At 44.9% G+C, this 288,358-nt stretch overlaps 1 protein-coding gene, 1 long non-coding RNA gene and 3 pseudogenes across 2 annotated transcripts; 2 read left to right on the plus strand and 3 right to left on the minus strand.

The window, feature by feature from the left end:
* Window positions 1-32,912: 32,912 nt before the first annotated feature.
* CCBE1 (collagen and calcium binding EGF domains 1) lies at window positions 32,913-214,301 on the minus strand. The gene is made up of 11 exons (XM_016155718.2): window positions 213,422-214,301; window positions 212,861-212,941; window positions 59,893-59,945; window positions 55,678-55,812; window positions 53,259-53,411; window positions 45,158-45,261; window positions 41,984-42,104; window positions 39,286-39,425; window positions 39,150-39,185; window positions 38,433-38,468; window positions 32,913-36,994 (listed from the first exon to the last, which is right to left on the minus strand). The coding sequence occupies exons 1-11, from the start codon at window positions 213,550-213,552 to the stop codon at window positions 36,761-36,763; spliced, it is 1,224 nt and encodes a 407-aa protein (XP_016011204.2). The 5' UTR covers window positions 213,553-214,301; the 3' UTR covers window positions 32,913-36,760.
* Window positions 204,635-204,753, minus strand: LOC118610229 (annotated as a pseudogene).
* LOC118610430 lies at window positions 208,160-208,278 on the plus strand (annotated as a pseudogene).
* An 8,097-nt stretch (window positions 214,302-222,398) lies between the features above and the next one.
* Window positions 222,399-229,493, plus strand: LOC118610053. The gene is made up of 3 exons (XR_004953756.1): window positions 222,399-222,697; window positions 222,970-225,599; window positions 226,718-229,493. It is a non-coding gene; the product is annotated as an uncharacterized LOC118610053 (long non-coding RNA).
* A 56,707-nt stretch (window positions 229,494-286,200) lies between these two features.
* On the minus strand, window positions 286,201-286,316 carry LOC118610587 (annotated as a pseudogene).
* Between the last annotated feature and the right edge of the window lie 2,042 nt (window positions 286,317-288,358).

Consider the following 288,358-nt stretch of genomic DNA (forward strand, 5'->3'; position numbering starts at 1 on the left):
TGAAAAACAATGCTGCTTTAACCTTTCCACTAAATCAAAGTGCTTTTCGCCCAATTTGTTAAGCTCAGTGAAGTTTTATTATTCATTTTAAAGCATGACTATAAATCATTTATTAAATCATCTATATCATCCCAGAAATCAAGGATGCTTCAATATTAGGAAATTTATTAATGTAATATACCAAATTAAGCAATGATAATATCTCAGTAGATGCAGAAAAGAATTCCATAAAATAATCCTCATTAATGGTAAGAAGGTTTAGCAATTTAGGAATAAAAGAGAATTCCTTAACCTATGAAATGATCTATCAAAGACCTACAGCAAACACTATTCTTAATGGTAAAATTTTAGAAGCTATTTTTATGACAGAAGTAAGAAAAAGGTTCTTATTTTTACCTTTATTATTTAATATCATTCACTATGGTATTGGTGGTCTTAGCTAAGCAATAGCCCAAGAAAATGAAGGGGGGGAAAAAAATTGGAATGAAACAGACAAAAATGTCCTTACTTGTATACTATATTGTTATATTATTATCTTCACAGAAAATTCAAGAGAATTCAGAGACAAGCTATCAGAAGAAATATGAGTTGCCTTCCTTTAAATCCAGTAATGACAAATTAGAAAATATGAAAAAAATGCCATTTGTAATATCAAAAACTATAAGCTGCCAAATAATAAGTCTAACTTTAAAATGTACAAGCATTTAAAAAAACATTATTTAAAGATATAGTGAATTTTAATAGAAACGTATACTATGTTCATGTTAGAGAAGACTTAAATGGTATAAATCTTAATTATCTTTCCATTTAATTTATAAATTTAAAACAATTCTAATAAATGAGGAAAATGAAACTCGACTGGCTCATTTAGAGAGCAGCAGGCCAAAACCAGCCAAGAGTATTTTGAAAAATGAGACCAAGGAAGAAGGATTTTTTTCTGTTAAATTGTTCTATTGATTATACTATCTATTATAATTTTCACGATGAACACAGGATGGTATTGGCACAGGCTAAATAGTCCGATTGATCAGAATACAGCCCATAGACATACATGTACATGGGAGCATTGATATTTTATACTACAAAATATGAGAAATATGCTGGACTGTTCAATAAATGGTATTGAAAAAATTAGCAATTCATTTAAAATAACAAAATGGATCCTTACTTTCCATCTTACACAAAATTAAATTCCAGATGAATTAAAAGCTTATATGTGAAAAAGCAAAACTATAATCTTTTAGAGAAAAATGTAAGTGAATATATTTATGACTTCAGTGTAGGAAAATATTTCTTTCAAATGAACACAAAAAGCTCAACTCATAAGGAGGAAAGACTGATAAATTTACCTAGTGTAAATTCACAAAAAACTTCTATTTAACCAAAGACACACTAAACAAAGTAGAAGAAAACATTACATACAGGAAGAATATAATTTCGGTGCATAAATGTGTCAACAGATTAGTATCCAGAACACAAAAAGAACTTGAAATAATAAGAAAAATTATACAGCTCTATTTAAAAAAACAAAACAAATCAAGGGATTAGAACAGGCCATTTCCCCAAGAGGAAATTGGAATTGCCAAGAAATAAATGTTAAGATGTTTATCCCAAGTAACATGAATTAAATCTGAGAAATTGGAATTAAGACATTGACACACCATTTCCTAGTCATTAGTCTGGTAAAATTTTTTAAAATATCAAATATTGGCTAATTATGGAGAAATAGGAACTCTCTAACACTCCCCTCACCAATGACACACATTCTTGATGGCAAAAGTCAGGGGTAAAAATCTATGATCATGAGACACTTCAGTAGCTTTCTAATCGACCCTCATTTTTGCTTACATTAGCTAGAAAAGATTTCACTTAGTTGCAACAAAAATAGTGTTAAAACTAAGGTTTCATAATAATTTATTGTTTGCGTTGCTTGGATTAACTCTTTTTGGAATCTCATAATGACGGAATCAATTGTACTTGGTAAGAGTAATGAAAATGATATTGTCTGCTTGCTCCTTCGATATGTAGTCATTCATTCATGCATGCATGTGTTAATTCATATTCACTCATCAAACATAACGGAGCACTCCACAATACTAGAGGCAAGGCAGTAGGAATACAGCCTCCCTGGAGATTTCAGATCAAATTAATTAGAAAATTATTATACATACTTTAATAAATGGGATGCTTTCGGTTGTAAGAATAAAAATCTCAATTCAAAGAAGCTGAAATATCAAGGAAACCTGTTATTTCGAAGAACTGGAAGTTAGAGGTGGGACTGGGTACAGGGGAGCATAGCCAGGCTCTGCTCTGCATTTTTCAAATGTCCCTGGCTTGACCTTGCGTTGACTTTGTCCTCAGGCTTCTCTCTGAGTTCTAAAATGGCACTTCCTTCTTCATGTTTCATGAAAGAGAAAACTTTCTCTTCCTGGAATATGATTTCTGCCTTTCCTTCTGATTAGGCTAACTTAGGTTACGTGTCCATTTTTGGAACATTAGCAGTAGCCAGGCGAAGACCATGTGCTGAATTAATTACTGGTAAAGAGCATAGAATGACCAGGTTTGGTTAAGAACAGCGCTTCTCAAACTTAAGTGTGATTTAGAATCACCTGCGGAGCCCACCCTGAGCGTTTCTGGTTTAGTAGGTCCAGGATAGGGCCCAAGAATTTGCATGGCTAACAGTTCCAGGTGATGCTAATGCTGCTTGTCTGGGGTCTATACTTTTTTGAAAATCACTGGCTTAGGTAAAACATGACCTGTTCCAGGAGATGGGGATAGAGGCAGCTCCCCTGAGTCACATGGGCTATGGGGGTGAGAGGTCAGTATCTGACCAAAGCTGGGGCTCGGTTTCAGAAAGAAGATTGAAATGTAAGTTCAGAAGGCAACAAGTAGTGTCTCCTACACATGTTTAAGCAAGAACGTGGTCACATATAATAAATTTTATAGATTATTTATTAAGGGTGCAAAATACAAGAGTGATCTAGGTCAGAAGGACATGATAACACGATTATAAGTACAAAGAGATTTCAGTTCAAGATTACACCATAGTTTAAGCAATCAGCTTTCAATCAACAGCATTACAAGATTTAACTTTGGTAAGGAAGTTTAACATGGAGTTGCATCTAGTCTCTGTGTGGAACAGCCACTCCCCTCTCTGGATCACCTTTCCTGGAACATGGAGTCATTGTCTCTGCAAAGCTAATGTGTAACTGCCGTGGCAGGGCTACCAAGCAGTTGCTTAAATTCATCTCAGGGTGGATTTTAATGAGGCCACCTTTTTATGGTTGAAGATGTGATAATAGGATGTTTGATTTGTCAAGTTTTTAAAATCAGTTGTACCTGTACCTATTAGCCAAAGCGCAGTAAGAAAAATAAAAAAGGTGTTTCCTAAAGCTCCTTAAAACTCACTGGTTCCAAGAGACGCTGGAGATGCTGTGAGGTACTACGAGAATAAGGATTCTATAAGCAAATAAGTTCGAGACTTGCTTTTTCATATGCGCGTCACAGTATTAAAAGCTCATAGAAGTTCTCTAGTGGCGAAGCCCAATTAATTTTGTTTTCATACAACATTTCTTAAGGTTATTTGATCACAGAACCCTTTCTGCACAACACATATTAATACACTGAGGGCTTCTGTCTTGTGAAACACACCTCAGGAAAATGCTGAACAAGACTACTTTGAAACACTGTCAAAGAAAACACTGTCAGTTTCTGTTGGTAACCACTCCAAGGTTTACCAAACTTCTCTTTGAAAGCAGTTTGCTCTGATGGCTGATCTAACTACCACAGCCCAAGTTGATTTCCTGGTGTTCCACACATACCGTGACTAAGCTATGAGCAAATGGAATAAAATGATTTTCATATGGCTTTTCTGTTAGTTGCTACTCTGCTACAGTTGAACAAAATGAGGGCTGAGCAATGCCTTGTACACAATAGATACTTAAAGATTTTTAAAGGTGGTACACAGCTGAGGAGTATAATCATGAATACACAAAGCTTTAAATGTAATCACTCGAGCATTCTGATTGAATAGGATTTCAGCAACTTGCCAACGACTCCTTCCAAAATCTGAATGAATAATTTGAGGTGTGGAATCACCAGTGATGTTTATTTCAAACACATTCAATTCAGTTCAGTTTCCTAAATGCTTTTTTGGGTGGATGGCTGTGAGATTCCAAGCTCTGTAGTATTTGTTTGATACTGTGATGTTAAGAACTATTTATAACATTTAAAATTTAAGACAGGTTTTTTTTTTTCTTCTTAACTTCTAGGCTCAATAATTTCCTTATAGTCTAGATGAATAAAAACCTAATTATGCTAAATGGAAGCTCTCATGATAACTCTCGATTAATACCTGCGTTTACTTACATTTTACTTGCTAAAACCATTGGAAGAGGCTTCTCATTAGTTGCATTCTAAGAGTCCCTCCTTTCCACTGGTCTCCCTTTGAGGTCATGAAATGTTAGGGACGACACTCTAGTGCCCAAACTTTTCCCCTAGAGTTTTTAGTTTCTGGTTTTTAAAAATAGTTTCTTCAGTTTGCTTGCTTGTCTAAAATTGGTATAGGAAGCCTTATAATTCTGTAAATGCAAAGAGCAAAACCCTGCAATTATGATCAAAACATGTCCTTAAATTTAAGGCAGTTAGTTATCAAAGGCAAATAAATGGATGCAGGGTCCTGCACTAGAATGAATCTGCTCAATATTGACATAGTGAATTGTCCTGAGAAGATTAAACTCCGAAACTAGAAAAGCAGGCGGAGGAACAGTGAGTGACAGGGGCTTTGTGGGGGGGCAATGCCTCCTGGGGGAGAATTCATCTTCTTACTCAAAGAGACGCCTTCAGGGATCATGTAACTTGAATTCCCTGTGAATTCAGTGTCATCTCAGCTTGACCAGCTCTGGAAGAGCATATTAACCTCCGCTTGTGATTTTCAGAAAACCATTCTAATTTAGCAAGTAATTAAGGGTCACATGGAGGATAAAGAGCTAGATAATCTTGGATTACCCACAGGAAGCTTTGTCTCCAAGGCAACCCCCTGATGGAGGGGCTTTTAATGCTAAGGCCAGTGGGTTAATGAACTGGGAATGGTAACTGCCTCCCAGACTCGATCGAGCCAGAGAAATGAAAATAACAATTATACGGCTATTGAATGATTCAGTGATAGAAAATAAATGCCTCAAAAGTCAGCGGAGGCAAAACATTTAGAGAAAGGATATAATTGTCACTGTTCTGCTAGACCAAGCCTACGGATCTAAAATTAGCTTATCTTGATTTCAAGCTATGCCAATCTTTATTTATGAATTTTAGTCTAGTCTCCAGCTGAAGCCTCCGGTGGCAGTGCTTCCTATGACCTAATTACTCCACAGCCTTGTTTCTCCAGGGGGACAGCCTCAGTAACCACATCAGGCTGGGAGGTTGGCCCAAGGGACCTTTGGAAGAGGAGACAAAAGTGGCATTGTCCATCAGAGTCTTTGATTTCTCACACTGGGCTACAAAATAAGATAAGGTTGCACAGTAAGTACCAAAAGAGGATTTTAGACCAGGTTGGGAAAGGTGGAAGAGAAAAGTACAGAGGACCTACAGAGACAGTGCTGTGACCAGTGACAAGAAAACAAAGGCAGCCCCACACAGAATCCTAAGGGATCCCGGGGGGAAGCTCAGGCGCCTCCCCAGTTCTTTAATGCTTCTCCTTTTTTTTTTTTTTTTTTTTCCAGTGGCCACGTTTGGGTCTTACATTCTCCGTGAAGCTTTTCACAACTCCGTGAGCTTTCATTCTCTTCCCTCCTTTGAATGCTTACGGAAACCCACTCCATACTCAACTGCAGCTTCTCTTTCCGTGTTCGTTGGTAGCCTCTCCTGCCTTGGTTTTGTGTCTCTTGGCTTTAAGTCATGGTGTAGTTATTCGATGTTCTGTAAACCTTTACTGAGAATCAATTGGGAGGCGGGCATTGAGCTAGGGGCCGGAGACACAAAATGAATAAAATATGGTGTCTGACAGCAGGAGCTCACAGGCGGTGGTGTAGGCAGATGAGCAAACGGAAATGTGCCACGGACTCTGAGAGATGTAGACACAGCTGGACGCACATCTGGTGCTGCAGATTCTTGGATATTCGGTTATAATAAAGAGAGCTAGTAACACGAAAGATAGTTTATCGTCAAGGCCAGTGGCACAATTGACTAAAACACAATGCTAGAAGAAAGGTTTTTAGGAAATATTGGCAGTAAACAACTTTTTGCCTATAATTATCAAATCAAGAAACAGGTGAAAAGCAGAGGTTATTGAACTTCTGAGTTAAGGCAGGAAAGGGTGAAGAACAAGGAAGATATACTGGTGAAGATTTACTGTGACTTCCTCACCAGGAAAATAAGACAGTACAATGTGTTTTCAGCATCTGACGAGGTGCACACCCTTTTGAGCTAATTCTTCCATAAGGACTGATTTGAGTGCATACGAAAGGAAAGTGATCCAAAACTGATCAGATTGAGATGACAGGAAATGGAAAGAGACAACCCAGTTTAAACGTGACACTCAAGTAGAAAAGGACAGATTTCTCAGTCTGGTTAGGGAACTGACCTTGAGATTCCACAAAACCGAGACGCAAAAGCTGACGGGATTTATGAAGGTTGAAGGTTTTTTAGGAAACTGTTTTAAAACAGGAAACTGTTTTAAAGAGAAAGGAGCGAATGTCCAATATCGACAAAAAAAATAAATAAATAAATAAAGAGAGAGAGAGAAATGCTTTTGGGAATCGAGACTCAAATAAGATCACTGAGTGAGAAGCAGGGCCCTAAACAGGGTCCAAAGAAATTCAGTGTCTTCAGGCCCAAGGGCAAAAGAAGAAAATGAGATGCCAGCTCCACCGAGAGAAACCGAGAACACTTCCTTATGCCGTGGTGACACTAGCAACTCTTTAGCTGGCCCACGGAAAACCCCTGCTGGAGCTGGGTGGCCCTCAGCTGAGCTGACTGTGTGAGTTTACAAAGGGAAACAGAAGAGGCGGTGATAAGAGGCGTATTTTGTTTTTCTCTCTCTGAGTTTTTGTAAACAGACACGAAAGCACTGGGGTGGGAAGGGCAATGGACTTGAGGGCAGAAACGATGGGGAAGACACTCGGGAGACGGAGACAGACGCAGGTCACCTGTTTCAATGGTCCGGAAGTTTGCAGGAAGGTGCTGCATGCCTATAACTGTGATGATGATTTATAACCTTCTCTGGCTTAAGTTTCATAGGTGCTTGGCTATATCTGAACACTGCAAGAAGGTCCTAAAACTGTAATCAAATCATTAAGTCATTCAATAATTCTTTTATTCTGCACCATTGTGTGTTGAATGCTGCTCTAAGCATTAGGGATAGAAAAATGAACCATACAGAGGCCTTGGTCTCATAGTGTTTTACATGCTAGGGGGGGAGAGAGATATAAAACTAACACATTTTTTAAAGAGAAAAGGGGCTGAGTGTCCCAGGCAGAGGGGACAGGAAGTGCAAAGTCCCTAGAGCAGGAAAGTCGTGGCTTGTGCAAGTAGCAGAAGAGAAACCCAGAGTGGCTGGAGTGTGGTCAGAAGTCGGGGAACAGTAGGAGAGGGGCCCTCTGAATGTGAAGAAGAGTTGGAACTTTATTCTAATCACAGCTGGCAGCTACTGGAGCTCTTCCAGCAAGTGACAACTACAATCTTTCTCCGTGATCTCTGCCAATAAATCAATCTCAGGCACCAGCTGCAGCAGCGTCACCTGGAAGTTTGTTAGAAATGCGGATCTCAGCTCCCACCCCGGACCAACACAACCGGAACCTGTGTTTTAACAAGATCCCCAAGCGCTGCGTGTGTACGTGAACATTGAGAAGCGCCACTACGGTCATACCTGTGCTTTGAAAAGACTCTAAGCAATACCTACGGACGATGATTATAATTTGAGAGGAAAGTGAGTGTTCCCTCGGACACCGCTCGTGGGAACATCACACGGTGCAGTGACTGGGGAAGCCAAGCCGAGCCAGTTCGTCTACTCCTCGATGACTTAGACCAGAGTTATTGGCGGACCAGCAACTCCACTCCTAAGCGTAGACCCAAAAGCATTGAAAACAAGTGTTCAAAGAAAAGCCGGTACCCGAACGTTCATAGCAGCACTGTTCACAGTAGCCAAAAGATGAAAACGACTTGAATGTCCATTGACAGATGAAGGGGAAACAAAATGTGATATATCCATACGATGGGATATTATCCAGCTGTGATGATAGTAACGTGTGCAAGGCCTGGCTTCCATGAGGAGCTGTGGCTGCTTCGGCACAGCTGACCGAGTGTGTGAGGGAGGGTCCTCTGCAGGTGAGGGGCTTGCCGCAGGCTTCCGGTGGCTGCCTGTAATCCTTGTCATTTCTTGGGCTGTGGGAACATTGCTTCAATTTCTGTCTTTGTGTTTATGTCATCATCTTCCCTCTATGTTTCCAGCTCTAAATTTCTTTCTTCTTATACGGACACCGAGCGCTGATTAAGGTCTATTTAATCCAGGATGACCCCATTTTAACTTGATTATATCTGCGAAGACCCTCTCTCCAAATGAGGTCCCCTTCACCGGTACTGGGACTAGAACAAACCAGCCTTTGGAAGAGGAGGAGATACAGTTCAATCCACGACATGGACCGAGCAGTTAGAGCTAGGGAAAAATGCACATAACGCACATTTTACAGGGATCGCTCTGGAGGTTTGAAGTGAGGAGACTAGAGGACCATAAGAGGCTGGAGGATCAGCTAGGAGTTTATTGCAAACAGTAAGTGAGAACTGCTGAGACCTAGACAAAGGCCATGTCTGAAAACGCCGAGCCATCAGAAGTACTGGCCAACCCAGCTGGAACTTTGGGCAAGAATAGTTCATGGGTGGTGGGAAGTGTACGCTTCCATTAGCAGCTGCTGACAATTATTTCCTTGATCCATTATCTCATCGGGTTTGATAAGATGGTGATATTCTAACCCCATCATTTCTTCTTCATCCATTAGCTGGATGCTTCTATAAAAAGAAACTTCTTATCAACTGTTTACTTTGATCTAGTTTAGACAAGAGTAGGGAAAATGCATGATTCTTTCCTCGTATTTTTCTTTTGAACCAGTTCCAAGTTACCTATATGATTTTGTTGTTGGCTATCGTTTTTCTGTTTGTTGTTTGGCATCATTTTGAACTCATGGTTTTTAATATATTTGATGAGTTTCAATCTTTATCGATTATTATCCTTGATGCTCAAATTATTCCCGTGGAACCCTCTCGAGGCTGTCTCCTGAGTCCTGTTAATACAATCCCAGAAATCTTTGATAATTTTCTCGATTTCTGGTACAATTTTTTTTTAACTTTTCTAATCTGACAGTTGAGAAGTGGTTTACCATTTCCTTTATGGATTTTCATGTATTTAATTGGATGTATTTTAACTTTACAGCTGACCAGTACGTGGGACCAGGCAGGTGGTAGGGTGTACTCAATAGAGCGATGAATTGTAAACCAGGAGCCCTGTTCCTTAATCTTACCATTGACAGGATCTATAAGGTACCCACTTATTTTTTTCTGGCTCTTCATTTCTTCCTTATCAAATTGGGGGAGGGAGATATACCTCTATAATCTTCACATTTCTCTCCCACATTAAAATGCTGAAATCTTAATTCTTGGCTCTCATGTGTCTCAGACCTCATATAAAGGCATTTTTCCGATAAAGCCAACTGAATAATTATATAACAACGTTCATTTAAATTTTTTGTGCAAGTTAGTTTATCGAACCGATTCGTAAAACCAAAAAATTTGTTAGATTACGTGTTCCGTCTTTTTAATTATTATTTTAAAACATTGCCACTGAACTGATGGAGGCTACATCGATCGACCCTTCCTCTTGCTCTTTCAGAAGCTGCAGCCAACTGGCAAATAGCTTCCCCAGCCTCCTGCTGAAGCATCTGCCTGGCCTCCCTCCCCCAGGGCCCTCACCCTCCATCTTCGGGCTGCTCGTTAACTCCTCAGAAGCCGTTTTAATAGCAGCGGGGGCGCAGCGCCCTGCTGAATGTAGCTCAGGCTTTTTGAGGCACCTGCCTCAGTGTCACCTGGAGACCTTGGCAAATAACCGTCCTACAATGTCCACCTGCTCTGGCCTCACACACCACTTTCCCTCGACAGCACTTATCACAGCATCGGACTTCAGAGCATTCCTAAATCTTTAGGGAACGTCCGCCTTCTGTACTGGAGAAGCTCCACGGGGGCAGGCTGTGTCGGGCTGTGTTGGGTCTTTGCTCACCTTCGGATCCCCAGCATTCAGCTCAGGGCGTGGCACTTTGCAGGCATCCGAGTGTTTGCTGGATGCTGAATGCATGGGTCTGTGAGTGACCAAAGGGATCAGTTTGGTGGAGAGCCACCCAGACAACCCAGAGACTTTCTTCTTGATGTTCAAAAGCTCCATGTAAGATTAAAGAAGAATGTCCCCCCAAAGTGGGGCCTACGTGTAGGTCTAGGCGTCATTGGATGTGTGCAAATAAATGCACGTATGTGCGTGCAAAGGACAGCGGAGCCCCCCTGTTCTAATCTAATGCTCTCAGGAGCTTCAGAGGAGGAGGCTGGCCCGTTCCCGGCCCTGATGAGCTGCTGAATCGCTGAGCCGGGAGGCTGAAGATCTAGAGTCTGGGGCGCACACAGCCACTCTTGGTGACCTGTGTGACTGTGAGCACATCACTTCTTCATCTGCAGAACCTGTTGGGGGTCTTCCTAGTGCTGTCATCTTAAGATTCTCTGCGTAGGGAGTGTTGTCTCAGAGACCTAGAGCTAAGATACTGGCAGACTGCCTTCTCAACCTGTGATGACATAAGTGGTGTTCATTCCAAATATCCTCCCTCTGCCCGCAAACCAAACTCTTCCTTAGATTTATCACGTTCAAACCAATGCAGCATCTCTTTCCTGGTACGTCGTTTCTGCCTTTGAGGACTCTGTCTGCTTCCCAGCGCGGCCTCTCACTCAGTCTCCTTGTGTCGGCTCTGAATTACTGACCCCTAACTCTGCCTGCCAGGCACTGTTCCAAGCACTTGACATGTATCAACTCATTTCGCGAGGATGAAATGCAGTCCCAGTCGGTTTTGCACACATCACGTGCTCATATTTACAGCCCGACCTGTGGCATCTCAATTTCACATTTCTCTGACAGATGGGCTGTGGCAGGGCTGGAGTTTACATTAAGGCAGCGTGGAAAAGGTAACTTAAGCACTTGAGCACTTAAGTGGGAATGGAAGACAAACTGCAGGGTCACTGCCCTAACGTAAGTTATAATGTGTCAGGAAATTAACCTTTAATACGTGTTTGACAACACGAGATAATATAGAAAGTGCTAGATCCCTTGGCATACCGTATAAATCCTCCAAGAGGCTAGGGAAGGAAGTGCGGAACAGGAGCCTGTGTAACCCTCGTGTTTGATACTTATCTCTGAGTCTCTGCGATGTCCTTATCTTCCACGGGGTCCTGTTTCACAGCAGGGGGAGGCGAGCCAGGCACCCAGCCCTCCGGGAGCCCCCTCTACCACAGCTCACCTCCCCGGCCACGTCTTCCTTTCTGATGTCCTTGCTTCCTTGAGAATGTAAACAAGGTAACCGTTAATAGAGATAGATGTTAAAAGGTTATTTCGCTGATGGTCAAAGTTACACAGTCTCGTTCTAAAGATGTGGAAGGCACAGAAGAGTGTAGAGGAGAAACAAAACATTAGAACGCACTCAGCTCTTGGAGGCACCGTTGGCAAGTCGAGCCTGCCTCCTTTTCTCTAATTCGCCCTCCTTGAAGACGTGTTCATAAGCACGCTTTCACCCCATGCCTGTGAGGTAGGGTCAGGAGATGAGACGAGGGGTTCTCTCCACAGCCTTGGCCTGAGGAATTGGCCTGAGGAAATGGCAAATGCCGTCCAATGGGAAAAACATTTGCTCTGAGAGGAGGGACGAAGGTCAGTCAGCGCACGCATGCCTGTCTCCATACACTCTCTCCCCGCAATTTTGAAAAGGAGCCAGAGTTGAAACCTAAAGGTTTCAGCCTGAGTTCAGAGAATTCTGAGAATTAAATATGAGAATTAAAGGAAAAAAAAGAGCTGGACTCACCAGATTATTCCTATTCTAGCTAACCTGAGAAGACGCAGTGGAAAGATTTTTAAATAAAACATCTCGGCAGCTTGCTTTCCTCTTCCATCAAACCTTTCCGCTTCGCCCTTCCTAAGACGCACACAAACGGCAGCTTTATGTTTTTGCCAAGCTACACTTTATAAGTTTTCTTTCTTTCTTTCTCTCTCTCTTTTTTTTTTTTTTTTTTGGTCTCATTAACTCCACTCCCTCAGTCTCCCCAGATTTTCCAATGATTAAAGTAGTGGGCTTTTAAAAAAGGCCTCCAATTAGCACCTCATCAGCTCCAATTAGGGGGGACAAAAGCCTGTAAAGATAACTCAGTGAGAGAGGCCAGGCACAACCTCCAGTAATCACTTAAGACAAGCACAGAGCGTTCTCTCTAACCATGCTGGGCCCATTCACCTTCCTTTCTTCCTTTGGATGCATTTAAGACTGTTTTGCTGGGAAGATAGGCCTCCCAGGAATCTCATAATTCCTCATTCAGAGGCTACCTGTTTACAGCTCACAGAGCCCAAGGACCTAAACAATCCTACATTGTCTGCCCAGTGCTTCCTTAAACCTTCGCCTCCTAATGGCCAGTTCTCTGTGGCCAGCCGACTCCGTTAAAGACTGGCTTTATACTCGCAGAGCGTTCTTCTTATACTGTCTTCTAATTACACGGGACGGCCACAATGTATTTTTTTTTTTTCCCCAATGAGAGTTCTTTGGAGCAGTTAATTTGGTGCCTGTCCTAAATGCCCCCAAACATTAATTAGGGTGGAAGGAACCCTAATGTCCTCTGCAGCTTTCCCCTCCACTTCCCTCATTTTCACATAGGCCCGGATGGGTCTCTGTAATGAAATTACCTCATTAATGCCTTTATTCTTCACAGTAACTCATTCAAAGCCAACCATTTAGCTTTAATTTAATGCTGTCAAAAGGAAAAAGGTGCATTCATGGCTTTGATTAGCAAAAATTTTTCCCCCCCTGAGGGGCGGACAGATTTAAATTATGAAGATGGTAAGTAGTGAGTTATAATTGGGCACAAGCAGCACTTCAGGAAAGCTTAACTGCTTTCAAAGCCGGGCCTGGCCGGACTGCAAACTATTAACTGTGTCCAGTGCCTTGTTCTATTTGAATTGATGGCAACTTCACTATGAAAAAGAAAATGGGGTTTAATTTTTGTTTAATACACAGTGGGGGCGTATTTACCCACAGAGCAATAGCTTTTCGATGAGCTCAGTCTTTGTTTTCTTAATAATTTATCATCCGGGTTTTCCAACACGAGTTTTAAAGATCTCTGTTTTTAAGGGAAAATAAACCCTTAAGTGCACAGAGCAAGCAAGCAAGTAGTTGACCTGACGCCTCAGCTGGGGCCACAGCAGATATGTGGGCTTTAATAATAGGTTTTATAATGCTTTTAAAAGTTACAGCTCTTTGGGGATTCGATCTTTTTTTTTTTTTTTTTTTTTTGACATTTTCTGATTTGATGGAACAATCCTATAAAGTAAGACTTAGATATTAAGTGCCTGGTCAAAAAGCAGAGGTTCAGGGAGCCTGAGGGACTTCCTCAGAAGTCACGGTTAGCAGCAAATGCAGGACCAGAAGCCACTATGTTGTGGGCTTGGGGTAACACACAGTTCTTTAATTTTGAGGACAGAGATGCTTTTCTGTAAACCTCAGAGCATCAAGTGTGTTTGCACTGGCTCAATCTCAATTTGTATATAAAGAAGAGAAGAAGAATCTATATCACCAGGCAATACTATCCTAGCTGGAATATATATATATAATCGTATAACACGTGGTACATTACATGTCAGTGAATCATAGAGGGAGGGACTAGGTCTTTCTGGATGCAAAGCGGTGTTCAATCGTTAAGGGGAAGCAACTTGAGAAGGGGGGGTTGTGGAGAGAGAGTGACCTAAACGAGACCATGTAGTGTATTCTTTCAAAACCTGAAATGATGTGATGCAACCATCAAACAATATAGGGGCTCAGTGGAAAGAATATGGAATGTGGGGTCAGATAGATCTGCTTTAAAACGCCCCCTTGACCATAAACAGGTTAGTTCCATTTTCTCAGCCTGAGTTACCTCAATTGTTCGAGGGGGATGATAAAACCCATTTGTGATGATGAGATAACACACAAAGAAAGCAAACGTACAAACAGTGCCTTGCAAGTTTCAGAGGGTAAGTGGTGTGGGGGAGGGGAAAAATTTTCTCTACCCCCTTAGGCTCTGTGCCTGAGGCCTGCAGATAAAACTGACAAAAGATAGATTAGCAGAAAAGACTGATTTTTATTCACAGAAAAATGTGACTCAAAGAGAATTCTGCGGCTTATATATCATATAATAGGTAATGGCGGGTGCTTATGGGAGAATAAATAACTTCTTAGAAACAGGGTCAGGGGTGAAGGAGAAGAAACAGTTAGGAAAAACAAATGACTTTTCGGAGACTCTACACTTAGGCAGATAAGGGGTTTCGGAAACTTAAATACTTTCGACTCAAAATAATTTATGCTACAGTGGCTTATTCTGGACCCCTTCACAAAAAGAGGCATTTGTTGAACCAGACTAAGTGATTTCCATACCTTGGAAAAGAACCAAGGTACATCAAGTCATATATTTTTGCATTAACTCACATGTTTAATATTTCTGGTTTAAAGATATTTTAAGTGCTCACTATTTTAAAACCACCAGATATTAAGCATGGCATTGTAATGCTTTATATGTTTCTGAGAGCTTGAGACTATAAAATGTTTAAGCACCGTTGAAATGGCCACTGCGTGTTCTTGATCAGGACCCTCATGTCTTGACTTGAAAACATGAAACACACTCAGGTTGGGGAATAGTTGGGTAACACCGAATCTTCTACGTTAACTTCTTAGGGAAAGTTTCTTCCATGTCGGCTGCCGAACTCCTTCACTTAAATCAGGAGAGTGTCCTGCTCCTTCCTGATTTATGGTCATTTTGTGTGTGTACGCATGTGTGTGGCATGTGTGCGCGCGGATGTGTGGGTTTGTGTGTGTGTGTGTGTGTGTGTGTATGCGTGTGTGTGTGTAGTGGGAGAGAGATTGAAAAAGGTTAGAACCTCAACTGGCTTGGATCGTGAGCCTTCCTGTCTTTCCGATGCGTCCGTCACAGCGATGGGGACAATACCTCATTAAATGTAGCATTATGTGCAACGGGCACATCCAGAAACCCTGCTCCCTTTCCCTTACTCCAATAGCGCATTTTTCATACACGGCTTTGGGCTTCTGATACTGAAAGAGAAGGGTTTTTGAAGACTTTTCTTACGCACATCCTCTTAATTTAGAATCTTCTGTTGTCGCATCGCTAATGTCAATACATTATTACACAAATGTGGCTTACTTTTAGAATTAGAAACATATTATATTATATTTTATGTTATATTATATTATATTTATTATATTGTATTGTATTGTATTACATTACATTACATTACATTATATTATATCATATTATATCGTATTATATTATTTTATACTATATTATGTTATCGAAGTATTCCCCATAAAATTCTAATTGCTTGAAGGTAATCGGAGAACAGGTACTGAGTATGGGTTGACTGTGCGCCCCCGCCTCCCCCCACTCAAAAGATGTGTTGAAGTCCTAACCCCCAGTATCTGGGAATGTGATCTTATTGGGAAGTAGTGTCATTGCGGATGTGATTAGTTAAGATGAGGTCACACTGGAAGAGTGTGAACCTTAATCCCATGTGACTAGTGTCCTTATAAAAAGGGGAAATTCGGACACCGAGACAGACCCACAGGGAGGACGGACGATGGGGACACAGGGAGAATGCCACAGAAAAATGGGGGAGATGCATCTACGAGCGCCAGAGATCGCTGGCAAACGACCAGGATCTAGAAACGAGACCTGGAACCGAGTCTTCCCCAGAGCTTTCTGAGGGAGCCTTCTGCCAAAACCTTGATTTTGGATTCCCGGACTCCAGAATTGTGAGATAATAAGTTTCCCTTTTCTAAGCCAGCCCATTTGTGGCACATTGTTTGGGCAGTGCTAGGAAACCAAGTATGCTACAAATATTTTTAGAATTGACTCTCTAACCTTGTTATAAGCTATGGACCTGACTGTTATGGCATTGCGATTATGAGGAATACAGTGATTTATGATATGAATCATGTTAATATGCTCTTAGTAGAGCGATACTTATTTTTTGTTTGTATAATCCTCCCCTGCTCAATACCTTTAAGCAAGAACAGTCTGATCATTGCTAGATATTTATTAGAAAAAATATATTTCTGAGGCTCTCCTCTGACATTCTCCCCTTTCTTCCGCCCCCAAATCAAAACCGTATGTACAGGCTATTTCAATGTCTTGCCTTTACTGACCACAGAGAAACACCAGATGTCAAGGTGACCGTCTCACTAACGGGAAGCCATTTTTTTTTCTTTGTTGAAATGAAGATAACACATACGTTCCAAAAAAAAATTACAGGAGAAGTTATATATTTATAGCACTGACGGACGAAGAAGTGAAAATCTTCTCCATAAATAAATGGGAAACGAAGTTGAAAGCGTCTCGTTCAGCGGCTGGTTCATAGTAAGTGCTTAATAGATATCCCTTTTCCCCTTCCTCCTCCTGTTTTATGCATCCGGGCACAGCGATCAGTGTAATAGAAACAGAAGTCAGGCAGCAAATCCGCCTGCAATCAGAGAGCTATGCGGGAGACGCTTAAAGAATTTCGTAAACGCTATTTAAACAAAAACATAGGCTAGGCACACCCAGTGCACTTGGATGTGACCTTTCCAGTTCTGATTACCCATGTTGCCTTGTTGCTCCTTTCAGAGAAGCCTGCCTTGGATATTATTTATTTGTATACATGAATGAGCTCCTCTTACAGACTGTAAGCTCCCAGAGGGCAGGAGTCCTTTTACTCATTTTGTTCCGGTCCGTAATTACCAAATCACTTTGTATCTTCCCCTGAGTATTCTTAGTCCTACCTTTTCTGTACCATTTACAGATCTGTTTCCTCCAACAAGCTATGAACTCCTCCAGGCCAAGTGCAAACACACAGGTACATTCTTATTACTATTTCCTGCTCTGGGCCACTGGCCAAATTCATGTCCATTTCAAAACCACCCTGGTTTCTGGCAAAATCTTCCTGGATCTGTATTGCTTTCCTCCCTTGCGTCAGAGCCAAGAATTCTAAATCTTATTCCACATGAAGTGTTTCCACAACATAACTCAGTACTGGGCACCTTGTAGGCCAATGCAGAACTGTATGAATTATGGTTTGGCATATTATAGTTATAAATCATGCAGCCCTGTGACATTCGATGTTCATAAAAGGTCACCTTGTATACAGAGGAACATGCCATGATTATATGGCAGTGTAGAGAGTGATGTTACATTGAGGACAATTAATAAGTAAATAAGAATGCTAACTGTCACTTAAAAAATACCATTTTCATTTTACAAGGCATAATTTTCCTAAAGAGTAAATAAAACTGTGAGCCTTCGCGGCGACCATCTCCTTTAATTGCTGGCCCATTTGATTCATACCAGACTAAGGGTCTGTTTTGAAGAACGGGGAGACGGTTTATAATGATGCCTTGGAAAGGACGCAATTTCATTTCCTTCACCGTGGCTGCACTGGAAGGAAGGCTGAACACAAACCCCTTCTTCTCTTCCCTTCCTTGTTTCATCTGGTCAATTCTGACAAACACTCCTAATGACCAGGCTATATCGGCATTACCTAGTCAAGTAGCCCATTCAGTGTGCTCAAAAGGGCACAGACATAATCAAGCATTCGGCTGAATGCACGATTCACACTGAATAGGGCAAATATTTGGATTCAAGTATAGGTCAGCAGCAACCAATTGAAATATTGCTAAAAGAAGCCTGTGGGAACTAAATGTACATAAAAGGACAGAAGGAAAGAGAAAAGAGGAGGTTCTCAAGGGGTGAGCCAGGGCCACAAAGCCCGGAGGGGCGATTAGTCTCTTCCACACGAAGGTAGGTGGCTGAGCTCGGAAGGTGAGGAAAAGCAGCATGGAGGGCCTGTTATCCCAGCTTCAGAGGACGGGGTGTTAGAACTGCTTTGTTTGGCTCCAAAGTGGAATTCATAATTTATTACAAATGCACCATGAAACTTTCTGATAGGAACACCCCTGCCCTAGCCACTCAACTTCATTTAAAATGAGAATGCGCTGGAACCTCTCTCTGGTTTTGCAGATTGTTCTAGTCAGCCATCGGATTGCCCCTGGGTGGGTTTTATCGATTCGAAAACCCTCCAGGGCACTGAGGAGCCCCGTTAACCTCCTTGGCTCCAATTCCCATCATCCTCTCGCCCATGACGCCCAGCAAATCCAGACCTCTGCTGCCCCAAGGAAATACCTGCCACACTCACAGCCCGTTGATAATGCGCCGCTTTATGGATGGTTTAATTCTCAAACATCCACTCTGCATGTGGGCATTAATGTGCCCCAGCACTGCACTCAGCCACATCCTTTTCCTCCTAAAAGGGTCAGAAATGCCAATCCCTGGCTTCATAAGCAGTGTTTGGGAATGAGCCCTCGGTCCCAATCTTTGCCCGGTTTGCTCCCTGCCTTTGGAAGTCAGTGGCCAAAAATAAGACAGGGCAGCAACTTGTGCCTCCAGCACTCAGAGCTTGGCTGAACCCTTCTGTAGACAAGCTTTTAGCATCCAGGGCTTACTCCTTGGAAATGAAGATTCTGCCTCCAGCCTGCACCCCGGAAGATGGTAACATGCTTCAGACAAGAGGAGAATGTGGATGTTTGGACCTTGTCCAGCTCCACGGAGAATAGGTTAAGGGAAATGACCTCTGGCCTCATGTCATTTTCAGAACAGATAGAGCTTAAAACCAATGAAAGGCACACTGAATATACAATGAACCTCTCAGAAATTTCTTCCAAAACCCAGACACAAAATGTTGGTTATTTGGCATTCTATTAACCAGGGTTCTTGATTAAACCTGGGGTTTTGATGGCATATGGCAAAGTATTTGGAACAAAGAGTAGTAACATCCTGCAATGTTAAATTGTGCTCAGAATAAAGTGTTCTTTGTCATTCTTTGTATTTTTTCTTTATCTGTTTGTGGCATGTGTATTATTGATTGAATAATCAGAATATTTATCTAAGTAGACCACTTCGCAGTCAGTCACATCAGATAACTTATTGTCCTTGCCTTATATTAAAAGGTTATTTAAATGCTAAATGTAAGTATCTTACCCCAAACCACAAGCCAGTCAATGGAGAGGGTGCGGGTAGCTGCTGGAGTGTGCACGTGGATCCCTCACTCAGAAGATTCTCTGCGCCCTCCCGACCAGCGCAGGCAGATCTTGGGCTGTTCGAAGTCTGGACAAAAGGGTGTGGGTGAGTCAGTCAAGCTCATGATCACATCTTGGGAAAGAGGCTGACTCCGAATTGGAGAAGCAGACTAATGGCTGAGGATATGCACGCAGCAGTCATGCCTTAGCAAGACGGCATGTAGGAGGCAGAACCCAACCAACGAAGAAAGTAAAAAAAGGTAGGGACAAAAGGTGTCTCAGAGCAGGAAGAGTAGCTGGCCTTGCAAAGAAGAAAATTCATGCCAAGAGAAGCCATCGGGACGGAAGGCAGAGGGGCTTGTCTACCCCGCACGCCTTCTGGGACAGCGTGGTTTACAGCTCTGCCTCTCGCGTGATCTTTGGGTATTGGTGTGACTTCGGAACACTCACATCATGCTGATTGCATTTATTTTCTTTAAGATGTTTTAAGATTCTAAGATGCTTTAGATTGTAAGACCTGCCTTTAACTTGTTTCACTAAAAAAAGAAATACCGCCACCCATTAAACCCTGACACCATCTTAACAATAGTCCTTTGCAATGCACGAATTGATGTCACTGGCCTCTTATTGCTTTGACGTTTCTTTCATCCATTCTGAGGGATCTGGCCCTCTCTTCTGCCTTCTGCTGAATTTAGTGGACCTTGGTAAGCAATCTTTTTGCGTGTATCTCTGTAAAGAAAAGGTGACAGAACTTTACTTCTCTATGAGTATATCTAATTCTGAAACCTTTTAAAGCGATTTGCAAGAAAATATAGCATTATAATCATAGTACCATTGAGGAATATTTGCTTTATTAATAGCAAATTCATGTTCAGCTGTTCCAGTTCTGTGCTTTTTTGTGGATGCAATAATTTTTTGTTTCAGCGTCAAGTCAGAGTGAAATGTTTTTGAGGTCATCTTAAAGGGCCTGTGAGTACCGAGAATGCATGTGACTCGATGGGACAGCCGCAGGTAAGCTGGCAGCTGAAAAGGTGACGACAAACGCATGAAGACTGTCATCTGGATTCTTGCAATTATAAAGCACCTTTGATTTGTAAGACACACACGATTTTGTAGATATTAAAGTGAGAAATAACGTGCATGTCCTTGAAGGGTTGATCAAATGTGGTATTTGCATGACAGGTGTTGGGAACAGAGGTCTGTCTACAAAAGGGACAATGACCAAGGTTCCTTCAGAGCAGAACTTTGCAATGCAGGGAGGATGAAACTAGCTAGGAGGAGTGTCCACTCCTAGAGCCTGGTATAGCCCAGGAGCCTTAATGACTTGTCTTCTGTGAGCCTCATGACAAGACCTCACAGTAACCGGTACGACCTTTATTGGAGTAAGGGACCAAAGCCGCGGGGAGACAAAGGGCCTGCCCAATTCATACCGTCTGTCGGGGGTAGGGGGAGGGCAGGAAGAGGCTGTGGAGTTTAGATCGATGAAGCTTCCAGACCACACACTCTCCCCATACTATATGCGAAGAGGGTCAGGGAACAGTTAAGGGTTTACTGGCAGTTCTATGTGAATGAATTAATCAAACGAAATAGCTTAGGGTTGAAGGTAGGCCTTTGACGAGTTAAATTTTAAAACTGATACTTCCTTCGACAGAGAGTAATGTAAGTGATAGCTGAATATTCCCCAGTAGAAAAACCCTTAGGCTGATCTCTGTCCTTTGGGGGATCTAGAAATTCATGCCATATAATATACATAGCTTTGCAAAATATAGATGCGGAGTTGAAGGAGGCCAACTGTGGTTTTGGCAAGGTTTTAAAAGCATTCTTAATAACTATTTATGGATTAAAAGGACCTAACCGTGACCCTAAATTGACCTTCACATACTCTTTCCATCCCAGGAACACCTTGTTTTTTTTTTTTCGTTATTATCAAGCATGTAAAAATTAGTGGTAAATGCAGTTGTAATGTGTTTAATAAATGTAGAAATCTCCCACAGTCAGAAGTAGTTGCTTGGCTAATTGAAAAAGTCCATCAAATTACAGGCTTTAAAAAGAGTAAATAGTTTCATTGAGCTTAAGCATAGACATGTATACTCACACCAATCTTGTGACAGAAGCCTATCGTCTTTTCTTTCTGTAGGATCTATTGATTAGAGCCTTTATCATTCCTTTTGCACAGATCATGTCCTTAATACGTTGGTAAGGATTTCCAGTTCCGGTTTCTTTAAACTGCAGAGACACTGCAACACAATAAAAGTGTAGAATTCTACTAAATAGTAATACATTTCCCCTAAGCTTTTATAGTAATATTACCTATCTCTGATTTGATCAAAATATGTTTTAGCGACTACATATTCGTTTTTACCAAGTGTCTTCAAAGTGTTCAATTTTGTTTTCTTTTTTCACATACTCATGTGTTCATAGATACAGTCAATATTTAATTAGTTATAGAATTATGCCAACAAGTACTTGGGATGACGCTTGCCTTACGGCCTGACCGCGCTCAGCCAGTCCTGGCTCCTTGCCCATTTCTTCTCTCAGGCCTTTCCTCTAATAGACTACAATACATTGAAATCCACCTTTGTATCTACTTCTCAGAAGACCTCCAAATGACACAGCACACACTACATTTATTGCAAAAAAAAAAAATTATCTTAGTAAAAAAATTTATAATGACTAAAGCAGATACATCAGTCTTCCAGATTTCCTGAGATCAGAAACCACAGTGAACACAATCTTCGATGCCTCCATAGGCACCCCCCCGTGGTGAGACTTGCTCGGAAAGAGGGCTCCTAATTGCAGTATTCTTCCTTAAACAAAAGCTCCATGCTCTAGCATCTACTATTCATTAAGCCAGGAAACTGGACCTGTGTGTTTACCTGATACATCTCTACCAGCACAGAAATAACATAACCCCATTACGAGAAACTGGGACAGAGAGGAAATGAAAAGGAATTTTGACTACTAACTATAAACCATTGTTTTGGTGAAAAAGGTGAGTTCATGAATTTTTAAAACATTTTACAAAGATTGAAACAAACAGAATTGTGCATTAACTGTCAAGGAACCAGAACATTCAGTTAACTAGAGCTTAAAGCAGGAGTGTCTCGACACCCCAGACTGCCAGCCAATCACAGAGGCCCGTGCAGGGCTCTGCCGGCCTGTTCTGCAGGGCGCTGCTGTGGGCCTGGCTTCCAGGCCTTTCCTCCGTAGCCTGGCAAGGTGGAATGGGGCAGGAGGCAGCTCAGGAAATTAGCCCCCTTTACGCCTGCACTTCCCAGGCTGACTACGGTGGGCCGTGGTGGTGTTGCATCTGAGGTCTGAGATAATAGCTTCGTCATCATACAGAACCCAGCACGGGGCCACCTGGGATAGGTCTCCACTCTGCGTTGTAAGCAAGTCCGGCAACAGGTGTGCAAAAGTCTCGGCTTCTGCAATTGAGAGGTGTTAGGTAAAATTACCTGGAGAACCCGATGCTTCCTGAGAGTTCTGGAAGGCAGCTCAAGGCTCTCCCTGTGCTTTAGGGAACCCTCTGGCCTTCCACATGGGTGGCTCTCCACAGTGGAAATACTGCCTCCTAGGGGTTATTTTGGAAATTATGAATGATGCGTGCATGCGTGTGTGTGTGTAGGAGGTGAAGGAGGGAATGATGTCACAAGTAACGAAGAGCCTAGAGCCTAACTCTGTTTTCCATATAAACACAGTTTATCTTTTACGGCTTCAGTCTACAATAAGACTATATTTACGTTTGGTTGGAACTTTACTGAGCGTTATTCACCAGTGCCACGCAGCTTCATGGCAGGTGAGTCACCGGCACTCTGCGCTGGTGGCTGTCACATTTGCGTGAGGGTATGAGCGAGCGCGAGCATTGGGCTACTTCCTTCCGTCTTCCGCCTACGATTGTGTCTCGGCATTTACATATTGAAATACCTATAATTTATTATAATGACTTCACTTTTATTTCTTCTTTACGTTACTGTTGGGACATTAGAGTGATTAACGTATTGCCCGTGTAGATAAGATGTATCTGTGCATTTCATTTTAGGCTACTACAAGGGAGATTTGCACAATGTTGGCTATAAAAGGGGACATTGAGTCTGATAGGGTGGAAAAGTGCTGTTCCCATTGAACTCACAGCCCCCAGCAATTCTGCTGTGCTGGGATAATATGGAAATTGCGCTCTGAGACATTACTGCTAGGGGCTCTGCCCTGGATGCTGCTCTAACACAGGTGTCCCGAACTCGATCCCCTACTTCTTACGTAGGGCCAGTTCTTACCCAGCTTCTTGAAGCAGGGCAGACCAGGCGATGTTTGTTGGATCCTAGGAAGTTAGGTGCTGGATATTCGAGTACATAAACTTCTGAGGATAGGGGTAGGAAAGACGGCCCGGTATAAAAAGCTCCCCCTGAGTATCCTATGCTAGTTCGTATCCATCTTAGCACATCAACTTCCCTTCACCCAAGCAGACCAGAAAATGGGGAGCCAACATATTCTCCTTGGTTCCAAAAGCTAATCAAAATTACCAGGTAATTAACAGAGTTTTCCTTCCAGACAGAATGTTAATTGGTAAGAAGTTGGTCCCTAAAGAAGGGTGCCTGAAGCTCGCCTAAGAGCCTGCAGAAAAGCAATAGATGATTGGTTTTGACGGCCACAGGCATGGAAAACCGACTTTGCATCTGTGGGAGCCTCCGACTTTGCATCTGTGGGAGCCTCCGGGTGGCTCGGTGTCAGACTACACTGTGACACTGCCGATGTTGCCTCCTGCTGGGACTGTTGCCCTTGTCTGCCGAACATCCGAGGAGGAAGGTAGGTTTGTCCCCGGTGAAAAGCAGCACGGGGCGGCTGCTGCGTGGAGAAGGGACTCGGGCCGGCTGCGCTGAGGCTCACGGCGCAACTCAACTGCTCCATCTGCCGAGCCATCTAGGAAATGCAGAAACCGCTTGAGAAGGGAAGAGGGGGACAGGAAGGAAGGGAAACAGACTGATATGTTGGACTCCTCCGGTCCACATATTGAGTTCTTCGTGGCGTTTATGGTACAAGGAGACCCATATGAATAAAGAAAACATTGTTATACCCGTTTCGCAGATGGTGAAACTGAGACAAGTTGAATTCCTACGCCCAAGTTCACACGGTTAAGTGGCATGCTAATTTTCACTTGCAAAGAATTTATCTATTGAGGGTTTTACCAGATCACATTGTTTGATCCCCTATTACAGAAAACTAAAAGACATCAGTAATTTCAGTGGTCGAAAGAGATGGAAGTTCGTTTTTCCCTCTCAACAGGCAGTCAAGGCTCAGTGGAACAGCTGTCCGATCATACTGTGGCTCCGCCTTCTTTCTGCTTTACCCTCCTCATCATAGTATAAAATGGTCGCTTACGTTCTCAACATTACATCCGAATTCCAACCAGCAGAAAGGAGGAAAGGAGCACGTCCCCTGTGTTCAAGGACACGTTCCGGAAGTTAAACAGAAAGTTTTGCTTATCTTCATTGACTGGTACCCAGTCACATGGCATTTCTATTTGCAAGGGAGTCCAGGAAATGTAGTTTTTTTTTTTTTTTTTGGATGGCCGTGAGCCCAGCTAAAAACCAGTGTTATTACTAAGGGAGAAGGTTAAGGACAATTAGCAGTCTCTGCCTCAGAGGTCCAATTTTAAGGGTCGTCAGCCATACCTACATCATTTCTGGCTTCCCAGGTCTACCCGGAATCTCTGGCCTGAGGTTTTGGGCCAGTTCTGCTGATAGACTCACTTCTCTGTTTTCCTCACTTCTAGTTAGATTTACCAATTGCAAGAAGTCACATGGGTGTTTTGAGTAGTGAACAAGTTCAAAATTGTTTATATTAGTCCACGGCGCTCACTTTGGAGACTTCCGAGGCTTCATGAGTCATTCTGGGATTCTCGGGGAAGAGAGCGCATTGCTGTGGTTCTTTCTGTTGGAACATGAAAGCAAAGCTGTCTTTGCTGAGTCATGGACATAATTATGAATTTCAGATGGGTTCTGGCCACCATCGACTGCGTTCTAGCGGACCGAGGCAGTCCTGCTCCAAAGCCTCTATCCTCGTGCCTTATATCCCAAAACAACTCTTAATGCTCAGCCTTAAAAACTTCCTTTTTTTGTCTCTTTTTATTTTAGGGATTCTATATGAGTCTAGATTAAATTTACCAATTTAGTTGGTATGCTGCTTTTTCAAATCTTAAAAATGATCAATATAATTACTACAAAGTCTTTTGTGACATAGAACAATCTAAAAACCACAACTCAATTTTTACAGTTAAGAGTAAATCACGTGAGACCTTAGACCTTGTAAACTTTCACGTAGCTTAGTATCGCCGCTCTGCCCCTGAGCCTGTACATTCTTAAAATATCTCTGGGGGGTACAGTCTCACCACAACTCAAAGCTTTTTTTTTTTTCTGGACCATTATGTCTCACATATATGATGCCTCACAAATTTATCAAACTTCGGATGGCAGTTAACTCAGAAGTTCTAGAGGCTGCTTCACTCTACATTCCACAGCCACGCGGGCCCATCATTAATGGCCACTCGGACCTGTGAGGAATCATGACTATGCAGCCCATGCTATTCTGCAGAAACCACAATTCCAACAGAATCCAGCTTAAACTATTTTAGGCAACAAGGAAAATGAGTGACTCACATAACTGAAAAATTCTGGGGTAGATCTTGCTGCGGGCAGGTCCCAGATGTTTAGATCATGTCACTTTGGTTCTGTTTTTCTGTCTCTGGGCTCCGTGTTTCCTCATCTTGACTTCTTTCTCAGGTAGGCTTTCTCCGTGTAGCAGAAAAGATGACTTGCATCGGCAGCTCTTTGGGGTCCCCAACGGTGTTTAAAAGTATGAAAAGGTGCCACGATGAGAAAGTTTGAGAATTGCCAAGATGCACACTTACTAAGGGAGCAATCACCATAGCCAAGGTTTTTCTTCTCTAATAACTGAAAGTCTCATCTATCTATTCATTTACTACTCACCTACTGTGTTCTAGGTACAGCTTGGCATCAGAGATACCATGTAGACAGGCCTGGGTCACATACGTGTGTCCCTCTTTGTGGTGGAAGTGGGATCAGCCATACCCCAACTATTTCAAATGGGCTTGCCAAAGGAAAGCAGATTTTGTTACCAGAAAGAGGAAGAATTTCTGGGTAACTAACAACAGAGATAACATTTTACCACTGTAGATGTTTGTTTACAGAAAACTAAAGTTTCTTTTAGGATTAGAACTTACTGAGTTGACCGATGGAACAGAAAACAATGGAAAATCTGTGGAATTTTTTTCCTCATGAGGTCCAGAGTCTTACTCCATTCATGTCCCTTTTGTCCAGTGCCAAAGGGAGTGGAGAGAAGCTGGTACAAATCTATGGAGCTTGGTCGTGTGGAAAGAGGGCCAAAGCAAATTCTGCGTAAAGATTTTTAGCTTGTTGATGCTTGAAAATTTCTTTTCACGAGGGATGGAACCCGATCCTAGTGCTTTTGCCTGTGGCCATGGGGATGGTCAGGAAATGGCTGTGACAAATCCCAAATAGATTAGCCCACGGGGAATGTTCCGAGGAAAAACCCTGCTTGGTTATGGCAGTGAAGGGTGTACAACTCAGCTTCTTCCACAAATATCGGGCCTATTACGTAAGGAAGAAAAACAGAATGAAAAAACAGAGATGGGATTTCATCTCATCCAAAGTGTATGGCTTGGATTTCTCTGGGACAGAGCCAGTTCTGTCAAATGGGGACAGCTCTGGGAAGGAAGAGGGCTCAGAACTTCTCCGTAAAGGACAGAGAGCCCTGCAGCCCAGGCAGACACTGGCCTGTGGCCTCTACCCAAGGCTAGACAATGCTTTTGTCTATAACCAGCAAGTGTTTTTTTTTTTTTTTTTTGTTAGGCTAGACAACCCTTTCTTGACCTCACAGATTTCAAGGACCTTTTCAGCTTATAATCCTTTGTTTTTATTTTATTTTATTTTTATTTTTTATGCCTACACCACCTGGTCTTCCTAGGCGGTCTCCTGTCCAAGTGCTAACCAGGCCTGACCCTGCTTAGCTTCCGAGATCAAACTGGATTGGGCTTGTTTAGGGTGGCATGGCCGTAGACAAGTGATTTTTAAAAGCTATTAAATCTTCATGCAATTTTGAAAAGCCTTTTGTTACAGACATTTTCATTTCGAAACATACACAAAAGTAGGATTATAATATACTTACCATCCAGCTTTCACGATTATCAACATATGGACAATCTAGTTTTATCTATATCTCCACCCCTTCATGCACCATCCCCCAAAATGAGTCATCTCAATCAAGAATAATTATGGAACTATTTGGACATCCCTCATGCCAATAGCATCATCTCAATTACGGGCCTGAGGTCCAGGAATTGTGAATCTGTGCAGGCAAATCCACACGAGCATGCTTCTCTCCCTCCCAGTTTGAAACCGAATAACCTCATCTGGTTTGCCAGGCAGGTCTTTCATTTTTCACTGCCCCTGGCACTGGAAGAAAATCGTGGCCTACGTCTGGATTTCCTCACATGCAGCCCCAAGGCAACATCAGTTGTGAGACGCCGGCATGATTACAGCAGGGATGTCTTTCTTCGTCTGACAACAGAGCACAGGGCTCTGAGGGACGGTACTCACGGCCACAGGATGCTACACCTCGCAAAGATGAAGGAACGCGTCTCAATTTTCAGATCCACAGCTTTCTGGGCGCTGGTGCTAGTTTGCGACTGGACCCTTGCTGATTTCAAAGATAAAACAAGGTGATCTCTATGCAGAAATAAAAACAACCGGGCAGGCCTGGCAGCTTGCTCAAAGCACCTGTAGATACATACTTGGTACAGAAGAGGCAGTAGCAGCAGGGTAGAGGCCTTGTCTTACTGGCACAACGTGACCAGTGTGTGCAGTCGTAACCGGTGGTGTTATCCAGGATGAAGAATCCAGTTTTAAACTGTAAAATAAAGATCCTTGGGGGGGGGGGGGTGGGTGGGTGGGTGGAATTCTGTACAGAGGAAAACTTTAAAAGTGATGGGACTTCGGTATGTATCCACACAGGTCTATGACTTCATTCACTTGCCTGTAATCCATACACACAGGGCCCAGGGCTGGTCTTGATATCTGCTGTGTTTCCAGGGCTCACCACAGTGTGCGTCACATAGAGGTAGTCAACACATACTTGTTAAATAACTGAATGAAGTACTTGGAAGCCACTTGCGGCTGTATCCTCAGCAATCGGTGGCTTCCCGCGGAACTTTTCTGAATGCCTATTGTGCACCACGTATTATCCTAAGGCCCCCAGAAGTTAGGAAGATGATTGAGTTAAAATTCTCGTCTTCAAGAAGATTTGACTAAGGGCAGGAGAATGGTAAAACTACCTACCGACGAAGCCTCCAGATTCCGTTCGGGAGAAAAGAAGGACTTCATCTTTGAAGCCGGCACTCTTTCACATTCCGCTAGTATGGCATGAGGGTCACCCTACTAGGAATGGAAGTGACTCAGAAACTCCCAAATATAAAATGCTTAGCGGAGAGAATATTCATTGAACTGGAAGAAAAGGTGCATTTGAGACAACAAAGCTGTAAGTTGTCTTGGCATCTCTTATAACCTACCCTCCTTCCCTGGGAACTAGCCATGCTTGGGTGTAGCTCCGAGGTTAGCTGTTTATTCCTCCTCGCTATAGCTAATTTCTGCAAAATTGCTTTCTGTTTGGTCTTAAAGTCAGGTGACTAGCTTCTCCATGTGCCTGCTCGTTAATAAATAACCATTCGCATAACCAGGAGCTGTAGCCCAAGTGAATGGTCCCTAAGAAGGAAGGTTAGTGGTGAGAATTCCAGACTTGAGGCAGACTCAGTTGGTGGGGGGTGCTTGGTATGTTGGCTTGTCAGCTGCAGATTCCCCGTTCCCTCAGAAGGTGGCCCTTCCCGTCCCTGAGGCCCCTCTGTGTGGATGGGATTCCTCTCCCCACCCCTCACCCCTGAGTGATGGAGAGGAGGCAACTGTCCCCTGAGAACAATAACCAGATTCTTTGATTTCACTGGGGATGTTTGGAATCAAGAAAAAGGCAACAACAACAACAACAAAAATAAAAAACAACAGCAACAAAAAAACAAAAAACAAACAAAAAAATGGATTTGCCGGAGGAAGGGATGCCTATGAGCTGCTCATGTACTTCCCTGAGAACTGGACACCAGCCCTCCCTCCCGTCTGACCATGGACGGGCCACCGAGTGGAACTTCAAGTCCAGTAATCAGGGAACCGAGCAGAGAAAGACCCAGTGCGAAGAAGTGAGCGTTGACGACTCAGCAAAGACTAAGAAAAAGTGCCCCCTCTGTGACCCCAGATTTTAACCTTGGTAGAAAAGTGCCTATAGCTGGAAAGCCAACTTTTTTTTTTTTTTTTTTTGGAACACCTAAACCAAATCATATCTATCCAGAAGCTTCCATCCCACCTTATGTGAATATCTGCACATAGAGCGTGTGTCAATCTGGCGGGTGGCACTGGATCTCGGTTGCCAATGTCACCATAGAATAACCAAGAAAGAAAAACGGACTTGGCTGATGTCCCTGGAAGCCCGTTTTGAAGGGACCTCTTTTTGAAACGTTTTCCAGCTGTTATTTCCTTTCCGAATAATCTGAGCCTAATTCAATTTGTGTGGCACCTTTCTCTTTTCCGGAATTTTTTTTTTTTTTTTATCAGGAGGGAAATTACCGGCATATGGGTCTCCACAGGCATCTAAATGTTCCTCTGGTTTTGGCTGAGACTTTTGCTGAACTGTAAATCAATGACCCAGTCGGTACAGGGGAGAAGTATCCCACATCACGTGGTCTTTAAATCATAGGGAGCGATGGCGGTCTAGCGAGATGCCGTGTGTAATTTCCAGAATGCCGGGGGTAAAAAGGTTGACAGCTGTCCTCCAGCTGACTCAGGGCAGATCCAACACATTACTGTGTTTCTGTGAGGGAGGCAGGCAAGGCAGAGAGAGCCAAGAAATCCCATGGATGACAGCTGAAAACCCCGAAACTAACAGCACTTGACTTTGGAAACAGTTCCCTCCTCATATATCATAAAAACTATTTATAAAGCAAAACACTACTCCACAGATACGACTTCCCTTCTGGTTCCATCGTTTGCCCACGGCTTCCATTCCCCGCGTGGCTGGCAGTGACCTGAGAGACAGAAGAGGAGAAAACGTCGCAGGAAACAGACTGAGGGAGAAGCGAGGACTTAACACGTGAGTGGTCACTTGCCAGAAATGAATGAGAAGCGAGTCTCTGAATTGCCTGGGGACGCAGGTGAAGAGACCACACCACGCAGGACAGGAGGCGGACCGAGTTCAACCGAGTCGACGGGTCGCGTCGACTTCATTTCTGCCTTCCCATCTTTGGGAAGCAGCCTCGACAGTCCCGTGAGCTGATTCCTTAAAATACATGTCTCTCTCCCTGTAGACAGATACATACATACACATCTCTATCTACCTATCCACACATACACATCCTGTGCGTTCTGCTTCTCTGGAGAATGCTGACTCACACGTATAATCCACTTGTCTTTGTGGACGAGAAGGCATGCTTCCTGAGAACAGGAACTTTATACCCTCTCTACTCTATCCGTGGCCCTCCATACATTTTTACTGAATGAAGCGGGTGAGAATCTCAGACTGGGAAAATCCTGCTGAAGGAAATAAGCAGAGTGATAAGAGTTAATGGCCAGGCAGAAAATTTCCTTCTTATATGGGGTTGAAGAGTGTCCACCTCCTCGAAATTCATGGTCATTTGGCCCCTCAGGATGTGACTGTCTTTGGGAACAGGGTCTTTGCAGGTATAATTAAATTGAGGTCATACTGGATTAAGATGGGCTTTTATCCAATAATTTTATCCAAGAAGAGAAAACAGAGACCCAGCACCCACAGCACGAACAGCACGTGAAGACAGGGACATGAAGGTAGAATGACATGCGACGTCAGAGGCAAGTGACGCCAAGAGTGGCCGGCAATCACCAGAAACTGGAGCGAGGCATGGGGTGGTTTCTCCCTCAGGGCCTCCAGAAGGCGTGGACCCTGCCGACCCCGCTTGGATTTTCAGCTTCCAGAACTGTAAGAAAACATATTTCTGTTGTTGAAGCACCCCGGATGTGGCACTCTGCTATGGCAGCCGGAGGAAGTGGACACACTCCTCTTCCTCACATCTCTACCAGTCCCCTAGAAACTTGTAGCTCACCTACAGCTGCCCCCACATAACCCTCACTGGTTTCCCTGTGGCCCCCACAGAGGCTGAGTGCGGATTCCCACGTAGCCACCCGTAACCTTGTATGGACCTGAGCCTGGCACACGGAGCTGGGGGTGTTTCTAAAGCACGGCACGCTTTTTCAAAACTTTAGTGTCCTGGTTAGGGAGAAACCAGCCTCAGATTCTGCTGGGAATCCGGACCTGAGCGCATGAGGTGACCGACCAGTCGACCACACCAATGGGATGCGCGGAGGTGGTGAGAAGTGTTTACCCAGTTTTTGGTTCATCAAGCTCTTCTTTAAATGAAGAAGCCTGGAAAGATTGCATGTGGTCTCCCAGATCTCCGAGCGTCCAGGAAGCTCTTCTCCGGGAGGGCCGAGGTGTGGCTGCGGTGCGGTGCGGATGCCGTTGGGTGCTGCGTGTGTGCGCGGGGGAGGCACGCGCCAGGAGCCAAGGGCGGGCCCCGCTGGCTCCGGCTGCTCCTGGCTCTCGCCGCGCGTCTCCTTCGTAGCACTTATCGGCTTGTAATTGCATATTTATGTGATTCATTTATTTTGCCTGGAAGGATCCTTGTCTGCTTTGCCAGGAAGTCCCAGGAGGACGGAGATTATGACAGTTCTGCTCCCCATTGTGTCTGCACAGCTTTCAACAAGCGCTTGATAAATATTTGTTAAAGAAAGCGATGTATAAATGCAGGTGCCCCTCAGGATGCTAAAGGCACGCTGAAGGGTGCTTAAAAGCCCTGAGAAGTATCCTCCCTCATTATTGCATAACTGCCTCCTGTACGGACCCACTGATGAAAACACCCTTCTCATCTTCACACAAGGGACTTTAGCTACCAACTCAGGGGACTTCCTCTCCCAACTCTATATATTTTACCACCCGCCCCTGCCTTTGTATTTTTCAGCTGTCAACTTCTTTTCACCCTCCACAGGAAACATTACGTGGAATTCTAATCCAAAACCAATTGAAGATTGAGTTGCTCGGAGTGCTGTGGGAGGAAGAGGGTAGAGCCCTAACAGGCCTTCCAACTGTGAGCTCCTTAGAAACCCCAGAGAGTACCTGTTTTGAAAGTCCCAGCCGGGAGTCCCAGAGGATACTCTCAGCTGGGGGACGTGGGCCTTCGAGACTCAGAATTCAGAGGAACCCAGGTCTCCAGACCTTGACTCAGATCCAAATGTTGGGACCACACTCAGACCCCAGGAGGCAACCTACCCAGAATGCAGGCTCCGGCTCTCAAGAGAATTGTCCCTCCCCATCTCCTGGTCTTCATCTTGTAAAAAGACAACATGTTCCATAGGACCCGGTTCCAGGACAAAACACAGGACAATCGCATAAGAAAAATAACTTTGTTATTAAGCATAGACAATCTTATCAAAAGTACTTCATAGTATCACAGCCATCACTATTTGAACACTAGCTCAGCTGTTACATGGACCTGTTATAATGAACAACATGGCTACTGAAGATGATGACCAGTCACTGGAAAAGAAACACAGCACCACGACGCACACAGGAAACTCCCCAGAGCGCTTGGGGATGAGGTCTCTGGGGATACATACAGGAGTCTTTTTTACTATGATTTCCCTAAAGCAGTAATATTCGTTGAAGAAGCATGTGAAGCCCAAGGTTTTCTGCTTCAACAATTACAGTCATTTTTTCCCTCAAATGGAAAATTACTTTTTGATTTGTTGTGAAACATACATGCTGACTACGCCAGGAAAAAATTCATTTATTTCCCTGAATTCATTATTAATAACTTCAGATGGTTCTATTCTACTAGTTCTTTGGCCTGGATTCCTGCAAATGAATGTCCCTTTCAGGAAGGTTATCTGAAAGATGTCAAGTTTGCACAATGCGGCTGCTGCCTCTCTCTGTGACAGGCTGGAGGGGAGAGAGGGAGGGAGGGGGAGGGAAACCCAATGTATGGTGAGGGGTTTGCTGTCAACCCCAAGGAAATGTCTGGCACCTAGTCACAGAGAATATCATGCCCTGTGTGCCTGGAATCAGGGCTCCCATGGCCAAAGCCATGGAAAGGGAGCATGGCTAGAACACGGGCCCTTCGCCTAGTGTGTGCTGGAGTACTGCCCCTCCCCCCACACCAGAGCGCATTCATTATTCACCTGCTCAACTATGGACCTACCTGTCTGAGTATGTACAATAGAAAGGACCTCAGTGGATCAGTTCCTTCTGCAGCAGATGTTGAAGTTAACACAGAAGACAGCAATCCCTTTACACCCTCATGCCCTTTGGCACGGGAAGCGTGTAATTTCTTGGGAAAGGGGGGGGAGATATTCTTAAACTAAAGAGTATGCCCTCCTCGCACCGTTTCCCATACCAGATTTTCATTCCTGTTGCTTTCTCCAAACGGAAGCAATCGATTATTAAGTCCTATTCACAAGGCTAGTTACCAGGGCGCAAAAACCCAAGGTCCACGTTTCTGCTGGAAAGGTATGCGAAGACCATTTCCCCCTGAAACATGAAGTGGCTTAGCAAAACTAGCAAATTTTACTCCCCAAAAGGGTTTTCCATTCTGATTTGAGCAGAGGGCCTGTTTAGACAGTGAAGCAGTGGTTTTCTAGCCATAACTAAAAGATACATAGGAATTAACCGTGCATTTTTATGCCAAATATTTCTTTGGAAAATATAATTTGGGCATACAGAGTACACATTTAGTCCTATAGTCCTGGTCCATGTTTTGAAAATCAGAGGATGAATAATTATTTTATAAATGAACCTGATCCAGGAGATTGAGATGATAAAATACAGGTTATTGTGTTTTGCCAGAGAATATTATCTAGCATAGTCTCATAAATCTTCAATATTACAAGTTTCAATCATTCTTTTAATATATTTATCCTAGCTTTCTGCACGTCAAACGTGTAATTTGGTTGCACCTTATGAGCATTTAACGATAAAGGTTATATTTCTAAACACCATTAAGAAAAGGTAACAACATTTCTCATTTTTTTTTTTTACAAAAAAAAAATCAAAGCTGGATCTAATCATTTCTCATAGAGCAGTGCCTAGTTTTCTTCAGCGTTCATCCACCTACGCCCTTTAAAGACTGTGCTCCACAAGCAGCAAACATGAAACACATTCCAGATGGGAATCGCCAGCTGTGCATCTCTTCGTGAACCTGTGGTTGGCGAGGCCTTCTGCTGCGAAGACTGGATTCTGGAGAGTCTGAAGGGGGACAGGAAGAGGCTAGAAAAGGAGAATTGAGAATGTACTTGCTTCCGGCTGTAACGTTCTGGTGGACAGACACTGGAGATTTTACATGAGGACGATACAGTGGAGTAAAGTATCTGTGGAAAACAGCCGCGGGCTGACGGACAGGAGTCCTGCGTTTCTCGCGGAAACGAGGGGTGGAAGGCTGTGGTCGCTGGAGATTCACAGGCAGAAGCCCTTCCTATCCTTCTGGAGAAGCCTGAGGAGTGGCACGCAAACGAGCTTTCCAAAGAGGACAGTTAAATGATGGAAAAGGAAAACCGCCAACCTCCCCAAACGTAGGGGGAAATCACAGGTGGGAAATGGGAGCCCTCGCAGGAGCAAACCCGAGCTGCGGCAATGGTCGTTGGAGAGGCTCGGTATAAGGGTGAAGGTCTCCTGAGCAGGTGGATGAAAAGCCATTCCGTGTGACATGAGGACGTGGACGTGAAGAAACCTGTAAGCCGCCCATCAAAACCAAGAGGTCCCCCAACCGTCTTACAAAGGAGACGCTCCTGCTGGTCTCCTGGGCACCGACTCTTGCTGCTGTCTCTACGGATGCAGGGAAAGCCTCTTCTGGAACCTGCCTTTCTCTGGGATCCAGAGGTGTATGAGCAAACACGGACTGAAGTGGGGGTTTGGGGATGTACCCCTTTCCCGACTGTGTCCCGCATTTACCAGGGGAGGGAAGTCAAGGAGAAGGCCTGCAAGAACTGATCTTGGACTAACTTATGGAAAATCAAGGAAAAATGGGACTAGTGGCAAGAAAATTTCTACCGAACAAGGAGAACTATTGTTTTTCTCTCTCCACACCTGAGAACTTTCAATAATGTGTTATTCTCTAGGTTGGCAAGCTTGGCTGACCCTAGACGAGGAAAGCAAAATAACCTGTTTCTGCTGGTCAGCGGGGACCCTCAGGCCTGAGGTTCCCTTGTCCCCACACCAACAGCCCAAGCCGGCCACCTGCTCCCAGCCCCGAGCACCACTTTGTGCTGATTCGGCCTGGATCAAGGTCCAATGGCGCCTCTAGACAGCTGATCAGAGCCAGGGAGTTCTGAACCTCTCTATAAAGGCCAGCCACCCTTATTTAATAAGTAACCTGTAATTTACCAAGCAAGCTTTCTCATTTGATGTAACAGCTTTAAAATGCCTTGGCCAACTCGGGGCCACTGCTCTCATATGAATCAGGGAACTTCATTCACTTACTTTGTTTAGAATAGAGGATTTATTTCTACAGCTAGAGTGGCTTTCTTTCCTGAATAGGATAGTTATAGATAAACGTGGCACAAACTCCTAATAGTCATATTTGAAGTTGGAATGTGGCCACCTGTACGACAGCAAAACATATGACCGTTATTTCAATCTGTCTTTCCTAATCTCTGCTCCTTCTCAAGTCTCTCCTTTCTTTAACCAAAATCGGGAAACAAGGGTTGGACGAGAGGCTAGAATATTTAAAATCCGTTACAAGGACAAGGATAAAGAACTACGTAACTATGCATTCTTGTCTCGTCCACGTAACTGACGGGGCCTAGTTTTGATTCTGAGGAGTCACGGTCTCCTTGGGAGGCACACGCGCGTGTATGTTTCGTAAGTAACCCCACATTTCTTTGAGCTCACCTTGCCACGTCCCCCTTTTATTCTGTTACATTTAAGACACTGCGATAATACTTAACGCAGAAATCCAGAACACCTTGAAAAAAAAGTAGAAGAGAAGCTCCAAAGTAGATGCTCCAGCTGCTCTCAGAGAGAAGGGAGCACATTAACCATATAGTCCCTCATGCCCAGCAGGGGCCTCTGAAAATGGTATTTGGATGAAGACGAGTAGAACGCAAGCAGGAAAGAGTAAAGACAATAAAAACACATCTTTTCTAGGTCTCCAGTGGTGTTTGTGTGTGTGTGTGTTTTTGCCCCAATGATTTAACTTCAGGTGTGAAAACTCTTCTCTTCCTCTGGCACGAAGATTCCAGGATGCGCTAAGGATCGAAGTCTCTGGGGGCCCCCAAGTCTCTCATCTCCGTTCTTTTGGGGTAGTCGTCTCCAGAGCCGAAGTCCATGGTTTCTGGGTAGCTGGAAAATTCCTGAGGTAAAGGGAACTCCTCCGCTGAAGAGTGAGTCCGGTGCCCGAACACTTTTTCCTGCAGCTCCGCGATGTCGTTGCGGATGTCGGCCAGCATGAGCAGCAGGAAGTCGAAAGAGCCGGGGGGTCCCTGCGCACACGAGAGGGGAGTCAAAGCCAGACCAGCCCGGGTGCAGCCTTTCACAGAGCGACAGCTCTCGGGCGCTCCGCGGCTTGCTAGTCCCACTGTTTGCTGGCACCTGACTCTGTGCTCTAAATGGAGTCGGCGGCACCACTGCCATAGAGGGTGGGCTGGGGGTCCCTGAGGCTGCCTGCTCATTTCCTTCTCTCCCACAGGACCTATCCATCTCTCGTCCCTCCTGATTCTAGGCTATGTCACGTCTTATAGAAGGAAGGACCGTGAGCATAACCCTCCTAGGTGACCTTCCGAAGACACCTGGAAGGTCCATGAAGGTGTAGAGTAGTGGTTAAGAGGTTGGGGTTCCGCTGGGGTTCAATCTCTGCTCTGCGACATACTAGAGAGTTTCTTATGTTCTTTGGGTTTCCATAACATGGGGATAATGACAGTCTCAACTTCAGTGGGGTTTCCAGGGTTCCAAGTGAGTTAATGCATGTAAGGGCTGAAAGCATGATCAATGCTCAAAATCGTTGTCTTTTAAAACATGGAATTATAAAATACTTATGAGGATGCGCGTCTGTAACTCGACCTAAATGAAATTGAAAGAACCTCTGCACTGCCTTAGAAATGGTGGGAAACTGATAAAAAACAATATGGAATCTCAACTGCAGTGGGAGGAAGAACTCCAGCAGCTTACATCTGCACGTGGTTAGCGGTGGACGGTATTTTGACACCATTTAATGTGGAGGCGTGGCAGATCAGATACCACCTGGCATTGCACGGGGAAGGAAATGGACACCCAGGGGTGCTGAGTGACCTGGCCACCATCAGAGAGCTGAGACGGGAACCCAGACCTCCTGCCTTTAAGGCCAAGGCTCTTTGTCTTTAGAAATGACGTTGACCTTTTCAAAAGTGATGGAGTTGCTTGAATTTTCTGTGCTTTTGGATACCACTGATTTCCATTTTTAATCCCCCAGATACCACACATAGACCCGGCTAATTTCTTCTCAGTGGTCCCGAGCCACCCTGTGTGTCTCTGCATTTTCTGGAGGGGTCGGCCATCCGATCTGCTAGGGCCAGAGTGGTGGCTAAATTCTTAAATGTTCAGTTACAGCTTAGCCCCATAGAGTTCTCTTCTAGGTTCTTCAGATATCTTATGACATACCCGAAAACAGACTCATGGCATGCTGGGGTTCTGCATCTTAAGACATTCCGAATAAAGATCAGCCACGATAAAAGAAAAAGTGACAGAAAAATGAATTTTTCAAATAAATTCCAACCAACAGCGGAAGACCTCTGTGATTGTCCTCCTAACCTCCTTGACCTGTTCAGTGGGCCGAGTGACGGCTGCAAGGGGCTGGCTTTTGCTAATAAGGCCAACATGCAGGCTCATCAGAGCTGCGGCTAAGAATATTCCCACTGGAGACGCAAGACAGATGGATCTACTTACTGGAGACCCTCTGGGTCCAGGAGCCCCTCTCTCCCCCTGAAAGCAGAAAGGTCTGGGTTAGCTTTCTGGACCACGTGGATGCCGCCACCATGGGTCTCTTTTTAGATACCCACCATAGCTGTCTTCCCACACAGGACACAAATATTTTCTACCAGAAACAACATAAGTTTGAAACGGGACTCATGGGACCACTTACTTGAAGAGAACTACTTGGGTCAAGTGTCTCTCATTCCGATTTTTCCCAAGATCATATATTTTCAAACCAGATCTGACAAGAGGAATGCTTCTATTTCCAGGCAGCGTGGGGAATAATTTAGGAGCTTTCTAAAGTAACTCGCACGGGCTTTATGAGGCAAGCAGCGGGCAGCTCTCAAAGTAAAACCACCTGCTCGCACAGAATGAAACATCCCCTGTTCTTGACTTAAACGTAGCAGAGAAATGGGGACACACAGAATAGCCCTGCAAAAGGACACCGGCTCAAGAGAAAACCACGTGTGGCCATGACAACGCGGGGCCTCGTTTCAGGTTCACAGAGGTCACCTCTCTCAGGAGTGGTTTTGCTCGTTGCTTCTGTGACTATGGCTGTTCCACATTTTAAGGAAAGTGCTTTTTAGATTTTCTTCCCAGCTTTGGTGGGGAAATATATATCAAGAGAATGCTTGCGCTTTACTGAACTTGAGAAACTGTAGGCTTTTAAGGACCGCGCATAAGACTCACCTTAGAGCCATCTCTTCCTGGTGCACCTGGTGGACCCTACGAGACAAACAGGTCTGGTTTAACATAAGGAGAAAGCAAGGGACAAGGACACAATTTCCTCAACAACGGTTAGGGGATCGCTGATAAAATTACTGACCACAGGGCCCCTCCGGCCTTGCTTGATGTGGGACAGATCAGGAGATGGTCCCATGGGTCCCATGGAGCCTCGCGGGCCGGGCTGCCCAGGGGGCCCTGGCACTCCGGGGAAGCCGGGGCTGCCCTTCGGTCCTGGCGAGCCTGGAATCGAAGAACACCTCGTCAGCTCCACGCCCCGCCAGGACAAGGCTCCAGCCGACCGGAGTCCGCAAGCCCTTTTAGCGATTTCTTTGTACTCTGCCCTTTGGGCTTCCACTGACACTTCCACTGAGGTGTCCCCGAGGCAATTTAAACTTAACACGATCAAAACCGACTTCCCCATCTTCCCCTCTTTCGTGAACCACAAGTCACTCATCTGCTCAAGCCGGAAACTTGAAAAAATCTTCCTAGAGAGTTTTCTATCTCTACAATCTCCTTATCCAATGGGTGACCAGTTCTTGCTCATTTTACCTCATTTACATCTCTCTTTTATAACTGACCTGTTTCACACCTCTACTCTCAATGCTGTTTCTACGTACGGCCTGAAAGAACTTATCCGGGAAGGGGACCAGCTCTCCCCTATAACTGCTTTACCAGAGACAATATCTTACCTTCGCTTATACAATCAGTGAGCTTCAGAGATCACTATATGTCAAGCGCCTTTAAAATGTGGGGCTTTGATGTGCCCATGGCACCACATCATACTTAATAGTGGGGACCACAGGGCGGCCACGCCCTCACCATCGAAGCCATAGGATTCCAAGCCAGCGGAGCGTCCTTGTTCCAACCAATCATAGGCCTTGGGGCTGGACTTTTAGTTAAGGGTAAAATAAACCTCATTATTTCTCGAGCTGCCCTAACATAGCTCAGTGAAGGGCATCATAAACCAATGCGAGAAGTACAGAGTGAGAAAGAAACAGGATTGGAGGAGAAAGCAAGGGCGGACTCCACTGCCAAAGCCAGTCCCCAATCACCGTCTGCTCCATCAAGGACCCTGGACAGCTCAAAGCGTGTTAGAAACCAGATGGCAGAAATGGAAAGGAAAAGCCAGCAAGTCATTTATTAAAAGAAAGACAGCCAATGGCTCTCCCGTCCCTGGTTTGTCCTTGTGAGAGTGATATGTAGACTGGCCTGGAGATGAACTCCCTGCAGGGAAGCAGAGTGCGCGCATTCTCCTAGGGAGGGGCAGAGTCCACTTGCAAGGTGAGACCGCGTCCACTGAGAGCAGCGAGAAGCTGCCTCTGCGATGCATCTGCTGGAGAAAATTCCGCTCCGACCCAGAGTGTCTCCGGCCAAGGGAGTGAACAAGAGGCTAAACCAGAGTCCTGGACCAGTTCTTGCTCTCTGTGCGAACGGAAACCCGGGCCGCCGGTGTTTGATGGAAACCAGGAGATGAAGACGGAAGTGAAGAACAGAACACATGAACGGTGTGGGAAAAATTCTGAGCCTTTCTTCTCGCTGACCTTCGAACCTAAAATCCGCCCGTGTCCTTCCTGTTTGGACAGATCCTACCAGCTCGTCCAGCTCCCATCCCAAGTCCTCATCGCCGCAGGCTGCAGTGGTCTCTTTATTCTTTAAGCTCCCGCAGCAGGGAGCAGCACTGTGCACTCACTTAGGGACGTGCAGACAGTGTTAGAGCTTATTTGCTTTCACTCTGTGTGTCTTATCTTCTCGATCAGAATGTCAGGAGGTCACGCGCAACATCTAGCGCACTGCTAAGCAAAGGTAACGAGGAACGGGACAGCGCATGTTTTAGATTCGCTTGCTAACACTGATATCATTTCCTTTAATGGTGTGAAAAAAATCTATTGATCTATCTGTGGAGGGAATCACAATAAAATACAAAACATAACTAGTTTTTAAAGTTACTGCATATTTCCTGATGGAATGACAGGATATCTGGGATTTTTTAAAAACTAAGGGTGAATCTCCAAAACCAGTATGCTGGATGAGAGGAGCCAGGCAAAAAGAACACATGATATGAGATTCGTTCCTAGTAAGTTCTAGAAGAGACAAAACGATGGTGATAGAAAACAGGTCAGTGGCTGCCTAAAGTTGGGGATGTGGAGAGGATTGCAAATGGGCACAAGGGAACTTTTCGGGGTGATGGGAGCGTTCTTTATCTTGATGCAGATCTAGTGTGATGGCTTGATATAGGATGTATACGTGTGTCAAAACTTGTCGAACTGCAATTCGCATGGGCACATTTTATTGTATAGAATGGTAAGGCTGGCTTATAAAAATACATATAGATGACGCTTAAAATAAAATAGATGGATGTATGTTCACAAACGATAAGGGAAGAAGGGAACGGGACTGGGGGAGGGTGAAATGAGGCTGGCATCAGCCGCGAGAGCTGGGCGACGGGTCCACGAGTTCATCGCGCAATTCTATTTGTGTTCGTTAATGCTAAAAAATAGTTTCTTTCTGTTTCTCTGTCACTTAAAATGATCTCTAAGAATCTTATCCAAGTCTTATCCAGGAGGATGACCTTTTCCTCCCAAATTCCTGTTGGTTATGAGGGTTTCTCAGGCTTGGGGACCCAATTTCCCAAGCAAGGCCTCTCTCTGGTCGCACAAGTGGGGGCAGTTCCCTGGACTCCTGCTTCTGCTCTCATCCATGGAAGCTGGGGAACTCTGTCCAGTCCCCACTACACGTGAGCTCACGTCAGGCCCTGGCTGGTGACTTCGTCACCCTTTGACGCCCTTCTCTGCACTCACCGGGAGGGCCCTGGTCCCCAGGCAGGCCAGGAGGTCCTGGAAGGTACGCATTAGAGGCCAGCACTTTGTTGTCAGTGATGTACTTGCCCAGGTCAGCGGCACTGTTGGGCAGCAGGGCAATCTGCAGAGAGAAAAGGGACCTCGGTCAGGAGGCGACGGCCCCACTGCCAGGGAGGTTCCTCGCACTTGCTCTTCTTACATTGTTTGCAGAGGCTGCAAAGCCCTTTCGTGATCATTTTTCCCTTTATCTCAGCCAATTGGGACTCAAAGGGTCTGCAGAGATCCTCCCTCAAAACCCAGAGGCCTTCTAGTAAAAACAGCTTACCTGAGATCATGCAGATGGTGAGTGGACAAACCTGAGCAGGCTCCGGAGTGCTTACACATCACTGCTAGGCTCATTACTGCATAATCACTACAACCTACCTGTTTCGGACTTTCAATTTGTTAATTACCTTAGGTCTCAAACATTTATTGAGTACCTACTATGCGCCAGGCCCTGTGCTTCATTCTAAGGTGACACTAGTGACCAAGACATGATCTCCGCTGTTAAAGACCTCTCAGTCTAGGGAGCCAGGACCAAGAATGTGGCTTACAGTTCACCTGCACGCTCAAGTGTTTGAGAACTAGGGGGAAACAGTGACTGCGATGGTTTAAAATACGTCCACAAATTTTTGACACTCCTGCCTTCAAAAAATGGAGGCTAATTTCCCACCTTCAGCATGGGCTGGTCTTAGAGACTTGCTTCTAATGAGTAGAAAATGAGAGGAGTGCCAGAGGGTGACTCCTGAGACTAGGTCACAACAGGCACTGCGCCCTCCTCTTTGCTCTCTCTCTCTCGGATTTTAGGGGCTCATTCTAGGGGAAGCCAGAGAGGTCGCACAAATGAATGACCTTCACATTCCCAAGGGTAAGGACAGCCTCGTGTGTCCTATGAGATTGCTGGACACCCAGTGCTTTCCTCCATGCTTTGAGGAGACAGTGGTCCCCGAGGCTTTCAAGGAATGGCCCTCAGCTCCCCTGGGGACGCAGCAGGGGTGACCATCAGAATTAAAATCTGGTGCAACCCGAAAGTCAGGTTTGCACAATTTCAGGTCGGGGTTTGTGGTTCAAAGTCACCACCAGGACCCATCTGCATTCCCGGAGTTTATTTACAATGGTGCTGATGTCACTGTGTCACTGCAAGTGACCGCTCCAACCTGCAAATGCATGACTGTGGCCCTGGGGCAGAATGGGAGTGACCAGAGAAGGGAGGGAAGAAGTCTATGAGCTAATCTACTCTCACTAAGGGGCGGAGGGCCAACACCGGCAGCTGAAGGCTGGTCCAACTTTATCATCTGCTTCCAGCGGAAAAACTTTGGCGTTAGGTGACTTACAGTTAGGTCTCAGCCCGGCCACTTTCTACTTGTGAGATCTTGGGTAAGCTGCGTAACCTGGATTTCTTCACTTATAAAACAAGGATCTTAATATCCATCCATAAGGGCTGCCGAGAAGGTGAAAATGATGTCTCAATCGCGCCTGGCCCAGCGCCCAGCCTCGTAGCTGCCCGCACCAGGCAACCAGTGGATATGCTCTGCCTGTGAAAATCTCGGCTCTAAGCAGTTGTGTGACTTTGGGTGAGTCCCTTTCCAGGCTGTATGTCTACAAAATAGGAGGTTTGGATCAGATTCTTCTGTCTTTGGATTTAAAATTTTGCGAGCGAGCCTGGAGGATGAGATCTGCAAGCGAATGGCATTTAGCCATGCTCCCTCCTGCCCTCTCCGGCTCTCTTTGCCCCTCTGCAAAAGTCAATACTCTGGCTTCCTTCAGCCCTTCCCTGCGTTAGCAGGAGTGGACGGTAAAGGGCATTGGTGTTGGGGGCAGCTGGCCAGGATCCCTGGCTTGACTTGCTGCACAAACACAGCAGAAGATGGAATTGTGGGATGCAGGTGTTTGGGAAGAAGGTCACAGTAATGTAAGAAAAGTCCATAGTTCTCCTGGATTCCAATCAATGGAATTATTGTAATAAAGCATCTACTTCATGGTCCTGTTGGTATGAGTTAGTCAGATGCTGCCTGTAAAGCACTTTGCAAGGACATGTAATTAAGGTTATTTATTTGCTAAGATACAGATTTGTTTGGGAAGTACTGATATCTATGTGATAAACTAATAAGGTTTTCTGCCTCATGTCCCTATTGAACCATGAACTATTTAGGATCATGAGGACACATTAGACAGACAGACAAACAGACACACACACAATGGCTCTGTTAACGTTCACAGATCTTTGACAAAAGCCCATGAAAGGCCTGCAAAACCATTCCTCTTCTCAGCCTTTCGATCTGCTTGTTTCCCTGGTGGCTGTGGTTCTCATTAGGAGTTCCCTGCCTGTTTGTTGGCCACGGAAAAGCAATATCTCATGTTTACCCTTTTGCCCTTTAGAATGCTTGATGCTCTGATGTACTAAGAGCCTTGAGCGAAAGCAATTAAATAAACAAACCAGGACGTTTATGTTTTTCCAGAGTAAGTGCGATTTCCAAGTTGCCGACAAACTGGTGAACTGACAGCCGGTATAACAAATGCCATAGGTCTGGGGCAGGACAGCTGTTCAAGGAATCAGGTCACCAGGCCCATCACGGAGGCATCACTGACATCTGTCAGGCATTCGCGGGAGCCTTTTACAGTCAGTCCTCTCCCCCACGCACACGAGGCGCATGGAGCCCGGACAAAGCACGGGCTGTCATTCTTAAATGTGAAAAATGGAGCTGCTACAGAAATGTATTACCAGCTCATGGAAAGTCTGTGGAGAGGATGCTCTCTATTGATAAAATATAGACAAAATATTAGAAAACTAGAATTGCCTAAGTGTGTCCCAGGGTCCTGTGCCTGGACGTTCATTTTACAGAAAGTCACAACGGTCGTAGCTCATCCTCCACAGCTCCACGACGTGCCCCTCACCCAGTGGTTTATTTTAATAGTCACCCGATTCATCCCCTGCTTTTGCTGTTCTTCCGTACTTTAGAAGGTCATGTCTGGGGGGCGGGCAGAACATTCCTGTCTAAGCCTTGTTGAGCATTCACCAGCCGCAGTGAATGCTCAACAAGGTCCTGGATTTCTGTCTCTAAACACTCTTCTACCTTCTGTCCGCCAAGCCCTCCTTTTATTTTACGTGACCGTTTGAACGCACCGGGCACGTACCTTTTGCTTCAGCTGCAGCACCGTCTGCTTCATCTGGTGAAACTCCTTGCACGTGGCACAGCAGGTCCCGGCTTTCACCGTGCCCTCGGACTTCTCGTCGTGCCCTGGGAGAGGAGACAGGCCCCAGTCCATCTGGGAGGCCGGAGGATATCCAGCCCCAGAGACAGCATCGCAAAAGGCAGACCCGGGGCAGGCCGAGTGGCAGAGGAACGTGCGAGGGGCAGAGGCTGGCGATTTTCTGGTGTTCGGGTCACCGGCAGCACGTCCCGGGTCAGGGGAGAGACGGGGGGGGGGGGGGCCTGCTACACTTGGGGCTCGGCTGTTTCCATTTAGGCATCCCAGCCTCTTCCTCTTTCATGTGTGAAAATGTAAACCCTGGCCCTTTTATCAGTGCCTTTCCAGGATGCAGGCTGCATCGTTGGGACATGATTTACATTCCCCTCCAAGGGCCGATGTTCACACGCCATAAATTATCCCCAAGCTCAGGCACAGGGACTCAAGTGCAGGGCCCCCAAAGCTGATCCTTTTCACCTCTAATAATCCAGCTGTCCGAAGGGAACGCGGCCAGGCCAGGTGGGGTCACAGATCGGGCCCGGGCACTGACCTCGGAGATGTGAAGTAGGGATGGAAAACGTGCCGGGCACTCCAGACATGCCACCCTGGGGGCGAATGGGACAGGCCCTGGGAAGCCACTCCGCTGTCCCCCAAGGAGGGTTATCTGGTAGAGCACTGGGAGCTCCAAAGGTTTTTTTTTGTAAAGAAAGAATGGGTGCGTTAAATGGCGACGTGGCCAAGATGACAAACAGCTCTCATCCTACTGACACCGAAAAGGGCCGCGGACGCCCGTGTGCTGGTAGCCTGGACACGCGGGGTCATTTTGCTAGCCCAGAATCCTTGGATGACAGTATTAACACGAACAACAGAACGAGAGGAAACTGAGGTTTGGTGACTTCCCCAAAGTTACCGAGCAAATTAACAACCGATGTGGGTTTGCAGTGGAGGTTTCCTCAATCTGAGTCCAGTGCCTTTTCTACAAATCAGGCAATTTCCTCTGGGCTCTTTCTTCATGTTTAATGTATCAGTTTACAACCTTACTTGCCTCTGAAGCTTGAACTCATTTAAGAATTAGTCATTTAGATTGGTCTCCAACATAACAGATGACACGAGGGGATTTCCATGCAAAAACACACTTCGTGGTAAAGTCCTGAGGCCTTGACAAACTTTGGTTATGCTCACGGTACAGTAGGGTGAACTCGGGCGTAAACAGAGGACTCTGATGCCAGGATTATTAGGTTTGTTAATGCTTAAAGACAGCTGTTTTACACTAATATTTCCCAATCTAGCATTCATTCATTCCATCCCACTTACTGGTCGACTGATACCATCTCACCCCGTAACTCATCTATCTCATTCAGCCTATCATTCCACTCATTTCTCTCCTTCGTCCATTTGTCTGTCCATTCATTCATCCATTCGTCTATCCACCCCCCTCTCCCTCTCCCTCTCCCTCCTCTCTAGGGAGCATCTGCTACTTGCTGGGCCCTGTCTGTGTGAGGCATTAAGAATACAAAATAAATGAGGATACCTGTTTAACTATTCGGGATTAACTTTCCTTTAACATAACTAGTCCTGTTGGCAGAGCCAGGCCATCATGAACAAGAGTCAAAAGCCCAACTTTCCATTTCTACTTTCACATGCTCAGCTGAATTTTCCAAGTGTTTGGTATGAGTAAGACAATTTGATGTTTTCATGATAGGAATAAACCTCTTGACTAGGTTCTAGACTCTATTTTGTTTAGATCCTGTAGTCTCAGAAGTGATGTATCCTTTACAGATGAGGAAATTAAGATCCAGAGAAGGGAAGTAGCTGGCTTTAGGTCTCCCAGAGTGCTGTGTGCAGAGGCTGGGCACTCACAGACCCCGAATGAGGCTACTGGGAGTTCTATTCAGAACACCTGAGAGCTACCTGCCGGGCAGGCTCCAGATGGTGGTTCTCAGGCGTGATAGCCAGGCCAGCAGCGGTGCCCCACCGCCGCAGGGGACCTGTTCCCAGAAATCCGGAATTCTGGGAGCGGGACTGGTGCAGGGTTCTCCCGAAGCCCTCCCCGTGACTCTTAAGCATGTGCGCTGCTCCAGGGAAGCTGCTCTATTGGGTGGCCTGTCACCTGAAGATGCCTGGCCTGTTTTCTGTGCCTTTGTGAAATCGTCAGCACACAGAGATCAAGAGGAACTAACTCTGTCCCGACGACTTCTGAAGTTTCCACAGAGCGCAGGCTCTACAGGCGATCGGGACTGGAATCCTGATCCTGCCTTTTTAGGGTGCAAGTAACAACTTCCGTGAGCATCCGGATGTTCCTTGAATGATGAAAACAGCACGTACCACCTGGCGTAGCTGTGAGGTGTCAATAACACCTGTAAGTTCCCAGAAAGGTGCCTAGTGCATGGCGCGTGCTCCACAGATGTTATTAATGCTATTGCTGGCACCTTCGTTAAAATTAAGTTACCTACAAGATTGCAGATGTGGGGTAGGGCGGTTTACATCACCCTTTTCAAGGAGCTCTCAGAGGGTCTAAAGGTAAATAATTGTGTGGGTAGATGTGAAACATGCAATCCCTCCCAAATTGGATCTCGTCTATCCTGCAGATGTGGAGCTAAAACAATCCTGTTCATGCTACCTTAATAATTGACTTAGAAATCTGGGTAGACACCTCTGACTTTGCATGTTTTCAGTCCTCTCAGTTAATGGCGTAGTCACTGATGTCTCTGGCCTTGACCATGACGTTAAGTGAGGTATCACTTAACATTTTGCTCCGGCCTGTTCAGATTTTAAAGGTGCAATATTATTGATTAGCCACATGGGGGCAGATAGTTCTAATTTTCCTGATTTGAGCAGGCTCTACATACATACATCCTAAGCATTAAACTGGAATTCCTTATTAAATTAAAATTGAATACCGTATTAGTAATATTTAGTAAACTCAGAAAACTGGACTGTTCCCAACATATTTCATATGAGAGTGTCACAAACGAACAAAGCATGTTTGTTTTGAAAAGTTCATAGTGCATATGTGTGTACTATCGACTGGCAGAAATCCTCAGCTCTCGTGGCACATTGCAACTATTTGGGGGGCTTTTAAAAATCTCACCATGTTGGTGCACCCCATCCCTCAGAGAGTCTCAGCAAGGGAACAGTATCAGCATTTTTTTAAAGCTCTCCAGGTTGAGAACCTCTGATCTATGTATGGATGAGCGAAACTTGAAATTTATATGAAACACCTGGCTGTCCCTGACACTTTGAACTATAATAAGGGACAATGGGGTCATGGTCACTTTATCAGAAAGTAAACAAGTTGAAAAATAGAGACCAGTAAGCGAATCACTGTGGAGCCAACATGTCCTTAATTTGTCTCCCTCCCAGGGCTGCGCAGACTCCCTGGAGTGACTAACACTGGCTCCGGCTACGTCCTTTCAAAGACAGAACCAAAGGGACCGAGCGCGCCCTTCTCGCCTGTTGTTAGCCAGACGGCCCGCGTCTCCACGCCCGTGTGCTCACGGCGGCCTTGCGGTTGTCGAGACGGTTCTGAGGCTGGCCCCTTCTGCTCTCTGCCGGCTGTCTGAATAATGAGCTGAATAATGAGCTGAATAATGAGCTGGGGCTGTGTGCGACTTTAAATCTGAGCACAACGTTCAGACATTGGACAACGAAAAGTTAAAACGAAACAGGAGAGAAAGGAGGTCTTAGATCACATGTGTTTGTACTCAGTGATCGTTACTTCTTCATACAAAAATGACTGTGATGAAATATTTGGCTTATTAATTAGTCCGAAACAGATGAAACTGCTTAGCAGCTGCTGAGCTTCCAGATATAGGACCCGTCTAGCCCGTTTTTTGTTTTTTGTTTTTTTTTTTTTAATTCCTGAACGGACTATCTGGATATTAATTATTCCTTTTTTAGATACTGTAAGGAAAGCTCTCTGCGTCGGTGTTGGAGCTGGGTGTTGTCTCTGAGTCTTGGCGCTCATTCGGATGAATGACAAAGAAATGAGGACCTCACAGGGACTCACAGGGACTCACGGGGCTGGCATTGCTTTCTCTCATGCTGCATCACACCAAACTGCAAATAAGATTTGGGAGGGCAAAAGGGTCTTCAGAGCTCATCTAGGCCAACATTTCTGTCCACACAGGAGAAACCGAGGCCCGGAGACCTGCCCTACCCCATGACCCTCAGCTGGCTGACGAGATTACTGAAGCAGCTTTGGCTGCCGGCCCTCCTAACTTCCCAGCTAAGGGACTATCGCGGTCCAGGGCTCCCCTCCCCTCCACCTTCTCCATGGCCCGTTGCTTGAGTCGTGACTTTAACAATCAGGGCACGCAATGTGCCTGTCCTCTCTCGTAATTTTGGGAGTGACTCACTCCTCTCGGTCTCTAACTCCCCAATGTCCCTGGTTACAAGTGTCGGAATGTTTTTCTTAGTAAAATACTAAAACCGAATGCTAGTCCTCTGTGCACAGGTGGTGAATTCAACAGAGACCAGTTACCGAACATGAAAGCCTGAGTAATTCTTTCATAATGTTGCTGTCGGAGGCGGGGGAGATGACAGTGGTGTCATTTTGGCTTTTTAAAGATTTGAGGTTGTTCTATTCAGAGGGAGAGAGAGGGAATTCATAGCCAAGGCGGATCTGTGCCGTGAGTTTGTGTTACAATGAGGCTCTGGTTGAGCCGCCAGACAGTTCTTCCTGTTTAAACAGGAGGACATCTCCCATCGAAGTCCCTGTAAACAGGAACATCCTGTCCCTCAGAATGGCAGAATGGAGGACTGGCCTGGTCCGTTCTTCAGATGCTCTGCCGTCTCCAGCAAGTGCTTCCCCCCAGACTTCTCTGCTTCATCCGAAAACATCCTCGCCTGGAAGTCGACCAGATGACCTACCAACCTGGGCTCCAGAGCTCAGAGTTTTGATGCTAATAAGTCAGAATTCTCCAAACTGTATTTTTCAGGACACCATTATCTGGCAGATATTTATAGGTGTTTCTTTAAAAACTAACTTTGGGAAATTCAGGTTTCATCGAAATTAATATTTTTAAATGGTGATTTCTCTTAGAGCTTTAGATGCACTTGTATCACGAATCCTTAAGAAGTATGAGCAGTAACACATTCTCCCTCTGAACGCAGAAGCTTCTCCAGGAAGAAAGGCGTAGTTATACCCCGCAGGACCCCACAGTTCTGTAGCACACACTGTGGGGAAACGCTGTAATACACAGTTGGGATGAACTATTCCTTTGAATGAAAGTAATACTCGAGGAGGTGCAAAAGACAGTTGCGAATACACACCCCGTAGAGTTATGACTGCTCGGTTTTTTACTGAATTCTCAGCTGTAGAAGTCAAACCAGTCACAGCCTGAGTGAAATTCTCAATCGCTGTCTGGTACTACAACTTCGTGTTTGAGAAAATTTTTAAGGAATACAATTCACTTTTCAAGGAAGGAAGCAGAGGATATGGTCCAGGACTGGCTGAGCACCGCACACTGATAATTTCCGAGATGCGACGAGACCTTCCTGGGCCCCAGGCCAGGGTCCACTCTCTGAGACCACACTGCCAAAGCACTATGCAGGAGGCGAGTGCCACCAAGGCCACCTTGTCACTGCTCAGGGCCATCCCTAGGGAGCCGCACAGCAGGGTGACTGTTAAGGGGTTCACTGCTGCCATGGGGACTGAAGGGGGATGTGGCGGCAGAAATAAGAATTGCTGCAACTGGGGGGAGGCCGCCTGAGAGCGAAGAACCAGTAACTCCAGCACGCGAAACCTTACGGTGGTCTCCGCAAATTCCCTGCAGCTTCTCTGGCCTCTAATAATGAAGGCGGGTCTCTGTGTGGACCCCTCTGCCTCCCCTGGTGGGAGCTGCCTGTGGGCGGGGCCGGGTCCTATTATTTGGAGACCCCTGCAGCCTATTCCTAACCTGACACAGCAGTATGCATTTTTTTTTTTCTGTTTTTGATGGCTGTGCTTTAGATTGGGTTGCTCGACACTGCTCTTCGTGGCCCTGTAAATGGGATTTCACCTGAACAGAATCTGAGGCAGAGACAAGGGCGTGCCGGGCTGAGGAGCCCACAGCTCACCGGCTCCCTGGCCAAGCGCATAGCCGGAAATCCAATTCCCAAGTGAAAAACGAGAAAGCTGCTTTCTTATTGCTAATTCTCACGTCGGCCCACACATGGCGCTATATCTGTGGCTAAAAGGCTGCGCCTCATTTTTCAATGAGATTCTTCCTTTCAATCAAGGATATAATCTAAGAAGTAAGTTCTACGTCCTGCCCCTCCTCCACCTTCTTCACCATGAATCAAACATGAAGTGATTTTAATTTTGAATTTAAATAAAAGAAAGCCTCTGCACACATTTTTCCTCACTCAACCCTTACGCCAAAAAGGCTGTTTACACCTGCTTCCGGCACCGCCGGGCACGCAGGCCCCGCACGCTTCAGGCTTTCAGTAGTTGTCACCAGGCCCTCTGATTCATTCAAATGATCCCAAATTGCCCAATTCCGAGCTGACTTCAGGTATTTCGCATCTCCTTCTACTATGTGGTGGCTTCCTCATGACTCACCCGGCTGTTCCCCATAATTTCGCTTTGTAGTTTTTCCGTGTGAGGCAGCTGGTCCCCAGCTGTCTGCCGTCCTGAGCCGACGGCAACTGCCTTCCGCGCCTTTTGAATCTCGGGCTGCACCCAAACATGCAGCTCCTGCGTGCCCGGCAGCCCTGGCCTTGCGACCCCTGCAGCTCCAGGTGCCTGTGATTTGCCCCGTCCCCACCCAGAGGCGGCCCAGGCCCTGCTGGCCCCTCCCGCAGACTGCATTCCTGCCGCTTTCCCTGCCCAAGGGACAGAGAAAATAGCTGAGCCCTGAGCCCCAGAAGATGACAGCAGCTTCCGGCCTCATGAGCATCGGATGCAGGAGCAGACTGGCTCCCTTCCTTCTTCCTCCTGCACGAAACCTAACGAAGGTCGTAGCCCGACACGTGGGCTGGTCATATCCCTGAGAGATCAGACATCTTGGTTAAATCTGGTTGGTATAACACAAATCGGCTCCTCAAATGCTATGAGGAAAGGCCAGCTTAAAAAATTTTTCCACTTCATTGTGGACTGTATTTGCGAAATGCAATTAAAATAAATGACTGGAAAAATGAGACATAAAATACCAGCATAAATCTTTGGATTTAGACGCAATTTCGCTGTCAAATTGGAATAAAGTTTTCTAAACATTTCTCCACTTGTTTTTATCCAATCATGAACCAAATAACAAATAGCGTGCGGGCAGGCACCGGGCCACGGGCTACGCGCAGCGCCGATGGAGGCTGCTACCTTACATGGAAGCGTTTCATGTTCACGTTCAGCCCTTTTTCCTCTCTACTGATCCTAGTTTGGTCTGAGCATGTAACTAAGTTCTACTGATTTGCCCATGAGCACGACACCTCTGCTTGGTGGAGAGCTTCCTCAATCAGCTCATGACCCTTTCTGCTAACAGACATCGCTCTCACAGTTCTGTTCAGAAGAAGTCTGACGTGATGTGCTGCCCTTCTCTTACCCAGGCCCCACCAAACATTCGTATAAATGCCCCTTCCTGCACACTGCTCCCCAGGAAACCCTGTTGGGCTCCCAAGGGTATGCTCGCCTGCCCACCTCTCCATCCATCCATCCACCCACCCATCCATCCATCCATCTACCCATCCATCCATCCATCCACTCCCATCCATCCAACCATCCATCCATTCATCTATTCACTCATCCATCCATCCACTCATCCATCCATCCACCCATCCATCCATCCACCCATCCATCCATCCACCCATCCATCCATCTATCCACTCCCAACCAACCACCCATCCGTCCACATCTATCCATCCACCGCCATCCAACCATCCATCCATCCATCCAACCACCCACCCATCCCCATTCAACCACCCACCCATCCCCATCCAACCACCCAACCACCCATCCATCCATCATCCATCCATCCACATCCATCTATCCATCCACATCCATCTATCCATCCACATCCATCCACCCACCCACCCACCCAACAAAGGGGATAATTTTACCCGCCCTGCTCACCAGTGTCATTGGGGTATTTGTCTTCCTTGGTGCACGTCCTGCCGTCGTCCTCCTGGATGTAGCCCTCCCGGCATTCACAGCGGTAGCTGCCCAAGGTGTTGATACAGATGTGCGCACAAAGTGTCTCATTGCTGGTGGCACACTCATCGATATCTGAGTTTGAACCAAATGCAGACAATGCTCAGTTTCCAAGAATTCGCTTCCAACACAACAGGTGACATGAGGCATGGCCCTTCTGTTAACATCTGCAAAGCACACTCTGCTAGACTTTCATCACAGAAGCTTATGCCAAAGGAGGAAGCTAGGAACCCAAGGGACAGGAGCAGTGAAGTGTCAGGCAGTGTCAAACCATGGTGATGGGGTTCCTGGTTGTGGCTCTGCCACTACTCAGTCCTATGGTTGTGGCTCTGCCACTACTCAGTCCTGGTTGTGGCTCTGCCACTACTCAGTCCTATTGCCAGCCTTCAGGGTCCTCATCTATAAAACGTGATGACAGAGCCTGCCCTAAATACCGCACGGGGCTCCTTAGGAGAAAATGAGCTATCTGATGGCAACACACTTTGAAAAGCAAGCATCGTAGAAACGATTTTCTGTGAGGTCCCCTGTGTGCGGAGGGTGTTGCGTTCCCTTTTATGGCTATAGGTTCCAAACTCAAGATCACTGAGCAATGGCTCCTTCCCAGTTAAAAAACATGGTGGTACCTGGGAAAAGCCACTGATAAAAGAAAGTAGTCAAAATGGATCCAACAGAGTTTTCCCTCAGGAAATTTTGGGGAAATTTCTGGGCTTCTTCTATGACCCAAACTGACCCCCTCATGAGCTATGGGAGTGAGCCTCAGGAGCCAGGTGCATCACGGACTTGTCTCTCTCTAGATGGGGTGGAAACAAAGCTGCTTTCCACCATGGGAAGAGGAGGAGGCCCAACTCGGTCTCTGTTCATTGGCTGAGGACACTGGGGGTGAGGGGGGGGGCAGGGAGGCTACGACAGCCCCAGACAGAGCCTGGCCATCGCTTCAGGATTCTGACGACGTCCCAACTACACCCTAAACAAGCTGCCCAGGACCTGCCTCTGGCAGGCCCTGCACGTGCCAAGGGGAGGGTGGTCACGTGGAGGCTCCCCGGGCAGTGCATACTACGCACGCCATCTGTAGACTAAGATGTCACAGCTGGATCGTGCTCTGCGATTCCTCAGGCTGACCACCTTTCTCCACACGTCCCCGCCCTAAACCTGAGCAGAAAGCTGCCTCTACTGTCCCGAGGAGGGAGGCAGAATGAGGTTGAAAGGAGAGACAGAAATAGATGGAACTCTTCACAGAAAGCTGGTTTTGCTGATCCCCCCAATGAGAAGAACAGTACACCGTCCCACTAACTGAACAAAGAGCCTTTGCCTGGGACCTCCGGGGAACAGAAGGGCAGACCGTGCTCTCTGTAGGACAGGCCATGGGTCCCTTGCTAGTCTCAACCCTATTCTTGGTCAGAGTAGGGTGCCGTCCCAGGTGCCACTGAGGAGACCCATTATCTAGAACTTCTTTTGCACAGTGCTCCCTAGAGCCCTCCTCGGTGGGGGCTGGGAGGGGCGGCTCATCGCAGCTCCTGTATTTGCCACTTGGGTCCACCTGCCTCAGGTCACCCGTCCTCTAGCTGATTTGCAAACTTAACCGTGCATGTGAATCACTAGAGGCATTTGTGTAAATGCAGATTTCTGGGCCGACTCTCAGAGTCTGGGGGTGGGGGCGGAAATCTTTTTTTTTTCCTTTAAGCAAGAACTCCAGACGTTTCTCACAGGTTAGCCGCAGATCACTCTTTGAAACACACAGCTCCAGGGGACAATAAACCTGTCTCAGAAACTCAATGAGCGCAGGGCTGGGAAGCCCAGTCGGTGAGGGGGAGGGGGACAAGGCGGAGCTGATGGACGGTGCTGACTTCGCTCGGCTGCGGCCCAGGTGGCCGGCTTCGGCTCCCTCTGACTCACTTCTAACCAGTCTGCCGTGTGGACACTCCTCGTGCCCAGTCTCTTCCTAGTCCTGTTCCGAGACAACGCTTGCTCTTATTTCAGTCTTTCTGCGGTTTTACATTTCTGCCCACTTACATTGTTTTACATTATTCTAGTTTTCACTTGATAATGGTTTCCCTTTTCCTGCTCTTACATCTTGCCGCTCATCAGGCTCTAACTGGTACCAACTCCCTGAAGGATTCCTTGGCCATAGTTTGCTTCAAAAATCAAGGTAAAGGGCGCTGACCCCCTAGGATGAGACCAACACAATTCCATCTAACAAGTGTCAGGATGAAAAGGGAGGAACCAGGGATCAATGCAGCTCCCGTGAGCTGGGCCCGCTGATGAAGAAGGCCCACAAAGGACAGAATCATCCGAACCAGGCACCGTCTCAGGAGCTGGAAGATGACGTGCATTGCCAACGCACCTAGGCAGTAGGGCTTCTCGCGCTTCCGGTGTCTCTCCCGGTCATACCGGTATCCCGGATAACAAGTGCACAGCACGCGCCCGAAGTTATCTGTGCACTGCTGTTCGCAGGGGGCCTCGGCACACACGTCATAATCTGAAAAAGAAAAGCGTGAGCTCGCACCAACGCAGTCATTCCCTAGACAGAGGTGGGTCGCCCACCCAGACTTCCTGGGTGCACTCTGCTCCGGGGGAACTGCGCCGTGTGAGTGGCTATGTTTAGAGGGGCACCGGCTCTCCAGATCGTGGGGTGCCTTCTAATACCTCGTGGGAAACACAGTGCTCAGCTCTGCAGTGGTTAGAAGCAGACGTCACTTGTAATTCCCTCCCAAGTCACCTCCTCATCCTTTGGTCTTTGTCACTTATCCAGGAGCAAAGTTGCTCTAGATGGCCAGGCTCTGAAACATCACCTGGACCCGTTCCCACCCCGGCCCTCCCCCTGCCTCCCACCACCCCAACTGTAGAGACAGGGAATTCCTTCCAGCTGGACACTAAAGAACGGCCAGCCCTGGTGATGGGCGCTGGCGTTGGGTAAGGTCGAACAGCTACAGACCACGTTTTAGCCCTGTGTCTGTGCAAACTTGGGTGGATGGTCTGTTACTTATAAAGACTTAGAGCATCTCCTCCTCTCAGTCCTTATGAGCTGACATTCAACAAGCCTCTGAAGGGACTTTGGCTCTAAGTCAGGGGCTCAGGCTGAACGTTTACTTGCCGACTAGATCCAGCATCTCATTAATCATTGCGCTATCTTCCCCAGGTGCTGACAGACAAACTATCCTCGGACAAGACGTGGTCCTGGCTTTGCTCTGCTGCATATGAAGGTGGAGTGATGGGCTGTCAGCCTCTGATGTGGGCAGAGTGGGTGTGACAAAGCTTATGCCATTCTCATGAAAACCTGGAAAGCTGCCCTTGCTAAATCCTTCTGTGATTCCAGGCTTGCTTGGCCGGCGTGTGTCCCTGGTCAAATGTGTTCTCCTAAACTAAGCATCACCTCTAGGCATCAATGTCCTATGCTCTATACTTTTGCTGCTCATGGGCCCAGACCCAATTATTGAATGCCTACTCTGGGCCAGGCCCTATTCTTGGAGGATGTCACATTAAGGTGAAGAGTACAGGTTCTGGAGCCAACCCTCCCAGCTCTGCCACTATGTTTGTGATTGTGAGTTGAGTGTCATTTCCTTACCTGTAAAGTAGGGAAATAATAATATTTACTTCACGGTGTGCTTTTATGAAGATTACATTGGGCGATGCATTAAGCACAGTGGTCGACACACAGTAACAGCTTTACCTTTTCATCTGCTTCTTCTATTACTTACTCTAACGCTTGTCTGGGTATCTGACATGGACTGTGTCCCCTGGAGTAACCGACACCACTCTCTTCCTATAGTCCATGCTCAACTAGTAACTGTTGAACCAGAACAAATCAGATCACTCTGTCACTTGGCCAATCAAGATAACGTAGCAGGGGGTGGTAAAACATATCCGAAAGGTGGCTTTGCAGGCCTGTGTTGCAATTACTCAATTCTACTGTTGTAGGGCAAAAGCAGCCATAAACAACTCTTAAGGAAATGGGTATGGCTGGGTTTCAATAAAACTTTATTTACAAAACAGGCAGTGGGCCAACAGGCATAGGTTGCTGACTTTTGACTTAAAGCAACAAATATGAGGCCACAACGCTTTTTAAAATGTAGTGCCTACTCATTTAGTTAGCTTATATTTGTTTAGAAATTCCAGGAGTATCCTTTTCCTATCTGTGATGGATAATCTTACGTGTTCAGCTTGGCTAGGCCGCACTACCTCGCTATTTGGCCAAACATCATTCTAGATGTTTCTCCTACTTTTTAGATGAGAACCGCATTTAAATCCGTACAGTTTGAGTAAAGCAGATTACCCTCCATAAAGTTGGTGACCTCATCCAATCAGTTGAAGGCCTTTCTAGAAACAAGACGGACCTCCCCTGCTGAAGTGAGAATTCTGGTAGCAGATGGCTCTTGGACTCAAATTCTAACGCTGTCCTTGGACTCCCGTCTGCCAGCCTACTCTGCAGATTTTGGACTTGCCAGCCTCCATGCTCTTGTAAATCCATTCCTTAAAATAAATCTACGAATCCTAACGAATACGCCATCTTTTCTGAGATCCTACATTTATACTTTGCATTCTTGAGCAGCGAAAACCTTTATGACAGCTTTAGTAAAAGACAAACACTGACTTATCCTCACAGATTAAGATAAATGAACTTTTAAAAGTGTTCCAGGAGAAGCAGTAGAGCAGAGAGTTAGTTATTTACGGCAAAGCGGCTTTCAGCTCTTGAGACCACTTTGCTTGGAATACTCAGTTCTAGGTTCCATTAATCAAAGGTGCTGTAGTCCCACTTTAGGGTGAGGGAGGCTAGTTTTAGGTCTAGATGTTTGAAACCACAATATCCAACACTTAAAGGAACTCTAAATATGTGGTATCCATGTAATATATTTTTAATTAGTGTGGGCAAGGTCTTTAGCTGGGATCTAAAATTGATTGTCCTACATTAATTTTCTTTCAGTATCTACACCAAATTGAAATATAAAAGACACAGCTGGTGACTGAGAAAAGCTGGCTTATAAAAGAATGCAATTATTTTGACCTTTGTGGTTTTCTCCACAAACCTCTAACCAATGGAATTGGCCGGCAGTGACAAATTCAGCCTTGGAGAGAGACCCATGGCCCCATAAACCATCATGTGCGAAGTGATTTCCTACCCAATCTTCCTAAAGCAGCTTCCTCAGAGGTCACAGCTATTTAATGAACTCTGTCATCCTTCCACCGAAGACAGCAATCAACAGAGAGATCCATTTATTTCTAACTGATAAAGGCGCTGCTCACTGAGATGATGCCACACGGATTAGCTTGGCTGGGCTCGGATCCTTGGTAGAGACCTGGCTTCTTGGGTAATGGAGAAGAAAACTATTTTGCATTACCACCTACCTCTCTGCGCCTGGGCGCAAACTAACCTCATGCTCTACAAACACTTGGTGTTTCCTGTGTCAGGGCTGGCTCTCTCTGCCCCTTTCTTCCTGCCGCTCGTCTAAGTCCTGGGCAGCCTTCCTCGAGCCAGCTCGAGTCTCCTCTCCTTCCCGAGGCCACTCTGGCCATGTTGATCCTGCGTGCTGTGTGCTCGCTCTGCTTCCTTATTACACTGGAGGCTTCTACTGCACAAACTCCAGGCAATAACAGTAACCAATTGTCAAGCGCTTATTAACAGTCGGCCTCTGTTCTAAGCACTTGACATTGGTTAATATTCTTAAAACAACCATGTAACGACTAATACTTTCCTGAAAAAACTAAAAGGCATTAGCTAGTAGGACGTGTGTTATGGACTGAATGTTCGTGTCCTCCCGAGAGTCATATGCTGAGGTCCTAACCCCCAATGTGATAGTGTTAGAAGGCGGTACTTTGGGGGGTGATTTGGTCATGAGGGTGGAGCCCTCAGGAATGGTATGAGTCCTCTTATAACAGGGACCCCTGAGGGCGCCCTTGCATCACGTGAGGACATGGCAAGAGGATGGTTGCCTAGGAGCCAGGAAGCCCTCACCGGAGACTGAATCTTTCACACCTCGATCCTGAACTTCCCGGCCTTCACGGCTATGAGAAATAAATGTCTGTTGTTTCAGACACTCTGTCTATGGTATTTTTGTTACAGCCATCTGAATGAGCTAAGCCAACAGAGAACCGTGATTAAAATCCAGATCTCTCTGATTCTTCACTGTCCAGATCCTGTCTACCTCACTCAAGGGCGTGCACCTTGAGGGCTGGGTCCCTGTCTTACATCTCTCTGTCTCTCCACTGCTGGGCTGCACACGGTGTCTGCTGAGGGTCATGTAAAGGGGCTTCAAGTTCAACATATGCAAAGCTGGTGGAGAAGATGGGGAGGGTGGTCATGTTCTAACTGTGTATAAAAAGCTGGTTAGACACTCAATGTATGTAATGCACGTACACGAGTTGTGTAATGATTTAGATAGAGCGTGCAACACGTAACCAAACTGGCATTAGAAGAACTTACTGTCAAAAAGAAATATAGAAATTACGTACACACATATATTCACTGATAACACACATACATTCCATGTACATCTGAACTTTATAAACGTCTAATGATTAGTCATGAATAAAGTGGGAAGACATAATCTTTTATATTACATACCTTCTGGGATGCATTGTCCAAGAACGAATTTATACCCTTTGCAGCACTTTTTCCTAAGGGACAAAGAAAGAAAAACGCATTTTAAATGTGATATGTTAGATTAAAAAATATAATTCTTTTCAGTTATTGGCTTTGAATGAAGTGACTTGTGCTCAAGGAAAACTGAAGCATAAAGGAAAGTAAGGGTGCGATACATCTAAGGGAATCTAAGGTAAAAAAATATATAAATATTGTCAATACCACATGACCACATCTTTCAATGGCGGCCGTCCTCTCCACCACATGGCATCGGAAATCAATCCTTTGAATCCTAAGACGTGAATTAACTCAGATTTTAAGATACTCAGATAATTAGAGATCTATAAAAATCTAAGTATAAAAAGGACTTTTGAGGCTGACCTGACCCCTCATCCTGCAGACCGAAGATTCATATGACTTGCTACTTATAATAACAATTAGCTGAGTATAATAATTGGATAATATTAACATGATGATTGCTAATTATAAGACTCCCACACATTCTAACTCCCATTCTAGTACTTTTTTTATGCCTGTACCACATAAGACACTAAAAGGTACCTAAATTATCTAAGGTTAAAAAACAGCAAGCAGGCAATTACTAACATAAGTATGCAAGACTTAACATCTCTGCCCGAGGTAGAGAAATGGTGCCGCCTGCTCCAAATGTAAATCTTCACTGGAAAGAATACATCTCTGGAGCATGAGCTGCTAACAGGCTATTCCCTCCGCAAACACGAGGACACACTTCGGACAAAACAATCAAACAAGCAACTACCTGAAGGTTCTGGAGAGTATATCAAAGTGACGGAAAGTGAAATTCAAAGTGAAATTCTGAACAACGGGCCAACATGCCATTATTATTATTATTATTATTATTATTATTATTATTATAAATAATCAAGGGTGGGGGACTAAAGCAATTTCCTACCTTTGTCAAATGGTCGGAACCTTCAACCAGGTTAGACAAGGCCTTTTGTCTAAGAAGAATCTGATTCACTTGAATGTATTTTTCCTATCACATTCTAGTGAAAAATAATTTAACAGCATTATTTTCTACCTTTGCAAATTAGCATCATTTACCTACTTCGTGGGTCAAATCCATTTTTGTGGATCGATCTGCTAGGTGGATTACCACCTGCTGGGGGAAGGAGAAATGCCAGCGATCTCTCCCTGAAACTTATAAAATTTATAAAAATTTTATTAAATCCATCACTTATAAATTTTACATAAAATTGATTAAAAATGTACACAACTTGTAAACCTCACATCCTGTAGAAGATTCTGAGGCTCAGTCCAGTACAACAACAGTACTTCCTTCCTCCCTGCAGCACATCTCACGTAAGGTCCAGCTGTGGTAGATCATCTTGCTTCAAGAGCATGACAAGGGGACTTCCATTATAAAAAACAAGTGGCGTTTGGGATGCTCCTGAAGCAGACTTGAGGGAAACAGCTTAGGGTCCCCCTGCCCTGCTCTCAAAGGACACATTTGCCTACTGTACTTTTCCACTCGTTATAGACTATTTTGGATCTTTCTTCAGCATAGTTTATGTTAGAATGACGTGTGTGTGTATATATTTAAATGTGTATGCATATATATAAATAAAATGTACTGATATGAATGATGTGTGGCGATATCCCGAGTTCTCCCATTAGACGTAATTTTAACATCACCAATTGAATTATAATTTTACACGACAAAAGGAGCCCACGGGGCATAAATTTATGATAATTACTACTTCCAACAGAGGTCGAGGATCTAACTTTATATTCCATGACTTAAACTCTGCCCAGTTTTCCACGGCTTAAGAAAATTCCAGTTCCTAACAACCAAAAAGAAAACTGGCTTAATAGACTATTCATTACAATTTTATGGTTATTACTTACTGTACTACTTGAAGCTGTCCGACAGAAAACCGTAAGAGGTAAAGCAGTGCACTAGACAGTCTGAAACGCGAGTGATTCATGAGAAAGTTGGATGGAGGGGAAAAACATGTGTTTTTGATACATCTCAAGTATCACCGCATTGAAACATATGGATCTATTTGGCCGTTTTATTTAACGGCGCAGCTAAGGTAGAGCCTCTGAGATGTTTGATGGCGTTTTACAGTTCATGGAAATGGATACGAGTCTTACAACCTCTTTCTACATCCAAGACATTAAACTTGACCTTCGTGAGCATTTCAAGGGTTTGGGGTTGCCCATGCGGTGAAGCCAAAAGTAACCTGTCAATTTGCCTTTTTATGAAATTAAGTGATCATGCGGTGATTTTATGTGCTTTCAAAAGGCTACAGAGCTCTGTCAGAAGCGGATCTGAGCTTCGGGATGGGCACGCTTCATTTCAACACCAGCTCAGCTAAGAATTAGCTTGCCCTTGGCTGTTTTTCCTGAATGGCAGAAGTAAAGCCATGTCCCTGTTCAAGAGAAGGAGGTTTGAGATTTCACTGTGCTCTCCACTATTCCTGGGGATACAGCATTACTCTGCATGTTAAACATCCATCAATCATAAATCACCATTTAAAATAAACAGTGAAATATTCTGAAGAATAAGAAAGCAAACACTGGCCGCACATGTTCTACTGGTTCAACGATTACTTAAAACATAATTTATGTGCGATGAAGTTGAGACGGCCAAAGTGAAATCTCCTCCTCGTGATGCAGGCACTTGTTAGACGCAGCTACATACGCGGCTGTGTGGTTTTTATCTTTAAGAAAAACAAACTAAGATGGGGAAAGCTCTCGTGGGTTCTGGGGAGGCCAGCCTTCTTAATACGCCTCACGTGTCATAGCTTGGTTTTCCAAATGCAAATGCTTTTCTCATTTTTTTTTTGGCGAGGGGAAGTGGTGATTAGATTGTTGTTACACAGGAAGGGCGGCATCTGGTAATCAGGACAGTCTGTGGAGGTTTCCCCTGGGTGCCTCTGAGTCGTAAGAGACATAAAAAAATCATAAATTTTTTATTACAGCCCGAATCTGTCCAGCCCGAAATATATCCCACCGACCAATGTGTGTGAGAGCTTTTAGAAGGAAAAACTGAATCGAGAAATGAAGATAATAAAGAAGCCATCATTCGACTGTCTGCTGTTATCAGGGTCTAGAAAAGAATTTAAAAAAACAACTGCCAAAAGTATTAGAGAACCAGAAGGGACTCGAAAGGTCAAGTGAGTTAGTAGGCAAGAAATATTTCAACACTTGCTCCAACTGGACAGTAAATTTTCCTAAGATTTACTTGAAGTTTCCTTTGCATAAATGCCTAGACATGCACCAAATGTATCAGATTTTTTTTTTTTTAAATGAGAGAAAAAAACTACACCTTTTAGGGTTCTTGGTGCCAAGCTACATGCAGTGGATAGAGCAATGGCTGGGTGGTCAAGCAAATCCGGTTTACAATTCTGGCTCTGTCATTCGAAGAGCTCAGGGTGCAGCCTGGGCTGATTTCTTAAAACTGCTGAGCTTTAGACTCCTCGTGGATAAAACATGACACTTCTTTTATAGGATCATCGCTAGGATCACAGGTGACACAGGTGTCTCACGGGGCCTCGTTTAGGGTCAGAACCACATTTTAGCTGCTGCTTTCTGAACATGGCTAGGAAACAACAACTCTTCCCAGATGCATGAGACGTCGTAAGACTCATCTCTTTCTTCCACTTCTTACTGAATGGCAGAGGTCACCTCCGAAAACAAGAGAGATCGAGAGGGAAGGGAAAAAAACTTTTGATTTTCAAGAAGATGGAAAATATTTTTGTCCTCTTCTTCTTCCCCAAATTGATCCCAAATAATGAGAACATGAAATAAAAATGCAAACTCATATCCCTGGATTTAGGAGAACTCTCTGACTCTGGACATGGCCTGTGGATGGAAGGATGAGACGTGATCTTGTAGAGTGAAGTCACTTCGAACCTAAGTGTCTCCATAGCAGATCATCATGGAGCAGCGGACCAACCGACTTGGCAGAAGCTCAGCAAGGCTTAGATTCGAGACACCAAGTATTGAGGAGAGTGGAGGCCAAGAAGACAGCAGGATGATCTGAAAGTTGGGTGAGACGTTGGACTTCTAGTTCCCTCCCCAACCCTGATCCCTTAGCCAGGTACCCTTTGCCTACCACTGCGAGAGGCACAGGTATATTCTTTTGGAAAACTGTACCCGAGAAGCTGAAGGCTGGAACACTGAGCCAGAGAACCGAGTGGAACCTGCCCATGAGTAGATGACCCTGCCTGGGCTAAACAGAGTTCCAAACATTTTCAAAGAACTCCTTCGATGTAATATTTCATTCCAAAACAATCAAGCCCTGCTGGTGACGGCTTCTGAAGGCAAACTGACAACAGCTTCCTCACATTGTCAACTAGTCGGTCCCAAAGAAGGAGATGAGACTGGTGATCCGGAGAGTCTAATTTGCCTAATGTATTTTCACCATTTCAACCACACTGTGACGTGCCTGAGAAGGGAGTCCGTAAGAAACTTTTGCCAGGAAGAGTAGAGAAGAGGAATTCCTCAGGGCTATTATAGTAGGGGCCCAAGGATCTAAAAGTGGTCCTGACTTTCTCTGTAAAGCTCCTTAGAGTGAGGGCGACTTCCTCTCTCCCTTATGCCCTCTTCCTTGCCAGAACCTTATGGAGCTTTGCATGACTTCGTGTCAACTACTGGAATTCCTTCTGCACTAAATGCCTGAGAACAGAACCCAATAAAATGACTCATCTCCCATGCAGGGATGCTTGGTTCAGCCCTTTAACCACAATGTGCTCCCCTTAGGTAAATGGAATGATATGTTTACTACAGCAATCAGTAAACCAGAAACCAAAACAAAACCTGCCCATTTTTTCATCTACATTCAAGCTTGTTACTGCCAAATCAATGATGATATCAAGAGAATCGTAAGGAGCATATTAGTATGACTTGCTCTAATATGCACTATTACTGATGGTCAAGATCGAATGATGGGAACAGTACGGTGGTTCCTAAAAGAATTAAACGGAGTCAGCGCGGGATCCAGCAATTCCACTTCTAGGTATATATCTACAAGAACTGAAAGAAGACTGGAACAGATATTGGTTCATAGCAGTATCTCTCACAATAGTTAAAAGGTAGGGACAACCCAAATGCCCATCATCACATGACTGGAGAAACAAAACATGCTAGGTACATACCAGAGAATATTATTCAGCTTTAAACAAGAAGGAAATTCTGACAGAGGCTCCACTATGGATACACTGAAAACATCATACTAAATGAAATAACACGAAAGGACAAATATTGTGCCATTCCACTTATGCGAGGTACCCAGAGGGGTCGAATTCACAGAGACAGAAAGGAGCGTGGTGGTTGCCAGGGCCGGGTGCCAGCTGCCGTTGAATGGTGTAGACTTTCCGTCTGGGAAGATGAAAACGTTCCGGAGATGAATGGTGGTGATAGTTGCACAAAAATGTGCATGTACTTAACGCCACTAACTATGTATCTAGAAATGGTTAAAACGGTCGATTTCATGTTATGTGCATTTCGCCACAAAAACGCTAGAAGGTCAGAGGAGGAAAGTCACTGTCGAAGCCATTCTTCTAACCATTAACTCTCTGCTCATGGTGTCATCTGGGGTTTAGCTGTGCGAAGGACGGAAAAAGTAGTGTGTGGTTATTCTCAGACTGCGCTAAGGTCACGAGCAGAAGGTATTTATCCCTACAAGGCTGCATGTGGTAAATAACTTATTCAACAAACATTCATATTGTGTCTACCCAAAAGGCAGAAGGGCTGGGAGTTAAGGCCCTTGGCCTTGGGCATGGATCTCCTGGGATTGAATCCAGGCCTCTGCTGCCTTCCAGCTGTGGGACCACAGACAAGCCACTGAACTTCCTCAACCTTGATTTCTTCATCTGCAAAATGGGAGAGTAACAGCACCCTCCTCACTGTCGTGGAGCGAGGGTTCGCTGACTTCAGATGCGCAGAGCTTGGTACTATTATGCTGGCAAACATTAAGTCCAATGGAAAATGCAGACAGAAACGCGCTGTTTTTCCTGCGTGTCCCCCCCTCTGGCACCCACCCTCAGGGACCCTGCAGTGTTGCAGAGGAGAAAGCGTCAGGAAGTCCGCAGCTGGCCAGTCTGACTCCCCACCGTCTTGGCTGTGAGAAGCAGCCAGCGCTCACTGACAGCAATAGAAGGGTCGGTATCTGGGCCATATTTGTTTCCACGCTGACGCCTGCTCAGAGATGATTCTATCAACAGCAGGAAAAGCGAAACCCTGAAGCATTCCACCTCCCTCCCTCTGATCAACACGGTATCCGCTCTCTCCAAGATGAAATGCACATGACTGGATCTCTGTTTACTCAAAGCCGGCCCAGGAGCACTTGGGCGGAGCCGACCGCAGCCAGCTGGCTGCAGGCCAGAGACACACACAGTCACCTTTGCTCGGTGTTTCCGCCAGCGCCTCCCTAGCTCCCTGGCATGCGCTGCTCCTCAGACTCAGGCCGCGGAAGCCCGGCGGGTTCCAGGGACGAGGACCGGGCACAGATTAACTGCCTCTGCTCCAGCCCTCGCACGTTTCCCCTCCCGCCTCGCCTCCCAAATGAGTTTTCTACCTTGTCGACCCCCCGTTTTCTTGTTTGCTGGCTGCCTTTTCCCTGATTCAGATGAGACGTCGATCATTTCTGGGACATAAAAAAATAAGTCGTAATAAATTGAAAAAAGTAGTTTTGTGGTATCCTTGTAAAAAAAAAAGAACAAAATTGTACCTATGTATGTACTTATATATACATAGGTAGTGAGATATTTTTACATAAACAAATAAAGGTTAGGTCGGCTATTCCTGCTTCTCTTTGTGTGGGTGAGTGAAAGGCGATCCTTGTGCTTCGTTTGTTTCTTTGTTTTTTTGTTTTTGTTTTTTCCTGTAATGAGCAAGTACTGATTTTGTAGTAAGAGAAATCAAGGGAATGAAGGGATCTTTAGGGATTTTCCAGGTGTTCTGGTACATTTCTAGTGCCATCAGTTTCGGACACTCTGGCTTTGACAGTGGGTTAGGGAGCAAAGCTCGTAAACGCACTGACGCCAGCGCCCGACCTGAAACCGAGGCTTCGCCTTTCGGGCCGACTCGACCACCTGGGTCTCAACCAAACTGCTTTGGACCAGGCCACCTGGAACTGAAATGTGGTCTTTATTAAGAAATTGCTCTAGGGATTACGCGTATCATTTAACGGAATGTTTACTCTTACTTTCTTCACCTCAAATAATTAGTTCGAGGTTTGCCTTAGAGAGAATTTTAATGGGCCAATTATCCCCATTTGTGAGACACGTTTAAACCTATGAATCTCTACTCACATGTATTCTCGTGGCTGCTCATTTGCAGGAGCACCGACAGCTGTGAACTGTGCCTTACTCTGCGAGTCATCATCCAAGGACCGTGTGGAGATATCGTGGGACCCAAAGCCCTTGTGCTTTATTTTTAGTCTAACTTTAACTTTCTAAGCATCTAGGAACACCCGAGTGGTTATTAATACGATGCTGCAGTGGCATTCATCAATAAAATCATATCTTCCAGCATTTACTTATTCACCATAAATTGACTGGCGCGAGTCATCCGCGGTGCTCACCAAGCGTTCCTGAAAGTTTCCTGGCTTCTCTGCCTTCTCCCACCACCTAGAGCTTTCTCTGCAGCTCAGCCATCATCAGCTCACGACTCTCTTTTCTTCAAAGGGTGGATCCAGCAGCAGGATTTTAACTCTCCCCTCTCTGCTTAGGACCCCTGAACTGCAAAGTTAATTCCCTTCCTTTTGCTTGCCTGTATCTTCTAAGTTCTCTATAATTATCAAGTATGTTTGTAATGAGAACAGTTGTATTTTAAAATAAAAAATTGATTTCTCACTGCCAAGGTATTACAGGATAGCATCCTTGATGGAGCCAGAGCTTAGAGGCAAAAAATCCACAAACCTGTTTTTAAATATTGTATTCTATTTTTTTTTTTCCTGGTAGAAGCTCCACATTATCCACAATAGCCGTCTTCTAGAACTTTGCTGTGGCAAAGGTTGCTGTTTTCCTAACTCTCTTTTCTCTTTTTTTCTTGCAGTTACCAAAACACAAATTATATGAGTACATAAGCACCTGGAATAAAAGAAATGCTTCCCGGCCCCTTGTGCTACCAGGTATGGCCTTGTAAATAAACCCAGGCAATGGGATGTAAATGACCGTGACATGTGCAACTTTAGGGTGCCACCCCTAAGTGGAAGGGGCACATCCTCCCACTGTTCACCTTCCCGTGAGTGGGAGTGTGGACGAGGTGGTGGTGAGCCATCTGGGACAATGAGATCAGCATCTTAGCCATGGGTGGGTCAGCACACAAGGACCTGAGTCATGATGCTATCCAGTCACCACATGAGCTACAGACACCTGACAGTTTTGTGTAAGAGAAACAAACTCCGATCCCGTTTATTAGACAGGAGTCTAATAAATCCCCACAGCTAAAATAACGGAAGGAAATGAATTCACGGGAGGAGGGCTACTTAAATCCAAGGTTAGTAAGCCAAAAGGGGCCTGGAGAAGACGTGGCCTTTCATTTTGCTCCAGTAACAAGTGTGCATGGAGCCCTTGAGCCTTATAAAGTACTGACCCTTGAGGTGTGAATGTCTGCAGACTTCTCCGTGAATTACCCGAAGCTGAAGACCTCTGCGCTTTGACAGGGCTTTGGTCCTCCTCTCTGCACAGCGGGCAGACTTTCGTTAGCGTTCCGCCCCCTTTCCTTCACTTCACCATGGAAACGAGGCATTTCCAGAGGGATTCGGTGCAAGGACACAGAAATACAACTCACTGATTCGGATTTTTGTCCACAGGTCAGTCATTTGGCACCTAAATGAAGAAGTCTTAAAGCAGAGAGTTTTACTTGTAATGACAGAAGGGACCTGATCTGAGATTGTCTTTCTTAGGTTAATTAATCATGATGTGACATATCCCATTCCTCACATGCATAAAACTCTTATGGAAAACAAAATACGATTGACCTTAATTCAGGGCTAAGTCACTGGAGCGAGAAATTCATACAACACCGAAGTGGGATTTCTACCTCCAAATCATTTACAGATGAGAACAGAAATCTTGTATTTGTTTTAGATACCGAACTATATAAATAATAATTCTACATCAAGTAAAAAATTCAACTCAGATTAGTTAAGAACTGGAAGCATTAAGTTTGACTTAATCCAACCAGCACTTAATTGAAAGCTTGCTCTATGCTGAGCCAACCATTTTCCACGGATTGTTTAATTCTCATAACCACCCTTTTTTTTTTTTACATATGGGAAAACTGAAGCACAGAACAGTTAAGTAACTTGTTCAAATTAGTAGCTAAACTGGACAAATTAGTCCCAGGCTGCAGGACTCCAGAGGCTACCTCTTCCCTGAGCTGGGTGTTATAGAAAATATGGAAATGATTAAGATTTGAATTTGGTCACTGAAGACAATCAATATGAAAGAAATATACATACACAGCCATAAATGACATGAGACAGAGCATTAAAAGCATCCTAACACTGGTTATAATGTGTTCTTCCAATACAGAGGGAGAGTATTAACTTAATTTCAGGGGCTACAAAAATTGTGGCTCCTTGGAGTTGCTCCTGCCCCAGAAAACCTATCAGGCCCTATATAAAGCAGCCCTTACCTCCCTACCGACCAGTCTTGATACTCTAGCTTGGCTCCACATCTGGTTTCCATGTCTGGTAGTCTCAGCTTCCCTCTGGGGAAAAATTCCCCATTCGTAGTTCAGGGTATACTTAGACAACCTTTAGGATGTGTCTCTCAAGCCTGAATCTTATTTAATCTGTAGCTCAGAGAGCCACATATCAGCCCAGAGGGGAGGCTGGAAAGAAGACTATGGACAGAGTGGTTAAAATGGCTACTGAAATATTTCAGGCAAGAGATTAAGTGAGTCCAAAACAGGGTACTGAGAACTGAAAAATGAAGACAGATTTTAAAGACATTTTGGAGGCAGAATCTGTAGGATTTCTTCACACACTGGATGTAGAGAATAACAGAAAAATCCAAGACCAGAGATTTATTTTAGTGGACCTGCCTAGCGGATGAGGTCACCCTTAACTAATGCAGATGGAATTGGAAAAGAACTAAGCACAAAAGATTTTTATTGCACAAATTTTGGGATGAGTAGAAGGTATTGATATTTTTGGTTTAGATATATCGTTTGGGATGTTTGAGGCTTTAGACAGCTCAAGAGCGAGCCAAGGATGGAGGTATGCTAGAGACAGCCTTCAGAGGGACAGGCGAAGAGGAGCATTGGATAACAACACCCGGGAAGGGCAGTAGCCAAGGACATGACTTGGGGAGACATCCTCCCGGAAGGTGGGCCGAGTAAGGAGGGCTAGTCAGAGAAGTGATACCGAAAGGTCAACAAACTGGCTCTGTGAGCTTGAGCACGTCACTGTCCTGCTCGGGGTCTCTGTTTCCTGCACCAGAAAAACAAGAGCCTTGGACTAGGGTGATCGTCAAGGCCTCTCCCAACTCAAAGCCTCTCTGGTCCTGAAGTGATGAGAATGTTCTATATCTTCGCTGTGGTGGTAATTACATGGGTGTGTATGTACTCGGCCAAAATTCAAACTGTAGAGTGGAAACTGAGGCATTTTATCAGATGTAAATTCTATTTCATCGAAGCTGATTTTAAGAAATCCCTTGACTCCAAGTAATTATCCATTTCATGTAAAACTACTAATGATAGTATGAAATATCCACTTATGAGTACTTTTTTCATCAGAGGAAAAGAAATACAGGTCAAGAAAAGCACACCCTCAATCCCCAGGGGGTGGAGAAAAAAGCCAAGAATTAGAAGAAACTGTTTTAAGAAATTATTCCCTGATCATTCAGACATTGGTATGAGTTAGCAGATGTCCCCAGAATGTTTCACAAACACATGGAAACCTATTGAGAACCTGTGGAGAGCTCTCAGGTGTGGCATGTACACAAGGACAGCCCCAGAGCCACAGAGAAACGATGAACAGCCGTGGCTCTCCTGGGACCTTCGGCTCACAGCTGGTGATGACCTTAGACAAATCTGATCAAGTGGAGTTTATCACATGTCACTCACTACACAGCTGAACTCAACAACAATGTCTACGGCGCAGGAATGAATGCTCTTGGTGCGAGGTATACTCACTTCTAAAACAACATAAGCTCCTTGATATCTGAAGCATCATTTAATTGGATGGGAAAGGCTGCCCACGTCTCTACACTGAGCCTACTTATGGGATTTATGTCATTTATCATGATTCCCTCCCCCCCTTAAAGTAACATCTGGTCCCTGACAACAAGGTATAATTCGGGGCTCTATGATAACGGTAGCTCTGTAGAAAATCTTACGGGTCACAGGTCACACACATCTCCACCACTGTATATGCCATGATCTGTCTCTGCTAACTGACTGTGGACACCATAGGGCAGGAATCAGATCTTAGTTTTCCTGAGCACCCAGACCAGTGCCTGAAAGATCACAAATACTTCACACATTTTGGCTGACTTGAACTTGGCCAGAACTCTCCTTGGGAAGAACCTGTCCAAGACACCATTTACCAGTACAAAGGGTATAGCTTTACCTTCTCTCTGTCTCTTTTTTTCTTTTATCGTTTCTGACCTCTTGTGGGCTTGTCTTCCTTCCCTTCTCCTTTGCTGTATTACAAGGTGCAGAAGGAATCAGGGACCGGCAGGTGTAACGACCAGACAATAAGGGGTGTGTGTAACCTAGTAATGTTTCTTGCATGAAATAATGATAAGCTGATTGCTTTTACCATTTTCTGCCTCCAAGGGCCAAAAATATGCAACTTTGCCTGGAGTACATAATATGTGCTCTGCTATTTGCGAGAAAGAACCGGGAGACTCAGGCAGTCCAGGTGAGTCGTCTAAGACTGTTCAGTGGTGTAGCTGGACCCCAAATCCAGGGGTTGTTTGGCAACTTGGCCACAATTTCTGAGCTAAGAAGTTGCTCCAGGACATTAATTTTGGATCCTTGCTGAGTGGCATCATAGGGCTCTCTGTTTGGTGGCCTGAATGAATCAAAACTGTTAACAAGTACAAAAATGCGGACATGCTGTATGGTACGTGGGATGGACAACTATTTTGAAGTCAGGCAGACTTGAGTTTGAAACTGACTACCACTTACTCGTGAACTGATGTAACTTATATGACAACTAACATTTTAGTTTCTTCTTCTGAAAAGTGCAATATCAATATATATGCTTTGTTAGCGTGATTTTAAACATGAAATGAACTGGATAAAGCACTTGTATAGTGCCTGTAGTACAGCAGATGCCCAATAAAGAGACACTGATAATGATTACGACAGCAACAGTAACAGTAGTTGTTGTAATGCTCTTCTTTTGCCTTGCTCTAATGAAGGGGTTAAAGTGTGTGTGTGTGTGTGCGCGCGTGCGCACGCGTATATATACACACACCCACATTTTATATGTTACTCCAATACATTTATAATTATATAATTATATATAATTAAATGTATTGGGGTAACATTGGTTGATAACATTACATAAATTCCAGGTGTACGACTTTATAATACGACTTCTGTATACTCTATTGCGTGCTCACCATCAGAAGTGTAGTCTTCTGTCCTGTTATAGGTATGATGAAGCACTGTGAAATACTAGAATGCCTGAAGATCAAACGGTACATTGTCTTATACTGAAGCGACAAATAATTGAATGCTGAATCTGGGCAAGTGACTGATATACGCCTGAGGAAATACAAAGAATTGTAAGAAATTGATACACTCACTGAGGAGAGAGAACATAAGAAATATTCAACCACAACATGAAAATACTTGAGATATCAAAAGGCACTCGGTCTATCAAAAATTATCAAAGGATACACAGACCCAGCCCAGCCCGGTCTAGGAATTCTTTCTGGAGCGGGATTCGAGATTTTGGATTTGGCTGAGATTTTCTAGACACAGAAGAAGATGGAAGGTGTCTCAGGGCATCAAGAGCATGAAGAGGTGTTGGTTACCTTAGAGTTAGGGATATAGCACTGTTTGGTTGTCATTATACGATAATAGATATCAGTGCCTTATTAACTAGAACCTCTAATGCCCAGGCAACCCTTGAACCAGAGATGTCCTATGGAAAACCGCTCAGCCACAGTTCTGACTAGGTGGACTGGATGGTCCTACTTGGTACCATGAGTCCATGATCCTGTCCCTCTAGGCTGAGAAGGCTGGAAGGGCACCTGAAGCAAGGGTGGCCAATCCAGCCACCTGCTCCAGGACAAACACCTGAGCTGGACCAATCACACACTCTTGTCCAAGGCTCTGCACTGACCAACGCCCAGCGAGGAGGCGACTCGCCATGCCAGTGCTGCCGAGTCCCCGGCAGTTGAGAAGGGTCTGAAGACATGACAATGAGCTGAATGTCAAGTGCGGGCAGGAAGCAGCATTGGCCAGACCCTGAGAGAAGCAGAGACTTCACAAGGGAGACGAGGGAGGGGGCACCCCCAGGGTCACCCCGTTTCCCAGGAGCTCCTCCATTCTAACTCCAGGTGTCCCAGCCTCAATTCCCTTCATTCTCGAGATTCGAGTGGCATTTCTGTTGTTTGCAACCAAGATCGTGTTCTCTTCCAGTGATCTCGGTAACGTATAAAAGATACAAGTTTTAGAAATAAGAGTATGAAGGGCTTTTGATTTGGGGGTTAACCACAGATAAGGTTTCCACGGTTGCTGTGTTTTAGCAAAAGCACAGATTTCTGTTTCATATAGAGAAGTCGCTCGTGGACGGTTAAATATAAATGTTTTTATTAGCCTTAGACACAGTCCTTATCACGCTAAGAATTGGATTCTGTCGATTACAGTTGAATATCCAGGTGTTTGGGGCATCGGTGAAGTATTTACTGGTGACCTTTAGAAAGAGTTGTAGCTTGAGTTTAAACAAGAAACCAGCTGTACCAGGCAGAGAAAAGTAAGCTGAGTGATAAAATGTGTTTTTCTAGCTATAAGGGAGATGCAAATCAAAACCACAAGATATCACATTAGAATGGCTATTATCGACAAGAACTAACAAGCACTGGAGAGGTTACGGAGAAAAAGGAACATTTATACACTGCTGGTGGGACTGCAAATTGGCACAGCCACTATGAAAAACAGTATGGAGGCTCCTCAAAATATTAAGAATAGAATTACTGTATGACTCAGTAATCCCTCTGCTAGCACCTACTTAAAATTTGGAAAACATTTATCCATAAAGATATATGCACCCCGATGTTCACTGCAGCATTATTCACGGTGGCCAAGATGTGGAGAGAACCAACGTGCCTTCCGACAGGTGGTTGGGTACAGAAGCTGTGGTACGTATAAAAAATGGAATATTGCTCCGCCAAAAGAAGGGATGAAATACTGCCATTTGCGACGACACGGATGGATCTCGAGAGGATCACACTGAGAGAGAGAAGTCACACGGAAAAAGACGAGAACCATCTAACTTCGCTCGTATGTGGGACATAAAACAGAAAGCAACAAACAAACGAACAAACAAAACAAACTCATCGGAGGGTGGGGGGAGGATGAACAGGATACAAGGGGTCAAATACACGGCAATGGAAGGACGCTAATCCCTGGGTGGTGAGCTCGCGCCGCAACACACAGACGATGTGCTGTGGACTTGTACACTCAACGCTTACGGAATGCCATTCATTAACCGATGTCGTGCCAACGAATTTAATTTTTTAAAAAAAGAAACATGTTTTATAAACGCGAGGTTGCTTTAAATGACACGAAGTTCCAGTGTCTTTGGCAACGTGGGCACGTGACTCGCCGGCGGAGCCTCGCTGCTCTGTGTCCTGTTTGGCTTTCCCTGGGGGCCGGTGTCCCCCTCCCGGCCGGGAGGAGCCCTTCCACTGGCCCCATCGGAGAGAAGTGATGAGGCCGATGAATAACGCACTTGTTCCACGCAGTCGACCGCTTTTCGCTGGTTACTGACCACCCCCCTCCTCCAGATATTTGAAATGCTTTCTGGTCTGGTCTCTTGATGCAATCTAAGGCCAAGTGGCTCTCAGAAGTTGGAGAGAGCAGTTTTTCTTCCCTAGCCCAGGTATGGCTTTTAAGACAAAGAGCAAATGGTGTCACATGATTGTGACACGTTACCTTGAAAACGTGCCATAGTGGCTTCGGGGCCATTTCCTCGTACATCCCAAAACACTGCTAGGAAGTTGAGGGACAGAGGATTCCTTTCATTTAGTTCTAGGGGACAGTAAAACAAGAGTCCACCGGGAAAGCTGGGCCTCCTAAGAAGACAGCACTATTTTAGGGCATCCACCGTGAAAAGGACGACGTTTGACCTGGAGGAATAACGCTTTAATAGAACTTAAGGCTCTGTAATGCAGTGGAGAGTCCAGATTTTGTGGGAGTGTGGCTTTTGTGCGAGGGAGGGGTTGGGGGTTGCTTTCTGAAGTCTCATAAGGACACTAGGTGAGCAGCTGGCTCCTCGGGCAGAGCAGTGACCAGCTGGGCCTGAGGTACCGCTTCGGCACTGGGGAGACTGGGACCCCTCTGGGGACTGAAGCGGTGCCGAGAGGGCGATGGTGGTGGGCGGGCAGGTGTAGACGAGATGGGTCGTCCAAAGGAGCCACAGCCGCTCTAGGGACCTCCCTTCGGGGCCAGCGTTTTCCCAGGGCAGGCACGTGCTATGGAATTAGGGGCCACTTCTAGATGGCCCAGTCCTACGAGGCTGGACTTAGCTCTAGCAGGGGCTTCCCTGCGTTAAGAGATAACTCCCAGGAGAGAGGGGCGAGCCTGTCCTGAGGCCCACGCAGACCACCCTCAGGTCCAAGGACGCCCCGTCGGAGCCGGCCTGAGCACAGCCCTACTCCACAACTGTGTTGATGCGCTGGATACTGGCCGGCTGGACCCAAAGCACAGTGCTTTCCCAGACACCCCGAAGTGCCAGTGACCCACTCTGGGAGACAACTACAGCGACACCCTTCCCACCCTTTGTGTATTTCCACCGTCACAGAGAAGGCAGCTCTGGCCGCAGCAGGGACCTTCAGAAATCCCGGTGCAGTGGGGAGGAAACCCCTCCGGTCCTGACTTACTGAAGTGTAACTAGTCTTCCTGCCTGACCCCAAACACATCTAACTCTTCGAGGTTCAGCTCCACTGCTGCCTCTTCCAAGAAGACTTCCTGAATCCCTCCCCCCTAGGAAGCGGTTTCTACTTCCTCTGAACATCCACACTCTCACTGTCTGGGTCTATCTCAGGATATCTGGAAGAAAAACAAAACAAAACAAAACAAAACAACAGTGATTCTAAACTCTGGCTGCATGCTAGACTCTACTATGAAGTTGTTTAAAAAAAAAATTATTTATGTTCAGGCCCAAATTCTAAATAATTTAATCAGAATCTCTGGAGCTGGAACCAGAGATTTGCTATTTTAAAAAAATCAGCCAGGATTGAGAAGCAGGGCCTTGAAACTTGACTCTGTCTTCTTTTCCCATCTAGCTCAGTGCTCCTGAGGGCAAGGCCCCAGCCTTGGGCGGCGCTGCCCCGAGCATCAGGCCCAGGCCTTGCCCAGAGCCAGCACTCATCACACGTCTGCTGAGTCCTACATCCTCACCTGGAACTCTAAACAACACCCCCAAGGGATATGGGGTATGTTTTGCTTCTTTTTGGTAAGGTATGAGTTTGTATGTGTGTCATGCTCTGATTCGGGCAACCCGAGAACATGGATTCCAAAGAAAATAAATTTTCCCATGTTAACATCCCAAGGGAGGCACAGGCTGTGTTGTTGATTATCTCCTGCTTTCAATTAGGAGCCTTCAGCCAGATTCCTCTGCGCGCCCCTGAGATTGTAAATGGCACACTCTCAAATTATTTATCAAAACAAAGGTGAGCCAGAGGGCAGCACCAAACACTCGCCCGGTGAACTTGAGCCCAGCTCCGAGCCCTTGGAATTCTCCAGCTTACATGACTTGGCTTTGTGGATCAAATTTCCTGAAGAAAAAAAAAAAAAAGAAAAGAAAAACGGGACACTAGACACGAGGCCATAAATTCCATTTCAGAAATGGAAGGCGTGCCAGAAAGGAGCGGCAAGGAAGGCGTGCTTGGCTGGCGGCGACTGTTGCTAGGCTGCCTGACTCAAACATCACAACTAACTGGCTGAGCCCCATCCAGTTCTGTGCTCTCCCATCAAAGGACGCACAGCATCCTGTATCACACCAATGGATGACAAATCCCCTTCCAAAGGAGAGAGCCCAACCAACAGCGCTCTGCAAATGTGAGTGGAGGAAAGGCCGCCTCTCACCTGGGAAGACAGGCTCCCTGCTCGCTGTCAGCAAGACAGGTGTTGTGACCTGTGGTTCGTGGGCTGGGTTCGTGCCTCCTCCCTGCCCTCTGAGGACCAGCCTGTGATGCACGTATGACTCAGCCTGCTGTACAGCTGGCAGCCATGGAGTAAGCGATAAGAACTACACAAATGGAAATCAAGTGACCCCCCCTTCACCTGCCGTAAAGTGTCAGCTGCAAGGAAGGAGTGATTTGGGGACAATGACCCAGCTAGAAATCAGGACACTTGGCTGTGGGAGTGGCAGCAGGAGTAGTAACAGCAGTTACTGTTTAATAAGCGCATACGATGTGCCCAGCCATCCTTGAACACCCTGGACCACAGTACTAGGTAGAGGCATGATCCTTACTTTACAGATCAGGACACTGAGGTCTAGAGAGGTTAAGCAACTGGTCCAGGTCTCACGACCAGTAAGTGACAGGGCTGGAATCTGTGCCCAAACCTCTCGACTCCAAAGCCTGGCTTCCTAACCATGCTGCTATATGACCTCCCTAGTCCCAGGACAAACGCTCAAAAACGGCCCTGGAATCCACCTCCATTCAGACCTCAAAACCTCTCCCCGTACCATTTCCGTAGCCTCTTCCTGCTTCCAATCTTGCCCTCATCCCGTCACGTGCAAATATTTAAAAGGAAATCTATTCTGTTACCCTACGTAAGAGTGTCTCTTGGCTCCCACTGCTGACAAGTCCAGTCCTTGGCAAAGCACGAGTGGCCCCTCTCCACCTTCTCAGTCTTTCCTCTGTCATTCCCCACTGTCATCCAGTTACTTGGAAGGTCCAGCTCAGGAGACCCCTCCGGTGAGACATTCTGTTTCCTCCTTTGGCTCTCATCTGTTTCCATGTTTGTCTTTCCACCCAAACCCTGGGCTCCTGGGAGACAATAGGCTGGCCTTGTTCGTCTTTGCCACTGCCCCGGGGTCTGACGAAGGGTTAAGTGCTAATATAGGCCGCAGAGCTGGCTCTCTCACTGACCCAAGGAACAGAATCTCAGAGTTGGAAAAAATAATGAGCAAAGGTCACTGAATTTTTGACAACCGACTCTATATGCATAGCGGGTCTCGGCATAAGCAATCTTAATTCCCGTGCTATAGTTTTATAGATTTTATTTATTTCTGGAATAACCACAAGAAATTAAATTTCTTAAAAAGTTAAATTCCAGCTAAAACATGTGTCCTTGACCGTTTAGCCTAGATGTATTCCATTTGAAAGTATTTTCCTTAGTAAAGGCTAGAGTAGTGGCTGGTCCTAGAATGTATACTTTTTTCTTTCTTAGCGCAAGTGCAATTTTCTTGATGAATTGAGTCTGGTTGACCACGACTGTCCTCACTTGTTTAAATAAAGAGCCAGTGCCTGGATTAAGTTGAGCAGCATATTAAATTGGGTGTGCCTTAGACGTAGGTCTTATGCCTTGGGGCCAGGCAGACTCAGCGGCAAATACTGTCGAGTGGTAACCTATTGGGGTCTGCAATGACTTCACTGTTTTCTCCCAGGGTCTGGAACTCAGCAATGCCCTGGCCACGCTTCAGGGTTTACTTGATCATTAGTTCCTCTTTGACTCTGTCCCTGGCTCTCTGAGCAGAGCGGGAAGTGATTTCCTCTCTCCTGAACGTCCACAACACTCGCCCTCTGTGCCATGCAAACCCTGTCAAGGTCCCAAGGAGTACGTCACAGAGAAAAGGACCCTGTCATGAGAACATTGTCACTAAGGTCCTGGCTGCTGAATTCACCTTTCTGGACCTTTGTCTATTCATTGCAAAAGAGTCACGTTACATGGCCTTTAAGCTTCTTTCTGGCTTTAAAATTCTGTAAAAAATGCCAAATATCTTGATAGCATTTGAAAGCTCCCTGGTGGGGTGCAAGATGAAGTGTGAAAGTATAAGAACTCTGGGTCATGTTCAAAGTGTTGAGCTGAAAACAAGGACTTGGATATCATGTTCCTCTTCATTTTCCAAAGGACCATATGATGGCATTCTCAAACTAAATGTGCAACCTAGAAACGGCCTGGCAGGGTAAGAGTTACTGTCCCCAGGCCTGATGCCATTGGTTTGTGAACTATGCCATGAAATGCGCATCATGATAACGTTGGTTTGTCACAATCACACAGATGCAGAATTACACACAGAAGAAAAACGACTTAAACGTTCCTTTTGGTTATGATCGACCAAAGTGAATTCAAAACCTAACGTTTTAGATTAGCCAAATGTTATCCCACCAAAATGTGAACAATACATGCTGAGTATGACTCCTCTGAGGATGAGCTTTAAATTGTAAGCAATTTGGCAAGACGAAGGGAGACTTGGAGAACTAACATTTTTCTTACTAAATTACATAATTTTATATTTTTATAAATACTTTATAGACATGTTAAAATGAGAACAAAATAACAGATACTCAATGGAAAAGATAAATACAGCAGGAATTTAGGCTAAAGAGAGCTTCTACAGTTGAGCACTCCATTTAGGGCTAATTTTTCTGGCAGCCGATGCCAAAAAGGGAGCTGTGATGAGTTTGTTCCACGTTTGCACAGAGGTAAGAAATTTACCAAAGGGATGTTCATTATTCAGAGCCCCAACAGGAAACGGAAGACAGTAACATCCGGATAATCCGCAGACAGGTTGTTTATGAAGGGACTCTACTACAAATACGTAGGCAGGGCATAGGGTAATCGCGGGGCAGTGCGGGGACCCAGTGCGGCCCACACAGAGCTACTGCCTCCCAGTGTGCGTAGAATAACCACCTCCCCCGCCCCCGAATTCATGTCCACCCCCAGGAGTCTCAGAATGGGACTTTATTTGGAAATAGGGTCTTGCAGATGTAAATATGGTAAGGGTCAAGACGGGATTCTATTGGATTAGGATGGGTCCTCAATTCCAATGCCTGCGTCCTTGTAAGAAACACGAAGAGGGCAGCAATTGAAAGCTGGAGGCGGAGGCTGCAGTGACGTGTTTACGACCCAGGAACATCAAGGATTGCGGCAACTCCCAGAAGCTAAGAGGGAAGCGCCGGATAGTGAATTCCTCAGAACCTCTAGGAGGAACGGACCCTGACGGCGCCTTGATTTCAGATTTCTGACTTTCTAAAGTCAGAAAAGCCACCCGGTTTGTGGTAATTTGTTGCGGCAGCCCCAAAGGAAGTTAATACACCGCCCCATTTCTTAAAGGATTGATGGAGGGTGAGTAACTGAACCCAGCGGAGGAAATCATGTTGAGCAGACCACTTTAAGCAGAGCTGTGGCCTTCGGTCACAGTCTGAGGCAACCTTGCATGAAGGGAGCCAGAGGAATACAGGTCTGGACCACCTCCCCTCTCCAGTCTCCACCTGGGGCTCCCCACTGGCTATACCCAGCAGGAAGCCAGAGGATGTGAGAGTCTGACTATGTGGTCCAGCCCCACCCCCCACGGAGATGGAAGTCAGAGTGGAAAGTGTATCTGGAAGGACAAGGCAAACAAGAGCAACCAGCAGGAGATGAAACCTGAAACCTGGTAACGATCACTTCTCAAATGATGAAGCTGAAAAGCATCAACCTAAATCCTCCCGTAAAAGGACTATTTCCCCAGAAAGAAAAGATGTTAAAGACCTAGTAGGTCCCCCCACCCCACCCCCACCCCCCATCTCTCCTCCCTCTCTGCCCTTCTCCTCCAGGCATCTTTAGCTGAGCTTTCTCTAACTCGAGCTCTCCAGCCCCGTGCCCTTTCCTTGTTCCCACATCCAGCCTTCGCCGTGGCTTTTACTGTAACTGCTGATTCCCTCATCTGCTTGATCAGCTCAACCTCTCGCTCCAGCTTGCGCCCCAGTTTCTAATGACCCCGGAAATCCTCGCCGAGACATTTCATAAACTGTTCAAAGTCAAAACGCTGGAAAATCCACCAAATCGCCTTCCTTCTAAAACCAGCATCCCCTTTGAAATTCCTCGTCTCATTGCTTTAGCTAAAACCCCTGGGATTTAACCCTCCAATTCATTCCTTTTACCCAGACGTCAAGTCCTGTCAGTCTTAATAACGACGTCGTGCTTTCGCTCACTCTTTTCGCTCCATTTCTACAGCCGCCGCCACTGGCATCTCAGCCACGTCCACCTCCACTAAGATAATAGCGGCAAACGAGTTCTAAGCTGGTGTTCATGATCCGGGTCACCCAGTCTCCCAGGTGTGCCACGGCCAGGGCAACAGTGCCTCTGTCGCGGGGCGTTCTGATTCTTCACTGACCCCTTCCGCCTCACGTCCTCCACTGTCAGATCCACGATCCTCTCCCGGGCTTCTCGGGCTCCTCATATGCCAACTCCATTCTACTCGTACAGCCTCATTTCCTGGACGGCATCCGTCGAGAACCGTGCTGGGGCCCGGCCGCTTCTGTTGCTGTCCTCAGACTGTGCTTTGCTTGTCTCGTTAGCATCTGGACTTTGTGTACAGAGCGTGCCCTGAACCCAAGAGAACTGAGAGCTTTTGTCAAAAATCTTACCACATACGCAGTCGATATTTCCTCTGCAATTAGTATAGACCTGATCTTAACCCTTTACATCTTTTTCTATATCCTTATTTTCCAGATTAATCCACAAGCAATGTGTTATGGTAGTTCATGTTTCTCTGGGCTTAGGAAGATGTTACAGCACCGTGACTAAGAGCTCGGGCTTTGGGGTCAGACGGTCCTGAGTTAGTCCATCCACATACCCCCTGGGTGACCTTGGACAGGTTATTTACCTCCTCTCTGTGCCTCAGTTTTCTCATTTGTGAAATGGCAATTTGAAACTTGCCTCAAAGTGTTACTGTGAGGGTAAGAATTGATCATTTACACAAGACACTTAGCACAATACAATGCAGCAGAAAGTTAGGCTCTTAATATAAACGACAAACAGCAGAGTCACGTAACTTACATTCAAGGCCAATACGTGACTACAGTTTTTAACCTCATGAAGCCCAGATACAGACAGTTGGTTGCTGGTTACATCATTTGGTCTCCATTCCAAGCCCCTTTGTATTCTTGAAACCAATATCTTTGCTGTCATGGCATGGTTGAGAATAAACAAAAATTAGTTTATAGATCATGGTTATTCCAAACAACCAAACCTGGAATCGGTACTTCTGTGGATCCCAAACTGTACCATATCCTCAGTAAAGACTCTGAGACACTAGCCACAGTACAGTGGCTGTCATATTATTTCCATATTTATCAACACTGCTAGCCTCTTAGGAATTACTTAACAGTCAAAATCAAAAAGCTAATTGAAAGGTTACTTATGGAAAGATGCAAATGTGAATGAAAAATTATATGCATACACTGTAGTAGCTTCAATGGACAGTAATCTAGTTTGGTTAAGAGTTTTAAAGATATCATAAATTCCTATCATTTAATAAAGGAAAGTTCTGGAGATTCTATTTTTATTCTTACTGTTGTGTATTCATAGATGCACGATAAATACTGAGAAAATGGTAACATTTTTAAGTGAAATTAATACAAGGGGACAAAAAAAAAGAGCAAAGAATTTGGTTCTTAACCAGAACCCCTCAAGGGCACACACTGAAAGTATGAGATTTTGGACACATTTGGGATCTAGCAGATTTCTTAAGCTTCCAAGAGCATAGCAAAGGGGAACTGGCCAGTGGAAACAAGCCAGATTCATACCGGAGGGGATTAGGGTACAATAACTTTATGCGTGCTTTCTAATGGCCTTCCTGAAATCCAGATGTTTCCTTTGCTCTGAAAATATTTACAGATAGAACTGATTTATTGAATGTCATTATTAATGAGCTGGGTGAGAAAAGAAATAATTGTTTAAGTGACCCAACATATTTTCAAAGCGATGGAACGTCGAGTTTTTTGAGGGGAGGCCGGGCGACGGAGTGACCGTGCAGATTGCGTTTTAGAAGGATGCTGGGCTGCCAGAGGCAGGAAGCCAGCAGGAAAATCCATGAACTCGAACACCAGGCCACCGCGATGCTGGGAGTTCACGTTGTGAAATGTGATCTGCCATTACCATGGAGTCCAGAGGCTTCCGGCACTGGGAAGTCCAGCGTAGGAGACAGCCTCCTCCTGGGCCGCGAAAGACAGAGATACTTGGGTGTCAACGCCACCTGTCGAGAGTGACAACACTTATTTTCCTGCATGACCACCCGTTCTCACTGCTGGGTGCATGGCAGGGAATGCTGAGACCACTGGCCAGGTTTCGTTGTGTGTATTTTGAGGGAGAGCATACGGTGACATATTTATCAGGATTTAATTGTCTTCTCCCCAGCTCTGCTTCAACCTCTCTGTCCTTAGTCCTAAATCCTGTCGACCTCTGGTCTCTTTCCTTACTACCTGTATGACATTCTTTTCCTAGTAAATAGGATGATCTTTTAAAAATGTCAATTGCTCTGCTGCTCAAACTCCTCCGACAGCATGCTCCCTGCTATGACGTACAGAGTCCTGCGTGATCAAGGCCCTGGATCCTCTTCCGGATGAAAGTCGTCCATGGCTCCCTGAGCTGCAGCTATGTGAGCCCGTGTCTGTCCCCCAATTTGTCCCATAACCAGACACCATCCACTGCTGGAGTTATTTTCTTCTTAGACATAAATGGCTGAGATTTGGGCATTCCTACATACAGTGAATAGGATTCTTCGAGGACATGCTATATTTACAGACTGGTCACATGCAAGATATGTAAAGATCTGCTTGCTATGCAAACCCAGTCTCAAGACAAGTCCCCATCACTCCTCCCCCCAAAACAACTTCTTATGTTTGGAGTTCTGCAGACTCTACTGTTGACGACATTGCCATGTTTCACTGAATGTAAGACATTATCCATCGTGAGATGCATCATTATTTTATGTAACACATATAATTTTTTAAGTTGCCAATTAAACTCTGACACGATGCTTTATCACTGACATTCCTTTACACTTACTAAAATACTTCTTTTAATCCTAATTAGACACAGACGATCACATGTCACATGTGTGGATACACACAGAGAAAAACAACCGAGACTGGTTAAGATGGTCTTGAAATGTCTTCACATATAGAGTTTGACTCTGCGGAATCACCCTTCAATTCCTGTGCTTCACCACAAAACGCTGCCCTTTGTGCCATCAGGAGCAACCCATCAATGAATTTGAAGCCCGTAGCAGTGGTCTCTGAGCTGGCTCTGGGAACAGCTACAGGCTGCTTCTGACGCCTGTGCTAGGACTGCTGACAATGTCAGATTTGTCACCTCCCCACCACCTTTTGATCCTCAGGAGTTAAAAGTCAACTGTGTAAGTTGAATAACGCTTTACTGTGCCTCCAGGACTTTTCCCCAAGCAGCTAAAACCCTTGATGCGTGTCTCGATGCTGGCATGTTTGCCGTTTGTGCAGAGACATTGACAAAAACATCTCAGCTGCCACCTGGATACAGGGAATGAAAGATACATCCCACTTTCAGAGCTGTTAACATGAAGAAACAAACAAACAAACAAAAATCATACCTTAGAACTGATGACACTTGATCATCACCATAATAATGCAGTTCTGAGGAACCTGACCTCCTCCTAGCTCTGAAGGGGGTCCCCAGCGCCATCACAGTTCAGAGCCCCTCTCTCTCACCATCAGTGGACGCCAGCGTTGAAGGGGCCCACCCAGAAGCCGGGCCGAGCCAATCAAGCTTGCTCAGGAGTTCCAACTGGGAGACAAGAGATGGACGAAGGTGGAATAAAAGATACCCCTGCCTGAGCTGCGAGGTGACGAAGGCTGCATCCCCTTTGAGAGAGTAACGGGGAGAGGCCAGGCAACACGTAAGTGGCAGAGCTGGACCCCAAACTGAGCGATGAGCCCTGAATTAGAGATATGGAAACACGATCAGAGGCCCGTGTCCGACCGGCCTCAAGTTCCTGCTGCTCCTGTCGTCCGTGCTGCCCCCCAGGAAGCAAGGGGAGGGCAGGCCCCTTCCTGCTCTGCAGCCACCTGCACACCGTACGCAGCCCGCCTCCGTCGGGCAGCTGCGGCTTGGAGTCTGGGGACACCAGCGACCACCACGAGGACAGCAGTATGACCACCCCTCGGCATGGGGGGCATCGCTTTATCATCCTTTTCAAAGAACCTTCCCACACCATTCCACCTGTGTGTCTCAAATTTGTAAGATTAATGAACTCTTCAAGGGAGGGACCATTTCTGCATCCTTCGCTGCATCTAGCAGACTGCTGTCAGGCAGTACAGTACACAGTGGCACCTAATAAGTGCTGATTACCATGCCTGGGCTCTTGGGAGCTCCCCCTCACTTGGCTCCTCAATTGCCACGTGGCCCTCCCAGCGAGAGGACTTGAGAGCGCGGTCTCGCGCTTTGATCTGGCACTTTGTTTTTCCCAAACTCGGCCTTCGATGCAGCCAAGACCAACGACCTGACCGGCTCGTCCGACTTGGAAAGCCACGGGCGACATTTTCAGCTGGCTCAGAGCCCCGTGCGTGTAAGGGTAGCTTCTGGCCAGGGCTCTGTTTGCTATGGAATACAGACTTCCCTTGGGGAGAATTCAGGCATGTTTTCTTCTTTATTCCTTTGCTTAAAAAAAAATAAAAACAAAAAGCCTGCAACCCTAATCTAAGTGGCATCTGCTGACTTTAAAGAACACACACTTAGTCCTTACCCCAGAACACCCTTGACGCGACACAGAATGCCTTTTGGTTTTAATCATTAAAACATAAGGAAAAGTCATCAGTTTTAGTAGATACATCTGAAGTTATTTTGGCCAAAGTTCCCTAGCATTTTCTGTGGTCACTGATAAATCAATCTCTCTACTCTAACTCTAATTTCTGACCCCTCAACTATACTTGTGGACGATGCCTGAAATGACAATCGCCACGGGGCCGGGTTCAAATACGCGTGGTTTTACTTTTACATTTGCGAAGCTGAGAAGCAGGAAGTTCTGATATTGATTTTGCTTTTTAAATGCACGCACGTCACAGCTTTCTCCAAAGATGCTATAAGGCAGTGTAAAGTGATAATTGAAATACAAGAGGGCAAGAGTCAAAAAGCAGACGGGTAGGAAGAACCAGGATGAGGCCCTAAAGCAGAAAATGCACATTACGACCTGTCTACCACTGGCCACAATGAGCACACATTTGCTCCTAAACTTTACAAGCCGGCCTTATAGTTACGCAAATAACAGCTACGTTTCAAAGACCATTTGTTCAAGAATCACTGTATTAGATCCCGGTAACTAAAATGACTTATTAGGTGCCTACCATGTGCCAGAGATGGCGCTAAACGCTTTCTCTACACACATGAGGGTCTACTCCTTAGCAGGGCCCTGAGCTGCAACTTGCCCATAAATGGTCTCATCACAAAACTAGGCTGTGAAGATTCCGCCGCGACCTTTCAGGGCTTCTCAGAGCTACTGTGTTCCGAGGTTGGGACCAGCAACTCGTATTCCGTCGCTGTCTCGGAGCAGAAAGTAAGTAGTTCACTGGGATTGTCAACACGGACCCTCCCGAAAGCCCATCCTGGACACGATTTCAGGTTAGAAGGCCAAGGCAATCTTTTAGTTGGATGGAAATAAATTGAATAGTAAGAAAAACGATCCTTTGAGAAAACAAACATTACCTTCGAAATCGTGCTGGCTCTGGGCTGCTCTCCTGCAGGCCTTGTAAAATCATCTCGGAGGGAGGCAGGAGAAAAGAGAGGCTGAGGTATCGGGTTGACTGAAAACATCCTGCCTTTGCCACCAGCCTGCTGTGTCTGGGACAAGCTAATCTCCCGGCACCTGAGTCTTCTCACCTGTAGAGCATGGCACAACAGGATCTACTTGATAGGTTCGAGGGGAAGTGGAGGGAATAACGCAATGAATGCTTACGTGTGGTGCTTGCTGGGGAAACATGTGTGTTTTTTCTTCCAGCTTTGCAGAGCACAATTGCCCTTATTCATAGGAGCCGTGTTGCCAAGGAAAGGGAGCAAGGACAAAAATTTTCCTCTTCAGAAAGAGCTGTACTTTTTCTCTCTCTGGCTAGGAATGCAAATATCCACGACTCTTCATTAAGGCCGAGGGATAAGCGGGAGCCAGGGGCACTGAGAAGGGCCAGCAAAGCTGCCAAGTGGCTGAGAGCAGCTGCTGGTGTTTGCTGCTGTGGCCGTACCTTGTGGATGGGTGAGAGCTGTTCGCGTTGCACTGACGGGGCGTGGGAGCAGTGATCTGTGCTGCGAAGGCAGCGGAGGGGTCGCTGGGGTCCACCTGGGTTCACCTTCCTGTTATGACTCATCTTCAGGGCCTGTTTCTCTTCTTGCGAGATGATCTCGCTCTTGACCACAGACCTTCTGGCTTGCTAACCAAATTTTGATTGAATTGGTTTCTGTGCTGTGACCTCATTCCTGAGACTCCAGAGGCTTCGGACACCGGCACTCAGTCTTCCCGGGCGGGGCCATACCAACATATGGTCGGAGGATACGGTAACTCACAAGGTGGCTACCGGGATGTCACAGCAAACGCCGAGAACGTGCTGGTGGGTGTCCGCATGGAGACTTTGTCCAAACTCAACTTTTTCACTTGGTCTTCCTTAGAAAGCCATTTGTGGCTGTAGTTCCTATGTTAGAATCATCTTGAAATAAACCAGAGATTGACTAAGCTTCCTAGTGTGATCCCTTTGGTTGGGGGAGGAGGAGTCACTACCTGTTTTCATGTGTGTTCACAACAGTAGGCTACGGTGATGGCTATTTTGGTTCTACTTGAGGAAAAAAATAATTTATTCACATACAAGGCACTACACGTAACCTACGTACACCCGAAATCCAAGTGTGCCAATTTCTCCTACAATGCACACCATTGTCTTATTTTTGACCTATCAAATATCATTGGGCCCCAAAGCCCTCAGGTCATATGGAAGCCCCATTTTAAGATTAAATGTGAGTGCACTGATGAGGTGAAATAATTTGGTAAATTCCATTTCTTTTTTTTTCCTAGAGTCATTTATAACTTTCACTTAAAACCAGATGCTCCTAGCAGCAAGCATGCAAAGAAGGGGGGACTCAAAACCCTCGCTTTTTCTGCTGAGCCATTAGCAATTAGGCTGGCAGGGGGTCACAGCCACGGCCCCTGAGAGTCACACATTTTGAGCTGGGAAGCGAAAACAGACATTTCCTTTACCACACAGCACACATGGCCACGGGGGTGGGGAAGTTTCGAAAACAAAAAAAGAAAGACGTGTCACAGGATCCACATGTCCAGGACTGTGGGGTGGCAGGGGACGGGCGCCTCCCACACCCCTGTCCGTGGTTCTGAACCCGGCAGCGATGTCTCTGGGAGTCCGAGGTGGAGGGAAAGCTGTGCCCCTGTGGCAAGGCCTGTGGCCGGCACCACTGGACAGGAGGAAATGACGGTCTGTGGTCTGGGGCACAAACAGTGGGATCGAAAGAGCCCTGGGGCTCCCCGGGGGTTCCCAACACTTTTCTGAGGATACGCTCATGGTAGCTCTAAAAAAAACACCACTAAAAAAACGAAAGCATCGTCGACATAGCATTGTGTTCATTTCAGGCGTGTAACACAGCGATTCGACATCTACATACCCTGCAAAGTGGTCACCGTGACAAGCCTAGTAACCTTCCGTCACTGTGCAAAGGTATGATACTGACTACGTTCCCTACGGCACGCGTTACGTCCCTGTGATTTATTTTACGACGGGAAATCTGTGCCTCGAGGTCCCCTCCACACCCGAGCCCTCACCCTCCTCCCTCTGGCAGCCATCAGTGTGTTCTCTATGCCCGTGGGCCTCTCTGTTCGGTTCTGCTGGCTCGTTTGTTTTGTTCAGATTCCCCGTATAAGTGAAATCGTAGGGTAGTTGTCTTTCTCTGGCTTATTTCACTTAGCATGACAATACCTTCTAGGTCCATCCGTGCGTCACCGATGGCAAGATTTCACTTCCCTGTGGCCGAGTAATTCTCCACTGTGGACATGCCACGTCTTCTCTGGCCGTTCATCCATCGACGGGCACGCAGGTTGCTTCCTTATCTTGACTATTGTAAATAACGCTGCAGTGAACATACAGGTGCGTATATATTCTACGAATAAGTTTTTTTCGGTTTCTTTGGATAAATATCCAAAAGTGAAATTGCTGGATTATATGGTAATTCTATTTTTAGTGTCTCAGTGAACCTTCATACTGTTTTTCATAGTGGCTCTACCAATTTACAATTCCACCGACAGTACATGAGGGTTCCTTTTTCTCCACATCTTTGCCAACATTTAAAGAAAAACACTAATTTTTTATAAGAGCGTGCTAAGCTTCCAATTTAGGGGGGCTTCTCGGGAATTTGGATGGGAGTCAGTATGAAGTAATACAATAATAATAATATCAAACATTTAGTTCTTACTATGTTCTAATCACATAATTTATACTATACATGATACACACACTATACACACTATATGCACATGTACATACACGTATGCTAAATTTATATCCTCCCTTTCTCCCTTCCCATGCATATATGTGTGTATATATATGTATCATCCATATGAAGCGTTTCAATCCCTAACCCTTCCTTGACAAGAATAGTTATCTTCTTGGCAAACCAGATTTCAAAATGTCAGAGATACCTTTTAAAAGTTTCTCTCTTCAGAACCGTTACTACCTCTTCGGTGGGAAGTTCCTGAAGTTCCTTTCTTTGTATGGCTCACGTGTTTGAGTACATACGTTTGTATGTCACACAGGCCAAGAGGAAGAAACGAAATCCATGAATTATGAGCATACGTAAACCTTTCCGGGAGGACAGAGGGTCACTAAGCCAACCTTAGTGGCTACCGAGTGCAGTCCCCACAAATTCACAGACCAGGAAACCCAAGCTCCGCTTTGACGAGCTGCAGCCAGGCAGAGAGTCCAGGGAAGCTGACCCGCCCCCCAGCCGGGGGTCCCTCCACCTGCTCTGCGTTTTATCATCACTTCCATAGTCTCCACCCAGGAGCAGGCACAGCATCCGGTTAGCGCTCACTCCTACTTGGTTACAGGGTCAAGATTAAGAACACAAACCATTTATAACTACAAACAGAATTCTAAATCACTTGGTAGGCTAATGGGCCCTCAATACGTTTGGCCAGCAGATTCCCTTGTCTTGAGCTTATAATTCACATGGTTTAAGCCCCCTGTGTAAAACTTGCCCAGTCGAAGGGTAGACCCGGAGGAAGAGACGGTAACTCCCCCTCGAACAGCACAGAGAGTGTGATCGGGGGCACGTGGATGGTGTTACAGGGGGACACACTGAAGCGGATGCTCCTGGTGTCTGTATCACGCGGCTGGCGTCTGCGTCACTGTGCCTGAGTGCCTCCTCTGGCCAGCAGAGCCTGCACGCCTGCCGGCAGGGCCACCCAAGGGAGGAGGAGGCAGTGCTGGGAATTAACACCTCCCTGGGAGCAGCCCTCGGGGGTGATGCGCCGCTCTGCCGGGGGCCCAGCTCCATACTATTCTGAGCTCCCAGCAGGAGTCAGCTCCAGCACCAGCGCCCACAGTGGGGACTTGGCTGCAGCACCCCCTCTATTGGCCGCCTTCCTGACTCTGTCTCACGTCCTCGCCGGCGTCCCCTGGGGTCACCCCCCAGCTATGCTAATGCACACTTAAATCCCGTCTCGGGGTCCCTGCCGGGGAAACCCAAGCTGAATCCCACTGCTGAGTACACCTATGCTGTCGCCAAACATCTCTCAGAGCAGGCCAGTAGCAGACAAATAAACGCGGGTCAAGCAGGCTGCTTTCTGGGTCTCAGCCATGTCCAGCTGGTGAGCCCATCCACGAGTCTCACCTCAGATTGATCCCAGCTCTGAGGTCCTTGGACTTAGAAAGAAGCAGCACTAAGAGGAACGAAATGAAAGGAGGAGGAGAAAAAAAGCAGATGTACCATGAGGCTGCAGACTAACCTCATCCTAAACGTGAGGACGGCAGAGTTCTCTGGACGTATGACTGTCTATGGCGGCTGCTCTGACTGCGCCAAGAAAGACATAGGAAGTATCCTGCAACATCCATGTGGCTTCCCAGAGATTTTGTTTCAAATGAAAACTAATGTTCTAAAAAAGTACTCCTTCGTTAGTAGAGCTGCTGGAATGGTATGGAAGGGAGAGGCGACCAGAGACTCAGTCCTTCATAATTAGCTCTGGATTTAGTGCTCAGGAAAAGCCAAACTGTGATGACATTGACAGTCCATCAACACTTGGCAGCATGCAGGATTTGTGACCGAGATGGGATTACTTAGTGTTATGGATTTAAGACTGAAGTTTTTGGAGTCTGTCAACAACCTAACACAAAGTTTTAAGTCTCATTAACATACAAATTGAAAGTAACAGACAGATATATACACATAAGCACAGGTATATACATAGACACGGGCTACGTTTACCTGCTTTATAATGAATCGATGGCAGTTTTTAAGTAAGCACGTATCCAAACTTTCTCCAAGTAACTGTTTGCAAGGGTGACTTTTGAGATAAATGTTAAAATATGCAAACGAAAAGGGGCAACATGTTGCAATTTTACACACAAAGTAGCTCACAAAACCCAGAGAAAGAAATAAACAAGGCCGACTGTAAGATTTAGAATAATATTTAAAATCATGTTCTAGCATCCACCAGAACCACATGTATTCAATTTCCACAATGATTTTGAGTTGTGCTGAATTTGGCTGACTGCCCAAATGAGCATCATCCTTACCATCGTTTCCTGCTCTGAAAAATGTCCCTTCAAAGCCCTAAGATCCCGACATACTAAACACAAATATAAATTAATCCAATTTGGCACAATGCCTCTTAACTGTAGCCGTGAACATAGTTGGGTGTTTTGTTGAAACGGTGATTTTCAAAAGTTGTTTTCGTTGGTTTTCACCAGTCGCCATAGGACTATAAAGCTATTTTTCTGGAACCATCTTCTCTGAATGCTGAACTGGTCCCATTACTCAATCCGTCTGTCTTCATCCCTCAGCCAGAAGTGCAGATTTTACAGTCCAAAGTGGAATCTTCAACTGTCGCTGCCAACAACATCTAATCCCACGCGTTACACACACTTTCGGATATTGCTCCATAAGAGTCGAGATGACTATTTTAAGCACACGAGAATTTCGACTAAATTGCAAATTAAGAGCCAGATTCTAAAAAGCATTACACACACACCAAAAATCCCCCAGGTCTGACTTTGAAATGTATCAGAACTGTGATTTTGGATTTATTTCATGATTTCAACACAATTGTACTTTCAATACAGATTTCCCTGTTTCTCGGTTGTGGCGACGATGAAGAAATGTATTTATGAGTTATGTGGACCACAGGTGAGAGTGGGTAGAATGCGTCCCTCCACAGAGAAACAAGCCACCTTTTTTTTTTTTTTTTTTTTTTGAGATGGGGAGAGCATTTCCCAAAATATGGAACGGTCAACAGGGAAGTCCAAGAGGACTTTGGGAATGTCATATGCATCACCAGTGGGCCCAAGGGCTCTTTGGCAAAGTCGCCCCAGCTTCCCGGCCCCATCTCTGGGTTCTGCTGCCCGTCGAGGGCATCCTGCTGTGTTTCCCTCACTCTAAGTCAAGTGAAAAAAACGACTTAAAAAGGGAGCCAGTTCTCATCGCATATGGCCTTTCTCATAAGCCAAGCCGCCAGCCACTCAATCTGTTGTTTTTTTTTAATGTGGATAAAATGTTGCAGAAAATCTGTAGGCTTTGTAGAATAAACCATTTCTAAGAAGTTCTACTTTTAAAAGAGGATATTCGTTGGACTTAATTGACATTGGGAAAAAATTAAGTAATGCTTATTTTTTTTTCTGAACACTAAACTACGATATGGTGATTATATAAAGTTGGAGAATGAAAAGCATGAATGAGTGACGAATAGTCCATAACCCCACTTCTCATGTATAAGTGCTTGTTACGTTTTATGTACAAGCCACACACACATACTAAACAAAATCAGGACTGCACTATTGATACTAACTTATTTCTGCCTTTAATTTGAAAATCATACATTTTCTCTGTCATTAAACATTTTGTGAACACATGCCATTTATTGGCTACGTTGTGTTCTATCGGATGCATAAATCATGCTTTAACCTTTCTCTAGTTATTGTATATTTGTAGAACATGAGATTCTATGCTAAGCCATGTAATCCTCTAATAGACACTTTTTACATGAACCCTGGTTATTTCCTTATGACATACTCCTAAACAGGACTTAGAGGCTATGGATTGCCAAATGGCTCTCCAGAAAGTTCTATCAATGAACACTCCCATAAACATGACACATTGGGCACATAAAAGTGTCCAACCTCTTCATCAGCATTAAGGGTTTGAGGGATTATGACTCGTTGTCAGCTTAGAGACCCTGTGCTGGGGTGGGCAGGCTACTTCAGCAGAGAAGCAATTTGTGTATGGATAAAGAACACCGTTCTTGAAGTCAGATATTCTGGATTCAAGAGCTGGGTCTGGTACTCATGGGCTAGGTGGTCTTACACAAGTTACTTAACCTTTCTGTGTCTCAATTTCTTCATTTGTATAATGAGAATTGTAACAAAACCTATATCTCAAGGGCTGTGAAGTTTAAGTTTGATGATGCATATACGGTACTTTTACTGACAACTTACAAAGTGTCCCCAGACTTTCCCAACTATAAAGCCACAAGAAACCTGGATCCTGAGATGCCTTCCATTAAGGAAGTCATGCTACTGGCTGAGGAAAAAAGTCTGCTCTTTGGGTAAATGGTTGAGGGAGCACAAGACACAGAGCCCGAAGGCTGGAATCCCTGAATTCCAACTTGATCTGTAGCTTTTGTGTACCTATAGAGAGAGAGACAGAGACAGAAAGAGAGAGAGAGAGAGAGAGAGAGAGAGAGAGAGAGAGAGAGAGAGAGAGAGAATGTGTGTTGTGTGTGTGTGTGTGTGTGTGTGTGTGTGTGTGTGTGTGTGTACACCCTGCATCATGTCCTCTGTGGAGCCTCACCCTGTTTGCTCAAGTCTACTAAGTGGTCTCCTCAGGGCTGAAGCTCCCAGTGGGGACTGTCCTTATCTAGCTAAGCTGTTTAGGAAAAGGACGTCTGTTTGGGAGATGACTAGCTTTGGCATCTGCTTCATGAGTTAGGATAAGGGCGAGGAGAGGTCAACCAAATGGCTCTGGCCCCTGGAGAGAGACTCTGCCTTTCCAGTCTCCAACAGCGACGGGTCCTCAGCTTCAGCCTACATCTAGTCTCTTTTCTGAGTCAAGGAACCAAAAGTCAAGTTTTCTCCTTTGCATTTAGTTGGCTATGCACTAAGTTGGCTGGTGGGCTACTTAACCCTCCTTAAAAACGTCTGTACCATCAAAACAAAATAAACAAAAGAAAACCAAACCCCAAAAAGTCAGTGTAACCACATCCTGGTTAACCTAATTAACCAGACTTAATCAGTTCATGATTTGGTTTCAGGTGTCTTAGGTTCCTGATTTGTTTACAGCTACTAAGTCTGGGCTGAGTTTTGCAAGTCAGTGAAGGGCTCCTCTACCTTAACCTTCCAAAGAGGGAAAAACAAACGAGGCTTTGATAGCTTTATAGTGCAAAGTTCCAAGAACTATAGCCATCAAACTGGGACTCGTGGTCAGTCTAGCTTAGTACCAACAGATGGAGCTTTCCAGAAAGAGTCGAAAGCTTTGAAATAGGAATATTCATAGAGCAGCTCCATGATCACATACGTACATTGTCTCTTGTTTCCTGTACATCAGATCCAGTAAGTTGGGCTTAAGATCCCTCCCCACCACACCTCTCTCTGAAGGTCAAGAGGAGTCAGGGTAAGCCCAGGGCATAGTGCGGGGGGTAGGGTGGGGGGGGGGCGGTGGGAGATCTAGCTCGTAGGCCTGGGCCCTCAAATCAAATACAACACTCTAAAGGGAATTTCTCCTTTGACAATTAGATCCTCTCCTAAATTATTTGCACCCTGAAGGTTATATACAAGATAGTTTTATTAGCTTATAATTACTAGAAGTTAGGGTTAAATTCCATGTTTGAAATATACATGTATGAGAGGTTTTGAGTGATGTATTGTGAAAGGACTGATACAACGTTCGCGTATTTGCCACCTGGCTTGAGAAAGCTCAGCTACTCACTGTGAGATGCTGGAATTCAGTCGGCAGGTCAAAGGAAGAGGCCTGTGCCCATCTCTGCTGGGCGGGCTGACTCAGCAGCACACGCCCTGGTCCGTGCTGTTGCTGTGATCCCTGACGCGGGGACCGCCGCCTCTCCAGCCCAGTTCGGCTGACCCTGCCCTCCTCCGGGGTGACTATGTCTGCGTCCTTGATACCTTCGCCACGTCCCCTCCGGGGCATGGTGGTGGCGCCATCATCTCGGCCAGGGGCCTGTCCCTTACTCCCCACATCAAGCTAACACTGAAACACGCTTTGATTCATCTCTATCTGCTAAGTCTAGGTTCTCTCTCCAAGGGCTCACTGGTTAGAAAAAAAAAAAAAAAAAAAACGAAAAAACTCTGCTCTTTTTCTTTGCAACTGGAAAATTAGTCTTTGACCAACTGAAATAGGGATGGCTGGGACCTTTTTGGACCTTGGAGGAAATGCAGTCCCTCTCGTCTTCCTGTTCCCTTCCTCCTTCTTTTGTTTATGGACAAATAAAGGACACCAGATCCAGCGAGAGGACCTCATGGGGCAGGGAGCACGGAGCAGGTCACCTGGGCCTGCCTGTATCCTGGGCCTTCACTCAAGGGGGCTCAGACGGTTCTAAAATACGTGCACGAATTCAACACTCCTCTTTCCAAAAGGCAGAATCTAATTCCTCTCCTCGCGAGTGTGGGCTGAACACGATGACTTATTTCCAACAAACACAATCGGGTGGAAACACCCGACGGGGAGCAGGTCACGAGCAGCACTGTGATCAGAAGCTAAGGGACAAGTCAAGGCCCCGCATGTCACGGTGAAGAGCCCAGGCCTCATCTCGCAGGCTGTGGAGTTCTGGAAGGGCGACTCCGGCTGGAACGAAATGGTAGGATCCGATGGGACAAGGCAGGTGGGAGGGGAGGCTGTCGCAGAAGTCCGGGAGAAAGAAGACCAGGGCTAAACACATCGGGGGGCGGATTCAGGGGATGATAACTCAGAAATTTCAGTCGGCTGCATGCCGATGACGGGATGTGGGCGAAGAGGAGGACATCGAGGACGACTTCTCTGTTTCGACTGCAGGTGAGGGCGGGTCGTGGGGCTGGTGTCGGAAACAACAAAAAAAATGAGAAGCAAGGAGTTGGGGCAAAATACGGAATCTGAAGTTCTTAAATATCCAGTAGGTGAGTTCAGCCATCGGTGAGCCTGAAGTGCAGGGAAAACTCGGGAGTCATCAGCCATAGAGGAGAAATGAAGGTTGAAATCCCAGCAGCGCCCGCAAGGAGCAGAAGGAGAAGAGCAGAGAGTCGAGGGTCCCGCCCCGGGGAACACCAGGGAGGGCTCTGGAGAGAAACGGTCACCACGAGATGAGAACGAGAGAGAGCGCGTGTGGTCAAGATGGGACAGCGACGGCTTCAGGGAGGAACATGCCTCCGTGGGAGAACTGGAAAACGAGTACTGGATCCAGGAAGAGCACCGTTTCTTGGCCTCAAGAAGAATTTCAGAAGAGCAGTGAGGGCAAAAGTCTGATGACTGTGGCTACTGTGGGGGATTAGGCAAAAATGAAGCAATGGAGAGAGTTACACACAGATGATTCCTCCAAGAAATTGGGGTGCTAAGTGGGGAGGGAGGGACTGACAACAGCCAGCAGAATGTTGAAGTATTTTTTAGGTAAGAAGAGGCCAGAAAACAACTGAATAAAGTTGAGCAATAGAGTCAAGCTCTTTGAGGAAGGAGGAGGGAAAGGGGTCAAGTTCAGGGTTGGCCTCGATCGGAGGTTGGACATCCCATCCTCTGCTGCTCATTTTTAATTTCTCTCCTGTCTTTATTACGGGCCTACCATGAAAACGACATGGCTTCTGGCATTCTCTGGAAAATCTGGCTTCGGTTATGGTTTATGGCAGAAAACAGAGGAACAAAGAAAGAGAACAGAGTCACACACACACACACACACAGAGTCACACACACACACACACACACACGAACAATTCCCATAAAGCACCACTTTCTCATTGTTCTGAAATAGTTTTCTTCCCAAATGCCTTATTAATCAATAGTACTAGGTATTATTGTTGTTATTATAGATAAGGCTTTCCAAATTATTTTGACATTGTCTTATTCTAGTGCTGGATCTAATTATATCTTGAATTATCTGTAATATTTATTCTCTTAAACATGGTTTTAATGAGAAGCCTTATTACAATGAGCAAACTCTTCTATTCTGAGAATGTCAGATGTCTAAGTGATAGCCATGACTTGATGAGTTCAAAACTGTTCAAGTAAAATACCAAAAACCCAGTTGGAATATTCTCTAAATTGAGGGCTGTCTTTGTCAAATACACTCAAGAACTCAGTGTCCTTCCAACATAATAAGGGATCACAGGGTGAGCTGTATGATCGGCTATAACTCAAATCAACTCACTGGCCATGCAATTATTGAACAAAACAGAACTCCCAACATTACAAAAGAAATGACCCAGACCCTGGAAATACTGCCTCATCGCTTACCCTGCCAGAATGAAAGACTAGAAGGTACACTCAAGATTAAATAAAACCACTTTTACTTTCAACCACACGTAACCTTTTTTTCTTCTGTCCAAACTCTCATGGGCTATTAAATCAGCCTTATTAGAGGGAATAAAGGAATAAAGAATGAGAGAGAGAGAGAGGAGCAAAACAAATTTTTGTCCCCAGGAAACAAAAATTTTTTTGCATACCTACTATGTGTCTAAGGGACTATGTAGAAGAAGGTGATGCCTTCAGATGGACACTCATTCAGGGACCAAGACTTACAAGTCGAAAATAAAGCCATTCAAGTTAGCATCTAGCCAGAACAAATGAGGAGCAGAGATCTGAAAGGTACGGGTTTTTCTGAGAATGTGAGTGAGAAAAGTGGGTCTTTTTTTTTTTAAAGAAAAATTTATTTTTTTATAAAATTATTAGGGTGACATTGGTTGAAAAGTGGGTCTTGCATAATGAGTAACTGTCAGCCACGTCTATGTCATCTCAGAAAAGGAAAGTGTGTGAGCACAGTGATAAGACTCTACAAAATTTCTCTAGGACTTGGCAAGCACAGAAGACGCATAGAAAAGAGTGATGGGGATACATCTAGAGAGGAGGGGGGGCCCACGGGGGGAGGGCCGTGTGCACAACAGGATTTTGGTGTGAGGGGCGTCTGTGTGTAGTAATAGTAGTTGTGGTGGTAGTACTGCTGGTTAATAAACACATTCATTTTTCTTCGTCATTAAAATCCCATTTTGTCCTAAATAGGGTCCCAGTGATAAATAATAGTAAGTTAACTAAAGGGAGATAGAACCTAAAAGGTAATCTTAAGGACAGTGTAGTATAACAGAACACTGGAGTTCAAGACTATCTGAATCCCAGCCCCAACTCGTCACTGTTTACCCTCCTGACCCGAGACAGCTCACTCTGGCCACACTGCCTACCGATTTCTTCATAAAAGCAACATGGAGTTAGAGGATCACTAACTCGATACCCCACAGTTCCAACACCTAGGATTTCATATAATAGCTTTTACCCAATGGAGTTTCTGTGAGTATAAAATGACAAGGAAGGTAAACCACAAATCACCATGCTTGGCACATAGTAAGCACTAAAAAAAAAAAAAAAAAGTCAGTTGCCTTTGATGTCGTAGTAGTAATAATTACCTTAGCATTTGGTTGCTTCATGTGATTATATGTGACTCAGCACAGAATTCAATAGACTTCCTGTGCATTTCAGGATTTGAGTAATAAACTTTATGGTTGGAAGTCTATCTAACAAAGATCTCGAGTGAATTCGCATTTCACCTTAAAACTAGAATCTATTGATTCTAGAATATGCTGCCTGGAACTGCCAGGTTGTTAACTACTATTCCTGTCTGGTCTCTGCTGTGAAGTGGATGGTCTACAGCAAAGACAAGGTCCGAAGATGTGTGATGAGTCCTGGAGTCCTAACTGGAAAGCAAACAATAAATAAAACTCTTCAGTGAACCGAAAGGAAGCTGAAGGAAGCAGGCAAGGGCCCTAGACACGGTTCTTCTGAAGAGCTCTGCAGTCCTTCCCTCAGCCTCCAGACACAACCCTGCTCTGAGAGTGTGATGAAAAATATCCTAAGTGCATAAACCTACTTCCTGAAGCATTCACTCGAGCACAGGTGACTCATTCATCCCACTAACATGCTGAGAATGAGTGACTTCTGAACTCTAAGGATGGGGGTGGAGGGGCCCTCGAGACGGAAAGATAGATCTGTCAGTTGCAACGCAGCCCGGCTCGGTACGACCTTTGAAAGGGGCACAGTGAGAGTGACATTGCTTTTGGCACCTAATGTGAGCGTGTGCGACGCCAGTTGAGTTTGCTCCAAAAGTGACGCTTTAGAGAACATGGAGCCCGCACCTAAGTTTACATGCAGCTGTTTCTTCCCAGGTTATAAAACGCAAGCATCGCACTCCGGCCATGGGCAGACAGGCACTGAGACTAACTAGCAGAGAGCTGAAGCGGTGAACTTGAGTCTTCGGTATGTCTGGACTAGCTTTATCTTTTTGCTAACTAGATACACATTTTTATTCATGCTCGGGGTATGGATTTTGGAGACCTTTTATATAAAGGCAGGAAGAGTCGGGTTGGCTACGGGCCTGGAGAAAGGAGTTTTTAAGCGAAGGCAGAACCGTTCCGAAGATTTCATGGGCATGATGTTTGACAGCAGCAGCCACGCGGCTGACCTGTTGAAAGGCAGCCGGATGAATCCTTACGGGACAGAAGATCGAACAACTTTCAATTTTAATAAATTTTTATAAACCAAAAAAAAAAAAAAAACCCCACCAAAAACCAAAATCCATTTCTATGTCATTTTCATCTACTAAACACTAAATAAATATACTCATGACCTATATCTCTTCATTTAATGTCCTTTTGTTGTCTTTTTAGGATGAGAATGTCTTGCAGGCAGGACTTGCATCAGGAGACATGGTTAGAGGCAACTCATCCATTTTAATGATGGGCCAGGTGTCATGGACCAGAGACTAGCGCCTGCTTCATCTACACAGCTGCTGGCTGGAAAGGCTAATGGCACCATGCTCTGAGGACCAGGTTTGGGAAGCAGGAGATGGGAATTAACCCTTCCTAAGCATCAATAACTTGCCTTCATGTTCGTATCTGTAAACGTACGTCATCCCCTAAATCCTGTGACATATTATGATATCCACTCCACAGGCCGAAAAGCACTCTCACACGTTACAGTTAATTAATTCGGATTAAATGAAACACAGCCAGGACTAGGAGAAAGGAGAGTAGTAGGCGTATCTGTTTGCTTTCAAAGTTCATGTTCTTTCCACCACATTAAGCTACTTCAGAACTCAGAATGCGGAGACTTCAGATTAAATGTTCCTCCGGAGAGAACAATTATATAAAATAAATGATTTTGGAGGCTATCTGGGCCTTGTCCATTCTCACCAAACCTCTTCAATGGTGCATAGAACTGCTGAGTCTGCCTGAGAATTGTAACCTTCTGTCTGGCAAGTCACCAAGGCCCACAGGCTTCGGATCACTTCAGCGAGGGTTGGGGGTTGGGGGTGGGGGGTGAGGAGCTAGAATGAAAAGATCAACATAAAAGGGAAGTGTTGCGTTTGATTATTTCCTTTTCATAATATTTTGAAACCTTGATCTTAGTTTTTTTTTCCCCCTCCCCAAGCTATTCTTGGTTTCCATTTCATTATTTTTAATATATGTTCAAATAAAAGCTTTAGAGACAAGAAAACAAAAAGTAGATTACAACTAGAAATGTTTTATCCTTAACGCAGCAAGACCAAAAGAAACCGACTGCTAGAATTGTTAGGTTAAAATGAGGTGCTAGCGATATCGGAAGTAGAAATGCACGCGGACTTCTCATTTCTTCGGATTATGAATCTATTATTTGTCTTTGGAAATAAAAAGAAATTGAAACAAAATCAAGGCAAACTTCGTTAGAACACTTAAAATAACTATAAGACTAGGTATCTATATGAGAGAGACTATAAAGAGAATAACATTTTATTTCCCTTATATTCTTTTCAGTCTACATTTTTCACATTTTATAGTCGCACATGCATATATGTAATATACTAACTGAAATGAGTATGTATACCTCTTCTAAAGAAATGTAAGCAATAGAAAAGGAAAATAATTTAAATAGTTTGGTTTTAACTTTATTTATACTTAAAGCATTTTATTGTGAAACATAAAATACATGTAGAAACTAGTATGTAGGTTATATATTCAGAGTAGCAAACGTTTATCAAGAAAGACCCGTGTAAATATCATTTAGGTTAAAACACAGACCTTCATCAACACCGTAAAATTTCTTATCCATACCATGTGTCTTCTCACAATTATTTTTTTGAACAAAAACATTTTGCTTTTCCATGCACAGTGATATAAATCACCTTTGTTATAATGCTTAAGTTATTCAGGGTGTGTGTGTGTGTGTGTGTGTGTGTGTGAATTGTATATGTGTGTCTAGACACACACTATGGGCAAAAAATACATTTATCCGTTTATCTAAATAGGTCATAACTGCACTTCGTAACGGCAATCACCATGTTTCTACCATCATATGCCCTGTACATCCATAACTTTGGGCTGACCCATCTGATTGGAAGATCCCAAATAACAGAAAAACTTTGATTTGTAGAATCATCATTATAACTTTGTTCCTCCTTTTAAAAATTGTGTGATTCATACTTCGTAACCTGGGATGTGGACCAGGGTTGCTAAATGTAGGTTAACTATGTAAATTGCATAACTATTATAATCTTAGAAGTAATCTGCCTGGCCATACATCCCTAAATATCTATCGCCCTTAAATTAACATACCTGTAACATTTGCATCATGTATTAACACCTTTGTTAGAATTTTAAAAATTCAAAATAAAAATGATCTATTATTTACTGAACCCCTAACCTGCGAGGCCCTGAGTTCTCACTTAATTTTACTTAATATTTAAAAACACATGCTTACTTTAAAATAAGTAAGATAAGCCAAAAAGCACAAAGGAGAAAAATAGAAATCATCCATACACCTACCAGCTTGTAATATTTCATATCAACCCTACATTTGGATTTGGCCAGAGTTCCCTGTTGGTCCAATACCTCCCCTAAATCAAAAAGGGACCTTCATGGTGGGACTGCAAATTGGTACAGCCACTGTGAAAAACAGTATGGAGGTTCCTCAAAAAATAAGAATTGATCTACCATATGATCCAGCAATCTCTCTACTGGGTATTTACCCCAAAGACTTAAAAAACCCATATCTGAAAAGATATCTACACACTGATGTTCATAGCAGCACTATTCACAGTGGCCAGGACATGGAAGCAACTGAAATGTCCTACGGTAGATGATTGGCTAAAGAAGCTGTGGTACATATATACAATGGACTATTACTCAGCCCTAAGAAGAGATGACATACTGCCATTTGCGACAACATGGATGGACCTTGAGATAATCATGCTAAGCAAAATAAGCCAGACAGGAAAAGTTGAAAATCACATGATATCATTTATATGTGGGATATAGACCTAAAAGCAACAAATGAACAGGACAAACAGAGACTCATGGACATGGACTACAGACTAGCGGTTACCAGAGGGGAGGGGGTGGAGGGAGGAGTGAGGTAGCTGACGCGAAGGGGGTCAAAGGTCAAATATGTGGTGACAGAAAGAAATCTAACTATGTGAAGTGAGCACGCGATGTCACTATGTATGCCTTACTGTTAAAGCATACAGCTGAAACTTATCGAATTTCGTTAACCAATGTCATCATACAAAATAATGTAAAAACCAAAATAAAATAATTTTAAAAATTAAAACAAAATACCTCTCCTACTGTGAGTTAAATTGCTCTAAAGGGGTAATTCTCTAAGTGTGGCTCCAGCAACAGCACCACCTGGAAATTTGTTAAAAATGTAAATTTTTGGCTCCAGACCTACTGGACCATACAGTCTGGAATGGTGCCAAGCAATCCGTGTTTCCCACTGACAGCTGAGAACCACAGCTCTACAGAATGGGGCTCTACCCAGACTGGCTCTAGAAACTTCTCTGTACTCTTTTGGAAATGCCTTCCGGCCCAGAATCTAGAGCTGCATTACCTGGAGTTCACAGTGTGTACTTCTTTTTCAAAAGCCATCAAATTGATAGCGCACATAAAAGTCAAGTACTCACCGGTGAGTGAGGAGAAAAGAAGTCATCAATAATGGTGCTAAGGTTTAGAAAAAAAAAATCCCATTTTATCCATTTTTACTCTCAAACTGAAAAGATTATTTCTAATTTTTAGAGAGGTGATTAAAACGTCACTCCACATTTTCTCTATGCCACAATATCTCTGCCATAGTTGATCCGAATACTTTTTTAAGTCTATGTAACAGAAAGACATGGAAACTGTGCAATTTCTTGAATCTTAGGGCATGCAATTCAGAATGCTGCAGTTTTGCCTTCAGTAATAATGATATCAAGAACAAACTTAAATCTCGAAGCTGAAAAGATATGAATAAATGCTGAGACCCTCCAAGCTGGTGAATGCGCACTGTTGAGATGTGACAAGATGATGATACTCAGTTAACATGAGCTCTCTTTTGTAAAAAGTAAGTTTTTCCTTAGTCGTAATTGTAAAAGCTCTAATTTCACACTCATGAGACTGGAAGAAACCCAAAAGCTTGATGTAACCAAGTGTCGATAAGCACATAGAGCAACAGGAACTCTCACACACGGCAAGTGAAAATGAGTATAATCATTTGAGAGCAGTATGCAATGCTTACTGAAATTGAAAATGTGTGTATCACCCCGGCAGCTCCATCTTGTCCTAAGCACGCTGAGGACTAGAACAATGAGAAATTCATGCACGTGAGTGCAAGGGCACACATACAAAAATGTTTACTGCAGCAGTTTTAATAGCTAAAAATTTTGGAAATAACTCAAATATCTATCAGCGAGAATGGATACATAAACTGTGGCTTACTGATACAGAAAACTATCACATTTCAATAATGCAAAACACAAAAAGTGAGCTGTGAATGGATAGGCACAGTTGTGATACCATTTAAGTCAAAGTCTAAATACTTGAAAATAATAATATTACGCATCGGCATAAGGACATTTCTGAGAAATAATACAATCTAGATTTGGGATAGTGTGTACTTCTTTGAGGGGGAGAAGGACACGCAGAGTTTAATTTGTGTTTGTAACGTTTCATTTTTCCCGGTGAAGATTCTCTAACATATATAAAGGTCTGAAACACCTTGTTTAAAAATGTCTCGAACCTAGAGAGATAGTAATATCAACTCCAGCCCTTACTAGTAGGAAGATGTTAAGTCAAATCGACCTCTACGAGCCTTGGTTTTTTTCAAGTTTTGAAGGTCCGATGCCGTGTGGTTTGAAAGGTGCTCTACATGTTGCAGGGACAGGCACCCAGCACCGGAAACCTTTGCATCCCTTCCCTGGGCTCACCGTCATTCCTCCTTCTCTCTCTCTCTCCCTCTCTTTCCCCCTCTCTCCCTCTTCCCTTCCCCCTCCTCCCTCCCCCCCACTCTCACAACATGACCATCATCACTAGTTCTGTATTGTCAACCAGGCTCCTTCAAATTCTGCAGCGTGCTTAAGAAACTAGCCTGTCCTTAGAAATACTTAAGACAATGCAAGAGGGGGATTTGTAAGTACAAAAGACGAGAATGGGGAAACAACAACTTTCCCTGGAAAAGAAGGATGAGAAGAACGAAGTGCCAGAACCACAGCTTGGTAACAGTGGCAGTGCAGAAAACAAATGAGAACGACAGACACAAACTAATGGAGAAAAACTGTACCAAATGGGCATCTCTCTTTGCTTCTTGACACAAAATCAAGAAAAAACAAAACAAAACACAGTTTGTGGTTTTCCTGTTTTGCTAGCTCCTAAACTGGAAAAACCAAAATAATTATTAATGACTGCTCATGGGTGCATTTGGGAGACCTCTGACTTCATCAGACTTAAAAACTATCTTCTGGGCTCGGGGTTTTCAACAGTGATTCACTTTAAATCAGCTCTGATCCATTTTAAAGACGGCCACTTTTAAATCTTGTCCTTAAACTTCACATTCAGATTCTGGAGTATTCTGTATTATATTTATAGTCTCCGTGGCACGATGCCAGCCAAACCAAAGGGACACATATTCAGAGTGCGGCTGCCAACTTTCGTACTTTAGCAAGTAAATGAAGTACACGGCATTCAGTGCGTCTACTCGAAAGGAACATGGCTAACCCTTCTGTTCTCAATGCATTTTTCATCTCGTCCATCAAATTTACAGCTGAACTACATGATGTAACTTCATGGCGTCTGATGCAGCTCCACCCCTTCCTAGCTATGTGCCACTGAGCAAATCACTCATCCTCTTCTGTGTCACTTTCCCCGTCTGTAAAATGGAGATAATAACGGTGCTTGCTTCATTAGGGTATTATGGAGACTAAATGAGCGATCACTTTACATTTTGAAGAGAGTTGAAATGTAGCAAATGCAATATGTATTCCTAAATGAATAAGGTTATAAATAAGCTACAGCGGCAAGACAAAGGGATAGTTAACAAAACATCTTGCTTTTCATTAAATATGTCTAAGAGATAATGGGTCTAAAGATTCATGGTCCCACGTACCGAGAATGTCAAGAATGATATAAGCACATTTCCAAATATTATGGAATAACTAGAGTAAAAGCTATTAAACGGGTGAGTTCATTTTCAAAAACTCCTTAGTATCGCTGTGATGAGTGATTCTTAAGCATTTGTAGTTTCCACCAAAAGCTTAGCTAATGATGCTCCCTCCCCCCAAAAAAAAACTCCACCGTAAATTTCAGATACATCCCAAGCTTCAAAGAACTTCAAAGAAATGTTCGTTTTCAGTTGCCAAAACATACATGCACATTTGTTTTCTCAAGTTCCACTCCTAAATGTCTCTGACAAAGCCATTATTCCTCAGAAATGAGCTCTATTAAGGATAATCATAAACGGGTTTGTATCTATTATTGGGAGACTTTCACATGGAACAAAACAATGCTAAAAAAAAACATTTTAACAGACATCTCTCAAACCTGCCTTCTATAGAACATATATACTTTCTTGGTTATCTTATTAAATAACATACGTTCCCAAAAGGACGCTTTAAGGGCATTGAAACATTTGCACTTAATTATGGGAACTCCTCGCCAAAGGGTACTCATACGACAACCTGAAAATCAATGCCTAACCTGAGGTGGGACAAGAGAAAACAGCCATAGTGAGCCACATGTTGTGGAAACACTTGTGACCCAGGCGCTTCTTTATTCAAGGACTGGACTGCCCTGACAGGAAGGAATTTAGAAGCCTGCAGTGGGCAGAGTCCTGCAAGGGCCCCAAGGGTCCCTGCTCCTGGCATTTACCTCTCGTGCAATCTGCTCCCTTTGTGGGGAGGCTGAGTATAGTGACTTGTGTCTAACCAACAGGTGTAGGGAAGACAGCGGGATGCCACTTTTGTAATCAGGTTATAGAAGACCGTGGCGTCCATTTTGCTGCCTCTTTCTGGAGTCTCCTTGGCTGCATGCTTTGTTAAGCACATGGAGGAGGCCCGCTTGGCAAAAAAAATGAGAGCAGCCTCTGGGCAACGGCCAGTGAAGACTGAGGGCCTTTGTCCACTATCCCGTGAGAAACTGAATCCTGACACTACCACGTGTTCTTGGAAGCCAATTCCTTCCCAGTTGAACCCTGAGTAGACCACGGTCCAGCTGACACCTTATTACAATCTGTGAGAGACTAAGAAGAGCCCAGGTAAGCAGTGCCTGAATTACTCACCAACAGAAACCAAGATAATATGCACAGCTTTAAGCTGCTAAATTTGGGGTATTTTGTTACACAGCAATAGATAACTGATAAAAAGTCTATCAACTAATGATGGAAATCAGATGAGGTGTAAAGCTATTTGTAATAACATAATCCTGATTCCCCAGGGCCGGATGAATTGGACTATATCGTCTGGTTCCTCAAAACTTCAAAACTTCCATTTATCAGTTCAAAAACCAAAATGAGAGATTCTTGTTCTCCCGAAGTTTATATTGCCAAATGTGCTTTAAAACCCACACAATAGTCAAATAACCACGATTTTAAACTTCTTTTAAATCATGTTACACCAGACTGAGATTTCTGTTAAGCTTTATTTCTAAAATCTGTTTCTGTTGTTTTTTGAAATATAAAAATATTTTATAATAATAAACAGCCTTTTTCAAATGCTACGTGCCCCTGTCCCATGGGGGACTCTAGCTGGTAAGTTCTCCCTGGGGGTCATGCCCCAATCCCTAAACTCAGAATTCTCTTTAATGCACTTGGCTGACTTCAAATATCAGTGTGTAATCTTGGGGCCATAAAAGTTTGATATCAAGATAATCTTCTCATTTCCCATGATGAACAAATAATAGGAACTAGGAGGCATATATAAATAATTAGGATATACCTGATCTACTGCTGCCATCCTTGAGAAGCTGATAGACTTACTATAAGCACCCCTTAACATTTCCTCCATAGAGAAGGGCAGTTAAACATGAGGGTTGTATTTTTGTTTGTTTTGGGTATGTGTCCTTTATATTGGCTCTAACTCAAAGCCTGATTTTTATCCATTACCTGAGAAAATTATATACAGGACCCAGAAAGACAGTGCAATTTAGATTTTTTATAAATATATTGGAATAATTAAGGTTCAAACATGTTCCAGTAAAGCTGAGTACAGATTTTTGTCTACATTCAAGTTGGACTGTGGTCAGCATTGGTATTAAATGGGTGGTAATGGGGAGGAGGAGGTGGGGGGGTTGCTGTTGTCATTCTGTTTTTTAAAAGGGAGGCATTGGTCCTTTTCCACGTCTTATAATCTCAAACGGTAGTGGTTTAGGTTTAAATACAATAGAATCCTTTCCCACTGATTTTCTTAACCACTTCCACAAATGAACCCCATCTTCCTGTGTTGCACGGTCTTATTTCTAAATGAATTCAAGTTCTAAAACAGGTGTCAGAAAGCTGTGCTCCTCTGCCTGTTTTTATAAATAAAGGTTTATTGGCACGCAGCCACACCCTCATTCCCATTTTGTCTGTGGGAACTTTCAGGCTACAAGGGCAGAATTAAGTAGTTGTGACAGAGACCATAAGGCCCATAAAACTTAAGGCATTTAACATTCAGTTCCTTACAGAAGAGGTTTGCCAACTCCTGTACTAAAATATCATGGTAGATACTCCAAGGAATAGTGTCTGTCCAACTAGTGCTTTACAATAAAGTAGATAGAACTGTTAGAAAGATAACAAATTAAAGACTCAGGCTAGTTATCTCCTTCCTCAAGGCAGAGCTGAATTTGGAGTCCAAGGAATCAAATTAGAATCTTTACTTCATCTCTTCTGACGTGAGAAACTTGAGCAGGGTTATTTAAGTTCTCGGAGACTATTTCTCATTATGCACCGAGACTACTATCTGACCCATTTTTCAGAGTTGTTTACTGATATGCTATAATTATATAGGATAACTTTGTAAAGCACTCATCTTTCATTGTTTACTAGTATGACATCTACTATTCGATTCGAAAAATTACACAAGATTATCTTGAGAGAATTTATTCACTTAAATTCTATTCATTATTCTTTAAAAGTCACAAAAGAAAGAAAAGTCATGATACATGCACTGGTGATAGGAAACCAAGCCGAAGGACTAGGTGAAGTTCATAACTGTACATCAGGGAGATTTACAAAAATCATAGGCAAATTTGTAGATTAAGTAATTTACACAGAGCTTTGCAATAATGAGACAGGGATGTAGGGATGATTCGGAATCAAAATGAATTCACTTAGAACGAGCACTTTCAAACATCTTCATTCCTTTCTCAGAGAGGGTCAGTCTAGTGAAAACGGATGCCAGTATGCTGCGAGCATATCTGGATTTCCACAAGCCATTTAACAGTCTCTTACGATTTTCTTGAGGAGAGCTGGGAAAATGCAGTATTGTGGATGGAAGGCACCATTGAATCAATTGTTCCAAAGAGGATCAATTGATTGGTATCCATCCTTGGCCTGAAATTGTTCTATGTATTTATTAGTGACTTGGACAAAATAAGTGACAGTATTAGGACTTAATTCCATGTCCTGATGACAAGTCCCATATTCTCTCCACTCTGCACAAGCTGAAGTAGGACCGGAAAGGATCAACAGATTGTGAGGAATAAGCCAAACAAGGTAACAAATACATTGGATTCTTAAACCAATTTCAGATTAGAATGGGAAAGAAGGAGCTTAACAGAAGTCAGCTTGCAAAAAGTATAAGCACTTAGCTAACCATAAATTAAATGTGGGTACAACTACTAGAATTCGATGAGTAGATGAGTCAAGTTTATTCAGCCATTAAAAAAAAAAAGAAGAAGAAGGAAATCCTGCACTTTGCAACAACATAGATGGATCTTTTGGGTATTATGCTAAGTGGAATAAGTCAGACCTAGAAAAACAAATACTGCATGATCTCACTTATATATGGGGAATCTAAAACACCAAACTCAGAGTAACAGATCAGATCAGTGGTCGCCAGAGGCAGGGGGCAGGTTGTAGGGGACCTGGGTGAAAATGGTCAAAAACTACAAACTTCCAGTTTTAAGTCCTGAGGCTGTAATATAGTGCCTGGTGACAATAGTTAATGATCCTGTGCTGTATATTTGAGAACTGCTAAGAGAGTAGGTCTCATCACAAGGAAAAAAGTAATTTGTAACGATGAGGTGATGGGCATGAACTAAACTTATGGTGGTCATTAATATCTCAATATACACATGCATCAAGTCATTATGTTATACACCTTAAACTTATACAGTGTTACACGTCAATTATCTCTAGACGACTGGGGAAAAAAAGATAAGGCTACTTCAGCAGACATGGGCTGCCCGGAAAGGGGATAACAGCCCTGCTAAACACTGTTGTTCATACTTGCTAGTGGACAGGCTTCAGTTGTAAGTGTCCGTCTTTAAGGGTCACTGATAACTGGAGCCATCCAACAGCGATCAGCGGGAGGAGTGACGGGCCGGGAAACTGAGGCAGCATTGAAGTAGAAGAGTTTGGAGAGAGAAGACATAGGATTATACACTCACTGTGTTCGAATATGTGAAAGGATGTGATGAAGAAGACCGTAGACTCTTTCCAGTTTTCACCAAGCAAGGTCAGAATTAGTCAAGATGCCAGGAGACAGATTTTGGGTGAATTAAAAAATTTTTCTCTTATAATTAGAGCTGTCCCTAAAAGAACTGCACTGTCTCGATGCAGTCTGGGTCCCCTCTTGCTGATTAGTGTCTTGTGTGTGCTTGTTTACGAAGCCTTGAGGAATTTAGAGGGTATCTGGATGATAGGAGATCTAACCACCTTTCCGAAAATGAGATTCTAGGATTTCTGTGAACAAGTTATCCATATAACATGATAAACTATTAGTTCTCATACAAAAGCAGAACTCTGATTCCCAGTGCAAACCTAAGCACTGCAGAGGTGAGAAATGACATAAACTGAAGACAACAGATTTTAAGAATTTTTTTATAGAGAGGCGTTTAAAACTACCACCGTCAAGGACCAGGAGAAATACTACAATCATTTTAATAGGACTGATATTCCTGTGCTCTTTCCTCACCTGAAAAATGAAATATATTAAAAGAGGCAGCACCGTTTTGAATAATTCACGTAATATTGCTGGGAAACTAGTCACACTTCAAAACAGTGCCTGGCCAAGGCAGTCTGAGAAAGGCAGGACTGAAGAGGGCTTTGGAAGGGTGTCAAGACATCACCAAGTACAGATCTCATCCTCCCCTTGGCTCACCCTCCTCTGGGGGTCCCCGAGTGCCACTGCTGAAGTGCCCCGTGTAACTGAACCTCCTCCAAGGCTATGACCTGCCAACGTCCCTCTTCTCTCGGCCACGGCTGGTTTCCCCGTCTCCGCAACCCTCTCGAACCTCACTAGGGAGCAGGACTGATTCCTCCAAGCCCCCGCCAAACCAGGGCCACCCAGAAGTGACCTCTTCCCTCTTTTTGAAAAGTTATTTAAAATTTTTTAAGGAACAAGCCAATGAATATAACTAGAATTCTCCTCAGAATTTTGGCTTCCTTCTCAGGAAGTCCTAGATTTTCTTAGTTCAATCCTAAATGTTTCATACTTTGCCATATATTAAAAATTACCTAGGGAGTAGTTTAAAATATAGAGTCAGGGCCCCGCCCTTAACTTAGGGTAGGGATGTGGCTAGCATTCTGTAGACGTCACCCTTCTCCCTCGCAAGGCCTGTAGCTCACACCCAGAGAAACCCTACTAACGAATCTGGAACTCTGTACCCCCATTCGTTAAACACTATTCAGGGAGAGTTTTAAATCAAAGACGCAATATTATTTTTATTCTTCTTTCTTTCTACCCAGAAAAAAGATCTAATTTTTTCTATGGCTAATATTTTAGATTGTAAAAAGGAAACCATTTCATTACTAGATGATTATCAGATAAGTCAGGCAACTTATCTTTAAAAACCTTAGCCATCATGTTTTCCAAAGACTGATTATTACAAGGATTGTATCTATGAAACTGACACACGAGAATATAATAGATATAGAGATAGATAGATAGACACATACATATTGTAAAGGCTCTTCCATTTTTTTCCTTTTTTTTCCTCCATCGTGAGAGCATTATACTCATTATAAAAGATTCCGAATAATTAAAAGGATTTCAGACAAAGAGGCCACCATGATTGAAGGCACAGAGGCAAAAAATAAAAGGTGACAGTTTGGGGATGGGCCTACGCAGAAGCAACCAGGTTTCCTCCCCAGAGCTTGAGTCTGAAATCGACCAGGACCTTAGAAACGTTTTAGGTTCACTTAGGCTCCCAGGAGAGAGCCACGCTGTGTTTCTGCGCAGGGAGGCTGGGGAGGTGTGAAGAGGCCGAACGGAGGCCCGTGACTGCTGCAGGCGCACAGTAATGACAGTGGAAGACGAGGCTCACGCTCCGAGGAAAACGAGCCTGCGCTAGGACTGGGCGTGGCAGTGGGGAGAGAGAGAGTGAGAGAGAGAGAGAGAGAGAGAGAGAGAGAGAGAGAGTCAGTCTAAGTGGAGAGCGCCGTCGGCTATCCGAAGCGTGGCCGTGACCCTCGAGAGGATGGCTGAGGCCCTGGAAAGAATTCAAAACTGGGAGCATAAGCTGATTTGGGGGATAAGACGAAGACTCTCCATTGAGATGTCCAGAAGGCACGTTGAGGGAGAAGACCAGCCTCCATGAGGAGGACAGGCGTGAAGACTCCGAGTAGCACTTCATCAACACACGGTCATGTAAATTTGCAGGAGAAGCAAAAGGTGACATCGGATGAAGAACATCTCACGGCTCATTAGGAGCACTAATGGGAAATGGGTCACACACCTGATAAACATCCCAGCCTATGAAAATACTTCCAGCTGGAGACAATTTTGGACTCATAGGTGCTGACGGTACTTTCGGCCACATTCTCTATGGTCCAGACTGAGAAAAAGGAATGCAAACAGCAAGACCTGCAGAGCCTCTAAAGCACACAGGCTACGTGTGGACAGCCCAGACGTATTTTGCCTGCAGGAGCAGGGCACAGGTGCCACTCGAAGGACGTGCACTGGTTGGGCTGCTGCTGCCGCTGCTGCAGCAGATGAGATCTGGGGTCATCCTGCTCCTGGGCGGAAGGAAAGCCCGACCGCAACGTGGGCACTGGACATCCTAGCTGAGATTCCGAAGACTTTCACGTCAACACACTGTACTTTGATTCTCCCTGGGGATGAAGAAATACACATTGAGAGGCATTACGTGCTCTCCTGAACTGAAAATGTCTTAGCGGTCGCTGTGCCTTCATGTGATGCCAGCTATCGGATAGGTCAAAGGTTCGAGGGTGCTGGAGAGGACTCTGGGTTCGCCCAAGTTGGCCTCCTCATCTTACGAAGGGGGCAAGACCAGGTGGCTGGTTAGTGGTCTGTCTGGCCCAAGACTTTGAGCCTCTTTACTCTTAGCCCACAGTTCTTCCCTTAACAAAGACATCCTTGTTATGAGAACAAGTGAGAACATTTACATTGACATAAAAAAGACAAAGTTATATGGATATTTCTAGATTGCTCTGGTTTCCATTATTCAAATATAATGAATTCACCTGTCCTAGTTTAGGCTACTATAACAAATTACCATAGATTGGTGGCTTAAACATAAGAAATCAACAGTTCTGGAGGCTGGGAAGTCCAAGATCAAGGTGCCGGCAGACCTGGAGGACTCTCACGTGGTGGAAAGCCTCACTTCCTAACACCGTCACTCTGGGAGCTAGGATTTCAACAGAGGGATTTGGGAAGGACCCAAACATCCACTCCACAACTGGCTAGTAATCACTAAGATTCCTTTCAGATCTGGCAAGGAATGATAATGTAAGACGGGAAGGTGCAGGAAGGCTCCCTGATCAACCTCAGGCCGCATAGGCTGCTGCCACAAGAAATAAACTCATGGACCGACAAACTATTTGCAGGAAGCCCTTAAAACCAAAAGCAGTAAAAGAAATATAGTTTGCACCAAGGCCCTTCAATTTACTTAGAATTACAGGCCAGACTGTTTTATGTGTGCTTTTAATAATCCGAACCACAAGAAGGCAACATCCGATTTAAATATGGCAGCGTCCTGGAAATGTAACATGGGTGAAAATAATCCACAATGGTGAATGTAGATTTTAACTACTCTTATTCCACCAGCTCCAAAAGAATTCCGGCGAAATAAATCAAACGAACTGAAATCTGAAGGAGCAAGCAGTACTCATGGGCACCCCATGGAGGGACGCAGAGCAGTTCCAAAAAGCAAACCGACTGAAGAGCATGTACGATTTGATCTCACTGAGTAAGGCTGGTTTTTAAAATAAACCATCCGCCTCGCCTGGGCCCAAGAAGGTGGCCTCTGTCAATCAGCTGCTTTATCCCTTGGGGACAGCAGGCCCTGCCGCCATCTGTTACCAATTGAATAAATGCCGTGAGGGAGACGCCAGAACTCAGGACCGTGAGATGAAGGAGCGAGGAGGCCGGCAGCACTGCAGAGACACAGTCTCTGGCTGGGCACCTAGCGCGACCAGGGCAAAACCTGCGGGCGACAGCTCGTGCGCTCCTGCCGCTCTTCACGCCGGGCGAGGACAGCCCCGAACGCGACTCCTCCCCAGGAGCACCAGGTGAAGGCGACGCCAGTGTGACACAAACAGCCTCCTCCCTTCCACTTTGCAGAGTCTGCCCCTCGTTATCCTACCCATCGCACAGGTAAGTGCGCTGAGGCTCGGAGACAATGTGCTCAAGGGCACAACTGAGGAGCGTCCCTGTGCCAGAAGGCGGTCCGTCTGCGCCCCGGCTTCCTCGGGAGTCCCCTGGGAGGACGGCACTATTGGAAGGGGCACTTCCACGCATCCTTAGAAAGCGTTTCTTGATCTGATCCTATTGGTTGTATCCACCGCCAGCTTTAGCTTGTCTACACCAACAGCTATGTGTCTATACTCAGACTGGATAAACGCCAGGCTAGCGGCACAGCCACGGGCGGCCTCTTCATGGGCACGCTTCCCCTGATTCAGGGGTAGGCGAACCATGACCCACGGGCCAAATCTGGCCTGCTGCCTGGTTTTGCAAATAAAATTTTATGTGGACGCATCTACGCTGGTTTGTTTACATGCTGCCTATGGCGATTTCAAGCCGCGAAGGCAGAATTGAGGAGTAGTGACAAAAACCATATGGCCCTTTATAGAAACTGTTTCCTGACCCCTGTCTAATCGATGGCCTGGCTCTTCAGAAGGCGCCCCGCTTGTAAAACTTCACGAGCTTCAGAACAGCGAGTTCTGCAGCCGGCCGACCCCTGGCAAATCTTTTCCTTCATCAAGTGGACTGGACTAGAAAAGGCCAGGACCTTGGATGAGCTGTGTCTGCCTAAAGCCCTGTGACATTAGTAATCATCAGCTGAAAGATCCTGTCAGATCAACAATTCTGTTCCCAAAGAGCAAGAGACACAGTCTCTGAAGGTGTTCTAGAAAACGCTTCATAAAGAATGAAGACAGAAAAATAAAGATTGAAAACAAAATCATGTTTTAGCTAGTCTTTGTCATCTGTTATAAGAGACTAGTCCTTTAGGAAACATTTCCCATGATTCAGGACTTTTCCACTGGGGTCGAAGAGTTTTGACATGGATGAGCAAAGGAGAATCTGAAATTATAAAGATCTAGTTTCGATCAGGACTCCGTCCCTTATTGCCTCTAACACCCTTGGGCAAGTTACTTAACTTTCTGGGTCCTCAGTTCCTTCGTCTGCAACGTGGGGGTCTGTATCGGCTATCTATGGCTGTGTAACAAAAAGATCCCAAAACTCAGGGGCTTAAAACCAACACCACCTATTTGATTACCATCCTCCATGTGAGTAATTCTTTTTGCCTTGACTCACATAGTTCTAAGCATTTGCCAGCTGGCCAGGGGCTGGAGGGTGGAGAATGGCCTCATTCACATGCTGGCACCTTGGCACGGGGCCTCTCTCTCGCCATGGGCCTGCGATCGTTCAGTAAAAAAGACTGCATTTCCTTTCCACGGGGGCTGGAGCATTCCAGGAGGGGAAAGTCAGCAGCTTCCCGTGGCCTCGGCTGTGGAATGTGCATGTCATCACTTCTGTCACACACTATTGGCCCGAGGAAGCCACAAGGGGTGTAGAGATGACAAATAGTTTCAACATTGTTTTTCTATCAGGAAAAACAATGGAACGATTACCCTTGGAAGTTGTCTACGTCAAATTCATTTAACGTCACAATAAGTAATGCAAAGTGGCAGCCCGTGGAAAATGTGTTGGAGTATTTTTGCTTGCTTCTTTATTAACAGGGCCCATGTAACCAGTCATTTTGGAAAAAAAAAAAATCTGTATGTCATAGAAATGGATGCTTAGACTTGGGTAAGAAAGGAGTTTTTCCCTTGAACCGATGCTGGCCTTGCTCTGATCATACAGTTGTCCTGTGTGTCCAGGTACACAAAGATAAAAGAGTAAGATCGGGACACACGGCGGAGATCAAACAACAGTCCCTGCTGACTGCACGACTTCGCCCGCACAGCCTGTGTGCGTCAGGTGGTATCCCAGTAGCCAAAGCTGCTTGCAGCCCATGTATCATCAAAGGCCTGGCCAAGTTAACAAGACAATTTTAAATGGCCTCTGCTGTACTCACCTGAAGCTAAACAGTCTAACTGGGAGAGAATCTCTGCCCATTTCGTCACAGCCGTTACTTTGAGGAGGAGTAAAGGTGCATTACAGCTCGGCTGCCACCCAACCTCATACGAGCACCAGCGCCCATAAGACCACAGACCTCAAGGGACAGGGGACCCTCTCATTTGACAGATGAGGAAACCGAGGCCCAGAGCGCCTGTTACACATATGACCACCGCACAGGCCAGAGGCGGTGACCGCCCCGCCTGAGAAGGCAGCCAACGGGCTGCCGGGCCCCGAACGGGCGTGAGGGTGTTCACGGTGCCTCTTCAGCAGCGTCATAAACCGAAGCCCGTAAAATCCTTCCCGTTCCAGCGGCGAAGGAAAAAGGAGAAAGTCCGGGGCGAAATCGAGACTCGCCACCAAGTGCCATTTCTATCTGAGGAAAGCACCGTTTCAGGTGGGCAGAGACGGCTTTGCGGGCAGTGCACGGCTGCTAAGCCCGAAACTCTGAGGAGCGACAAGGAAAGCCGCCGCTCTGCCTTCAGCGGCCTCGACGAGCCGCAGACTCCAAGCCGGTCCTCCAACACCGCGGCCCCGGCCGCCGCTGTGGCGAAGAGGAGGCCCGAAGAAGAAAGTTCTAGAAATGTAAATAAAATACATTATGGTTTTGTAAAAAAAAAAAAAAAAAAAAAGGGCAATGACTGTGGAGCTTTTCTTTTCCCTCCAGGCTTTGAATAAGGCACTGCTGTGGACAACCAACCCCTGGGAAGAGAATCTTGGTTACTAATCAGTGTTCAATGGAGAGTATATACTTCTTTCCAGATCGAAAGTTTGAGCTGGAGTAAAGGAGTTAGGAAGAGGAGCTGGCTCGCCATTTTCATGGTTCTCGAACTTTCGTGTCTGATTTTTGAAACCAGAACAGGTCATCACATTCAATCATAGCACTGTGTGTGGACCCTGTCAGAGATGGTCTTTCTCCATGATCATCTGGCTTAAAACAGATTATCCAGCACGAGGCATTTCTTGATTGCACTGTGGGCCAGAGGTGTTTTGACCAACCCAAAGAGCTCTACTGTATTGATAGCATTTGTGTCATTCCCGCTTTCCGTCGGGCCACTGACCCCAAGAGGCAGGAAGGCCAGAATAATTCTGATAAGAGATGAACTCTCGTGTAAAATGACAGGCCAAAATGGTCGGCTTTTGAGGACTCAACAGTTAGACCTGCCAGACATCCACGGGCTACTAGCGTCTCTCCTCTCCCCATTACATCAGAGATTTTATGTAAGAAAGTGATGAAAAAGTGTCCCACAGTCCTGCAGAGGTGACCAGCCTCCTCCATGCTAGACAGAATACTCTCGTGGGGGTAGATTATGATATGAGGTTCCCAGGGGTACAGGTTGTGGCTCCGTCACTCCCCAGAAAGGTACTCAGAAAGAAGCAGGACCACAGGTCTCCAACTGAATGCCCCATTGTCCGGAGAGAATAAAGCAAATCCGAGGAATACTGGGAAGGGGGCTGGAAGGAAATTCAGAGCATCCAGTTCTAGTTCTCTGCCAGCAAAGAGCACGAACCCAACAAAACCAGGCATTGGTTTAAAGTCATTTGCATGACAAGGCAGTCGGAGGACATGGTTTCTTAGATTCCTCTGACATCGAGTTCACTGTCTCCCAGCCAACTTTATCGGCAGGCATGTGTGTTCTTCATATTTTAACATATAAATGAGAAGTATTACCAATTCTACTGTAATAATAAGCAGCGCAGTGATAAATGATTTCAGAACTTGAAACTTTTGGGAAATGGCACACGTTTTAAATCCTTCAACAAGAGAAACTGTCGGTTGACCAATACTTGAAGGTAAAAGACTAAAGTTCAAAAAACACATGGCTCCTTGGCCCGGTTTTGGCGGGGCGGGGGCGGGGCGGGGCACAGATTTGACGGCAAGGTCGAACAGGTGAGTTACAGTCGATCAGAGCTGCCCCCGTCTGCAGGACCTACGTCCTCAGCTCTCGCCATCCCTCCCCTTACATTTGCCAACAGGACATGTTCAGCTTCCGGTCTAAAGGTCCAGGTCCCATGTCATAATTCAAGAGTCTGGCTCTTGTGCCAGCTCCCTGAGTTTTTATTTCGGAAAGACGAAGACGGTGACTAAGCAGGCCGTGCCGCTGCCTTAGAAAGACATCCAGAGCTGACAGGGGAAGGCTGCAGTTCCACGCAGAGCATGCGAAGCTGAAGAGAAATGCTGCCGGGTCACGCACGAATGCCAGCGACCCGGAGTCTTCCTGTACAGTGTGCGAAGCGAAGTCAGTGTTACCGCCACAGCCCGGACACACGGAAGGAATGGACCAGCTCCATCTGTCGTAAGTGAGGTCCTTCTTGGCAACAAAGCCATAGCTCAGGAGCGTGGGTAGGGCATCTCAGAAAGTCATGAAGGGGAGCTTTGCCTCCTGCAGCCTTGGTAACAAACTGCACTTTCTCCGCACCTCAGGGCATTCACGTTCTCATCATTTCTGGGGTTCATGGCGTCAGGGTCTCAGATATGCAAGCTTTCAGGTGAGCTGTGCCTGCTCTCCACCTCTGACCTCGCTTCCTCTGACACCAGTGTGCTTTCTGGCTTGAATGACGCCTCAGCTGAGCTACCTGCTATGGCTTCGGGATGGGCTGCTTTGCGAAACCCGGGGACTACAGACAAGGCATCCTGTCGCTGGCCCCTGAGCTGGCGGCAGAGCCGAAGCCCAGCTGTGGACCAGGGTGTGCGTGGTCCAGCTGTGTTCTGTCTTCCAGGAGTAATTCCGGCGGGGGCGTGGTTGAGCGCGGGGCTTGAGGGGACCTCAAGCTCAGCAGGACAGGAGAAAGTGACCTGCAGTAACCTTCGCCTCCCCAGCATTCCTTCCTGGAGATGATTAATGAAAGCTCTGGGAGTGACCTTCATCAGATGTGCTCTAATTACTTAGTGAATGTGACCCAGCTGCAGAAGACAAAGGCTCATGCGAAGTTACAGGCATCTGGAGGCAGAGCCCCTGTGGCAGGGAGCAAGCAGAAGCCTGGGCAATGACCTTGCACGTCAGAATTTAATTAAAAGGCTCCTTCCTGCTCAGAAAACCAGCCATTTTCAGGAGGTTCTAATCAGTTCTGAAATTAAAAGTTATTTGGAGAATCAATACACCATCATCGGTTTGTAACTTCTCAGCCCACACTGAGATTTGTTCTGGGTCTTGTTGCTTCACGGATGTGGTAGTATCTAAGGAAGGAGGCATTCCATATAAGTCCCTTTTATGGAGAGCATTAGCTTAGAACAAAGACGAAACTGTTTACATTGTTTATGGGAATATTTATACATTTTCACACTCTGCTGCATTAAGGCTGTCAGTTCGGTTAAGCTGGGACTGTTTCTCAGAATTCCCGGCCCTGCATAGCTCTACATTCACACTGGTCACAGCACCACTGGGAAAGGGAATCGCAGCAGAAGCCATTCTCTCTCTGCCTGCTCTCAAGGTCCATGCAAGGCACCAAGTGCTGCTGCAGCTCATGGGGCGGCAGCTGGGCGCCCACTTCCTCCAGCCAGCGCCAAGCTGTCCTTAGAGCTCTCCACATCCCCGGCCAGCGTGTGCAGCTTCTCCTGCAGGTCACCCACATCACGAAATCTGAGGGCCCAAAAGCAGCAGCAGACAGACACAGATGCTAGCTCATCCTTGCTCTTCCCCGCTTCAATCCATCTTTCTCTCCAATGCTAGCCCTGCACACCTCAGGTTCACCACCGGACACAGAGCCAGCCGCTCTCCAGAGACCGTTTAATCAGTACCCACACTCGTGTAAGGTTAAAGCCCTAGACTAAATCTTATAATGTCCCTGCCTCTCTAATTCTCTGATGGAAACACATACCTTTATTAAACTATACGTGGATACAATTGATGTGTTTCTTTTCTTGTGACCATGTTATTATTGTGACAACCCTTGAATGTCAAAGATGAGACAAAGTGTCAGAGAGAAAAACCCTCAAAACTCTCCCAAGAACAGAAGGTGACTCGGGTGTAGCTTGTCTTTCTTAAGGGACTTTTCTTCAAATTTTTCTTTCTAAACTTATTTTTTTATAGCGTAAGTATTTATGTACATATGCCATTATTTATCACTGTGGTAACAACACGAGATTTCCTCTCTTCAATTTTACAGCACGGCGCTGTGTAGCACAGGCATGAAGGTATGTAGATCTCTAGAACTCACTCATCATAAACGAACCTTTTTACCTGTAGAACAGCTCCTCGTTGCCTTCTCTTAACACCATTCCCAGTTTGCTAGCTGAAGGAAACGTGATCACCTGGTTTAAGAAATTGCTAAACTCAATTTTATACAGAAACCCAAGTCCACTATGCGAAAAAGACTCAAGAGTCTACTTGGATTATTTCCAGTTTTGTAGTTAATCGAGGCTGAAGAACAGCACTCCTGGCACAGGGTCGTTTATCTGCATAAACGCTGAAAATCAAAGAACCTGGAGACACGACCGTTAGGAGATCTTCCTGGGACTTGCTTGTGAATTCTTAGGTGCATCCGCAGGCCGATGGGCTCGGCGTGACCTCCTGACCCGCGGGAAACTAATCCATTGGTAAAGTGGGAACCAAACCGAGTCCGCCTTGTTAGAACGCTAATGAGACATTTCGCAGTGGAAATCTGGTAGGGCCGCTGCGGGGTGTGGAAAGCGCCATTTACCACCACGGGCGAATGGGCGTGTTATCGTGCAGACAAGGGAAGCCAACCAGACGCAGAGGAAAGCAGGGACAAAAGACCCTGCGGCTCCTGGGAGACTGAGAAATAGACAGAAAAAGCCCGAGGGGCCCCAGGTCCCGTGGGATCCGGCGCCTTCCTGCACTCCGCTTCCCGATCTCTTCGATAACAAAGTGGCTTCCGGCCACGCGTTTCGCTGATCTCACCCACCGCACCATATAAGGTGTTTGGGACGCGTCTGAACCGTCTTTGTCCCCTCAGGGCGCTCGGCCCAGCTTCCCGCACAGCGAGCGTCTTTGAATCCTGCAGCTGGAACGAAGGGCGGCGGACACCGAGGTCGTCCGAGGCCGCTTGGAGAGTGAGGACCCCATCGAGAAAGGCCTTGTGTTTCAGAACTCAAGGCCAAAGCGATGACGGCCCTGGCTACCTCTGTGGTGGTAGAAACAGAGAGCAAAGACTAGACCTGGGGTGACTTAAAGGCAGATGACAAGGGGACTTCAAAATACATATTCCAGGGTCGGTCATCCGAATCACAGCTTAAACCCGCAAACGTGACAGCTTTGACAATTCAGCATGACCACTGTAACAGGGTTTAAACAAGTTAGCTTTGTTCCCCTGCTCGTGAAGGCTTGGCTAACACAGGCCCCTGCAGAGGAAGAGGGAGAAGGGGGAGCCAGGCCAGGGGCGTGGGAGATCCATGGGGGATGGGGTGGGGGGAGCTGCCTGGTGGAGCTTGTCAAGGTGGCTACCATCTCAGGTTGACTGAGTGTCGAAATGCAGGAAGGTGGGAGGAGGAGGGGAGAGGGGGGAGCCGGGGTGGGATTCGGTCAGGCGCAGGCTCTGGCGCGTTCCAGGGAGTCCGTTTCGTTCAGAACGGGGTCCCGGCTCGGAGAAGAGGCAAAATCCAGCCTCCAAGCACAGTCGCTGACAAGGGCTGTGTCAGGGCCACTAAAGAGAAACACAGGCCATTACCCAGCTGTCCCAGCTGAGGGGTAGCGGGCAGGCTGAGCACAGTGTCTCAAACTCACTCCATACACGTGACCTCATACCAGGCTCTGGCAGGAAGGCTGATGTCGGTGGCCCTGGAGGGCCTAATCCCTGCCTCACCCAGCCTGAGGCTGTAGGCAGGGCCAGTTACATAATCTTCCAGGCCCGATGAAGATGAAAATGTGGGGCCTTTATTAAAAAATCTGAGGACTTTCAAGGTGGTTACAGCAGAGCATCATATGACGTGCAGGGTCTTTCTGAGCATGGAGTCCTGTGCAAATGCAGAGGTTATGTGGCCATGAAGCCAGCCCCGCCTGGAAGCAAAGGATAAACCTGGACCCTACGGCTAACACCTGTTGAATTCTCAGTATGTTGGGTTTTCAAACCTTTTCCTCCCCAAAGGAAATCAAATGTGGAACCCGACCTCACGCAGAGAGTGGTCTAAGGCAGAGCTTTGCAGGCTGCTGCTTCGGAACTCTCGTCCACACTCACTCATCACACCAAAGACCTGGGTCTCCACTCCGGAGCTCTGGGCTCCGGAAGGCACACCTTTCAGACCCCTGCCGCGGGGCTCTGCTGCGCTCCAAGGCAGAGCACATCTCTAAGAGGACGCTGATAGAAGAGACAGGGCACACACTGCAAGAGCAACTACAGCTACCCGATACCAACGAAGGATACTCAGCAAATCACCCCATCCGCACAGACACAGTTTTTCCCACCGGCTTGATAGCACATCGTGCCTCTCCCTGGCCAACTCATAACACATCCATATTTCGTTATAAAAAGAAAACAAGAGCCCCGAGTCCATCATTTGCTTCTTGTGACCATTTTGAGAGAAAATTTATTGAGGAGCGAGAGGACACTTTCATATCGAATATGTTTGCTTAAGGCTCATATGCATAATTTACCAGTAACCCTAGTTAAACTCGTTTTAGGAATGCTGTACGATTTCAGCCAAAGCAGACGAAATCAACCAAAGAGGATGGAAATGCTGTCATTAAGCTATAAGTTTAAACAGCCAGCCGAATTCTCACTACAGGCTCTTTAGGCGTGCATTTGGAAAAAGCCCCCAGCACAGAGTCAATAGGAAAGAAAGGTTTGACTATCCTGAGAAGGGAACAGCTCCATTCCGTTCTGCTGTACGCTGCCAAAGCTATTTGCTGATGCTGCTAATCTTATCGGAACATATTAATAAAATCCCTAAATTCCCTTATTAAGAAATACCATCGCTGACGTTGTGGCTAACATTTGCTTCTTAAAAATATTACTTCCCCTCCCCCTGCCTTCCCCCGCAGGAAAAAAATGTCTACTTCCTGGAATGTCTGGCTACCAACAAATATTTAAAGACATTAAGAATAGAGATGAAAGTCAGAGTGAAACGAGTAATTAAGATTTCTGAACATCCACTTAGGCTACGACCAGCTTCCTACGGCGACCACGTTCCCGCCACACACCATTTTGCACAGTTTCCCACGTGTAAAGAGAAGCGGTAAGAGGATCGGTCATTCCCCAGGTCTAACGTTCTAACGTCCCAGGTTTATGACAAAGGGCACATTTCCTGTCACTCGCCATCTTATTTCACTGCACATTTCTTACCCGTGAGCGTCTATGAGAACACCAGCTCTGAAAGGACTGGCTGACAGAGAAGCAAACGGGAGGAGGTGGAGGGGAAGGAAATGGCCACGTTTTCCACTTGCGCCCGAACCCATCCTAAGCTGCCCCCCAACTGGACCCGGTGATAATGACAATGTAGTGATTCTACGGTGACCACTGCCCCTGCTGGTAACTGGGGGCCCTTCTCAGTGTCAGCTTTCGGGACTCTGTCCTAGGCTCTGCCTAGAATTGTCTGAAACTGTTAAGACTTGCCGGCAACGTGAGTTTGCTTAACAGAAAACACTGTTCTGCCTCTGACAGGGATAAAAGTCAAGGTCAATAACGTGCAGATGCAAAGCAGAACCAACTCCCTCCAGGTTTTATCACTGGACTCACATTTCATGCCCCAAAGCACCGATGCAAGACACCACTTTCCTAACGCTATTTTTAAATTCTCCTATTTTTAAAAAAATATTTAACTTGTTTTGAACTTTTAATTTTATCTACTTACTCATAGGCTTTTTTTTTTTTTTTTTTAAATTACTGTTGTGGCTTCGTATCGTTTTTTCTAACTTTTGAAACCTGAATCAGCACAGACCCTGCAGGGGGTCCTTCCAGCTCTTTCCAAACCTGAACCTTCCCGTCTTAATCTGCTCAGGCTGCCATAACAAAAGACCACAGGTTGGGTGGCTTAAACAACAGAAATTGATTTTCTCATTGTTTCTGGAGACTAGAAGTCCAGGATCAACATGCCAGCAGGGGCGGAGTCTGGGGAGAAGTCTCCGGGGTGCAGACAGACGCCTCCTCTGTAGTGCTCATGCGTGTGGAGACCACAGGCAAGCTCTCGAGCTCTCGTCTCTTCTTTTAAGGACGCCAGTCTTACTGGATCAGGGCCCCACCCTATGACCTCGGTTAAACTTCATCACCCCTAAAAAGGCCCTTTCTCCAAATACAGTCACATTGAGTGTGTGGAAGAGACAGACATTTAATTCACAGCATCTCCCAATCCTGACATCTCAATTAAATTGCCTGGGAGAAGCATGAGGCCCAGGTTTTCTGCAGAATGGTAAATTCTGCTCTGTTGAGACAGTGCTGTCTTCTCACAAGCTATTTAGCTGGTTTGTAAAGAGAGATTTGACCCCAAATTCCAGCCTCTACTCTGTCCATTGACTATTCACTACACGGGCCATGCAAATGGGCCAGTAGAACCAGAGCGAGGGGGGCGGGAAGTTCAATATAGTTGCGGCTGAAACCAAATAGTGTTATTTCTCCCCCCAAAAAAACTTCTTGACAGACACTGGCACAGACACAGTGAGGAGTCTTCTGAGCTACCTTTTCTTCCCAGCTGGACTCCAACAAAATCAATTGATTATTTACTTTTCCTCTTAGTAGAGTATAAAGAGATTTTCGCACAGTGGAAAGCGTCTAATAACATAACCTCTTCTCAACCAGGAGGACTGAGGAGAACTGAGGAGATGGCTGAACTGAAATGACCAAGAGCTGCTCTCAACAAGCCAGGCAGCACCTGGTTCATTTACCTGCTCAGATAAAAACAGCGCATGCCACAGGCACCCCAGCCCACCTGGGCAGCGCTGCAGAAGCCTAGATGGGCCCGTGCCCCAGTCCCAAGTACAGACTTCAGCCTCTCAGGACGGGGTTCTCTGAGCCCGGGGCGGGGGGCCCTCACCTGCGAAAGGGGGACAGGATGTTGCCGCTGGGCCAGACTGGAGTCGCAGGGCGAGCTGACTGACACACAGCACGTGGGCAGGGCATGAATTCTCAGGGCAGTGATGTTCTCACAACTAACGCTCTCACTTGCCACCTCTGCCCCGAGGCCCCACCTGCCCCGAGGCCCCACCTGAGTGATTCTCGTCCGTGGACCTTCTCCATTCACTGGTCGTTTCCATTCGCTTTCTCAACAGCCACCCCTTCAAACTCGCTCTCTGCTGAGAGGCTCCTCCTCCCCAGTTGTCTCAGCAACGATTGGTTGCCCTCCCTCATTCTGTTCCAGCGACTCAGTCTAGAAAGCTGTAGAATCCACCCTCGCGGAAAGGGCTGGCCTGGCTGAACCACCATTAAGAAGGTATTAAGCACCTTAGCTTGTCGAGAAATTTAAGGCTCCTTCCAATCTCTTCATTGTTCCGCTTTGTGATGTGACTAGAATTTTACTCTAAAATGTCACATCTGACAGTATTGACAATGATACAAAAGCAGGTCTTGTTTTCTGAGCACCTCCTGTATTTCACGTGCCGACAGACTCTCTGTCATGGTTGAGTTTTCTTTTGCATATGTCCAGTGATTGCTCAAATTTTTGCAAAATCCCTGCAAGGTAGATATAATTCCCATTTTATAGAGAATAAACTATCAGAGAGAGAAATCACACAGCTAGTAAACTGAAATCACATAGCCAGTAAACTGAAGAGTCACAGTGAGGTAAAAAGCCCAAATTTATATTTACAAAATATTGTAATCGCATTATTTTTAGCAAATTCAGCCCCCTTTTTGTAGGCAGATGTCATGGCCAGGAAAATGTCAGATTCTAAAACCCTCCTTGCCTCCTTCTCAAACAGGATAGTCAAAGTCATCTTCAACTTTTAAAAGCCTTTTGCTATTTTATTCTTTCATTCAACAAGCGCTTGTGGCACACCTGCCACGAGCTCTGATGAGGTGACCAGATACCGAAGCGTTAAGTGTGAAGATTTCCCCCAGGAGTCAGCGAGCTGGTGAAGGCGGTTCCCAGGACAGTCCTGAGAGAAGGGCTAGTAAGTAGGGAGCTGTGTGATGCTGATTATCTCGCAACTCAGTGCCACCTGTAACAGAGAGGGACAATAGAGTAGGCTGGAGGATGGAAGCCCACACAGAGGAGGGACGAAATGTTCAATGAGGCCGAGCAGAGCCGCCCTCTGAAAGAGAGCCCACGTGCTGGCTGGGGAGGGACTCAGAACTTAAAATAGCCAGCGCGGGGTTCGAACAGGGGAGGGCAGTGTGTCTGAGGAAGGGGCTTCCGGCCCCGGGTTTGCTGGCTGTAACACCTCTGGCTTTTTGCAGGCAGGCCTTCTTACATGCATTCTCTTGGATTTGAATTCATCCCCAAACAGCTGCGAGCAAGAACTGTTGCTGGGGCGCGGTCCCCAAGATCACAGGCAGGGGAGAAGAGTCCTGTGTGACATGGCCAGGGCAGTGACCTCTCAGGAATGAAAGGGAAGTTGCCCTCAGGGATGTGACCAGGAGCCGTGCCTCCCAGGGGCCTGAGGCAGCTCTTGAAGGTGATACTAAGAATGCTCTATGGAAAAAAAAAAAAAATGTGCTGTGTGTGTTGGGGGCTGGGGCTTGGGGTCGCAGGAAGGACAAAGGGCAGAACTGCTGCTGGGCAAAGGAACCGGAGCGAGAAAGCCGGGCGCCCCTCGGCTGCCCACCAACCAGGATGAAAATCGGGGCATCAGAGCCTGTCAGTCACGTGGTCCCCCAGCAATGCCCTGGGCCCAGATCCCACGAAGCTGGTGCTTCAGCTGGGGGGCCATATTGCTTCAATTTCATGCTCCATCAGCAGACTGCCGAGCTGAAATATATGAGCTTGACTCAGAAACTCTCCCTACCACTTCTGATAATAATAGTCGACCCCCCAAAGTGAACGTGCTTCTTTTCCTCTCTTTTGGCTCACAGTGGAGCAAGCCAGGATTAAGTGATTTCCTTTTAGGGGTCGGCATGCTAAGGGCATCAGGAAAGGCTGAAGCATTCAGCACATAATCGGATGCCACTTTGCATTATCACCTGACTTTTCCTTACGTGTGTATTTCTTCAGTTTGTTTTCTTACATGGATCGTAAGGGTCTTGGTGACTGATTTTTAAAATATCTATTCATATAGTAGTCCCACTAAGTACTCAAAAAAACGAACAGGTTAAACGGACAATCAGTAGAACTACCTGAGTCTTATGACAAGGTTGAGTTAACCTCCTAATATATTTTCTCTCTAACAAACAGTAATTCTCAAAGTATGATCCAGACCTGGGAGTCCATTAGAAATGCACATTCTCGGGCCCCACCCCAGACCTACTGGATTAGGAAATCTGAGCCAGTTTTACACGTTGTGTAGACACTGGACAGAGCCCGCACTTTCAACTGCTGGAGAGTCTCGCCTAGACTTTACTCGCTGGAGACACCCAATGACTCCTACACCCTGATCAGAATGATCTAAGGTCGACACCAAATGAGTGTGTGCAAGTGCTTGTTTTGGCAGAGGTGGTATCTGGGGAAGAAAACAAAAATGGAAAGAACTCATTACTTGGCATGCCCCTGGCGCGGTCAGAGTTTCTGAGCACGAACATAAATAAACCACAAAGCCCATAACGGTAAGCGAATGTGCGTGTTTTTAAAAATGTCTTGCGGCATCAAATCACATCCCACATCAGCTTGCTATTGAGTTCAGTCTAGCCAAGGTGGGATTATTGTAGCTGTCACAGATCTTAGGCCTTTTTCTTTGCCCCGTGAAGCTGGAACCAATTGTTACAGGGAGACTAAATAAAAGTGGTCCCGGATTTCCTGCTAGTACAGGAGATGCTAGAATAATATCATCTGTGTGGGGTTTTTTTTTTTGGTAACATAATTAAACCCATGTGAAATGGCACTGCACAGACTTCGCCATGGATTATTTTGACGATGTTTCCAAATGAAAAAACTTCAAGGAAGAAAAATGACTATATAATAGTTTTGTTCCCTTAACATCTATCTTCTATTGCGAATTTATATCACATTATTGAAAAATAACTGCTTTATGTGAAATGTCAAAATATACAAATCAGTCAAAATAATTTAGATTGTTTGGGCAAGCTTGGATGGATTAACTTCATTCGCTTTCAAATTTCGGCCGATTTAGGGTTACCCAGAGTTCTCGGGACAGCTGTCAGATGACAAGAAGCAAAAGCTGAATCCCAGGACAGTTTTCAAGAGAATGACCTCTGACCATTTGTGCTTCATTCAGGATGCAATGTCTTGAGAGTGAGGATGATAACTGTGTGTGCCCTGGATGGATAATCTTGTCTGTCGACTTGGCTAGACTATGGTGAACAGTTGTCTGCTCAAACACTAGCTTAGATGTTGCTATAGAGTTATTTTTTAGGTGCGATTAACATTTAAATTGCTGGACTTCTAGCCTCAAGGACTGTGGGACAGTGAATGTCTCTTCCATGAGCCACCAAGTCTGTGGTGCTTATTACGTCAGCCCTGGGAAACTAATCCACACTCCCACCTGGAATTCCCCCAAATTCAGGCAAAACCCACAAAGGGGCAGACTGCGCAAGGCACGAGTTGCGATGCAAAGTCACAGAACAAGGTCATGAAGAGACTGCTCGTGTCCCCTAGGTTATTCGTAAAGCCGGCAGTCAGTACTTTACTGACTACATTTCGGACAACAAACCTATGGGAATAATGATCATGCATTTTTATATAAGTGACCTCAGAGACTGAGAATGTTGAACAAGTTATAATCAGAATTTTGATAATAGGAAGAGCTAATACGCAATGTGTGTAACAGACGAATAGACTCGTGCAGTATGATCAATGTGGACAAAAGATAGCAGAATTTAAAAGTGAGGAGAATGGGAATGAAGACGAAATGACCTTTATAGAGTCTTGTTATGTAGGTTTTACTTACATTAACTGAACAGTTAGTTATTTGAGCCGTGGGCCTTTGCTCTTTCCTAACTGATGCTTTGTTAGCCATTTGTAAAGCCCTAAGTTAAAGTGGTCAGAGATGACCACCTGGAAGACTGGACCCAACCCACTGTGGCGGCTGCAGGCCCAATGCCCCAGGTGGGCGGTATTGGGTGAGGGCCCCTCCCACCTCACACAGGTAGTTTCCTCTCTCCCACACCTTTGTTTTCTTTGTACATATGAAAGCATAAATTACATGTGGTAAAACTCACTTTTAAGTGTCAGTATCTCCAAGATTTGATAAATGTACGCAGGAACTCATGGTCAAGATATGGAACAGTCCCATCGCCCCCAAATCCTCCCCATGATGCCCCTTTAGTTAACCGTTTCCCCTCCAGCCCCAGGCAGCCGCTGAGCCATTTTCTGTTCCTATAATTCTTCCTCAGCGAGAATGCCGTGTAAATGGGGTCATACAGGAGGTCGTGGCCTTTTTGCATTTGGCTTTTTTTCACTTAGCCTAATGCATCTGAGATTCACTCATGTACTTGCCTGTATCACGGTTTTTCCCTGGTTAGTGCCGAATAGTATTTCACAGTATGAATGAGCCAGCGCTTTATACATTCCCAACATTAAAGACACTTGTGCACAGGTTTTTGCGTGAATATGGGTTTTCATTTCACCAGGGTAAATACTCAGGAGTGGAATTGCTGGGTCCAATGATGAATATATACCTAACTTTCTAAGAAAATGTCAAAGTGCTTTCCAAAATGGCTGTACCATTCAGAGGGTTGCTTTTTGAGGAGCGTTTTTCTTATTAAACTACATGGGCTCCACATTACCCCTGACATTCAGGAAAAGATTAAAGTCCGTTAGTAAACATGTTTTTGTCAGAGAGCAGCTTCATTAGAGATGGCAATGCTAAATGAGGGCGGTTGTCAAAAACCGTGATGTTTATGACCAAGGCAAAAAATATAAAATAAAATAAAATAAAATAAAATAAAATAAAATAAAATAAAATAAAATAAAATAAAATAAAATAAAACGGAGCAAAGCCATCAGTGGACAGGGGCTCAAGTGAAGACTACGGGCTCCGTCTCTCTGCCTCTGTTGATAATCACTCCCGCCGCCTCCCCTGCAGGGATGCGCTGTGAGTGGAGCCCGGAGTGCTTCTTACGCGGTCGGGCTGTCTGTGCACCCTCCCTCCTGCTGCTCCCAGTCATGATGTCTCAACAGCACTTCTGTTCTGGTGCCAAACAAATGCAAGATCCCTTCGAAAGTACCGGGGAAGTGAAATGCACCCACTTGTGAAGAGCTCCTGTGTGTCTCCCCCAGACCGCCTCTTCTCGAGATCTGTCTGCCATCTTTTGAAGCAAGGACGCCCCAGGTCTGCAGAGTGGGTTCTGTAAACCTGAAAGCAATCTTTTTTTTTTTTCCTGACTACTCCCCTAATCCTTATTTTCTCTCTGAACTTGACTCCAGTCATGAATGTGCCTCTATGTGCAGGACCAAGAGAAATCCTGGGAGTAAGTCTCAAGGCCAGCTGGGTTGAACATCCAGGAGATCCAATACCTGCATTCCTTCTCCGAGGGATCCCCATGCGAACCTGCATTTGTGGGGAGGCAGGCATGTCTGAGAGTATTGAGCGATCCTGGATCTGCAAGTCCACGGGAAAGGGATGGTGGAGTTGGAGGGAGAAAGGCGTGAGCATTCAGGGCATGCTTGAGCCAATGGTCACGTAGGGAGAGAAGGGTTTATGGGGTCGCTGGGCAGGGCGGCTCTATCTGGAAGGCTGCTTTCGGTCTCTAGGCAATGTCAGCTGGAGCTGGTTTGCTTTCCCACAAAAGCCAAGGCTGGCAGTGCAGTGAGGGTTCACATAATTCGATAAAAGGAAAGCCCCCTGGGAAGACGTGGGGGACCAGCTTAAGCTGCCCTTGATTGACAGCACTCCCGCCATTCCCCAAATTCTAAGGCTAAATCATCATGAAGTCTGCCCCAAACCTCTTCAATCTCATTTGATAAAAACCGGCTCAAATTTGTTTGCCATATGGGGAGAATTGTTAATAAGATTTGTGGATTTTAAAGAACCGGTTCTATAGGTACCCGCGAACAAACGCCCAAGCTTGCGCCCCATAAGCCTTTGCCTCCCGTTCATGCCATGCATCTTACGGGGAAAATACGCAAAGACAGCAGCTGCGATATTACTATGTCAGATCAATTTTGAACAGATGGAAAGAGAAAAAAACCAATGATGTGATTTATTTGACCTAAGTGAACTGTCCTGCAGAGAGCCAATCTACAGAACTGCCATGGTCTAAATAGAAAATACTTGCTTTTATCATTAAGAACGTGAAATCACAGTACATGGCTTTACATGGATGCCCGTCATGCTGCCAGCAAAGAGACACATCAACTTCGGCCTCGTTGACTGAAGTCTAATCACTGAATCCCGGGCTCTCAGAGCCGAACATACTATTTCTTACTCTACTTCTCTCAAAACACAAGAATCCTCTACACAAAAGCCTGACGGGCGAGTTATCTTTTTTGACGACTTGTGAATCTTTTGACAACTGCTTTAACTGGATATCCCGCAGAATACTTATTAGCCTCTTTATTTTTAAACCTACCTGGAAAATCAAAAGGCAATATAGCAGGAAGATGAAATAAGCAACAGTTTACAGCTCCATAAATGCACGAACCGGAGACAGATCATGCTCCCGATCAACACTTCTCCGGAACAGCTTTCTTGACCTCAGCGGCACACTGGGATCCCACAGCATCACTGAGACAGGCAGATTCCTGGATCCCACTCTCAGAGATTCTAATGTAAATGCTCCGGTTTAGATGGGTCACCTGGGCAGTGGGTGCTAAAAAACGACTATCACTATTGTGATTCCCAATCAAGGACAGTGTGACTGGATTCGCCCTGCGTAATACATGTGTCAACATTCCTGACAAAGTAACTCCACCTCCGAAAACACCCCATTCCAGAGGATGCTCGCCATTCCCCACATTCCGTGTGGTACCCACCTGCCTGGAACATGACGGGAACAGACGACAATGTCTGGGCTCTCACTGCGTGAGTGCCCCTGTCAACGAGCTCCGCCCGCAGGCTGTCCCTGAGAGGCAGCACTTTATTCCCTGTCCAGGAATTGCCAATTATTTCACCAGCACCTGCTGACCTGACTCTCCCGTCACAACGGAACATGCTCCGAGTGAGCCGAGCCACCCGCGCCTGCCTTCACTGGGGAAACTGGCGGTGCCGAGCACACGGAGCCAGAAAGACGCCTCCAGGGTCCGAAGACAAGAGGATGACAACATAAGGAAGACTCTTCCTGAAGTTCCTCTATTTCCCATAATTCAAGGAGAGCAAACCACATCTGACTTGACTATAATTTATTTTCTATGTAAAAAAAAAAAAAAAAAAAAGGAAAACCTTATTGAGAGTCTAAGAGGATGAAGTTAATTATTGAATTACAATAGAAAGCCTTAGGGTTAGAAAACTCCAGAAGTAATGTAGTGCCACATTCTCGTCTGTGACATTAGGCCATGGAGTCCTGAAATGTGGTGACGTTTCCAAGGGATTAGCTGGTCCCGGGGTGGGGATGGGGTGTGGCCTCTGACTCGGTGCTTTCTCCCCTGGACTATTTACTTGCTTCCAACATCCAGTCCTTGCTGGCGATCGGTTAGGGGCCAGTGAACACTGACGTGTCCACTACGTGCTGGCCAAACTCAGCGGCTGGCCAGCCGAGTCTTAACCCGCCTCCGCATGGTTTCCATGTGAAGCTGCCTTGGGGGTGGATGAGAAAAGGCACCAGAGATGCGCCATTTCCTTTGGTTAGTTTTATTTATTTCCTTCAACTTCAGCAACAGTTCCCAACACATCTAAACCTGAAGTGACAACTTTTCACACTGCGCGTGCTACTGAGAGGGAGCCAAGCAGAATATAGGTTGACAGAAGGAATATAAACTTGCCCGACAGGCTATTTCTTGTGGAAAACGTTCAAGGCACGCATGTCTCCTCAACTTTCTTAAAAAGCCCCAAAGTAAGAGATATTGGATACCAGGAGAAAGAGTCACGCCCAAGGGTAACTAACAGATCCCGGCTTGGAAGTGCTCGGCTTCACTGGGTAACAAAGCACGCTCTTGTCTTTCCACATTTAGGAAGGTCCCACAGTTGCCACCATTCGTGGGAGCCTAAGGAAAAGAGGAATCAAAGAGGGCATTTGGTCCCTCCAAATACACCAGCCCTTAGGGCATTCTCAACCTCAGTACTACTGACATTTGGGGCCAGAGACTTCTTTGCAGGGGCCGGGCAGGGGGCTGTCCTGTGCACTGTGGAATGCTGAGCAGCATCCCTGGCTTCCTCCCGTTAGATGCTCGTAACACCCACCCTCTGTCGGGAGACACTGCTAAAAGTCCACACCGCCCAGCTGAGAATCATCGCGCTAGAGTTGTCCTATCTAACCCCATCTGCAGTTCATTTAACGTTTTGGAGTTTCTATCCTCGTCTTACTGCTGGTAATAATAACCCTCCTTGCCACATGAGCCAAGTGTGAAGATTAAACGAGACAGTGAGAAAAATCAGGGGTTACGATCTGACCCAACCACACCGCCCCCGCACAAAACCTCTGTGCACACTTAACTGGCCCGCCTCTGCGCCTCATGCTGTGACTCTCCTCCCTTTCTTCTGGACAGCTCTCTTCCTTTGTCTCTGACAGGCCAGACCCTATCCATTTCTTAAGGCTCAAGTCAAAAACAGCTTCTTCCCCTATGAAGCCTTCCTTCACCACCTCGCCTTCCTTTAAATGTCTTACACTGGATTTACATTCAATATGCTGAATTTACATTCTTGCAAAGAACAGCAAAGAAAAGATACTGCACGGTGACCCAATACCACGCAGGCTTTGTTGATTTTTTTATTATAGATTTTGTAGCTTACGCTGTCCGAGCCTGAGGCTTCACGAGCCTTACTATAACACCAGGCCGTGCGAGTAATGTCAAGCGCTTGATAAGAAAACTGGGGTTTAAATATGTTTCGTGCAGACAGAGTTTGCTCGGAGGATCTCAGAGACTGAGGCGAGAGGCACTGAGCCAGAGATCAGCTCCCAACAGCCCAGGGGGCTGGCGCCTTGGCCCCCGCCCTGGATTCTGGTTCTCCTCCAGCCCACTGTTCACCCTGCTCCTCAGAGAAAGGGACTTCCCTTTTACAACCAGGTAAACACTAATGCTAAACCCGCTAGCTACAAAGTGGTCGTAACCTTTCGTGAAGGAAAAAGTCAGGCTCTACGGGGCACACTAACCGTATTTTAGGCTAAATTTTAATCCTTCGCTGGGTTCACCACCTGAGCTCAGCACGTGATGAGTTCTCTCAGTTAAGCATCTTCAGTACATTGAAACTTATGCTTTGGGCTTCAATTGTAAGTCCATGGGAAAACAAAAATAAACAAAAACAAAACAAAGAACTTTTCCTAAACTTACTAAAGATATAAAATTACAGATTCTCGTGGATGAAAGGGAACTTCAAGACAACCCTCTAGCTGTCCATTTTAATGTTTGCTATTTCAGAAATTTCTTCCATATACCCAACCAAAACCTGCTTCCTGTGAGGGTGGAGGGCCAAACTGTCCTCAGGTAAGATAAACGAGAATGTGCTCCACCCATCAAACAGCCAAAGGGCCACTGAACAAATCTCCTTTGGGATTTATTGCTGGGGACAAAAGTTGTCGTCCCTCCCCACCCCCCATCATAGCCAACTGCCTGGCTCCCTCCATCACCGCTGTGTGTGACTTGGACGACTGAGTCTAGCAGCAACCTTCCCACACAGAGAAGGGCAATTCCTTGGTCCCACGTCTGTGATGGGCCTCACGCTCCCTAGAGAGCTTTGGACAAACTCGAGGCCCTCTGTACACAGCCTGGAATAGGCCACTCAAAAGACAGCTGTGATTCGCTCACTCTCTTGCTCATGACCAGCCATTAACATTACAGAGCTTAACAGGAAACCCAGCAAGGAACACATGGCAGACACAATAAAATGGGAGAATTCAGCTGACGAAACTTGATGAAAAAGAAATAACGAAGCATTCTGAAAAAGACTTGAAAAGTATTCTTTACGCTTAAAGAGAGAACGAATAGCAAACTTCCAAGGAGGTTAGAAAAAAACAAAAGGCAGATACGAAACAGAACCAAATGCAAGCCACAGACATGAAAATAAAATCTTTTAATTAATAAAAAAGGAGAGATAGTTACTTCATTAGAAATAAAAACTGGTGAACTTGAAGATGTGAAGACAGCTTCGCTGGCAAATTTTACCAAATATAGACAGAATAATTCCAATTTTACAAACTCATAGAAAACAGAAAAAAAGAATACTTCCCAATTCCCTTTATAAATCCTAAAAACAAAGCCCAGTAAAGAAAATATGGAAAAAGAAGCTCATTCCAGTCATGAATTTCACTGTGAAAATCCTCAACAAAATATTAGCATTCCACACCCAGCAACGAATAAAAAGAATACATTATGACCGGCTTGGATTTATTTCAGAAGTAGAAGTTTGTCTTAACATTGGAATCGAGGAATATAATTTGCTACATAAAGAAAAATCCTACCATCATCTCAATGGCTGCCAAACAACATTCGCCGGGATTCAAAACTCATACATGATAAAACCTTTGAGGAAACTGAGAACTGAAGAGAATTGCTTTAAGCTGATTATATTAGGACAGGATATGCTACAGGAATTAACAGACCAAATTTTCAACAGTGTAACACAGAAAAGTCCATTTTTCCCTCACATTAAATCTGCTTACAGGCTATTGGCATTTTGAGGTACTTCTCTTCTATCTAGGATGAGGTCTACCGTATAGCTCTTATCACCACTTTACTCAGCTTTTTCCTCAGTCTTAGCTACTAAGTTAAGGAAAAAAAAAAAAAACAGAAATAAAAAATGTGAGGGTTGAAAAAGAAATCAAACTTTTATTAATCATCGATGATTTAAAAAATCCAAAAGAAACTTTAGACCACTTTCTAGCATAAGAAACTTATCAAGCTTGCTAGATTTAAACTGAGTTCCATTTCACTTTTTATAATGTGATAATGGACAAAATGAAAAATATTAAAGATATCATTTTAATATGTCAATTAGCAATAAACTGAAAATAACGCTATGAAGAAAATGCAAAACTTTGAGATGTTAAAGAAAACTAAAGAAGAAGAGAGGCTCGAAATAATGAAATGGAAGACTCAAAGATGTCAGTTCTCAAATTCATCTATAGATTTAAAGAAATTCTAATGGGTTTTTTGACGGACTTCGACATTGATTCTAAAATTTATAGAGAAGACCAAAGAGCCAAGCATAGCCAAGATTAGCTTTTATTTTTCGAGGTATGACACATATACAGTAAACTCTGTAATCTGCATTAATATAAGTATACAGCCTGTATATTTTCTACATATATAAAGCCCACGTAACCACTGCTCAGATTAAGATGCAAATGTTTCCAGCACTCAGTAAGGGTCCCTCATGCCCTTTTCTGATTGTCATCCCCCCGAGAGGCAACCACAATCCTGACTTCTACCACTATGGATTAGCTCTGTCTAATCTTGATTCTCAAATAATTGAAACTACACGGTATGCTCTCTTTTTAACACAAAGAACAAAAGGCAATTTTTAGTAGATTGCAAGAATTGTACCTCTGCTTGGTTCTGGTGTGCCCATCTTACTAGGACACCATGGCACACACCAGCCCTAGAACAGATGTAGCAATGACAGCCCGTGGCTCCTCTAGCATCTGGTCCTCCAGGGAGCTGCTTCTCAGCACCAAGCCCCTGAGGCACTAGGCGACCAGCAGTGACCAGCATCCATCGGCTTCCATGGCATCCCCTTGAGCAGCTGGACATGGGGCCACCCGTGAGGCGCCTCAGAAGTGCTTTTCTGACACCTTCTCTGGAGGCTTTGCTGCAGAATGCTGCTGACAAGGAACCACTCCGCGAATGTCTTCCCTACTACCCCCGGGGCAGCTGCAGTGCGTTTCAAGGTTGGTGCTTTCTCATGGATGACTTCCCTCAGCATCCCAGAGAAAGGATTTGCAGCAAGTTCCATTCCTACAACACCTTAGAATTTCCCCCACCATCCACTGGACCACAGCCAGGCCCTTTCAGCAAGGTCTGGGTTTCACCCTGGGGGAGCCCTGCAGATGGAGCGGTGTCTCTTCTCTGAGAGTCTTATCTCAGCCCTGAGGTAGAAGCTACTTAGAGTGTCAACTCACAAACCTGTATGAAATGTCTAATTTCTCAGGCAAGTACAGCTGATCAACACTGACCATATTAGGACAGAAAGATGAAACAGAAATAGAGAAACTTACCCCTCACAAATGGCTTTACTGAGGTATTCTACCAAACCATTAAAGACCAGATAGGTCCAATGTCAGATAAATAGCCTATCATTGATAGCACCAAAAAGAAAAAAAAAAGTGTTATAACCCATATCACAAAAAAATATTGATATAAAATTCCAAAGATGATAACAAATAAAATCTAATATCCCATCAAAAAATAATGGGCATCAAAAAGCGATGGTCAATGGTTCTTAGGAAACCCCGGCTAGGTGCACGTTACAAAATGCATCAATAAACAAGCATATTAATGGATCTAGGAAGAAGAACCATAAGATTATTTCCATGTTTCCATGGTACTAAAAAAAAAAAAAAAAAAAAAAACTCTGACAAAATTCAATCTCCATTCTTGATTTTATATATGTTATTTATTAATATTTATCTATTAATATTGATATAGAGAGATGATTGAGTTTTGTGTACCACCCATTCTTGATTTAAACACACATAGTCACAGGTGTGCACTCAAGAAAATGGGAATTGATGAATATGTATCTTAGTCCTAAAATCAACATCTCACTTAACAACTTACTTATCTTAAAGGAGAAATGTCAGAGGGATTTTACCATGGCTGGGAACAAAGTACAGATGCTATTTCCACTGTTTAACATTATTCTATTTAGCTACCTCGGTTAGCTAAACACTAAAAATTGATTTCCAGAGAAATCGATTAGAGGCATCAGAATTAGAACTAAAACTACCTCTGTGGGCAGATGATACGGTAGCAGACCCTAGAAAAACAAAGAGAAACAGTGAGAAAAATATCTCCACAATAAAAAAATAAATTAAAAGAAAAAAAACCTAGTAAGGTAGCATGTAACATAAAAACTTAAAAGATGAGACTGGCAAAGCCTACATGAAGAATATTTTAAGACACTCTGGGAAGACAAAAAAGCACTCTAGACTAGAAGGACATTTCTTATCTTTGGATGACTAAACATCATACAGATGTCAGTTCTGACTTGGTAAATTCCAATCACATTACCTACTCCAGTAAGAAGTATCAACAATTTTTTTTTTTTTTTTTTTTTTTTTTTTGCTTTTATGGAGCTAGGCAAGGATGATATCAAAGGTTATACGGACAGACAAGCATGCAGGAAGAGTTAACACTAAAAAAGAAAAGCTTGGGTAAGGAATTGAGGGGGAATAGTGCTTCCAGATAGTAAACAAACAACGAAGTTTTAAAGATTTAAAAGAAGTTCAATTAAAAATGGGCAAATTTCTAGGGTTCAGGGATGCATATGTGGATGACGGAACCATAAAGAAATGCAAGGAAGAATAGGGATAGTGGCCATTTCTGGAGGGATGGAAGGTTTGTTTGAGGACACGGTACATGGAAAGACTTTTTGGTGACCGACAAAGTTGTGTTTTTTGTCCTGGGTGGTGGCTACAAAGGCATCTGCCTTATATTAACGTGCAGAGTTGTTTCGAATGGTATTCTATAGCTGTACAGTATTTCATTTCGCAACGAAAAGCTTTTTGAGACAAGACTAAATGCCTGGCCATTTCTCAATGGTCTGCGCAACGCTTATCAGCAGTCATCCTTAAATCTTAGCTAACATTTTTCTGCCACTCAGTACAATTTCATAACACACTCCTTCCATTCAATGTTGCATAATGAGAGAATGCATTCTAATTTTCAGATTAACCTGAGAAAAACATGAATAGAAGGCTTTAAGTATTGCCAACAATAACTTTTGTGATTCGTTCCAATACCAACTAAATTCTAAATTGTGTTTGCTCTATCAGCGGGTTTAAGTTATCTGCATTGCCATCTTCTCTCACTAGCATAGACAATGAAAAAAAAAAAAGAAAATTTAACATTATTTTCTTAAGAAAAATTTTAAAAAGGTAAAAGAGACCTAGTGTGCTCACATAACATAAGACCTGAAATTTTGGGATCTCGCCGAACACATTTATAATCTTTATAATCCAAGCTGCAGGCAGTTTTGGCTTGAGTATTCCCAAGATTCTTGATCTGTGCTGACATTTTCCTCTCCCAATCTGGGGAGAGGAAATAAAGCAAAGTCAAGGCCGTTCGCATCATCCAAATTCTACCAGTTAGCTGTCCACACTGTAACTGATTAAGTCTGGTACGTGGGCTGACAACACAATATATCACCGGAGGTGGTGACCTCCGGTCTAGAAATAAAAAGCCACATGACTTCATGGGTGCCTGTGTGGGCACCATTTCACAAGGGGGGGGGGGGCTTCCCATTCTAGTGTCGATATCGTATTTATTCTTACCTTGCACATTCAAGAACCACGGCCCCCTCATCAACTCAGGCAGAACTGCATAGGCTCCTCTACCCTCAGAACTCCAGGAAATCGAGGTGAACACACAGGAAATGTTTGCTTCAGCAGAGACTAGCAAGCTGAGGTGACCTCACGAAATTTAAATTCTCTCCCTTCGTGGTTCCGCTACCTTGGGGCCTGAAACAAAGGCCAGTTTGATCCTCTGTCCTCCTCCTTAAGGATAAAATAGCCGCTCAAATATTATCCCAATGTCTTTCCTATGTCTTTCTTCTGTTTCTGCAACTGACCACCCGAAGGCTAGTTCTGGAAAATTTGAGTGTTAAAGTGTTTTTTTAAAAGTATCCCATTTCTGGGCATTTCTCCAAAAGAACTAAAATCAGGATCTCGAGGAGATAGCAGCACCGTTCACGATAGCCAAGACATCGAAACAAACCTCAATGTCATGATAGATGGATGAAGAACATGTGTATTCATACAATGGAATACTATTCAGCCTTGAAGAAGGAAATTCTGTAATATGTGACAACATGGATGAACTCAGGTGACCTTGTGAATTAGTTGAGAATATTTCAGTGTTTTACAGTGAGAAGGGGCTGAAGGAGGGAAAGAAGCTTGGACAGAGGTCCAAATGTCACGATCTGCTGACACTGACTCTCAGCCAACTGAGAACAGATCACGGTGACAGGAGTCTACTTTTTAAAAATGATTTTGCCAAATAATTGTTACATTTCCTTGTTTAACACTAAAAATAAGGTGTATATAGAACTGTTTACGTGAATTGACCCTTTTTGAAATGTTTCAACTTCAATATCTGGATAGTTTGCAAGAGTTTTAGATGAAAGAATGAAATACTTTGGAAACCTGCTAGAAATCATTCTTGGCTCTGACCTATAACAAGGGGAAGAAGGCCCTAATAAATAACAAACAACTTCAGTTTTATTACAGAATCGAAACTCCTGTGCCCAGCGTCCTTCCCAAGCCCAGGCTCTCGCAACAGAGAGCTGAGGACAGCGACCACATCCAGTCCTCCTGTTTTATGCTGTAGAGACAGCAAGGCCTTGAAGGAGCCTTTTGTCTGTTTTTGTCACATACTGATGGCTTGCATGTGGGCCAACCACTGAAAATGCATTGAATCAAGAAGGCAGTGCCGTTCATATGGTTAAAACGGGACTTCTCCTGAAACAAAGCCACAGGTTTGACATCTATGGAGGCTGACCAGTAGCTGGTAGGCAAAACCTCTCTTCCATACCCAAAGGGCAAACAAATGCCTCCATTCCAATCTCGCCGATGTGAGCTCATAGTCACACTGACGACCACCGAAGAGTACGTGGATGCCTCAACGCAAAGAGGTCAACACGGCGCGACGCGAAACGCAAGTTCTGAAGCTTTGTTAACAAAATCCTCTTCTAAAAGGAACGGGGCACAGTTTACTCAGTCATTAAAGGGGTTTGCATTCACTCACTGTTTCGAGCTGGCCAGAGTGCCAGGTACGCAGCAACAGTACAGCCAGCATCACAGGCTTGGGCTCTGGAGTCGGACCGGTGGGTTTAGGTCTCAGATCTACCTCTCACCAGCTGTGCTCACTTAGGCACGTTACACAAGCCTCCGTGTCTCCATTTCCTCCTCTGTCAACCCAGGATCATCAAAGCACATGTTTCGTGAGGTTGTTGTGAGGATTAAATGAGATAATCCATATTAATATGGCTGGACACATAGTAGGTGTTCAATTAATATTAGCGATCACTAATATAATGTGGAGTCAGAAAAGCAACAGATGGGGAGACTAAGGCTTCAGGGAAAAAAAGAGGTATTTATTGGAGCATTCGCTGAGTGAACATGCGTGTACAGCACAATAGTTCATCCTAACAGTGAATCCTGAGGCCCTATTACTCTCCACTTACACACAAGAGAATTTAGCCTCAGAGACACTACACACGGTTATCCTAAGTCACACAACCAGCAAACAGAGGAGCATGGATACGAACCCAAGTCTCACTTCAGAGTCCATATTTCCGCAAACACTATCTTTCATTAGAAATGTCCAGAAGGGCACAGATCTATAAGCTCAGAAGGGACTCTACGAGACTTGCTAGCCCATCTCCATCTCCGAAGAGATTTCATTCAAGCACCTTAGAAACAAACTACCTACCCTTTGCTTCAAGGTTGCTGGAAAGGAAACCATATTTTGGAGCCCCTTTCGAGAAACACAGCTTGGAGCCTCGTAGGCTGAATGTTAAGAGAATGGAGAAAGAGAAGTAAAAGAAGATGGAGAAAGAGAAGAGAAAGGCAAGAGGGACTGGAGCTTAGGGACCCTGGTGGACGTGCACTGTGCTGCTTGCCCAGCATCTACGTCCTGATCTTCCAATAACAGCACCAGATCAATTAGGGGTCAGTGAAGAAGCAAAAACCACGCTAGCTAGTTTAACCAGAAAGGTATTTGTCACCAGGTATTAAGTGATTTATAAAGCCTAGAGTAGCAGGCTCTAGGCTGACTGCCAAAAACAGTCGCCTACCTTGTAGGATCACATTGCCTCTGCCATGATACAGAAAGTCACCTGCCACTGTAGGAAGGGGCCATATCGTGAACTTGAATGCTGACCCACACCAGCATCATGGTCCGCGCCAGCCAAACGCACTGCTTCTCTACCTGTCTAACCCACGCTTCTGAATTCAGGTGTCACTTGCACGCCAGTGACTAGCGGGACCTAAACCACAGACAGAATCCCAGGTACTAGGAATGTGGGAACGCTTTTTATTTTTTTCTTTTTTAGCTCTCTAGCCTCTGAGGTGTGTGAAGGAGGCACACGTGGGGGTGGCTGGAGAGGCTGCTGAGGTCTCCGACCCACAGCACCACCTCCGTGCCCACTGTCTTTGGACAGCCACTCCTCCTAGCGTCCATCTACGTGGCGGAGGTAGGCATGGCCCCACACCTACAGCCAACGGTAGGCATGTGATCCAGACCTGGCCAGTGAGACCCTTATATTCCCCTGGCCTCAGTGACTGGTTCTCAGGAGGGCACATGACTCAGCCAAGGATGAGTCTCAATGCCACAGTCCTTCTGAATCCACCGAGAACCAAAATACCTCCTCTTCCGATAGATCTGAAGCTAGAAGACTGTCGGCCTGGTGTTTCCAGAGGCTGTTGAACCAACAGATGGCAAAGTGTGCCTGAGAAAAAAGCCAACGCAGAGCCGAGCAGAGATTACAAAGATGGAGAAAAGGCAAAGCGCAGTCCCCGTGACACTGACTGGGTCCCCGGGTCCAGCACGGCTGATGGCAGACCCATGTCTTTCGACAGTTTACTATTTCTACGAATTCCCCTCCCCCGTTCTTTGCTAACCAATCTCCTTTCTCTCTGCTTCTTGTTGAAGTTCTATTTCTTCTCCCTGCCACCAAATGAGTCCTGAGTGACGCACAGAAGATGGAACGAAACAAGAAGGACCGAGACGAGAACAGTGAGAGGAAAGAGGACAGACAAAGGCTGGGTGGGGGCAAGATTTATAAGCTACATTACGAAGACTGATAAATTACATTACGTGCCAAGCACCATGCTGAGTGCTCTTAATTCCATTACCTCGTTTAGAACTAATGTAAGAGAGAATCCAAGTGACAAGGACTCCATGGAGAAAACATGCAGTTCGGGATCCAGCAGGCATCTAAAACAAATACAATCCCCATGTGCAGAACAGAAGCAGCCCTGAATTACATGATGACTTAACGGAAATGACTGTCCTGCTGGCGTTCACGCCCTTAATTTTCATCACTACAGTGTAGCAAACAGCTAAATGTGGTTTGTTCTTATAAGTCACATGTTATCCCTGGGCATGACTGAATATCGTATCACCGCGACAGTACGCCTCACGGCACAGTGGCTCGGAGCACGACGTTTGGAGTCAGACCTGGGTTCAAGCGTCAGCTGCATCGCTCCCGGACTGTGAGATCTGGGCAGCGCACTCTCCGTGCCGTAACTTTTTCTTCTGCGCCACTGGGAGGTCAATTCCTGCCTGAAGAATTAATGTAGGCAAAGCACAGTCTGGGCTCTACAGATCAGAGACAAGAGACGCGAAAGGCTCTGAAATGGGACGAGGCATTTCTGCGAAATGGAAACTGTAGTTGGTGGCAGTTAAATCAAGTTCTTATTGGAGTCAATGGGACTTTGGTTTATGAAAAATAAAAAAAAAATGGCTTTGGAGACTTGTTTTTTGGTTCGTTTGTTTTGTTTTTAAAAGAAGGCACTGGGTCATTCTGCTTCCACCCACCACCATGTGAGAACAAAATTTCCTTGCTCATTTTTGGAGATCAAAGATTCACCCCAACCCCAATGAAACAGGTCGCTCCGGAGTGAGAGCCCCTAGTCTCCCAGCTGTTGGGGTATTTTGCATGTCAGAAGAATGTCAGGCATTTTTGTTTCTTGGAATGAACACTGTGGGTTTCACTAAGGGATGTGTGGGAGATGGTCACAACGCGCGCTGGTCAGCAAAGCCCCTCCGTATCCTAAAGTTCCTCTCTTTCCTGCTGCCACCCCACCCGCTCCTGCGGCACCCCCTGGCTGTACCCCCAACTCCTCCCACGCAGATTCTCCCTTCTCAAGAGCTGGGTTCCTTTACTTCTGCAGAGCAATTTCATTCTCTTCTGATCGCTCCAGTTAGCATTCTCACCCCTTGCCCCCGAGCCTCGGAACTGATATTCCTTAAATATTTCAAGCTTGGTGAGGGGTGGCAGGGAGGAGAGTGTAGATAATAACGTTCTTTTATTATACTTCACTAAACCCATTTCCCCTGCTTGCTTTATGTTCTGCTTTAAGCAGGAGCCTGTTTTATTAGCTATATCTCGGTTTTCTTTTAACTACGTTCGTTAACTATCATCTAACAGCAAGACTTGTATTGAGGAAGCCTGTAATAGCCCAGGATATTATGAAACTGGGGAAGGCGGGCATCCTGCTCTTGTTAAGCCAGACGTTTTAATTAAACCTTTGAAATTTTAGAAGAAACTGTCTTTCTCCACACATACACACCCCTCATCACTTTCTCTGTCAGATTAATTTTTTCCAAAAGATTCTTTTCTTTTCCACTCTGCCCACATTTAAATAATTAGCAAGTTCAACATCTGATCGGCTTGCTTATACAGGAAAATTAAAACATCCGTAAATCTGAAACATTTTTAATGTCAACATAATACAAGAATGAGAAAAAGCAAAAAGGGACCCACCACAATTCGTGCGAGTACTCATCATTTACAGAGACCATTTGTTATGACAAATGAGAATTCTACGCACTTTCCTTTACAAATGCCGCAGACTGGGTCCCATAAAGCCAATGAAAACCTAAGAAAGGTATGAGGATCCTTAGGGTGACAGGAAGGCAAAGAGAGGCTGGATTTGCAAAACGAGCTGATTTTTTTTTTCCATGACTTTCATCTCTTTCCTTGTTCTGCTTTTGCCTTTCAACGACCATGTCAAGAGAGAGAACATGAGGTCTCAGGCATTATCATCTTCACGTGATCTTTCCTGCATTTCTTTCCTTCCTTCTTCCATCGAGATCAGCATCAAATTAAAGAGTCAAAGCACCGACTTCCCCTTACTTTTCATTCGTCTCCCTCGTGTTCTGGCACAGAGCACCAATTCAGTGTAAAATCACTGAATGGATAAATGAATGAATAAGGTTTTCCATCCACAAAGCTCTAGCTAGAAAAACACCACACTGTGAATACAGAAAATACATATGATACAGAAAAGGTGAGAGAGACAGACAGACAGACAGACAGACAAGTTTCGTATAAAGAAAAAAAATTTTTCAAGGTCTCAGTGGGGAGAAGTCTCAAGAAGGAGCGATCACAAGCTGGAGTAACCATGAGAGGCTTTATGCAAAGCCACGAAGCGCGAGGAAGGCTTGGAAAGGGGAGAGGAACAGGGTAGGGAGGGGGCGCCCACTGAGAGAAGCCAGGGCTGAGCAAGGGCTGGTTATGGATGGTCAAAGTGGCCTCAGAAACTGTGGGACGTAAGTGTCTGGTCCAGTAGCCGTAGGGCTCTGCCACCACAGAGAGGGATGTATGATGATCGGTTCCTAACTCCAAATCAGATCACACGGTCTCACAAAATGAGAGACTGTGCAGCCAAACAGTAAAGAACTCAGGCTCGAAGTCAGACAGACTTGAGGTCAAAACCCGGCCTTCGCATTTACAGGCTCTGCCCTCGGACGACTTGCTAAAACTCTGAGTCTGTCTTGAACCGCACAGTGTTGTTGTGGAGACTTGAAGGAGATGGCATCTGGATTGTGCTCACCTGCTCCCAGGAACACAGGACATTCCATTATTCTATTGTTAACTATTATTACACACAGAAGACGAACAGAACAAAATATTTAGGTTTCAACTATCCTTGAAGGAATCTAGGGCATACGCACACCATGGCTAAATGCTAACCACTCACTCAGAGGATCCTGGAATAACCACTTCGGGAAAAGAAGTCATGACTTCTGCAGCCTCAAATAGCAGGATGCAGAATTTAGACCCTGGAGCTTGAAACTCTTATGAAGTTGAAGGAACAGGAGAAGCTAAGTATTGCAAGTCTTCATCAGTTAATGTCAACCAAATCCTTCAGGTCCTTGGCTGGAGGTTTTTGTATGTAAAATTATTTCTAAAACAATCTTTCGCCTTTACCCCTGTGAAGAGGCAGAATTTGGCCTTTACAGATAATGACGGCTCATTTCTCCATAAAACATCTGATTTAAATGTAGTCTTTGGCTTTCTTGAGGGATTATATCTCCCTGCTTCAAAACCTTTCACATCCTGGGTCACTTTCAAGTTTTCGCTCATCTTCAAGTAATTATAGAATTATCCACCAAATAATTATGTGTTCCTATCTTGTTGCTAAATTCAACAAGAACACAAAATGAAATTAGTGACCTTTTCCTACTACAAAGTGGTTGTTCATTTTCCCTCCCATTCCAGAAAACTCTCCCTTGTTCTTTATAAAGAAACACACCGATTTTGAAAGAAAGAGAAGATCTTATCCTTGTTAAAATATTGGAGACTGAACAAATAAGTCACCAGATGAGAGAGATAAAAAGCAGTTCAGACATTGTAAAGGGGATCTGAGGTAACGCCCGGAAATTTCTGTTCTGACTTCCTCAGGCTCAACTTCTCTATGCCTCGGTTTCCATATCCAAACAGGGACAGCTTTGTAGGCCTACCAGAAGATGAAAGGGAAAGCCTGGCACTAATACACGTGACCATGGATATTGCTACCTATTATTTCTTTTAAATTGAAAAGGCCTCTCTCATTTTTCTCTGGTACTTTACCCCATTTTGGGCAGGCCAATGAGTAGGAACCCAATGGAGAAAGTAGGCAGAAGAAGCTGGAAAACTTATCCAAGTGGGGTCTTCCTTCACTCTGTGGAGAGGTCCAGCGCTATAGGGTCACCCAAGGCCAGATGAGTTACCGAAGGGAGCCAAGGCATCAGCTAGTTGGGGATGTGCTGCTACGCTTCACACAGCTGAGGTGGGTGGGTGGACAGGCAAAACGGATAGTCGTCTAGTCAAAAGCAGAAGAGGACCTCCAAACAAACTCCCCCTCCCATGGTCCACTGCACCAGGCAGATGTAACAGAAAGCCGGCACCTTCTACGAGTCCCTCAGCATAAACTAATGATTACGCTAAGTGCCTGGCTCCAATCACCCACAAGTAAGAGGAAAGTTAATTCATTTTCATCTTTTATAACATAAAAATGTTAATTCAACAAGCAGATAGGGCAGATTTAGTAAACAAACGATCCTGCTGTATATAACTGCTTCAATAGGTATTTGTACCAATGACCCACCTGAATGACTCTTCATGATGGTAATTTTGACAGGCATTGCTGAAAAAATGGACTTTTTACTGCCTATTTTTGTCAGCTGAACATCATATGTATTTTAAAAATATATTCCAAGTCTTTCAAAACGTGCCATTCACTCACTCTTTGTCAAGGCCCCCGTTTTCTCTGGTGACCAGCATGGGTCCTGGTGGCCAGACCTGCCCGGAAGTGGAGAGGTGGCCTCAGCCCCCGGGCTCACCACCGCCTGCACCGTGGCCACCCCACCTGAGCACGAACGCGGTGCCCCCATTCACGCAGCCGAGGAGAACGTGTTCTGGCGCGACGTGATGGCCAAGGCCACGAAGAGAGGCCACCGCTGGGGCTCGCCTGCAATCCGGGAGCTGGCGGCCCTGCCCCAGCGGGGGGCTGCCCCGTGTGAGACAGAGCAAGAGGAAACGAAGAGGCGGTGACTGGCGAGGTTCCCTCTGGAACATGTTCAAGGTAAAAACTGAACTTGTTAAGAACGAGAAAGCTTGATTGCCCTCTTCCGTTTGCCGGAAGCTGGTCACCTCACCAGGCACCAAGATGCCGACATGAAGAGGACATGTTCTATCCTTAAAGAGAAGAGGTGGCTGGAATGGGCGTGAACTGGGGCCTGCCTCAGTTTGCAGGGAGCTCCTCGCTACCGAAGAAAGACGGGAGGGCGTCATGGAGGAAGCATCGCTCGAACTGAGCCTTGAAAGACAAAAAGTGGTCCAGGCGGACGCCGAGGCGGTGGCAAAGGGAGGCAACTCCAGACTGAGGGAAGCATGTCCTGGGGCCAGTCCTCCAGCTCCTCAGCATCCCCACTCACCTGCCGCTGTGGGTAATCACCCGGCAGGTTTTTCCTGGTTGTCGCTTACATGCTAAGGCCTTGCTGGGGACCTAAAGACGACACAGAGCCTCTCCTACCTCCAAGCAGCCCTTCCCCGCCTGGTCTGTTCAGGGACCCCACCTCTGTCCCTCATTTATCCCAGCGAGACATTGCTACGTGGATGATAAAGCACCTTATATTCCCAGGGGGCTAAAATGAACTTGGGTTGTCATCAGAGGACAAGTCAGAGGAAGGCTCAACTGGCCCACAGACAACTGGACAACGACCCAGGGAAGTAGGATTGGGATAATCTACCCTCCTTCTGGAAGTTTCTATGGGAAACGCTGAAGGTGAACGTGATCTGCTCTGCTTGAAAACTGCCTGGGTCAGACCCCAGGAAACCCGGGTTGGAAACTGGCCAAGGGTATATGAATCAAGTGCTTGAACTTCCCAGCTGTAGCTTCCTGCCAAAAGCATGCTACCCACACCCCGCCGCCCAGCACCAAACAACGGTGATGATCCAGCTCCTACTGTGTTTCGGGACAAACTCCAACTTACCCCAAACTTAAAATTGGACAAGTATAGTTTTCTTAGTAACACAAGCTTAATTCTTAACTGCTCATTAACTGTTTCAGGAAAAAATGCTTTGCGGAGGTCTCAGAAGGTAGGAATCACACACTCACGCTCCATGACAGAGCTTAACGGAATTAGAACTCCCCCCAATTGAGTCCACGTTGTTCTTACTTAGGATGAAATTCCTCAGAATTTGACAGACAGGGAAAGACAGGGACACAATGACCCTTTAAGAAAGCAGTAAGGCGTCTGTGACAGGAAAATGTCCACATTACAAACCACAAACTGCATGCATGAGATGCTGACATTCTATGTGTCTTTTTTGTTTATAAATCAGACTTTGTTTTAATTATCTACATACTTAACAGGACTGTTATGACATCCTGTTACAAACTGTCTTCAAATAAAGCAGTAAACATGACCTCAGTCTTCACAGATAACGTCCATATGTGAATCCTGCCATCTTTAGAAATGCCAGCTGCGCGTTTCAAATCAAGCGCCTTCATCAGGCCACAGGGCAACATAAACAAACCTTGGAGGGGTGTCAAAAACACACTAAGAATCTCATCTCTGGAGACTGTCTTTGATCTTAGATCTTTTGTCACACCCTACTGTTTCACCAGGAAAAGAGAACCCACTTGTGTCTTTTTATCCAAGAATGCTGACTTTGAGCAGGACTCCTTTCGTAACCAAAATGGGCTAACTTTACACTGATAAACAAGAATGCCAGACCTCTCACTTTCCATTTTACTAGCCTTCTTCAATGGACACCCACATTCTAAATGAAAGCCCGTAAGTACTCTCATTACGCCAGTGAGACTGATAAAGGGAAAGAGTGTTACTGCTGAAAACAAAAGCTAATCCGTAAGTCCTGTCCGGTATTCCCGGAAACATACAGTATTCTTGGAGTTGCAGATTTAATACGATTGTGTGTGGTTTGGGCTGACACTTGTAGAAGCAGGTACTAATCGGTAATGTGGATGATGGTTTAAGAGCTCGTGTAGGACATGAAGATCTTCCTCTTAATATCCAGAACCTGATAATCTGTGAACTAACTACAGGATGAATTACTTACATGGATGCAGATGCATTATAATAGAGACCTAACTACCACTCATAGTCTTGTTCAGACTGCGGAATCACTCCAAATTTCAAATAACCGATATACTATACATAAACGATGGGACACAACTCACTGATTAGGTAGGGACTGCCTACAAAGACAAAACTGTGAGGCGCAATTGCTGTGGTCCCGCAGACCACCCTGAGCAAAAAGGAAGGTGACATAGTTGGATTTCAACGCGCATCCTTCTCCTTCAGTCCCTTTCACTACCCTCCTTCTGTGCCCTTCGAGCCCCTCGATGGCCTCAGATTTCGTTGCAGAACAGCACACTGGGACTTGGGGGCTAAAGGAGCACGATGGGCAAGCACAGGCCGTGGAGTCCACCTGAGTTCAAATTCTACCCACTTACTGTGTGACGCCGACAATGGTATCATTCTCTACAAACCTCGGGTTCGTACCCTGTACGAAATGAGGATAATAAAAGCATGTATGCAATAGGGTTTACATTAAGATTAGGGAAAAGGCCTACAACAAGCTACTCGGTAGTGTTTGACCCACGAGTGCTCAGTAAGCATTAGTTATTATTACTATTGTTATAGAATGGCTTTCCCAAGATTTTTTTTTTTTTTGATTCCCTATAGGTCAACACTACAATAAACTTTCTAGTGGTCTAGATCTCCAGAGACCTACTTCCTGCTTGTGCTAAATAGAGGCTATTTAAGAAACTTGGGCCAAGGCGTCACTGGGAGACAAAACGAGTTAGTGTCACCCCTACCGACTAGAATCAGCATTTCTGAGAAGAGCTACCTTGGTCTTCACTGCCTCCTTGTCAGATGCGTTCTAAGAGAAAGCATAGGAATAAGGCCAGATTTAAATTTTTACATCAGCAACGGAATTTATCTGGGGAAGAATCTTTGCCCAAAGCTGAAATTTTTGAACTGCTCAAGAAAGGTGAGGGTATCTGAAAGCAAACTTGGAAGACAGGGCTGTAAGCATTTCAAACAGAGTTTTAGTATGAATAAGATGTTTATTGTGGATGGATGAGCACTTATCTATAATCCCTATAGAACCCCCAGCTTCACTGCCTCTGGCCCAAAATCTTAGGGCAATCCACCCATTCTTTTGTTCATTCATTCATCTACTTTCCAGTTTGTTCATTCATGTGTATTTTCGATGACTATTTATTCAGCATTCCTTGTAAACCAGACATGGATCTGGCCACTGGGATACAAAGATGAAATTTTTATACATTTTAAAAATGCCTTATAAATAGTTGACATTTGAGGTGAATAAGGGGAGCTTGGAGGATGACTGTCTAACTGAGCAGGAAGGCTGAGGTGTTAGTGGAGGAGTTTTCAGGGAGGCCTCCACGCCAGCCTGGCTCACAGAACTTTCTGTGATGATGGAGATGATGGACATATTCTATATCTCTGATGTCCAAAATGATGGCTACTGCATCCTTGAAATGTGGCTAGTGTATTCACGAACTGAACTTTCAAAATTGCATTTAATTTTAATTAATGTAAGTTCAAATTGCCCCAGGTGGCTGGCTAGTGGCTACTGTGTCTGTACAGCATTTGAGGAATGGCTGTTGACTGACTGTTGAAGGACCATTAGAAGTGTCTTGGGATGGGTGGTGGTGAGGACAAGGCCTGCGGGGTGCAGTGGCAGAAACGCCCCAACTTCCTGGCCTCCCGCTTTACAAATTTATCCACATCCCCCATCGGTCTCTTCCTTTTGCCACCTCTCGTCAGTGGGAAAGAATTCTCTTACCCGAGGTTGAGCTTCCACTTTTGTTTGGGACCCCATCCCTTCCCAGGCATCAATCCATCAAATTACTCCCTCTCTTATTATCATCAAGTTTTCCTTCTACGCTGGGGCTTTCCCTTTGGCACATAAATATGTTTGTGCCTCTCCTATCTCTAACTCACACGTCCCTCTGGTTCCCCAGACTCGTATATGCACTTGCTTACTGGGAATTGCCTCTCTCATATCTCACAAGTATCTCAAAATCAACAAGTCCAAATCTAAATCGATCCTTATCTACCTTTGTCACAATTGAAAAGGTTCCTTCCTAGACAGTCCATATGCTAGAAAAGGGTTCCATCATCCACCCAACAGACCAACGCCAGATAGAAATCATTCCTTGTCTCCTCCATTTCTGGTCCACCAAGAACTACAGGCTTGCTCTCTTCTGATTTCCTAAATCTTTATACTTCTCTCAACTCCTACTGCCACTGTTCAGTCAAGGACTTCACACTCCTCCGGCCTGTTTTACTCTAAGAGTACCTACCCCATATTAGTTTTATCCTCCTCCAATCCATCATTCCTGTGATCAGATTTGATCGTTTAAGTACATTTGCAAAGGCATTTTCGATAGAGGCCCTCTACTCTTCCCCCAGTAGGAAACATTACCAAAGCACACATTGTCCAAACCATAAGCTCTCCTGGAAAATCTACCCATGTAGGCTATGTTCCAGTTATGGGGGACGGCATTTCAAGATGATTGGGGCAAGAGAAGGATTTCCATTCATTGCCAAGACAACATGAATGAAACGTCTCCGTACCAATCAAAACCTCATTTCAAATCCATGCATCGAGATGCCATAGAAAAGTGAAAATGGGTTAACGAAAGTTACCTGGGTTGACCTGCATATAGCATGCAAACCTAATATTGAGCAGAAAAAAAAGTCAACTAAATGTTTCATTTAGGTGAAGCTTAAAATCACTTAGGGCATACGCACATAACTGATAAATGTATAAGGAAGTAAGTGTGCAGGAAAAACGTGCTAAGTTCAGGAGAGGGGCTACATCTGGCCGGAATGGAGGGAGATGAAATCAAGAAGGGCTGAGCACAGGGTTTAACTTTACTGACATGTTTCACATCGCAAGCTGGGTGCTGGATACAAGGGCATTTATTGCATGTTTGTTTATACTTTTTTGGTATATGTTAAGTCCTGCTTAATGTATTGTTTCTAAGCAATTTCCAAGAACAGATCGTTTTACTCGGAGACCACCTAACATCATTCTAGGCTCCACGGCTCCTCGCCCCTTCCTCCCCGAAAGCCACCCTGTAATCACATTACCGACCAACACACCACCAGAATAGAAAGGGTTGTAGCTTCCAGCCAAAAGAAATCTTATCCTCCAGCAACATCTGATAAAACAAAACTCCAGAACAATAAAAGGTTTCGGAATCCCCCCGGAATCGGTTGCGATGGACTTTGAGATGGAGTGTTCATTTTCAGAAGGGCTTTTGTTCCGCGCACATTACATAACCGCACTTGTGTGACCTGTCTGGGAACGGGAAAGGCGGCACTGGTGCCTGGGGCCATTTTCGGAGCAGGGTCCCATCCGCCCCTGCGTGGCTCTGTGAGCCAAGCCTCAGACGGGGACCTAAGGTGACCAGGCATTTTCTCTAGCGCCGCGAATTTCAGCGCCCAGCTTCCTCCGTCGCCACCAAAGCCCCTGGCGATTCATGGGCTGTCGTAAGTGCTCCCCACGGCCTGCCTCCAGATGCCTCCTCATCCACAACGACCAGCCTCTGAGATGCCCCAGAGCCCGCGCCCTGTGAATCAGGCTCGCGCAGCTCTCTGAATTGGGAATCGCTCTCAGGTGTGGGCCTCACGCTTTCGCACAAAGGCGACGAGGAACTGGAGAAACCGTCTGCAGCGGCACGCTTGTTGTCGAAGAATTGCAAGGTCAAGGCCCCTGGAAGTTACCGAGACATCAACCGACAGATCTCACGGTTGGCTCTGGCTTTTCCAGGGGCAAGAACAGTGTAGTCTCGAGCTGTGCTCAGACACCGCATGGCAGCTCTGCCATCAATGTGTGTCCTTTGTAACTTACTAGGTGTCGCTGAGCTGGTACACTCGACATCTACACTCGCTTCCGGCTGAGTCCTGGCAAGCGTCCCAATCAGGACTCGAGAGCGACAATGAAGACGAGAACTCGCAGGATACTCGTTTGTATGTAGCCTCTCTTTATGACCCTGGGAGTCTCTCAGAAAGAAAAGCATCGCAACTGAAATCTTTCAGAAAGCAAAAAGACCATAATTCAAAACTCTTTTTAAGAGAAGCCTACATACACTTGGGCAAAGCAGAGGGTTGTTGAAAAGCATTTCACTGTTTACTGAGTGCAGAAAAATGGCATTCATCATGTTGAACCAAAAGCTTCAAAACTAAGCCCGAGGTTTAAATGTGAAATTCAGTCACTGAGAAGGGAGATGTCTGAAAAGTCTTAGGAGCAGATCGAAGTCCATCCAGTTTGCTGGCGTAAGCTGTTCGGTCCGCACTCTTTTGAGCCCAGCCTGGATGGGACACACTGTGGGGTTTTGCATGATTTCCCACACCCCTAAGCTAGCGGAGTCCCCTAAGAGCTCCTGGAATTCACAGGTCAAAGCAGGAAACCTATAACGTGGGGTTAAAGGACGGTGTCTTAGTCAACGAGACTTCGCTCACCTTTGAGTAGGTTAAGAGTGACTGGGGCAAATCCTCAAATGTCGCATTAGATCTTAATCCTTAGGCAGAAGCACTGGTTCTTCTCACTCTCGAACCCTCCCCGCCGCTTGAAACGACGTGATGTGCTCCAGAGAAAAACCCCAACTTCGCACCTTCTCTGGGGCAGCAGAACACGCAACGGCAAGTCCAGGGCTATCAGAGGGGACACAGGTGTCACCCCATCTGCCCCTTCCTCCATCTGGCCTGCTCAGAGGAGAGGAGCCCCTCTAGCTGGAGATGGGGCCAGCCCCTTTTTCCCTGGAAGGCAGGAGCTTTCTGGACAGCTAGCTTCATTATTTGCCAGGCACTGGGCTAAGGAGTTGCAGGCACTGAGGCTTAAACAGCCAAAATAAATTCGCCAAGTTCACATGGCTAATGAGTAATGGAGCCAAGACGGGAAGCAGGGTATTCCGAAGCTTAAGCCCTATAAAGTGCTACGCAGATGGTGCTTGAAAAGCCCCTCCCGCACCTCAAAGCTGACGGGGAAAAAAAACTCAGAACACAGTTGGTCAAATGCTGTATTGGCTTCTACGTTCGTTCAGCCTTCTCTTTTGAAACCTAGCAGGTGGCTAGCTGGGACTGAGATGTGAGGAATGAAAAGATAATTCCTGCTCTGGTTGGGAAGACTAGACTCACACACTGCAAGAACGAGACTGTGACCAGAGGGCATATAATTAAGCGCTAAATTGCATGGTATGGACTTTAAACCCCCCAGGAATTCAGGGCAGACAGACCTCAAGGAAGCTCCCTGACCAGGGGCCCGCGGTGGGGGATGGGGTGAGAAAGGGCGAAGCCTTTCACTTCAGGGGGTGACTGGAATCAGGGCAGGAGGGGTGTGTGTGTGTGTACACACCCACGTGGATAACTACACAGCCGCATAGTGGCCACCAGCACACAGAAACCATTTGTCACCATTTACGCAGTGCCAAAGTACGAACTGTAAGGTGTATTTTCTGTCAATATGGGTTTTATACTCTCGAGAGTGGTTTCTGTTTGCAGGAAAAGAAATCGTTCAATATTTATTTTTGAAATTTTTATTAACTTTAAAATTAATATTCAGTGTATTCCGGTTAAACCCAAATCCCTCCTTAAGAATTAAAGTTCAACTTACACATCTCCCTCTATATAAGCACATTTTAACAATTATTTTTAGAGGGGAAATTATACTCTTTTAAACTGCATTCAGAAATTTCCAGAGCTCCGTTCTTTTCACAGTATTTCATTCATCTAATGACTTAAATTCTTAGAATTTTAATTTGAAATGTCAATGTGACTAGTTCTTAACGTCTGTGATGTTCTCATCCTTGTGAATATAAGTCTAAGCCTCTGACTCCATTACTTATTTTAAATTTAAGCACGAGGATAATATTTTTCTCTCATGGGCAACAGTTTTATAAATTTCAATTATCGTTAATATTTAAAATAACACATGTACATGGATTGGTCTTAAAAACTCATAAGTACTTGATTTACTTTACCTTTTTTTTCTTACATAGTTCTCACTTAAATTTAAAACACTTCATCTACTAAGGAAACAGTCATGCCTTCCCAAGTTACTTTCTGAGCTGCCTTCCTAAGCCAATTTTGAGGAATCATTTTCAACTGGCTGGGTTTGCACGTTCACCGGGATCTGGAGCAGCAAAGAGCTGGGGTGATTTTTCAACACCCCGCATGACGGTCAGGCCAATGCTGTCCAGAAGGAATGGCCTCACGGCCCACATCCCTAGCACTTAAGTAAGTACAGGTTACCAATTTTTCAATCCTGATGCGTGAACGCTGGGATGGTAGCTGACTTCCTTCAGTCCTGAGGCACAGTTTTCATTTCTCTGGTTCTTTAAACCCTTCTCTCGCGAGGCTGTGCGGGCCTCCGCGGCCACGCACAGTTCAAAAGCTGAGTTGATGACCGTTCTCCTGACTTCCGTTAGCTCGGCATAAAACGGGGTGGCATTACCCCACCTACATGTCTCAGGGTTGACTTCAGAACAAATGTTCACGTGTGAGAAAGAAACGCGCATCCCAGGCACAACCCGTTGTGCTTTTCCCACACTTCCACCCCGAACCTTAGCTTGTTCCAGCTGTCAGCTCGCGGCGCATCCCCCTGCCCAAGTTAGAAACCCGAGTCTCCTGACTCCTCCCCGACTCCCAGGGTGCATCTGATTACAAACGCCGGACAAGCGGGCATCCAGTTTTCTTTCTCCCTCTTCTTCACTGGCCCTGTCTATGATGGAGACCAGAATCTCGTGTCTTGATCGGAAGACTACCCACAGCTCAGCATCCTAACCAGTCTCCCAGGTACACATCCTCTACTCCACCAAGGTGACCTTTGGTTCTAAACCCCTAAGCTTGAAAATCTGGAATGGTTTCCTACGACTCACAAGGTCACCCTTCAGGATGGATAAGGCTGCTCAAAGCTTTCTTTCCAGTTTGCTTCCCGGGCAGAAATCCTTGCTCTTGTATGTCCCCTAACACCATGCTCATCCGTGCTCTGAACTTTCATCTACCCAGTATCTCCTGAATAGAACGGCCTTCTCCGTCCATTCATTAGATGCCAGTCCTCATTTCCAGGTCACATCCAATGTCGTCTGCACTGGTCAAGCCTTTTCCGATGGGCTGTCAGAAAAAAAAATTGATCACCTCACGTATTTCCACTGCATTTGCGATATGCCTCGACCATCCTAAACTATAATTAATATTATGTTTAATCCTAAAAAAGTCATCAGCATAGGACGAGGAGTTTTATTCTGTATCAGTACCACATTTGGCATTTATCTAACCTGCCCCCTTGTTCCATAAAATATGTGAGGCTATTTTTGGCACAAAGTAGATGCTAAATAAACAAACCCCCCACCCCACACAGACGCCACCTTAGAAAGCAAGATTCACGCAGGAACCTTGTTTTGCTTGCGGACATCGCTAAAACAGGGAACATATCAAGCCTCCGATATTTGCAGAACAGGAAAGGCGACAAGAAAAAAGCAGACAAGCGAGTCCCTTGAGAAGAAAGGGGGTACTTTCTAAGGAAGACCATTAGTAATAAAAGCTTACCTTAAAATACCAACAACAAAAACTCTGCTATTATGGTCATATCAGGATAAAGAGGAAATTCCAAAGGCGCAGAAGCCAGTGCGACCAAGCCCTGCTCTGGTCCGATGGGAAGGCACAGATCACATGAATGGGTAGCCTGGCCTCCTCCTACCTGGCACACACCTGGTGCCTCCCTCCTGACCCAAGAACCCGCTCAAGGACCCTCCAAGATCTACGAAATGCAGGCAGCCCTGCCCAACGAGTGAGGGCTGCTGCGAGGTCCGTGTGGGCAAGCACGTGGTACTGGGCGGAGAGAGAGAGATCAAGAGATGGCAGATTTGGGGAGCACTTGTTTTAAATGAAAAGTTGGCAAAACAGGGTGAGGGAGGAAACCCACAAAGGCGAGCCAGAGAGGCGGCTCTGAAAAATGATGACTAAAGGATTTACGGGAGTCCTAAACGTGGTTCGGATAAATTCCGAGGTAAGAAAGCTCAGGTTAAGTAGTGTTATCTAAAATAATTGGAAAGTTGGATCCGTTTCAGCTCTAGGTATCGAGAACAAGACAAACGGAAGAGCTGCCTCTTTCTCTTCTTCGGGAGTAAACAGGTCCTGCAGGCTACAGGCAGGCGGTGCCACGTCAGCCGGAGCTGTCTCCTCCGCCCCCTGCTCCGAGGCTCCGTGCCAGGCCCAGTCCTTCAGCCCTGTCTCTTCCAAGGGCCACGCTGCCTTCATCCTTCTCCCGCCCCGCAAAACTCTGGTGCGTGGGAGAGCGTCCATCAAGGCTGGAGGGATTCCAGGGTTTAAAAAGTTGCATTACATTTCCCAGAAACCATTTCTTAATGTAATGACCAAAGAATTTCACACAGTGGCCGCAGTGTGATAAATGAATTACCAGATTTCATCTGAAAGTCCGTTCGGAGGGACACCTCTGGTTGTCATCCCAACTCGGCCACTGACTAATTGGGCATTGTCGGGCCACTTGGCTCAGCATCCGAGGCTTCTGCTTTCACATCTGCTGAGTGAGGATAAGGCTGCCTATCAGGTCCACTTCGCAGGGGAGATGCGAAGCCATTTGATTCTCAGCCTTGGCTTCACAAATCCAGCTGTCCAGGCCAACTGCGTTAGGATCTCTGGGAGTGGAAGCCAAGCACCAGTGTTCTCAAAACTCCCCAGGTGATTCTAACGAGCCGCTAAGGTCAGGAACCTCTGTATCGCAGGAATTTATAATACGATGACCACAGCCATGATGCTCAACCACGGGACGGTGGCTTCATGTCATTGAGGAACTGAAGAAGTTATTCTGAAATCTCCTTAGAAACAGGAACTATATATTTCTTTTGCATTTCCCATCGTTCTCTGAAAACTTTAGGCATTCGGTCACTCCTCCTTTGATGTCAACGGTACACTTTGTAAATGCTGATAGATTTTAGTCTGAGAGTCTTTGTTTAGCAAAACTACCTTTTGAAAGTGCCTGCAGGACCACAAGCCTGACTATGGCACAGAGGTCACCTGAAAATATGCTCCTTAGCCCGAAGCTCGGCTGCTCAGATAAAGAACAGAAAACATGAGAACAGTGATTTTATTTAAATGGAGAGAATGCAATTTTCCATCAGGGAGGTGATGACCTGTCTTTGGTCCCAGGGCAGGAGGTGACATGAAAGCTGGAAGCAAACAGCCCTTGGAGTTTTTTTTTAGCGATTTTCCCTGATGGGCTGGGAAGCAACATCTAACTCACCCTCGCTGACCTTTGACTCAGACCAACACCTTTTCCTGGAGAATTTTACCATTGGGTCTTTCATCTTTAGGCTTGTAAGGCATCCATGCTAGCAGAAACATTTTTCGAGACAATACTTCTCTGACATGGGGATTAGTAAGGTCAGATCTGAGTCAGGCTGACCTTGGGGCCTTCACATCTGAAAATGCTCATGTAGGATCCATCGTCCCCGCCGGCTGAGAAGGACAAGGCACAGTGCCTGACCTAATCAAGTCGGTATGTGACTTCCACGTCACTTGATGAATTAACTAACAGGTCACACCACTCGCCTTAAAGTAAGATTTGCATAAGTGGACCGAGTAATTAAAAATCTAAGAAATCAAAGAAAGATAACCAATTTGAACTCACTGCATTTCATTATATATAAAAGTTAAATGTCTTCCATACCCATGGATTAATTTTTATTCTCATTTTGTGGTGGTCTGTGTGCAATTTAAAGATGTAAAATTTGGAGCAGCCAATTCACAGTCTTAGAAGTCCAACACGTGACTTTTAGAAATCTACGTCCAAGATGTCTCACGTAGAAAAGGCCTCTTTTGGAACTAAAACTTGAGGGCTATTAAAAGGGGTACCTGTCTCCAGCTGGGATGAAAAACAGTGCTCCAAATCTGTTATGATGTGCTTGCGAACTACCCAGATTCGTAAAGCTTTTTAATTATTTGAGACTGAGAAACTTTACATAACTGTATTTTACTTTCTACGGCGTGCTGGAGCGACAGAATGAACAGATGCTACCTCTCAAGTAATTGTGTGAAAGTTACTTGACTTCAATATTCTATTAAGATCGATGAACATTCATAATTACGAATCATATAAGGGTTTTATACTAGTTTTTAGCATTTAGAAACTTTTTCTTACAATAAATATGAAAATACTGAAGAAAAATTAAAAACGTCTTGAAAATCTTAAATGCGTATCGGCCACAAAGTTTATCTCAAAAGCATAAACAAGTTAAGTAGGCACATTAGAAACAATGCCGCCATCGTACATGATGTATTTACCTAAAACCTAAAATAAAGTTTCAAAATATTTTACTTTTTCTCAACATCTAGTTATTCAGACCATCCTGGGAGAAGGGGTGCTAAATTCTTGTCCAAATTACAAGCCAGTTGTTCCAAAACTACAATATGAAATAAGCCTTCCTTCGTCATTGGTTTGTAATATCTGCTTTATTATATATTTGAGTGTCAGATGTAATCGTTTTTATTATTCATCCTGTTCCGCTTAGCTGTGTTTTGTTTGTTTGTCTGTTTGTTTTGCCAGTACAGAGTTAAGTGAGTTCAGCTTTATATTCTGTATTATCTGGTCAGATTGGTCACCTCTCATAATCCTCCTTGTTTAGCCTTTTCTTTCATATTCTCACTGGTTTATTGTTCTAAATAAATTTTAGATATGTTTTTGAACCCGTAAATTTTTTTCCCCAAACTTCACCTTTATTTTGATGAGGGAAAAGAGTCAAATTATTCCAGCTAAATTCATACCTAACTTCTGTTTTGAGGCAACAGTTTTTCACAAATTTCTAGTAGCCTACGTCGCTGAGAAAGAAAAAGATGCCCCAATTCTTTTAACACAAGCAGAGAGCTGGACAAGAGAGGACATTTATTCAACGTTTCTACAGTTTTTGGCCTTCATCCTTGTAAATGAAGTCGAGAGAGGGGAGGGTGGGAAGGGGCAGGAGGCCACACCCCTGCAGAGAGAGACGGACGCACGGACAGACGTACACACTCACATGTATGCTTTCTCCCCACATTATGAGAACCTTGACTCCAGGCTTCCCAGGTGGCCTAAAATCTCCCCTTCGCCTCTGGCCTCGGGGCTTTTTCATCCTTTACTCTCTTCCAGTGTCCTGGAGATATGCCGCTAGGCAGCTAGGAAACAGACTTCTCCCGGGGCTTTCTGGGCATGAACCTGGCTGGAGGCAGAAACCTTCGGGGAGGCTGGGAAAGAGCAACGTGCAGGGCTAGTCGTCTTCCCTCCGCAGTGCGGCTCACGTCCTGCGACTTTCAAAAGGAAAAGCTGAGCCGCAGAACTTTCAAATGAGTTATTTTTTACCTACAGGAAGCTATCCAAGCCCTAATCCTGTATTTGACAGGATCCTGGCTTGGTCGCCAATGGGAAGGGTTCCCAGAATAATGTTCCTGCACTGGCCAGGCCTGTCAGGGCCAGCGAACTGCGGTGCACTGTGGAGGAGACCGGAGAGGGGTGACAGGTGTGAGGGGGGAGGGGATGCAGTTCCGTCAAGTCAAACTTGGCCGCTGAAGTCACGGCAAAAACATAATACGTATAAAATGATCTCGAAGACCATGCCTTTCTGAGAAGGGCTTCCCAGGACCCTGGAGCCAAACACCACGGGGCTGGGGATCCAGGGGTTGTTGAGAAATGAACGGCATGTCATTCGAAGGGGGACCCACCCCCTTACCACTTAGCTCTGAAACGGCCAGAACAAACTTCCAGTTATAAAATAAAGAAGTCACGGCGATGTGATGTACAGCATGGAGAATGCGGTCAATAATATTGTATTAACTTCATGGGAGATGGTGACTAGACTTATTGGGGTGACCACTTCACAACATACACAAATAAATGTTGAATCGCTATGTTGTACACCTGAAACTAATATAACATTGTATGCTGAGTATATCTCAATTCACACAAAAATAGTAAAGAAACAGCCAGACACACACCTCACGCACACTCAGATCAAGTCGATTTAACGAGGGGGTGGGAGGCTCCAAGCTAAACTTGGTCTGAAGATGGAGAGATGGCTGATCCATCAGGAACAGGTGATCAGGCCCTTGTTCCTCTTGGACTTGGACCTGGACTGATCACAGTCCTCTTTCTAGATGTCTCCATTGCCTGATACCCACACTGGGGCCAGCGGAGTCACAGGTTCTGTCTTCAAAACCACTCAGTGAAGCTGTTCGTCATAGATGACATTGCTGGGTCACCTGCCCTTGCACACTGAGGAGAATAAATAACACTAAATTACGGCCGCTACGCTTCTAAGCATCTACCGTATGCCTCACGTCACATCGGTTGTAACCAAATCTCAAGCCAACCCTCCAAGAAATATGGAATTATTTCCATTTTACAGGTGAGCAAGAAGGCTCAGACAGGTGAGAAACCCGCCAGTCACACTGCTAGTGAGTGAACTCACATCTTCCCAACTCGAAAGCCTACCCAATCTTCTGTCCCTTGCAAGGCCCAAGTCCCCAGAGGAAGGAAAAAGAGGGCCTGTGTTTTGGTGGGGGGTGGGGTTGGGGAGAGGGATTGGTCACAGCCACTGTCCCTTTATTCTTTGCGTTAACATCAGAAATATCAGCTTAACTCCACCTGCGGAACCTGCCACACAAGCAGTAAGCAACTCACAAATGTCACCCGCGGTTATGGAGGCCGGCCGCAGACTGAACTCTCACGTTCCACTGCAATGAGACTCTAGCACTCTGGGACGCTCCCATAACCGCCGTGCAAGGAAGCTTGCCTGAGCACGTCCTCTCAGGCTCCCAGGCCTGGGACAACGAAGCGAGGCCTCCCTCTCTCAGCTCCTGCCCCCCTTGTCCGGATCTGCCCCCTTCTTCCCTGGTCACATTTTCACATCCTCAGCCATGTCCCAGGGTGCGTCCTGCCTGTTAGCGAAGTGTTCAGGGGGCCTTCATTGATGGGGCCAACGTGCAGCCGGTCAGCCTAAGCCCTCCCCGGATGAGGTGATGTGCCCATTGACCTAGTCTCATCTGCCCAGATGGGCAGCCTGTCCTTGAGCATAGCCATTCCAAGCGGTTGAATCTTCACGTCCACAATCCTGCCACTTCTCGGAACTTAGGAGAAACTCACCTACTGAAATTATTTTCAGAGTCTGCAACATATTCTTCTAAATATTCTCACGAGTATCAACTCTTGCAGATTTGTTTACATTTTTGGTAGGAGACGAACATTATCCAGGGTCAAATCCGATGGAAAAAAGTGACAAACTAAATACCATTTAAGATTTAAAAGGAAGTACCACCCACAGGACGAGACCACTCCGATACTACCTCCACCACCAGTTAACGGCTGCCACTCAGACAGCGACTGGCTAGGCCCTCTGAAAACTTTCTCTACTCTTGAAGCAACTGAGAACACTATCATTGCTCCTCATTTTTCAAAAGGAAACTGAGGCATGGCGCATGATTGAGGCACACGTCCAAGACACAGGATTATGAGATGGCGGAGCAAATATTCAAATCCAGTCCTCTTCTCTCCCACAGCCACGCTCTCTTCACCGGCCACCCTGCTTTTTGCTGACCAGAGCATGCATAAGGACAGGGTGTCTTTACTCCGGTCATTACCGGTCATTACTCTGAAAGACAACAGCCACAGACCACTTAAATCCACGTAGCAGCAGCGAGTCTGAAATTCTCCTACATCTCATCCCACCAATACCAGGAGCCCACTGAGCTACAGCAGCATTTTGGGGGGCTATCCTTTGCCTCCAAGCAACAGGACCCTGGGGGTGGGGGTTGTTTACTAATTCTTATTTACCATTCTCTCCACTCCGAAAGACAAACACTTCCACCAGCAGCCACAAAGAGGGGAAGGTCACGCCACTGAAAACATGGCCGGTTCGTTTTTAAGGACACACATGAATTCAAAGGAATGCCTGATTTTACAATCAAGAACACACAATCTGAAATAGAAGAAAGTAAGTCATGAGCACCAACTCACTTTGGAAGAGATGGGCCGAGGCCATCAAAATGAATTGTGTGGTTTTTGTTAAACACACTCCTCAGCACATAAAGACCCAAACCACAAGGCCACTAGGAATAAGTCATTCCAATGATGGGGAAGGGGAGGGCAGGGGGAGACTGAACTTAGCAGCGGAATTACCTTTCTGCATCAAAAGGTGGGTGGTCTGGCCAGGCTGAGGTCACTAGAAAACAATTTAAGACAACGACGTGTAGCGGCCTCCCAGAGCTTCTGGTAAAGGAGTGCTGTGAACGCTAGCTGCCTTGACTCCTCGTTGCAAGGCTGGAAGGGAAATTTATGATATTGCCTTCTCACTGGCCGGACGATAACATTCTCAGCCTCCAATTCTCTTTGGCCTGTGATATAAAACCATTCCAAGGCTATGACAGAACGTTTGGGATTCAGCTGCGAACACAAGAGCATCTTTGAGTTAAAAATGAGGGAACACGTGGTGAGTAGAGAAAGGATGTAGGCATCGCTTCTGAAACACAGAAGAGATTTAAACGGTTCTCTAGATTTCTAAAAATACATTTGTGATTGTAGGACATAGCAGCATCTAGGGAGCACAACTTTCCAGCCTCGACATACGTCAGGGACTAAGGGACCAGGACACAGAGTCGGCCTTCCCGATGCTTAAGCATCAGGCACAATCGAGTTTTTAAACATTGCTATGGAGGTGGTGGCCACAAAACAGGAGGACCCAGGGTTAAGGGGCCCTCAGCTTCTCGTGAATGTAAGCGCACGACGACAGCTGTTTCAAGTCGGAGAGGCTGTCGATGCAGCAAAGGAAAAAAAGAGACAGAGCCTCGGATAAGTTCAGGGGCAGACCTTGGCCACCAGCCCCCGCCGTGACGTTGGCCAGGTCACTCCACCTCCACAGGCTGCCTTGGTGTCTGCCACCCCTCACTCATCCCTGTCACTTCGGACTTCTGGCCTTTGGGATGTGAAAGGATAAATTTCTGTGGCCTGAAGCCACCCACCTGACAGCATTTTACTCTGGCAACCCTGGGAAGCAGACGGACTGGGAACTACACCTGAAAGAGCATGAAACATCCCAGTTTTGGACTTCCGTCTTCCGGGTTAATATTTTCAATTAATGACTATCACACAAGGATCAACTATGTGGAACGAACTATTTTTCATTTGAAAAGAGAAATAAGACAAGGGGTTTTTTCTTGTATCAGTTTCTCTCAGAATAAAATGGTATTTTTTCCTAATTGGGTTTTTTTTCCCCCTCCTAGTCCCAATTCCTCGGCCCCCAAACTGACATGAGGTGATGGAAAAATTTGTTTTCAGGCTTTTCAAAAAATACACACAGGACCAGAGAAGACAGCGCGCTGTCTGATCGTGCCAACAGTCCAGGCCAACACGGCTCCTGCGGACAGTCCCGGATGGAGCTGTAAGAGGCTTGCGTTTGTCCCCACCACAACGTCCACAGCACCGTGGAAGGGACGGCAATCGTGAGACCAGATGGGCTGGAGTACGTTCTGAAAGCTAGCGACACGGCTGTGTGCCCGCTCTGCTCCGAGACCTAACTCGACCCAAGTCGACCGGCAGCCCGATGGGAAGCGCGTCTTCATTAAAGTCTGGCCCTCGCCCCTGACCACCAGCCCCGCACGTCCAAGCGCCTATGCGCAGCTCTGCCTGGATGCCCAACAGCCCCCCTTCCAAATGCAACATGGCCAGGCTGCGCCGCTCACCTGCCCCCCAAGCCTGCTTTCTCCGCTGCCGCAGGCTCCCGGTTACCGATCAGAAACTGCGGAACCAACCTTGACTTCTCTCCCAGCCCCCAATTCCAATCCATTAGCAAATCCTGTTGGCTCGGTGCTCAGAATGCTCTCAAAATCCCACTGCTCCTCGCCTCTCCCATGCTGACCTTCACGGGCCCGGCCACCACCATCTCTCATCCACATTACTGCGACAGCCTCCTATGGGATCTCTTGTTTTTATCCCCAGTGTCCCCGACTTATTGAGCAGCCAGAGCCATCTCTCTGAGACGCAAGTCAGATCCTGTCATTCCTCTGCTCAAAACTCTCCAGTGGCTCCCGTGTCTCTGAGAGTGAGGTCCCTCTACAGTGGCCCACACGGCCCCAACCTCATCTACCCCCCGCCCCCTCATGACACTCAGAGACTCAGGCCTCCTCGCTGCCCCCGATTCCAGGCCTTTGCACTGAGAGTCACTTCTTCCAGAATAATCCTCCCCCTGATATCATGTAACCGGCTCTCACGTCTTTGCTCAGATGCCGTCTGCCTGATGAGATCTCCACGGACCACACCATCTGTTACCGCAAACCCCGCTCCCATTCCTGATCCTACTCTGGTTATTTCTTACTTTGTTTACAGCTTCCTGACACACGGCACGTTTCATGGGCTTATTGTTTGTCTGCTTCTTCCTCTCCCCCGTCTGAGGAGGCACCATTCACAACCACAGGGACTTTCGCCTGTTTGGCTCGCGCACATATTCCCAGAGTCTAGAACATTCGCCATCTGGCAGAGTACGAGCCGCATGATTACTGATTGACTGAGTGAGAAGGGAGTGGTGACAGGGAGTACCTGTGTCCCCGGCAGGACATACTTTCCAGCAAGAAGTCCCTTCGCTTCTGCTGAGTGAGAAGTCAGGAACGGAAAGCAGGGCAGTGTTTGGCAGTGGTCTCTGGGAGCCCCAGCCAGGAGGCGACTTCCTGAAGAGGAACTTGTGGGGTCTCAAGTACACACGTGCACATGCACCTGGGGGTTCTGGACAGCTCTGGGTGGCGGGGAGCTGGGGTCAGCGCCTGCAGGTGGAGGGACAGGAAGGGCCCAAGAGGCGGGAGGAAGGGGTCAGGCCTGCAGAGTCCTCAGCCCTCCCGAATGTCACCCAGGTCCTCTCCCGGCCTGGTTATTTTCAAGGCTTTGGGGAAAGCAGAGGCTGTGCGCCTGCAGGGGAGAGTGGGAAAAATGAATCAAAATTCCAGAAAGGGGAACTTTCTGTTTTGCAATACCACTAATGGAACTCATGCCCCTGGCCCGCCCAGATCCGTCTCCGCGAGGAAACAGAAGTCCCGCGGCTCCGTGGGGACCTGCGAGCCTATCGCCACGGCAGAGCTGCGACAGCAGGCGAGACCCCGCCTCTGCCTCCTGCTCGCCTGCGGCTCGGGCTCCTGAGATGAAAGGCGGCGGCCCGCCAACAGCCTGCTGGCAGGAGGAAGACATTTACTCAGATTTATTATTTGAAAGCCTTTTGGGGGAAAAAAATCATTTAATCTCTCTTCATAAACAGATCCTTTTTTACGGCACATTTGTGTGAAGATCAGGGTCAAAAGTAATGCGAAGCGGGTTTGCTCTTCGCTTTCTCACTAAGGTTGTCACAGAGACAGCAGTTTGCTCCGGCCCGTGTTATTCCTGGGTGAGAGACTAACGCGAAACGTCGTTAGAACCACCACCGTTTATTCTTCGGCGGGCCAGGAATTGAGACAGGGCTCAGCCGGACAGTTCTCCTGTTCCACGAGGCAGCAGAGGTCCCATGGTGTCACTCGGCTGGCGACAGGCTGGGCCGGAGGGTCTGAGCTAGCTTCACTCTCACATCTGGTACTTTATCGGAACGACTGGAAGTCTGCGCTCACTTGGGACTGTCAACCAGAGCGCCTACAGGTGACCAAGCCCGCATAGTGGTATTACATCGAACTTCTTACCTGGTGGCTCCAGGCCCTCAGATCAAGTGTCCCAGTGGACAAGGCTGCACGGACTTTTAGGACCTCTCCTCGGAAGCCTCACAGTGCCCCTTCTGCTACATTCTGTTGACTGATACAAACCCACCCAGACTCAGGAGGAAGGAACACAGACCCCATTTCTCGATGGAAGGAGTTTCAAAGTACTGGAGACTAAAGTGTTAAAAGCACCACACAGTTGTTTCTGAATTTACCCATGGAACATGTCCTTGATTTTCCACCCTTCTCCAGCTACCCAGGGGCCCTGTGGTGCTCACCGGCCTCCTCAACCCCTTATTCTTCAATCACTCAGCCAGTTAATTATCAAGCACATTTTAGGTAGAAAAGTGAATGACATGCCGTCTGTGATGGGCTGACAATACAACGGCCAAGACCGTGGGCATTTGTTCTTTTTGCCTGTCTAGCCTCCAAGCCTCCTCTGTCTGGAAATGGTGCTCCCGTGTTCCTCTGAGGAACGATACCTTCCGCTCTCTCAGCTCATGTGACTGGGGTGGGCCCATGACCAAGCCCAGGCTGACCGGAATCAAACTTCTTCTCCCTTTGCTCTCAGAGTAATCGATTCAAGGATTGATACCTGGCCCGATGATCATAAATTCCAGTACTTTGGCATAATTTGGAGGAGAAGGCAGCAAAGTAGGGGGCTGGCGCCAAGTGAAAAAGAAGTGCCATTAAATAAAGCTAAGAGCAGATCCAAGAGATAGAGTGAGAAAGAGGCCGAGTCCCGACGACGCAGGTTCCAACATGCCTGAAGCCAGCCTACCCCGAGGTTTTCCACTTACATAAGCCAATAAACTCCCTCGACTGGCTCTAAACAAGGCTGAGTTGGGTTTCTGTCGGTTGTAACTGAGAGTCCTGACTTACATCCAGGAAACAATGAGAGTGATCAACAGATAGAGTACAAAAGACAGAAAGGCATTTATGGAATGAACCTCTGACACCAGACTTGACAGGTCGCTGAGATAAGGACCTGGGAGCAGCAGAGACGAGAGCATCTACCTTCCTGTCGCAGGATGCAGACTTCGGCCTGCCGTACTGCGTAAGGATAGCACCGGACCATTCCAGACACATCGCAGCGACTCACTCCAAAATGCCTACTTCTCCACCTCTTTAAGAAAGAATAGTAAGGAAGGGCATGACATGGAAGGGCCCAGAGCTGCCACCTTTTCGCACCAGGTGGCACCCCTGCATCAGGGAGGCAGAAATCTGGGGGTCAATAAGTAAACTAACCAGAATTAAGACCCCTAAAATTAAATAGTGGTAGCTTGGATGGGAATCTTGAAGAGATTAGATAGTAGGAAACGTGAGACAGCAAAAATCCGGGACGGCCACCACTCGGTTGATACCCGCTCTGTATTCAACACTGGACCGCCATATTTGGTCCTGTAAAATCCAACGTGGATGTCCACAGGAACCCAAACATCTCGATGTGAAGACCAGCCTGCAAAAGCTTTAAGGTCCAACACCAGAGGACAAAAAATCTAAGCACTGAATTTTGTGACACAGGCTAACGGGGCAGTGGGGACCCCAAGAGACCCTCTGTTGGAAGAACCATTCCAAGTTCCTCATGCCACCGATGAGGAAACAAGGGGTTAAAAAGGTCGCACAAGAACATCGGGATCACCAGAGAGAGAACGGAGGAGGCAGGGAAGGGTCTGCTGTACGCACATGCTCTGGGCCGCGACTTGACAACTGTGCATGATTTTACAGAGTGGAAGGGGACGGAGTGAGCTGAGGAGAGGTGCACAGGGAAGGGCCGAGCATTCATTCTTGAGGCTATGTGTTCCCTCCCCACCGCCATTGGCTTTGAGCACCGTGTGCTTAAGTGACTTCGTCATTAAGCGGGAGTGTTCCAAACAGCCTCCTTCTTTCCTAAACAAACCTGTCAATTCACACTTCGGGAGCTCATGGGGAGAGTATCTTGTAAAACCCAGTTTGTGACAGAAAGAACCTATGGTGATGGATGTAAACAGCAGTTTCAAAACAGGAAAGGACTCTACAAGTATTTAGGTTGCTGTATGAGGACAGCGACATATATTTTATATTAAGAAAGACTAAAACTTCCTTGCTCCCTGTCGTTCTGCTCATGACCAATGAGCTGGAAATAACTACGGTGCAGCTTCCTACCCCTTTCTCTCACATTTCCTGTCTGGATCCAACCTCCCCTCTGGGGTCACTGCTCGGAGAATCCTCGCAGATCATTTTTCTAAAGATACATTCATTTTTTCTAGTCCAAGTGCAGGCGTATTTTCTTGTTTCATTATTTATTGCCTACAGCATTAGTTTTTCCTCTTGTTACTGAGCTCCTGTCCCCAAGAAGAGTAGAACACTTCTCTCCTTTAGCATCATCTGTACATTTCATTAAATTGGGTTTTCAGGCTCTGGATCCCTGACGCTGTTATTGAAGGACACTCAGCCAGCAACAGCCCTCGAGGCAAAATATGGAGAACACTGTCAAAATTGTTCAGAGGTTAAGCATCCAGGAGAACAAAGGGCCAGCTAATCTACCCAAAGACAGGCTGCTTTTCCTGTATTAAATACACACACATGCTCTGATATAATTGATTTTATTTTTTAAAAAGAAAATCATTCTATGCATAAAATTTTGTGGTGAAATATTAGATTTCTTTTATGGTATCAACCTTTCACTTGACATGGGGTCCAAACAAAAATGATAAGTTTTATAAATATGCAAATACCAAAACAAAGGAGTCATATCTTGATTTAACATAAGAAAAGATTAATCAAGTTGTGGATGACTATCAAGTTGTGGGTGACCTTAACAGAGAGACAGCAATATGGGAAATAAAATGAGACTGGCAGATGTGCCTGCAAAACTGTAGGAATTGTAGTAAATCTGTAAAAAAAGAAATGAAGGGCTTCTTGATAATTTGGGTTTCAATAGCCTGAATAAACTAGACTTGAACCCAACTGGGAAGTAAAATCCAGAACAAGCTCAATATGCTAAACCTCCAACTGAAGTCAATGACAATCATTTTGCAAAATGACAACAGAGCCCTCGAAGAGCTATAATCTCAGTGACAGGATAGGTTAGAAAAACCTGCTGACCAGCAAGGAAAGGCAACAAGGAAACTTGTCTGGGCCTCAGCTCAGACAGAAAGAAAAGGTCCCCTCTGTGAATCTGTAACCAGATGTGTGTTGACATAGCTTCACATTTATCCTAACTGCATGATCTGGCATTCCCACAAGATGCAAAATGAACTGAATGCGGTCCCAATTCCAAAGCACTTCAGAGTCCCTGGCAGAAAGAAGCAAACCCAAGTTTCAACGGAAGAGCACATCCTCATGCCAAGCCTTTCAGGATTCCCATAGATTATGATGACCAAATATGAGTTCATGACAAAAAATTATAAAACACTGAGGAAACAAAACTCCTTGAGCTAGAGTCAGCAAAAAACAAAAACCATGAAAAGTAAAAATTAAAATAACCTGGGCTATCAATCTGAATCCTCAAATGACAATACCAAATGTAAAATTCCCAAATGTAAAATAACCAAATGTAAAATTCCATTTAAGGAAATACAGCTGGAACTAAAATACGAGAAAGAAACAACTTAAAGGACCAAGAAGATTTGAAAAAGAAATTTTTAAATACGCAAAATATACAATCACTAATATTAAAGACTCAGAAATGAGTTAAATAGGTTAGACACAACCGAAGCTTGAATAAGTTACCTGTGGAAGCATCCCAATACACAGCACAGACATTGAAACATAAAAGGGACTATGAGACAGGAGGTCTGTGGAAACGAGAAGGTCTAACACACGTCTAATTAGAAACCCAAAGAACAGAAAAACAGGCAGCATTTAAAGCGATAACAGCTGACAATTCCCCAGAACTGATGAAAGACAAAAATCCTCAGATTCTGAAAGCAAAACAAATTCTAATTCAGAAAGGAAAGATGGGAGGGAGACACAGACTAAAAACAGAAAGCAAAGCTAGTGTGCGGACAGAGAAAAATAGATCACTTCAAAGCAATGACAATTTGGCTGACATCAGATTTTAACAGCTATAAACAGACGCCAGATGACAGTGAAATCATAACTTCAAAGCGCTGTTGGGAAATAGCTATCAATTTAGAATTGTGTGAACAGCTAAACTGGCGTTCGATAAGTAAAGAAAAACAAAATTCTCGGGAAACGGAAAAGGAGAAAGTTAAGTATGAATAGCACATCAACAAAGGAACTGACAAAGGATGTCTTTCATTAGAAAGGACAATTACTACTTTGCGAGAGAGGTCCGAGATGCAATTAAGGAAAAATAAGCGAAGAAACAGAATAAACATGTGATGAAATCTTAAAAAAATCAGCAACTGTAAATATCAATGAAAGTGTAGTGTGGGGGATCAGAACGAAATAATGTCTCAATATGTTGATCAAATTGTATGATCAAAATTTAAATATTCTAATAAAATATTGGCTCATTCAAGAAAAATAGTTTTATTCATGATACATTTGAAAGCCGGTGTGCATATTAAAAATTTAAGGGCGACCCACTAGAAATGTTTAACTTCGAAATAAAGTAGAAGAAAAATATTTTTAAATGAAAAATCCAAATGAAAGACAGGAAAATAAAACAGCAGCAATGGCATAGAAAAAGGAAAAAAAGGACAAAATGATGTGGTAGAAATAATTTTCTAATATCAGAAGTTGCAATAGATTTTTTTAAAGAGTCAAATTAGATTTTAGAAACTAAACTCCAGCTATGGGCTCCTGAAGAGACACACCTGAAATATGGACATAGAAAAGGGGTAAGGGTGGAACGTGATTAAAAAAAAAAAAAAAAAGCTATATTAATACCAGACGAAATAGACATTAAGGTAAAAAACATTTAGAATAAAGAGATTAATTTTGATCTTGGCACTAGGTAGGGAAGAGAAAAAAACAAAAGCCTTTGTGAATTTTAACCACTGACCTTTCCTTAAACAGCTTGCATGAAAAGCACACAGCAATAAATTTCTTTTCAAGTGGTCTCTGGTCTAGGCATGTGGGATCACAAATTTTCTGATATTCTTTGTCCAAAGTGTATCTTTTAGAAATTCTTTTAGTGAGGACCGTTGGTTGTAAATATTCTCAGTTTTGCTTCTCTATAAATGTTATTTGTGTTTTTGGAAAGAGGCCTCTCATTTCTTGAAATACTTAACGTTCTAATTTTCCAAGTGTGACAAGCCTGACTCTAAGTTCTTTGTACGTTTTGTAATTTCTCACTGTGAGTGCTTGTCCCTTGTATCATCCTCTATGGGACTTTTTTTTTTTCCAATTAGAGATGTCATTCAATATTATCTGTAGGAATTCTTAAAGCCTGGGATAAAGTTGTTTTCCTTCAGAGATACAATAAGGAATACAAACAATGATACTGAGCACATGTAAAAACATCTCAACAAACACCGACTGCAAAAAATACAACGATTTGGAATGAATCTAATAAAAGACCTACAAGCTTTTCACAAAAATAAAATTAAAAATTTTTATAGAAAGATATTAAAGAACTCCTAAGAGTGGATAAATATACTATGTTCATGGACATAAAAAACATTAATTTGGGAATAACATTTTAAAAATTTTTGATCTTTAGATTCAATTACTTTTGGAAGAACTTTCTTTGGTGGAATTTAAACCGATTCTAAAATTTTAAATAAAATGCGGATGGTCAAAAAGAGCCAAAGTACCTCCAAAATATCTCCAAAAGAAAAGCAAGATAGGGATAATTTTCTAACGGCTATCAAGATATATGAACCCATAGTAAATAAAATAGTTTGATATTGGTGCAGATAGGTGAATGAAACACAATCAAGACTCCAAAAACAGATACACGCACATATGAAAGTGATTTATGAGTGACAGCATGGAAGATTAGATGAAGTACTAAATAAGTGAAACTTGCAGAACTGGTTTTCCATGAAGGAAAAATGCTTTTGGATTTTTATCTCACACGATACATAAAATCAATTCCAGGTGGGTTTGAGAAGGCAAAACTATAAAACTTTAGGAAACAGTTGTATAGAAATCATAGAAAAAGAATGATAGAAAATTCAACTACATTAAAATTATGAATATCTTTTCCTCAAAAGATACCATAAGAAGTTTTTGTAGTATATGAACTGACAAAGTGTGAGATTTCAAAATCCATAAAGAATCAATTAGTCAAAGAAACAACCTGGTAGAGAAGTGGGCACAGGGGCATCTCACTGTGGAGGGTACACAAACGGCCCAATAACTCACGGAGAGATGCTCGACCTCGTTAGGAATCAGAAATGCAAATTCAAACCACGAAGATACTGTTTCACATCCACATGATAAAGATCGTAAGGTCAGACGTTGCCAAGGTGTGAATTGGAAACCCTCATCCACTTCTGTGGAAGTGTGAATTGATACCACCACTGGGGAAAACAGGTGTTCCCTAGGAGAGCTGAACACTCATTCCCCCTTCCCCGCAGCTCTGCAGGGCCCCTCTTGGGGACATCCTCTCAAAATCTGACACCTGTACACCAGGAGACACCATAAGAATGTTCATAACAGCAGTGTTGTAACCGCAAAACCTGGGAACGGTGCAAACGTCGGTCACCGGTAGAAGTAAATCGTGATGTTTTCGTACAATAGAGGACTATGCGGCAGTGAAAATGAGTCAGCTACGTACGAAGAAATGATTTTTAAAACGTAATGTTGAAAAAATAAAGCAAGTCATCGGAGGCACATCGAAGATAAAACAATTTAGGAAAAGTATCCTTTAAAAAAATAGTGAGCTCATGCGTGGATGCGGGGGTGGGTGGCACCAGTCCAGACTGAGAATTTACCGTGACTTTTTTTTCTGACTCCTCCCAGATGTCTTTTATTTGCTATTAAATGTCAATATATTTATTAAAAAAAAAAAATCAGTTACACTGAAGCCAGGGATGAGCCATGACTTCTGACTTAACTGTCTTAAAGCATAGTTATAAAATACCTGGGTGTTAAAAATAGAAGACTTTGATCGTTTTAACAGTTATTTATTTTCATGGAGTCATTATCAAGTCCTATCTGAAACTCCTTTTTCTCAAGCTGCATTTACACATTCACGCATATATAAACATCTTTGTGTGCATTTTATGTATCCAATTATCCAATTTCATGTTATTTACCCCTATCTATTATTATCTATCCTGTTTATATCGTCATCAGACCTTAACTTAAATATGTGATTCTAATATCAAACTGACCCTCAAGGTAAAGAAAACAAACCACCATAGAAGCCCCTTGAGCAAATTTTCCGTTGGTTTCAAAGCAATTTAACCAAAGCCTGAAACACATCTTGAGTCACAGTAGCTCATCTGGAAGCTAAGAACGTTCTCCCTGCGCGCGCACACACACACACACACACACACACACACACACACGCTCAATATCCCAAATGCACAAGTCTGAACACTTGGGGTGTAGGGCATCCCTTGGTCAAATAACTTAGGGAAATGCTTCTTTAATCCAGCTAAAGGAGATTCTAAATGGCACGTCTTCTCGGCCTCCTTAATATGCTAATGTGTCTGTGAACGGCCAAATCAGAGACCCAAGTAGCACCTCCCAGACATATTGCAGCAGAGACCCTTCCACGATCTGAGACACACCGACTGGATTATCTCCGAGGGGTCTCTATTGACTGAAGGTATAAATTCTGCTACTGCTGCTCTTTGGCTATAGAAAGCACCCCTCTGAGACCCTGTCCTAGCAAGCCATTTCAGCCTGTCCTCAAGTAAAGAGCTGCATGCATGCTCCAAAATCACTTTTTCTTAGTCTTATTTCTTCAGAACCACCACTCTCAGAGGAGAACGATTTGATTACCTAATTGAATGGCCCTGTGGTTAATCCTTTTCAAGGACCATTTGCCATTTCAAAGCTTGTTAAATGAAAATGAATCTCTAATTGGTACAATGTGTGGGGAAACGTTTTTTTCGTGTATAGATAGCTCCCTAATACCTCTTATCTCTCCCTCCATGTTATCACTAACTCCCCGCTTGGGGGTGAGGAGGAGAGGAAAGAAAGACACTCTCCCCAGACATACCCTCCCTACACACACACACACACACACACACACACACACACACACACACACACACACATGATCCTTGCCAATTCCTAAAGGAGAGTATCATTTACAAGTGAACTCAAGCTCAAAAGAGACTTTCCTGCTTCCCACAAGGTATCAGTGAAAAAATAGATAACTCAAATTCTTGCTTTCAAGTCTCTCTGCTTTTTCCACTAGATATGAACAATAATGATGAAAAATTATTCCCATTATATCAAAATGCTACATTTGCCCCCAGTGTAAGTCATCTGTTGGTTTAGAGATCCTGGGAATGTCACAAGTCCACACATGGCTTCTGAGAACCAGGATTTCACATCTGCATAGTTAACACATGCAGTGTGATAGGTCACGGAAAATTTCATGCTGGTCTTGGACAAGTCCCGCCTGCTTCTCAGTGAGAAAACAGCAGAGCCCGGTTTAAACATCACCTGTTTCCTTTCAGAATCATTCCCGTGGAAGCATATCCATAGCACTTCCTCCCAGTGTGAAGGCTTTCCCTCCCACCTCCCATCCTACTGGGGTCCCTACTCTCGGCCATCTGGAAAGAGTCATCTCGGTTAAGATGTTAAAATGGAACACTTTCCGTCTCCGACTGTCCATAAGCGAGGATAAAACAGTCTGTGGCAACAGTCCCTTCTTTAAAGGAAGCTGCAGACATCCTAAGCAAGACATACTAAGTGGAACCAGTTCAACTTGGCTTTTCCCATACAAGACAGCAGTTTAAAAGAGGTATAGAGAACGTCCTTAGAGGAAGCTAACGGAGTCCACCTTCCCTTTGCCTCAGATCAAGGTGGTGGGGGGTGGGGCGGGGGCGGGGCAGGGAGGTGAGGGAGGTTCCAGGGAACAACTTAAGCATAACCTGTATCACTGGAGATTGATTGTAAGGTATAGTGACTAATGTTGGAATCACAGTGCAAAAGCTTAAAAGGCTGCTAAGTTGGATGACCATCCTCAAAATGTGTTGGGGCCAAGGAAGTGAGTTTTCTGTGGGCCGGATATGGACCTAGGGATGGGAGCAGGGCGGGGCTGGCCTGAGAAGGACCCCAGTGGTTAACTAACTGTTTAAGAATAGCTGCCCTAAGGACATAAACACCCCTCACGAAATCTCTCAGCAGGTTTTTGACTGAACTTGTCCAGCAATTTCAAAACTGTACTTCCTGATGAGGGCCTGGTGTGCAGTGAGGCTCTGTCCCTGATGAAGTGCTGACCCATACGCTTCAGCCATCAGCTGAGCTGTGAGTGGGGACCACCAGCGCCACCTGAAGTCGGAAGAACCTAAGACGATGGCCAGGACCCTGCAGCATTTCCTCCCCCGAAGTCAATCCGAGTCCATGTTACTCCCTAATCAAAAGCTTGGGAACACGGGCCTGAGCAAAACATTGCAACAGGCTCTGGTGGCTCTGGTCCTGAGGCTGGGAGCATGAATTCCAGAAGGAATTTGCTGCGTTGATTCTTATCTAATAATAGAAAAAGTGACTAAAGCAAAAAGTTGATGCTAATGCTAGATTCTTAAAAAAAAAAAAAAAAACACCCATGGTAGCAGTTTCCCAGACTTTTCCTTTAATCTCTATTTACATTTGGTTTCCTTTCTGCCTAAAAATATCTTCCACGCATTCAATAACAGAACAAACTCAGCCCTACGATGTTCAAAATAAAATGAAGTAAGTTAAAAGTCATCCCTAAATGTTATTCCATATTATATAAATGGCTGTATAAGTAATGACATGGGAAATAGTCACACATATGAAAAACATAACATTAACAAGACATACCAATCATAAGAAACGTATACACAGATATATATATATATATACACACACACACACATATATATATATATAAAAGGAGATGCACTAAAACAATAATGCTACCTCTGTCTGAAGCAGTGATGGTTGAATTATTTTCATATCTTAATCGTTTTCCATATTTTCCAAGTTTTTGGCAGTGCACATCGTGCTTTTGTGATCTGATTCTGTAATAACTAAACAGTCTGCAAGGCTTGCTCCTACCAACGAGGTTGGCAGGAAACCCCCAAGTGTCCATTTCCGCTTTAAGAATTCTGGCCACTTTGCATAATTGCGTCCAACGTCAGGGAAGTAAATGCGTGCCTTGTGTTACAGACCTGTCCTCGCAACTAGGAACAGTGACTTCCAACTTATTCACATATGCGGTTCTCAGCTGGCACTTGTGACGAAGGCCAGATCTGTCGCAATTTCCAATTATTTAGTACACATTTTAATTGTGTTCCATGGAATAAGTTAAATATAAACTTGGTTCTGAATAAATAAGAAAATTAGGCTTTTGACCCTGAAGTTTTAAATGAATAAAAATTACGTCAAAAGTGTTCTCATAGTGTGTGCGAAAGAGAAAGGGAGAGAAAGAGAGAAAAATGAGGATGAATGAATTAGGGATTATACAAAGTCATTCCCGAAAGCTAAAAAACATTCCGAATTTTGCATACACTGTCCTCTCCAGACTATCCCAGAGAGCTGTCTACTACATAAGAGCAAACAGGAGCGAATCCCTACAGGAAACGAACTACATGACAAAGAACAGACAGAGCACAAGCAGACGAAGGTAAACAGAAGGAACACACAAGGAAAAGCCCATCTAGGCTGATCTATGTCCCATACGACATAAGGAGCCATGGGCCCAGACTGAGACCAGCTCACTGGGCAAACAGACAAGTTAGAAGCCTGCTCAGCACTTGGGAAGCAGCTGGCGCCACCCAGACATGCCCCATGTCCCTCGATCCGGTGATGGAGAGAACGGAACTGGACAGAACTGGCTGGTTGTCTTGAAGACTCAGGGGTATAAATGCTTAGAGAACTGGGCAGCTGGGCCTCACAGGATCAGGAGATCTGTGTACTTCCCCCTTGAACTTGGTGGTAGTGGCTCTGGGCTCGGCCCCTCCTGGGCCTTCGTCAGCTACACACGCCCAGAAAATGTGTTCCACACATTCAGCAGCCTGAGACACAGTCTACTTCCAACAGCTGACGTACTGAAATGCAAGACAAAATCTGCAGCCAGTGCTCCTCCAATTCCCCAGAATGAGAGACATTTATGAGTTTCAGGCTTTATGCAAAATAGCAGCTACTGTTAATAGAGCACTTCGGTAACACGTGACAGGCTTTTACACACATGAGCTTGCTTCATCCTCCTGACAATCATCTTACAGATGGGGAATCTGGGCCTCCGCGAGAGTAAGGGCCCCACCGCCCCTGTAACTGCTGAACAGCAGAGTATGAATGCAACCCGTACCCCTATCTCCCTGATCCCAAGTGCGCGCTCTCAACCACCTCAGCTACTGTTGCATTTTAATGAAACAAAAACCCTCCCTCCCTTCTCACGACAGAAAAAAGTGAGGGGCTGGGGGCTCATCGACCTCAGCCTTCAGGGGCATGTGCGTGGTGGGCCGGGCAACTCCATTCCAGGGACGGGAGCTCCGAGGCTGACGAAGCCAAGGCCACCGTCAAGGAGCTCAGAGCTCTGTGGTCCTTGATGGCAGGAAATGACCATGAAAGAGTAGCTTCGGGAGACACACGGAAAAGGGGGTAGGGCAGGCCAAGTCTGCTTGTTCTGGTACCAGTTTGAGAGGGGGTGTGGCCGTGGCTACCAAACTAGGGAGCCACTTCCCGTAGCCCTCTCTTCCCAGTGTAGGGCCATACAGGTGATTTGAAATACGGCAGAATCCATGACACTATTTTTCAGAGAAAGGCTTCTGCCTCCGGAATCAAAATAATTCCCAGAAAATTAGCTAAGAGGATCCGTCTTTAGAAAAACCAGACAGACGGACAGCAGAAGAGTTTCTGGGGTAGCCTCTGCCTGGAGATCACAATTAGCAAGATGAGGAGGGACCAAGCCCAGCCACACACAGAGCCGAGGCCAAGCTCTCCACTGAGTCAAACCACAGGCTCCAAGACCACCATGGAGCACCCCATTCCTCCCAAGGCTCCTCCAAGTGGACGCCCCTCAGCCTGTATCATTCCATGGGAAACCTCCCGACTGGGTTCAGAAGCCTGTGACATGTGACAAGGTGCCTGATCCTTTTAGTGTAAGGGGTAATTGTGTCTGAAAACTTCAGCACCAGCTTACGCTAAGTGCAATTTCCTCTGAAGTTATTATCCCAGCTGGAATTTGAATGTTGAAGCATTTCTGATACTCTGGGAAGGCTCCCTAAACATTCCAAATAAAGCCACACTTTGCCCTCCAACTCATGTTCTGCTTGGATGTTATGGCTGCTCCTCTGGCTGCTGACCATCTTTATCACGAGTACCTCCTCTTCCACTGCCTTGCAGGTCCCACCTGAAAACAAAATCCCATCACCCCCCACCCTGACCACACTGCACCTGGGAAAGTGACTGCGATGTCGGAAACAGAGTTAGTGCCCAGTGGTCAGGAAGCAACAGGAATGAATGAATTATAAAGAAACAATGATTCTCTTCCTGTGACGGCAGCAGCCACAGAACCTCAAGAAAGAAAAAGACTCATGCAGCCAGAGAACATACAATACTAGAAAGCCAATGCAAATTTTCTGAGAGTTTACTAAGAATTGCGACAGCACGGATGGACCTAGAGGGTATTATGCTAAGTGAAATAAGTCAGACAAAGACAAATACTGTACAGTTTCACTTACGTGTGGAATCTAAAAAAATGAAACAATGAATAAACAAAATAAAAACTGACTCATAGATACAGGAAACGAACTGGTGGTTGCCAGAGGGGAGGGGTTTGGGGCACGAAATAGCTGAAGGGGATTAAAGGGTGCAGACTTCCAATTATAAAGTAAGTCATGAGATGTAATGTACAAGCCTAGGGAATATAATCGGTAATACCGTAATAACTTTGCATGGTGACGGATGTTACCTAGGCTTATCATAGGGTTCATTATGTAACGCACATGAATATCAAATCACCTGGAACTACTAGAATACTGTATGTCAACTATAGGTCAATTTAAAAAAGAATGGGCTGTTTCGACTCCATCACCAGCTAACGAATCTGGATATTGGGTGGAATTTCTTAACGTCACCCAAAATGGGGATGACTTCTTACCCTATTCCATCTTGCCAAAGGCATGAAGAGAAAAAGCAGGCAAGCCCAGGCTCCAGAAAGACAAGGGAGGAAACGTTTGGGCTGCTCAGACCATTCGTCTTCGGGCAACGAAGCAAACCGAGGGACAGAAGCTGCCGGCCCTGAGATTTCCTGCAGGTATCACGCCGCCTCGCTGGAAAACACAGCCTAGTGTTTCCGAGTGAAAACCTGCCACAACCTTTCCAAGACAGGCCTTGCCAAAAGTGCATGCTAAGGACTGGTTCTTTCCTTCAGACCGAGTTTAGGTTCTTTAAGCGAATCGGCTGACACTCCTTCGCAGAACTAAATTGAGATTTCTCTGTTCATTTTTTTCTGAGAATCAAAGAATGTGTTAGTTATGGCTCGGCATACCTCACCCAGGATCTTTTCTGAGGTGGAGAGTGATTGATGGAGATTGGATTCACCTTCTGTGGCGATAAGTACCGCATTTTTCTTGGCAAGACCCTCAGGGGAAAAGGGGGTGGGGGGTAGGAAGCACATAATTCACAGAGCATTGCTAGTGACATCATGGGTGTCTTCAGACTCGAGACCAAGACATAGGACCTCACCTTGGAGTTCATGTAAATTTGAGCTCCAGGGAAACAAAGCAAAAAGCCAGTGCTATCATTTTACATAACGTGCTTTTCTCAGGAGTCAGCCTTGGATTCAAAGAAAATTCAGCCCTCTTCCATCTCTGATGGGTTTGAAAAAGTCACGAGGGCCTCAAATGAATTTCTGTCAATAGATGCTGCCAATCAACAGTGACGACGGGTCTCTCTGTCATGAAGGCAGGGGTCTAGCCTGACTCTGAAGGATGATGATAAGAGTTCCGTAGGCTCTTTCTGCATCCTTTGTTTCTATGATCAGCAAAGGTAACGCAAAACAGACTCCCTTTTGGCTTTTAAAATGTGAACTCTATAGCCCAGAATAAAATGCTCTAATCCCCTAATAAAGCTGGGGCCTATGAAAATAACATTTTGTGACAATAGATTAAAGAGGAAAAGGACAGAGAGAAGCTGCCACGACCATCCCACTTCGACTCCGAACCAAGTGAGAAAGATATTTCTCCAGGGGCAGAAGGGAACCCCCTTCTAGCGCAGTTTGATGCTGGCCCCGACGTAGAGGTGCTTTTATGTACAACTCTCTTAACAGGAAGCAGTGTCAAACTGTTCCATTTCACTTCTCAGCCACTCTCTCACCATACTTCAAAAAGGAATCACGCAGATTTGTGGCATAAGCCTGGAAAAAAAACATTCCCACTGGCATCTTACCCTTTCCTCCAGCTCTCTCAAGGCATGACACTGTTCTTGTCTCCAAACCCCACGGAGCTGGCAAACATCCCTTCTGTCCTCAGGGGCCTGATGAGAACCAAACTAGCCTTCCATAGACACTGTGAGCACAGCTGAGGGTCACTCTTTCAAGGAAGGCACGAGATATCAAAACTCTTCACATCCAATCGAGGGAAGACTTAACCTGGTCGCTTTTTTTTTTTTTTAAGTCTACCTGCTTAATAAAACCAATATATTTGAGGGCTCGTCACCATCTACATAGAAAACCATTAACAAATCACATAGTGTAAAAGGCTTCCATTTGGAGTAGTTACACGACGCTAAACTCATTTCGCTGTGCTTTTTACTCATTTCTGCCAGTTTTCTCCTCATCACAGTCCTATGAGATTAGTACCATCAGTTCCACCTTATAGATAAGGAATCTAAAGCTCAGACAAGTTCAGATAATTGCCCAAGGTCATCCGATAAGCTCCAAATCCATTTTCAATGTCGGTGCTGCTCTAAGCTCCCCACCGAGTAAGAGGTCCCGTGCTGACAGTGGAGAGTGGAAAAATTCAGAAGTAGGCATAGCGCTGCTTTCCACTAGGCTAATCTGGTATAATTCAAAACCAAATATAACTGTAAACAAAAGTTACGATCCAATTTACTATTGATCCCTCTGAGGAGAAAATGGGAAATCATATTAGCGGTAGGTTATTTGATGGCCATGTTATTTACAAAATTTAAATACTTACAATAGGCATATCTCAAGCAAAAATGCCAGCTCAGTAAGGAACATTAAGACACAAAACCGCTGATTCTAGCGGGTGTATACGTGGCCAGAAGACTTTCGGCATTGCTAAAATAGCACATTAAAGAAAGAAAGCAACGTAATTCCACAGTTTAAAACTAGGCTGGAAAAGGCGGTTAGCCTTATAATTACTGACAGAAGAGTTAAAAACACATTTCATTCTGATTGATAGCTGAGTACTGATTGCATAAACAGTGGAAAAGAAAAACAGTGCACAGGTCTAGCACTAGCAGGATTCTCCTTCCGAGCATAAATCATCTTTCTGTGGCCAATGTGATACAGTCACACGTGGTAGAAATGAAGAAGGAAGAGAACGTCCACGTGGAAATGCTCACAGCACATTTCATTCCGTCCGGGCACATGTGTATGTACGGCAACGTGGTACCTGTGGGAAGGGAACTGGAACCAGGTCCGAGAGGCCCGAGTGGACCCCGATGACCATTCCTGGGACACGTGACCACAGGCAGTCCCCTTGGGCTCCTAGGGTCTCGACACTGTCGTTGGAGTAAAGAGAGAGCTTGACCATGAAGGGCTGGTCTCTTCTGGTTCTAAAATTCCGTTTCGGACTCGTAGATAATGTTAGTTGGCTGGCTGTGATATCGATGGACTCCATTCGACAGAAATCCAAGGACAAAGCCTGTGACTGCAGGGAGCACAAGAGCCAGTCCCCAGGTGTAGCTGCGCAGGACCTGTCACCCACTGGAAGCAGGTGCAGGAGATCAGGGGGATGGCACTGAACCCCTGAGCAGAGAGAAGGCGGGCACCGTGAGTGACAGGAGACAAGTTTCAGGAAAGGGTCAGATGGCAAATCTTTCTGGCTTTATGGGCCACGGTCTCTGTCACCGCTACTCAATTCTGCTGTAGCAGGAAAGCAACCATAGACAACAGGTAAAGAAATGGGTGTGGTTAGGTTCCAATAAAACTTTATTTACAAAAACAGGCAACAACCAGAGCTGCTTGCCAACCTCTTAGGATACAGGATGATTCTTCTGAGTCAAAACATCCCACAAAAGGCTAGTGGGGGTGCAGAGCGCCCATGGGCCAGAGTTGTTGGCTAAAGCCCATCTCCACATGAAGTCAGTGTACCCAGCCTCCCAAGGACTGTCACTTAGCCATCAGACATTAAAGCCCCATCTGAACATGCCCCAGATAAATGCAACATCTCTCAGAAAGCAAAGAAGAACACCATGTTTACTCTTTTTTGAAGCCTGATAGCAAGTCTGGATGTTTTCACAAACCTGTGAACAATCTGGCCTAATGATTTATTCCAAATGTTGACTCTACTTTAAATGTGGTCCCTGGGTCACACAACGTAGAGAGTGGAAGGGGTGGAGGAAAAGGCAGGGAAGATGAGATGCCCTAAATATCAGTTCTAGCCGGCGATCTTCTTAAAAGACTGAGGGCCATTCTCAAAGACGTGAACTTGCACGCTGATTTTACAATTAGCTTTGCAATGAGGTCCATTTTCAAGTGAATGAGAGAAGAGTTTCGGTAGGCTAGGGTTAGGATTTTGAAGGACACAATAAGTGACTGAAATTGTCTCATATTTAGTGACAAAAGAAAGTCAATGGTATATTTTGCACTATTTTTAAACAGTAGAGAAGAATTTTTAAGACCCTACGAAGCAATCGTGATTGTGGTTCATGTCACTGTACAGTGTTTGAAGGATTATTTTAAGTTCTATTAAATCTTAGCAGAATGACTAACTACTTAGAGACTAAATCGTTTTCTTTGGTATTTGGTAATTACTACTTCTCACTATATGGAAGGAGATTATTTTATCTTCCAGAGAGCCACTGCTTTAAATTGGCCTTAAAGAGAGAATTGAAGGACGCCACTGAGGACGTGATTTCTGGGTCATTAGTTTTAGTTCCTGATGGTCAGGAATGGCAGCTGGGCCTAATTATTTGCACATGCAGCCAGTGGGCAATTACTCGGCTAACCAATATATTTTAAGAGATCAGATGGAGTTGTAAACACAGGCTTATTATTTTGTCTAAAGAACAAAGTTCCTTATATACCAAATGCTAATTTCACAGGCTCCCAGGGAAACCACTGCAGGCTCAGGATTACTTTATACTAATGTGACCATAAATTTTGGTTACAGTGGAGAGGACCCAAAGCATACACCTCAGGGTGCTTAGCACCCAGAGGCCACCATTGTAATCTGTCGTTAGCTAAACCTAGAGATTCTGAAAGGGAAAAAAACAAAATTAAAAAAACGAGTACAACTGGGAAGATAAATCTAGGGTCTCAAACAATTTACTGGCTTCACAGATCCTTCCCTGGGGGGCAATGGAAGGGACAGGCCTGGGCCCCCAAATGTCCCTACCCCTTGTCTTGCATGACCTGAAATTCTAGCTTGGGTCTTCTATTTTCTTGGTCTCGTTATCTCTAGCAGTCCTGTGTAAAAATGAAATTATTTTCAAAAGAAAAAATAAATTGTTTGGGAAAAGGAATTACTCTCGAAAGCCACCATTTGCATCCCTATGTTATAACACCAAGGGCTTCAGATTTAGCCCAGCTACCTAGCCAAATGCCCAAGGGAACAGGACCCAAGACAAGTTTGAATGTGAATGAAGGAGAAGGTGTTACGCCTCCAAAGTACACTTGGGACTGAGAGGTATTCCTTGGGGGGGAGGGGGCGGGGCGGGGTGGTGCCAACCAGCCAGAGAACACCAAGGCTGGTGAACTGAGAGGCACTTAAAGGAAGAAAGGAGAAAGAGAATGCAGACCCCAAAAGCAACACCATCTCCTGCATCTCCATCCTACCTGAAGGGCCAGTCTGCACGTACCAGGTGCTCCTAACCCTCAGACTTGGCATGCTTTCAACAGAGAGGACTGCTTTCATCGATTCTTCAGATTCTTTGGGTATTACAATGGTTGACACCAATATTGAGACTTCACAGAAACCACTTTTTTAAAAGAAAAAGGCTCACGAAATAAGCTACCGGAGGCAACACATCAGAGAGTCTAAGAGCGTCGGCCGCGAAGGCGGATGGCCCGACGTGGAAACTACTCTCACACACAGACGCCGTGCGACTCCAGGCAGAGTCCCTAACTTCGGTGTCGCCGTTTACTCGTCTGTAAAACATGGGTGGCAATATTACTGACCTCAGTGTGGCTACTGCGAGGATTCAGTGAGTTGAGACACATAGAGAATGCACAACAGGACCTGGCGCAGAGCACTCGGACATTACCTACAGCGTCGACCTTTCCTGTGAGTTACCACGTTCCGTGGTCTGAGACGTGATGCTCGGGCCTGAAAGGCTCAATCGACTGATATTTCCATCATCACCGTATCAACACCTGGATCCCCAAAGAGAATAATCTTGACGCTGTCCCCACGTTCAGCCTCTATGAGCAAGAAATGAAAACCCAACATAATCTGATTTTCAAAGATGTGAAGTAATCCAAAAATTCCTCCCAAAATGCTCAGAAAATTAGATGCACGGAAGTATCCAGCTGGAACTATTCCCTCACTGGAATAACTTCATAATTCCATGGCCAACAAGATTTACAAATGCTCTTTTTTTTCCCCGCCCCCCGGTCCCCAGCCCCCTGACATCTCGACACTGGCAGACTTTGGGACTCAGTGGAAATGTACAAATAAATACATCTTTGTAAATTATTTCCACCCATGACTACTCGATGATCATGGATTTTTTTTGATGTGTATTTTTTCCTCCTTGACCAAAGCTATTTTCCCTGGAGATGTTCCAACACTATACCGCTAACATATCCCCATTGTGCACTTTATCTGGAAAATTTTGCAACTTAAACAAACATCTCAGTCATCTAAAGGGTGTCTCTGTGGACCTGCAAACTGGAGACCAGAAACACACAGCAAATATTTTCGGTCTATCTCAAAAAGAGTTTGGTTGATTTCTGCAACTCAGCTTATTTGTTTATAATAACTTACTGACGAAGTTAGGACACTTTATTCACATCCATTGGTTTTGGGGTTAAGGACCTGGAGGGTCAAATGCACACAACTGCTGACTCAGAGGAGAGGCTCAATAAATATTTGTCAAACAAATGAAGCTCCGAGTCCTGTACTCACTAGCTGTCTGCACGGCCATGCATGATGTTGAAATCCTTGGCGCTTTAATGTCCACAATTAAAGACACAGGGTGAGTACAGTCGATTCCCATTATTCACAGTAGTTATGTTCTGTAAGTTCGCCCCAAATACCAAATTAACTAACACCGACCGTGACTCCTAGGGGGAAAACAGAGCTAGGCTTCTGAGAGCGTCTGGTCACATGTTAGCCAACTGATCAATACGTCACCTTGTTTTATGTGTGTTTCTGCTTCGAGACCCTTTACTTAATCAATATGATTGATTCCTGGCCACTGAGCCGACAGCACTAACTCATGCCTGAACGAAGCTAATCTAACACATGTATTCTTCTCTGAAAGACAGACCACAGGCTTCTTGTGCTTAGAACACCAAACAGCACTTCAGCATCGTGCTTGGGGGCCGTTTTAAACCGTGAAATCGCCAACAAGAAACAAAAATGCCAAGACCTTGGCGCTAAAAGGACCACAAGTCAGACACGTGTCTACAGTATGAAAACTGAATCAAGGCAGAGTCTTGCCCTGTTCGGACTCAGCTGGAAATACAAACATCGGGACACTCAGATCTTTCACTGCCGTGCGGGTGTCTGAATGGCCACAAAGGTCCTGTGAGTACTGATTTTGGGGCTACGGATAAATGTTAACGAGTAGGTAAATTTGCAAATACATATTCCACAGATAATGAGGACTGACTGTGCTTTATTCATTCCCTAAAGCTTGATCGAGGGTCTCCTCAGTGCCAGCCACTGAGGTAGGGAAAGTGACCAGAACAGACGGGTTCCTTCGCCATCGTGCTAATAGTTGTGAGGTGGGGGAATTAAACCAATAATCTCCCACATATATAACTGAACGATGTAGAAGACATGGGGAGGTATGAAGGGGACCATAACCTGACAGCGGGTTCAGGAGGATGGTGACAGTTGACAGTTACGTCCAGTATCTCAGCACAGGCTGGAGTCAGCCAGGTGGAGGGGAGGGTGCGCTGGCAGGCAGAGTAAATGCGAGGGCCCTAATGCAAGTTTGGGGATAATTAAACCAGGACACGTGTGTTCAAGGTACAGGCACAGCTCGGAGATGCTGCGGGTTCCGTTCCAAACCATCACAATAAAGCGAGGATCACAATAAAGTGAGTAGTAATCACCGTGCTGGTGGAGGGGCTTGCCTTCGATTTGTTAAAAAAAAAAGAGAGGGAAATGCGACATCTCTGAAGTGCCATAAAACAGGGTGTACTTGTATAGGACAGCAGAACGGCACCTAGAGAATGCCCCAAGTTCGACGTGCTTAATTTTTTAAAAACGAACGACAAATTAAAGGTTGACCGAATATGTCCCACGAGCCAGGAACCGGGCATGGTGCTAGGGGTACGAAGGGGGACAGGATATCGTTCTCGGTGCCACAGAGCTCACTGTCGTAGGGAAAGCCCCTCTGTGGGAGGCAGAGGGCACACTTGCTTTAGCGACAGCATGAAAAGGCGATGTCCAGTGCAGAGGGGGAAACCAGCGTCTCTCTCTGGAGCGGTCCTGGAAGGATGCACAGAGCAGGTGACGGCTGAGCTGAGTTTTAAGGATGACAATGGAATTTGCTGGAAGAGTGGGAAGGGCACTCCAAAGGAAGAAGCAGTATCGAGTGAATGAATATACGTCCTGATTTGCCCGTGACAGTTCCCACGGTTGCCTATTACATTTGCGTATTTATTAACGAGCCTCTTTCATTCTCAAAAGTGTCCTGAACTGGGCGACAAAGTCTTCAGAGATGCGAGACAGTTCGGTGAGGCTGGGACTTGGGAAAAGGACGGTGGAAGAGCAGGAGCTGCGGGGTAGTGACAGCGGGTCGCCAAGCCCAGGGGACATCCGTGCACAGCCACGACAAGCAGACCTGGACGCCACTGACTCGGCTGACTCAGGAATAGGTCAGTCGGCGATGGCGGGGGAGAGCCAGGGGGAGGACAGTTCAGAAGCTGCCACCCGAGGACATTATTTAGGGCAACAGATGAGCTGAATGGCAATGGGAATGGACAGGAAAGGTCTCGTTCCTAAAGACTCTCATGAGGCAGACGGGACAGGCCGTGGTACTAATTGAGTAACCCTGGAGGATTTCTGAAAGGCGGGGGAGAAATAAGAAGAAACTCCCATGATTGCAGCTTAGGAAACTGGGAAGCTGGTGAAGCCACTAACCAAGATCCAGAACGCGGGGGTGGGGAGGCACGTGGCCAGAGAAGCGACTTCTGCTTGGGAAAAAGCGTGGAGCCTCTGGGCCTCCAGGGAGATGATGCAGAAGGCAACTGGAACTCTGGAGAAAGGAAAAAAACCGGTCCATATACATTTGACAGTTGAGGATAAAGTAAAATGCAAGAAATGAGGTCACTCTGGGTGATGGAGGGGCAGAGACGGAGGAGAAGAGACCCCCTGTAAGAACCCTGAGCGTTAACCCACCCCCTGTAAGAAGCACCCAATAAACAAACAGCATTAAATGGAAAAATGGTGTACTCTTCTGCAAACACGGTTTCAGCGTAAACCCTCTGGGCAGCTCCACTCCCAGACTTTAAACAAGGCTCATAATTAAGCACTCACTCCTCTTCAAGAACTACTGGCCCTCTAATGACCTGAAAAATAAAGAAAAAAAAAAAAACCACCAACATTTAAGGGGTGAGCTGAGGTGTGAGCAGAGACAGAAGAAACAAGACGAGCAGGGCCTGCCTTCTCGAAGCCCCTCCGGCTGGCTTCCTCCCTTCGGGATTGCATTGGGTTAAGTCCAGCATCGAAAGTCAGCCTTGACTGCAAAGCAGGTCTCACAACCCTGTGCCCTTCACGGTTTCTGCACGGGAGTAACCACACACAAAGACCAGAGCGGTTACGTGCACATCGGCTGGCATTCTCCTCGTCTGCGACCACACGAAAACCCAGATGGCCCAGCCTGTGCCCCATTCAGCCAGGGTGCTCCGCCTGAGACAGAAGCTCACTCACAAGGACACAGGCAGAGATCTCTGTTCGCAAGCCAACGATTGCATCTCATTAGCTACAGAGGATGTTCCCTCTCTCGGCACTTTAAGCCTGAGTTGATTGGTTATGGTACAGAAGATGTGTTGACTTCTGCTCAGTTTCTTAGTACTAAAGACCCCCAATGCTCAATAGCAACTAAAATGCCAGATGAGATGGCTGATAATCATAGGAAAGAGCCCACCGGGTTTTTTTTGATCCCATTCTAAATAAGTGTTGGATAATCACTGTTAAGCTTACTAGATGAAGCTAATGTGAAAATTAGGGGTCTGTCACCTCATTTTAATGAGTAATTTATCCAGATATGCTTCTATATTATATAGCCAATGGCAAACACCTCAACCTCATAGAAATACTTGGTTATCACTTCACTATGTGTAGACAACAGGAAAATATTTAATTTTCTCCCGAAGGCAAAATAAAAGCTAACCTCTAGATGTGAAGAAGTATTCCAGGCAAGAGCCACGATGTTCCCATGCCTCATTTCTATGAGCTCATTTACATGCTCCAGGCCGAGCTCTCCCTGGTGAAGGTTTCCCGCTGGAAAGCGTATCACTCAGCAGGCCTCAGAGCAAATAGGCCTAGTGAACATCTATTTGCTTCGTAGCTGTCACTGTCAGCTCGAGGGACGTGGCTTCAACTTGAGCAGGAACACTGTGGGGCTGGAGTAAATCCGTCAAGTTCACCAACGTGCGAAGGATTCACAGTGTGCACAACGCTGCTGTGAACATGCTGAGGGTGACGCCAGGGGACAGAGGAGGGAACGAAGCCGACCGCGCTCCGCGGGATTGGCGTCTTCGCAGAGAAAAAGCACCGATATTCTCACGGCGTGCTATGACAGTTCCCTGTTTTTATGAGAGCTGGGAGCAAGTGACATTCTGCGTGAGGTGACGTGAGCCAGCGACCATGACAGCTCAATACGAAAAGCATGCAGGGCCCGTGGAAAGCACCACATCACACACATGGCAAGGGTTACTACTATCGTAAAAGTGGCAGAGGTTCACGTGCCCCAAGGCTCAGGCAGGAGCAAGAGCCACGGCGTTCTCACGAGCTCACCCCCAGGCAGCAGGACGAGCCTGGGCACCCCTTCGGCGTCTCCCAATCCCTCCACAAACTTCTGGACGGACGTGGGAGCCAGTGCGGTACAACGGAAAGTGCCTGAGCCATCACACGACCAACCTTGCGGGGTCGCTGTGCGAGGCGCGTCCATACTGTGTGTAGCACAGACCACGCACTTCACACGCGGTAGCCGTGACCGCTGCCGTTACGCGTTATGCGTTAGCTGCACTATCTCGCTGGTTGCTACAGAGTCAGATGACAGGGACTGACGTAAGACAGGCGCTTACTTCTCTCGCTCCTACGACGTGTGCGAACACGGGCTGATGTGATGGATGCTGCTTCTTGCCTTTATTTCGGCTCCCACACCATGTCCGCGGCGCAGGCCGTAGGAAAGGAGAATAGGGGAAGGGGAAGGGATGCTCTTTGCCAGAAGCGCTGTTTTATTTTTTTTATAATTACGGTCTAGGTGGTCCCCGACTTATAATGGTTCGACTTGCAAATATTTTGACTGTACAATGGTACGAAAGCAATACGCATAATAAAGTACATGAGATATTTAACACTTTATTATACAGTACGCTTTGCGTGAGATGACTTTTGCCCAACCGTAGGCTCAGGTAGGTGTTCTGAGCACACTTACAGTCGGCACTAGGCTAACCTGTGATGTTTAGGAGCGTTCAATGCATTTTCGACTTACGGCATTTTCAACTTACGACGGATTCTTGGGATGTAACCTTATCATAAGTTGAGCATCTGTATTATTACTGTTAATTTTTTTTTCTTTTATCCTACAGCTAAAGAAATGGACACGGTCACAGGAATGATTTCTGTCTTAGTCCGTTCAGGCTGCTACAGTGTGATCCCATAGACTGGGTGGCTTAAACAACACTTACTTACTTCTCCCAGTTCCGAAGACTGAAAAGCTCAAGATCAAGGTGCCCGCAGATTCGGTGCCTGCTTCCTGGTTCACAGGAGACGGTCTCTCGCTGTGCCCTCACATGGCAAAAAGAGTGACATCTCTCTCTATCCCTCTGGCCTCTTACGAGGGGGCCTATTTGTGAGGGTTCCACCCTCAGGAACTAACCACCTCCCAAAGGCTGCACCCTAAAATACCATCGCACTGAGGATTAGGCTTCGACATATGAATCTGGGGGGAGGGGTGGGGGATACAAACATTCGGTCTATTGCAATCGTCAATCAACATAAATGGTAACATAAATATATATTTCGATCAATATTAAAAAGATTCTTTCCTCTTCAAAGCGGAGAAAGAAATAAGAAAGTGAACTATCGACGCACGTCTGAGATGAGAAAGCGTGGGCTTAGGATGGGAAAATCCTAAGGGAAGATCGTGAGGCCGGAGATGCTACCGGCCTCCTTCGTAATGAAGACCTGCCGCACAGTAATGCACGTGTGTGCACAATGACGGGATGGCTCGCGCCCTGTACCGCTCTCATACACGGTCTGTGTCTTATGCAACCCCGACCGTGAAACCAGCTTCCTAGGGCCGCTGCTTCAAAGCAGGTCCGCCTATCTCTTCGTTAGCAAAACGTCCTGCTACCTACCAGGCACCCCGTCATCCCACAGCGATCTGTCCAATGTTCCAGGCGATCGCTTCATTACCCCACACATCTCACGAACGCTTCGAAAGAAAATCTGAACCCAGGACTGACATTCAAGGCGATGCCGCAAGCGCGTCCCCAAGCAGAGCTCCGAGGACAGCAGCCGAATGACTCGAGGGGAGCATGCTCGCGTAAGTATCGCTGAGTCTGGGGGAGGCAGGTAGTAGGTGCTGACAGGTACTGAACGCGAGGAGAGCAGCTGGAGCACCCAGCGATAAGAAATGCCCGGTGGGAGGGAAGGGTCCTCGAGGAGGCAAGGGATGGAACGCAGGTTTCATGAACAGCATTTCCAAAGACCAGCGGCTGCGGGAGGAACGGCGTGGGGCAGGGGGAGATAAGGCTGGGAAGGCGGTCACTTCGAACGCGGTGTTGAGTGAGGGATGAGGCGAAGCCAGCCTGGACATGAGCGGTGAAGGGAAGAGGAAGAGGCCCGTCCCAAGGCTGTCGTTGCGGGCTGGGTTGGATGACGGATGGAGGGGCAGGAAGGGAGGGATCAACACCCGGCCCAAGGGAGCAGGTTTGATGAGGCGGGAAAACGCCGGCCGCACTGGCAGTAACGAGGAGGCTGGCAAGATGCTGGTGCGGAGATAACGGGCCACGAGTCCGCGCAGAAGAGCGAAACATTCGCGAGGACAGGAGGAGAGAACAATGGGCTCCGCGGCGGGCGAGGCGACGGGCGCCATTCACGCGGAACGGTGAGTGCCTCCACGCACGCATAATCGGACCCGAACTTAGGGCCGACGGCTCTACACTGCTCCCGTGCACGGAAATTGAAAGGGGCTGTAAGAGGGAGCGAGGAAGTGGTTAGAGGGGCCATGTAGAGGAGGAAGGAAGCCACACGACGTAAGAACGAAAGACGTCAAGCGACGGAGACTGACGGTCCGAAGACTTACGGTCCGTCAGTGAAGCGCGCCTGCGGTCGTGGCCTCCAGTCCTCCCACTGCGCCGCACACGCCGCCTTTCTCAAATCTGGGCCGGCCCTGTCCCTCGTTTCGGTCACTAGTATACAGGGAACGTGACCTGTGCGAGTTCCGGGCTTGGCCTCGGTAATTGAGGCTTCCAGAGCTTCTACCTCTGCCTACTTCCTTCTCTGTGCTCTAGGATGCTCATACTGCCAGGAAGGAAGCCCTGTCTAGACGACTGAGTAAAGAGGGAACAGGTACAGGAAGGTCACTTGGAGGGCACCAGAGCCACTCCAGCTGGCGGCTAGCACCCATGTCCATCGCAGCTCCTCCAGCTCTGAGTTTCCCCAGCCAACGCAAGGAACAGAGCCAAACCACCCCCGCTGAGGCCTGTCCAACCTGCAAACCCACAGACCTGTGGGCAAGAAAATCGTTTCGGGCCACTAAGATTGGGGGGTGGTTTGTTATGCTGCAACAGATGACCGACAATGACATCCTGTAAGAAATCAATCAAGAATAAACTATTGATATGGGGAGCGCTACTTCCCCACGGCTCCGAGCCTAGGCCTTACGTAGCTCACCTGCCAAATGAGGAGCGCAAGCAGCTTGTTACTCATTAGCTTGCCAAAAGCGTTCAAGAAAGTCACATACGTTGCTCAACAGAGTAAACATGTTAAGTGTCACTTATTACTTACAATTACTATCATTAAAAGCAGATCAGTAAGAATGTTTCTGAACATCACCAAAATTAATGCTAAGTGTGTATTTGGCACTGTCCAGAAAAATTTAACAAATGCAATCTCTTCTGCTGTTACATATTATTTGCATTTCTAAGAAATCTTGTGTAATCGACGATTATGTTGTAAAAATAACTGCTCCCATCGGGAAAAGGGGTTTAGGGCCTCGAAAGTTTCAGATTTATAATAAAAGTCATTTTCTGCAGGAATCAAATAATAATAGCTATAAAACCTAAACATCCCTGAGCAAATCTAGCATTTAATTATATGCAGGTTTTACTCAAAAGACCTTTTTCTATCCCCACCAAGACTATTATTTTTACTTTCTTATACACATTCCTATCTTCATGACCTACGGCTTTTCATAAAGCACAAAATGAAAATGAGGATAATAAAACTCCCCAAATTAAATAAATCACAGCTTGAACAGAAGAATGCTGAAGAACTCAATGCCAGTCAGCCAGCTGCCCAAACCAAGCGTCACCGATGACTTTTTCCACGAGCAATTGTAGCTCCCAGTGAGGAAAGCTTCGTCACCAACAGTGACAGCCTGGGATGCAAACAGCGTTATCTCACCTGCTGCGCTATGCCCAGTTTGTGGTATTAAAACTGATCCTACAGGAAAAGAAATTTTGTGACGTGTACTACCCCGGACGCTAAATAAAATCTGTTAGTAAATAAAATCTGTTAGTTCTGCTTATCTGCCATCGTTATATGTTCAATGACTGATTTCACACTGAGCTGTGGATAGAGAAAACCAAGCAGTAATAAATAAAATCTACGGCCACTTCACCTGCCACCCACTGAGCACACGCACACACACACACGCACACACACGCATGTGATTACTTAACTACCACGAAGCCTTCTGCCCCCTTAGAACAGCTTTGCTGTGAGCAGCCTCATCTACGTGGACAGCTCCCACATTAAAAGACTGACTTTCCTCTTCCTGCAAAACTAAGGAAAATCACTTCCTCAGTCTCTTACGTCTCCGTTCCCTTCAGGATCCCAGTGAGTGAACATGTGTCAGCAGCACATAATTTAAAGGAAAGCCCCATGGTATTGAGGGGCGGGCCCATCCGGAGGGAAGACTTAGCAAACGTGAAGAGAGAGAAGATCCCACACGTTTTCAAGCTCCCGTCTGGGAGACGGGCACTTGTTGAAGCGAGAGGATGGGGCTGGCGGAGGCAAAGGCCGGGTGAAGGGAGGGGAGAGCCGGGCAGGCCCCCCAAGACGTGTGAAGGAGCACATGAGCAACGAGGCGCTGGCAAATAACAGCCAGCCATCTTTGGTGGGGACAATGAGGGACATTCTCAAATAACCAAAACCGAAATGTGTCCCCTTCCTGCCCCCGTCCACGTAGGTGATCTCCTGAAGCCGGCAGTGGCAGGAACGACTGTCAGATGGCACACAGAGCCTGGACGATGTCACACGGGCCCCACGGACGGGCCTTAGCCCAACCGCACTTGGTGGGACAGCAGCAGTCTATATTTGAAAGTCATTACAAGAACCATCCCGAGGAAACTTACTGTGTCCGTCGAAAAGATCATCTTTATCACATTAGGTATTATGCCCTTCCCCTCCCTCCCCTCTCTCTGCCCCCAGTGACCCTTGGGTGAAATTCCTCTTTGGTCTTTAGAACAGTTGTAGTTCTCCTGGGCATGGTTCAAGTTTTACCCCAAGGACCCGTGTGACACTTTTTCTCTCTGATTTCTAGAAGGCTCAGAGCCTAACGGCCCACCCATAGCAAGACCGTGTGTCTACTTGGCATACATTCTTCCCTCAACCCTGGCTTCCGCTCTTAAGTCTCTAGTTCTGGTTGGTTTTTTTAAAAACTATCTTTTCGTATTTTATGTATTGCAAACTGCCATATATATCTGGAATAGGTCCAAGTATAAATTTAAATTCACACATACTAAACATGGCTGTTTCAGAAGATGGTCTGACCACACAGTAACCAAACGTATCCATTCACCTTTCACAAACGGTACTCTGCACAGAAAATGCACCCAGCGCTATGCTAGGCACAGGAGATACGCAGGGAAGACAGGCCTGGCTCCTGCCCTGACATCTAATCAGGAAAAGATGCAAAACAAGTTTTAAGTACTGTAATAAAATAAGGACCTAAAATAACCATAAGGACAAGGGAATATACTTGTGGTAGGGAGACACAGGACATCTCACTGAAGAAGTGACGATGTAAATTCTGAAGGACTGGGAACTGGGATTTTGCTTTTTTCGAGGGAAAAAAGACCTGTTACCCAAGGAGAAGGGACAGAATGGGCAGCGGCTTGAAATAAGTAAGTCTCAAAATGAGGAAACTGAGCTAAACCAGGGAAGGATCTGTACAGTGTAGGGAAACAGACCAGGGTCCGATCACTCAGGGCCGCACAGGCTAGGGTAAGGAGTATAGATTTCATCTCATTGACGATGAGAAGCCACTGAAGGATTGTTAAGCCTGGGTCAGATGTGATCTGTTTTAACGTCGGGATTTTACTTTCTGCTACATGGGAACAGATCTTAAGAGACAGGACAAGAAGCAATGAGAACCGTTGCACTAGTCCAGGCCGAAGGTGACAGTAGCCTGGGCCAAGCCAGTGGCAGTGGAGAGAGTGAGTCCGAATTTGGATACGGTTGAGGGAAGGTTAGATGTGGAGGGGATGTGAAACAGAATGATCCAAAATTGCTTCTGGATTCTGGAGAGCAACACATTGGGTGTGATCACAAGTAAGGGAAGCAGAGTTTGGGTTGGGAGGAGGGTAAGAATCATGCTCTCCATTTGAACATGTCATCTTTGAAATGTCTTAAAAACATCCAAGTGGAGATCAAGTAGGCAGGTGGACATACGAATTTTTGAAGCTTAAAGAACATCCCTCCCAAGACCCTTTTTCAAGCAAGTACTAGACTACACTCTTCACCAAAACAGTGGAGTAAATCAAGAAAGGAAAAGATGGGGTCCGGGAAAGAGGAAACTGACAGCAGAGTCACAAAAGTGTCCACGGCCGGCAGCGAGAGACCCCGAGGCCATGGCGACCCCGAGGCCATGGCAGCCTCAGCGGGAAGCCCGTCTGGTCAGGGCAGGTGTCAAGGCTCAGGGAGCACTATCACCAAGGTTGAAATGACAGAACACCTAATACGTTCGAGTATCTTGAGAGGAACTTCGTACAAATGATGACACCTCTGGGGTTGGCTTTGTGATTCCACATATTTTTTTAAATACCAAACAAATTAAGACAATTATAAACTGCAGGGAAGGCAAAATACGAAGAAAGGAAATGCCCTCATGGCTTTCAGCGGGGCTCAGAGCCGTCACCCGCATTTCCAGCAATGAGGTAGACACAAACGGGTCTACCCAACACCGTGACGACGTCAAGATGGGCAGAAAGTGTGACAATGGCTGAAAAGAGCTGAATGCTCTTCTCCCACGGAAGTGACTCGAGAGACGACGCCACAAGCTTTTAAAAATAAAGTTTGTAATGTAAGCAAGTTGCTTAAAGCTATGGAAGTAAAAAAAAAAAAAAAAAAAAAAAAAACCTTAAAAATTGGAATGCAGTTGCTGTGATGGGGTAAGAGGAGCTGGGAGGGGTTCGAGGGGCTACCTACCAGCTGTGAGTTGACTTAACTCTAATTTAGATAATACTTATAATTAAAGTGTAACTTGTTACCTAAAAATGCAGAGTAAATTATACTATTGATTTCACTTTAAATATGTAAAATATTGAAAATGCACGTGAAGAGGAGACAATGACAGAATATTAAAAACCAAAAGATTACAATTATGGATATTTTTCACTTCAGAATGTTTAAGTTGCCTTTTTTTTTTTTTCCAGCAAAGGTAATGCATTGTCAGTGAATACAATTTTACTACCGAAAATAGTGAAAAGAAAATCCTGTTCCTTTAGGTTTAAAAGGACCCGAGGCATAAAAATATTAGCTTCCCTTTTGAAACTACATTTTTTCATCTTAGAACAACACACACCCCCCGTGGTATGTTATTATTTTGAGAGTCAAACACTCTCAAAATACTCTCAAAAACACCCTCGAAACTGCCTTTGAGGTGAAATAATCTTATCACGATTAAGATTTCCCAATCTGATTGTGAAATTTAAGCGCAGAGCCACCCCCGGGCCACCGCCTTAGGGTCCTGTCTGCCACAGCCAGGGCCATCGTGGGGCATTCTGGGAGTTCCGCCCTAGACACTTGCTCGGAACGAAGCATGCCTGTTAAAATGCCTCACGAGTTGGTGACACAAGTGCCACTCACCCATTCCTGAATTCGAGAGGAATAACTCCACAAAACAAACCTCCATTTTATTTGGGAGGAAAAAAAAAAAACGTTTAAAAGTAACATTCATGTTGGGGTTTATTTTTCGGGGGGATGACAAGGCCATTTTGGAAACGTCTCTACATTTCTTAGAAACGAATATGCTGAAATATGGCAAAATGACATCATGTCTGGGATTGGTACTAAAATGCGTTAGCAAAGGAAAAAAAAAAAAACAGATAAAAGCCAACAGAGCAAAATCTTAACTGGTGTCGGTGATGCGCACACGAGAATGGCTTTCCTTCTTACCATGACATATTCGAATTTTCATAATTAAAAAATATGTCGAGGGGAAGTAGGGTCAGTTTTTCTTCATCTTCGGAAAAGGGTAAATTTGTACTTTTTTTCTCTGCGGCGATGCAATTAAATAAACTACATTGCAAAGCAAAGTCTACCGTAGAGATTCACTTGCATCCAAATTACAGCCCCAAGCCAGTTAAAACTCTCTCACAAGGAACACAGGAAAATGCAGACGAGGACGGCCAACCCTCAGACAGAGAAAGGTAACCGAAAGAATCACACTTCGAACTAATGAGGAAGGAGCCTGTCGATACAATGCAAATCTCAAATGGGATGCCAGCTTGTTAAACTAAGGCTGCCTCGACATGGAAAAGGATGTTTGGAGAAAAAAAACACACACACACAACTGACAATATATGGATTAATGTAAGAGAAACCTCAGCCTTTGGTGTGGGTGATTTGGTTGGGCGGGTGGGGGCGAAGGCAGCTGTTTCCATTAAGGACCTGACGGCCTGTTTCTCCCTTTCCCCTGGCGTCTCTAAACAGAGCCAAATATGGAACCGAAACCGGGCAGCGAGAGGGGACAGGGGCACGGGGCTGCAGCAGGCGGACCGGCGCATGAAGTCTTCACGAGGATCCTTAAATAAACCCAACAGGGCACACACGTTGGAGCGTTAGGTTCATAATAAATTTTTTTTTTTTTTTTTGTAAATATAGGATACAAATATCAGTGCCGTACGCGTAAAGGCCACGTCTCGCAAGTTCCAGACCAAGGTGTTCGGTGGTGACACTAGATTTTCCTCTTCCGACTCCTTTAGGTAAAACTCGATCTGTTTGAAATCTGCAACTTAAATCTGAAACCTGAGCCCACCCGCCCTTTGCATCTGCTGCCTTATAATGAGCTCCGATGTGAAGAGATGACTTATGACGCATTCGTGCAATGAAGCCCCGCGCTGTGAAAGAACACCGTCCCGTAAAAATGTAATAAGAGTTCCTCACTTGTTATGTGAGAAAAGCAACTGCGGAACAAACCCATTTGCTCTGTAAGTAATAACTACAAGTCTGTCTGTCAATACGCATATAGAAAGATCAGGAAAAATACATTCCAGTCCCTTGGCAGGCACCGTGCTGGAGGGCTGAGATTAAGCAGGACCCGCAGCTTTAAGTCACCATTCTACGATGTAAAACATGCCAAGGGCAAGGGCTGCTATTATCATAAAAAGGGTAAAGTTTAAAAACTAAAAGATTTCTTCTGCCTTGTGCCCCTTTCCCTGCGGGAATTGCAAAGCATGAGTCCCCCTTTATATTTGTGTCTAAAAGAAAACGGCCCCCTCCCCATCATCATGGCTGTTTCCTCCGGGGACTGCACCCCTCGGCTATGGAGTCGTAAGACGGCAGGACGCCCTCATCTGTTCAGGCCCCAGCAGCACCCTGGGCTTCGCGAAATGAAAGCATCACATCAAAGGCATGCGTAGGACCACACGCCAACCTCGGGACAGTCCAACGGAGTCAAGCTGTGCATAAGGAGGGGACAGAGAACCATCCCAAGGTGACACAAGTCCTGTATTTTAAAGGATGGATGGGGAATTGTGTTTTAAGAAATACTCAAGGAAGGACTCACTGAAGAAGCTGGAATTGGAGGTATAACTTAAACAGATGGGTGGCTAAGAGCTGCTGGTGGCGGTTGGGGTAGCCGTCCATGCTGGAGCATCCCATGGGTGCACACAGTCCCTCCCTCCCCCCACGGCCCTGATTGCCGGAGATGGCTCCAGGCATGCCAAGACCTCAGCAGATGACATTTTCATGTGTGCCACAATTTGAAAATGTGCTTCCCAAACACTGGGCTCTCTGGGAAAAGACTCGAAGAGATTCCGGGTGGCAGAGGTGTCAAGTAAGTTATCAGGATCCTTCCCTGCCTTAGCTTAAGATTTTAAACATCCGCCCTAACATACCCTAATACGGTGCCACAGTCACCATGCTGCCAAACTCTGAAAGCATATCGAAGACTCACAGAGGTCACTTGCAAACCACTTCACACTCGCCAGCCTTTGATTCAGAGAAATCCCTCGGTAAGAACCTCAGGAACATACCCACCCACGAAATGCAATGTCCTTTCTTTCTGAATTCATAGTAATTTCTAGTTCTATGATTTAATCAGCATAATTGATGTCATGACACTCAAAAAAAATGCGATCATCTGTGTGTGAGTATGCATTCCATGCAGACATCTACGTGGAGACTGCCTAGTTTGAGGCCACGTTGTAAACGCAGGGCTTGGATGAGAACTACACAGTCAAACCACAGAGAGCATCGTTTCACATTGCGTAAAGTTCGTGGAAACCTATGCAAAGCCTCGCGACTGCTGGGGGTTGAGACGTTCAGTTGCCACAGGAGGAAACTAAAGCGCTGAAGAGAAACGACAGTGGATGGGAAGAGACTTCGCCCAGCACAGAAGGTTTCTCGCCGCACTATGTGGGGGGAAAGCGTTTGCGCTGGATGCTTGCAAGGAAAGAAAAGCACGGTTTCACACGGAAAAGCTTTCGTTTCATAATCTGCTGAGCCACGTTGACGCCTCGGGAGAAGGTCCACGCAGTGCAGCAACAAAGCAAAATGTTTTTTTAGAAAATGCACTTACGGTCACTAAGTAGCCCCAGACGCCACGCTGACAGCCAGCAATAGGACTCACACCACAGGATTAGAACCGATCAGCTTGAAAAACTCAGAACCCTCCAGCTTTCCTGATCCACCTCAGCCCACTTCGTCCTTCGTGACCCTCCAACCATCCCTCACTGAGAATAGAAAGGAGATGTAGCAGATAAGAGATGGGAGACACCAGGCTTTTGAGGCTCCACCAACACACCCTTCGGCTCTAAACGTCCCTGCTGGGGGCACGGACCTGCGGCAACCGAAAAACCCATGAGGTGGACACAGGCTTAGCGGCCACAGAAGGAAGAACCAGGCTGTTCGCCCCTATTTGCTGCAAGGTTTTCAACTTTGGCTGCACACGGGAATTATGCAGGGAGCTTTTAAAATTCCTGGTGCCTGGTACCCACCTCCAGGGCTTCCGGTGCGGTCGACGTGGACACAGGGCTGTTTTTAAAGCTCGTCACATGATCCCAGTGTGCAGTCCTGCCTGGGAATCACTGACTTCAGCTTTCCAAGCAGGAAGCAGAGAACAGCTAAGTGAGGACGAGCCCCAGAACAACGCGGCGAGGACCAGCACAGGGCTTCTCAGAGCTGAGTGTGCGTGGGAAATGCCAGGAACCGTGTTAACATGCAGACTAGTTCAGGTCTAGGGTGGAGCCTGAGCATCTGCATTTCCATCGTGAAGGGTTACAACAGGCTATAGCCGCCATCATCTGGGACCGTCCTAGAGGGGTTCCACAGAAGTGAACAGCACAAACCTATGGCTTATGCCATTTCAGATAACACATACTTTTCCTCTTCAGTGGTATTGCCGAGGGCACTTTAATTCATCGGATAACTCGGGAGCATCATGATGGACAGCAATACCATTGGGATTACAGTGTGTGTGAAAAATATTCCCTTTATTACATGGCTCCAGTGTGTACTGGGTTATTTTTTTAGGGGGAGATGAGGCGCTGTCATGGGCTGAATCATGTCTTCTCAAAATTCACAGGTTACAGTCCTAACTCCAGGACCTCAGAATGCGACTGCATTTAGAGACGGACTTCGAAGAGGTCCCTGGGTTAAAATGAGGCTGTTAGATGAGCTGCTGTCCTTATAAGAAGAAATTAGGGCAAGGGAACACCCAGCAGGAAGACCATGTGACCCACAGGGAGAAGCGGGCCCTCCGCGAGCCAAGGCAGGAGGCCTCTCAAAGGCTCAAGCCTGCCGACTCCCTGACCTTGGACCTCCAGCCTCCAGAATTGCTGTTTAAGGCCCCCCAGGTGGCCCGTGGAAGATCGGGCAGGCAGCCTGAGCAGACTGATGGGGGCGGTCCTTATGTCTACTTTTGAGAACCTGCCTCACTCATGCTTTCACCTGTAATTACCGGTGGACTTGCCATCCCTATTTCGAGCAGTCCTTCCTTCTCCTAAATGCCCCCCTTTTCAACCTGCGGTTGGCAGGAAAGCGAGGTACACACACACAGCCGTCAGGCCGCAGGGGTCACGACACGGGCTGTGGAGTCGGGCCGTCTGCCGTAGCACCCCCTCTCGGCCGCGCCCCTGCTCAGAGACCCCGCGTGAGAACTGGCACCGAGACGAGCTGGAACAGCGTCTGACAGAGCATACCTGTTTTTGGCTACTCGAGACCTTTTGTGACACTTTCTGGCACATTCTTCATGCTCTCTGTTTGGGTATTCAAGGCTCCCTCCTTTCCTCCCTCTCCCCCTCTTTCAGCTTGTGTTTCAGATAGAAAATGTTGCCTGATGTAGTGACCTCCACATACGTATCGAGTTCGTGTATAAATCTTTCCTTACGTCCACACAGTTAGGCCAGAACGTGCAAGAGTGATCTCCAGGAAATTAACATGTCAATTACCACTGAAGTCGATTTTTACAGAATTAAAAGAAATCCTCCAACCGAGCTTTCTCGAAGATCCCGCTGAGGTTGCCCTCCAGCTTCTCCTCACCTCTCGGGGTCTAACAGAGCTAGAGTCCAGTGCACTTTTTAGAACGATCTTGCCAGTGAGCGGTCATTGCGGCCTTGGTGGCTTCCTAGGAAGGCCGCCTCTGCTTTGCCATGCAATTTTGCACCACCGACATTGAACCGCTTCTCCAGAGGAAAATTCCCAAATGAAACACGGACACTAAATAAAAGCAAAGAGGGGTCAGTTGGGGGCAAAGCTGTGGCACTCACTGATGGATGTCCCCTGACCGCCAAAGACAGGGTGAACACATGCGCACGAGAGGCTGAAAAAATCGTGTAAGTCTGTCCCTCTTTATAAGCTGAGTCTGCCTTTTTTTTTTTTTTTTAAAGCTCCCTTTAGCTGGATCAGTAAAAACGGCTGTTACCAAGATCGGAAGCTCTCGCGTGGCGTTTTCTATCCAACTTCATATCCATAGGCTGGTCCTCTCTTCCTTACCAAATTTTTACAGCCACATCTTTCCTCTGCCATACCCCGCAGCACCTTTATCTGCCTACTATGTCGAGCGGCGCATTCTAACATTCTCCTTCTTTCCCCTTCTCCGAAAGACCATTCGCGGATTAGCTTCTCTCCCGAGTATTTCTTTTAAGTAGTTCTTGCCTTCTCCACCACTTTCCCCCATTTTCAGTGTCGGAAGGCACCACCATTTAATACAATAGTCCCCATGATCTGTATGGAACAAGCGTGGGCATTATGCAAAGGCAGTTTGGAGTTTGTGATCGGAGCATGTCCGTCTGCGTGCATCGAAGTCCAAAGAGATACGTACAGGTTTTGCAGCAAAGAAAGCTTTTTGTTTAATGCCTATAACACCTGGTATTCCAACGTGGTCTCCCATCCAAGTACTAACCAGGCCCGACCCTGCTTAGCTTCTGAGATCAGATGAGATTGGGCACATTCAGGGCAGCATGGCTGTAGACAAGGAAGTTTTATTGTACAGAGTTGTAGGTACCAGAGATACAGGTGCACTAGTGCTCAAAGACCTGGCTCGCCAATAGCCCCTCGGGGATGGGTTACACAGGGGAGGACTCGGTCATGGAAACTAAGGGAGCTGGGGGTCATAGGCATTACTGATTGGTCAGGGCTATGGCAGGAGGCAGCTGATCATTGCATCAGGTCCTGATGTCAGTCACATATCATTCTGTTTGGCTGCAAGAGGAGGTGGTCATCGGGCCTGTTCTGCCTCGATGGGTCTGGGGCCGAAATACACGGGAAGCCAAGATGTCATCCTTAGTTTGACCAAAACTTGTTCTCGTGATCAATAGACCTGAAGATTAACTCTTAAAAAGTGTGAATGGAACACAATGTCCTCAGGCTTCATGATTAAGGTTAGTGGGCGTGCAATTCGTGCAAATGGAAGGATCGGGGCAGGAAAAGCGAGCGAGTCACAATGCTCTTCTTGTGACTGGGCAAAGCCTGCTTGAATCGGAGGGGGAACGTTATAGATAAACGAAGTCCATGCGCAGTTACAAGCTTAAACTCAAAAGTTTAATTACCGATATATTGCACATTGTACAAACTGTAACGGTACGGTACTTTTTAGCCATGTAAGAAAAAAACGTAATGTTGCAACTCTGATTTAAAGTACCCTGAATTGAAAATGTGTTTTTCTGGATGTGCTCCCCCAACTATATACTATTATCTGATTTTCGAATGTGAAAAGTTCTCCCTTATAGAGATTCAAAACTAATATGAAGTTTATGGAGAGGGGGCTTTGAGTCTGACAGAGCATGTGATGAGCAATTTGCAAGTCAGGGATTAAGGGAGGTGGGAGGTCAGCCAAGGCAGCCCAGAGTTTGCTCAACTGGCAAGGAAAACTCATCTTGGGGACATATAGAAGAGCAGCAGTTAGTACTTAACTGCCTGCAATAAAATCCAGCTTCTTAAAAACATCCTGACAAGCTGACAGAAAAGAAAAAAATTCTAGCTCAACAATAACTCAAATTGATTCCTGGTGATCAGGGAACCAAGTCACAAAGATGCACAGGCCTGGAGATTCAAACACAACGAAATGAGGCCATACAAAAACAACGGACTCCGAAATGAAGCTAAGTGCCCCCAAAGTCACCTCTTTCTCAGACCTGTGGACAAGGCTAGATACAGATGGAGAAACTCTGGGTCTTTGCATTAAGATAGCTCTTTAGAGGCTGGCAAAGGGCCCGAGAGTAAATATCTGAGGTTTGGAGGGTAGGGAGGGCAAATAAAGTCTGTTGCACACTTTTCTACAACCCTTTAAAAATGTAAAAAGCATTCATAGATCACGGGTTGTATAAAAACATGCCATAGGCCCTACTTTGCCAATTCCTACTTTCGACACCAAACTCCCAGAGCCAGATAGATACTGGGCAGAGAGAGGCCTCCTGACTTCCTACCAGTTCAGGCTGACAGCTGCCCCTGCCACTCTCAGAGGTCTAAGAATGGGGGGCTTCACCCCAGCATCAACAGAGAACACCCCACAGGAATGGCCAAGAGGAAAAGGTTGAGAATGGATATGAAGGCTGAGAACGGATGTGCTCCAAGTTTCTGAGACCATAAAGGGCATGGAAAGATGACCGAGCTCATGTTTGACCACACTGAACAAGAAGGCAACTTACATACCCGTCCAAGGTCTCTCGCCTCTGCTAGTGCCTGGCATTGCTCACACCTTGCCTCAGGAAAGAAGATGCACCACTTCGCTCGGGGTGAACGTGTAGACATCATGACACCACTCCCCTCACACGCAGGTGCTTCAGGATGAAAGCAGACTGCCCAGAAGGTTCAGATACCTTGTCATAAACGTATCTAACGGGTTGTTCGGAGACTCGGAGAATGTTGGAGGTGCTTCCTCCTCCAGCACCCGGCTTAAAGTTACTGATGGGAAATATGAGAACTGAGCCAAGGTATTTGTCCCTACTGGGCCAATTCTCATGCCACTGTCATTCTCAGAGGGCGCACCCCCGGAAAATTAAAATTCTCTGTAATGTTTTCACATTCCAATAATGCTTAAAAGAAACTTGTGGCAACTGCTAATTGCTCACTAGCACCTCCGCAGAAAAAAAGGTTGGTTACCACGATCCCTGGTTTCTCAAGTCCCTACTTGAAGCTGTGAAGTTTCTTTTGCTGAGAGGACACAGCTGGACCACAGGAAATATCAAGCTTCTAACCCCCGAAATGTGACAATTAGATGTGTGCCAAAAATGTCCCAAAGGACATCTGGCTCAGAATGCCTTTACCAAAGGATAAATTGAATTAAAATCCATAAATTTCATGAGCAGAGGTTGTGTTTGTGTGTGTGCTTAGCTGCTCCGTGTAGTCCAAGTGCCTAGAAACTGTGCTGCGTGGACAGCAAGCTCACAAGTATTTGTTGAATGAGTGGAAACTGTTGATAAAACTTTAAAATTGGTAAATGGCTTCATGGAAAAGAATGACCCAAGTTTGGCAGAAGAGAAGCTGCAGATGTTGTAGCTGTTTACTCTTTTCCTTCCCCCAAACAAAAGTAACAAACAGACAAAATGGAGACAGATCTTTGTTCTCGGGATATTCTGCGAGCCCCCAGTGCAGGCGGACCCTCTACCTCACAAAAGCAGCAAGGGTCCTGCTGGGCAGGGGGGTAGTAAGTTTCAAGAGCCGAGCTAGCTGCACTGACGCAGAAACTGATTGAAATGCAAGCTTTCTCCTGAGAAGATAAGAGTATTCTAGAATAAAGAGCATAATTGCTTTTTCCGGGCACACCCACCCCAGCTTCACGTAGAAAAGATGAAGTGAAGTTAACGTAGGAAGTCAGGCATCAGCAACTTCAGAGACAATGACAGTAGCAACCGGACCCGGTCTCAAAGGACATCCCAGTGAAAGCACAGCTTTTTGTGGCAAATTCAATTGTTAGGGTTTTTTTTTTTTTTTTTTTTTCCCTATCACTTTGTGCTATTTCTTTAAGAAGGAGTGGAAAGTGATACAGAGGCCAGCTCTGGCCTCCGCCTTCCCTGTTCTCTGACACCTGTTCTTCAGCTTGAAAAAATAAGGGTGTGGGAGGTAGGGAGGGAGAGAGAGCCTCTTTAAAACTGTAATCTCCCCATCAAAGCCAGTGTCTACGGGGCAATCATTTCCTGGCCAGGACCGCCCACATTCCCTTCAGGTGCCATTTAAAATAGCAAGTTCATAGAGTTAGCTAGAGCTGCCAGAATCAGCCGTGTAACACGTCAGTGCAAACCATGGCAGCATCTTGCGGAAGTACAGGTAAGCTCTGGTTTTTAAAGAAGGCTTCCTACCTCTCCACTAGAAAAAGAGGCATACTTAGGCAGCAACTGAAATTCTAGAAGAAAGATTTAAGTCAAGTCTCATCATCACTTAGTCTACGGCCATGCTACCTTGAATAAGTCTGACCCCGTCTGATCTTGGAAGCTAAGCAGGGTCAGGCCTGGTTAGTACTTGGATGGGAGACCACCAAGAAAGACCAGGTGCTGTAGGTGTAAAGAATAAAAAATTAATAATAATAAGGGATTATAAACTGACAAGGTCCTTGCAATCTGTGAGGTCAACCAAGGGCTGCCTCACCTAAGAAAAAATAATAATATCTCATCATTACTTGTAATGTTAAGGTATTCATTCACTCAGTCATTCAAGGATGTGTATGTAGCACTGTCCAGGCATAGGGCCAGCCTTCGGGGATAGTCATGGATGAAGGGACAGTTGGCCCTGGCCCTCAATGGGCTGACCACCCAGTGGGAGAGGTCAGACATACAGAAATAGATGCTGCCTTCAACACGTCTGTCATTTAGGCAACTCTGCACAAAGCCACCTTCGCCTGTCTCATTTTTTTTTTTTTACGACCTTCGTACCACTTTCTTCTACATTATACATGATTAAGAAACAAACGCTTTCTGAAAAGGGGACCTCATGCCCTAAATGAGCCAACACTTATTCACAGAGCTGTCCTCAGCACCTTTCCTAAGCTATGTTGGCCACAGGACAGGGAGGTAGCAGAAGAGAGACCAGAACTGGGTGGGCTGAGGACCTAAGACACGGATTTCTAGTCTTCTGCTGATAGGATTCCTTCGTGACCCCAGGCAAAGGGCCATCCTCTAAGATCCTCTAAAACAGGTGGCTAAACCTGCCTCGGCCTGCTCTTATAGTCACAAGGGCACCTTGAGTAGCTAGGTCGGAGGCAGGAGGCAAAGATATATTCTTTGTACTTGTTCCCAGGCTGGGCTATCCTACATTTGGGAAAGCATCTAAAAAACACTGATGTGTGACTGATACAATAAACACCCTCTGTTTCTGGCCGTGGTCTGAATTTGCACCTTCAGAAATGTCTACCATAAAGCTCCAAACTCAACAAATGTCCACTGAGCATCTACTACATGCACTCATCATGCAGTAGTATTCACAAGAGGTAATAGTCAAGCACTTCCCATGTGAATCAACTCATTTAATCTTCACAGGAACCCTCTAACTCCAGTACTAATGTGATCCTCACTTTAGAGGATATGACTAAAGCACAGAGATTAAGAAACTGTTCAAGGTCATAAAAGAAATAGAGCCGGGATTCAAACCCGGGCAGAGTTTCTATTACCGTGCATGTCTGACATTATCAGAGCGCTCTGTAGAACTCAGCGACCTAGCAGATGGTGCATTCTCCAGTCTTTCCCCCGATGCGGCCTTAGCTAGATGGGTGTTCGCAATCTGGTGCTGCTGCTATAATTAACTGCCCTCCTTGTTCTCCGAACTCCAAGTAAACACATTTGCAGAAACGTCGCACTAACTTCCAAGTTTTAATAGGACTTGGCAACTCTGTTGTATTATCTCAAAGGAAAGTGGGAGTTTTTGCATCCCTGTGTCATTACTTCCCATGGGAACATGATCATGAGCAAAAGCAGTGCCCAGTGAGACACCAAGGGCTGGAAAACACAGCCAAGGGGCACCTTCAGGCTCCCACTTGGAGGCACAAATGGCAAGGCTGAAAATCATAGCTAACGCAACTTAAACACCTAACACTAAACGGACATGCTGGAAAAGCAAAGTTAAATCTCTCCTACCCATAACACCATTCCTAGCTGCCTCTCTCTTCCCTGTCATTGACGGTGCAGTACAAACTACATGACTTTGAACTCGGTCATGTACCATTTTGTATTGGTTACAGTTTCAAAGGCCTTAGTGTAAAAACAAGTCTGTAAACTGTCTGAAACCAGGGATTATAGCTAATTCTTCTACACTCATTTTCTAAGACTATTTTAAGATCATAGTAAATGCTCAATAAATCCTTAATAGATGAAAAAAGTTAAGTAGGATGTTTATTAGACAGAGCCCTACTCAATAAAAATTGGCTTTTATTGACATTTCCTATACAAGACATGTGTTCTTAAAAAAAAAAAAAGCCTTTTAACATCTCATTTTATCGATATGAGACCCAATTAAAAAAGTAAACATAAACCTTTTGTTCAAACTACATTGTTTCGGGAGATAAAAGGAATGTCAATCTGTGGGGAATAGAGCTTTAATAGCCACAAAAGGGGTAAATGCCATGATAACTTTATATGCTTGGTTTAGCTATAATAAATTCGGCATCAGATAAATCTCTGAAATCTTAACTACTGGCAAAAGAGCACACCCTATGTAAGATTATAATGTTGAGCAAATTTGTACTTTAAGCTCGATAAGCTGTCATTGGCATACAAGCAAATATTAAACTTTGAGTACTTGGCACAATGCACATTGGGGTAGAGAGCCTCTAGAGACATAGACCCTGTGATTAAGATAAAATCCTACGAGGAAAGATATATATGTATGAACCAATTTTATGTATAATATGATATGAAGTCAATTGTTTAAGACAGATCTCGAGGGTGATAATTCATTAAAAAAAAACACTGGTCATGATGGATGTTGGGAGTTTTCTATCAAACTGTCTTTTGAGTTTATAGTCATCTGAATCTATGGTCTTCTTAGCTTGCAGGATCTGCAAAGTTCAACCTCATCTGCGGGCACCTCCAAGATGATGAGAGGGCCCAGACTTTGATGTCAGACAAACCTGGGTTTGAATCTTGGCTCTCACCTGCATAAACTTTGTGACCCTGGGCAAGTTCTCTTAACCCCTGAGTTTGAGTTCTCTCCTCTGTAAAGTCGAGGTAATACAAATCCTAAAGTATGGCTTTGAGGATCAGATAAAAGAATGTATATTAAACAGTGCTAAATACAAACTCCTCAAATTGACATTCTTTAACATATGCTATAAAAGGCTGAAGTGGAAAGGTACTGCTTCGGTCAAGCCATGTAAAGCAGAAGTGTACCACAGGTGGTTGGGAGGGAAGGTCCAGAACAAAGATTACTCCGAACCCATCACTTAGGTCTCCATATCCTTCCAGGTGAAATGGCAAATCAGGTTTATTACATCTACCATATTCATTGTAGTATTAAACCCATCTTCCATATCAATGATTTTTCTAACATCAGTTTTTAAAAAATCGCTTTCGACAAGTTCAGAAGTGACTTCTGGAGTTGTCTTATGCTAAAGCCATTCATCGAAAACATTAGGTAAATAGCAGGATTCTACGTAATCAGGCAGCATTCCCTGAGCAGCTTTGTTGCGATACTTACGACTTAAAGATCATCCAAGAGCTCAAGAGTCCAGTTTCCCAGAAAACTGGTTCTTGGTCTGGCTCAAGGTTAACGTGGTAGAAAGGTTAACTACTCGCTCCGTCTGCAAAGGCCTCCCCACGCCTCCGAAGACCCGTCTAAATGGGTCTGCCCTGTGACCCAGATAGAGGACCCTGGTCTCTACAGCAGAGCTTCTCCAGCTTCAATGCACAGCTCATCAACCCTGCACCAGGGGTATTCAGGAGGTCTGGGGAGGCGCCCAGGACTTGACCAAAGCTTCCGGAGCAGGCTCCCGCAGCTGCTTTCCAGACCACACCGGAAGCGGCAAGATGTCCACAGGGCCCGGACAGCCATGATTCACAAACCAAGGAGCACATAGCATTCCCCCATTCCTGGGTTTCAACTGCCAACTTTAATTAGTAAATTATGAAAATAGCTTAAACCCAATGGAGGACGTACAGAACTCTTTTTTTTCTTTCAAAGGAAGTAACTTAACCAAATCACTTAATATTCACAGGGACCATTTCCATTTTCTGCAGTTGAAAACATCCTTTCCCATTCTGGTGTGAGTGTGAGATCCGCATACCCTGCACAGTACGTTTTAAAATCAGGCAACTAATAAATGTTTATGGGTGCATGCCTCCTGCATCCAGTGAACGCATTGGAACAGAAGCCAAGAATCGATGGTGAAAAAAAAAAAAAAACATATCAACCCTTACCTCCAAAAGGCTCGCAGAGAACAGTGCTTCTCTTTTTGTTGAGAATCAGAACCACTTGGAGAGCATTTTCCAAACTAGATTCCTAGCTCTATCCAGGCTCCGTTTTAAGGAGCACCCAGGTGACTGAACAAGCACTCAAGTGATCTAGGGACAGTATTGTCAAAGAGGCTGTTCTCTCTCTCCTCGTGGCTCAATACTGAGGCCTGTTTTCACTCAACACAACCATATCAACAGTCGGCAATCCTCCCCCTATCCTTCTGCCCAGAGACCGTGACAGTGTTACACTCTGTCCCTGCACAAGGTCAACAGACAGCCGAGGGCCAAGTATTCACTTGTTGACATTATATTTTCAAAAAAATAAAAACAAACAAAAAAAACGCAACAGCAGCCATTCGTCTTTACTGTCTGTGCCTTGCTGTTTACACCCACAATCCGATCCACTTCGTTTGTAAATTTTCCATCTCTTCCCCTCCGACCTCCTCCATGCCAAGTATTCCAGGGAGCAGGAAATAGCCACCCGATCTCAGGGCATAAACTCTGGGTGCACACGCGGGGTTGCCCATGGTTGCCCTGGCCCAGAAATCACACACGAAGGTTTGCACCACGGAGAGCTCACCCAGCAGGTCCCGGCAGCACCGTGGCCCCCTGGTCCCCGCGCGCGCCCCCAAACACCTTTGCAGCGGCGCCTTCGCACCTGCCGGGGTGCGCACTGGCGACCCGGCAGGGCCGCGAGGCTTACCTGAAACACGTGGTGAGCTCGCCCGAAGCCTTCAGACACGGGTATTTAGTCGTGGCGATTTTGTAATCTGAGCAGACTTCTCTACAAAAAAAAAAAAGAAAGAAAAAAAAGCGGAGAGTCACGGTCGCTGATTCTGCGCGGGGCAGCGGGGGCCGGTGCGCGCTCGGGGCTCCCGAGCGCGCGAGGCTGCGGGAGTCCGCGTCCCGCAGAGCCAAGCCGGCGCTGGTCCCCGAGCGCGGACGCCGAGAGGGCTCGGGGCAGGGGCAGGGGCAGGCGAGGGTCCAGCCGAGGGTCCAGCCGAGAGAACCCAGCCCCAGAGCAAGGAGCCGAAGAAGCCGGGCGCCGGGGGACAGCCAGGACGCGGGGCGGGAGTATCACGACTGAGGGGACCCCGGGCTGAGGGCGCGGAAGCGGTGACCCGGGAGAAGTTTAATGTCGCCCAGGCCAGTCGAGCGCCCAGCCCGTGCCTGGCGCAGCGAGGGCGTGAGGGGCGCTGCGGAGGTGGGGACCACCGCCTGCACCCCGAGGGCCGAGAGCGCACCAGAGGCTGCCGGCGTTTACCTGTCGCTGTCCTCGGGGTCCTCTCGGTAGCTCCACGTGTGCCCCAGCGCCAAGAGCAGCAGCAGCGGACCCAGGCTCTTGCCCAGCTGCCCCCTCGCCGCTCCTCCCCGGCTCGGAGACGGCGGCACCATCGGGGACGCTCCCGACTCCTTGCCGGCGCCGGAGCCCGCTCCCCGCCCTGCGCGCGGCTCCTCCGCGGCCACCGTCCCTGTCCCCGGCAGGGGGCGCCGGAGAGCCGGGGCGTTTGCACCACCTGCGAGTCGCTGTGCCGCGCGGCTGCGGGACCCGGCTGGGAGCTGGGGTGCAGACTGCAAACTCCGCAGGCAAGCAGGTGAACGCGGCGCCTGCGGTGCCCGGCCGGCGCGAGAGTCGCGGGGTCCAGGTCGTCTCGCCCGGGATGGTCACGCCGAGGGGACGGACTTGCCGGACTCGGCTTTGGGCTGCACCCTTCCTCTCGCCTCCTCCTGGGCTGGGAGCGGAGGGCAGGGTGCGGACAGCAGGCGGGTGCTCGCACTTTACACCAGGGTCGCACGACCAAGAGGAGGAGGAGTCGGCTCTCACCCGGGAAAAGGGGGGGGGGGGTGGGGAGCAGAGGGGTTAATACGCTTCCTTCCTGTTGTCAGTCGGTTTCTAAGGATCAGAGTCAGGCCAGTTTTCTCTTAGCGGAGGAAGGGAGGGAGGAGTGGAAAGGCTACCAGCGGCTCTCCCCAACTGCCTTTCACGCCTGACATGGTGCAATTTCTAGAGCTTCGCCTGTCTTCCTGGAAGTCCCTTGGAAAAAAGTCCTCCGGTGGCTTCGCGTGTTACCAAAGCAGCTAGCTTCTTCCCAACTGGAGGTCGAGGCGAGTAAAAGCTCTCAGTGCTTGTTCCTGGGGGGTTTTAATTCTTTTACCCTGGCTGGCTTTAATGCTGCTACGATGCCGCCCCGCCCAACACACACACACACACACACACACACACACACACACACACACACACGAGCGCCGAAAACTCCTGGAAGGTCAGATGACACCCTGAGTGAGGCCCTTAATCACTCGCCCCCTCCCCCCTTCTCCCCCGCTAGTTAACACAGTAGTGTTTATGGATGGCGCGAAAACCCACTCTGGGGGCCGTAAATCAGCTCCTCTGGGGGGGGGGGGGGGCGGGCGGGACCCAACCGCAATTCGGGTATGTTTGCATCTTAACGTTTTCTTGCACGTTTGGAGTCCCGTGCCCGTTAAGGAGAAACTCGTGACATAAACGTGCCTGGCAGAGCCAAGCGAGTGGTCTGTCCCAGACACGAGGTTGTAATGCCTAACCTCTAACCAACGGGGTTCCGCAGCTCCCAGGAGATGAGGTGAAAAGGCAGCTTGCTCACAAGTTGCCCAGTGTGTTAACTGGTTAGGTAGGCAGCTGTTTTGATTCAAAATATCCTGACCTACTGAGAATTGCCGTGTGTATCACATACACCTTGATGTTTTTCATTGCAGTGGCAGCCTCACTTCTCCGTGGAATGCTCCTATATTTTCCAAAGGTTTTCCATTTATGATTATATTTGACGCTCATAATATCCCTGGAAATTGGGTGTCTGACCTCTTAGCTCCATGAGGTGGTTTTTTTTCTACAAAGCTTGCATAGACAGGGAAGACCATAAAACAGACTTTGTATTAAAATATGGTGCTACACAAAATTAATGAATTTTCACGTGTAATTCAGAATGCACTTCTGGAGCCTGCAACACCTGAGTGACCATTAGAGTCAAAAATAAAATCCTTAATTCAAACCCAGGCTGCATGGCTTCCTGGGTGTGTGACCTTGGGCAAGTTACTTAAACTTTCTGAAACTCAGTTTTCTCATCTGTGAAATGGGGAAAGCTCCCTCATAAGTGTTTAGAAGTATTAAATGAGATTGCATACAAAGCAGTTTTCCCAGTGCTGGGTATATATTGAGTGCTCAGTAGACATTAACTATTATTTTGATATAAATTTTTGCACAGAATTTTCAGTTTTAACTGTCAAGTTTTTCACTTTCTAGGTATATAGTTTACTTCACAACAGTCGTTTGGCTTCCTAAAGAGATTCCCCTCTAACATGAAAAATAAACCCATCCTGGAACTTATAAAAATTGTATCACTTTAGATTGGACCACGAAAGTGTTTAATCTCCATCTTATAAGAAAGAGGCCATCCGTAGCAAATTCTATTTTTATTTTCCCACCAATTACTCTATTTTGATATCTTGCTATCTTTTTTCTCTACTCATACTTTTTCTACTGTTGCATTATGGATGTTAATTCTACAAATAATAGAGAATGGTGTAGGCAATTAGTTGTCAGCGCCATTAAACAGTTAAAAAGCCACATATGGGGACATGCAGCCTGCAAAATGATTAAAGCAAAACCATGTCCATTATGCACAGCTGTGTGGCAGAAGATTGGGGACAGAGCCAAAGTTGCTGCCTCCTTATTTTCAGCCCCCTACACTGAGCATAGATAAGAACGAGGGGTTAGAGAAGGTTCTGGGGCCAAGTAAACAGCCCAGATTTGCCTGGGGAGGCAATCCCTAGGGCGAGGGAGTCAGCATTTCTGGAAGAGGTGAGTTGGAGCAGAGACCTTTTCAAAACCTTTGCCTGGAGGCCTGGAACTTAAAACTAATTGGCAGCTACTGACAGCGTGACATTCCCTTCTCTCTAGAGGGGCTGGGCTGCAGAGCAGAGTCAAGCCGAAGGAGATGCGATGCGAATGCCATGTATGGATACCAGCCCCCTGAGAAGTTAAACACTCCTGTAAGAGACAAAACCTGCGTTTGCTCCCGCTGCAGCCCGCATGGGACGTGGCAGAATGAGGCTGAGTGTGACAGGGACCTCCAGGTCTTAGGTTTTCTCCCTGATGCACGAACACTGCCCCCCACCACCACACACCAGCTCCCTCCTCCCCAGCTCCCCCCCCCCCCCACTGATCTGCCCCATTCTCTCATTTATGAAACACTGGATGACAAGATTCACCTCCCGCCCCTTTCATGCGGAGTGTTACAAAGATTAATGACGTGAACCTCAATGCTCCTCCAGGGAGGCTCTGTACGATTATTTCTTTTCAGCATACCGCTCTCTGCGATGTTTTCCGCGTAGACCTGTCAGCTCCGCTGAAACAAACCAGAGAGAGCATTGTTCTGCAATTTACCATTTCCTAGGGCGATGGGGCTGTGCCAAGGGCTTTAGAGTGCAGCTTGCATAGGTTACACTCCCTGGTGGCCCAGGTATGGTTAAGGACTGTCGAGTGTTATCTGGGGGCAGTGGACGGGGGAGGGGAAGGGAGGCGATTGGCTGGCGAATGCAAAGGCCAGCCTACCAAAGCAAAGTGAAAGGGAAAAGGAAAAAGCAAAAACTAGGCTATAGGGCAAAAAATACCCTTCTAAATAAGACCGATGGCCTCTTCCCCTCGTTTTATTTTTAGCTTTTGTTTATTTTTCAATCGAAGCAAAATTTGCATCTCTTAGTTTCAGGCATACAACATAATAATTCAATATATGTATGTATTGAGAAATGATCACCTCGATAAGTCCAGTTAACGTGTATCACCGCACAAAGTTGCAATTTTTTTGTGTTATGAGAATTTTTAAGATCTACTCTTAGCAATCCCCCATGACTCATTTGTTTTTTAACTGGACATTTGTGTCTATCACCTTCACCAACTTTGCCCACTCGTTTTTAAGGGATTCCAACATCTTATTTGGAGAAAAAGCAACATAATATCAGAAAAGAGAGATTAATTTAAAAAAACTAAATTACTATAAAGAACAAAACACCACTAAATGGGGGCACAATTTATTTCACTATTTGTTTAAAATTTTTCTTGAGAGTTTTGAGATGACTGACAAAAATGCATACTATTTTACACTGTGTATTTCTTTATACCTTATATGCATTATATGTAGTATATATTATATAGTTTAGTGTATTATATATAGTATAGAGCAGATTAGATAAAGCAATTAAGGCAAAATCAAATAATACAATGAAGCTGAAGCGAAGTGAGTGGGCAGGATGGTATGAGCAGAACTATGCTGTGTACAGCGGGTCACAGATCAGTTCTTGGATTCTCAGACGTCAGTTCAGGATAATTACATGATTGGTTATAAGATTCAAGGTAGCCATAAAGGTAAAGCCCATAAATTCCTCCAAAACAACAGCAACAAAAAAACCAGTCACAGATTTTTCTCGTCGATCTCCCTGAAATATTGCAACAATCATCTCCCGTTAGGTAATGGTGTTTTCACAAACAAGACTCGACAAGTTTGGGGAGAGTTCATACTGAATTGTGAGTGGTACACACACACCACGTAGTATCTCTAAAATAAACAGGTTGCCCCGATGATATCTTTCCTTCAGTTTTGGCTTTGACTGACACACAGCTACGTCGGCTTAGAGAATGAGGGTCACACCTTGACAAGTGTTTAAGGGCGTCAATCTCCAAGACATTGTGAGGATATGCTTGAGGCCAGAAGAACCAAACATGTTAATACCCTAAAAGGGTTCTAAAGCCCTGGTTTTGGGGTGTGTACATTATCTTTGCACTTAGTCTATGTTAGTTGTAACTTGCAGTATGCTGAAGCTGTGGGTCTCTGGAATTTTCTCCCAAGACAGGAAGAAACATCTGATTCCTATGTTTATGGCATAATCACACTTTTTTTTTTTTTTGCCTAACTTTGAAATTAAAGCAATTTTAAAAGATGAGTTAGCCTTATAAGCACATAGGCTGCTAAAAGAAAAATGTACGAACAACACAGAGAACCTTCTTGTTATGTCTCAAGAAAATCAAGAAAAAGTGTTTGTGTGATTTGAGTGTCATATTCTTGAAAGTTCTAACACACACACATGGAGTCCCTGTCTGGAGTTTCTCCCCAAAGAAGAGCTGGTTGTGACAATAGGTGCTGGCGATCTCCTGGTCCAGTCAGAGCTCTAGGACCAAACCCAGGATTTCTAGAAGTGGGTTCCAACACCACTCAATTCTGAAGTTCCTGGGACAAGTGGAGACTCCAGGGCATGCAGCTGGAATGGCCCCATCTCTTGTAGTCTCCACAAACATGAACGAGGGAGGGTAAGCGGCCAGCACGTGGACCACTGGCCCACGTTACAAAGTCTCTGGTAGAGAAAATGGTGTTGGAATTCTCCCAGGGTTTATGAGTCGGCTCCTTTGAATGTCAGCCACTCCAATACAGCTTCTCTGTTTTATTTTTGTAGAGCAAGCTCTGTTTACATGCCTTAACCTCATGAGGGTAAGAGTTCTTATTTAATAATTATTGAAAACTGGGAGATACTTGGCCCTGCAATATGGTATCAAGCCAATGTGACAAGTAATAAGAATGTTAACTTTAAAAGTTTTCTGATCTGAGCCAAGATATCTTTGATGGTAAAATAACTAACTATTATCCACGCTAACAGAGCATGAGTATTTACTGTAATTAAAAATATTTTTCCCTCTGGATATGAAGTTAACCTTCTCTTCTTTAAAATATGGACTTAAAGAAATAGCATTGTGTAGTGGGAAGAAATTAGACTTAAAAATCAGATTTAACTAGATTTGAAATTCACCGTCTAAAACTTTTATGACCCTGGTCAAATTGCTTAATCTTCCTGGGACTTGGTTTATCCATAAAGAGTATAAAAGCAACAATCTCCAACTCATAGAATCATTGGAAAGAATAAATAAGATATATAATATACATAATGTTACATCGGAGATAATAAATGATAGCTAATATTATTTTAACTGTTTTCCTTCAATAATTTGGATGCAATTATGCTAGACGATCCAGTCTATTTTACCTAATTTGCTTTCCATAAGAAATACTTTGTGACATAAATGACTAAGAATAGAGATACCCTGTTACAGAACAGACTAAGTAGCAGAATTGATATTGGTGTCATGGTGCTTTAATTAGACATTAGGGAGTGACTAAGGTTCTGAATAAGTCAAATCAATAACAGTTGCTAGAAATTAGAAGGTATATTCTTTTCCATGGAGAATAGCTGTGCTTCTGAGTGCTGTGCTTATCTGACATTTAAAATATATTTTTAAATCTAATCGTGGTTTAAATGTGTCAGAGGAACTGGTGAGTTAAAACCCAGCTGTGCTCACATCTGGAGTGGAGCCAATACTCCCTTCAAATCTATCCATTGATGAAATTGCATTATTTTTCTGCTGAGTTTTTCTAATCGGATCAGGCCTGGAAAATTTGCAAAAGTGTAAAGGAACCCTGACTGAAGAGGCCACAGTCTTCCAATAGGGCAGTTATGTTTAAATAAATCATGTCCACATTGTGAAGAAAAATCTGAGTTCAGTTCAAGGTTGTTACATTCTAATAGAATGTGGGATACATTTCTTAGCTGATATGGTGGCCTGTTCATGATATCATACCAAGAAAGTGACATTCCTGCAAGTTTTTAATGATAATAATTTTCCAAGAATTTAGCACAAAGAATAACAACACTTATTAAGTACTTGGTCCTCTCATTTTCTAAAGCACAAAGTATTATCTCATTTAATCCTTATTATCTCATTTAATCCTTATTACAGAGTCAGTCCTCTGTCACTGACTCTATTATTATCTGCATTTTACAAACAAGGAAACTGAAGTAGAGATTTTCATTAACTTGTCTAAGGTACGGAGTTATGAGTAGCTGAGCTGGGTTTTAATTGGGGCCCCAGGGACCCTGCTTTCAACACTATACTAACCTGCCCTATGGAGAAGTAAGCATCTGGGAAGTTTTCTCCCAAGAGTCAGACTACATCCAGGAAGTTTGCCCAGGGATGTAATGAGAACCAGGGAAGGTCCAAGGTCCATCACCACAACCAATAACCCTGAGACTCTTAACGCGGTACATGCTCAAGCATGATCCTTCATCTGCTGCTCTGGGCAAACCAGCTGGCCATAAATTCCCACCTCTGTGTATTAGGTGACCTCTCCCTTTGCAGCAAAGTTGAGCCTTATGCACCAGACCTGTCCTCATGGAGCCTCTGCCGATTTATGTGGGAATGTGCCCTGAGAAGAATGAGATCCGGCTTCAGAACCCTTGGAGCTCTGGCACCGTTACAAACCATTCTTCCAGTTCTTTCCCTGGGCCTGAGCCAGGTCTTTCTCAGACCTAGAACTCTCACAGATCTCAGAGATAACAAAGCTGTGCGTGTGTGTGTGTGCGTGGGGGGGGGGGGAGGTCATTTTTATAATCACTATAATGATATACCTAGGCAAAATGTCTTGAAAAGTTCAGAGTCTGGCATAGCCCCATGCAGTATCCTTGCAACTGGAAACTGATCCTTCGAAGATCCAGAAAGAATAGAGGAGAATAAGCAGTTGCAGCCAAGGTTTTCTCGAGAAAGGTAGAAGAGTTTTGTATATCTCTCTCCCTCCCTTCCTCTCTCCCTCTCCATCTCTACACACACACACACACACACACACACACACACACACACACACACACACCCCAAACTCTCAGAGGTTGTTGTCTAGTCTGCAGGGGATGTTTAAGATTAGCTTCGGTTTGCATTCTTCAGTTCTAATCTTTACCAACAATGCAGAATCCCCAAGGAATGCCAGATAAAATAAGCTGTCTTTGCATTAGGTTCACTTTTTGTTTGGGATCTATCTAGGCAATTGTTTACTTTCTTTCTGCGTAATCAGTGATGTTTAGACCTGAGTGTATCTTTTCAGTGTTGTTTATTTGGTTTTATCACTGATGAGTGTCCTGATAATTCATCAAAAAGGGAGTTGGAACCTACTGAATCTTCTCAGTTCCAGCATTTATCCGTGGTATAATTATAATGAGCCTGAAAGTCAATCTGTATGCGATCTAACATGTATTTGGCTCTGAATCTTTACGTCCTGATAGAAGATGAATGGGCCCTGACCCTTCCTGTCAGTAACTCGCCATTAAGACTCACGAGCGACCTGCTTCGAAGTCAATTCCCTCTTGGGATGCGTCCTTCCTTCTTGGCCTGTCATCCCTGCTTTCCTCTCGGGCCTTTTTCTCTCCCGTTTCTGCTCTTTGCTCGCCTTTTTGTCCATTCCCCTCTTTCATCAGTCATTTTGCTGTGCCTCCTCCTTCGGTCAGATTCTGCCCTTTCTCTCACTGGCTTTCACTTTCTACCCTTTGGCTTGTCTCTCCTGTTATTTTCCTTCTGCTACTCTGCTTTTCCTTAAAGTAGATCCTTTCCCAAGCATCCAAGTCAAAAGCATTCTCCTTCCCCAATCCCAATTTGTCCTCAGAAATCATTGGTTCTCAACTATCGAGGAAGGGCGGCAGCCTGTCACCCAGCAGAAATTTGGCAATGGCCAGAGACATCTTAGTTGTCCTACTGTGGGGGGTGGGTGTTACTAGCACCTGGCAGGGAGAGGCTAGGATGCTGCTCAGCCTCCTATGACGTATGGGGCAGCCCCCTGCCCACATCTCACGACAAAGAATTGTCAGGCTGGGGATGTTAATCTGCTGAGGCCGCGATATCCTGCCCTCAACAGACATCTATCCATCTCTCTGCTCTAATTTTTTTTTCTCCTGTTTTGTGATCCCAGTGGCTTCGTCCCTTCCCTCCCCAAGCCTCGCTTTTAGTTTATCTCCCATCTTCTCCTTATCTTATCACTTCTTCCTGGCCAGGGCATTCATCCCCCTGGCTGAGTCTCCTGTATACTTTCAAACTTGATTGGATCTCACCTTCTAGACTCTCTCCTGCCTTGGGGTTCCCACCTTAATTCAAACAGTTACCTTCCCTCTCTCCACCGTTCTGCAGTGACCGGAGGAGCTGTGAAAATATTTTTCTTAAAATTCCGTTTATTTTTTCAAGTTTTCGCCAATCCAACGCAGCCTTTAGGTTTCTAGTTTCAAAGTCTGTCGTGCAGGTCACATGTGCCTGAAGGTGCATCCACCGCGGGCCCTGTGTTCTGAGCATGCGCGCTGCTGCTTGCCACGCCTGCTTCCGCTCACCTGCTGCTGGCCACGGAGGCTGCTCCTGTCCTGTCTTTGTTACGAGTTGATACATATGTTACCTGCACTGGCGTGGCATAGCTGTACCTGTCCTCTTTCCACTGTGAAGAGAGGGGAGAAATACTTTCCCCTACCTACTTTTGTTCCTTGAAAAGAAAAAAAAAACCAGTCCAATGAGTGTTTGCTGTGTGGCAGGCAGTGCCGGGTGTGTTAGTAATGAAAGTAAATAAGAAAACAGCCAAGCGTGCCAGCTCTGACGGAGACAAGCGAGACGACTAACCACAGCCACGCTCGAGCCGTACCAGACGCCTGCAGGCAAGAGGTAAGGGGCGTTAGGAGCAGGAAGGAAAAAGTGCCTTGTATTAGTTTCCCATGAGTGTCATAAGAAGTTACCACAACTTAGTGGCTTAAAACAACCCGAGTTTCTTATCTCGCAGTTCTAGAAGTCAGAAGTGCAGAATCAGTCTCGCTGGGCTGACATCAAGGAGTCAGCAAGGCTTCATTCCCTCTGCAGGACCTGGGAGCCAGTTTGGGGTGGGGAGGAAAGAAATGGAGAGCTTACTCATTTTTTTGTTTGATTTTTAACGACTCTAGCGTAGAGCTCATTGGTGAAATATTTGCGGGCGATGAACGCTGAATGAGGGAGTGCGTGACTGAAGGAAGCGGGCAACCCTTCACGAAGGGGGGACGGCGAGGCACGGCCCGAGGAGGAATCGGAGGACGCCGATCACCAGTTTATCTTCAGCCGTCCTGGTAGCTAAAATCCCTCGTTCGGAGATGAGTGGGCTGTGCAGCGCGGCCATCCCGTCGGACGCACAGCTGAGTGGAATGGCTGCAGGAATCCGGGCATGCCTCCCCGAGTAGCAGCACTGCCGCCCAGCATTCTGGAAAAGACCACCGTAACTGGAGATTCCTGTGTTTGACCCCAGAGCGAGCGCAAAGCATCCGTGACTCTTTAAGGAGCTCCCCGTGCCACCTGTGACAGCTCCGTGGCCCTGTGTTTATTTATTTCTCACTCCTTGCAAAAACACTACCGCCGCTCAGTCGAGTCTCAAAGAGAGAGGTCAGGAGGCAAGTGGTTTAAACTACCTACGCGCATCGGCCCTTACTACCAAAATGATCTTCTTTCCTCTCGAGGCTAAACTTGTTCCCCACACTGGGAGCAATTAATAAATCAAAGCAGGCTGAGCTGTGCCATTGCCATAGAAAACTCTCCCCGTCGACAAGCATTAAGAAGTCACCTCATCTCTGGAAATCGAGACATGTTTTGAAAAGTGTGAAAGTCAATGATAGGACGCTTTCCCGACATCATCGTATTTGCAGCCAACGGTAACTATTTTGAGGCTGGCATTATTTTTCTTCTGGCCTGAATTCCCTGAAATACAAGGTCAAGGTTAAAAAAAAAAAAAAAAAAACTTAGAGAAGCACCTTAGGGGATTGAAGGAACACAGTAAGATTTCGCGTAAGCCTTCAAAGTGCTGTCATTCCTGCGGCAGGGACTTTGGTACAGCAAACTTATGGTTAAGGACGAGATTCCACTACCCACCCCCTCCCCCGTGCTGAGATCAAACTGAGACCAAAACACATTTGAAACTCCTTTCCCTAAGCATTATCATCACTTACGTTTTCCCATGAGAAGGGCCTTTTCTCTGTGGCTTTGTGGGTGTCCTTGAAAGGACCATAATCCTGTTTGTGATACTACTATCTGTTGCCAGACTGGGATTACGTGCACGTTCTTCACAGCTCCATGCCGTTAATGTGCTCCTGGTGAGAACACAGCCTCCCGGTGCCCCTGTCAAGGTTGAGCTTTTGCCCTGTCATGCCTAAATGACAATTGTGACAATGCTTTATCAACTGTTCACTGCATCCCAAGAAATGTCCTAAGTGCTTTCGTGATGGGACGTCATCCAGTCCTTACAACAAGCCCACCAGATAAACGTTATTATCCCCATTTTATAGATGAGGAAAACTGAGGCACGGAAAGGTCAACCACTCGTCTAAGGTCACCTGGCTAGTAAGCCGTGGGGCCTGGAATCAGACGCAGGCTGTCTGGTCTGGGAGCACACAACGCTTAGTCACTGTTCCATCTGGCTCTGGCTCTAGACAACAAGACTATCTTACATAAGGAATCACTGTCCAAGCCATCGTCCCCGCCCGGCCCCAACAAAAACCTCATTTGGATCTGTCTCCATTGTCTCCTGACAAGTCTCATCTCCACTGATACCCTCAGTGACCTGAGCCACCAGGCCAGGCAGCCTGGGCTTTGCCTGCTAACAAGGTCCGGGGGTCCCTTGGTGAAAGACAAAGTGGATCCCAAGTTCATCCCACACAGGGTCCTGCACCGAGTCCTTGCCATTCACGATTAATTGGCCAAGTTGAGTGATTCATGGCACCAAGTTCTTAGAACCGTTCCCGCGTGAGCCGGACAGCTCTGTAGCCATCGGCTGCGTGCGTAATTCCAGGCAGCCATCAGCAAATTCGCAGAGTCAAGAGGGACCTTGGTGAGCAAATGAAAATGGATGACTGCGAACGTTATCGCCACCAGAAAAGCTACTTCAAGCACGTGTGGCGGTGAGGGACATACATGCAGACAAAAGGAGAACATATTACTACAGTATTTACAAGAAAAACCTCAGAGTCACTTTGGATTTGTCTAGGGCCTGAATCCCAAGTTTAGGATTTAAGACAAGGAAGCTTGTACCTATTTTATTAAGGCCTTATGCATAAAATGTTTCTAATAATGGATCGTTGAAGAAAGAGGAAATAAGACGTGTTTCGTGCATCATTGCATTCTTCATGTAGGATGTACATCTCTTATTCGTGAAGTGACTCCGCCATGGTCGAAGGAAGACATCAGATGATCTTCATTGCGCATGTCAGTTATGATGCCATTTGCAAAGTTTCACCATTGTCATCATCATCATTGTAGTGAGGAAGACCAGCTACTCTGGGTATGAAAGCTGAGAGGTGGTGGCCGGTGTCCAGATCTGCCGGTCTCACCCCGACCACATCCACCTCCCCCTCAGCTGGGCTGGAGGCTAGAGGACAGCTTGGATGCCTTGCTTGGTCCTCTGTTATTTGATTTTTCTTGTTCTTTTACATTGACTTAGCTTCTGAGGGTTTCCAGCTAAGGCTGGCTTTCCTGAGGAAAAAAAAAACACAAGCAGCAGAGGAATGATTGGGTGTGTGCGCGCCCTAACACAAAGGACTTCGCGGAACCCCAGGTAAGCTTGGTGGGAAGCTGAACCCACCCCAGCAGGGGCTGAGAGCTGGCTCACTGGGCGTGCAGGCAGGGGGCTGAAGCAGAGGCACCTGCCCGTGAGGGCCCTGGACTCTGTCTGCAGCCCATGTTAAGGATGAGACCCAGGCTTAGGGCTCCATTTCCCTCTCCACAAATCTGAGTCAACACTCATGGCCCAGTTACTATTATTTACGTAATTAACAGACAATGAATGTTTCTAGACCTCTAGGTTCCGTGCTTAGCCACCTCACCAGACCCTCACAGTCTGGGGAAGGAAAAGGAAGTATAATTAAAATTCCATCAGAAGTTTTCCCTGTAGGCACAGTTCTGCTAGGAGGCCGAGTGGGAGAGGTCGGGAGCCACAGTTTAACGAGGTGTTGTAATTGTTGGAGGTGGCCTGGTCCCTGATGGCAAGGGTCTGCAGAGAGCACAGGCATGGGGTGGGGAAGGTGACATCTGTGTGCTTCGCACTGAATACCACCCCTTGCAGGCAGCATCACTGCTTTGGGAGGCTATGGCCTCACTTTCAAGCATCGAAGTAATACAAACATTTTATGAGTATCAGAAAGAAATAACACCTTCCTCCATTCTCTGTGACCAACACACCATTGAGACTGAATACAAACGGCGTTGTCATTTCCCCCCATAAAACATTAGGGGAACGTCTTATAAACCGGTTTAACGGAAGCTATTCTTCCCTGTCTCCTGCATTCCCCATCAAGGAGTGTTATCCAAAGTTTTCTAACACCTCATGCAATTCATTCATGAGAGTCAGCTGTTGGGTTACTTTGTTTGGGTTTATTTTGCTTTGGGGGGAAGTGTTTCTGTACATAAATGACACATTTTAGGAAGGAAAAAAAAAATCAGGGCGAAACGGTGGTTCTCCCAGCAGCTCACTGCTGCTGCAGAGTTAAATCACAGCGCTCTAACCTCAAAAGGCATGTTTTGGCACGTAGCACAGCTGGCCAAGGTTGTTTCTACTTACTCATCTTCCTCCAGGCTCCCAAAATGTTTTCCTGGAATATGCTCATGGCGGGGGGTAGGGGTGGGGTGTTATTTATAACCTCACATAATCTTCATTCTCATACCGACCGCATCCAGGGGTTGCTTTCCACGGGAAAACTAACAGCTCATGTGAGTCCGGAGGAATGTGAGGGAGGTGTTTGGATCTCCTGACATCTCCAACCTGCATCCAATTTAGGAGAGTCTTGGCCTCCTGAGGAGGGCTGAGAAGTGATGGCCCCTCACACAGACTTGTCTGAGCCCCAGCTTCAGTGCGTGCCTGACCTCCGGCGGGGACATCATGAGCAATCGATGACAGTGGCAGTGACGAGGACGCTGGTTCTGATCCGATGCAGTTCTGCTTGTTTGCTCTTTGAGCCCTGACTTGACGGCTCGCACAACTAAGCTCACCCTTGAAACAATGAGAAATTCTGGAATGAGCACCGGCTGGAAACATGGCCACAGGATGTCTTCAGAAGAGTGGGATAGACAAGTTAAGGATGCTGTTTAGAGGAGAGAGGATAAAGCAGACTTAGGAAGAGGACAGATTTTGGGATTACCTCCATGGGTTCATATCTAGGATGCACCCGACTAGCTTGGGGCTATAGTCAAGTTACTTAACCTTTTTAATCCTCAGTTTCCTCATCTTTAAAATGGAGATGATAATTCCTATTATATAAAGTTACTGTGAAGTTAGATAATTCAAGAAAGTCCCACACAAGACAGAGCATGGGACATATAAAATACGCTCAGGAAATGCACCGCAGGCATGCCCCTGTGAGTGTGCACTTAGTGACTCCAGAAATCATAAACACACACCCTAATTTTATCCAACACTTAGGATTATAAGAGTGTCACTTAGCTCTTTGCCTCAGATTGTCCTTCTATAACCTGATGTGCCTATCTCAAGGACAGGGGCAAGTAAATAACCTTTAGATCGTGCTTTAAATTCTGAAAGGCATATCATCAATACAAAATGTCATTCTGCAATCCTTCGCCAGTTCCGATGTCAGGAGAAATTATCTTAACCTTGGTAAGTGTCTTTGTTGAACTTGTTCTAGGAATATACTATAACTCATTCCATCAGCGAGCTTATTTTACATACTATATATTTTTCATACCACCATGGGTATTCTATAAGCACAGTTGGTTGAATAAAGCATGCACGATTTGGCTACAGATAATGCCTGTGTAATTTATTACATGACAACGTATTAATCAATGAGCTTTAGGGTTTAAATGACTACTTTCTGAAAGATCCGAGTGGCCAGTAATTACTTATCAAGAATGATGAGGAGAGCGAGTATAAGGAAATTCACATTGCAATATTCTCTTTGGTGATTCAGGACATTGCCAGTTGGCCTGGAGCTAGAATATACTGGGGCAGACTTTTCTAATCAAGGCTCATTCTGGGAAATATCCTCTCCTTTGGCTCATCTACAACTGAGATGGACTCAATTAGCCAAATCATGGGTTAGGAGCCAGAAAAATTTGAGGAGCCAAAAAATGTGTCCTCTCCAGCCATATCATCCTCGATCATGCAGTACTGTTACCCTGGATCACATCACTCATGCTGAAATTCAGAGGAATCTGGGAAATTCCCAGAAAACAGTAGTTAACTCAGGAGATTCCCTTACTAGCGTTGTGACCGTCACACATAGAGATGCTGTGCTCCCAGAATGCTCACATGATACTTTTGAAGTTTGGAATTTAAACAGAATATGGGTTGGTAAGTGACCAAAGGGAAACTTTCCATTATTCTATTAATTAGAGCCATCCACAATTGCAGAAACATGTTTCATTACTTATTCACATTTTCCAGCTAAGCAATAGGAACAAACACTCATCTGAAGTATTTCAGTTACTCGGGGCTTTAACTTTTCATTTCCTGGTGTTCTGGATTGAATTGTATCCTTCAAAAAGATGCGGAGAATACCTAACCCCAGGACCTCAGAACGTAACCTTATTTGCAAATAGGGTTTTTTGCAGATGTCATTGGCTAAGATGAAGTCATACTGGAGTAGGATGGGACCCTAATACGATATAACTGACGTCCTTATAAAGAGGAGGCAAGACATACAAGGAGAGATGGCCATGTGACATGTGACAGAGACAGAAACTGTAGTGACGTATCTACAAGCCAAGGAATGCCAAGGAGTGCTGGAAAACACCGAAAGCCAGAAGAGACAGGAAGATCCTACAGATTTCAGGGGGAACACGGTTCTGCTGACACCTTGAATTTGAACTTCTGTCCCCCAGAACTGCCAGACAATTCATTTCTGTTGTTTTAAGCCACCAGTTTGTGGTGCTTTTTTAAGGCAGTGCTAGGAGACTAGTATCCCTGGTTTGTACATTCTTTTGACTCTGGTCAATGTCAATTTGTAGTATATAAAGGGATATTTAAGTTAAATAGTCAGAACTTAATCCTTAACCATTTGCATCTGCTAATACTTCAAGCCTAATCGATAAATATACATTGCCACACTCTCCGTGCTCCAGCAGAGGGCTACACATGGCTCCATAGAACGCTACGTGCAGTCCTAAGAGTCCTTACAATGCAAAAGCAATTGACATTGTAAACTGTCAAAATTCTGTGATTTAAAGCCTTAATATGTCTGTCTGGTTATATAACCACCAAATGAAATATTTATAAAACTATCCGTCTTTAGAAGAAAGCCACTAGAAAGTATCTCCAGAAAAGTATATTTTACTATTAGTTCCAAGATAATAAATAAGCCAGGTATGAAGTTTTAAGGAATTATTGGGACTTTTGTTGCCACTTTCGTTGATGAATTTTGGCTCCCATACTGATTAACCTTGCTAGAAGGTTATTTTAATCAATATGTCTACTAGTGATTGTTGTATAAAACCAGAATTTGATCAATATCTAGGATGCATTCACTTTGCCTTTAGCTGTTGTTTAGAGATAATGCTTTATAAATAGTGCCAAAAGCACTATCTTAAGAGGAGTGACAGATGAAGGTAAAAATAATTTCAATAAGTGATTGGATGGAGGTAGGACCTCTACGTGCTGGAATATTTGACTGCTATTAATATTTTGTTTGCAAAGCGTATTTAATGACATGGGAAATGCTTAATATATATACTTTGGTGAGAAAAATCATATGAGAAATTCATAGATAATGTGATAGCAATTAAGTAAAACAAAATCCATGCATAGAAAAACATCAACAGAGACAACTGTTGCATAGTGGTTTTTTAAAATATAAATCCAAGTCTATCCCACAGTAAAGAGCAAGACCCACAGCCCAAAGCAGAACCACCCAGCTGAGCCCAACCTCAATTAGCCATTTAATGAACCTATAGGTCCAAGAGCCCAGAGTAAATGTCTACTGATGAAAGCTCTTGAGTTTGGGGTGGTTTGTTATGCAGAAAAGACCAATCGTTAAAGTCTCACTGACAAAGACACAATATTGGACTACATGAACAATGGCTCAAAATGAGGATTGATAAAACATGAAGTACAACATCAAACCCAATATGATCAAAGATCCTTACATTGTTGTTTAAAAATATAAAATAGCCTTGAATCTTGATGAAATAGGTGTTCGTGTGTATGTATGTGAGTTTCCAATGTACCTATGTGGCAAAATTATTGTATATTGTCCCTATCCCCCTTTACCACTGTGTAGATATTTAATTATCTTAAAAAAGAAGTCTTTAGCTTTTAGTTAAACTCATTAAATATACACTTTGCACTTTGGTATATTCTAATTCTCATTGAAGAATGTTTTTTTGAGTTATAGTCCTCAATGTTTATTTGAGCAACACTCTAAGAATTCTAAGAATAGTAATCTTTGGTATGTACACTGGAATTATCCCTCTTTTTAGAGCAAGGTTTCTCAGTCTTGTCACTATTGACATTTTGAGCCAGACAATTTTTTGTTGTAAGGGGTTGTCCTGTGCATTGTAAGATGTTTAGCAACATCCCTGGTCTCCTTCCACTAAATGACAGTAGAACAGAGGACCTCCCCACAATTGCGACAATCACAACATCTCCAAATGTCCTCAGAAGCACCAAAATCGAGCTTAATTGAGATCCACCGTTTTAGAGAAAATTGGGATTCAGTTTTGTTGAGTCAAATTTACAATGATAGACATCACTGGCCATTTTTTTTAAAGACTGTAATAAAAATAGAGTAATATCTTAAAGCTCTAGAACTTCTGGTTCTTGTAGCCATCATAAGTGCACTGTTACTGATGGGTAGGGAGGAAAACCAAAATGTATTCATGTAGAAAAACCAGTGATGGTCTAACAGGTAGGTTTTCTGAAACTATCTGCACCTACTCTGAAGTCAGGCTAAAACGTCCCCGTTACACACACTAACAGGCAGCTTGATGAGACAGGCAATACCCTGAACATTGTTTTTTTATGGTACAGCACCATGACTAACATCTCATATAACTGAACAGGGAATAACAAAATTCTAACTCTAAATGAGAAACTTCGAATATCACCTTACTCAAAGATTCCATTTCCATAGACAAAGGATGAAGCAAAATTTAATTTCCTCACAGTTTATATGCTTCAGTAGAAATGTGGGCAAGCAACAGTCACATGCTAAACCCGACTATGGGACATGTGGTTAAAGTTAACATCAAAACAGAGCTCATATTCATGATTAGATCCTTTTTGGTGGAACTCAGATGCGTTTGAAGTAAATTTTAACACTGGGAACGCTGGGATTAGGTCTTCAAACACTCCAAGCCACGTGACCGTGGGCTCACTCATTGAAGCTGTGTGGATCTCAGTTTCCTCATCTGTAGAATGACAAGGTTCGATGAAACAAGGTCTGCGACCCCTTCCAGCTGAAACATTCTTCGAGATATATAATAGTTCATTTGTTAATGTGATAGTCCACACAACAAAGAAATGGGGCAGTATTGGGGAGCTTCTTTTAATAAGAGTTGACTTATGCTTCAAGCAATTTGCCCAAGAAGATTTTTACAGAAACCAGCAAAACATGCTCGCGCCTAATAGAGTGAATTCTTCCATTTTCACATGGGGCCTATTGAGAGATCCAGTTTAGACCAATAAGGGTGAAGGGAGAAAAAGATTCATTGATTTGTCTATGCAAATATGAACAGATTTTTAAAAGTTATATCAAAAAGACTGGTCCCTTTAAGATAGTGTAAGGAGGACTGCATGCGTATTAATGTCCCCAAGTCGCTGAATAACATGAGAAAGAAATCCCAGGCAATTATGATGGGCGACCAGGAACTGATTTCAAAAGCCACCAACCCAACCACTGAATTTATTGGACGTAAAAATTTGTGATCAGGCTAAAGAAAGAATTTTATTAACACGTAGTACAGAAAAATGGTGGAAAAAAAAATAATTTCTACACAGAGGCATTCCTTCCTTATCGGTTCTAATATATGCTGAGAGGAGAGAAGCCTCCAGAAAGGTCAAGAAAAAGGGGGGAAATCCCTTCCTCCGTGGTAGTTCACCAGCTAAGAGCAAGGGAGCCCCCAAGGAGCTTCGAAAAAAATGCTTCTCCTGAGAGAAGGAGATGGAAAGAGCCCTTCAATTGCATGAGAAAAAGGCCCAAGCTTCCTGAGCCAGCCATGTTCACCCCTTCATCCCAGGCGTCAGCCCCTGACGCTTCCTCATCATCTGCTAGAGACAGACCACACCACGAACGTGCTCGCCAGCTCACCCCCTACCCCAGGCCGTGCCTCGCCTCCTCAGGGTGGGAGTATCCGGGCTCACCATTTGTAAGCCCTTGGCTCCTAGGACATGATGCCAGGTTTCTTTGCTTCAAAATGAAGATGTAGCTGCGGAATTTCAATTCCTAATGTATTCGTTGTTTTAACATTTTGGTTTTTTTTTTTTTCCGATTCGAACACAAGGGAATTAGAATTTGTATCCAATTTGTATTGCTAAAGATATATATATATATTTAATGCAAATAGGCTGATCCTGGAGAAATGACCTGAGGGAAGCATTGCAAATCCTTTCTAACCCATGTTGTGCAGTTCTACATTCTAGTTTCTCAAGGGCATACCAGAAATACTTTATTTAGTTTAAGTGAATGGAAAGACCCAGCACTTGGAAAGAATTATTACTAGTTTTGTTTGTTCCAATAAACAACTAAATTTCTTGTTGCTCAATAAAAATCAAAACTGACATTATAAAAAACCAGAAAACATAAAATCTTGGACTGTGTGTAGGGCTGATTGATATTTCCAGTCTCTCCTGATGTTCCTGAGGGAGAAGCCGATTTGGGTTTCTACAATGTCAGTGAAAAATACGTCTCTGGAAAACCTGCTAGAAATTGGCCCAAAGTTTTTCCAATTCCAATTCCAATTTACATGTATTGAAAGATTTTGGGCCCATGGAGCAGCATTAGATGGAAGTAAGCTTACATCATAATTTTAAGACCCATTCTGGCATAATCTTGTAATTAACAATGAGATCAGGTAAAATGACAAGAATTTGAAATTTAATCATGATTTCGATTCTCTTAAAACAGGGTCTGGGGCATATTTTAAAGATCCATTTGACTTAAATAAGCTTTAGCTGTTTCTATCCAGGCCAAGTAAAGAACAAAAATTAAGCTCAGCAATTGTCTGAACAAAGCAAGGAGAAATTACTTTTAGAAGAGAATTCTCTGCGAATCCTGGGCGAGGCACAGTGGGCAGTACAAAGAGTAAAATATGTGAATAATGAGCGCTTGTCGTAGATAGAATTCGAAAATGGACTTCCAAGATTTCTAGCTGCGATCACTGGAACTATGAATATGGTGAAATATCACGCTCACGCTTGATGTTATAAGGCAAAAGAGATTCTGCTCGTGTAATCAAAGTATTTACTTGGTTGACTTTAAGCTAATCGGGAGAGAGATTATCTGGATGTGCCCAATCTAATCATGTGACTTTTAAAAGCAGAGAGTTTTCTCTGGCTGATGGCGGATGGGTACGTCAGATTGGAGGCTCTAGAAGGGTTGGACGCACTGCTGCTGGCTGGATAGTGGAGGGATCTATGAGCGAGGGTAGGAGAACAGCCTACAGGGAGTGATGGTGACCCACATGGATCGTCAGCATGGAAACACAGACTTAGTTCTGAACCAGGACAGGTAGTGCTGGAACACCCCCACCCCTTCCGGGATATGGCTCTGGAAATCCTTTCTTCCGACCTCTCCCTGTTTTAGTCCTGGCAGGGGAGATAAGCCAAAATCTGTCTTTTCCAGCCTAGACACCATCTTTGGCTAAGGCATGACCCTTGGCCAATTATAATATCATTATTATCTCATCTGCACTGCAAATACTGCAGTTCCTATCAGGGACCTGATGCGTAACAGTTTCAGAAACACCATATGTGGTAGAAAAGGCAGGAAACCGTGCTCCCTATCTACTGGGAGGAGGCAAGGCTATGTCAGCCCTACCTTTACCCGGGCTCTGCCTCCAGGGGAAACAGGTTTATAACCAGCCACTTGCCCATCTCTCTCTTTTTCTCTTGAGTAAGCCACAGTCCCCCGGCTTTGGAGTGCGTGCTTTGCTTTAATAAATTTTGCACTCTCCTGCCTGCTGTTCGCCTTGCCTTTGAATTCTTTCTTGCAGAACGGAACAGGAATCTGGTCCCTGGACCCCCACACTCTCCAGTCATTCATCTGACCCTTGAATCCATTCTTGTGAAGTAAGACAAGAACCTTTTCAACAACATTTCTACCAGGGCGAGGAACTAAGTGCCAACAACTAGAATGAGCTTAGAGAGAGATTCCGCCTCTGAGCACCCAGACCGTAGCCCAGTCTGGCCAGCATCTTCATTTTGGCCTTGTTGGTACCTAAACAGAGAGCCCAGTGGAGCCCACTCAGGCTTTCGGCCTACGAAACTGTAGGAATAAATGGATGTGGTCTTTAGCTGCTAAGTTCTTGGTAATTAATTATGCGGTGATAGAAAACTAATACAGGACTTTCAGCAAAGTTTGGGTATAAGATCTAAAATTTTGTCGTGTGCTACTGTATATATCACCAAACAGGGGTCTTTGTTATTTAAGACTTTTTTATCATGGAAAATTTCAAACTACACATTTATCAGTATTACCCATTTGTGTGTGTATGTGTGTGAGAGAGAGAGAGAGAAAGGGAGAGGGAGAGAGAGAGAGAGAGAGAGAGAGAGAGAGAGAGAGAAAATCTTAAAGCAAATCGGAAAAGAGTTTCTTAAATTGTGGCAAGGACAAGATTTATGTCAGCATCACCAGGGGGAACCTTCTAGAACAGAAGATTTGAGTCCCACTACTAGACCTATTGAATCAAACTCTATGGAATCAATTAAAAGTCCCCAGGATGAACCTTGAGGGTGTTATGCTAAGTGAATAAGTCAGACAGAGAAAGACAAATACTTGTGTTCTCACTCATATGTAGAACCCAAGGAAGCTAAACTCATAGAGACAGAGCAGATTAGTGATTGCCAGGGGCTGAGGTGGGGGTGGGTGGGCAATGGGGGGAATAGGGAGACGTTAGTCAAAGGTGACAAACTTCCAGTTATAAGGTAAATACGGAAAACAGTATGGAGGTTTCTCAAAAAACTGAGAATTGATCTACCATATGATCCAGCAATCCCTCTACTGGGTATTTACCCAAAAGACTTGAAAACATTTATCCGAACACCGATGTTCATAGCAGCATTATTCACGGTGGCCAGGACATGGAAGCAACTAAAGTGTTCTACAATAGATGATTGGCTAAAGAAGCTGTGGTTCTATATACAATGGGATATTACTCGGCCATAAGAAGAGATGAAATATTGTCATCACAACAACATAGATAGATCTTGGGATAATCATGCTAAGCAAAATAAGCCAGACAGAAAAAGTTGAAAACCACATGAGATCACTTATATATGGGATCTAAACCTAAAAGCAACAGACAAACATGACAAACGGACAGAGACTCATGGACATGGACAGTGGACTAGTGGTCACCAGAGGCTTGTGGGGAGGTGGATGGAGTAAGGGGGTCAAATATGTGGTGACAGAAAGAAATCTAACTATGGTCAGTGAATACACGATGCGAGATATATATGAGACTTATTGTTGAATGAGACGCTTAAACTTATTGAGTGTTGTTCATCAGTGTCACCATACTAATAATAACAACAACAACAAAAAAGACGAAGACATCTTGGGAATCCAATGTACAGCATTATGAGTGTGGTTGACAATACTGTATTATATACCCGAAAGTTGCTAAAAGAGTAACTCTTAAATGTTCTTACCACACGCACAAAAATGATAACCATGTGAGGTGACGGATATTAACAAACCTTATTGTGATAATCATTTCACAATGTATACGTATAGCAAACCATCACATCATGTACCTTAAAATTACACAATCTTACATGTCAATCATAGCTCAATAAAGCTGGAAAGCTGGAATAAGTTATTTAAAAACGAAGTCCCAAGGATTCGCTAGCAAACCTAAGGGGACGTGAAACTATGATTCTCCAGAAGCCTTATCTCCCCCCCCCCACCCCACCCACAGCCTCATTCCTCAGCATGAAGGTGGGTAAATAAGGAGTCAGACCTCCACAGAGAGAGGAGAGCAGGTTGCAGCGCAGGTGAGTGTGCATGTGCGTGTGCGTGTGCGTGTGCGTGTGCGTGTGTGTGTGTGTGATACTCAGAATCAGAACTGGTGCTGGGGACGGCACTGGTGAGTTGTTGAGCGTGGACTCGGGGGTCCAAATAGCTACCCTCGCAGCCCAGCCCATGCAGCCGAGCGAGGTGGGTGACCTTGGGCAAGTTCCTGAAACTCTCTGTGCCTTAATACTTCCATCTGTAAAACGAGGATGATGAAATTACCTACCTTATAGAGTTGTCACAAGGATTAAATGAGTAAATACAACTAAAGTGCTTTCGAGAGCCTGACAGGTCGGAAGCCCTTGGTGGGTGTGAGGGAATATTGTGACTTGTTCTTTTGGTCAACTAGCCAGCCAGACACTATATAAAACGTTCTAGGTGCATGCCCAGGATCAGCTTTAAAGTTCCAATTAACTTATGTTACAATTAACTAGCCTACTGAATTGAATATCAAATTGATTTTTCTTTTTTGGCTGTTGTAACTAATCCTAATTGTGTGGGGTATCATTTATCATTAAAAAGAAAAAAAAAAAAATACCGTCCTTAACCTTTTGTCATAGCTCTTTCTATCCTGTGCCCGAACAACTTAGCTGGGGTTTTATATAACGGACAGAGATAGATATTCCTTGTTTTTCTGTAGAGAAACCTGAGCGCTCATTGTACTTTTACAAATAAATAATTAGATTTATTTTAACATGATAATGTTACCATACATAATCCTTCTGGATAATCCTCTTTCTAATTGTAATGCCCGCAAGGAGATATCAGGTTCTTTGTGGTTTGTTTATTTGCTTTTCCCATGACCCGAGGAGGAAATACTCCTGAGGAGGAAATTCTATCTAAATAAATGAGGCAATGGGTTTAAAGATACTTGGTTCTTTTGGCGATGACCTTGTCACAAGTGTGCTCACATGGGCTCCTTTGCTCGTTCCCTTCCTCTGTTCATTCACTCATTTGTTTATTCGAAATCGTGTACTACTGACTGTTTGCTATGTGCTGTGTAGGAAAACAATGACAGTCCCTCCCCTCGTGATCAAAGCTCGTGTTTCTTGCAAGTCTCCAAGTCCAGGCACTGTGTCAGGTACTTCACATGAGCTGTCTCTGTTAAACCTCAAAACCCCATAAGCAGTGCGGCTCCATTTTACAGATGAGGAAATCGAGACTCCGCTAAGCTCACGCAACTTGTTCGAGGTCACACAGGGCTGGGATTCCGATCTGCCTTCCAACCCATGTTCCTAACGGCAGTACTTGTCATCTCTTTCTTCCGGTTACTCCTCAATATCAAACCGCTCTTCTCGTTAGGTGGCTTGCTCTGTGCTCCACATACAACCCCTTCTCTGGTTTTGCCCTTGCCCGGCAGCCGGATCCCAGATGTGGCCCGAGCTTTATGGCTAACCCAAGCCCTTCTCTCAGTGCGTTCCTGGCTCCCTAACCTACCTCACTCCTTCGGCCTCTGACACTACATCTCACAGCCCCAGCCTACGCCCCTGGGCATCAGCTCACTCCCCAAAGACATGTATATTTTTATCTCTCATCTTAGCCGCAGAACTTAGGCAGGGAGTTAGGTGTTTAATAAATTATAGTTTCCTTTGCTACTGCTAAATTGATTCTATGGTGCTAAAAACATAACAGATTTTAAAAAGGGAAGGTAGGTGACCTCTATTAAGAAACAGCGACTAGCATGTGCTTGCTTGGCGGAGCCTCCTCTCCAGTGAACACTACCGCTGTCAGGACACTGCCTACGGCTGCCGACTTGGCATGACCGGTTTTGCAATGACCGCACAGTCCTGGTTTACGTAATGCAGACTGAGCTTGTATCTCCACCTTAAGCCTTTGGGACAAGGCCAAAGCTAGAGGTCACTGGAGCACCCACTTAGCCTGAAATCGAAGGACAGAAATTCAAGAGTCTGTCATTGGTTGTCTTCTACTCTGAAAACTCACAGACCTTTCTATTATCTCTTTGTTACTTCACACTCACAGCCTTGAGACGTCATCTGTAATAGCTATAAGCTCCTGAGCAGTGACATGCCGCTTGGAGCAAGTGCTCTCTGAGCTACCGCCGACCGGTCCTGGGTCGACCGAGGGGATTGCCGCTGGGGCGTCTAGCGTGGAAGCCGCTGCAGTGTCACGAGTAGCGATAACCACGAGCTCTTCCAAGTGGCTCGGCCAGGAAGTCGTTCTCACTCTTGAATGTTTGGGCGGAACTCTTGACTCCCGCGCTCCCCTTTTCCCACTGCTTCCCTTTTGGAGTATAGCAAATGCTGTGTGTTTGTAATCATGACCTTGTAGAATCGCCTCGCCATCTCTGTATCACTTGCCATGTCTTAACCTCAGCTTGGAGAACTTGCATTTCTTTTCCTTCTGGGGAAGAGGAGTAGGAGTGGGTGGGCTACAGGATGACCCGATGCCCAGGAGGAGAGCTGGACTGTTGGCCGATAGATGAAAGTCGTCCTCCCAGAGGGCCCTCTTTAGGTGACCTCTGGGAGCCGTTTTCCACTGGGAGACAAAATGGGAACTAAAAGCTTGTCATTTGCTGCTATTTCGCCTCCTTCTCACCCCTGCCGAGGCTGTCCCACGCCATGTGCAGACTGCTTTAGGGACGATGTAAAATCCACACCCCCTGCACCTTCCTTTACCCTCCATTCTCGATGCCGTTGGAAAGGGCTGCACAACAAATTTTGTGTTCTAATTTGACTCTCCATCCCTCAGATACTCTGTTAGATAATGTAGTATTTATGTCCCCTCTGAGGGGGGAGGAGTCCAAGTGATCACACAGCAGGGGAATTAGAATTCCCCCTTCATGAGTTACTTTATGTTGAATGAGTAGTCCCTATTTCCTCACTCCGGTTTTTCACAGATTTGGGTTTCTTGAAGAGTCTTGAAACACTTCCTAACCACATATTTCCTCATCTGGAAAATACTAATGAAGGCTGCTTGAACCCTGTGCTTTATTTATCAACTCTTTTCACTCATCTCTGGTTCACTCCTGAGGCTTTTTCTTGGATTTCTGCAGTTGATGGTCATTATTTCCTGAGCAGAGAAGATTTGTGATATGTCTCTGGGGTTCCTTCCTTCCTGTTCTCTCTCCTTTAAAAGTTGGTGCCTGTAAGGAGCGCTCAGAAATCTAGTTAACAGTTTGGCTTCATACTCTTAGTGGTCAGACAGGATGTTAGGTCGCTCCCTTAATCATCGTCAGAATCAAAACCTGTTGAAGATTTAATGGAGATCCCCACCAAGTCTTGTCCTTGCCAAGAAAGATTACTCTTCTAGGCAAACCAAGTAAGTGTGGTAATCCAGTGGACTTATTGAGGAGGGATAATTTGAAATTTTCAATTAGAAAAAAATTAGACTTACTATAAATGAGACGTCAGTTCCCTCAAGAATGCTTCCAGTTGAGTAATGCTGAGTGTACTCACCATTCGGTGGTAAATGTGAGCCGTTTGCAGGACAAGGTTGGTGAGACATAGGTTACTTAACAGTGAATAAATCTGTTTAAGAAAAATGCTTCCAGCTCTAACGTATTTGTTAATATTTTATACCATATGTATAAAACATTTACTTGAAAACGAACATGCACAAGGCTCAAGATAGGATAATCTAAGAATTCCCATATACCGAGCTCTTTGTAGGATGTTCTCTCGGTCTCCATTTCGTTGGCACTGAGCAGAAAACTCTGAGTTCCTCAGACATGGGTAATCTGCAGCCTTCCTCCCCAACACACAGATAATCTTCACAGTCACCCAGCTTGGAAGATTGTTCCTCCTCTCATCCCATCTTAACCTCCCATTTTCCCACCAACGAAGTCTAAAACACAGATGGATAAAGGGTCAAGAAAAATTTGGAGCAATTTCGTTCTTGTGATTAAAAGCTTTAACCCTATTTCTCTTATCAAACAGATGACACTTTTACTCACTCATTTACCTTTGGGGCTAAGCCAAAAAGGCTTCCTGGAAATATCAATCAACCTGTGACAATAGTCTTAAAGTTGGCTGCTCGGGCTATATCTATATCTATATCTATCTATATATCTATATCTATATCCATATCTAGCTATAATCTATCTATATCTATATCTACCTATATCTATATCTAATCTGGTGTTTGTATATATACATATACACACATCAGCTGTTAACAATGAGAAAAACTGGCTTTCATGCTCTACCCAAAGGAAAAGCATGGCATTCATACCATTAAAGTAGTATTTGGGGCCTAAATATTCTACAGATGGTAGATCACCCTTTGCTCTTCAATTAACCTATTATACCTACTCTTATCTTACAAGCATATCCTCTTCAGGCTATAATAGGATGCCAGTTCAATCCAGTAAGGTATTAATTTTTTTCTATCAGTTGTTTATTTATATCAAGGGTCAGCAAGCTTTTTCTGCAAAGGGCCAAATCGTAAATATTTTAGGCCTTGGGGACCTTTGGATCTTTGTTGCAACTACTCAACTTTACCAATAAAGTACAAAACAGCCATAGATAATTCATAAATAAATGGGCACAGCTGTCTGAGTTCTAATAAAACTTCGTTGATGGACACCGAAATTTGAATTTTATATAATTTTCATAGGTCATTAAATATTATTCCACTTTTGATTTTTTTCCAGTGTTTAAAAATGCAAAAACCCATATATTTTATTGATTCAATCTCTTCTTGATTCTTTTTCTCTGGAGAAACTTGCCTATTACTATTACTAATCCACCTTTTGTGATCTTTAAGGACTGTTTTTGGATGACGACATGATGGTTCTCTAAATACAAAAATTTTTACTTTAATAGTCAGTGATATTGCTCCTCGAGTCCTCTTTCTGAGGCCCAGAACAATTTCTTTTACAAGCTTAAAGCAATAATGCGGCTTTATTATACTCCTAAGAAAATTCAAAATGGCTTTGCAGCTGTACGAGCAAAGCATGGGCTCATTCTTTACCTCGTTACTGACCGCTGAGAGTAGTAGTGCCAGCTCTCTGTAGGCAGCATGCCCTAGTTGTCTACTGTATTTTGAAAAATCAATACATTCTTTAATTTACCAGATTTAAATGCTACAGCTGAAGTCTGGTAAGTTAAGCCCATGGAAGTTCAACAAATTAAATAATATGCCTTGGTTGCTTCTTTTGTTCTTAGTCTACTTTTGACTTTATTAAAGTGTGTTCTGTTGGCACCTAGCCTCTCGGCCTGTAAGCTGGCCCCTTAAAGAGGAATTTTACAGAAAAATCAGTTTCAAAAGCACTATATGCTATATCCCACTTATGGAGTTCCTTAATATATACAGCATATTAAATATTTAAGAAGTCCTATAGTAAAGAAATTTGTTTAAATTAGTTTAATCCAATGTTCCTCAAATGTATTTGACCACAGAAAATGTCTTTCTTTTTTCTTGTAACATCTATTGAAACACATTTTGGAAAACACCAGTCTCATGTAATTTATTGTCCTCTTTAGGAGTCATAAAAATTCTAGAAAGAATATTGCCTTAAGCAAAGAATAAAGAAAAGCACAAATTATTTTATGAAACCTACTAAACAATCAAAGTACTAAAGATCTCTGATAAAGAGAGCAGAGTCAGTTAAATAAACTATCCTTTATTATACACTCATTGTTTGTATTTGAATAGACTGTCTCATCTTTAAACCATTACCAGGGCTGGCTACAAGGATGGTCACTTCCTTTGTAAAGCTAAGTAGTCTTATATTTGATTCCAAGACTATAAAAAAGGGAATGCAACATTTTTCCCTGTTGCCTGTTAATATCCCTAATAATGATAAATATCGCTGGGTGACCTGAATGGGAAAGGAGTAGTCCAGATCTTCCATGAGAGGAGGGAATAAAGTCAGTTGCTTAGTTTGGACCTTCAACAGCTTCCCTTTTTTCCCCCTAGTTTTATTGAAATGTTATTGACGTATAACATTGTATAAGTTTAATATGATTGGATACACACATCCCTTGCAAAATGATTACTACGATAAGATTAGTTAACATATCCATCACCTCGTGTAATTACCATTTTTTGCGGTGGTGGTGGTGGCAAGAACATTTAAGATCTTCTCTCTTTAGCAACTTTCAAGCATACAATACAGTACTCTTAGTTATAACCAACGGGCTGCGCATCAGATCCCCAGAACATAGCCACCTTGTAGCTCGAAGACTGTACTCTCTCCAGCACCTCCTCATTTCCCCTGATCCATGCGGAAAGCAGCTGGTAAAGCACCAGAATGAGAAAACTCTACAAACAGGCACATTCATGCAATGTTGTACATTGAAATCGAGATTATACTACAAGACTTAGACTAGGCAAATTCGTCAAAACGGAGAATAGAGTAATGGTTACTGTAAGAAGTAACTGGGAGAAGCTGGGTGAAGGGAACTCAGGCCCGCTGTGTATTATCTTTGCCACTTCCCATGAATCTATAATGATATAAAATAAGAGTTAAAACAAAAACTGTACATTGAAAGAATAAGCCACCATGACCAAAAAGTATTTACCTGGAAATACCAAGAGGATCGGCAATTACCATCTCACACCTATAGCTGAAATAAGAGAAATCATATGATCGTTTCAGATGATTATGATGCTTATATTAATTCTTATGATCTTTCTTGTAGTTTTTTTCTTAATGTCACGCAAAAAGGATCTGTCTAGATAACGAAGAGGCTTCACACTCAAACATTATAGGTGTTTTTAATAAAATCAGAAATAACACAAGGATGCTCGATATCATTTTCACTTAACATCATCATTCTGGCCGTTTGGGTCACTGCATGGTCCATGGTTATAACTGTGAAAATATGAAGATGGAGGGAGGGCCTGCTTTCGACTGGCTAGGTCTTGGATACGTCTTTTAGCGTCTTGGTCTTGTTTTCTCTTTTATAACACTAGAGGACTAAGTGGACTAAACCATTACTTTTAATCCTTCCCTATTTTTTTTGTTTCTTAGCATTGAACACTTTTCTTCAAAAAATGTTTTTCTATGGAAGCCCAAAAGATAAAACAGGTAAAACTGGAGTTGCTCTGATGGAAAGAGGGGTGGACGCCCCAAAGCCTCATTCTTCCCTCTGCCTCCCCACCCACCCCCCGCTGTCTCTGCATAAAATAGTCCCCCAAGACACACTCGGGGAAGCAGGCAGACGCCATGGAAGCCTGAGCTGTTAACCAAATACCTGCCCAGACACCTGTACAGATGCAAAGGTCTTTCTTGAGAAATATTTCAGGCCTGCCAGAGGAATTCCCACCAGCAGCAGAGACCTGTATTCCTCTAATTCCTTCTATAGGGGACATGCCACGGCAATGATTCCCAACTCCTGTGATAGTCAGAGGCAAATCCTCTCCCATTTTAAGTGATTAACTACTTTCCCCTCAAAGGATGTTACCTACGCTACGTTTGAATGAAGTGAGTTTGTGTGTGTAACTTTGCCTAGTAACTAAGGCACTGCCTTGCTAGTGTGGTCAGGGCTTTTGGCTTCCCATCAGCATTTATTGGATCTTGAGCTAGGATGACCCATCTCTGTGGCGGGGAGATGGTTCCAGCCTGTCTGTGGGTGTCGAAGGAGGAAGGCAGTTGTTTTGTGAAGTGCTGTAAATCACTCACACCTTTTAGGTAATCCGCAGTTTTTGGAGCAACCCTCCATCTATCTTAGCTTTCTTGTCCCTGTGATGTCACTCTTCCGGTGTGGGCCGAGATTCAGAAAGCAGTGCTGGTGACCAGAGTAAGTTGCATAACTCCCTAAAAAGAAGAGAATTAAGCACAGAGGATATTTAGGGCAGTGAGACCACTCCGGATGATACTGCCGTGGTGGATGCGTGTCATTATGTATTGGTCAAAACCCAGAGAGCGGACCCCAAGAGTGGACCCTACTGTAAGCGATGGACTTTGGGTGATAAAGATGCGTCAGTGTAGTTCACTGATGGTAACAAACATACCATTCTGCTGTGGATAGTGACAGTGGGGGAGATCGTGCGTGCGTGGGGCGGAGGTATATCATGGGAACGCTGTACTCTGTTACATTTTAATCGCCCCCCCACACAATGTAAACAAAGTCTACTTGAAAATAAAAAAAAAAAAGAGTAGAATTTGAGACTTCGCTTTAATTTTTTTTTTAAATCTGAAATTGGAAGGTAGCCCAAACCAAACCAAACCCTAGGAAATAATCTAGCGTCCTTGACAAAACGCTCTGTTCTGTATGACCCTTCCTCTCATTCTGTCCTCCATCCTGTGGTCTCCTCACTGTCTCCCCGCTACTGATAATTTACAAAAGTCTTTAACCCACAACTGTCTCCTAAGCTCCAGGCTCTTTCCTCCAAATGTCTCTCAGAAATCTCTATTTGAGTGCCCTTGAAGAACTTCAACATCAGTTCGTCCCAAAAGGAAACCATTACCTCCTCATCCTAACACCCCATACTGTATTCCAACCTTATGTAAAAGAGCTATGACCTTCTAGATGGATGAGAACTCTACCGTCCTTGTAAATATTTATGCTAAAATAACAGCAGTCCTCACATCTGGCTAAATACAGTGGATTGAATATTTGTGGGTATTGGTGTTCCCACTAAAACCCGCAACAGAATTGCATTACAATAAAAGGATTTTAAAAGAAGAGTAAACCCACAAGGATAATGAGACTGGGAAGAAAGGACAGCTACACAATCTTAAAAGGTAGAAAGCACAGGGAAAAATAGTAACTGACCTGGTAAACCAAAGAAAATCAGAACGTAAGTTGGCAGAGGGGAAACCCCGGAAACAAGCTGATCAACACGAATGAACCTTGGAAGAGGTCAGCAAGAGGCTCCAGCAGTCAAATAGATAAAATTTCAGACATGCGAGGTCCCACGAACATAGCCTCTGCCTCGTGTTTACTTTCTCAGAAAGCATCTGGAGAATATGTTCCACCGAAATAAAAACGAGTAAGTCAAGAACCAAGATGACACGGAATTTAACACAAAAGGGAGGCATAGGGTGTCTGGGGTTGTAGATAAAGAACCATCCCAGGTCAACAGCTATCTATGATTGGGGTTTGTTAGTTCTTTTAATTCTTTGCATGTCGGCTTTAAAAAATAAAATAGTTTGTTCAAGATCACACAGCTAGTCTAGTGAGTTTAGAGCTAGAAATCAAACCTATGTATGTCTGCTACAAAGGCACAATAGAGCATTTCTATAATTATGAAATTCTGAGCAAAAGAATGCCTAAGGCAGATAGTAACAGTTCCGAGACATAAGCTTACAATGGGAATTAAATGAGATAATCACCCAAAGCATTTACCCAGGATCTGGCCCGTGGGAACCTAAATATTACTGTCTTGCTACTAGTTAAAAATATAATCTATTATTATCATTATTGCCTCTATCAAATGTTCCATAAAAGATTAGCATTTTAGCAGGACCTGGAAAGACAAGAAGGGTTTTGATGATTGGAGAAGAAAGAGACATTCCAAGTTGAAGAGACAATATTGACAAAGGAAAAAAAGACAGGGTGTATACATGGCAGGCATTTGTCAAAGGACCCCATTGCAAACTAACTGGAGTTCAGCGCTCACCAAAGTTCGCTTCAAATGCCTGGGATTTGAAGGAAGTATATTAATTCTCCATTTCTCTAGATTCTGTAAACCCAATCCCTAAAGTAAATTAGATTATCGGAAAGCCACAAACCTAAACTCTGTTATCTTCATACCCCACAGGGTCACTTTCATAGAATTAAGATTAATGTCATATCCTTGGACTTTAGAGAAGAGGAATAAAGCATTACTCTGAGGAATATTTTCATATCTTTTGAGAAATCACACACACCATAGACACTGCGTACTGTGTTACTCATCCTTAAAGAATCTGAAAAAGGCTTTTCCCTGGATAATTTTGCACACTCGCTATTTTCAATCGATGACAACTTAATAACCCGATGCCAGGAGCTAATTTGATGCTCAAAAGCAATCGTTTCATTTATACCAAATGCTCAGAACAGCTCTATTTTTTCCTATAAATTCATAAAAATAAGCGTGTTGATTTAAACATCTTGCATATGTCTAAAAATAGTTGTACTATCTTGGAACAATTGAGTTTTAAACAAATTAAACCAAATATGTCATTGAATCCAGGTATAAATATCAAGAAGAGAAACATGTTACTCGACAATGTGAATGAGGGACATATAAAAAAGTGAATCTCTGATGTTCCTACAAGGAGGTGATTTAAAACAGTAGATTATTTGCTTCACTACAGATATATGAGGACGAACTAACAGAAGCGCTCAGTAAAAGCAAGTTTACCTGTTAAGGGGCACTACCTTCTATCCATGAAGAAAATTTTTAAGATTTTAATATTTCATTTAACATTGTCACCTACATTAGTCAGCCTTAGCTAGGTTATCCTGCAATAACAAGCAAACCCAGCCTCCTAGAGATCTAAAATGACAAGGGTTTATTTCTCACTGATGCTACATACGCATCTCGGGTGAACGCAGCTTTCTACTCTGCATCGTCCTCACTTGATGACTAGGCTGCCAGAGCCTGCACCTTCTGAAACGTCACCAGTCACCATGGCAGGGGAAAGGGAAAATGGCAAATCAAGTACTGCATCCCCAAATCTTCTGCCTTTTGCCTAAAAGTGGTACACGTCATTCTCGATCATGTTTCACTGGCCAAAGCCAATCACACGGCCAGCTAAATAAATATCAAGGTGGCAAATGCTTTATTCCATTCATGGTTGGAAAGAGAAGACCCGGAAACACTGGTGAACAGTCCCAATGACTGCTAGAGCTGACCCTTTTTGCAACTGAGTAAGCAGTTCATTTTCCTTTCTGCATGTAAAATGCACTCGTCTCTTCCTCCAAAGAAGACTGCCGGCGAGTTTCATCCTGACACGGGTTTTAGTTCCAAAGCCAGGGAGACGCACAGCCATTTTTTACATTAGGTCTGGATAAGGCGTCTACTGATTCAGGGACCCACGAGTGAGAAACCCAAATCATCTTCCCTCCATCTTCCCTTCATCTTCCCTTCAACAGTGGAATTGGGACAAGATAAGGGCAGTAAGTACCCCCATTCGGAAATGGGGAGAGCGAACGGCATGCTGCAGACACTGGTCCGTAGCAGTTCTAAATCCCACTGGTTAGACAATTTGAGGGCTGCTGCCTGGGGACAGAGAAATTTTCTTGATTGTGTTTTGGTCCTGCTTCCTGGGAAAAGCTCTCTTATCGAAGCCTCTTCCTGAAGTCTGGCTCCTCTTCCGAAAGCATCTCCCTTTCTCATTATTCTCTGCGACCACGTTTGAAGTGGGCGGCGAGAATATGCCCTCGTTGGAATGAGCATCTTTCTCAGCCCACTTCCTACTCTAGAGGTAGGCATCTCCCAGACTTGTCAAGTCTTAAATAAGTGCCATCTCTTTTGTCCAGGCTGATTAATATTTCTTTGATCAATATCACTCTGTGAAAAACGTAGATTCTTGTGGGTTTTCTTTCAGTCAGCTCCATATGCCAACAGCCACAGTTCCTTTTGAGACACCATACTCATATGTACTTTATTCATTTGTTTACTTGCTCCCATACCTTTCTTTATCAAGATAAATTCAATTCTCTGGGTCCATCGGGCTTCAAATGACAGAGAAACACACATGTTTCATCTTTTTTTCCTGAGCCATTTTGTACACGTGAAAAGATATTTTTGGGACACCGCACCATTAATATGAATTTTATTCAGGGATGTTTTTACTTATAGGTTTTAATGAGTGTGATTGCCCATACCCTTAATTTGCTCCTTGAAACAAGTCGAATTTTAATTGGTCTCTACCACTTTAAATGTTCTTTTTATCATTTGCTATTTAGGATTGAATTTTCTTTCAGTCTTTTATGTCCTTGAGCTCTACTTTTTTTTTTTTTTTTTTTGCATGTCTGTGTGCAAAATGAGCCAATTTCTTTAAAAAAAAAAAAAAAGAAACAAGTTTACTATCTTTAATTAGAGCTGATCTCTTTTTGAGCTCACTACTTTCTTGTAAATCTTGCCAAAAACAGTCATTAGCAAATAGCATACACTACTAACGATCATCTTTTTTTCCTAATCTTTTCTCCTAGACCCACGGGTTCATCGGGAAGAAAATCCACATCCCAAATTACTGCAGGTACCGTGTCCTTGGCACCTACTACCTGGTCCTTACATCGATATCATTTATTTTTGGCGTAGCCCTCTTCTACGTGCCAATTTTTGTGTTATTCAGCATATGCAAGGTTATGCTGCAGGAGAAAGCAACCTCGATATTTCAGTGGCCCAGAATAAATTATTATTTCCCTCTCCTGCTACACGTCCATTTCAGGTCAGTGCGGGGGACATTTCCTTATACTATCCTCACTCCCGGATCCACACTGGCAGAATCTCTATCAACTGGAACATTACCCGTTGCCATGGGAGATGGAAAGGAATGCTGAAAATCATACATCTACCCCACAGTGACACATTTTATTTCTGCTCATATTTCGGTGGCTGAAGCAAGTGAGATGGCCAACCGTGACTTCAAGGGGACAGAGAAGTGACGTCTTTCCATATTCCCAGAAAGAGAAGCAAAAATGAGTGATTCTCTTCATATTCATTCAGTAAAAATATATGTGTATATACTCTCCACCCTCAACACATACATTATATGTGTTGGACTTAAAATCTCTAGGGACCTGTTTCTACAGTAAATTAAGGAGACCAAAATTTAATTCCCAGAGGTTCTAGTTTCAAGTGGATGTCATTGGCATGATTGACATGGAGAAAACAGCTGAAATAGAGAAACATTCATAAGTAGATGCTGGAATAAGGCAACTTAATGTGTGAATATTTTATTTGCCAAATGTCATAAGAATGTATTTCCTTTTGCATGTGCATCTTCTCCTTTTCTGACCAAGTAGTTCTTTTCTACGCTCCAAAGCAGAAGATGAACGTTACTGATTTCAATTGCCTGAGACTTTAAGGCAGATAATATGGAATACAATAGGGTCTAAATCTAATTTTTCCATTAGCTGTCTGGTTACTTAATAAATATTTAATTGATTGAATAATCCTGTGGCCCAGGCAAATATTGTGGCCACAGAAGGGAACAATAAGCCAGATGACAAAACAAGAAGTTTCCATTGTAAAACCCATTTGGCCACAGACACACGAACTCAGTCATAAAGCTGGAAGCTTCTCCAAGGTTGATGCTGGAACTGATGGCTGGGCACTGTTTATAAACTTTGGGAAGACTTTCCAGATAAAATGTTTTAAGCATGCATTTTGAAGGCGAATGTCTTTGTTCAGTGTGTTGACCAAGCTCTCTTTTATCTACTCATTTCACTTTTCTGTTGATTTTCTCCAAAGTCTCAAAAGAGAAGGTTCATTTTTTCATATGGAACTTTTTCAAAAAGTTCAATTTTTCAAATAATTTGTTTATGATCGAGAGATCTTGAGGACACATAAAATGGTATTTGCCTTACCCTCACCTAGTGTCCTCTAGAACAGAAACACTGTCCAAAACGGCTACCTCACGTAAGTGCATGAAACAAAGTTTTCCTAACTATAGCAGAGCCCAAATCAGGATTGTGAGGACGGAAGGGTGCTCTCAGAAGACTCAGCATCTTTTTTCAGTTTTGCCTTGATCTCCCATGTTGAGATCTGCAAAGTGAGGGCTCCAGTGATGGCTTTAGTTGTCTCAATATTTTTGTAAATTAATATTTAAAAAGAGAAGTGGGCAGATTGAGGGGAGAGCCAGAGGTCCGTGTGGACTCAGTTGAGTGGTGGGTCAGCAAGTGCAACTAGTAGGTCAGGAGCCAAACCAGAAAGGAATTAGTAGGAGGCAAGTGTGGGCTGGCAGGTGGCCTGGAGAGGACAGGTGAGGATTCCTTTGGGACAGACAGATAGCAAGAGCAGAAGTGGGCTCTATAAACCTTGCTCCAAACAAGCAAAGCTGAGTGGAAACTGTGTAAGGACCGGTTCGTGGTGAGAGACCCCTGCCAAGATTTCTTCCAGGAAGGCCAGTTACAGCAACACGGGCTTGTGGGCAGAGGCTACATTAACCAGAGCTCGTCTGAGGTCCCTGAAAGCCTGGATGGAGTAGGTCTCTTTCTCATCTTAAGGGGGCACAACTATTTTAGAGCTCTCATGTGAGAACGAAGGAGTTCTGGCTCAGTTGAGGAAATAGCATCATATTGTTTGGTCCAAGACTCCTCTAAGTAGATCCTAGGAAAAGCAGTTTACTGAGGCCTTGGATAGAGAGGGACCGATAGCTCCCAAGAGGCATGTTTCCCGACAGATGGGACATGTGTCCCTGGAGGCACATAGAATGACTTTAGGTGGTACAGAGGAGGACTGGCAGTTGTGACCGTCGGTGTTTTGGTGGCTGGGAAAGGGCAGAGGGAGGGAGGTCAGACGGAGCAAGGCTGGGTAAGTGGGCCCCATGATTGTTTTCCAGCCCCAGAACTGTGAGGAGGCTCCTCCCCCAGAACCCACCCACATCCATCCCTTTGATCCGTGACTTGAGGTCAGCCAGTGGCCAAGCCAAGGGCTTTCTAAAACAGAGTAATGGAGCAAATGCTGAGACTCCATGGCTCCTGTGTGAGAGAACTCAGCCATCTTTCCCTCACCCCTCACCCCACGTGGGGCGCCTGGCACCGGTTCTCTGGGAAGATTAAGGTGGGGATATGGCCACCAATTCCGGCTCAGCCCTCACTGAGGCTCTGGATCTCTGTGACTAAGAGAGTGACTGTAATTTGCAGAAAATGAATGTTCTGGAATAAAAAGGTAGGGGAAGACTGTGTTCTTCAAAAATGTCACTTTTTAAAAGACCATTAACTCCATAGAGATATGGACAAAGTGTAAGAAAACAATTCACAGAAAAGAAAATTAGATGAAAAGTTACTCAATCTCATGTATAAGAGATGTGAATAATAAAAAGTAGCACAAGTTATGTCTTGTTTTTTGTTTCTTTTACCTGTCAAATTAGCAGTAACAAAAAGACCGATACCATACTTTATTGTCAGAGTAAGGAAAAAACGTACTCTCTTACATTGCTCACTGTTAACACAATCATTTAAATTTATGATAATGATTAAAATATTCCTTTATATAAAGTTTAAATATGGTGGTATTTAGTATATCTACATTTTAAAGTATAATAAGTAGGGGAATTTGCTAATTTCTTCCTCAGCTGAGTGTGCTTAATGAATAAAGTCTTTCATTTTGAATCATTACCACCACTCGGTGACAGCATGCACTAATTTCACGTTCATACCTGTTGGGTGATAAATCAACCTCTTGAAAAACGGATTTATAGCCGTTTACTCTGCCTCGCACACCAAAGCCTCTCTTATTTGTCTCACAGTAGGCCTGTGCTCAGTATTCCTTTTCGAACACGCGTAATAGAAACCTAAATCTTTAGATATATTTAACCCATTAATAGCCACTTCAGACGTCAATGGGAATCCCACTGAATTCTCCAGATCTCACCAAGGACTCCGCCCAGGGATCAGCGTGGAGCTCTTTGTCATTCTTTGTTGTGTTGCCCTTCCTTGAACTCTTAGGGCGATCGAGAGCCTGGCTCGAAGACTGTCATCACTGGCCCACTAGATGTCACTCTCGCCTAAATTAATAGTGCTCTAAATTCAAACTCCCCCCGTTAAGAGTGGACACCACCTGAGGGGACAACAGTTTAGTTCCCAAAGAGCAAAGCATTCATCAGCATTACGCACACGTGTTCGCTCTGGGGGTAGGAGACAAGGTTCCAGAATCTTAGGAAGATCGCAAGCAGTGAAAGAACGCCGTGGACCGGATCTGAGATGATTGCTCAGTCTGTGGCTAAATGTACCTAAATTAAGTGATGGAGCAAGGAAAGAAAAATCTGGGGAAGTGGGCACAGCAAGTGCAAAGGGCCTGAGGCAGAGAGAGAGCGAGGAGCCAGCGGCGAGGAAGCAGGCCTTGCGGGGCTTGGCGGAGTGTGTAAATTCTGTTCTCACCAAGTTGGGAGGCCATCGGGAGAGGCCGTGAATTCTAACTTTCCATGGGAGAGCCCTTCAAACCCTGTTTGAATGTAATTACAAGGAAATGCCAGCCATACCCACATCAAGGACATTTCTATAAAATAAGTGGCCTATATTCTTAAAAATGTTATTGTCGTAAAGACAAAGAGACATTGGGAAACTGTTCCGGAGTAAAGGAGACTAAATGACAGACAGCTAAACACAAACCACTATCCTGGGCTGCATCCCGGACATTATTGGGACAATGAACACTACTGGAATATGAATTGCAGATTAGATAAAACTAGGAGATTAATATCAAATGTTCTGAAGTTGATACCTGTGTTGTGGTTATGTAAGATAACATCCTGTTTTTAGAGTAAACACAATAAACCACTAAGAAGTAAAGAGGCTTAGGGGTTTTACACCCTGTTAGAAAGTGGAGTACGCTCAGAAGTGAGTATGTAAGTATTCAGTGATTTGACTGCTGAACATACCCCAAAGCAGGTAAGGACCTCAATAAGGAGGCTGTAAATCTAAAATCGTGATCCTCACAGCCCTAATTGTTATATTTCTGTTAATTATTTTATCCCACCCCTAAGCAGTTTCTGGGTTTCTATATTTCTAGAGACTTTCAAAAGAATACACAACTACCCCCTTGGGAAGACTTAAGGCGTCCACTTCTCATCTGAATAGATGACAGTCACTTTTTGGTGATGCGGTAAAAATTTTGCTCAAGTAGTTAACGGTCTCAGATTTCTCTAGAACTGACATTCCTGAGAATGCTGGCTTTCATCCAAGAAAATCATCCCTAACATTTAATCCTTGCGCTTCAAAAGCCAACTCAAAATGTGACCAAGAAATTAAGCCTTAAGTCAACAGTGGGCATAAATTGCATTTGTTTAGAGTCCACATTATTCTGTTTGCTAAATATGAAAGTTGGAAGAAATGGGAACTATACCAAGAGGAAAGACGGTTCGGGCTGACATGGCCATTTTTCAGCATCGAGTGTTTTCAGGAACACCTTATAGTCAAGGTAGCATGCTAAGGGCTGTGAACAATGAACAGATAATCTAAACAGGAAATCTGTCCCCCGATTTTGTATCTTCATACTAGAAGACTTGGGTGAGGTTGGGGGAAACTCAACAGAGAGACTATGATTCAGTTACTGTATTTCAAAGTTTAACATTTTGGGAGGTCTGGCTGCTGACTGACGGTGCCTCCGGGAAGGAGCAGCTCTGCTGACCGGAGGGCGCTGAGCCGCGGGGGGCTCGACAGCAGCAAAACACAATGGCAACAACGAGGCGCAACCTTGCGTTTTAGAAATTATGTGAAAAAAAAAAAAAATGGAGCAAGTCTGGGGTTAAAAAAGGCTAGGATAGGGCGAAAGCAGTGCATACAGGGGCTTCTTATTCAGTCTAGAAGAATCGAGGTTGTATCTCCCAGAGAGGCTGATCCTGAATTACTGTCTTCACGTACAGAAATGAAAGCTTAATGAGAAGAGTTATAGCCGCTTGCTCTTCACCTTCACTGAGACAGAAACGAAAGAAAAATAGTTCAAATTTTAAAAGAAGACATTTTAATTCAACATTTGGATTTATTGAACTTGGAAAATCAAACCCCAAAATGAGGACCTTCAAAGGAATATCCAGCCGTCCACTTTGGGAGACTGAGACATCGGCTTCTCACAGGAGTAGATGACAGCCCCCCCCCCTTCAACAATGTGATAAAAATGACAATGGAAACTCCTTACTCACATCCCAATTAGCTTTCCCACTGCCCCCCCCATAAAGCCTGAGGTTCTCACAGCAACCACTTCTTTTTCTTGCCAATTAAGGCATTTAAGACCTCGATTAAAATGTAAATGAATCTGCTGGGAATGACACATTCTGCAATTATCAGCCATTAACACCTCATCTCATTAAAGTTAGCAAGTTAGCGAGTCACCTATCAGGAACCCTCAGTAAATAAGGGACAAAACAAGTTTTGATGATAAAGAAGGAGTTGGAAAAACTCTGGGACCTGGGAAAATATGGCTAGAACAAGTAGGTGTTGACAGTAGAGAAGGTACTGGGAAAACTAGAATTTTCTCAGGAGGAAAAGTCCTGGTGCGTTGTTGGCGCTGTTAACGGCCTCAGGGGTTCACGTGACAAATGAGCAGATGGGTCGGCTTCTCACACCTTCCACTTTACATTATCCTTCCCTCTCCTCCTTCCCCTTCCTTCTCTCCCTGTCCCTCCCCAGTTTTTTCCTTCCTGCCTTTTGCAATTAGCTCTGCAATTGCCTCCCAAACTGCACTAGACATTAGAGGCACGATTCTCAGTTGTCAACATGACTTGAACACATTTTAGTGCTTTGTAAATTCCCAAAGGAATGACACAGAATTAAACTGATGACTTGACCCCTCTTGTTCACTAGGACTCACCAGAACAAAGAGCACATCGCAGGCAAAGCCTCCATCCCTGAGACTTAGGCACAAGCAGCAGCCCAGCATCGACCTGTGACACCCCTCTGGGCCCTGTGCCTTAAAAACACAACGCATGTGACTTTCGCCATATAGACGCTTATACCCTTTAACTGTCAGACTATATGGAATTACTGTCTACTTTGTTTGACTCACCCTGTCATCGTTTATTAACATTTTTTTTTAAGTCTAGAGAGCCTATTATTTGTTCTGTCAGGTTGATGAGGGAATTTGAGAATCTTTCTATTGTTCTCTAAGTACTTGGTGTGAAATTAATTTGTGAGGCCACAGATTGGCTGCTTCAGCCTCCTATGTAGCCTTTTCATTAAAACGAAACAAACAAAACAAAACAAAATAAAACATAGTTCCCTATGGGTTTAACTCGAAGAATGACTCATTTAGCCATTTACCTTCATACTTTCTATTTCCGAAATAAAGTTTAATGCAATAGCATCGTGCTGAAAATATTACAATCGCTAGCATTAGAAACAATATTTTGAAAGATATATAGCAAAATATAAAAGGTCAGACACAAATATTTACCACTTGAAAATGTTCCTCTCTGATTCCTAATTATTCCAATTAGTTCATTCCACACATTTTTACGGCGTGCCTAGTCTAAGGGCTTTGTGCCAGGCGCGGAGCACACAGCGTAAACAAAATCACTGCCAAGATCTAGCAATTCTTCTCTCCCCTCGCACTTTTCTCTTGAGCTTGAATAAAACCAGACCCTGGAGAGAAATGGCTTGTATTCTGAAGGTCCGGTCTTAAAGTTGACCACTGGACGCTCACAACCTAATTTCTCCAAGGAAGAGTGATATCAGAGGCAGTTAGAGTCCAGTACTGCCTGCAAAAGCATTGTGTATATAATCTGCCCAGGGTTATAATCCCAAGGGATCTCCTCCCCTCCCCCTAACCACAATCAAAACACCAGTGTTAGGGAACATGGTGCAGCTCAGGAGAGAAGGAGCACATCTGTCCCTGGGATCTTCTGAACCAGGGCAGGAAACCCCGAGCACGACAAACCGTTTGGGGGCCACCGCTGGCATACGAGAAGGCATCTCTCAAAGCAAACAGTCCTCATATGTTTCCACTTGTGGATCAAAAGACGGCTGAACCCATGGGAGGAGAGAAGTGTGTGAGATCATTCCCAAATGCGTGTTTACTGCTAGGCCTCTCGTGCAAGTACCTGGCACTTGGCTCCAGGCAGCCTCATCAAATGAAAGCTTTGATGGTCTGGGCCACGCTGGCTATGTGTACTCAGTGACTCAGCCTAGTGACAGCCCCTCACTGCCTTGGTGGCCTGGATCATTATCCAGGCAGTTTAGTGCTCTTATTTCAAGTGCACTTGTTAATCTGCATTGATTGAAGGATGGAGAAACCTCCATTAGTCTACAAAGGCCCTTTGCTAGATGCCACAGGAAGTTTAATCTTATCTAGAGCATCCAAGATGCCCGTCTCCCCCACTAGTCAAGCTGGAAGCAGGAACTAGTTGGGACACTTTTTCAGGTATATTTCCTGATTCCTCCTCTCCATCCTCTTTCCTGCCTCCTGATCCATCCACCTTGGGATGGAATTAACTCCCCTGTCCAGCGTGCCCACTTTTGTTGACACGTTATCACTACCATACTTGTTCATAGGTCCTTTCCCCATGAGATTGTACATTTGTCGAAAGCTGGAACTTTGTCTCTCTTACCTTCAACGTTCAAATCAAGTAGCAGGCAAACAATGTTTGATAAATGACTGAGCATATCTACCAGCACGGTTGACTTCAAAATCAAGGAGTGAGTCTCAGCACCTGGTTCAACTCCAGATTGTTCTCCTGCCAACATATCAAATATGGTGGCTATGTGTGTGATTTCACGTAAATTTATATTCTTTTTCCTACCTCCAAAATGATAAAGAATTTTAAAACGCTGTTCTCTGATATCTTCTCAAAAATTTTTGGAATTATCGTACTCGGTTTATAATAGAATTTAAAAAAATAGAATTAAAGAAAAGTCAGAAGGACTTCAGGAAGATACAAATTGATTTCTCACTTTAGAGCACCAATCTGAATAGTATTAGATAAATCTTAAAATTCATATTCCAAAGCAAATGTCAGTATATGTTCTGTACTTCATTTCTTTTACTTTCCTGGCTAATGGGAGTGTTATTATACTGTGTATTACTTTCTATTGCATTTCAGTACAACTTTAATTGCATTTAATACAAATGACAGTGTTCACTATCATTTATATGTGTATCAGTTATATAAGTCATATAATACTGTGCATTATTTTGGTACATTGTATGCATTACCTTAGAATATTTTTTTTTCCTGCAATAGGTTGTTCTCATTGTGCTAAAGAAATAGTGTTAGATCTAGAAATTCAAAATGAATAGTAGGCAAACTGTATTATATATGTACAACACATTGTATATTATATATACAACACATACTGGACTAAATTTTATATTAAAATGTATTGATGAAATAGCTTATATAATTATTGTTTTCCAAATGTCTCTAATTTATAGCCCTTTTTCATTTTGGCAATATCAAATTCAGATGAAGATTCCTCCAGGCTTTAGTAATCATCAGAAACATTTTCATACTTGTACTGAACAGAGTGAAGGATAAAAATCATATGATCATTCAACAGATGCAGAAAAAGCATTTGACAAAATGCAACATCCTTCCATGATAGAGACTCTCAACAAATTGGACATAGAAAGAATGAACCTTAACATAATAAAGGCCATATATGTAGCACGTGCAAATATCTGATTCTCCACGCCTTCTGCAAATCCTGGCTGTTTGAATATTTTAATAACATTTTGAGTATAATTTTATTATAATATAATAATTAGTATAATCATGTATAGTTATAGTTATTTTATTATAATCTATTTACTATAAATTTATTATAAAATTTTATTATATTTTTAATATTCCGCAATTTTATATAAAAATTTAACATAAAAAGGAACTTTCTAATCTCGTCATCACTTCACTTGAAAGTAAGGTCTAACATTTCTATGAGATTATTGCGCTTTTGTATTTATTCTTCTGCTTATTTCTCTACTGAGTTTTAAAAAAATAACTTGTAAAAAGTCACGAGCAGATAGTATCCCCATGTGGTCGTAGTAGTCACCATTCCTGGTGTCCCATTGGCCCGCGGTGACATTTTTTTTTCTTTAATAACAGCCCCACACTTACCCCTGGCTGTTCGTGTTCTTTGTGACCATGGGCCCCTGGCCACGGCCATCTGGATTAGGAGTTTACAACTGGAAAAACTGGGCCTCGAAGATTTCCTTTTATGGGGACAAGAGACCGCAATGAAAAGGCAGCTTTTGTATGTGGGTGGAAGCGAGGAAGGCGAGAAACAGTGGGGTGCATGGAGATGCAGGAAGACAGCCCGGGAGAGGAAGAAGGAAGTAATGATACGAACTGAGAGATGAGTGACGGGGGAGAGACTCTGGTTCCAGGACAAGTCTGAGAGCGCCACCTGATTCCTGCATTCCCGATGGCTTCTCGTACCCTGGTTCCCAATTTCTGCTGTGGTCCAGCTATGCTCCTGTCCTTGGAGTCTGTACATTGACTACAGGATGGAGAGAGATGCCTATATCCTTCTGTTCTGTTCTTTTTCTTTTTTAATGAGCTAGCTCGAGGGAATTACGTGCAGCCAAAAAGAAACTTGAGGAGAATATTATACATGTTCAAATTGGGTTGCCTTTGTTTCTGGTGCTTTTATCCTGAATCAATAAGTTTTTTTAAGTTGCATAAAGTTAAATCTAGCTCTCATTTCCTTTGCGGTTTTTGCTGTTGTTTTTATTCTTCGAATAGCCATTTGTACCTCGAGATTATATCTTTACCTGTATTTTTTGTTTTATTTTTGTTCTGTTTTTCTTTATTATTTTTCCTGTATTTTCCCACAATTCTTATGTGGTTTCATTTTTTTACATTAAAATCTCAAATTGGTCTGGGATTTACTTTAGTATAAGGTGTGTGGTATAAGAGAGGTATAAATCCTTACTTTTTTTTCAATGGTTAAAATAAAAAAGTTTGAGAAAAAGCTCTGGGAATGTTGTTTCATATCTAAACTAGTTCCAGTCCTTTTTAACTGACCTTTGATTTTTTAAAAACCTTGAATCTATCATACTTCTTCTGAAGTTGGTCCTTTGTTCTTGGCTTGTTCTGTCTTTATGAATTCCTAGACATGAAAAAAAGAATTAGTAATTGATTCTTTTCTCAGAATTTGTTTCATGAGTATTGGTACCCTGGGACCAAGGCCTGCAACGATCCATCTATCTAATCTATCCATCTATCTATATAAAAGTCTCCCAATCTTTCATGCCTGAAATAAATTTACTGTAATCAGCTTCCACCCCCGCCCCCCCCCCCGCCCGCTTTTGCTATATTCCTGGCATCTAGCGCAATAAAGTTTGCTTCTCTAGAGAATAACTAAACCAAGGACACTGTGTTCCGTGTTTATAATGAGACACGTTATTTTCCAACAATGGACAAATCCTCCATTTTAAAAGATTGAAGGGACGGTACTTATAAAACATTCCAGCTGGTTTAATGAAGGGGGGCACTGACAAAAGTCGGTCCAAACTATTGGTTGGCTTCGAACCCATAGCTTGCTCATTTGATTGTGTTGGACAAGCTTTTGCTTATTTGAAGTTTTTGTGTTATTCTTTTGTTCTAAAAGAGGAAAACGCGTTAGCAGCCATGTCGGCTCGCTTTCGATCTTCCGAATCGTGAGGTGTGCAGCTGTTTAAGGCGGGCCCATTCTCACTGACATGTTTCCACAAATAGGTGTGCAAAATAGTGAGCCGCGCCTGTGCCACTTTGCCTCTTAATGTGCTGGTGCGACTCCCATGGCGCCATCTTTCTGTGAACGTTTCGTGTTGGTTAGAATCTCACTTAGTTTTCGTTCCATCCCTTTGCACAGATTCCTTTCCTCTTGTCTTCTTCCTCTGTCTCCTGTAACTGTCCGCGGTATAGAATGAAAGTACAATTCACATTTTCCTAGGACATTTGCGATTACTCAATAGCGCTCCCTGTAACCGTCCAATGTGAAATGCAGATACCAAAAACGTTTTCAATTTCTTAACTAAAAGATAAATCAGACTGTTTAAATTGGCATGATTCAAACTGATAGTGGGGATAGTTGGTCTTATTATTTTAATATTATTTTATTTTTATTTTATTGTTATTATTTTTTAATCCCAAAGCTGTGGATTATGAATGGATCTTGGACAAAGAAAATACCTTTTTCCTATTCTATTCCTCCTGCTTCCCATGGAAGACTGGAGCGAGCCTCCTTTTCCCCTCCCCCTGCTCAATTCACAGCCCTCTGACCAGCTCTTCAGTTCCCACCTTGCCTCCTATTCACCCAGCTTTTATTTTCCTTACCTCACGTGCCAAAAATTTGTTAAAATTTTTGGAAAATGTCGAGAACAAGAAAGAGGACAAGAAACTATTTTAGACCAAAGGTGCTGCAGGAGAGAGAAGGTAGCAAGACAGGATTGGAACCTAGGCTGTGATTTTAATTCCTCAGTAGTTAAATGGCCTTCCACTTGTGGTTGTTTGTTTTCTTTCTTTCTTTCTTTTTTTAATTTTCTAGAAAATATTCATTTAAGGTTTGGTAATGAAAAAGTTCGTGTTGTTTCTGCAGGCTGAGAGTGTCCACAAATATCTACAAATTCAAATAATGACAAGGAACCGAAAAAAGAAAAAGGAGATCATGGGTGTAACCAGTCAAAGGAAAGGTCTCAAGAGGAGTTAAGAGAAACTTGTGACCGACCTGTCACGGAGGAGAGAAGCCACCTAAGAAAGCTGAAAAACAGGACCAGAGTGGCAGACAGTAAAGGCGGCTTAATTTTGCCATTAAACTATACATTTGTTTTCGATTTCTTAAGTAAAGTTTTATAAATTGTTGGGACCATGTAGTAGCCAATAGTTGACTAAAATTAGATACTCGGTAAATATTCATCGAATGAATGAAAATAAATATTCAGTAAATGATATTTTCTGCCAAACTTAAAACTCACTTATTTGGCCCAGTTACGAGGCTCGTTGGATTAGAGCTATATATGGAAAATAAAAGTCAGATTTGTAGATAGACTGTTCTATAGATAGTTATGAAAGAAAATTAAATAGTTTAGAATTACTAGGGTAGGCAATGGGACCTACAGGTGTGTAAATACACAGAACTGACTTCATAATCTTGACTAGACCCTCTAAGAATGGTGTCTCCAGAATACCAAGTTGAGTGCAAAATGGATATTCAATCTATATTGGTAAAATATATGTTAAAAACGATGATGAAGGGAGATGGATCTGACTGTGATGTTAAAGGTGTACTCAGAGGGGTGATTGCAAAGGCAGGCAGGCATTGTGGGAATGTGACATGATGATCCCAATGTGGGATAAGGAGTTGTCTTGACAATAGGAATGAAAAGATGGATTTAAGACAGAACGGGGGATTAATAGGACTTGGTAACTAACTCCATATGGGGTCAGAGAAAGAAAGTGATATATAGATGGCAATTTCTAGGTAGGGAGATGAGGCAGTGTGGAGCAGTAGTTAGGAGCTCAGTCTTTAATATCCCAACTAACCAAGGTTTGAATCCCACATTTACTACCTATTAGCTTTATGACCTTGGGAAAGATGCTCAATCTCTCCATGCCTAATCTCTTCTTCCATACAGCAACAATGATGAGAAATAAATAAATAATGCATGTAAAGTACTTACAGTGGTGCCGAGAAGAACACACACATTCAATGAAAGTTAGCCATCATCATTTTCCCTGAGTTTCACCGACCCAGCAAAGTTCTTCAGAAGGAAGATAGTGCTCCATTTTCCCCTAGCAAAATGACCATTGGTTCTCCAAACAGCCCAAGCCAAAAGAATGTAACAAACAGTGTGTTTCAGTGGTTTCCATGGTCACAGCTGCTGGTCATGAAACTTCTCTTGCAGATAAATCAGGCTGACCTAGTTGACATATAATAATCACTATTGACAAGAAAGAAACCAGGTTTGTGTCATAGCGTGATTTATTTGCCCTTAGTGGGAAACTACCTACACCAAATTGCTTTCTTTTTAGAAACCTTAAATTCATCTCCTCATATTTAGCAAAGAAACAAAATTAGTTCAATGATAAAACGATTGTTTGTGGTTAAAGTTGATCAACTTTGTTATCGTTACCAAGGATCCGGTAATAAGTATGCTGCATCATGTCAGACTTCCAAGAGTATAAGCTGATGCCTACACTGGCATTTCTTTAAAAGTTCTTTATTTCTCACCCCGCTCACTAATCAAAGTCCAAGCTTTTCTTTGTGTCTGAACACCAATACCACCTCTGATCTCTCTCTCCCTCTCTCCCAAGTTCGCTCGCTCTCTCTCTCTCTCTCTCTCTCTCTCTCTCTCTCTCTCACACACACACACACACACACACACACACACACACACACACACACGTCACTACTCTGGATGTGAAAAATACAGCTCCATTCTTTTCTGAAATTTTGCCTCCTGGTTTTGATTAACTGAAAAGGGTCAAGACAAAGTTTTGATAAATGGCAGGAGGCAGATTGTGCAGAAACGTGCTATTATGGCCAAGGAATGGCCTTAATTTGAGAACGTAAGATAAGAAACAGGAAATGAAAAAAGAAAATAAAAATCTCCCCCAATTGTAAAGTGTATTAACGGTCAATAACCTTCTAGAGATTGCTTCTCTTTAAACATCCAGAAATAGACTCTTGGTGACTTCTTGGCTAGTTGAGTATTACTTTTTATGAGATATGGGACCAGGATCCACACAAATTTAGAACAAAGTTAAATGAGCCACATTTTCCCAATGAGTATTAGTTCTCTTTCTTTCTTCCTTACTTTCTTTTGTTATTCTCTGTAAATTAATAAAGATTACCCATATCTCCACGGAAAAGAATTTTGTCAACTACATTTTCTTTTATTTGTTTATACATTATTCACTCAACAAACATTTATTTTTAAGATGTCTTATTATATTTCAAATGGCTGAAACACATTTTTATTTTTCTCTTTTTCTCTTCTCCTTATGAAATTACTGAAGAATATATAGGGAAAGGACCACAGAAGTGTGACTATCCATTAGTGATAGTTGAGAAAATAGAAGAAAGTCACAATCCGGGTAGCAGATACCCACTGGGAATGCCCGTAGATCACTTTAAGTGAAGCGCCTTTTCATCCCGGTTGTCCTTGATGGTTCCAATTTATGCTTATAGTCCCAGAGAAATTATTCTGAGTTCACCAATCAGCTAAAACAGGTGAAAATGCTTTCATCTAAAGACTGAAAAATCAATTTGGGAAGGGTTAGGGTCGGGGTATGTTGGTTCTCAATTTAAGCAACATAACTATTTAACTTGCAAAACTGCGTATATGCCTACATTTTTAAAAACTATAAATGAAAAGTTTCCTTTCCCAGATCATTTAAATTATAACTTGTTTCATGAGAAATTGGCCTTCATCCAATTTATCAAATACGAATTTCTTAAACGCTTCTAAAATTGATCAGAACTGCTTAGTAAGAAATGCAAGGAAAGGGCTAATTTCATGCATTCAGTTATGCAACTCAAATATTAGTGGAGAGTTTACTATTCTGGTCACCTGGCATACATAAGTGAACAAACTTGCAAAAGATCGTACCCTTGCAGAGCTCATAGTCTTGTGGGTGAAATAGACCTAAAACATAGATACATTATGTCGTATTTTATAAAGTAGAACTGAGTATAGGTGATCAGGAGTGCAGGTGGGATGGTGGAATGGCAATTTAAAATAGAAATGTCAGAACAATTCTCACTGGAGGTGATAACTGAGAAAAAAGGGAAGGAAGTTAGCTTAGAGGAGGTAACTATTTAGCAGAGGAAATAGACAGTACAAAGGCCAGGGGTAGAAGCATGCCATACATTCTGGAAACACCCAGGGAGTCCAGGCGATGAAAGGAGGTCAGAGAGAAATGAAGGAGGGAGAAAGAAAGGCAGGAGTGGGAAAGGTATTTGGATTCAGGGTGCAGCAAACCCTGAGAATAGATGGGAGGGGTCCTAAGGGGGGAGAAGGGAAACCAGGGAGGCAGCCGTGTAGAAATAAGACAGTCTACACTAGGTAGTAGACATGCAATTCCTGAGAAGTGTTTAGATTCTGAATACATCTGAAAGGTAGAGCAGACGCGATTTACCTTTGGATCTGATGCGAAGTCAGAGGGACGAGTCATGGAAGACTGCAGAGACTCCGCACTGGAGAATGAAGTTGTATCACCTGAGCTGGGAAAGAAACAGGTGGCGCGGACTGGGGAGAAGATCAGGCACTCAGGTTTGGATGTGCAGTTTACATATCGAAAGGTAGTCCGGAGAGTGTGAGGTGTTTGAAGCCAAGTGAACAAAGCACATTGGGAAAGACGGCACGATCGACCGTGTCAAAGGCTGCAGACAGATCGAGTGAGGGGCTTGGAACTCTTCGATTTAGCAGTGGGGAGGCCACTGGTGATCTTCCAAGAGCAGTTACAGTAGAGGAATGAAGGAGGAAGAGCCAGTTTAAAGTGAATTGAAGAGGGAAAGGGGAGAGAACATGCGGAGACGTATGTAGATCACTGTTTTGAGTTTTGCCTCAGAACAGTGGGGTGGGTGGTGGCCAGGAAAACAGCATCAAAGAAAGATTTCTCCTGAGTTGGGAGAAATAACGCAGTTGTTGGCTCATGGCGAGGTCTGAGTATAGAATTAAAATAATATATCTGATGATGCAGGAAAGCGGGGAGAGCATTCCTGGAGCAGTGCGCATGAGTGGCTGAGAAGGGATGGGGCCTGGCCGAGGCTCATGTTTTGGGGAGGAGCACCAAGAGCAGATTGTGGGGTGCAGATGCTGGTAGCGGGGAACCGGAAAGCTGGGCAGACATGGACGTCTCTTCTAATTGCTTTTTCCTGACTCGAGGAGTAGGAAGCGAGGTGGTTGGCTAAGAGTGAAGACAGCTGAGGTGGCGAAGGTTTGAACAGAGAGTAGAAGGTGTGAAGTGGTCGCGGGGAGAGGGAGAGGGGAAACAGCGTAGGGGAGATAGCACAATTGGTGGTCGGCATCTACGGCCCAATGAAGTTCATGGTCACTGTCCGTCCCCTCCATCAGTCACCACTCTGTGCATTCGTGATCTTCTTTAAGCATCAACAAGGAAACCCCAGTCCAACAGGAGGAAAAAATTTCAGTCTGAAGCAGTACGCAAACATCTATTTCATTATGGGAAACTCAACAAAATTAGGACACCTTCATGACCACTCGCTCCATGCCATTCGTCATAAAGGAAGCAAGGGCACAACTCAGTGAAGCTCTGTGAATTCTCTCAGTCAAGAGAACTAACTGTGAAGAGGGAGTAGGGGAGAGAGACAGAGACAGAGACAGAGAAGGGAGGAAGAACAAACACTACTCTTTCCAGAACAATACTAGCTAATAATCAGAAGGAATGATAAAATTAGAAAAATCGCCATTTTGCAGCCCTTATATTGATTCAAGTAAAGATCAACAGTGGACAATAAGAACACCAGGAGCGAGATGATCAGAGAACATGATATTCACATGGGCACAGAGTACCAGTCATATGTTGCTTGCTATGAGGGAGGAGATATCTTTACCTTGGAGAGATGTGGTGGACATCATCTTAGGAAAGTGATCAAACTTAGCATCAGCCTTGTGGGTCTCCTGATGTGATGTACGAAGAAATGTACGATACCACCAGTGTGGCGTTCTTGGCACAAATGTTTAACTCGAATCTAATCATAAGGAAACAATCAGACCATTTCAGAACACAGGACATGTTACGAGCCCCGTTGGCCTGGATCTTTCAAAAAAGTCAATATCACCAAAGAAAATAGAAAGTGAGAAGACTGTTCTTAATTAGCAAGAGACTCCAGAGACCAAAGAAAGACATCACTGCAATGTGAACCCAGATTGAGTCCTGGATCAGAAAATAGAATAGCCATGAAAAGACATCTTTAGGACAGTTGGGGGAATTTGAATACTGGTTGTATATTAAATGATGTTATGGAATGAATGTTAATATTCTTATATCCATATAATGTGATATTCATATAATGATTATGTAGGATATGGCCTTAGTCTCAAGAGACGTAGGCTGAAGGACTTGAAGTGTTATGATATCAGCAACTTGTTTTCAAGTGTCTCAGCCAAGAACCAGAATGTGGTGTGTGTTTACATGCGTATGTTAGTACAGGTGTAAACGAAGAGAGTGAACAATGAAGCAAATGAGAGAACCTTAACTGGCGAATCTGGATGGAGGGGATATGTACGTCCAACTTCGCTGTTGATTTGACATTTTACCAAATAAAAGTTAAGTGAAAAAAAGAGCACTAACAGTGGAAACTTCCTGAAAGTGCCTTGGACCAAGAAAGTCAAAAGGGCCAGGAGATCAGAGTCATTTGAAGACCAAATGCTCCGCTTCATTTTTTTTTTTTTTGAAAACAGTGATTGCTACATTGTTTTCCATTTCTAAAAATTTCCTAAATTCCAACACAACAAATAATTGCACGAGAATTCCAAAAATGCTTGACTGTTTCCATATTCTGGGCAAATTTTTTCTGGGTATCGAATACAAAAACAAAAACAAAAAAAATCCAACCTCCCAAAACAAACAAATAAAAAAAACAAACCCTCTCCCCTCAGAAGTAACCAAAATAAACTCCCCACGTGTCTCACATCGGAAAGTGTCAACCTTTAAGTAACTGGAGATCCTGGAAGCCAAGTAGAGGAAAACAACTTAATCTTCTAACGTTCTTGCCTGAGAACTCAAAACTCACCAGCAGATGGAGCCTCGTTTGAAACAATGCCATTGAAAAGGACGCAGACAACTTGGAGGAGGCTCTGAACCCTTAAAAATGACTTTGGGATTAAAGGACCAGAGGACAAGTTTTCTGAGGAAGTTCTGAGAGGATTCGCGGCTTTGCCTGGAGAATAGCAACTATGTGGCAATTTAACAATAATGGTTCTTCAGATGTGCTGAGAAAATGGCAACCAGATGCTCCCCACTGCCATGAGAACAGGAAAGGAGGAAATTGATTTGCCATAATAAAGGAATTTGATTCTTGGAAGCCTGTTAAAAAAAAGGGTTAGCAGAAGGAGAACTAGGTATCCTCCGAAGGTCACAAATATGTTTTAAAGGACTTTTTTTTTTAAGTAGTTTGAACTGTAGAATTCAGTTGACCCCAAAATTTCTAGCCTTATTCAGCTTAACCAATAGATGCTTTATTCTTCTATCTATTTTCATTTTTTTAAACCCACCTACTAGAGAAATGAGATGGCAAGATCTTCGGTAGGGGATAGAAACATTTCCTCATCATGAGAGTGTCTGACCGCAAGTGGCTTGGCGGAAAGTTTATTCCAAAGCTGTCAATCAACCCTGGTGACTCTAAATTCAGCGTGGGAGCCTGGGGTCAGCTGGTAAAGGGGGTGTTGCTCTGGGGGCCCAGGGGGCTGGGCCTGGCTGGACCACTGACTAATTACGCCTTGGGCAAGTCATCTCACTTCGCTGGTCCACAGTGTCTTCAACTGTAAAATGAAACAACTAGCTCAGTGGTCAGCAAACTTCAACCCTCAGCCTGTGTTTGTAAATAAAGTTTTATTGGAACATAGCCATGCCATCATTTACATATTTTCTATGACCACTTTCGTACTGTAACTGAGTGGTTGTGACAGAGACCATATGGTCTGAAAAGCCTCAAATATTTGCATTTTGGCCCTTTCCTGGCAGTTTACCAACTCTTGGACTAGATAATTTTTCATTTTTAATTTATGCCTACAGACCTGGTCCTCCTAGTTGGTCTCTCATCCAAGTACTAACAGGGCCGACCCTGTTTAGTTTCCGAGATCAGGTATTGGGCTTGTTCAGGGTGGCATGGCCGTAGACCATAAACCGTTCCTCCACTGGGGTATGAACCCAGGACCTTCTGCACATAAAGCAGACGTGCTAAACGCTACACTATGGGACCATGTCCTAGACAATTTCTTAAATACTAACTCCAAGGCTTCTTTATAAGAATCCACTGGATGGGGCAGGGCGGGGTGGACAGCCCTATTCCTGGAAATTCTGGGAATTCTGACTCATTAGATCTGGAGTTGGGTCCAGTCCTCTCTGTTTTAAAGTAGCACTCCGTCACCTTCAGGCAAAGGCGTGTTAAGGGCCCTTCGAGTTCTAAATTATATCAATACATTATTGAGTGTGTGTTTTACTTTGGCTTTATCTTTCAAATTATGTTTATTCTGATAAGCACACTAATTGGTCTGGATCAATTTCAAGTAAACTTTTTCCACGCACAACTCACCAAGTCTGGCATGTCCATGTAGCTAATCAAGAATTGGCACCACCTCAGGTCTGGGTTAGTCCCGTTCCTCCTTAATTAATGCGATCTCCATCACCCGTCTCAGAAAGCTATCTCTTTCTTTTTGCAAGGGAGCATGCTGGTCCTAACGCGGCAGGTTACACATGAGAAAGATAATGTGATGAAGAGAAACCGATGAAAAAGATAGAGGCTGCTTTTCAGAAGAGTTTTAAATGGAATGATCCGCCGTCAGAGTGATGTGACTTTCTATGAACAGCTGGACAGAGTGAGACCAAATGTGTTCGTCACACGAAAGCAGCAGATTAATGTCGTGCCAAGAGCTCAGCCATGATTTATGATGCCAGTTACCGTTGTTTGCTTTTTGCTTTGGTTCATCTATTTTTCTCTCATTCACCCACACTCTACATGGTCTCTTGTGCCAGGCTTTCTCTGCGACGCTCACAGCTTTCCAAAGAGCATTCACAGTTTACCTCCCCCACCCACCCAACCCCTGTAAGATTCCCTTTTCAACAAGACTAGAGACTCGCGTGGCTGGCTGAGTCTTCCCTTGCAGGTTTACGTCATGTGTGGCTGGGAGCTGAGCCCTTCCTGAGGCTTAGGAGAAAAAGATTCTTATATACATTGGCATGGGCATTTATTTGGGGTTTGAGGAAGCCACTAAGGCCTTGAGAAAGCAAATCTGAAAAGTCCCAGGCCTTGAATTTTGATGCAGCTGTGAGGTGACTTCTTCTGTTGGGCTCACAGCGCCATCTCTTGGCCGCCAGCTAACAGTGCCCACAAGGGGGCTTCATTATTACACCACCTGAATCTGCCTTGCTCCAGTTAAATGGCTGTCTTCCTACACATCTCAGAAAAACAAAGGTTCCAAAGTATCACTTAAAAATAGTCATTTTAGGCCACATGTAGAGCCAGAGAGAAGATGGAGTAATCAGGGGGATTGTTTCATAAATTATATAAATGTCTAACCAATATACCGTCTACTTGAAACTAATAAGAAAAAAAAAAGTCGTTTTAGTGCTGGTCCACATGGGTAATTTCAAGGCATCTCCTGGCCATTTTTGGGTTAACTATGAATAGCAATAAACCAAATACACGAAAAGTGGTTTCTAACAGAGAAGTGTAAATCTAGTCAAATTCTGTTGAAGGTACCTCCTCTGAGACTTCAGAGACCAACGGAAGGACTGGGGAGGATTAAGTGAGCAACAGGGAAATTGAAAAGCAATTTCCATTTTTTAAAAAAGAATATTTTTGTTCATTGTTTCCTTTGACATTTATTTGGACATAAATAATGTTCTGTAGAAAAGATAAAAATAAATACTAAGCAGCCAGGCCAGAAAGTAACAATTTAATTTTATAACAAGTAAAATAAAAATTTGAGTCATTTGGGGGTCCAGTGTCCTGGTTGTCCGAATCAACCAATGATACACGTTTATACCCGTCCCAATCAACCACTACTGCTACTACTACTACTACTACTACTACACACACACACACACACGCAAGCACTTTATTTAGAATTCAAAAGAAATTGGGAATTAATTAGATATAATGAGTATAGGAAGACAGTGGTCTTGTTTCTCCTGAAATTGTCTCTCTGTAATTAAAGAGCCTGGCCTTGGAGAAGAGGGGCCTGGCCAGGGGAGGGCCCCCATCTCTCATTCCATGACCTTCACTGTGAAGCGTTCCTGCCCAAAGCACAGCCTCTGGGGCAGATACTCTGTGACCTCGAACAGGTTAGCTGGGTTCTCTGTCTGGTTCCCGCATCTATATAATGGGCATGCTAACAACAGCACCCGCCTCAGAGGGCTAAAATTATAAAGTAAATTATAAAGTAAAACGCTCAGGACAGTGCCTGGCACGTAGGTGAGCACTACATAAAGTTGTGGCTCTTCCTACTAGTACCCCAAATCACAGTGGCCAATTTAATGTTGGCCAATTTAATGTTTTCCCATCCCGGTGTGTCCGTTGCCTGCTCTCAGGTACATGAAGTGATTCCTCACCATCCCAGGTAAGCTTTACCTTAACGACAGCTCACTGCTTCTCTGCTTCTCTCTGGAGACTCAGACAGAGTGCTAGAAGGGTATGGGGTGGGGGGCGGGGGGAGGATACGCTCCCAGGAGAGTCTTCCCATACAAGTGAGTGATTAACAAGAAACCTGAGGCTTCAGTGGACCCCTGTGAATCCCAAATGAGTAGAAGCCCTATATATCGTGAAAAGGATAGAAAGGTGAGGACCTGTCAATAGTTATTGTATTAGTTCCTGGAGGCTGCCGGAAGACTACCACACACCGGAGGCTTAAACAGCAGGCGTTTATTTTCTCATGGTTCTGGAGGCTGGAAGTCCAAGACCAAGTGTCGGCAGGTCGGTTTTCTTCTTAGGTCTCGTTCCTCGGCTCACGGATGACCACTTTCTAGCTGCGTCCTCACGTGGCCTTGCCTCTGGACGTGTATCTGTGCTCTGCCCTCTTCTAAGGACATCAGTCGTATCAGATTAGAGTCCACCCATTTTACCTTAATTATCTCTTGAAAGCCCCAATCACCAAACACAGTCGCATTCTGAGGTACTGGGGGTTAGGACTTCAACATACATAAGCCCATAACATTTATTATAAATGTTTTAATGAAAGAAAGCCACTGGTTCGCTGATTAAGAAAAAAAATTCTCAGTCCTTTACCCCACAGATTTATCTTCTCACGCCACAAGAGAGAACAACACGTATAGCAAATGAATATTCTGGGAAGGTAAATCCTTACCAGCTCTTTTAGTTAGGAGCTGAGCCCAAAGCAAGTCCTAGTACAAAGCAAATATGATCTTTCCCAATGATTTAAGAGAGAGATGTATTGTTTATTATTACCATCCGGCCACTCGATTACTTTTCTAATAATTCTATCGAGCGCTTCCTAAAGACACTATGTTTGTAACGCGGAGCTGAGAGACACGCGCTCCACTAACCAGGCACAGATGACGAAATGGGGACAAACAACTCCAATGGTGACAATGGCCGATGTCCTGGGTGGAGGTGAGGACGGGCGCGGGGCTCCAGGATGGCCAGGGAAGGCTTTCCGGATAATATGGCGCCCGATCCAAACTCGAAGGAAGCTTCTGACCCGAGGACGAGAGAGAGAGGAAGCAGAGGGACAGACGTGTGCCCGGGCGCCCGGGCGAGGGAACGAATGCGCCCCCTGCCCCCCGCCCCCACCCCCACCCCCGTGCACGTCCCTTCTCAGCGAGGAGCACAAGTGTCCCCAGGGGTCCTCTCAGGAAGAAACATAGGGCATCTTCGTGTGGATCCAGCAATTTTACTCATTAATAAACAATTTAAAACATACCTTTCCTAGCGTGAGGGGTCTCGGCCAGGTCAGAGCCGAGATTTATTACTGCCTGTCTCCCTGCAGAAGTCTAGCTTTGTCTCCATGATCAGCGTGACGCTTTCTGAATGGCCACTGAGTGTTTGCGGACATGCTAACAGGGATTTGGATTGCAACGGAACCGAGAAACCCCACGGGAAAGGATGCGAACGCTGTTCACAGTCGGAGTTTGTTACAAACATATCTGAAGGCCTGAGACCCCGACGACAGCCAGGCTGTGGAGAAGGACGATGGAGCCCCTGAGGTTTAACAGCAGCTATAACAAAAGCCCGGAGTGAGCAGCTCTGGCTGGCTGGCCAAACTCGGCAGGAGGGGCTGTGATTCCAGACTGGGGTCCCTCCCTGCACCCCACGGAGCCCAGGGCTCCTGCTTAAGGTGAGGGCTGGGATAATAACAAGGAGAGACATGGAAGTCATGCAGTCCTAGGATCCTGTTCTGTGACATGAGAGAAATGACAAGAGAAAGGCCTTTCCCCAAGGCCCGGAACAGAATGGTCAGCAGGGCAAGGAGGGGCCCCCAGACAGCGGAATGACCCGAAATGGCAGAACACAGGGTTTACAGAGCCGCCAGATACCGATGTAATCTAGGGGCGGACACTGTTCCTTACTGAGAAACACACGAGAAAGGCACGCTGTGAACACCTGGGGCCCACTGGTCGCATTATCCCTAACAACATATGACTGAGCTATACTGTGCAGTAGAAAATGCAAAATCGCACTCGTCTTTAAAACGAAACATAAGATTTCAAAATTTTCCAGAGGTAGCTTTGCGTTGCCTGTCCAAATCTGAGAGTTTGATCTCACTCTTTACAGGCTAAGGGGCGACGTCAGTGAACTAATTCCAGCAGGAAGCCACAGATTCTGTGGATGGGGTTTAGTACACTTGAGGGATGGGAAGGCAGGGGAGAGAAGAGACGAAGAAGTAGGTGGGCAGATGGGCCAAGGCCTTGGACCGTCCCCCTCCTCGGGGTTACCACTCCAGGGGGCTCTTCCTCCTTGTCTCTGGCGTACTACAGGAAACACCACTTCCTGTTGTCCTACAGCCACTGCCCCCCACTAATACCAAGTTTACCTCAAATTTCCTCTCCTTTCCCTTGTCAGAATTCACTTATCCTGTGTTCTTTACCAGGAGGCAAGTCCTTAACTCAAAGCCTGATTCTTGGCAGAGGCGTGCCAGGCACTTCCAGGCGTGAAAGCTGCGTGTCGTTCTCCTCTTGGGCACCGCCTGTTAGAAGTTTATGATACTGTCTTTGACTTAGGTACAAAAGTCAAGGCTTTACTTGCATCGTAGAGGGTACAAGTTTGGAACGTAGAGCCAGATGGTCCGAAGTTCAAGTCTCCACTGCAATCTCATGGCATGGTGCCCCGCCCTGTGAAGGAGGCCATTAAGGGCATCTGGCAGGGCTCTGGTGGAAGTGTCAGCGAACAAACGGGCGTCCCGTTATGACAGACACTCTTGTATACCTGCCCGACAGCCGTTCCCCTCCCTTCCTTCTGACGACATACACAGTCCACTTCCCACACAGATGGTGCAACTGGAAAGTTTCTTTCCCATCACAGAAAGGAGAAACCCGGGGTGGGGGCGCTTTTCTGTCCCTGGTCCCTTGGGCGTGTGGAACTGTGGCGGCCCCTTGAAATCCTGACAAAGGCAGAGTGAAAAGATGAAAGAGCCTGTGTCGCGGAGGACATCAGAACGCAGCCGAGCGAGCGAAGCCATCCTGGACCCCACTGCCCATGGGGCTCCTATCATGGGCCGTAATAAACCCCCGGTGTTGGCACTATGTTCGTTTGGGTGTCCCGATGCTTGCTATCCAACCACTCTGATACAAAAGTGTTTTGCAAAAGTCCCTGTAAGAACTTGGTCATGTAAACTGCCTTTCTTCATCCTGGTTTTCACCGATCACTCAGGATGAACCATTTGTAGGCAGCCTGCTAATTTAAATAGACGACCCAGGTGGTCCAGACAGGCAGCTCCTCCCCCTTCCCCAGCGTCTGTGCCCATGATCCTCTAGAGAGATAACAGAACGAGAAAAACCCAGAGAGTGTTTCTACTAGTTATGTCCGCACACCTCAAACCTTCGCACATCCCCCAACGGAAGCTCAAGCTAGCCTTTTTCACAAAAGTAAAAGAGACTTGTATTTAGTGTTACAAAGGGCCCTGGCAGCTAATGATTGTTGAAGGTATTCTAAAATGAACAATCTTTAAAGGAATGAAAATTCCAGGAGAATTCTAGTCTTCACCCACGTGACTATGGTGGCAGTGTTACTCTAAGGGACAGACAGTATTTGTAAAAGTGTGTTTGTATTCTCCCTCATTCTGTTTGATCTAACATGTCCTTCCTGGAGAGTTTGGGGGTGGGGGGAGGGGCTGGTGGTGACTAGAATTCTTGGAAGGGCAATGGGCACTGGCCTAGGACTGCTCGCCACTTGCCCTCTGTCACCCAGCACCCAGGCCCCCTGCCTGCCTCCTCAAACCAAGAATTAAGCAAACTCTAGCAGCCTGACTAGACTTAGGTACCCACCAAATTTTTTTTTTAATTGTTTCTTGGTCAATAATATTGTGCTGTTTTAGACTCTTGGTTAAACAAGATTTTTTTTTTTTTTTTTTTTTGCTCCCGCTGTAACTCAATCGAATTCTTATTTAAATCAAAAGTAAATTTGCAAGGCAAAAGAACGGTAGTGCCCTGCTAAAATCATTTAGCTCAGCGAGACACATGGGGGAAGAACCGTGGGATTACAGGCAGAGAAAAACAACAAAAACCAGCTAGCTGCTTTGCAAAAGGCGACTTCCCGGACTGGAAAACCAAGCTTTCCCACTGGGACACCTTGACTGGAATTTTGGTTCACCTCCAAAATGTTGCATCTTGGGACTTCGAAGGGGCATGAGGAAATATTTGACACCTTGATTCTGGTGATGACCATATTCATTTGTCCAAATTCCTGGAACTGTACACATAAAAAGAGCAAACTTTATTAAGTGTAAATTTTAAACTTGATTTAAAATAAAAAAGAAAATTTAGTACTCGTTATTTCACATGCCCAAATCCAGCCAATTAGAGTCATATCCTTCTGCTACCTTTCATAAGGGTGTTGAGTCAGTCTTTTAAAAATGCTTTATTTACCTCTTTTCTGTCTTGTCTCCCAAGTCTCTTCTAGGAAATATCACTTCAGATGTTACAAACTTGAAATCACTATGGAATCATTGTGAAATGAACATTTATTCTATATTTTAAAAATTGTTGTATCATGGGTCCAAAACCAGGGGTGAAGAGGAATCTTTTTTTTTTATTATTTTTTTTATTTTTTTTTATGCCTACAAGCACCAGATCTTCCTAGGCAGTCTCCCATCCAAGTACTAACTAGTCCCCAACCCTGCTTAGCTTTCGAGATCAGACATTGGGGTTGTTCAGGGTGGCAGGGCCATAGATCAAGAAAAATCTTAAAAATAACAGTTACAGAGATAACTATCTGAAACATGATCTTTTCTAAGGACAATTTATTTTATACAGCACACCTCTGAACAAATTCCTTAGAGTGGCCTAACTCTAAAATAATCTTATTTTTTTCTATTTTCAGGTTTTTCAGCTATACAATGAGAGCGGACTGGATTGGCCTTATTCGTGCCAACCCTAACTGCCAGCAGGCTACCTGAAGCATCGGACCGAGAGAAGACCAGTGATCTGCTACCCATGCCTTCCAACGACCCTGGCCTCAAGGGGCTGGTGAATTTAAGAGGTGACAACTGACACCCATTTGCGATTTTGAATCTCCTACGTGAGAGTCATGTCCATACGGACAGGGACCTGTTGGTTTACTTCCCTCTGTATTCTCAGTACTTAGCGCCAGGGAACTCAGATGGCATTCAGCGAAGAGTAAATATACCAATGATTTGTAAGGCTCTTTGCAGCCCGCAAGACCCGAAGGCTGAAACGGTGACAGGCGGGGGGCCCCAAGCCAGGCCCGCTATGCCCTGAGACAGAGGTCATCTCCGAAAGGTCTTCCGGAGACCTTACCACACACACTCTTCTCCCCACTGCCTTTCCTTGAGTTTTCTTTCAGGAGCCTCAGGTTTAGATTGTAATTCAGGTAGAAACACCCCCTGGCAGTATAAACCTGTTAAGCTGGTTATAAGAATGTTCAAATTTATATGAATGGAAGAAGCCCCAAAGGAACTCTTTCTCAAGGAAGGGCAAAGTGAGGTGTTGCTTGCCTATAGCCCTGGATGGCATGAGGGGCGGAGACTGATTTGGTTCCAGGGAGAGGGAAGTGCAAATCTTGCAGATTTCACACGTGTGTCCAAGGTCTGCCTCGCCCCTCAAAAGCACATCTTGAGTTAAGGGATTCCGAATGAATCACACTGTCTCCGTAAACCACAGTGACCCAACACGGAGGTGGGCAGCCTGGCTTTGGGACATTGTCACACGGATCCATCTCCAGTGTATGGTTTCATCACTTTAGAACTATATACACCTGTGTAGCCACTCCTTAGTCAAGGTAGAACACATTTCCATCACTCCAGAATAATTCCCACTTGCTTTTTTAAGCTTAAGCCTGAACCTGGGGCCCAGGGGGACCACTGATCCGCTTACTATGGATATAAATTTATCTCGCCTCTTTTATAAGGTCCCATAAATGGCTTATTTCACACAGCATGATAGTTTTGAGACTCAGGATGTTGTGCCATGAATCAGGAGTTCATTCCTTTTTATTGCTGGGTACTATTTCGGCCTGGCTTTTGTTAAAGGAAAAAACTGTGCTTTTGTTTATTTTATAGTTTAAGTAACCAATTTTATTTGGCTTGATTTTAAATGTAACATTATGTTTTTATAAAAAGGATACTTTTTCATTTATTTATTCAAAAGATACAGAAAAATACAAAGAAAATTATAAAAATCACCTGGAATTCAAACATCAAGAGGTGAAAGTTCTAGTATTTATCCTTTCAGACATCTTCCTGTGTGTATGTGTTTGTGTGTGATACCCAGACTCATTTTTTAATAAATGGAATTATAATATTTATTCTGTCCCACAATCTTTTCTTTCACTCAACAGTTTATTGATTGTCAACCGTAGATCTTCAGTATTCTATTGTATGGATGAACCACATTTATTTAATTGTTTTTTTTGTTTGTTTGTTTTTGTTTTTTTGCAGAGGGGGGACATTGTTTGCTTTCAGATTTTTACTTTTAAGCTATGCATACTCTCCTATGTCCGTCTTTCGGCTCTTATGTAAATATATCCTTCATAAACTCCCCAGTTTCAAAAAAATATTAACACATCTTATTTTCAAACCTATTACCAAAGAACCTTCCTGAAAGATTAAACCATTTATACTCTCAGCCACAGTGCTCGCATGTTCATTTTTCATACATTTCCTGAGTCTCGGCAATACATATTTTAAATGTTGCCAATAAGTGAAAATAAACAAAACGCCTCATGACTTGCGAGGTTTCCATGTTGCTTTGTACAGTTAAATGAATAATCTTTTCTACGAGATGATCAGGAGACTAGATGTCTCGTTTTGCGGCTGTAGCTTTACACTTTGTATTTCACGGAGGCCGACCTTTTCCCACTTTCCCCACTTCCTCTATTTTACCACTAGAGGACGGAGATGCGGCAGAAACATAATCTTGAACAGGGACACTTCTGCGGGACAGGAGCCACTGTTAATAGTTAGGCAGGGACAACCAGGACGGCCATCAGCATCCCCAGATCGTAATTAGCCCAGTACGGTTGTCTTGCTTTGAGATGTCGTTAAGAATAATAACCAGTAATAACTATGTCTAGATTTATGATACTTGGATTACGGCTAGCATCGTTCTAATAACCTTGAGAAGTTTCTCAAAACAGTATTTTACAATTTCATTTCATTTAAAGATTAGGTATATTGGACATAACATATTGTTCCTACATTAAGTCCAAATTAGCATTTTAGGTACCCCAGATATGCAACCTAAGAGACAGAAACAATATGAACAAGTATCTACTATGATAAGAAAATGTGGAGTTTTTCCTTTACTTTCTGTTGCCCTGGTGGTTTGGGGCCTGCCCTACCTGGAGATAGAATCAGGTTGGCCTTCCCCACGCGATAAGACAGAGGTCTCAGCAGAGCCCCTAGGAGACTGAGGGGAACTTGGGTCACTTCCGGTTTTTTTTTTTTTTGAAGTTTAGGTATATTTTAAAATGAGATTTTGAAAATATTTGTGTGCTCTAGGATAGAAAAAAAGAGTAAACATTCCAAAATTGCTGGAAACTAGGGCTCTTGCTGTGGGAGAAGGAATATAGAAATATGGAATAAAAGGAAAACAAGAAAAAATCCTATAGCGTTGGCTTTGGATTTGAATTGGAGGTATCACTAAAAACTCATTATGTAGCTGTGATGAGCTCTGCCCACTGAAAGGGCAGTGAAGCAATAAAAAAAAACCCAGCAGTAATTAGCAAACTAGACTCCCTGTTTTTGTTCTCTAAATACAGATTTCCTAGTAAAAAGGAATTGGGGATCCTTGAAGATCTAGTTGATTTTATATCTGAGACAAAGCATAGGTGAGTCTAGAATATCTCCTTGTACCAAAAGCAGTGAGGTGCTCAAAAAGTGATGGGGATGCGTGGAAAGACACAGCTTGGAAGAAATCCCACCGGCCAGATTGGGGGAAACTAGAGCATCGAAAAGAATAGTGGCCGAAATGGATACTGACACTTAGATTTTTTTTTTTTTAAGTCAATGAACGATTCAGTTAAGTAGATGGCTGGTGATGATGGGAGGCAGGTTTCTCACTGTCGGGACAGGAAGTTACCGATAAGCAAGGAAAGAGGCTGCAATGATCCACGTGGCAATGGATTTGTGTTGCAGACGGCATTAACTTACATCTAGTTTAAAGTAGACACAGACGCTTACATATAGAGATGTTTGTAACTCTTCAGGAGAATCTCAATTTTTCAAAATAAAAAGTTGAGAAAAGTAAATTCCAAAATCACAAACTATTTTGAACGTACACAGTTAATAAAAGAATGTTTTTAAAAGGACGATACAATACAATTATGCTAAAATCGGATTTCAGAATCAAACAGTAATTACAAAATCCATAAAAACAATTGGTGCATGGCGCCCAAAAGGCCGTGTGGTCCGCTAACAGACACAGATTTCAAGCTGTAAGAAGACCATCTTTATTACCATTGTCGACGAAGAAATGTCCAAACCTGTAGAGAATTGTTTTGAGTTTATCTGAGCCAAATTCACGACATATGCAGGGAGCAAGACCTCCAAAGCTCCCCAAAAGAACAGTTTTTCTGCTTCTTTTATGCATTTGGAATTAAGGAGGGAACATAAGGAAACTAATATGCAAGTGAGAGAAAGCAAGGTGGGGGGGTGGATCACAAGGTAAAGATTATGCGCCATCTTGAGGGTGGTTAGTTTATTTCAAAGGTGTGTTAACCTAGATGTGCGGAAAAGATACAAGGGATGAGCCCTGCCTAGGGCAAAGATAAGCCTCTTTCCTAAAAAATTATTTGCCTGGGGCGCGCCTACCAGCCATGACCCAGTTAGGAATTTATGGTCAGATCACCCCATGAAACTACTTTTCATAAAACCCCACCTTCCCCTCCTCCCCACCCATTCACACCATAAAATTATTCTGGGGAGGGTACTTTGGAAAAAACATCAAGGATCCGAATTTGAGGCTTTTGATGACTGTGACGCTGGAGCCACATTCTCTCAGCGTTCCTAGATCCCGGAGGCACTGTTTACAAAAATCCACCCCCCACCCGGAGCTATTCTCCCCTGGGGGCTGGGAAAGTCCCTCCCAAGGCATTGAACTACTGTTCAAATGCACAAACATCCCTTTTACGGCGTCTCCTTAATCCTTTCCCTCCGCTCACTGCCTCGTTTACAAAATTATCACTTTGAAAGACACAGCTGGAAAGAGTATGGGCTGGGAATGCGCGTCCAGAGGACGCAGGAAACCAAAATCCGGATCTCCAGATTCCTGGAGGCGGAGCCTCACAGGCGTGGACGGATCGAGCTCCTGGGGCGCTCCGGCGGGGTCCCCTGAGGGGCCATCTGGACTGCCAGGTGGGGCAGTGACACTAGAGTAACAGGGGGAAGCCTGGGGCAAGGAAATAAGATTGGAAATTGAGAAGGGGCTCCCCGAGTTCACCTACCTGACTCCGCTCCAGGTGCCTTTGAGGGAAGGAATGAAACTGGAAAGGGGGCAGAGACCCTAATTTAGTGTTTGAGGAGGTAGAATTTCCCTCCTCCCTTCACTCTCTTACCTGATCGACTCAGGTCAGCTAGCTGACCTCATGGTGCACTGGTTGGTTAACTGCTCTGCTCAGACCCCAAGCGTCCGCTCACTGCCCACCGGCTTGCAGCCTCAGTCAGTTCAAGGAGGCAGGCGAGGAGCGGTGAAGGTGTCACACCTTGAGATCCACCACCAAGGCCCAGGCAAGGTGTCTTCCAGTAGAAAGTACACCTCAAATGTGTCCGCCTCCCCTGGATGGAACCTTACGGATACCCATTGTGCTAATACATATATTTGTGGTCTGCCTGAAACCTTTCATAACAAACTGTTTTGACCTCACCCATTCCTTAGTGCAAACTTTGGAAGGCACAGTGCTGTGCTGACTTTAGTCCAACTCCAGAAGCATATGGCCACGGAAGTCTCCTGGCTTAGGAGTTAGTTAGACCCAGAATGCGAAATCCTTAACAGCTGCCAGCTAGTCCAGCAATTTTGTGCAAAGCACTTTTCAATGCCCCATCTTTAATAGGGAGGAGCTATCTATTCTCAGGAGGTTCATGAAGGAAAGTCCTGTAAACCACACAAAGCAACATATAAACACAAGGCATTATAAGAGGAATTCCTGAACTTTTCATGATGTTAAACTCATAATTACTGGGTTTAGGGGATTATTAGCATGGATGCTTTTGTAGGTGTAAACAATGGAGAGGAAAGAAAATCTGGTTCTAGAAGCATAAGATGGGTTAGCAGGCTTTCTACTCACCACAGAGCTGTGTTTTTCTCCTGTTCTCGACTCTGACTCTCATCTCACTGTTCTGTGTGTGGTGGGGTGGGAATGGCAATCAAATTATTTTCCCCCTAAGCGTGTAGTTTAAAAGTAAAACATGTTAAACTTTTCTTTATCCTTCCCTGAAACATTTTCACCTTCAGAAGTGTCTATTTCTTGAAACTAAAATAATATTGTATGTCAACTACAACTGAAAAATAAATAAATAGAGTACGCATGTGTTTGAGCCATGACCGTGAATTCACACTAATTTACTTTAAAACGCGTTGTGATTTCTAACCAGATCAATGTCACTTTAAAACAGCTACTTTGGGAACCAACCCTTCTTGCCTACGGCCTTTGCTTTGCTTCGAACATGCACGAAACTCTTCTTGTGTCACTGTCATAACTGATTTACAAACCACACAGAAAGTCGTCCCATGAGTCCACATGGGGTTTTGGACCCAAATGCTATTACCCAGATGGATCACTGTACTACTGAAAGATTAATCTTTTACGTTGTCTCTGGAACGCAAAACTTCAATCAAACAAACAAACCAACATTGATTTGACAACCTAGAAGATATTCGAAGAATCGACCTTGGGTTCTAAAAAGTTTCCAGAACTTTCTTGGCAATGACACTACTGAAGGACCTGTGATGACCACCTGAAGGCTTTTAAACTTTGTAATTATTAAAATACTTTTTGGAAGTATAATCTCATGAGAGCATCAGTGTTTATAGAGTGTTTATAGAGCTTGTAGGTCGAACCAGTGATAAGATGGTACTGGAATGTGCTTTTGTGGAGAAAAACTCTCAGATTAATTCTCCTAATGGGCGACAACAAGGGAAATGGAAACCTGTGATGATTTTCGGACTCTGCTCTCCTCCTGAAAACGTTTTTTGTTTGTTTGTTTTGTTTTGGTTTTTGTCAGAATTGCATCTCATCATTTTCTACCAATCACGTTAGATTCCTTTGGACAGTGTTGAAATTATGGAAATACCACAAAATAAGTTGAAAATCTTTTTTCTGCTAACTAAATTTTAACTGGAAAAATGATTGTCACTAAAATAATCCTCAATTATTGTTCTATTTACTCTTAAAAATAACATTAAATATTTGAGTCTTATTATAACCAAATTATTAATTATTTTCTGGAGTTTAGCAGTAGACATTCTACACAATTATTTACATTTACATTTTAAACAATTTGGATGTTTTTAAACCCTATTTCTGTGGAAAAGTCAGTACATTGAAGAGAACTAGAACAGCAATAACTGAAAATTTAAAAAGGAGCTATTTCAAAGAAACAAGACAATATTATTTCCAAATTACCTCCCCTAAAGCAGAATTAAGACAATAAAAGACCAAGCAACCAGAAAATCCTTATAATTATCTCTCTTATAAAAAGCTCAAGTATGTTTGTGTACATAAACATACACTAAGCAAGGATATTTCACCCTATTGAGTGAGAAGTACATTCAGATCCAACAGTCTAACCTGAGCCCACCATCTGTTGACATCAAGGCAGGGTTGCAGGGTCTAGTCTGACCTTGATTGCTGCCGTGGGGAAGTTTCAACCAGGACAAAGCCTGACTCTCAAGGTCGGCTTGTTAAAGTACAACATAAAACTTTACTGTCCTTTCTGGAAACATGGCTAAGTCAACCAGATAATAAAAGACAGATTTATAAGCCTGGTGCCTGTTGGCACCTCAGTAATTTAGGGTTCAGGAGCTTGGATTGGCTCCGGGATGCTTTATTGGTCTGAGGTATTCTTAGTGGACCAATCAAAAATAATGAAGGAGCAGGCAGGAAGGCTGCCATCCTGTGCCCCTTGATCACCTGGGCTGTGTCAGTTGTCAGATCTGGTTACAGGGCTTCCATTTCACCAGACTGCATTTCTAAGTCCTCCTGTTCCCTAGGCCCTCCAAAAATTACCCTTGCAGGATCCATAGAATTTTCTAGATTTAGTGAAAATACCAATCGATGCATAAATGACACTGCTACCTGCTTCCTTTCCAATTAAAGCCACACCGAAATATTTGGTTTGGTGCTTACAAACTGGAAGAAACTCAGGAAACTATGCCCTTTAAAAATCCTCACTCCCATCCTCCCTTCCTCCCTCCCTCCCTCCCTTCCTTCCTTCTTTCCTTCCTCACTGGGGCACCAGGCCTGCCTCTAAAACCTTATTCATGCCCCAGGTCCAGAGTCGAGTTTCTGTCTATCTCCATGATGTGGTTACTTTTTTCTCTCCAGCCTGGTTCTCCTCTATCTTTCTCTCTGTCTTGGGCAGCTGACCAGCAATCAGCCTCCACAACTCCTTTGCTTTGCTCTTGCCAGTCCCCATTCCCAGAATGGAAGTCCTGTTCCCGACACCTGAGTGGTGGCCCCACCACCTGCACACACTCCAGGTACTGCCCACCTGCTCCCCTGGCCTCCCACGCACTGACCATTCCTCTTCAGCTGTCGCTGCACTCTGCCGAGCTCCACGGGTGCCCCAGCTCTGGACTGGAGGTGTGCGGATCACCTTCTGCTATCTCTTGCACTGACATTTGGCCTGAGTGGTCGTTACAAGCAACGAGAGAATGCCATGATATAGACGGTGAGATTTGCTCAACGTTCTATGCCCAAGGCGTAAGCGTTAGCCTGGCCCCAAACAGATACACTAAGTCTTGGTTCAAGGACATGTGAACTCTATAATTATTGTGTCCTCCTCGGGGCCCACTGCGAGGTCTTTCATGCGGGAGCTCCCGCCGGGGCCACTTCTAGGTACCAACGATTATAGCACTCGGTTGACAGGAATCAACACGCAGTGAGCTGATGGGCGATCGTTCATTTTTACAAATATTTACTGAGTGTTTTACTGTGCATCAGTTGTGCTCAGTGCAAACTACGTAAAAGTGAACTTTCATGGCTTCTGATGGAGGAATTGACCGTGCTCTTCAAATCTTAATGTTTGAATCACTCAGGGATCTTGTTAAAATCAGATTCTGTTCTGTGGGTCTGGGGTGGGGCCCAAAATTCTGCGTTCCTATCCGCCCCTCCCCCCATACACACAAATACACACAGACACTGAAGCTACTGGAGTAGGAGGGGTCGCAGTGGTCCTCAAAGTGTGAGCTCAAAGTGGTGGCCTTTGGGATTATCTGGGAGCATGTTAGAAATGCAAATTCTCAGGCCCAATCTTAAAACTACCGAGCTGAAACTTTGGATGCAGAGCCCAGTGAGCAAGCCTGCCAGTAGAGTCTGATGCATGTAGAATTTGGGGACCCCTGACCTGGAGCAGGGGTTCTCCACCCTGGCTGCACATTAGCATTACCTGGGGGAGCTTTTAAAAACATAGGGCCCCAACCTAAACCAATGGAATCTGAATCTCTGTGGGTGGGGCCAAGGTATCAGGAATTGCTTCTTTTCATACTCCTCAGATAAGATTAAAGAACAGCCCCGTTGAGACTATGAGCTAGGAAAGCTGCCACATCTGCAGACGAATGGAACCAGCTGTCAAAAGCGCTGCTATTACCATCCGGAAATGGTCTGCCGGGGGCAGTCAGGGGGGCTTCTCAGAGGAGGGGACACATGTGAGCCACCTCTTGAATTTAGCCGAAGCATTTGCCAGGGAAACAAACAGGGGCAAAACACTCAGGCGGAGGCCTATCCAGAAGCAGAGGTGGGAGGCAGCAGGAGAGGCCAAGGCTTTTCTAGACGCTGGTTGGTAGGACCAGAGAACAGGAGAAAGAGTTGGATGCAAGGGAAGATGGGGGGTGGGGGGCTGGCGCCGGAGAGGTGGGCAGGGGCCGGACTGTTCTCCTCTGTGACTGCAGGCACTGGGCACGTTTAACCGGGAGCACGAATGACCAAGTGGAGAGATGATAACTACCTTCAACATCTGAACACTGACCCGCATCGACTGTGGCCTAGATGATAGCAATGAGCCTTCTCACTGGTCCCTCCTGCGGTCTTCCGAAACATCTTCCGCGATGCCGCCGGTGACGCGCTGTGGCCCAGTTCCTCCCAGATTTCAAGCTTTCACGCTCCCCGGAGCGAGTCAAGGTCCTTCCAAGTTGGAGTCCTGTGTTCCTCCTCCGCCTCCCTTTGCATCCTTCAGCCCAGCGGGTCCGCCTGATCGGTGACTTGCAGTCCCCCAGGCGTTCACGTTCCCTCTTGCAGCCACAGCTGGCTCACGCCTCCCCAGTCGTGGCTGGCTAGTGAGATGGGTTTAACTGTGTCCCTTAGAAAAGGACTCATTCAAGCCCCTAGTACCTTAGAATGTGACCTTATTAAAAAATGGAGGTCTTTACAGAGGCGACCACGTTAAAACGAGGTCGTTAGGGCTCTAACCCAATATGACTTATAAAAAGGGCACATTTGGACACAGAGACAGCCACGCACAGAGAGAAAACACCATGTGAAGACGAAGGAGGAGGTCGGAGTGACGCTTCTACCGGACAAGGGACACCGAAGGCTGCAGGCGAACCAGCTGGAGCTCAGGGAGAGGCGAGGAACGGACTCTCCTCAGTGTCCCGGGAAGGGACACACATTGCGGACGTCTCGACCTTGGACTCCCAGCCTCCAGAACTGTGCCACGGGAAGTTTCTTACTGTCACTCAGTTCTGCTGCTTCGTCGCCTCAGCCCTCGCGAACTGGCACAGCAACCCTGTACTTTGTCCTCGAAGCACTCTGTCATTAATTATATCTATGTCACTGGGTCTGTTCTTCACCACTTCCCAGCCCCTCCTTGAGAAAGGGCTCTATCTTTCGTTGTTACATCCCCAGTGTCTAACTTACGACCGACCGTCGATTGGCTGCTAAAAATTACGGGAGGGAGGAGCTGCTATTCCGAAGAAAAGCAGTAGGATGATTCCGTGCTCCTTCCAAAAGTGCCATCAGAACAGGAGCTGATTGCTGCAGTGCAGCGGGTGAAATTCCGGGGAGGAAAACACCACTAACCTCTCTCTTACGTCAAATGGTTGAAATTTGTCAACGATTATCTCGTAACAAGCATTTTTCCTACAAAAAAGGAGAGCGAGTTTGTTGTCTTGCTGCTTAACTGTCGAGAATTCTTACTTTTATAATTAGAAAAAAAAAAAAGTAACAGAATAAATTAAGAAACTTTTGCCAGCCTGTGGCAAGTTCCCTTCCGTTATCAGATGTCACCACCATTATCCCATCCGCAGCCTGAGAGAGCTGTGAAAAGTAAAAATAAATATTGATTAAGAATGTCATTTGAGGTACTGAGATAATGAATGGGAAAGTATTTTAATAAGTATGAAATCACGGAGCACGAGATATTAGGATATCTTTTATCCTCAACTGGGCCATAGCAAAGAATTGCTTGGAAAGAAGTAGATGAGTTAAGAGTCAGGGTCAAGTTCTAGCCTATTCTTTATGGGGCAAAGAATTTCACAGCTCTCTCTGTAACAATAATACTCGGGAGTTACTGAGTGCATCCTGTGTACTAAGTGCTTTAAGTCATTATTTCATTTAGTACGTACAGCTACCCGAGGAGGTAGGTGCTACCATTTTTCCAACTTTTGAGACAAAGGAAGTCAGGATTAAGTGACCTGTCCCAGGTTGCAGGGCTATGCCCTGGTTGAGCCATAATTTGAACTCTGGCCTCTGAGGCCAACCTATTAACCACTGTGGCACCCCACTGACTGCGAGTGGAGCAAAGGTCCCTGTCACCCGTCTCCCTGCATTCTTCAGTTGCTGTATGTCCAACAGTCTTTTTTTTTTTTTTTTTTTTTTTTTTAAAGCGAGGCAACCCTTGGTTGGCCTCACAGATTGCGAGGACCTTGTCAGCTTATGATCCCTTAGTTTTTTTTATTTTTTACTCCTAGAGCACCTGGTCTTCCTAGGTAGTCTCCCATCCAAGTACTAACCAGGCCCGACCCTGCTTAGCTTCCGAGATCAGACATCGGGCTCATTCAGGATGGCATGGCCATAGACATGGCTAACAGTCTTGCATCTCCAGCAGCTGAGCAGCTACAGGTTAGAAGAAACAGGTAACAGTACCTAATAGATTAAAACAGAGTTTTTAAAGGAATCCGTACACGTTAGTATCAGTTCCAATAACTCGCCCAGTCTCTGTGACTTCACGGAGGGAGGTGAGTAAACCCTTCTTCTTAGGAGAGGCTTTTCCAGGTTAAATGCCTTAAAATCTATACTTTGGTACGAGAATGAGAGACAGATCATTCCAGGGACAGATCCCTACACCGAGGGAGGAGCAAGGCCAGCGCGGGGGCGGACCGGCCCTCCCATCTGCCGTAGACTTCAGGAGGAAGCGGAGCCTGAGACAGAGTTCGAGGAGGAAATGGCCGTCTGAAACCATTTCCATATGCATTTTTCCTGTCTCAGAAGGCCTGACTCGGAGTCTCAATGAGGAAATATGCGTTGGGTTGTTTTTATTTTCCTCATGGAACATCAATACTTGATTGTGCTGACTGCTTTTTTTTACAACTCTTAGGCAAGAGGCGGGCAGGTGTCTCTCACCCCTTCAACATGGTGCCAAGGCTCTGACGTGATACCGGTGCAGCTGCCCGTGCTACGGGAAGACAGCCAGTCACGGCCTTCGCTCTCGCCCCGCAGGGCTGTGCAGCGACTTTAAAGACGAGGAGCCCCCACTACGATCACATCTCAATTTATATACTCAGCAACCATTGACGACTTCTCAGTCCCAGGCACGTTGCTAGGCCCTGGGTCTCTAAAGACGTGGACATGGGTCCCTCCTGCTGACAGTTTAAGGCGCTCGCAGGGGCTTACATAGCTCCTACTTACAGGGCTATAAATCGAGGTAGAAAGAGATGAGACTCTGTTCTACATAGATAAAGCCGGTTGGTAAACAACACTTAGAGGCCTGGCTCACACAGAGCCAAGATCCTAAAGAGCCAGTAATTAGTGACAGGGAGACAGGGGGACTGGGCCTGGTTATCTCTGGGGTCCTGACAGGCGTCTGGCATAAGTGGCAAAGAAGACCTGGGAGTCCCCCCTGGATCCTGGGCCACGCTCGCCCCAGATGGGCCTGTGTACCATGCAATTAGCGTTAGGACCAGGCCCCTCCGGCTCTAACCGCAGTGGTTGTGGAGATCGTGTTCATGTCTCCCCAGCTGGTGGACCATCATCGCTGCTCCCTCCAGGAACACCAGCGAGAGCCTCCTCTTGTCACAAAAGGAAGCACAAGCCAGTTAAGCATCCCATTCCCAGCACCAAAAGGGAAGGGGTCAACATTTGGCACTGTCCTTTAAAACGTTTCAGACCTCCTTGAGGAGAGGGGGAGACAGCCCAGGCAGTCTGCTTCTTCTGTCCACAATTCTTGCACAGATGCTCATTGTGGAGTGCTGCCCAGCTGGAGTTCCCCCCCACACCCCCCCCACCCCACCCCACCCCCCGCACATTCCAAAGACAGCCCACCTGTGAAGATCCTTAACGCGAGCTATCACCATAACAATGAACCAAGCGCCCTATTCACCGTCATTTGTATGGGAAGGGTTTTTTCTATGGGGCTGATGCTCTGGTAAACAAAGTTTGCATCACCGCTAGGATTACTCTCTCTTTGCTTTTCAAAACCAGCTCGGGAAAGATGTGTGTGTCCTGCCACGACTTATGACACATTTGATGAAAGGACCCAGGCCGGCCTTAAAAATACGTATGTCAGAAATTCCAGACCGAATGCTTGATTTCTAAGAAGTGATTTCTAGGGAAAACGCTCAACATAAATATCATGCAAATGAGATAAGGCAGATAAAAACCTTGGTCATGTGTTATTTATAAAGTGATTATGCAGCTACATGGTTGCTGATGAATAAGAGGAACTTGAGAAACTATTAGTAAACACTGTTGTGACCTATGACGCTGTTAGAAAAGGAAATGTAAGTCTGGAGCAGATGTTCAGGCTGAAAAACAAAAACACATCACTCGGATTCTCAGATTATAGAAAATGGCCTGCAATGGTTAAATGACACAAAACTTCACTGATTGAAAGCTGAAAGGGA

Source organism: Rousettus aegyptiacus, unplaced genomic scaffold (genome assembly GCF_014176215.1).
Source record: "Rousettus aegyptiacus isolate mRouAeg1 unplaced genomic scaffold, mRouAeg1.p scaffold_m13_p_12, whole genome shotgun sequence".
NCBI lineage: Eukaryota > Metazoa > Chordata > Mammalia > Chiroptera > Pteropodidae > Rousettus > Rousettus aegyptiacus.

What these genes read in the sequence shown, in the direction of transcription:
- CCBE1 (XM_016155718.2), bottom strand. Translation starts at nt 213,552, where the DNA reads ATGGTGCCGCCGTCTCCGAGCCGGGGAGGAGCGGCGAGGGGGCAGCTG. An exon ending in CGAGAAGCCCTACTGCCTAG is followed by an intron (nt 53,412 to 55,677) that starts GTGCGTTGGCAA and finishes GTTCAAACTCAG; the next exon opens with ATATCGATGAGTGTGCCACC. An exon ending in CAGGAAGAGATGGCTCTAAG is followed by an intron (nt 38,469 to 39,149) that starts GTGAGTCTTATG and finishes TTCTGCTTTCAG; the next exon opens with GGGGAGAGAGGGGCTCCTGG.